This window comes from Dermacentor andersoni, chromosome 10 (assembly GCF_023375885.2).
Source record: "Dermacentor andersoni chromosome 10, qqDerAnde1_hic_scaffold, whole genome shotgun sequence".
Classification (NCBI taxonomy): Eukaryota; Metazoa; Arthropoda; class Arachnida; order Ixodida; family Ixodidae; genus Dermacentor; species Dermacentor andersoni.
In genome coordinates, this window is record NC_092823.1 from 107,444,956 (window position 1) to 107,733,313 (window position 288,358).

The 288,358-nt window shown below is 46.1% G+C and overlaps 5 protein-coding genes across 5 annotated transcripts in view; 2 read left to right on the forward strand and 3 right to left on the reverse strand.

Moving 5' to 3' along the window:
- Positions 1–30,692: 30,692 nt before the first annotated feature.
- On the reverse strand, positions 30,693–76,730 carry LOC129387935 (uncharacterized). Its single transcript, XM_055077764.1, has 7 exons — positions 76,244–76,730; positions 72,819–72,913; positions 67,704–67,924; positions 66,261–66,417; positions 40,997–41,113; positions 36,305–36,441; positions 30,693–32,710 (listed from the first exon to the last, which is right to left on the reverse strand). Exons 2-7 carry the CDS (start codon positions 72,895–72,897, stop codon positions 31,172–31,174), a joined length of 2,250 nt encoding a protein of 749 aa, XP_054933739.1. The 5' UTR covers positions 72,898–72,913; positions 76,244–76,730; the 3' UTR covers positions 30,693–31,171.
- A 7,943-nt stretch (positions 76,731–84,673) lies between these two features.
- LOC129387936 (uncharacterized) lies at positions 84,674–216,058 on the forward strand. The gene is made up of 7 exons (XM_055077765.1): positions 84,674–85,111; positions 146,948–147,221; positions 152,678–152,892; positions 157,045–157,182; positions 205,906–206,021; positions 211,487–211,657; positions 214,907–216,058. The coding sequence occupies exons 1-7, from the start codon at positions 85,000–85,002 to the stop codon at positions 215,786–215,788; spliced, it is 1,908 nt and encodes a 635-aa protein (XP_054933740.1). The 5' UTR covers positions 84,674–84,999; the 3' UTR covers positions 215,789–216,058.
- A 26,776-nt stretch (positions 216,059–242,834) lies between these two features.
- LOC126544603 (5'-3' exonuclease PLD3-like) lies at positions 242,835–250,689 on the forward strand. The gene is made up of 5 exons (XM_050192027.3): positions 242,835–243,859; positions 245,575–245,714; positions 246,792–246,951; positions 247,902–248,004; positions 250,511–250,689. The coding sequence occupies exons 1-5, from the start codon at positions 243,680–243,682 to the stop codon at positions 250,681–250,683; spliced, it is 756 nt and encodes a 251-aa protein (XP_050047984.2). The 5' UTR covers positions 242,835–243,679; the 3' UTR covers positions 250,684–250,689.
- Positions 250,690–252,901: 2,212 nt separating this feature from the next.
- Positions 252,902–273,475, reverse strand: LOC126546078 (uncharacterized). The gene is made up of 6 exons (XM_050194165.2): positions 272,275–273,475; positions 267,247–267,681; positions 265,686–265,932; positions 257,931–257,996; positions 255,535–255,624; positions 252,902–253,159 (listed from the first exon to the last, which is right to left on the reverse strand). The coding sequence occupies exons 1-6, from the start codon at positions 272,622–272,624 to the stop codon at positions 253,094–253,096; spliced, it is 1,254 nt and encodes a 417-aa protein (XP_050050122.1). The 5' UTR covers positions 272,625–273,475; the 3' UTR covers positions 252,902–253,093.
- Positions 273,476–282,879: 9,404 nt separating this feature from the next.
- The window catches only part of LOC126544604 (prestin-like), a 62,549-nt gene continuing 57,070 nt past the window's right edge, over positions 282,880–288,358 (reverse strand). Inside the window, exon 21 of the mRNA XM_055077766.2 lies at positions 282,880–283,238. The gene's annotated coding sequence lies outside the window, so the exon portion shown is untranslated. The remainder of the gene's footprint in view (positions 283,239–288,358) is intronic.

Sequence of the window (288,358 nt, forward strand, 5' to 3'; positions counted from 1 at the left end):
CAAGTACGGCATTCGTATATAAAAATTTCAGCACAAATATGTGCGTTCGCAATATCGGCTTGCCTACAACACAGAAACACAGCTACGAGGACTGCCGAGAGCCGCGGCTTTTTAAACTCGGCGATGCAAGGCACATATCACCGAGAACGCGAAAGATAGCTGCTATTGCCAAGGTGAAATACCGCCTCACGTTTCGATCTGGGGTGATGTTAAAACTTTTGTGAGCAGAATGATTACTTTTGTTATGTATTTAAGACACCTCAAACGTTCCGATCACGGACGTTATGTGAGGGGTGGACTAATGATCGGAAGCCATGGTGTTGTGCTCAGCCGCCAAGTCAACAAGTCGTGCTAACACTTTGAGCGGACGCGACTGGCACCAAGACAAAGAAAGGAAACAAACAGATACACATTACCGTTGGAGGTATACAAAAAAATAAGCAAAAATCATGCAGGAAGTCTACACACTTCGTATTATCGGCGACGCCAGCACAACACCCATAAGCCGACCCGCTTAAGCTCCCACTGAAGGGGATTGGCTGTGCTTGTGTGGAAGACTAACGTCTTTCTGGATCGACACGTTAAGCTGTGGTTATTTTCCTGAGCCCCATATTCTCCGAGGTTAGGCTGAAAGACAGCCTCTTAAGATATGTCAGGTGCATGCTTAAGACGCTGTTGTGTTTGCGTCGCGAATGTGGGATAAGTAATAGGGAGCTGCTCACGAGGTCGCCGAAGCAATGAGTGGAATTCTTCCACTTTTGAACAGCACATACTAACCGCAGCGGAGGTGGCGTTGAAAAAGTAAACTGTCTTGCTTTCAATACTTATCCAACGCGTCATGACCTCCACTACTTTCTTCAAAACCACAAATAAAAAACCGGTGGTTTCCGCCAAATGCAGAAAATTTTACAATTAGCAAAGGGTTAGATTCAAAGGTAACATTCGAGTGGAATCACTCTCGCTGGGGGACACTTGAAGATAAAAAATTTAACGATCACGAACTGAGAAGGTTCATTAAATTTAACCCGACGTTACATTCTCATTCCGGCTACTTCATCACCGGAAGCCGTCAACACGGAAGATCAAACGTATAGAAAGTAGTTGCAGCTTCCCAACGCCACCTTTGAAGGAGTGAGAACGACTCTGAAAATTTGAGTTAATTTCTAATAAACCTTTTGGTGGGGTCACGGGAAATGCCCTTGGACGCAACCTTGTCGTAGTAGCAGGTCGGCTAAATGACGTGCTAAACAGAAACTCCGGACTACCTCAGCGCTTGCCGAGGCGATCTGCCTCTGAGGGGACATCTCTCTTGCGAGAGATGTCCCCTCAGATGCAGATCACGGTGTACACGGTGTCGGAGCTGGCTGTGACAGTCGCGTATAAAGAGCCGTTACTGCCGAAATACTGGTTCCTAATGAGGCTATATGGACAACGAGCTGAGAGAAGTCTTTCAAGGTTGCAGAAGTAAACAGTGAAGTGAGAAGGTGTGGTAGTTTTCAGCGAGGCCGGGCCCACTTCAATCACAGGCTTGGACGAGGAGTGGGCTGGCGCATTCCTGGTCGCTCCGTTCTTCTTTGGAAGGCCATGGGGGCTCAGGAGACCAGAGTAGGTAGTAATGAACAAGCTCGCCTAGGGTTATAACCTCAGAATAGCATCGTCATCAATAAGAGAAAAAGGAGGAAATCATGAAAGAGAGCTCGCCATGCAATAACTTGCATAAACATGCAGTGCGGCAGGAGAAAGGAAAAGTGGATAAAGATAGAAAAGCAGTTAAATAAAGAAGAAGTGGGTTTGTAAGGGGTTACAGAAACGCACGTAAGAGACTCGCAAGAGCCGCTGGTGATTGATAATCATGCTTGGGAAGGATGCAACAGAACTAAATTTGAGAGGGAGGGGGAGTCGGAATGCTCACAGTGGCGTAACTAGCTTTTCTCGCACCCGGGGCCCATAGGTCTTCTGTCAACGCCCCTCCCCCCCGCCCCCCCACCCCGTTGTTGACAAGAAGGCGAGGATATCGATGTTTCAGCACCAGCACAGCCGCCTTGGATACCGCGCATGTCCCCCCCCCCTGTCACTTTCGTTCCTAGAGATCGCGGATGTAGCATGCATACAATACACGCTGTTTTATTTCCCGCACCAAATAACACAGGGTGCTGCAGTGATAACTTGTGTTAAGCGCATTTGCACATCTGCTATCAGACTCTAAGACTTGGCAGCCACTACAGACGCAGCACCATGGAAAATATGGTTCACAAGCAACAAAAATATGTTTATAAAGTTTTAATTGGCGATTTTAAATGCAATATTGCATTTGCGAAATTGAAGCTTAACAGTCAGATGTTGACCAACAACAAATTCACAAAAGTCGTCGTAGGTATTACGGCGTGCAATATTTTGGCTGCGGGCAGCCCCGAACCCAAACGACAATTAAATAGCCTGTCTGTGACACTGATCTCTCCACCCTATTATAAAACGCCACGTGCTTCACTGCTGCTTGGGCGCCAATGCTTTTACAATTACGATTTATATCCATTCTGATCAATAAAGCATTTTTTATTGATATTGGCAAACATGATTATTCAAGCGGCGGTACCGACACAAGATTGGGAAAGGAATAGAGCACGCTTGGCGTTGATTCCTGGCGTCAACATGCAAAAAGCAAAGGGAAGGCCACGTTGAAGCCTGTGCCAGCGAAAGCTCGCGCTGCTGTTGGTCTGCACTGGCAATAGAGAGGATGGAGATATCAACGTCACTGGTCCACTATTTCATATTTCTTTTGGTACTGCCATACTGGGCCGCCCGCAGTGCCAAAGTACTCAAGGCTCTAGCGCCCAAGACGATTTCGTTTAGAGAAGACGTTTCTGTTGAGTTAACAATACGACTTTGGGTCCTCATTTCTGGACTTGCCACGTTAGCTCTATAATTGCTAATTAAGCAGTTATTTAGGATATCCTTGTTATCTGCCATATTCTGCACGATACCGAGTTCCCAGTGGGCACAAAGACACCTAACTTGATAGAATATCAGAAAATAATATCCCAAGATTAATCTTTTGATAAAATTCCGTGCAGCTGAAACAACACTGTATTTCTGACATGAAGTGTCACAACAAAATGATAAAGAAACGGTTAGCTAAGAGTAGGTGACAGTGTTTTCATTCCACACCACGAAATTGATCCAAAAAGAATACAAACAATATAAAACTGATAAATGGAACACTGTATACATACTGACGCCACAGAAACCATTCAGCGAATAAAATTTTTGAACCCGCACATTCGCGCAATCATTACGTTAGAATGTTGCTAAAGCTACAGCCTACAATTCTGCAGCACTAAAAATATGGTACATCGGGTACGCGAGCTCGGGCGGCTGGTTACCGAAGCATTCTTTATAATTTACGCACAGTCATGCCGACGGAAAGAAGGGGTCTTCAAAATTATATGACACACCCCCTAACTTGCACCCGGGGCCGACGGCCCCTTCCCCGTTACTACGCCGCTGAACTCTCATTCATCAGGAAGCCAAATAAAGCGTAAATTCAAAATGTCAAGAGCATCTTTGGTTAGCATGCCCAATGAGTGGAACGAAAACTTTGTTTAGGTGTAACGTAGCTTACTTATTTATGTATTTATTTAGTTATTGTATCTTCAAGGCCCGAAAGCATTACAGAAAGGAGTGGAACGAAATAGAGAACATCTGCAGACGACAGGTTATAATAATAAAAAAATTACCAAATGCATATTAACAAATGTATTCTTCAATAGTAGTTCTAAAAGCGGATGTATCGGTTATGTTAACCATTGAGGCCGGCAGATGATTCCATTCGTTGGTAGTTTTAGGAATAAAAGAATAAAAAAAATAGGTTCGCGCGACAATGTGGAAGACTCCATTTATGGTGATGGTCAGTACGAGATGATATGTATGCAGGTTCAGAAATAGTTCACTTTTTACTTTCGGATTGTAGTAATAAATATTGTGCAGCAGTGAAAAGCACGCTAACTTCTTATATGGGATGAGTGGATGAGGCACGTTTAAAGTAGCCTTCATAGATGTTACGCTTGATGTCCGCGAATAGTTAGTAAGGATGAAACGTGCACTACGATTTTGTATAGATTCTATTGCATTTATTAAGTAATCTTGGCCAGGGTACCAGACAGAAGAGGCATATTTAAGCTTAGGGCGTATTAGTGTTTTGTACGGCAGTAGCATTAATTTAGCGGGGCCGTAGTGCAATTGCGACGGAGGTAACCTAGCGTGCCGTCAGAATTGTTAGGGATGTGGTTTATGTTTGTTTGCCACGGAAAAATTAGATGTTATGTGGACGCCTAAGTATTTATAGGAAGTGACTTCTTCTGGTACAGAGTTCATCAAGTGATAATTGGATAAGTTAGACGAAGCAGTATTGCGGGAAATCCTCATTAGTTTGCACTTTTGGATGTTAAGTCGCATTTAACAAATGTCGCACCAGTTAGAGACCTTGTCTAGATCAGATTGTAATTTTATAGCATCAGAATTTTATATTACTCTCTAAATGACAGAATCATCTGCAAATAACCCTATCGAGGGCGCTACACAGTTAGGCAAATCATTATTATAAATGAGAAAAAGCAAGGGTCCCACAACAGAACCTTGCGGAACCCCGGAACTGACAGGACAAAGCGAAGAGTCAAAATTGTTAACAGAGACACACTGTATTCTATTGAATGAGAAGTTTGCAATCCATGAGATAATATTACCGTCAATCTTGAGTGCATTTCATTTCCAACAAAGTAATGGGTGAGAGACGAGATCAAATTCTTTAGAAAAGTCGAAGATGATGATGCCAATGTGAAATCCGTTATCCAACGCAGCACAGATGTCATGTGTAAATGAAATAAGTTCAATATCACAGGAAAACGATTTACAGAACCCATGGTGACAAGATGAAAAGAATGAATTTGTCTCTAGGAAGTTAATCGAATCGAAGTTAATCGGAAGCTCTCGAATTTTGCATGACACAACTGTTAGAGAAATCGGCCTGTAATTTAAAGGTGTATACACGGCGCCAGACTTAAATAATGGAACCACCTTGCCGACTTTGAAAATGAAACCCTTTGGTAACGAGAACGACAGAAAAGACTGCGAAAGGATGTTGCACAATAATATAGAAGAGTACACTCCGGTATTTTTCAAAACGCTAGAATTATTGTTTTATATTCCTGACAATGACGAAATTTTTAATTTATGAAGCAAGTTCCCGACACAATCGTAATCAATTAAAAAGGGCTCCATCTGAGAAAAATTGATCTAAACAACTTCAGGCAGAAAAATACAGGGCCACATGTCATTAAACACCTAATTGAGTACAGAACAACATTCTTCGTGCGAAGCAGCACCATTTACATCAGTTAACGATATTGTGTTACACTCGGAACCCTTGACAATTTTCCTAAATTTTTTAGAATTTTCTGTCAGCAGAGATGGAAGTGTATTGTAAAAGACAAGGCGTTTAGCTTCTTTGACTACGTTTTGAAACAGTGAAGCAACCTGCTGATACGAACGCCAGCTATCAGTTGTGTTCCGTTCTTTAGCTTGGCGAAACAGCCGCTTCTTCACGTTCAAGATACGTTTTAGAGATGCATTAAACCGCGCTGATCGATGATTACAGCGGACAACTCGGAGGGATGCGTATTTTTGTACTAATTCATTAACTTTATTTTTAAAAAGCGACCAGTTCTCTTCAACGCTCCGAGTGTAAAAGTCCGCCATATATTCTTCTAAAAAAGCTTCAAGTTTTGTGTTCAGTCTCAAACGTATTTTTGTTTGTGATTGGGACGGTTCACCTTTCCTTTAGGCTGGAAATGAATAAAACAATGATCGCTAAGCCCTGGCAAAATACTTAATGAATGAACAAGATCGGGAGCGGTAGTCAAAACTAAGTCGAGAATGTTAGCACTGGTTGCTGTAGTTCGAGTTGGTTAAGTAATCAGCTGAGTGAGATGGAAATCAACACACAAATCGAGAAATGCCTTGCTATCACTGGATGACTCGGATAGAATTGGTACGGGATAGGACCAGTTTATGTTGGAGGAATTGAAACCCCCCATTAAGAAAATTGGCGAGTGTGGAAACCTTGCTACGATGGTATTAGGCAGGTCATGAAGTTCAGCGCAAAACGCAAAGGAAGCGCTCGGGTGGCCTATAACATGAGCAAAAAATACCATCGCAATGGTCGATTCTATTTCCTGCGCAAACTGCTTCTAAACCGGAAGAAAGAGGATTGTGAAGCGTATTGAGCTTGCCAGCCACTGCGATAAGCACGCCGCCCCCGAATCTAGCACCACGGTCACACCGATAGATACAAAATGTTGTTGACATTCGAATACTTCTTTGTTGGATATTTTTGACGATAGCCAGGTCTCTGTTAAAGGGACAATGTCGACAGTGCATGCATCGATTGGGGAAAATATGTCATCACGTTTTTTACAACACTGCGAATTTTAGAAAAGAGGAGATTACTATCAGGTGCAAGGGGATGTTTGTCCGAGTTTAGCTATGCGGGTGGTGTGTCATGTGCAGAAGATAGAACGGTGGCTCAAGGATTCAAGGATGATTCATCAGCCTCGATTCCGGACTCGATCTCACAGACACTTTTAGTAGATGGGTTGTACATATAAGCCTTCTTTTTGATTATCAATTTGTTGTATCATGGACGGCAAATAATTGCAGAGAGAATAATCGATTGCGGAACGCCTAAATGCTGATATTCAGGGTTTGCGGACTGATGCCGAAATTATTCTATTAGGTGACATGAATGCCAACATGCAGAATCTAGATGGCTATAACGGCAACAACGGGAAGTCAATGCCAGGTTTTCGTGAGCAACATAACATCGTTATCTTGAATAGGGCAGACCACGTGGGAAGTGCGAAACAGGTAATCGACCTTTGACTGCTGTCTGATGAGAGACTGAACATATGATAAATTGAGAGAAATTATCATTGACGAGAAAGTGTATAGGAGCATAGGGAGTTACCATAAATACGTCATTTGGAAAATGGGATATGGAGTTGGCAAAGAAAGCGAGGAGCGCAAAATCGTCAGCCCAAATTTGAACGCTGTACAAATAAGAAATATAATCACAAGAGTCGAGATAGAACTTTGGAAATTACCGAGCAAAGAGTCGGAATATAGTGAGCTTCTAAGTGTAATTACGACAGAAATACGGAAAGAGGAGCGACATATGCTCGTTGCAAAGGAAAAAGCAAACCGAAAAGCTGGTGGAACAGGGAGATACGGGAAGCGATTTCCAAATGACAGAACCCATCACGAGCAGGCGCAGGCAAAGAAGCCGCAGTTGCCGCAAGATGAAGTGGCCAGTAAATGGGAAATATACCGGGAGAAAAAGTATACGGTTCCAATTTTGGATCAAGCAAAGATAGAAAGTGAAAGTGAAGGTTGGTCACCAGAAAACGTGGGCAAACGAAGGCCGCGCCTAGAATATTTTGGAACTACATAAACTTAATAGGCAGGAAGTCTGGAACAATAAAACATATCCTGGACGTAGATGGAAACAAATTGGAAGGGGACTCGGCATTAAAAACAGCCGAAAGACAACAGCCGAATCTCTCCAATGCTATGACAAGGTTGTATTTGAGGAAAAACAGTGCATGAAAGAGAAGCAGATGGAAAAGGAGCTGGCGCTGACGAATTTCAACTCCAAGAAAGCCGAAGAGAAAATTCCTAAGCGCACAGCCACAAGTTTAGACGAGGTTCCCGTGAGGATGATGAATTATACAGGACCAAAAAATAAGGAAGCTCTGTTGAAAGCAGTAGAAAAACACCTTAAAAACAGCCGGATATCAGACACTTGGCGAAAAATTAGAAAAAAGTAATTTATAAAGGTAAGGGGAAAAGATAGAATTCACTCATGTAGACCGTTGACCATTACAAAAGTAATGTACAGGTTAGCAATGAAGGCGATTAAATTAACGCTGCAAGCATGGACAGAGAATAATGGCATGTTGGGAGAACTTTAGAATGGCTTCAGAATGGGCAGGCGTCTGGATGATAACTTATTTGTCCTTACTCAGTGCATTGAAATATGCAGACTAGAAAGGAGACCATTACATATGGCTTTTTTATACATTACAGGAGTGTATGACAACGTAGACCGCAACATTCTGTGGGACATTCTGGAAGGGGAAGGCTTAGGCGACGATTTCATACAACTTTTGAGAGAGATTTTCCTACAAAATACCGTTTCCGTTAAATGGCAAGGAACGAGGAGCGAGGGGAAAGTTGATATCAACAAGGAACTGAGGCAGGGGTGCCTTGTATCCACACTGCTGTTTATGGTGCACATGGCTAGGATGGAAAGCACGCTAGAGAGAAGTAATATCGGGTTTCATCTCTAATACAAACAAGCAGGTACTGTAGTAGAGCAGAAGCATTCAGGTTTGTTTTATGCGGACGACACTCTATTGCTAGCTAACAAGCAAAATGATATGCATCATCTGGCTATTATCTGCACAAAGGAAGGCGAGAATATAGGTCTGAAATTTAGCGTTAAAAATCAGGTATACTGGTATTCAGTGAGAACAGTGGACATTGTCAATGCAGGGTCAGGAAATACCAGGAGATGAATATAAATACTGTTGCATATGGAAAACGCAGGCAATAAATATATGGGAACACAAAACAAAGAACAGCAAAGGGAAAGAGAAACGCGGCCATAATGAAACACAGCGCTATGGGGATACAGTAGCTACGACGTGCTCCGGGGTAGATGGACCGGTGTAATGATTCCAGGATAACATTTGTAAATCCGGTTCTTTGCTTGAAGTCAGGGGTACAATCAGGACTCGATGGCAACCAAAGGTGCATGGGACGCCTCGCATTGGATGCTTACGGGAAGACTATAAATGAAACTGTGCAGAATGGCATGGGCTGGACAAATTTTGAAATAAGGGAAGCTGGCAGTAAAATTGATTGTGAATAACGACTAGAGAATATGGCGGAAAGTAAATGGGCTGGGAGAGTGTTCAGATATTTGTACAGGTAAAATATTGATTCACAATGGAGGAAAACAACTAGGAAGCTTACCAGCAAGTACACGACCGATGTGGTGAGCAACATGGCAACAAAGAACGTCAAGTGGAAAGTCAGCGGCTGAGATACTCTCATTGGTGGCGGCAAATGAAAAGAAACCTGCTATGAGTATCTACTTAAGAGGAAAAACGAAATCAGGAAAGAAACAATTTATGATAACTCAAAGTGAAGCTCATTACTTTCCGAAGCGCGATTAGGACGCCTTACAACACACACTTCTAAAGTAAGACACAACAAGGAAGAAGGAGCATGTTCTTGCTGCGGTAAAGCTAGGGAAACGATGGAGCATGTTTTATTAGAATGTGACGATATCTACCCAGTGGTCGATTTAGGTACCTCTGGCCTCATTGAAGCCCTTTGGTGCAGCGAGAGCAGGGAGAAAGTAAACATGTCTAAAATAGAGCTTAATAAGTGCCGATAGAAGATTGTTGGTAGTGGGGAAACGACAAACACAGTCGTACAGAAAAAACGTTGCCAGTAAGGGCTCACAAAGTTTGGTGACGGGGAATTCATCGTGTTTTTCCTCTTTTTTTCTTATTTTACCATAGGTAGGACATTAGACGATATAATAGCAAGAGCTCTGTGACGCAACCCACCGCTCCGTTCCAAAGGGCTATTCAGAGCACCCATCCATCCCATAAATCCCGCGAAACTTCGCGAAGTAGCGACACTCTCCTCCTCCGCCTTCGCTCCTCCTCATTTCTCCTCTCTTTCGCACTCCCTCCTCGGCCGTGGTGCCGCCTACAATGATTGAGCATAGCAGACGACCTTTCGCAGAGTAAATGCACGCATAGCAAGGTGGTGCGTTAAGCGCTAGCGCTGGCTTTATAGCTCCGAGTAACTTCGTGTACATCATAGACTTTCCATACGGAGGATTATACAAATTAAATTACTGCAGTTTATTTTTTTCTATTTGATAACCACTGTGTTAAATATCTAAACGAGTGCTAAAGCCGTATCATCGCGACTCCGAATGTATCGCGTACGATACAGTTTTGTACACAACATTTGTGAAACGCATGTCGCAGGATCGTGTTGTGAATGGTTCTAATCAACAGTTTTACGATCGAACGCCTATATCCTGGCCTCCAGCAAGCCCTGAGTAACCTAAATGATCCGCGCCATCCTTACGATCGGAATTCGCGGTGTATATCAGCTATGTCGGACAAAGGATGGGATTCCTTGTTGCAGTCCTTCATATTAGGGCACCATTTGATGTCTCATTACGCATTTAAACGCACCAGCGTAAGTGCCTTAGAGAAAGTGCGTCTCAGAGACATAGTGGCGGTATGAACTAATCGTAGAACGAAAGAGCGGGCAAACGACTACACGAGCGTGCGAACTACTAAACGAAAGAGCAGATGAACAACTAAACAGCGAACGAACGGGCAACCACACGCTTTCTTGGCGAGCGCTCCACCACCGTATCTTCACCTGCAGACAGTTTAAAGCTCACGTGAATTAGCACTTACGTCTCAAAGACCTACACTTTTGTCCTTCAGCGAATAACGCGCCCGAAACTCAGTTTCGGGAAAGCAGGCACGCTTTTTATTGGTGCCTTTGTATCTCAAATCCACCAGCCGACCGCCAATGACGGAACACGAACAAAACAGGCAAACAGGGCTATTCGCGGGAAAGAAAGCTAGCAGTTAAGCACAAAATGCAGAGAGTTGCTTTCCTAAGATTAGTTTTCACGCTCGAGCCTCGAATTTTGTCACATGGACTGCGCTGAATGTTAGAAGTTCCGTAATCGCGTTTCTGCATGCAGCGTCGCGAATTCAACCTTGGCCAACACAACGATTAAGCGCACCAAAAACGACCACATATCGCTTATATAAACAAAGTGCACGTCGCGTACACACTAAATGTTATAACACCTTAAAGGGTGTAAATCAGGTTGTCGCCAGCGGACACTCGAAGGGTGCTGTTGTCTACACCCTACAGTTGGGGTGCTGTTATAAAAAAAAATTAAATTATGGGGTTTTACGTGCCAAAACCACCTTCTGATCATGAGGTACGCCGCAGTGGAGGACTCGGAAATTTCTCTCACCTGGGGTTCTTTAACGTGCACTTAAATCTAAGTACACCGGTGATTTTGCATTTCGCCCCCATCGAAATGCGGCCGCCGTGGCCGGGATTCGATCCCTCATCCTCGCACTCAACAGCCCAACACCATAGCCACTGAGCAACCACGGCGGGTCTGAGGTGCTGTTATAGCACCCTAGAAGGGTGTCCAGCAAAAACGTAGGGTTTTAGGGTGCTAATCCCCATTAACACCCATATTCATCGGTGTTAGAAGGGTGTACAGCCTTTCATTTCTACAGTGTGTACGGGTACACGCCTTGAATAACGACTATTTACAACGATCCATGTGTAACTCTCGTTGTGCCATAACGTTCAAGTTCAGCTACGAAACAAGGCATCCGGTAGCCGAGCTTGAAGCTTCGATGGGCATACACAACATCTATACGTATGGATTGCATTAAACATAGTAATTCAGGGTGTATACGGCCAAATTTCTATTTACTGCACAAATACAACCTACTAAATTCTATACTTCTTAGCGTGTATATCTAGAGCAATGGTTATCTACATTTCTAGATCCATGTAATACGCAATACAGACCGGCGAGACATATGATACTGCATTTTCAAGGAAAACGTAAATGTATTTATTCCATGCTGAAATACACAGTACAAGATGTACATAAATTTTAATAACCTAAACATGCACAATCATTGAAGGCATATGTAAGTACAAGAAAATATATATTTCCTACAAAAGCGTGCTAAAAGATAACTGATGAGATATGTTCTTACATAAGGAGAAGCTAAAAGAGCCCGAGTTTGCCATAAGTGTTTTGTGCCATTGAAAGTAATAAATTTGCAGTATTAAATTGCAAATACAACACATGTTTTGATGGCTTCGAAAAAATATGATATTGCAAAGGTCAATTAGGCAATACATGAAATGCTGAGTAAGCACACGACAAGAAACACCAGTTATTCTTGTACACCAATTCATCGCAAAGCATTCCGAAAAGTTAATTTAGAATGTCTAAGTAAAGCTTGACTGGCCAACATTTTCGATAGACTGAAACAATATTTTCTAGACGTGAACTTGCTTTAAATAAGATTGGTGCCAGGAGCATCACTATGCATTTCTAGCTATTCAACAAGATCACTTCACCACGAAAATGATGTAGAATTTTTTTTACTCGTGTGAATAAGAGAGTTCTCTGCGCTAAACGTGCTCTGCAGCAGATTTTTTAATTACAATTTGTTTCATTAAACTTTTGTAATGCGAAGGCACTTCATGGTCTCTTATAAAATATGTTGCTTAAAAATAAGTTATTTTCCCATGGCAAGAGAAAAGCCTAATTATTTCCCATTTGGTACTGCTTAGGTAAGTGCAGTATCAATGGGGGCCTTATGAAACAAACCACTGTTCAATAATGAATCCTGCTGGCCACAACAGGTGGATGAAGAGACTTAAGATACATCAGCAACTCAAAGTTATTTCTACTCGGTGCGGTAATGCAACATTAGGGCTTATAGCATAAGAGTACATAAATGTGCAAATGATGTCTGTTAAATCAGCCATAATCTGGTTACTGAATGAGGCTTCGAAAGTGTGTTCGCATTTTTTAAACACAGGCAGCCATGCATAAGTGCAAGTTAAACCTCACGCTTCGGAGTCTCCAGCAAGAAATGATCGTATCAAACATTATAAACGTATTAAACAGTCTATATTGATTCAAAATTTGAAATTGTGCATAAGTTTGATCTGTAAAAATGTAATTTATGCAGCAAATGACATATTGCTTTCATAAAGTGAGAATATTGTTCACGGTTCATCACAGGGAACAAGGACTCCATCGTCTGAGCATCTTGACCAATAATTTCTGTGCATAGCTATCCTGGAATCTTGCTTCCTGCATTAGCGAAATAACAGAATAATGATTTCACTCTGTACAATTCATTATGATCCTGTATACTATGAGAACTTTGATAAGGCAACAAGCTTCTGAAAGCAACAATCCTAATCTAACGGAGAACAAAGCAAAGCTTAGGTAATTGGGCATGACAAATGCAAGATAGAGGAAATTTCTAGTTTTCATATTTAGAAAGCGCAATTTCCCGCAAGAATTAGACCATTAAGTTTGTGAATACGAAATGGCATATACAGCAGCAAAAATAATTAAATTTACAGTAGTCTATACACCAAGAAAAAATAAGAGCATAAAATATAAAGACACTACCTAAGATATCTCTCAACAATGGGTATTTCTCAAGGAGCATGCATGTGATCTATAAAGTGACATAAAATCTGCAATACAGCTTTGTATTACACTTAAAAAGCGCTGCAGCAGAAGACTTCATGGGAGAAGACATGACATAAAGACACAAGACATGAAAAAATGGTTGGTTTTAACACAATGTTTAAACACTAGGTGATGAAGAGCCCTGTTGTGCTGAGAGACTGCACAACAAGTGATAATGAAAAAACCCATCCCCCCCTCTATTTTCACCTGTCCTGAAATACTTGCATCCAGCCCAAAAACCTGCAACCCTCCACTGCAGTCTCTAAAGTCCTTTCGGTATATTTTATTTATTTATTATTGTGCATTTATTTACTGCTTGAGTAAGGATCAATGTTTCGGTACATTTCGCTGGAAAATTTGGCACGTCAACTATTTCCCTCAGAGCACATCTCGCCTGTTCCAATGTGTTGGCTCGGCAATACGTTGACAAGTAGTATACCATTATTTAAACTCAATATTTCCTCACGCTCCCAATTCCTATTTCATGCTCGAAACAGTTACGTCCCTCCTTGTGCGTTTATGTCGGTGTCCCATTAGTGACATGGCCCTTCATATTGTAGCTGTTCCACTAGAGCTTGAAATTTCCTGCTGTGTTCTAAAACCGCCATCTTTACTCCACAACATACCTTACATGTTCCCCCTCACTGTGAGAGATTTGATATAAGTGCTGACCTATTCACTGTTACTGCGGTACCACAACCATTTCCCATCCTGTGTTACCCTTGCAAGCATGAGTCACAATGGCTGCAAATCGACTCCCTGCCCCACCGATTCTGATTCAAGGTCATTCTCTCTTAAAGGTACATTTTGCCACCTGGAGAATGGCGAAACGGATGGCATATAAGTGAATTGTGCTCCTGTGCATCTTTTTTTTTTTTCTTGTCTTGTAATGGCTAGGTTCAACATGCTGACATTGTCTGAAAACTGTCTAGCCCCAACCAATACTCCGTGTAGGTTGAACATTACGAAGCAGTCATTTTTTTATGAGCAAGAGACAAATTTTTATGATGCAAAAGAGAAACGGTTTTGCTTAACAGACAATGATACACCTGCTACATGCTGCAAAACTGTGTTAAATCAAACATGTTTGCCATTTTCATATGCAGCCCAATAAATGAAACATGCACGTTGTCTCAAGAGTTTTTTTAAGTGCCATGAGATGTTGTGGCTTCTTGCAATATATGGAATTCAATTGCAGTCAAGATTGCAATCAGGTGCATTTTGATTTTGATACTGTATTAAAAAATAACAGCTCAAAATTTAAGGTTGTGAGAATTTCGTGAGAATTAGAGGTAGAGATGTTTCATACAATGAGCAAATAAAAAGCTCATTGCATAGGTTAAACAAAAAATTTCTTCACCGCAAATAAATTGGTAAGAAGAGGCTCATGTGAAATTATCACTGAATGCACACTGCAGAATACGTAGCTGCAATGCCCAATCTCTGAATATTCTTGAACAAAACAAAATCCTTATTATGTTAAGCCATCATGAAATTGCAAGCGTGTACTTTGGTTCAGCGTTATACCCGCAGTGTGCGCTGTACCCACGGTAATATCTGAAAACTGCACACAACTACACAGAATATCAACCTAAGGCCGTTAAAGGTGTCTCACAGTTTTAAATTTAAACTTCACTCATTATATTAGACTACACGCCTATATCTACTTACAATGTCGTTACAACTGCATTGAACATGACATCAACCGACTGTCTCAGGCAAACATAGGTGGCTTGCCCCTGATGGCTTTCTGAGACAGAGAGCAGAAGAGCTGGGAATTTTGAGACTGCTCTGTTATCGGGATGACCTGGGATAAATGACACTTTAAATTACAGATAAACAAATGCTATCAGAACGAGAGGCAACAGCACTAGAAATAAGGCTCGCTTTGGTTTTCAAGAGAAAAACACAAAATATGGACTCTGTATAGCTTACTGAAGAAAAAGCAAGCCTCATGTATACCATAGATATAGTCAAAGCTAAATGCATTGAAATTCCCAAACAGCTGTATATTTGGATGTTCATACACTGTTGCCAGTGCCATGCCAGCGTGATTTGCACAGTTTATTATATTTTACTTACTACTAGCTATGAAAGTGGCTGCAAGTATTTCTTAAGGAGCTAAATTGAATGTGATGACTAATCTTACTGCCAAATTGCAAATTTTTGCTGATATACACCAGTGACTTGCCGTACTATGCTGGCTATAAGTGGTGTGAATCAAACAAATTTTACTATTGTGTTTTATTGCCAATTCTGTACAAACATCACCCGCGAGTGAAAAAGTTCTGTGGTAATTTACTGGCAAATGCGAGTCAAATGCTTCAGCATACGGTCGTAATTGTTTGTGGTCTCAAATCCATTCTTCAAAACAATTGAGTTCACCGTATTGCAGAGTTTTTTTCAGCTGCTCTCTTTATGGAAGTCCTGGCTTTTCTAGGAGCGAAGTATCGCTCTCTCTCACGCACACGCACACACACGCATACCTGTATCACATGACTCGCTTCCAACACTTCACAAACATGCCCTTTCTTACACTTTGATACTCGTACTGCTAAAGCACAAAAACCTATATATGACTAACTGGAACCTTCTCAATCTAAACCTCCAGCTCCCTCACATTTTCGAGAGCCAGGGCATGCCTTGTAAATTTCATTTTTACAAATTTTAATAGGGCCATAGGGGAGAACTTTCGAAGGGCATTCAAATCGCCGAGAGATACCTAAGGCTTAGCACTTAATATTTTCATATGCATGCATCAATAGTTTAGGTAATAGTATTGTCGAGGTTATACGCAACGACGTACAATCAACATAAATTACTTGATATATTGACACACACAAAAAAAACTGACTGACCTGCGACCCGCTTTATAACGCCCCCTCCACCTCAATTTCCGCTAGATTTAATATCTGTTGAGTTCACAGCTTTTCCAGGGTAACGGGGTAAATTGTTTGATAAATTGATAAATTATCGCAAATCACATTCATAACGCTCCGGTAGCTTACATGCGTAAGTTACTACAAATGTCAAAATCAGTCTCCTATCTTTGAAGTTTACCTACATGTTGCCCATAACCCGCCCTTTATTTTCGCCAAAGATAAACGATATGGCTTGTTTAGTTCACCGCGAACATCGCTGAAACTAAGGCGGAACGTGTTCTGACGACAGAAAATAGGGCAAAAAAACTGCGGCTCGTTAATTATTTTTAACGCTACTAACTGGACCAGGAATGTAAAAATTTTGTCGCACATTGCAGTTACCATTTCCCCCCCCCCCCTTTGCACAAAATAAAAACCTGTTGTAAACAGACAGCTATGTCGGGACACTAGGAAGCATAGCTGAACAAGCTCTAACAGTTGAATAAGAAATTGTTTACAAAGGCTGTTTTTGATACAACCGCGTTTAACTTCGCACAAACAGTTTCCACAGTGTAACACCAATTTTCGCTAAATTTGCTCTTGGCGGCATTTATTTTCTGCCAGGGCAGCGGGCACAATTCTCCCGCGCTTGTTAGATAGGCTTATAACACTCTAGAGTGCTTGCATACGTAATTTATTGCGAAAGCCCCCATAACCCATCTATTTTGAACTTCACCTCTACATCACCCATTAATTTGCCCATACAGTCCCCACACATAACGAAGGTGTCTCCTTTAGTTCAGTGAGGACAACAGGCGAAACTAATATATCACGCATGAGAAAGTAAGCAGAAAAAGGATGAGGGTAGAATAATTGTTCGTAACGCTTCCCAATAAGCCAGAAAAGTTAAAACTACAGGACGCATTGCACTTAAAATGCTGCGTATTCCTTCAAAGCATAAAATATATGAAACGCAGAGTTCTCTTGGGACATCGGGAAACCTGGCTGATAGCGGTGGCTTGACACTTACGAACATTTGCTTAAATTTTTTTAACGCTGTATTTGATCGACACATATTTACCATCGCACATGGCGTATTGTTCCCCTTGTGTTCACAAAATTTGACCTCAGTTGTCGTAATGATGCCAGCACAGCAGTCTAAGTCTTACACCGCACCGTAACGCTACCACTTGCATACGTATACTACTGGAAACTGTACACTTCACCCGCCCATTTGGAACATTGCCGACACCTTATCCATAACATGCACCTAACTTTCCTTAGATATAAACAGGATGACTTGTTTAGCTCCCCGAGGACACCGGAGAAACAAACTACGAATCTCGTAATATGCCCTTCACTCACGGTGTGCATGTTTGCGAACGCGACTTATTTTTGCCGTTTCTGTGCAGTCATTGCAAGGAATAGACAATGAGCATTAGGATTTTAGTAAATTGAACATTCTGCATTCTTAAACTACGCCCCGTTTCCTTTCCAGGGAAATGTATCGCTTCATGTGACCGCTTTCATGAAGGCACTACCTCCTTGGACAGGACGTTTCAAGTGTGGCGTTTCGGTAGTAATCGCGAAATATCATCTTTCCTTGTTGTAATGCTTGTGGCCAATAATAAACCCGCGCATGCAAACGAGCGGGTGATTCAATATATTTAATGGAGAAACGTAGCACGACTGACTGTATAATGAATATTTAATTACTGTGTAATTATTATGGGTCACTGTAAAATGCACAGATTCATTCTCCCACCTTGACTTGCTTTCTATATGGAGTCTCCAGCAGCTAGGGATAAAATTTTGTAAATTTCACACAGTTATCGACAGTCGACCTTAATTCGTGACTGAAGGTATTTCACGAAACTAGATGAAAAAACGAGGGCTTAGCAATTATCTGTGATACTTGGATATAAAGCAGGAAATTCAAAGTTTCGCAACAAATTGCGCTTAGTATTTTCCTATTTTCACGGAAATTCACATCCATATCTGGTGCGTTGTCTTAGGAGTCTAGGAAACGTCTGGATTAGCGGCAGCATGACAACCTGGAACGCTTCAATGAGTACCTTTCTACAAAAGCTGTAATGAAACTACACAGAGTAAACATATATCACTCGTCACTCCGAACATTGTTTCGTACGTCGAATAAATATAAACACCGTGCCCCGCATATTTTACCTAGCGTACTGGGGGAAAAAACCAACTGCCGTGTATAATGCATAAGAATTCGGATAAAGCTACAAGTCAGTAAGTGTTTTCAGAGTTTGCCAGCAACCTACGCAGCGCGAATTTTCGGTACACGTCACCTAAAAGTAGCCGTCATTTTTTTCAAAATTCGAAATATGTGCTGTGTCTGCTCCTGCCGAGAAATAGTTATAGTGTATCTCTTATTTAGAAATAGCCTTAAAATGAAGTAGTCAGTCAGAAGTGACACGTCTTTAGAAAAAGTCAGTGTTCTATTGGTATTCAGATGGCTCTGCGAGTTCGATTAAGGTCCATTAATCATCGGAATAACCTACCAAACGACAAAGTTGACGCTCTTGACCCTCTATCTTTCAAAGCATACTTATGCATATTATTTCCATAATTCATCACAACCCAACCTCACTGCGCACCTAAGTAAATACTTACAGCGAAGTTGTATAACTTGTTTTGTTTGTTTGTGCCAAACAAACAAATAAAAAAAGTGCCAGTGCCCTGTTTCAAAGTGGGGGGGGGGGGCATATGACATACGTTGCCCCCCCGCCCCACTTTCAACAGTGGGGGGAGGCATGTGCCCCCCTTGCCCCCTCCCTGGTGGATACGCCTATGTGCGCGCCTGCTCTTCGCACTGGGCTTTTAACGTTGTTAGGAAAGGAAAGCTGGTCGACAGCACTTCGATAACACCGCCATCATATGGTTTCCAGCGCACGTCGCCACCCCCACCGATGAGGGCCTCATTAGCTTGAACGAGGTAGCACACCACTCTGCGCGAGAACTGACCCGCCGCGCAGAATCGGAGACCGCCTCTTCGAGTTCGGAACTGCTGGCTCCAAACACGCGAGAACGCCTGGTCAGGTACAATGACATCACCAAGCACTACCAGCTAGGCAGGCGGTTGCTGCCTCCACCTCACCCCATGCTGAAACGTCGCCAGGCAGTCATCTGGCGACAATTGCAAACACAAACCTTCCCCAGTCCGGTGCGATTGCAGCACATTTTCCCCGCGCAATACCCGACTGCTCTTTGCAAATTATGTCAGGAAACTAGAGCGACACTGTCACACATGTTGTGGGAGTGTCGGGTTACATCAGCTACAATGGCAGTAGCTCCGGAGGCTCTTGCGTCGAAGTGGGCTGCCGCTCTGCGCAGCTCCAACCTCAAGACACAAGAGTGGGCTGTCCAGCAAGCCCGAGAGGCGGCGACGAGGCAAGGCCTCGAAGTCCCCTCATGGGAGACCTGAGCCCGGGTCGTCAAATTTGCCGGATTCAAAATAAAGTTGTTTCCATCCATCCATAGATAGCTGGGTGTGTTGGTTATGCCCTGTGTGTGTGTATGTGTACTTTCTTCGTCCACTGTCGTTTTAGCGCCTTCACTTCAAATCGGGCTTTTAACAGATCACTAGCTGCTCGCGAATAAAGACGAAGTGCGCGTCGGCAAGCGCAGATGTGTTTTGGCATTGCCTTACGGTGCATGTAAGCGCGCAGGAGTGCCGGAAAACATACACGCAAAGAGACAAGAAACTACACTTTATTTTTCCTTTACTTTGTGATGTACTTTGACACTGGCTAGTGCCGGGCGATGGCTTCTGACTACTTTGTGGACCCATCGCGCGCGCTCACACGCAAAAAAAAAAGAAGAAAAAAGAAAGAAATAGAAAGACCCGCCGTAGTTGCTTAGTGGCTATGGTGTTGGGCTGCTAAGCACGACGTCACCGTATCGAATTCCGGCCACGGCGGCCGCATTTCGGCGGGGGGCGAAATGCGAAAACACCCGCGTACTTATATTTAGGTGCACATCAAAGAACTCCAGGTCGTCCGAATTTCCGGAGTCCCCACTGGGTGCCTCACAAACAGATCGTGGTTGTGGCACGTAAAACCCCATAATTTAATGTTTTTTTTTTAATAGAAAGTTATTAGGAAAAAGTGCACCGCAACTGCACTGCTGCTGGAGTCGCACCTGACGTGGTTGTGGCGGCAGTCAATTAACGGCCACGCGCGCAGCAATGACATTTTTCTGCGTTTGTTTGAATCCATCACTCAGCGCTAAGGAAAATAAAGGAAAATAAATCGTAGTTTCTTGTTCCTTTGCTTGTATGTTTCAGAGCATGCCTGCGCGCTTACATGCACGGCAAGCGGGCGGCAGAAAGCCAGTCTTGCGAGCAGCAAGCGACCTGTTGAAAGCCCAGTGCAGAACACAGGCGCACCCCAATCTGTGCTCGAAAATGCGAGCGCAAGCACGTAGCGCGCCGCGCCAATCCAATGCAGAAAGTAGAGGAGAGGCAGGGCATGGAGTTCCATACAATTACTAGAGGGATATCTGGCGCTAGTGTCTACGGGAGCTGCAATGAGAGCGGTTGTACCAGCATGGGAAGTACATGGACTTGCCTAAACTTCGTCCTTCTGGCCTCAAACAGCTTTGTGACTTTGTAAACTCGTCATTTTCAACAATATACTGCGTAATAAATAATTAAATAAACATCATTAAAATTGTCCGACGGCAGGATTCGAACACAGGAACTCTAGCACAGAAGCCTGATATTGAAACCATTAAGCCACAGACACATGTATCGTCAAGGGAATGAAACACTCTTATGAATTTATCGTGGGCATGACAGTGCCTTGAGACGCTTGGTACCTTTTAATTTGGCCACCTCGACAAGCTCAATAGTTGCAATTAATAGCAATTGTACGTGTTCGCGGCGTCTTCTGCACATCGAAGAGTATAGATTTCGTTGAAATTTACGACAACAAGATTTATATAGCGTATTATACAAAGCCACAAAGACGTCTGAATCCACAAGCACGAAGATCAGACAAATCCATGTACTTTCCACCTCTCCCGTGGTGCTACAACGACTACAGCGCCATTGCTCCCTCTATTAATTATTGTATGAAACTCTACGGGGGAACGCGGCGCCGCCAACTTGCGACACTAAGCTCAGCGGGCTCAGCGTTACCCGTCAAGCAGCCACAGCAGTACGCGACCGCGCCAGGAGAAGCAAATATCGCGCCGGTGCTTTCGAAAGGTGAAGCCGGTAGTCACTTATTTTTTCTACGCGACACAAAATATGGTCGGCCACAATTCGCTAAAGTACGAACGACTGTGTCAGAAGTTGCGCTGAACTCCCAAGAATACCATATTTCTGTAAGTTCAAGCGCTCAGAAACAACGCGGAACTGCGGGTATGCAGGCGCACCGCGCCCGACATGGACGCACCACTTTTGGCAGAGGCATTTAACATAGGGAAGTGTGATCGGGGCAGCAATCTTGCCGTACTACGAACGCAGATGCTTATGCGCTTATATTAGTGAATTATGCTATGGGATCATAGCGAGATACTTCAGCAGTCAACAACAACACGCAATCAAATAAATAAAGACCAAATAAACGGGCACTTGCCTGAAACTACCCACGGTGACAGTACTACCGACCGCCGACACTGGGCACGTGGCAACTGCACGTATCAGACTCCGTGGGTCCATCTTCTAGCGCGTACCAACGCTTTGCGTTGAAATGGGGCACGGTACACACACAACGCACGGGCTACATCTTTGTTTACGCCACGCACAATACCATGAGCCATGCGGCCACCACTTAGCTGCCTCCAGGACGTTCCTTTATAAAACGGAGGCAGCCTCATCCTCCCCCTTTTGCAATAGTACCCCTCCCTTTCTGCCGCAGCGCCCTCGGCGCATTCTAATGTAGAATAAACGTGGTTTCATTCATTTATTCATTCACAATACCAATCACAAGTTTAAACTTATTTCGCAGAGAGCGAGACGCGAACAAAGACAAAAACGATACAGTGCATGTTTTGAAGCAAGAGCCACCGTCCCAGAGCAGAGAAGGCACAGAATGAGTTGACGACGCACCTTCCGCCTTCCCGCCCTGCAGCGCGCCGGGTTGTCTAAGCAACGGTACATAGTCGTTGCGTCACTTCCGGTCGCTTTTCATTCTGGAGGGAGCAGCCGCACAAATCGCGCTGCACCGAACTCAGTGGAACTATGAAAAATTATCTGCCGCTACGCGTTTATTCTCACAGGTTTGCATGCTCGCGTGGAAGCTTGCTTGCTGCCACTTTGTTATGGTCTCTAGCTGTGGCGGTGAGCTGGGAGTTGCGAGTACGTTTCATGCTGAGCCTTTCCTTTTTGGACGCTGTCTGTGCCTCATCACTGCGGGTACAGCGAACAAATCGTGACCGTGAACGAGACGATCGGCGCTCTCCTACAGGTGCGATCAAATTAGCCGCTGCGTCCGAACGAGGCGAACATGCACTCTGAGACAAAATTACACCCTTTTGGTTATATCTTGCCGCACAACAATAAACGTCATCTGTCTTGTCCGCATTTCCTTCCTTTAACGCTGCGAGCCCGGTACTTCGCCGTAACGAACGGCATGCGCGTTATCACCATGACATGGCATTCCCGACAGGAAATTAGCGGGCGCAGCGTTTTCAAGAAAGGAAACGCAAGCAATAGAGGCAGATGGCGATTATCGTTGTGCGGCAAACATACACCCCTGAGGGTGTACCTTTGTCTAAGAGTGTGCGAGGGCACAGCGTGTAGTTTCAGCAAGATCGTGGCTCGAGAAGGGCGCTCACGTATTGCTCGTGCGGCGGCAAGGCGCACACATTCACGTCACTCATGCGCGTCTGCCAAAGGAGTGACAGTTGTTCTCTTCCGCAGTAGATGTTCCGGTTTCCGTAATTCTATAGTCTGGCACTCATTACGTTGAAGTAATAAGCTGCATCATGTTCTTTGCATTCATAGAACCATCTATGAGGTACTTCGATGATGGGCTTCAAGTAAGTCATTAGGATCAGTCATCTGACTTCTTTGTTTACCAAGCAAATGAGCCTAATTTTGTGCTTGTGTGTCGAATTACTACTTCGAATCGTTTAAAAATAAATCTCACCGTGCTTACACAATTTCGAGGAAGTCGCCTAATTAGACCATCCTTCCCAATTTTAACAATTCTTGAACTTAATCTTTGAAATCAACATCACCTTGCTTAAGTAGGTTAAAAGTGTCAATGAGAAAATTGCACGGTAAGATGAAAAACTCCTGATACAGCTTTTTGATGCTCAATACGTGCTACGGAAATGTGTTTTCCCAAGCGTGAAAGAGGCCCGCGAGCAGACGCAAAATGCCTCGAGCGGCCAGTCGCGCGGCAATTTTGCGTGTGTTCGCGGGCTTCTTGCACGCTTGGAAAAACACTTTTATGTGGCACGTATTGTGCAACAGAAAGCTGTATCGCAAGTTTTTGACGTGGCTGTACAATTTGCTCGTTGCCACTTTTAATATAAACACATTAGAGAAGTCGATTAATTATTTAAGAATAATTATGTAATTTGTTTAAATGCAAGATATGAGTATTTCCAAGCGACGGCAAACAGCATTACTTTCGTTCTGTCCAGCCACGTGGCATTCGAATATTTTTAAATCTTGGTTGACGACAGTTGGGGCACTTTGTATACGCTGAGACTGACCAGCGGTGTTTTAGTATGTGCTCAGAGACCACATGAGTAGTTTAGTTAAGCTGTGAAGCACTTGAGCGGGCTATGTGCAGATTCTGGAGGAATTTGAAAACTCCCAGCGTGACCTCGCCGCTATAGATGTCTTATTATGGTGTCGCGAAGCAAATTGTTTGTTGATACTATTGTACAGCAGAGGCTTGTATAACAGCACGTCCCTGTTTGTTCAGCAATGTATCGAGAGAGGTTGTTTGAGTTCGCCACTTTGTGTTGGGCTGTTAAAGGAACACAAATATTCCTGCAATATTGTGCAATTTGCTTTCATGCTTTCATTCTGCTAGTGCAGTTCGTCTTAAATGTATCTAATTGCGTTGTAGGATTACTCTGAGCACCAGATCTAACGATAATCAATGAAAGTCTAAAAGAATGTGTGTACTTTTTCTGGGTGATACGTTCTAGTGTGGCGATCATACCGGTAACATCAGATCTTCGAAAAAAGAAATACACTACATAGACACAATGCCCAATGCGGAGACCTATACGAGCTTTTATGCTCAGATATATACATTCTTGTGTTCAACACCCTTCAGCCGTCGATTTAACACCCTTCTTTGAGCAAACTCACACCTTATGTGTGAAATATACACCCTTACGATAGGGAGTTTTTAACAACGTGGACGTCAAGGGGATGTATTCGTTTGTGCAAATACGAAAAACGGCCCTACTAACACCCTTAAGGGAGTGAAATTGTTTTCAAATCGTGTTCAAACGTGCAGGTAAATGACAACGTGCTCTGTGGACTGTGCAACATCTCCTACGTCATAGCACGCAACAATTTACGCAGGCCTGACACATACTATACTATGAGAAACTCGCAACTTACCTCGCAAAGTCATTGGTCTAAAGTTCTCCCTCCCAATTGGATCAATGCATGTCTTTCTTCTTAACTCGTCGCACTTTCTGGACGGTATAGCGAAGAGATTTTTGCCTTCACTGAAACTATTTTGACATCCGAAGGCGCGGCAGGTCATTGTGATGGAAAATGCCATGAAACGACGTTGTACTTGCCTCCAAACTTAGTTCAAGGCGTTCGCAAACCAACACAACACGGAAGAGCAGCAACGCAAACCTGCGCTCCTCGCCAGTTGGGTTACACTTTTCAAGCATAAGTGGTGGTGGAGGGCAACTGTAAACAAACGAAGTCGACTCGAGGCCCACGTGATGCCAATAGGCCAATAGCAACGCGGTGTAGGCCTCGGCATTCTTCAAAGCGCGTCGCTGCTTAACCAAGTTTCAGGGGCTTCAGCCGCCCATATTGAGCTATTCGACGAGAACGCACGAGCAGTAGCAGCAGGAAGCATCCGAGGTCAGCAAGAGAGGCGCAGGGGGGTTGACAAAAAAAATGCTTCTCTTTAAAAATCTTGAAAACCTCGGTAAGAAAATTTCTGTTCGCGCTATGCTGCGGCAATTCATTGACCATGTAAGTAGACATCGAGACATTTTCCCGAACACTCACCACACTCCACGTTGTTGTCCTGGCTCAGGCTAGACCGGGATCGAAGAACGTACAACGCCGGAGTGGAAGGCCTCTCATCAGCCTTCCGGCTGGGCAACTTGTGGAAGGACGACGGCATGGTGGCCGTTGTCGCTTCGGGAGCCGGAGAACGCGGCGACACCGACCCCTTGTTCGGCACGCTCGCACCACGAGACATCGGTTTCTTCGGCCACGGCGAATCACTTTTCACTTGTCCCGCCGTCGAAGCGGCCGTGTTCGCCGCGTCGTACACGTGATGCAGTGGGCTTCTCTGAGAAATCTCTGAAGACACCGTCTTGCCGGGTGGCAGGAGTATGTAGCGGTAGGTAGAAGTCGATAACGGTTCACCCAGCATTGCCGGAGAAATGAGCCGCTGGCGACTGCTACTGCGAAGGGGCATTTGACGGCGGCGTCTTCGGCGACCACCACGCTGAAGACCAGGGTGATGCGTCCGCTCGGTGGGCTTGGTGGCGTTTACTTTGGTGTCGCGGTTCGGGCTCGAGGCTGGACTGCTCGCGGGGACTTTGGCCGAATCATCACCCCTGCCGGGCTTTCTGTCGACCCCGTATTGGCTATCACTGGCTGCAGGCTCTGTCGTAGTAGTTTCTGTGCACTTCTCACCGGTGCTACTGCTCGAAGGCTTCTCTTCGTCAGCACGTTCGGGCCGCAGGGGTGTGTTCGGTCGGCTCTGTAGGAAACGTCCCGTATTGTTAGCTTCTTTCTTTTTCTTACTTTTTTTGTTTAGGTTAATTTATCCAAACTGATTGTTAGAAGGGAAGCCGGGTAGCAAACTAGCCACGAATAGTTTTAAGAAGACCAGATATATCCTCATTGCGGAGACTGAATACGGAGAGCGATATGAAAGTACTAGAACTGAACTTTGATGAAATTGGCCAATGGTAATGTTGTTACGTACGGGGATGATTTGGTGAAACATTATGGCTAGAGGCGATGCTTAAGGTGTAACAAAGGACAGGTTAGGGGTGACAAGAACACAGAGAAAGGCTAAATGACGATTTGGCCAAACACTTCGCAAAGTATATAATGGCGACTGTATACAGGGAAGCTGGCGTATCTGTGCACGCTTGCGTTAAGCTTTCTTTTTTATTTTGTACATATCACTATTTCCTCCTCCAACACTCTGACAGAGCTCTCATTTTTTCGTCCAGCTTACATAATACCAGGTTTAGCGAAGCTTCTTACTTGGCAGAACTGAACACAAAAACAAATAACAAATAAAACAGACTGTCTACTTATGCAGACAGGAGGGAATTCAACAGCGCAGTAACATCGTTAATCCAACACCGTTAAAGAAATCGCCTGGCAATCGATCCATCACCACGCACCAGCAAAACAACATCGCGTGGCACTAAACACTCTTCTATCGTTTTCCGTGATATTCACCAACATCCTCAGTTGTCTTTCAAAAGCATGTACTCATATCGAACGTAGTTTCATCACCCGAGAGAAACATACTGATAGCAACTGAAACTTAGTTGAACACTAACGTTTCAGACGCCGAAATTTTAACCGACTTACCCGAGTTACGTGTGCTACGTAACGATCTAGAAAGCTCGCGGGGGGGGGGGGGGGCGGTTTTCTTATCGCAGTTAACCGAGGTATATCATGTTCTGTTGTACACGTCACATGAGAAATCGAATCATTATGGCTTATTTGTCGTGCTGCCCCCGTAGCAGTGCTTCTTGGCGTTTGTTACAAGCCACCGCAGAGTTATCCTGATTTTTGTCGGCATCTGAACAATAGCATAACACAACTTTTTGCTGCTTACTCAAATGCGCGCATTCTTCTCTTGGGTCACTTTAACTATTCGGATATTGAATGGCAGTATCTAAGTACTTCTTCAATAACATGTCACGCGGAGACCATGAATTTTATTGATATATGTTTAAATTTTTATCTCAGTCAGTTAGTCTCAGAACCAACCTGCGTTCCGCAAGAAACCGCAAACACCCTACATCTGATGCTAATAGCCCTGAGAACCTATCATCCATCGATTACTTCCCAGGAATCAGCGACCACAAAATCATACATGCTCTGTTCTCATTTAATTCCAATTCAATGCAAACATTTGTGAAAACAATATGTATTTACAATAAGGGAAGCTATGACGCAATAACAGAAGATCTTAACTCTTTTTTTCCGAGTACGGATCAACATTTCACACTCGCCCGATAAATTAAAACTGGTCCACATTCAAAAACAGATTAAATATGTCCACTAGCATATTTATTGCGAAGGTCACCGTTCATAGTAACCGCCATAAGCCATGGTTTACTACACATGTAAAACGACTACAAAACAAAAAGAAACGGTTGTTCCGTTCCGCCATAGCAGTGATACTCAGACCGCTTGGGAAAAATACCTCGATGGGGAAAAATCACACTTACTTGCACTTCGGAACGCCAAGCACTCATTTTATAACAATGACTTACCAGAGCTACTAATGAGCAATCCCATGCAATTTTGGCAAGTATTAAATCCTAAGCATACTCATGATATTACACTAATTAATGACTTTCATGAACCTGTCACTTACAATGAATGCGGGGAAATATTTAATAACGCATTCACATCTGTCTTTACTAGAGAACTTGACGCGCCATCACAGTTATCTTTTAACATACAAGCAACCATGTCATCTCTGACATTTCTCAAAGAAGGCGTTGCATCCATTATTGATAACATTAAACTGTCATCAGCTGGTTTGGACCTGATTAATTCAGAACTTCTTGCGAAATGTAAAATCAATTTGTGCCGCATATTTATCTTTGATTTTTGCACAGTCACTCTCCACAGGAATCATTCCAGATTACTGGAAAACGGGGAACGTCATTCCAGTGTACAAAACAGGTAGCAGAAACTCACCTTTAAATTACCGACCCATTTCATTAACTAGTGTGCCCTGTAACATTACGGAACACATCATATATTCACAAATTAGGAACTTTTTGGACTCACGCCAATTTCTTCCATCGTTCACAACGTGCCTTTCGTAAGGGCCTCTCCTGCGAAACGCAATTACTGCTTTTCCTTCACGACGTACACACTAGCTTTGACCGTAATATGAAGACTGATGCCATCTTTCTAGATTACGCGAAAGCATTCTATAAAGCTCCACACCCCCGCTTTTACTAAAGCTTTCACAGCTTAACCTACATCCTAACATTCTTTAATGGATTGAACAATTTCTAACGAATCGTTCTCAATCAGTCTTTGTTAATAGCCACCTCTCTAACACCCTTCCGGTCACATCAGGCGTGCCGCAAGGAACTGTCCTCGGTCCTCTTTCATTCCTAATATATAGTAACAATTTACCCGAGCCTGTTTCCTGCAGTACTCAAATGTCCGCCGACGACTGTGTCCCTTACCACACTATTAGTAACGTTCATCATCAAATCACTCTTCAGGAAAATATTAACAGCGTACTTAATTGGTGTGACAACTGGCTAATGTCCCTCAATCCTGCTAAATGCAAACTTGTGTCTTTTTCTCGTTGTCACAGTCCACATCGCTTCCAGTGTTCCATCGCTAACACCTAAATCGAGTTAGCACCCCATGTTATAAATATCTAGGAATAACCTTGTCTTATGATTTATCAAGGCGTATCCACATTAGTACCATCATTTCAGCATCAAACAAAATGCTCGGTTTTCTAAAGCGCCATCTTCGCCTTCCCCCCCCCCCCCCCCCCGTAATGTATAACTGCTCGCGTAAAGTCACTCATCAGACAAAAATTGGAATATTTATCTGCCGTCTGGAGCGCGCACCAAGCGTATTTAATAGATGCATTAGAAGCAGTTCAAAATCGCGCAGCTTGATTCATTCACTTTTCATACTCGTATATCAGCATTTCATCTTTGAAAGCTAAATCGGAATTCCATCATCTTTCATTGCGCCGCCGCATATCATAAAATATTTCATTCTTCACTAGATCGCCCACCTTATATAACAGCTGCAACACGCATATCTCAATGCACCATTCATCCATTTAAGGTTGCCCGCCCATCATCGTGTACTACTACTTTTTAAGGCTCGTTCTTTTATAGAGCAGCTACAGACTGCAACGGCCCTCCCCGGGACATCGCCATCATCGCTTCAACATGTACTTTTCAAGATTGCGTTAGTGATCATCTTAAATCTTAATTACTCTTCTTTGCTTGCTCGTTATATAATTAAAAAAGCCATCCCTTATGTAAGGCCATACATACCCGCCATAGCCTTACGGCCAAAACGATAGCAAATTTCAATATGCTTGTACAGCGTGGATTCACTATACCGAACTTTGCATAAAAAAGAACTAAAGCAATGCTGAGGAACACCTTTCAATTTTTGTATTCCAGGTTTTCGCAGTTTCGTCCATCATGCGACCTCATGGTGTCGAATGAAAAACCGTTGCTCGCTTTGCGTATAAAAAGAACTTATGCATTTCATCACTTGCGGTCCTTTTTTGTCAGTAATAAATGAATATTTAACCTTTCTGCCTCAAATATTTAGTATCTACGCACATCGGAGACCATCCATCTCACTATCTGACCTCATATTAAATGCAAAACATTCCTTGGCGAACATTTGCCCCTTTGACAATATCTATCCAGCCGCCTAGGTCTTGGTGCTCTCATGGTTGTTTCGTTAACTTGGTATGTAGCAAAATTGGCATAGTTTGACAAGGGTGTACGACGAACATAAATTATAGGTCATGACATGAATGGGACAACATGCGTGTCATGTAGGTCATGAAACAGCCGCCTACGTCTTTGTGTCTACCGAAATTGTCATAGTATGACAACAGTGTAGAACATAATTGATGGGCCATGACTTGAATGTCGGGACATGCGTGTCATGTAGGTCATGAAACAGCCGCCTACGTCTTGGTGCTCTCACGGTCATTCCTTTAACTTGGCAGGCACCCCTTACACTGCTTCGCATAACATCAATTCCCACAGGGCGTGGGATCTGCCGGCTTTTTTGAACCAAGGAGTTTCAATATTTATTTGTTCCTGTTAGTTAGCGCTGGAATTTAGCGTCGTACGTTCGTTGAAGTGCGTGTCACAGTTTGGTTATGTCAACATTTCTTGGACTGGCCTGTAAATGGTTCATCGTATCTATAAATAAATAAAAAAGGACGACTAACGCGAAGCGCACAACGAAATCATTACTGTACAAATTGGAATTTCATGGCATGCGTACGCCATAGATATATTAACAACTGCTTACTGCACTGCAGACATGGTTCACGGGACAGTGTTGTCTTGTTTTTGGTTTTGAGATGAGTGCAGCCCCAACCGCGTGTCCATGGTTATGCGCCAAACATTTATTGCCGCTTACGTGGGTGAATTAACTTGCAACAGCTTGTGCGTGAGCAGAAAAGCTGCAATATTTTATTTATTCGAGCAGTATCCGGCGCAGAGGCATCGACCGTCACTTGGTCAGGGTGCCAACTCACTTTCGGCCACCGTGTATATCAGAAAGCTCGCAGCTGTCGTAGCTGGCATTAACGCGGAAGCTTGTGCTAAATCTCGCGTTTCAGCTTTCGCTAAATCTCGCGTGCCGCCTTCTCAGCTAATCACTGTGGGTCTGAGCAATGATTTGAAGCATAGTATTGTTAAGAAAGGTTCGAAAGCATGCTCAGTACGAGGGCGGTTTAGACGCATGCAACTATTCCCGCTTCTTTGTTGCTCGCCGTTCCCTTAGTTCTTTGTCACGCTCCTGAGCCTTGTCGAGGACCGTGATGTTCTCAAGCGAAACCGTGGGCCTCAAGTAGTTGACATCGCTGTCGTCGCCCGTCGTCTGCTGCTGCGTGCCCCGGCTCCCATCAGTCTCCGTGGTTGTCATCGTAGTCTCGCTGTACGTGGAGGACGTGTTGGACCACACGCTGGCGTACTCGTACGTCGAAATTGAGGGCAAGTCGTAGATGATCTTGTTCTGCTCGTGGTTCGAGTCGAGCGGGGCATCCCACTGAGACTTGGCGCGCCTGATGACCATGGAGTAAGGCCCGATGCAGTCGTTGCCCGAAGGAGCGCTAATGGGCCGGCCGAACAGCCCCATCTTTTGCAGAGCGGCTGCCGCCGAAGTGAGGGTCTCGATGCGGTCGATGCGCATCACCGTCTTTTCGGCTTCCCCGACGGCGTCCTTCTCAGTGTCCTTCTTGTTTGCAGTTTTCGGTGGTGGCGCAGGTTGCGCGATGGCCCCCGTCGCTGGCGGAACTCGCGGCGAAGCTTTGCCTGCCTGGCGTTGCTGTCTCTTGGCTTCGTTGTTGTCCTCATTGCTTTCGTGGTTGGCGTCCTGAAACTCGGTGCCACCAGTGGGAGCGGAAAGGTGCGTGGCGGCCCCACCGGTTCCGTGACGGTGCTTTGGGCGCCGCCTGGCTGCTGGCCGCTGTTCTTCCTCTTCAGCAGCCCGCTGCTGCTGCTGCCGCTGCATTTCCTGCTGTCTTTGCTGAAGCAGCAGTGTCGGGAACACTGCCTCCTGGTTGGAAGAGCTGGTGCTCGACGGTAGCAGGCCGCCGTGAAGGTTTAGCGGCTCCTGGAACTGCGAGTCATCGTCGTCGCCGGTCTCGATGATGATTAGCGCCGGCATCCTAGGAGGAAAGGGGCCCATGGGACCACCGAATGGCATGCCCATTGGTCCGCCAAGGGTTATGGGGCCACCACCGAAAGGCACTGGTCCGAAAGGCCCACCACCCATGCCGAAGACCTGGAAAGGGCGCAAAGGGTCCGGCTGGTCGTAGAGGCTCAGTGGCGGATGGCTGTGCTGGAACAAGGGCGTCCTCTGTCTTTGAGGCATCTGCGCGTTGGCGGCGCGGAACGGCTGTTGGAGGTCGGCAAATCCCGACGGCGGAGCCGGATGCTGGTGAGGTCTGATACTGCTGAAGGCAGGCTGTGATTCGCCTAACGCGTCCGGAAGCGAAGGCATCGAGGTTTCCGTCAAGCTCATGACGATCGGGTTCACAGGATTCACAACGGTGCGCGGATAGTCGACCTGGGCCAGGTCTTCAGGCGGTGCTTGAAATCGCATCAAGCGACCGGTTTCCAAGTTGACGGGTATACCCGTGGCGCCCGTGAACTGGCTCATCGTTTGAGGCTGCAGCTGCGAGCCCTCTGGTGCGGCGCCCATGCCGGGATAAGGAGTTGGGGGTACGGCGTTCGCGTTCACCGCCCGATACGTCCCATCGGCTTGTTGAACGATGCAGGCCGGCTGAAAGGCAAACGGTGGAAACTGCCGCTTCAGCAAGAGTTGAAAAAAAAAACGATGCAAGAAGAAGTGGCAAGTGAGAATCTTAACTGCAGTCAGCGTAAATGCCACTTCTTGAAGCGACGCGTGGCGTTCTCGGGGATGCGGTTACCGACCGGCTCAGAAAGGCTTCAGCGCTCCGTTTGGCTTGATAATCATGTGCGTAAACTGAAGGGCATATACAACTTTGAGAATTAGTTCAGTGTTGGGATTCGTTCGGGCGCGCTTATCTGGCTATAGGAGGGCAATAGTTGTAGGATATGCCCTGTGTAATGTACGTGGTTGAACAAATATCTGTACATAGCACACCATAAGAATCAATATTTTTAACTTTACCATGACAAGCAATGGGTAACATTATTTGCTCTCATTGGAATATATTTATCGGCAATCTTGAGTCGTAACGTTTCGTCACAGACGTGCTCAATGAGTTAGGTTCAAACTTAACCTGCAGTACTTTGCATCGTTTTTTTTTGTTTTCTTGGAAGCGGCAGTTTCCTGAGGGAGTCACACCCTACATGGTGAGTTGTATTCGCAACAGACACTTTATTCGACTTTCTTTGTAATGATGCGATTAGTACTATCCCTTTTTATTTTTCTTCCACAGAAGTAGTGAGTGGATCAAACCATCAAAAAGTGGTAGCCAGAGGGAGCTGGCTGGAGCCTTTCTGCTGCCTACACCGAAGCTAGGAAGCCGTACACAGAAAGGAAACAATAGATAGACATCTTACAACATAGACGCATTTTAGCCATTCTTCGTATGATCTGTGGAAACACAAGCACTGTGTGCGCAGGTGCGAAGTCCCTCATTTACTAGGACAGGCAAAAGTGTGGACAGTTCAACATGCAGGAAAAAAGAACAGAAAGGAGCATCACGTTAGGCATTCACTCTCCGCAATGAAACTCTCTCTGACGTCTCTCCCGACTTTATTATTATTATTATTATTATTATTATTATTATTATTATTATTATTATTATTATTATTATTACTATTATTATTATTATTATTATTTGTGATACTGGCAGTCTCAGTTCTACCAAAGAAGGTAGGCATTCTATTAGCTTTATAAAGGAAGCACTTTGGAATCGTGGGAAATGTGCGCGCCGCGCATTAAATCCTAAGAACAGCACACCGTGTGCGCTCGGGGCAGTTTTGAGTGCTACTGGCCGTCGGATTTGCGGCCACTCTCTCCAGCAGATGCCAATCGATTTTCTGCTCCCTGCATTTGACGTCTTCACTTTTCGGCCTTGTTGCCAAAAACGCCATCTCCGAGTTCGCACAACGAGCGCTGCTTTCGCAACACCCGATTTCGGAGGCCATGTTGTCTAGAAGCACGGTTGCCGTTATAAAGTCAACACTCCCTCAGAAGCGCCCGCACGATTAGGCGCGCGTTACAACTTAATGGTGCCATGGAAAAGCAGAAGACCATGTCCGTACAGCAGGGGGGGGGGGGGGGGGGGGGGGAGGGTAGGGGGAGAACCACGAAACATCGGTTGCCGTGACGTGCTTTAGCGCTTATCCCATCGATTTCTTGTCTGTATATTTTACGACTAGGCTCCAATATTGTCCCACGACGCTTCCTCTCCGTTGTTCTTGCATTGTTATTTATTTTCTATTTGTGCATTCCATCCGCCACAGTTAAGAGGCCGATCAAGTGAGTTCAGTGCACAAACGCTCCTAAGTGGAGGTCGTGGCAAAAAGAACAGGTTGGCATTATTCCCTATGTTTGCGTCAATTTTATGCGTACACGACAGCTCTGCAGGAAGAAAGTGGTTCGTTGGTTGTTTTGTATTCTAATCTCCTTTCAAGCTGCCTTAATAATTTATTTCTGTTCTGCTGTAAATCTGTTGTGACTTATGACCTGCCGCAGCAACTATCCCGCAGTGTATATATATATATATATATATATATATATATATATATATATATATATATATATATATATATATCTGCTTATGTTTACGTCATTTTTATAGCTACATCATCTGTATTCTACATAAATATGCTGCTTTTATACCTTAGAGCAGAAACATATAATTTTATTTTAACTTATTGTCATTCGACATCTCTTTAAATAGTTTATTATGAGTCGTAGAGGCGATAAATGATATAAGAGACTCGAGGCTGCATTGCTGCAACAAACTATACGAACTGTTAGCCCCCTTTCAGCGAGAACGTTAGCACAAGGTGCCTTGCATAGGATGTATAACTCTTTATAGCACTGCGTGCCACTGATGTTTCACCTTGCAGTTTCCACTTAATTACGTACAACACTCCCCTTACGTACAGCAGAGTGCATTCTTGTTCTGCTTCTCAGCACGCACAACCATGACGCAGTTTGCGTATCTTTAATGCCGTAACCTGCTCTACCAAATTAAGGTACATACAAAGACCCAATTTATTTTCTTTCGAAAGCTCAAAGCTTTGTTAGGTGAATCAAGTTTGGATGCACCATCGCTATTCACATTACTTGATTGCTAGCAATTTAAAAAATAATTATCGCGTTTGCAGTTCTTTAACGAATACAATCGAAGAATCTTTTCTGGCATGCGCTTTGATACACTTTCCGCAGTGTTACGAGAAAACTTATAGCTCGAGCCTATTAGTGCCAATAAAATTAGACGAAGAGAGATTTGCCCAAATGTAGTTTCAGCATTATTTTTTTTTTATGGGGATGTAGCTTATGCCTGTTCAAATATAAAGAAATGCACTTTTCGCTCACAGTTACTACATGTACAACCATGCACTTGTGTTTTGTTTCAGAGTAATTTTGGAGAAATGATTGCACTTCACTGCACAGGTCATGTGTGCAAGTCGTCAAGTGCATACTATATTAGCTATTGGGGATTTACAACTCGTGTCACGACCGCTTGGTTAAGCTCTTATTTTCAGCAGGAGAGACCCGAAATCCCTCATGAGTTCAATTTGTAACAACCAAAATGTAGTTCCCTGAATTTCTTGGGGCCGTCGCAGAAACACAGAAAATTTCAGCTACCTGCGGCTTTATTGCGTTCAGCTCCGGGTTTGAAGCAGCATGGCTAGTGTGTTCTTGTGCAACATGACGAACAGAGCAGGTTGCAGCACAAGACGGACGCACCTGTGATACTGGTTGTACATATTATATATATATCCAAACAACGCCAGATAGGCACCGGATCTAGCCTATTTGTGTTTCTCTTATCTTCATTGGTTATCTATTGTCCCGTCGTCTGCTCTCTAACACTAGCCATGCAAACTACGCGAAAATACCAGTGCATTTATGCTGCTTGATTATCTCTTGCCCCGTCGCTTACTCTTTCACCATGTTGAACGACAACCAACTAGCCTTGTTAGGAAATTGCGGTGGGCCCATCCGAAGTAACAGCCAGCAGATTGCGACTGACATCAGGCATTCAGGAAAGTAGAACATCTCTTACCACGTCGCCTGCACTGTTCGCCATGTTGGCTTACGGTACCATTGGCACGAAAAAAAAAATGGTCGTTGTGGTTTCCGCAATCTTTAACAGACATCCTTCAATTTAGGTTTTCTGAATTAGTCATCAGAACGCTCACTCACCTGTTGCTGCTGTGCCTCCGGCGAACCGAAGCAGGAGCGAGCCACCAGCGGCATGACCATGCAAACGCCCATGACCAGTACGGCCATCATCATCACCGACATCGAGCCAAAGGAGCGCCAGAAGCTCGTCCCGAAGTCTGCAGGTGTGAAACGTACGCGTGAAACGCGTGTTCTCCGACATAAGCGGGAAACATACGCGCGAAAAGTGTGCGTTTGGCGTTCACTTCGCCTACTGTAAAAAAAAAAGAATACGAAGACACCTAAGAACTTCTTAAGATTTCAGAATGCGAAACCATTAATGTCCCATTGATTACCTCCCCCCCCCCCCCCCCCTAAGCTACGAGTTATGAACTTTGAGCTACGAACCCATCGCGGGCAAGCGAACGCGTTGAGACAAACAAGCAAGCAAACAAACAACCAAACTTTATTCAAACATCACCGTATGTTCAGGAGCGCGGTCAAAAAGCCTTCAAGAGGCGTGACTGGGCCCGTGCCTCCTACAAATGGCCCACAGCGAGAATAGCGCGGTCAAGCTATACCGGTTACATATTTGCGGTACATATGTTTTAATAATGAACATACAAAATAATTATTATTGTCTACAACAAAAAGCAAGACAAGCATATAGAAATATGTAAGCAATGACAAATATCAGTTTCCACAGTATACGGAAAACAATAATAACCTTACTGATGAAGTTGAAATATATTTCTTGTACCCCATAAAAAAAACGCCTCTATAGATATCAGCCTTGACAATCACATGCCTAAACGGCGAAGCCAACGACATCAGTGTAGCATTATCGATTTTGCTACCATTCCGCGCATTGTTAAGCTCGCGATATAGGGAATACAAAAATATAAGTAATTTGGGTTATATCTGGGTAATATGGGTAAGTATGCATAATTTTAGACGCTTGGCCAATGCCTCCTAGATAGCACAAGACCGGTACACTTCGATCCGAAACGTCATGCTACCTTACCTGGCTGCCACAGAATACAATGAGGGCGTTCTCAAGTAAGCAGCGTAATTTTTAAGTCACTACCTTCATCACTCCAGGCTTGACAAAGGAAATATTGGTCCGTATAGCAATTATGTCATAAAGCTGAGTGCACAGGCACGCTAACTACAAGGCGCTGGTCTGGCAAAGTGGCTAAGACACTCGGCTTCTGAGCGTAGGGTAGTAGGTTCGAAATCCACAACCGCTAGCGCTTTTCCTTTCGAATTCATTCTGTGTTTCATGCATCAATTTATCTATAACGACTACCGAAGTGAAGTTAGCACATGGGTGAGAGCTCGTGCAGACAAGAAAACCGCGCACAACACATGAATCCTAGAGTTAGAGAGAGGGTGACGTGGCGTCGTGGCGATGCCCTCTCCCCTCACGCAGCACCTGGCGCGCCACCACGGCAGCTGTTTTATCCTTTCGCCCGAACTGCTCTGTCGAGGCGCGCAAGTGACGTGTAATCGCAGCCAATGGTAATTGAGGTGTAGTTTCCCTGCTAAAGACGTCGGATTTCTCGCTCAACGGTCCATTTTATACTTTGGCATCAACAAAACTTTTCCTTTATATATAAACGCCATACAGGGGCGAGAAATGTATGCCGTCTGTACTCGGCGTTACAGAAACACTGCTAAACCGTATGCCTTCCACCAGCAGCATGAAAAACAAGCGCCTAACATCAGCACGAAGTATAAGCATGAAATGTGTGCTTTTTGTCTCACGTTGTTTACAGATACGCTAAAATTTATGCGTTGTACCATAAGCGTGAGACACAAGCGTCAAGTGCGAGCGTGAAGCATAGGCTTGAACTGTTGTAGCCAAGTTCATGCCGTCCGCGTTCCCTTCGCCTATAACAGCAGAAAGGTGACACAATAAATGACTTTTGGCGGCATCGACTAGACAGTTAAATGTCAATTTGTATACGTTTGGGGGGAAAAACTTAACCGGAGACGAGAAAATTAAACCAAAGCTCAACAGTTCGTCTATGTCTTTCATAACTGAAAGCTTACCACGTTAGTGACGCAGAAATCATGCATAATTGATGTCAAATCCTGATAATTTACAAAAGAAAGAGAACGTAAACAATTGGTAAGAATAGTGCGGAAGATAGACTTATTGTACCCCGCAAGAACGCTTACACAGATGCCTGTGTAACGCTTCAAGAGCCTAAACAACCAAGCCAACGACATCAGTGTGACATTATGAATTTTACTGTAATTCTGCAAAATTTGAAGCTTCAGTAATGCAACGAAGGTTGTTCAAAATCCTCTATTTTTTTCATTCCTTGCACAAACCATTGCTGTCTCTTTATACTCATAAGACGTTCAGCAGCCTCGAGCATACTTTCCATATCAAAGACGTAACAGTAAATGCGGAAGCTTCAGCGTGGTGCGGCCATTCATAATGCGATTGTCTTAGTTGCAGTTGAAGTAACTTAGCCTACCAGTTGAGAGGAAGCTTTATTTAGTTCAGGCCCAATTCCGATGCCGCCTATGCGAATACATGTAAAACGGAGAAACGTTTTTCCGAGAAATCAATCAATCAAAAGATCAATCAAGCAACCTCAACTAAAGATGCCTCCTTTGGGTCCCTGTAACATAATGTCTGCTGTTTTCTTGGAGCTCTGGCCTGTATACTTGCCGCCATCGACACGGTCACTGAAAACGTTCCCACTTCTTTCTCTTATGGCACAAGAGGACGCTGAAGTTGCTTGGTGTGCAGCATGGACGGAAAAGTAGCTGGTTAAACAGTTGACGATAACGCATTCACAAAACCGCATGCCTTTGCAAAAATGAAATTTGAAGGGTTGAGGGAAAAAGACTAGTTCCCCAGCACCAATATGAAGAACACGAAAACGGTGAAATAATTTTTTCTTCAGCAGCCACAGCACCCATATTCATGAGATTTGTTGCATTTGAAAGAAAAAGGTAAACTATTGTGACTGTAGCCCAGACATTTGTTTTTTTTTTATGTAGGACGTTACTCTTTTCAGAAAAGTTCTTAAAGTGGCAATATAAAATAAGAAACACGACTATCAATTCAATACAGAAAATTCAAAAGGGCTGTCACAGTGTTTTAAGTTGCATATAATGCGACATCTCAAGCAAACATAATTTATATGTTAAACCGCTGTTGCATGTACCACTAACTTCTGAATAAGGCTTTTGCAAGAAACTCCTCAAAAGTGCAGAAGTTTCACGCAGGCTGACAATTCATTTAACAAAATTGGCCGTTTTAGATGCTCTAGGGGATGCAGTTCATGCCGCTGCGATATCTTTTTATGGTGCACAGATCCAGATTTCTAAATACCCGAGTAAACCGCGGAAAAAAATAATTACGCCACGCATAGCGTGATGAAAGCAATTGTATGTTTTTGTTTTAAGATGCATTAACATTCTCTTTTTCAGTGGAAGCCACGCCACGAACTCAAAAATTCTCAGATATAGTTTATCGTCTTTTATTAGCCGGATAATTAGCATACAAAAATATTACCCGTTTCTCAAGAGAACCATATTGTCGAACACCACAGGCCTCAAAACCGTTTTTTATACAGGGTGACCCAACTATCATACCGCAAGATTTAAAGATACGCAAATGCCACGTAGCTGGACAGAACCAAGTTAATATTGCTTGCCGTTCCTTGAAGATCCTTAGATTATCAGAATGAAAAAAGTGCATAGCAACTTGAAAAAACTCTCGATACAGCTTTCTGTTTCTCAATACGTGCTACACAGAAGTGTTTTCCCCAGCGTGAAAGAAGCCCGCGAATATGCGCAAAGTGCTTCGAGCGGGAAGTGGCGCGGCAATTTTTGCGTGTATCGGCGGACTCCTTCAACGCTCGCAATTGTAAGTGAGCTGTAGTAGGAAACGTAAGAGGGCTAGCGGACAATCTCTTACGCAAACAAGAACACGACACGGGAGCTGTGTCTCGTTCTTCTTTGCCAAAGTCCTTGTCCGTTCTGCGCTGTTACTTTCCAAAATCAAGAGTTTGAACGGTGCAACCCGCGCAGGCAACTTTTTTTTTTAAATTGGTGCAGTTAATTAATAAGAAACACCGTGGGTGTATATATATATATATATATAGTTCAATGAGAAGTTCTGTGGGTCCGGTGCATAGGTGGTTTTAGAAACGAAGGTGCACACTTATGAAAATTGCATCTTTAATGTTTTTAACGTTTCGGCCGTGGTTTTATTCTGACGAAGGCCGTGCCACGGCCGAAACGTTAAAAACATTAAAGATGCAATTTTCGTAAGTGTGCACCTTCGTTTCCATAGCTATATATGTATATATATATATATATATATGTGTATATATGAACGGCTTGACACTGTCAGCTGGGACACCCTCTATACTCTAAATGTACGGTTGTTTGGCGAAAACTCACGAGAGAATTTGCTCGAGTGGACGAGTGTACGCGGCATAAACGCGGCCAAATCAAATTTTGTTTTTCTCTCGGGCTTTCACGCTAGGCGGACTCGCGATCCAGCCTCGAGGAGCTCAGACACACGCGAAAGCTTTGTTACCGTGAAACACCAAAGCACGAGTCGCGAAACACCCCGAGCGCTCTTTTAAGCTTCGACACCCCAGACGTGGCACGCGGGACACTCGCGACAGGCGAAAGAAAGTTGCTCGTAGAAATGTAGAACTCGTGCAAACGTAGAAACTCGTGCAAGTACTTTGCACTCACCGCATTTCTCGTCGCTGTTATCGCCGCAGTTGTTGTGGCCGTCGCACGCGAAGTTGTCGGCGACACAGCGGTGGTTGGCGCACTTGAACTGGCTGAAAGTGCAGAACGTTGTTCCGGCTGTGCCCAGAAGAAAAGTAAACATGAGAGAGCCACTGTCTCTGCGTCTGTATAAAGAGCGCGGCTGTTAGGCACCTGTTCCTGCCGAGAGCACCAACGTAACCGAGCGAGCGAGCGCGGTTTAATTGTTTAATTGCTTCAACGTTTAATGCAGAACGAACGTTTAACTTTAAACGTTAGGTAACGTTTACTTCCTAACCGAAGTTAAACGTTACCTTGCGTGCACCGCTGCCCTTTGTCTGCGTAGTGAACAGAACACAGTGTAAGGTGCTTGCTTGAGTCGTTGCTGTGCGCCATACTTAACCTCCCAGTGGCTGAGCACATTCATTGTCTCATATGGCACATGGCAGCGTCGCACATTTAATAAGCTTTAATCGAATTACGCAGATGTGCGTGCCAAAACCACAATCAGATTATGAGGCACGCCGTAGTGGCGAACTCCGGCTTAATTTTGACACCGTTGCTCTCTTTAACGTGTCCCTAAATCTCGGTGCACGAGTGTGTTTTTTTTATTTCGACCCCTCGAAATGCGGCGGCCACGGACGGGACCTCGAGCAAGTACATAGCAGCAAAGCTACTGCGCCGGCCACAGAAGTGTTGATTTGACGTATGGCCACTTCCGTAGTGTCGCCTAGACCGTACGGTGAACTTTATTGCGGCTCTGCTTCTGCACGCCCTGCCTAAGATTTGGACTTGGCATATTTGCATGGTGGTTATTTTTCAGAAATAACAGAAACGTGCTGTACCGTACCTTGAGCTTTATTTATCCCCTTTGCCTGCAACCGCTGCATTGTCTATAGTAGTAGCGTTTCCTTGCCTTCTTACCTCATCTTTTTCCTATTCACCCTCCCCCCTCGTATTGGAACTCGGAGCGGAGTGCCAAGGCTGTTACTCACTCGTGTCGCGACAGCTTCTGTTCTACCCATTCTCTTCTTCCTCTCCCCCCTTCTCTCTACCATTCTATCTAGCTTCCCCCTGGACTTACACGTTAGTAGAAAGGAAAGCGTTGCAATATCTCCAATGCTTTGCGGAGGGTCATAGATAATTACAGCAGTCAAGAGGCTATTGTGCCGACTCCCAGGGAGCTCCAGGGGGCATTGTGCATATTCGTTGCGGTACAAAGGTCCACACGAGTTTATCGCGTCGCCTTTTCTTTTCTGCCGCGCTCCTGTCCCGTATAGACACGCTCTGAACCGGCTCTCAACAGTTTCCGACGCGGTGTGCCAGACAGCAGTAGCAGTGAGAAAGTCGAAGGAAGGGGCCAAGGTAGCTTCGCTTTAAAAAGCGCCTAGAGAGAAGAGAGCGCGACGAGGGAAGCGGAGGAGGGGGAAGGATGGCGAAGCCGTGAGAAGAAAAGCCTGGTGCCGTGCACGGAGGAAGGAAACTCAGGAGAGGCTCTGACGTCACTCTTTGTGAAGCGAAAGTGAAGCCGGAAGTTGGCGTTGCTCATGGCGTTGCTCCGCCTATCGGGCCAGCTCTCCTCTCTTGTTTACATTTCTCGCGAAACCACGCCGCGCTGCGCGCAACCGTACTGCTCGGACCCGCGAGCTCCGCAGCAATACTAAACAGTCGTTAGTACGTTAGCATGATTCCGCCAAAGAGGGCAAAATTTCCCGCGGATATTCCTTCGTCCGTTGCCATTGCCGTGGCGCGGTACATTGCGTACAGTGTTGCAGGCGCGTTCATTTCACGAACTTTTGTTCCTTCTGTCCCACCTGGCCCCAGCAACATCCGGTAGAGCTCGGTCCAGATAACGCAGCGCAACAAAACATGGAGACCAGCGCAAACCTGCCCGCACGGCGCCTTTGCCACGGTACGAAACCTACGGAGCAACACGTGTGAGCGCACAGAACAATAACAAAGCCGCCATTGTGGCCCGAAAGGTGGGGCCACTACAGCAAAGAATAAAAAAAACAGCAAAACAAAGGAGAACCTACTACGTCATTTCCTCCACACTTCTATCCTAGCGCGCGGAGGGGGTAGGGCCTCTCCTCAGTTTCCTTCCGCCAAGGTGCCGCGCCACATGCGCACTGCGGCGACGATGACCGCGAGATGGCGCCAGAGAAGTGCGCGTCGTCTCTATGGAAACGAAGCGCTGCGTTAGTGGAGGTTTCTCTGCGGCGGCTGCTGCGAATCGCGCCCACGCGCTGCCTCTCGTGATGTCCCGATTAGCGAGGCAGTCGCGCCACACTTCGCTCCGTTTGCAACCTGCCGCACGAGACAGACTGCCCGCGCTAGTCATTACATCGCGAAATGAAAACACGTATAGAGCTGGGCTAAAATTTCGGATTAGGAAGTATCGTAATCGTCGGTGAATTTTTTATGCGCGTTAATCACGTTATTTTTGAACCACAATGCTAGAGTTCGCTCGTTGTTGACAAAGTCTCTAAAAGTTTGGGCGAGATTTTAGTCACCTTAAAGGGACACTAAAGAGAAAAATAATATCTTCTGCATCAGTAAATTACCCTTCTACGACACTAAAAACAACACTCTTACCGTAATAAGACGCTTGGTAAGCCAGAAAAAGCGCAAGAACGAAAGACGGGTGGCGACTCCTTGAAGTTTCCGCACCTGGTCTCTGTGACATCAAGGATTTTGATGGCATCGTCTAGGGCCTACTTATACAGCGGTACAGATTGACTGCATTGTGTTCTAAAGGAACCAAATATTAAACATAGCAAGTTTCGGGAACCTTTACTCAGGCACTGTGGCCCAAATGCGAAAACATACTTTGGAATCCCTGATGTCACACTGACGTACAGGCGTTGGGGTTTCGGCGCGAAATTCAAATACTCATACTTCGACCTTCATTTTCTCATCTAATAATGAAGCTATTATTTTGAAATGACAGCCTGCAGGGTTTCCAAAACAATGCTTTATTAGTCTAAACTGATTTATTGTTTCACTTTAGTGTCCCTTTAACAACTCTTCCTTAATGTAGAGTTAGACAATGTTAAATGACATTTTCAGTGTTGGACATGGCCAGGTATTTGTCCTACCGCAATTATTCAAAAAACTGAAGCTAACTTCGACGCATCGCTTTTACTTTATTTCCGCATAGAACATATGCTTATCCGTTTCTAGCTACTTGCAAAGGCACTACAGGGCGCATTAAAGCTGTTTTTTTAGGCTACGCACAATCTAGAGACTTCATAACGTTTACGAAGGTGGCGGGTCATTTTCCCGTAGAGCACTGACTTTTGGTTCGCAACCCCAGAAAGAAATACAGAGAAAGAGTCCTAAATATAATAAGGAAGTCGTGTAGGAAGAAGTAACCCTTCCGCACCACAAGAAATGGCCACATATTGTACCCAGTCTTCCTAGAAAAATTGCGCGCAGGCAAGCCACGTTTACAGTGCAAGCCTATATCACCCGAAACTCCTTCAAAATTACCCTACGCGTTGCTGCTACCCAGCTCAAGTGATTCTTTCAACTGATGTCTTTTTGTGTCATTTTTTGTTACTCGCGCACTGACCGCCTGACGGGCTCTTCTAAAGCCACAAGGACATGCCGCCAACGACATCCCTTAATGCTCCCTAACCTCTCGCTTCCCCAACATCCTGCCATCCCCCTTCTTTTTCTTATTCTTTTTTCTTTCTTGGTGTCTTCCTTTTCTCCATTTCTTTCTATTCTTTTCTCCCCACCTACCCACCCTCCCGCTCTTGTCCCCTCGTCTTAAGAACCACGCTTACAGATGTCAGGCGACAGCGCTCATTCTTTTTGAAGTCTCTCCCTTTACAATCAGCCGCCACCGACAACAACCGCACGTGACGTCACTCATAACCCTTTAAAACTAACATGCCGAGGATGACGAGGCCGCCTTTGACGAGGATAGGTCCTCCTCTCGAAACGTTGGCCAGCCTTTCTGAGGCACCTTATCCCTGTCTATATCCTTTATACCACCGAAAATAAGAAGAAAGACTACACAGGGACCATCTAGTGTCAAAAACCTGCAACAAGAAGGTAAATGACGGGTGTATAATCATCAACAGTTCAGAGCGAAGCTGTAATTTTGCTCATGAAGACTGTACCCGCCAGCGACAAAGAAATCATTGAAACAAATATTTAAGTAAGTTGCTATTATCGTCATCATAATTAACGGATTCTTCCAAAAAATATTCGGATAGGGTTCTGGTGACAATGTCCAAAAGAAAGCTACCATCCCACCACAGCGGTGAGATACGTCACTTGCGACCCAACCTACGCTGTGTCTGCTGGGATTGAGGAACAAAGGGATGCAAAACTAAATGCGAAAAATTTGGCAAGATGCGGAACCTTCATTGTGCTCTACCACTTCAAATGCCTACCTAAATCTTTTGATTGTGCTAAAAAGCACGCAAGCGTCAATTCTTAAGCAAGCGAACGAGTGGAAGAAAAAACGAAACAACAACATTCCATTGCCTGTGCTTTGCGCATGTCCAGCGGGCGCAAGTACTAGAGTTTTATGCATAAAAGAACCGCTTCTTCATAGTGCTTCTGTCTTTGATAGCACAGCACAGCCTAATCCATCGTTTAGTGTGGTGTGTACAAATGCTCGAGGAACCCTAACAAGGACGAGCGTTATTTGTAGAACAGTCAGTACACTTCCTCATATTTTTGCAACACTTCATTCCAAGATGCAACGGTTAGCGAATGCGTAATACCCATCATTCGCATTGCTTCATGGAAAGCAGTATTTTTACTACATTTATTTTGAATAACTTCTGATAAATACATACATACTACCGATGTCATAAAGCAACTCTTATTAAAATGGTACGGAATGATTGGATTAGGATGTTTATTAGGTACTGTATTTTTGGCTCTACATACATACTTCTGTAGGAAGAAGCAACCCTTCCGCACCACAAGAAATGGCCAAAAATTGTCCTAGAAATATTACATACATACATACATACATACATACATACATACATACATACATACATACATACATACATACATACATACATACATACATACATACATACATACATACATACATACAAGGACACCGACGGCCCGATTTTTAGCAGTCATAATTTAGGAAGCCAACAAACGAAGAATCAAGGACAACATAGGGTAAATTACTTATATGACTAATAATAATTGATAATAATTGATAACAATAATATTATGACTAATAATAATAATAAATAATAATTGGGCCCTGGGTTTCCTTTCCTCTCGTTCATTGCATAGCGAGGCCTCGAACTCGGCAGCATTAATACCTTTAGGTAGGATGTGTGGGTTTATAGACCAGTTGCCGTCGCCCAATATGATCGAAAATAATCACGTACACGTGACGCCTACGGCAAGAAAAGGATGTTCCGCATCCGGCCTCAAGGCCATGTGGTGTGGCGCTGGCTAACGCTGCCAAGTTTAATTATAGTAGTTAAACATAAATACCCCTGGAACTGGACAGGAAAATGGCGCCGAGGCTACTCAATTGGTAAGAGCATTGTACACGTAATGCGAAGGCGTGCGTTCATGCCACACCTGCGGCTAGTTTTTTATCCACTCTCATTTTCATTAATTTATCGTTCTTTTAATTCAATTAATAAGTACAAGCAATTCCGCCTGTGTTATCCTTGGAGTCTTTGTTTGTTGGCTTATAATATTTAGAGAGGTATCTCAAAAGTGGTGTTAGCCTTAGGCGTTTTGCTAAGTAGAGATCACTTTCCTACTTTCCAGCTTCTACGTAACAATGGAAATATGTGCCCTAAAGTAAATAATAAAAAGCTAATTCGTAGATATCTTAATTAGCGGCCCGAGCAGTGCCAGTTTCCACGCAGATAAGTTCTACAACTTCCAGAAACTGGCCTGCAAAGGCGGAACGGCACTATCTGTGAAAAGTAATTTTTTTGTAAATCTTTCCGAACTAAAGTTTTATTTCATTTTATATCTGTTTGGTACTGCCACTATGACAGCGGTTCTATAAGGAAGCCAGGACCTCGACAGGCCTATTCGTATTTCGTCCAGGCTTACTAAATTATGACGAAGTTTAACGTACCGAAACAGCACATCAACTTGTGAGTGACACCGTAATAGGAGCCTCCATAATAATTTAGACAATCTGGGTTACTTGAACATGCCACCTAATTCTAAGAAAATGACTGTTTCTACATTGCGCCCCCATCTGCATGCAGCTGCCCTGGCAGGCAATCGAACCCACGACCTCAGCAGCAGAACGCCATATCGACAGAGCCACATCGACAGGTAAAAGAACGCATAAATTTCAAACTTCGAACACATAACTTCATAAAAAAGCAGGCCTTCACATACGCCCCGAGCTATTGGATCTGCTCGTCTGCACTAGACTTAACAACAAGGTCTAGAACTGACTAAGTTGGTGTGTGTTTGAAATATTGAAACCAGCAAAACCCAAAACGTACATAAGCACAACATGTCGAAGGGGCAAAACTGGAACTAAAAAACTGCCGCAGGTACCCAGCACCTCTACCACTTGAGACAACAGCCAACCGAACGCCTTATTTTGAACGTGCGCGTGTGAGCGAAAGAGAAAGACGAAGATGAGAGGTGACGACGATTATGCGCATGTCAAAACAATGAAGTCCACACTTTGCGTTCGCACTGCATTCGTTGTTTACCATAATAAAACACTTCCGCTATTCCTTCCAGCCACGTGCCGTCGTCTCCTTGTTTGCGGAAGTTAGGCTTTTGACTGGTTTTCAACTTTCAATCACATCTTCAGCATAGCTGCACCGATTTAATAAATGCTCGGCCAAGGGGTCCCATTTCCCTCCCAGTAGGTTCGATTAATAATCGGTCCCACACTTCATCCGCAATCAGTCTATGGCACTACAGGACCCGCCGCTGGGCCCCCGCTAACAATGTACTATTGCTTTCGCCGCCTAACGAGATTCAGGCGATTAAACTCCCACGACTCCGAGTGATCCGCAGGTACGCGTCCGTGACGACTTCCCCGAGCTCGAAGAGCAGCGGTCCTGACGAGAACACACGGAACAGGCGATGACGTCAGCGTAAGACAATGAAGGCTGCGAGTACAGGCCGGACAGAGAGAGTGTGGAGGTGGAGCTCGACTACGTGGACAGCTCGTGACGGTCGGCTTAATAAAATCTTGCTTGAACTTGGCCGCGCTTTCAGGCATGCCAACGCCGCGTTCTCGTGGACGTGGTGGTCAGCATATTAAAATCTCCCTTGAACTCGTCCCCGCTTTCATGCCGGCCAACGGCGCACGCTTTGCGGCTGCAGACATGAGTTGAGGCTCACGGAGAGAGGGAAAAGGGCAAACCGGAAAGAGATATAAAGAGAATGAAAAGCAGGATATCTTGAAAGTTCTTATTCAAGTGTCTCTACCATAGGTGACCTTGTTGACGCTTCGCGGAAATTTTGGAAACGTCTTCAGGGAAGAAAAGGCGAGAAAGCGATTGCAAACATCCGTCAGCTGTGGGCACAGTCGACGCCATTCGGAAGATGAAAGCATTTCTGAGCTCCCGCAAGGTTGACCGCGAAGGTACGGGTTAGTTATAGCCAGAGTTGGATAAATTGAAAGGAAAATCTCAGGAGGCTATCCGCACCAGTAGGCAAGGCTACAAAATGCATATCGCATTCGGCTGAAGGCACGGCCAGACGCCAAACGAAATCTCTCTTAAGGCATTGTTGTCTTCATTAGTTTCATTGACATTTTTCTTTATTCATGCATTTGAAAAATGGAGGACGCCTAAACTTGGCCTTTATGAGTGGAACGCGATAGCATTGAAACATCCCTGACTGCTTCTCACACTTTCCGAACGCCGAGACGCGCTCGCCGAGTCAGCACGGATCCACATCTGCTCCTCGAAGTTTTCACCCTATCAACGGAACCTTCTTCGATAGGACTGCAAGCTTGTGCTAGGAAGACGTCTCAAGGTACCCACCTTCCGGTGAGACGAACTTTTCATCGTTTCTGTGCAATTAATGGAAGAACTTGGCCGGCCTAGCCAGCCGCCGGCCACTAAGCCTAGGCTGGATGCCACCTCGACATCACCGACGCCACGTGCGTTCGTGGGCTTCTGAAGCATGGAAATCGAGCAAGCAGCGGCGTCCGCTTCGACACTCGGCCACTGGCGCACCGCAGGGACAACGCCGTGCCAGCAACAAGCCACCACTGTGATTGTTAAATTCACGGCATGCCTGAACCTTGCTGCAATCGACGTCGGTAGCCTCGGCAACGCTATCCGCTCGGCGGCAGGCCTCAACACAGTGGAACGCAGCGACACATCAAAATCCGCACCACACAAAACCTGGTGGCCGTTGACACCTATCGTCGATCTGCTGCCGACAAGCTCGCGGAACTAAAGAGCATAACTATCAACGATGCAGCTTACGAGACAAACACCTACGTGGCCGCTGATCCTATGAAAGCACGCGGCGTCATACATGGAATACCCACCTCGGTCTCCGACCGAGCTTAAGAGTATTGTGGAAGTAGAACAAGCGAAACTCCTGACAATCCGCCGAATAGGCACGTCCAACACCGTGATGGTGACGGTGGAGGGCCCGCGTTTACCCAGATTTGCCCTTATTAATCGCGTTTTCCAGCGCCTCTACCCATTTCGACAGAGAAGTTCGCTGTGCTCGCACTGCTTCATGCTCGGTCACGCCACCGACGTATGCCCAAATCGTTCGACGTATTGCATGTGCCATCAATGCAGTAGAACATTTCCCAGTGCGCAAAGCAACCTCCCCTTGAGTGCTTCCCCTACTGCCATAATTGCGGCGGTGAACATTCGCCGACTTCGAAAGACTGCCCAGCAAGAAAAGAAGCGGACCGCGCGGCGCGTTCGCGGGCATCCAAGCACCGTCACCGACGGATACGCAACTTGAAACCCTTCCAGTATACATCAGATTTCCCTGAATTCCCACAGGGGACACACCGTCCCCGTCAACAGGACACAAGAGCCACTATAAGTGACAAGACCCCAGACACCTCCATCGCTACTTCCAACCGGTTTTCCGTGCTTCGCCAGACGAGTTGCAGCCGGAGTCGCAGTCGCAGCCGCAGCCGCGGCCGCAGCCGAAGTCGCAGTGCCAACCAAACCATCACAAAAAGATCTCCAAATGGAAGCCCGCCGTCTAAGGCCGCCAAGCGATCTACCACTCCGGAGCCGAAACGTCCCAGAAATGACAAGAGCCAGCCAGCCTCTGATAACGGTGAGCCAGTCCGTCCAAACCTACCTACTAATTCCTCACAATCCTCACCTAACACTTCACAGTCAACCCGTTCTATTTTACGGACTCCAGTTCTTCATTACTCGTACTCTCAAGCTCTGCAGCGCCCTATGACACCATCTATAACACCATCGCACATGCCGGACCAAAGAAGCATGCAGTGCCTTGAACGAGCGGTCCAGGTTTTAACGGCTAAAGTAGACAGCCTCGCGAACGAGGTTGCAGTGATTCGCACGATACAGGCTGAAATGCAATATCTGATGCACGCAATGCACGCACTGATGTCGTCGTTCAACAGCTAGTAGCCAACGCGGAAATATTCGCGCGTGCAAAGACATCCACGCAGTCCAAGGTCGATGAGCCCTCCGGCTCGGCAAATCTGTAATATGGCAGGCCCTAATCGACCTCTAGTAATATGGCAATGGAATTGCAGGAGCCTTCGAAGGAAGAAGGCTCTCTTACAACAATTCATCTGCCGAGAAGCGCAGAAACCAGATATCCTTTTAATTCAAGAAGCTTGCGGACTTATATCATTACCGGGATATGAACACTTTACCCAAGGAAGTATTACTAAACGAGACAAAAGACCTCCACAGGGTGTGACCGTTCCCATTACCACTGTAACCTACGTGACCAAACATATTCCAGCTATACAAATCGATACTGATTCCATAAACAATTCGACTCAAGAGCACGTTACTGTCCAATGCCGCTTCGGCAGCCGTGACGTTCTAATTATCAATGCATACTGGGTCCCAAGGCTCGACTGTCCTCTGAAATGGTTGGAAACGTACACAAAGCTACATAAGGACAAAGACATTATTATAGCTGGGGATTTCAATATACATAACATATCATGGGGCTACCAGCGCACAACTAAAGCAGGGCAGCGCCTCGAAAGAAAAATAAGTATAAATAAAAAAAACAAGTATACGTTTTTTAATGACACAACCGAGCCCACGCGCCAAGGAAACAGTGTCGAACGTGACTCTAACCCCGACTTAAGCTGGTACCGCGGAATCGGGAATGTAACTTGGGCGAATCTTCACGAAAGTCTTGGAAGTGACCATTACATCATTGAAGTTACTCTAAGCATCCCTCGCTCTAAGGCTCGCCTTGCTAACACAGCTTCCAATACACAACTTACTGACTGGCACCGATTCCGATCAGACCTAGACAGGGCCGACGAACAGCCGGACCTACATTCATGGGTGAAGGACATTAGCGAGACGAGGAAAAAGTACTGCAAAATGATTTCGCGCACTGCTGAAAACCCACACATAGACTCTCATCTGCTTAACTTATGGGATAAAAGACACAGGATAGTGCAGAATTGGAAGAAACATAAACAGAATCATGGCCTTCACAAACTTATTGAGCAAATAACATTAGAAGCCCAAGAATACGCGCAAAAACTTTGCACTGAAAACTGGTTAGAAGCATGTGACAAGCTCAACGGCCGCCTACATACTGCGAGAGTGTGGAATATCTTAAGATCACTTTTGGGCTAAGGAAAACCACGACACACCATGGACAAGATAATGATGAGCTCTGGCCAGACAAGCGAAGAAATAGCTGATGAAATTCGTCAGACGTTCTATCCCTTGGACCAAAATGCAGAACAACTTCCGTATTACCCAACTGAGTCACTCGAAGAGAGTACAACAGGCATAAACAGCCTGTTTACTTTAGCTGAGCTACATACGGCTCTCTCTTTGCTGAAACGAAACACAACGCCTGGCAAAGATGGGATTACTTATAGTACACTTCGTAACTTACCCTCTTCTCAGTTAGAACAACTTTTAGAATACATCAACAATATTTGGGAATCCGGAAACCTTCCAGAGGAATGGAAAACGGCAACAATAATACCAATCCCGAAACCCGGCAAACCGGCCAACTGTATCACAAACCTACGTCCTATATCTTTAACGTCGTGTGTAAGCAAACTGATGGAACGCATGGCCCTTAACCGTCTCAACTGGCACTTAGAAAACAGCAGTGTTTTTCCTTACACAAGGACAGGCTTTATATCACATGTCAGCACTCAGGATACCATGCTTCGTATCTCGGAAGATGTGTATGAATATCACAGTCTCGTACAAACCAGAGTAATCGCAGGTGTAGATATACACAAGGCGTTCGACCACGTGAAACACTCCGCTATCCTCAAGAACCTCTTGACCTTACGAACCGGCGCCCGCTTCTACAATTATATTAAAGATTTTCTTACCGGTCGCTCTATACAAATTCAAATCAATGGAGAGCTTTCAGCGCCATACCCTCTGAGTACAGGAGTCCCTCAAGGCTCAGTCCTATCACCCACTCTCTTCAATATTGCTTTGCTCGATCTGCCTGCCCGGCTCTCTTTCATCGCACTACTCGAACACAATATTTATGCAGACGATATTACTTCATGGTGTTGCAAGGGGTCCCTAGGAGAACAGGAGCACACCATCCAGTCAGGCTTAGATACCATTCACGAATACGTTAACGGTATTGGGCTTAAGTGTTCTCCAACAAAATCTGAGTACATAGTAGTAACTAATCAAATAGGCCGCCGCACGGAAGAGCAGCGCCAAAGCATCAGTCTCCATATCGAACACACTGAAATACCGCGCCGATCTAACATCAAAATACTGGGCTTTATCCTTCAGGATGACGGTAGAGCTGAAGTCTGGTTGGAAAAAACGATCCGACAACTAAACCAGATATACCACATGCTACCTAGAGTAACACGTAAACACAGAGGACTAAAGGAGCAACAACTTCGAAGGATTATTGAAGCACTTGTCTACTCCCGTGTGCTCTACCAACTTCCATATCAATCTCTCACCAAGACCCAGCACTCCAAATTAGAAACGGCGCTCCACAAATATACGAGATTAGCTTTAGGAGTACCTCGATTTGCCGCAAACGACCTTGTGGCCGCCACTGGGCTTTTCAACACACTTGATGAACGCATTACAATTTGCAGACAAGCGCAAATTCAAAGGCTTCAAACATCCCCACAAGGGCGCAAACTGCTCGAACATCAAGGATATCAGACAGGTGCCCTACCGCCTTTTCCACCGTTGTATTCACCACCATGGGACTCACTACCCAGATTCACGGTCCTACCCATACCACAACATATGCAGCCGCACAAGAACGAAGCTCGCCGCTCCCAGTTAGTCAAACTAATAAATAGGGAAAACCCACTACCAGACACTACGTATTATTATACGGACGCTAGTCACTCGGAGGGTAGATGTCTAACTGCTGTAGTCGGCCCTGATGACGAGCATGTAAACGCACACATAGGAGTCCCCGACCCATCCGACACCGAGGCTCTTGCTATTCTCGAAGCAGTCACCCGGCCTCATCATCCTACCCAACGCATCTTAATTCGCACCGATAGCCAAGATGCATGCCGCATGTTTCGCGACAACTTGCTACCTGAGCATATACACAGCCTACTTCAATGTCACTTGGATGCACACCCTTCGCTCTGTGTTACCTTGCAGTGGATACCTTGGCACCAAGGCATGGGGGGGAACTCCCGAGCTCATGAGCTCACCCGCGTAGTTAGTTTTCCGTGTCCCCCATGCCTATGGCCATCCGAATTTAACCCAAGGGAACACAAAAAGACTTTGCACAAGGAGCGCACATCACTTTTAAAGCAACTTCGCGCCAAGGCCGTCGCCTTTATAACTCCTCCTGCTAACCTCTAGCGAGAAGACAGCGCTATTCTCCGAAGACTTCAAACAAGCTCAATAGTGACTCCTCTTTTCCGTCACTATATTCAAGGCCTATCTGGGCCACCGAAATGCCCGAAATGCATGGAATATCCGTCCCTAGAACATTGTCTATGGCATTGCCCTCACACTCAACCCAAACTGCAGTCAGCCCTCTCTAACATTCCCACTAACATCAAACCACGGTCATGGACGGACTGGCTCACTCCACCACCCCATGCAACTAACATTCTCCTGCCGGTGCTTATCCAGCGCGTCAGAGACGTGTTGGGTGAGGACTGGTAGCTGACCGACCAGGGTTGAGCGCCGGACGCTGGCGTAAAAATAAAATTTTTTTTCTCTCTCTCTCTCACTTCCCGTCAACTGCAGCGTATCTAAGCGTAATGTTTACCGGCAAACGCTGGGCGGCGAACGCTACGCTCGAACGCGAGCTTTTAGAGAAACGCGGTCTCGTGCGTGCGCCGATCCCGGAGGGAGCGCAGAGTAGCGCCAAAAATTGTATCATTTTCAGGTTTTTGTTTTTGTTTCGCTCTTTCAATATTTACGCCTGAGAAGGTTTAATATAAAAGGCACGCGGTATCGGTGTTTTGTTTCATTACATTTGTTTGTGGGCTGTCATTTTCAAATTCCGAGGAATAACTTTGTCGAGCCAAGGTACGAGGTACAAGACAAGGTACGAGCAACTTTAGGGATACGATGCTGCTGCAATATAACCCGCATATACCGCATGTCATACAGCGAGGAGTGGCATACACATATACCAAAATATATACGGAAATTTTCTCTCACGCAGAACTCCGCCGTCGCCGGGCCCGTCACCGGATTTTCTCTGACATGGGGTCCTTAACGCTATTGCGTTAAAATATCTCTTTTTCTTGTTGTATGGGACAGGCGTGTGGTGTAGCCGAGGTGCGCTACGCCTCCATCTCTGCACAGGAACTCATGTGTAGCCGAAGAGAACACAACTACAAAAAACCCTGCTGTTATTGGCGAGGGCACCTTGCACTGGTCAGAGGGCACTAAGGCTCTTCTACGGCATAGACCGCCAGGCATGATAATAAAATGAAACGACATTCCGAATTAAAAAAAAACGCATTTTCAATGGTAACAGGTGATGCTAAAGTGACAGGGTCACGGGATGAAAACAGCTTTTGCTGTGTTTGTCCTGTATGTCCCTACCGGTTTCGCGCTGCCTGTTACCATAGAACGACACCAACTATCCCGACCGCATAGCTTGTTAAGTTGTGCTTCACCGCTCGTTTGAGCATTGTGCTCGTTTGAACATTGTGCATCAAGCTACGCCAAGCCGAAGCTCGGGAGTACTAGTGATTCGGTCTGATATCGATCGCGAACATACTCAGGCAAGTGCTGCTTTTTAACTCTGATATTTCAGTATACCTCGCACAATCTCGCCTTGTGACCAGACGTGGGCATTTATTTATTTATTTTGCAATACTGCTGCTCTCAGCCGAGAGCCTAGCAGACGGGCATGAACAATTTCTTTTCCGTACATAAACACACACGCGAGCTACACAAAGAACGAAAAAGCAACGATATTCAACAAAATACAAAAGATAGGGTAGATAAGGTATACACGACAGCGTCCTCACGAGAGCCTCCTCATCCTAATCTGCTTCACCCCTATGTGGCGAGAGGCGGCTGACGTGAGGATCAGCTATGGAAAATTGGTAAAGGTGAGGGAGCGTGGAAGTTGTATGGTGAGGGCGATGGACGGTGACAGTCACGTTGTGAGGCTAAATGAGGAGGACCCCAATTCATAATGCTAAACAGCAGAGAAGTCACTTAGATCGCATTCTGAATGGGCTTGAGCTAATGAAGTTTTGAACCACACTGGCACGAAGCCACTATAGAGCTCAAAACTACGCCAAAGCCCACTTGTAACTTAGCTCATTCATACATAACTGTTGATATTAGCTGTAGGTGAACTTAGCGACTGGGAGCTGCAGCAGCGATGAAAGTGGGCCCAGTGACGGCGACTTCTTTTGCATTGCTCCGGGACTTGTTTTTCCCAATTACTGCCACAGATCAGTACACTCCATTCCCAAATTAAACATTCTCCAATTTGCCTTTTCTTGCTATGATAAGGCACGGACAAGCACTTGAGGTTCGATGCTCTACAAGCATTGATAGCGTTTGCTGGTCTAGTGAAGGCTACATAAAAAAAGAACGTCACGGCAATACAACTAAAGCTCGACTATAGCACAAACAAAAACGAATTGCTTTATGGTTGGCGAGCTCAGAGTGACAAGGTCGAGGGACTTCATTTGTAATAAAAAACTTGCAACACAGAGTGTTTTAGCTTAACATCTATACCGGCGCGCTGTTGCTCTCATTCTCGAGAATAAGTGCAGCGGAGTAGTTGATTAGTATAACAGCAAGCTGAGTAGTATTCAAAGACGACTTCAAACAAGCTCTCGGCGTTCAAGTCCCGGCCGCTGTGGCAAAGCTTTTTGCATAATAATAGACGTCGCTAGCGAGCAATTGAAAACATGTCTGGCGCTTTTTCCCAGCCTCCCGTCCACCTTGTTTCCCTTTTCCTCACCCACGTGTGCGTTGAGTCAATCTCGTGAAATGCTCTTGGATTATGCCTTGAAGCGCGAGCAAAAGCGAGATGCGCTGGTTGCAACAGATAGCGAGTTCTAGCCGCCCGATGCGCACGATACCTTTATTCCAATTCCCAAATTTTCGAGCGCGCACCCTGCTCACAGACGTCTGCACGGATGACAAAAGCGATAGTGCGCAAGGCCTTAAGGGATCGGTAGCCGCGGTACGACAAAATTGCGAAGAACGCTCACAAAGGCGAAAGCTCTAAATCCAGACCGGGTTTCTCTTCCTTCAGTATTGTCACAGAGAAACAGTGTTTTGTTTTTTGTTCGACCGTATCTTCTGACGGCAAGTAGTACTGCATAGAACTAGTAGTTAGCATATCCTTATCGAAGCAGAACAGCACGCTCGCTCCACGGTCGAGCCTGTTTCAACGCGCCATGTTTTCAAGAGTGTTTGCTTCCAGCATGTGATCTCCATCATAATATACAAATAATCTCAGTAAATTCCCCTACGCGGGGGTGTAGTACGCTAAGCTTATTCCCCCATGCACCTGGTGATTAAACTACCTGACTTCCCAAGGGCGCCCGTCCCGAAGAATTCGGGGATTATGCTTGTACGCTGCTAAGAATTAACATAGGCAGCTCACCCTATCGATTGCACAAATGCAGGGATGAGCCTTGCTTCATCGTCTGGCTCTCACGTTAAAAAGAAGTACCCTTTCTGCTAGTAGCAAAATAAAAAAAACAAAGCCGCAGGTGCAGGGGATGCTTCGCGAACTTTGCGGAATGGCTCGACCTTTAGGTTGAGTCAGTGCCCCTTTAAGAGCGGCACGATTCGAGAATTGTAATCACGGCAGGCAATCCCGTTTGTAGACTAATCTCACGGGACGACTTAATTAATGGCTTGCTTGAAACTGTAGCAAAGAGCAGCCACTCAGACGAGGGTAGTTTTTTTTTTTCGAGGTGAGGATGTGCGCGAGGTAGGGTTCACAAAATTTTCAACATGAGGCTGAGGTTGATGATGTCACTTGCATCATGAGAGTAAGGAAGAAAAAAAAAGAAATATGGCATTTTCTCAACTCTTCTTTTGAAAAGCTATCGTAGGTGCGATGGCGTGCATGCATCAAGGGTCGTATAATCTAATACTATTTCAATGCGTTTTTATTCCAATCTCCTGACGTCAAATTTGCGTGACCGCCGACGCAAGCATCAGGCGGTCACCCGTAACGTTGTCGAAACAAACCAATCAAATGCTCCCCTCGTCCACAGGAGGTCACTTTTGTTTGTTTGAAAAACGAATAACATTGCCTGCACTGAGCGGCTTGTCTTATCTAATTGGCTCACAAGAGGCGAGGAGCATGCTCAAGTGGAGATGTATTCGGTGGGGCCGAGCCACTACACTTGGATATCGATAACCGGATGAAGAGACTGGTGCCGGCGTCTGCGATTGGTCCGCTTTCTTTTACTTAGCTTGCGGTGGCTCGTTGACAGTCGCGGCGGCATGCAACGGAAGCTTAAGAATGACGCGGAAACGGATCCTCAGCAAAGAATAGTTGGCAGAACAAGGCCGTAAACGGGTCGAAAGTACTCGAAAACGTTACACGGCCACGCAAAAAGTTTTATTGCGCGCAAATAAACCCACGCTCTCCGGTAGGGGCAAGTAGCCAGTGCCGGAGCGATCGGCCATAGCCAGTGCCGGAGCCATCTTTTATTCCTTTCGGAACGAGGCAGCCTGCGGCTATTCAGAAGAAAATTTTTTGTTCGGCATACTAATGTATCTTTAACGTGTACGCGTCATTTTGACGCGGTACGTTTTTTTTTTTTTTTTTTTGCGGTTTTGTGACGTCGCGTGAGAAGCAGGTGAAGTGGGTGCAGCCCGAAAACTTCGGACCCACAACCGAGGGCTAATGTCAAGAGGCGTCGAATAGAAGTAACTATTTTTGTCTTGTTCGGTCAAATTATGCATAATCAGTGTGTACACGTCATATCAGGTGGGGAGCTATCGCGGTTTTTGTGACGTCGCGTGACAGACAGGTGAAGGGGGGTGGTCCAAAAAGTTTTTGACCAATCGCGGTGGGCTGATTGCAGAATTGGAATAGAAAAGTTTGGAATAGTTTTACGTTATAGCACCCCAAAAGTTCCACCCGTTTCGCCCCTACATCTCGGTAGAGGCTCTGTGTTCTGAATTCGCTATCGCTGCCGAAATGTGCAGCGCAATGTGGCTATAGGATTTAACAAGGCTTGTTGCTGAGACAGTTGGTTCATGATTTAAGAGGGAGGTTTAGCTCGGGCCCGACTCCGACGCGGCCTATTCAAATACATGTAAAACGCAGAAAAGCTTTTCTGCGATAACCCTTAGACCAATGTTAATGAAATTTGTTGCATTTGAGAGATAAAGTTAAATTCTAGTGACTGTCAGAAGCGTAATATTTCAGAAATTTGGAGGTTCGGAAAGAAATAGAAGCACGAAGTTTACAAATTAATAGCTCTGTATCAAGCACAGATATCACGGTTCTGTGAAAGGCGTATATTGGAACATTCAAAGCGGACAAATTTGATATGTCAAGTTGTATCTTACGCGAGCTCGTTACGTTGTGTACTAGGGTTCTGCAAAAGCTGTATGTCCATATTACTAAATTTTTTAAGATTCATGTGTAACATATCAATTTTGTCCGCTTTAGATGTACTATTATATGCAACTCACAGAATTGTGATCTTTTTTCATTGCTGAATTACGGTATCTGAAACTTTATATTTTCGTTTTCTGAAAATTTGCAATTTTTGACAACCTTTAATAATAAGTTGATCACCTAGACGAAAAATTTAACACCACCAATCACTAGAATTTAAGTTTTTCTTTTAACTAGAACAAACTTCGTCAAACTTGCTGGAGTGGTTGCCGAGAAAAACTAATTCTCCTTTTACATGTATTTAGATAGGAGCCCCCCAAGCTAAAGCTTCCTCTTAAGGACGAAAGGTACGGCGCTAGGCAGACGAGGACCAAGCAAGACACAAACGACGTATACAGGCGCCACTATGTCTCCCATGCATATTGGCCCCCGTCTATATCTTGTGTACCACGTTGTCCTCGTCTGCTTGGCGTCGTACCCTTTGTCCTCGTGTCTATAAGGACGCGCAGAGTGTCTAACTGAAATCTTTTTTTTTTTCGTTCTGGTTTACCAAAAACGGTTCAGTTCAAGATCAACTCGGCTGCCAGAAAAAAAAAACGGTTCAACCCGCTTTGAACCGGTTGAAGTTCATTTTGCAAAACCGAAGAATGACTACATGAAAACATAGAAATTTATTTCGCAGAAAATCTTGACACTGCGGCTGACCTGCACTGAAAGACTACGCATGTTCTTCATGCCACACGTGGTTACAAAATAAATATGCGGATCGAACACTAATGCTGTGGCTCTATGTGAAACGAGGCTTTGTGGAGAAAGAGCGAGACAGAGAGAGAGAGAGAAACGCAGAGTCATCTAGCCTCTTACTCTATTAATGGGCAAGTGGAAGAGAAGAAAGAAAGGAGACTGAGGAGTAATGCCGAGGAAAAGCAGTGTTCGGAGCACCCGTTCACGGCCTTGAATCCAGCGCTGTGCTAACTAAATATTTTAAAAGAGCCTTGATCGCTCGCTTAGTTGATATGTCCTGCCAAGGGCCCCGCCCCCCTTTTTTCACTGAATGGTTTGTTTTTATTTGGCGCTAGCGAAGAGATCAATGCCTGCCCTTCACAGTCATACTGGGGACAAGGGACAAGCATATGTGCTCCACTGCCTCAGGTACTTTTCACGCATCACAGTATGTCGAGTCTGCGCGTCCGATGCGACGCAAATACTGTCGCAATAGCGCAGCGTCTAATCTGCTCCCCGTTGCGATACGCTGAAAACCATACTTACAGTGCTGCTACTTTTCTAATAACAGGACGGTCGTGTGCATTTACAAATGAGGTTCCATAGTTGAGCCCCAAATCTAGATAGTGCATGCATGCAAAGCTCCTAAAAAGGCCACCAGTGTGAGCCGAAGACACTTTTCTTTCTTCTTTCGGCTGCACTCCGGAGTAAAAAACAAAAAAAGAAAGGTAAATAGGGAAGAAATCATAACGATACCCTGGGCCTGGACGCACCAGTTTCCCATACCGGCCGCAGCGTCATATCTCACAGGCTAGTGAACAGGACCAGTCATATCGTGTAGGAAACGTTGCGCAGCCACTATGCCCTCCAGCCAGCGTTTATATCGGCGCAAGCGCTTCCCCGTTCTACAGACACATAGCACCACGGTGCATGCCGCACCATGGGCAGTCGATGGCGCACATCTGGCGCCTGGGCAGGCGCGGGCACCAGACCGGCCGTGGTCGCATGCGTTCGAATGCTCACATGGATCAGGCAATGCATTGCTTATCAGGTTCAAGCAAACATATAGCTGAAGCACGGAGTTAAGCAGGCGAGCGTTTTTGTTGCAGTTCAGAAAATCGTCCTATTCACGTGGTATACTACGTGAATAGGACAATTGGCTGGCGTCGTCAGGTCTCGTATATAGAACCCGAAACAGGCGTCACATCAACTGGCCAACCCCCGCAGCCCGTACCAGCTTTTAGCGTGCTCCGATAAGTTTTCTATAAGCTAAATAAGTGTGAACACGTACTGCCGCAAAATGTAATATTTCTATTTGATGGGCTTAAACGCGTCAAGGTTTTTATGAGGCGCGCGTCATACTGGAAGTCTATCGTGTTATTTCGGAACACCCGCATTGTAACTGGCACCGAAATCTCTGTACACGATCGCTTCTGCATCTTACCTGCCCTCCCTGCCCTCCTTCCTCACGCGTTCTTTGGTAAACACAAATAATCTTTCTCTTTTATTTGCGTGCATAAATCTCACGTGAACGTGAGTAGTCGGGAACCCCCACAGATGCCGAGCATGTCTGACAACAATGGGTTTGGCAAGTGTTGATTGTAAAATATGGGTGTTCCAATTTTGTTATCGTACATTGTGTAGTGCCCTCTTGCATGCTTGTTTAAATCTAAATTGACCGCTCTTCTTATTTATCCTTCCTGTTTTTTAAAGAGTTCGCAGCTTCTTTGTTGTTACCAAGGAGGTTTACAAATTTTGCTTCCTGCTTGAATGCAACAAGACAACATGTCAATAGGCGACCTCGTTAGGCACAATACTACAAGCATCGGTTTGAAAACGATGCTTGACAAGGAAACCTGCTTTTCCGGAGGGTAACGTACAGTTTAAAAGAAGCATTTTTCAACAAACGGGCAAGCTGGTCGGGTAGCTATTGATCCGGTACGTTGAGAATAAACCCGCTAGCAGCGCTTCCACAGAAACAAAAAAAACGAGGCACAAACGGAGATAAGTCGCAACCCAACAACCAGATTCCTACTAGAATCTGAGTCGACATGATGCTTTGAACCGAGGGACTCTAACGATCGGATATAGATGCGCGTGTCCACGTCAGCACAAACGAAAGGACATTTCAAGAGAAGAGAAAGTTGATGTGATTTGGGTTCTGATGCTGGGCGAAAAGAAAAAACGAAGCGCTGGTGAACTGAAAAGCACAAGGTGAAAGCAAACGTAAAATAATATAGCTTAGATAAAAAACTGGAGTTTGTAATTTTGTGAAAGTCTTGAAAAAAATTGTCGGTTCTGGGTGTTCAAAGGGCTCTTTTGTGAAGCCGGTTTGCACCGATGGTGAAATGCTGACGAGGCGAACCAGCCCGGCGTGTACAAACGAAATTACCTTCTCTAATACGCGGAGACATGAATTGCTGCTTGCGGACATTGCTGTGTGCTGCGCAGTCTCGAGAAAATGCTGTCTCATTGCTTCGGAAGCATATCGTATTGCTTTTCTCGTTCGCTCACATTCCGTATATAAGCATTTTCTGAGCGTATGCCGCACAGTACCGAGCACTTACGATTTATATCCTCCAGAGACTCGAAGACAACTATGCGACACAGTCGTTCTTGAAGTCGGTTTCTATAATTGGCCAGCAATTGTTGTCTGTGAGTACCAGAAACCGATCTTGTAGGGCATGATTTTGCTAACTCCAAGCGCCGGAAGCAATTGCGGAGCCGGAAACACGTCACATACGCCATGCTTTGGGCACCACGCTGTAATTGCGAAAGCCCAAATCCTGTTATTTATTTTTTTTTTGCTTAACTGCCACTATTAGATGCCAGAAGCAGCATTTACCTATACGGTGACAATGTGACCATCTCCTTAACTTTTACGTGGTGAAAACTTTGTATAAACACAAATGCATTGGAGTTCCATGTTGAGGCTCCCCCATGCTAAATTTTCATATAATTTCGCGGTATTCGAAACGCACTTCATGGCAGCTTTTCGCCGTCTCTGACGACACAATAGCCCAACTTAAATAAGCTACAACTCCTCGGAATCTGGAAGTAAAAACATGAATGAACTACTTTCATGCAGTCCTGCGTGTATTTGACATGACATGCGCGACGAATATGTCACGTATTTGCTAGCTAGGTAACTTGAAGAAAGATTGGAGATAGTTTGCAATATAATGTTCAAAATGGTCTCTGAGGTATAGTGATTTCTCTGGTTTACTGCACAAATTGTCTATGCTAAACAATGAGCAATATAGGAAACCTTTCAGCAGGGCATTTCGAGCTCGGCGTCCAGGCTGCGTAATGCTCCTGTGTTTTTATTCTGCTTCCACTGTTGTCTAGCCTTCAAAGCCAGCTGCGCCACAGATGCTTCGTGCTTGCTGACTGCGTCACGTTGGTGTTTTTTCAAGCCGCGTTTGATCCGGGGGAGCAAAAAAGAAACTTCCGACGCCATTTCTGTCATGCGAAAGGCAACCATTCATATTATGCACTTGTTGGAAGCAAACGTAATAAATGTGAGCATCTCCAAGACAACTATTGTGCTTTCACAACCCTTTTAAAATGGTAAACTTAAGTTACACACTTCTCCTGCACTCTTCCGCCTGCTCTTCCTGTTCCAGCACGCCTGTGCAATTCACCTCGACAATAAAATACTTGGGTATATTTTTTTTTTTGCTGGGATCTCTCGTGGAATTCATATTCGGCGCATGTTTGTTCTAAACTTCAAGCAGCACTAAGTTTACTTTGGAGTGTTAGACAAGTATATGCCTTCATCTTATCGCAAAATAATAGACCATGCCTCATGTTACCGTGTTCTCTTATGCGAAATAACTTTCTGTGCTCGCTGTTCGCTTAGATGGCAGAACAGACTGAATTCTATTTTGCGTGGCATACTCAAAATGCCACAGAAGTTCTGACAGTTGTCTACTAAGTGTGAGCATTCCATGTCTCGGTTGTTACTTCGCTTTTGCTTCTTTATGTTGCTAGCCTACGCATGACTACCCATCGCGTTTTCCAGAGGCTGAGAATGCGTAGCAGTAGTAGACAATTCTCCGAATTTCTGTAGCACTTTTTTTTTGTCGAGCCATCGCCCTGTAACGTCGTTTCCCGATCCGCTTCTCAACACCTCCTTTCCTGTTCTTGCTGGTGAATCTCCTCGTCCCTGTCGCTGTTCTCGTTGTTGCTTCTGCCGACTACGATACTTCCCGTTGTCGTTCAGCGTTCCTTCCTCGCTTCCTCCATTTCACCAAGCTTGCGTTTCTTGAGTGCCGTTGAAAGAACTCGTCTCGGCACATCCGCCCCTTCAAGCGTTCGTATAACTCCAGCCTAACCGCTACCACAACGCGTTTTTTTTTTTTTTTTTCGCCAAACCCCATCTATACAATCAGTTATCATTCTGTACCCTTTTATCGCACGAGGTGACTATGTCGAGGCGGCGGCGACGTGACCAGTATCATTTTTGTTCTTTTTTTATCGATTCTAAAGCTACCAGTCAACTGTACAGTTACGCTATGATAACGAATAAATGTCGTAACTTTTCCGATTGCGCACTTACCTCCCAGTTACTTTGCGATTGACGATTCAAGTAGACAGTGACCATCTCTCTGAGTGCGCGGAGAATTCGCTCTCTCAAGTGTTTGAGTGCTTCCGTGTAAAATGTAGCGTCGACAGTTTCCGCATCCGTAGAAATTTCGTTGCTGGATGGTGGCTCCATTTCGAACTCCGACCGAAGTAATGAAAGATCGTTTGTTTAGTAATCAACTTTCCTTTTCTTCCCGTAACATCTAAGCCAGCACCCATCGTGACAACCACGCCTAACTTCTGCCTGCCGTTCTGCCTGCCGGCGCCGCCAAGCTACGGTCCTAGTCGACAGAAGATGAAAGTCTTATTTCCGAACACACCCTGTCTACCAACGGTAACGCAAACAGTCACACCACAAAAGGCGACATTAAGAGCAGCACCAGCACCAACGTAAATGAGCAAACAAAAGAAAGAAAAGGAAAAGAAAAAGAAACCTTAATGTCACGTATGATGACGGCTCGAGTAAATGTACTTTTCGAATAAATCTCGCAGTTGCAGGTCAGCGCTCGTCGTATGTTTCCGCCTCCGGCCGCATCTTTTCACTCTGCGGTGAGATATAGGGTAACATAGCAACCCGCCCAATTATCCGTCCTCCCACAGTCACGGGGTGTCATTCTTCCTGCAAAATATGGCTCAACCCACCGGCGCGCTGGCGGAAGGAGAGAGGGTAGGAGTTAATGTGTGCCGCAAACTTCTGACGCAAAACCTTTCTCCGAAATCTGCGAATGCTTGATGCGTTCCCTGAAACTAGCAAAATACATTTGGCCGCATGCTGGTATAGACAGATGTGACACCCGCATCTAGCATTACTTATTCTAGCAAGGCAGGTCAAGGCTGATGATATTTAAATACAAGGTCTTCCTTTTCCTTTTTAACTTTTTATTTTTTATCGCATGGGTGACAGGTATGTCCAGTGTTTAGGTTCATTGTGTCCGCAGCGTAATTTCTACGCAGCTTCAAGTTCAATTTGCGTCACTTCTGGACATTCTGGTCATGTTCTCAGATGTTATCGGTACATGTTGCTGTTATATTCTAAGAATTCCAAGCGCTTTTTATCGCACTTTCGGTATAATCAGTCATCATTATTAACGCAAATATCTGTCATCGCCGCAAAGGTTCATTGGCTAAAGCCGTTATGCTTCTTAGCACCTGGTCGAGGGTTCGATCGACACCGTGCCATGGCGCCCGAGTTTTTATCGGGGCAAAATGAGCCCTCCTCCTCCGCACTACAGGATCTACCTTTGTACCGCGTGCAGCATTGGTGCGTCGAAACCGACCCGTCAAATCGAATTCCCATCGGTAAAAACATCTTACCAGTGAAGGGTTGTAAACAAAAAACGTCAGTACCTGTCCTTCCGATTTTCGCATGTTTTCAGATTTGAGCTCGTCGTCGGGATGAATGGCTATCGGGCCTTTGCCTTTTCAATCAAATTTTATCATGTGCCATCTCTCCATTACTCCAACCTCCGAGCTGCAAAAAGGTTTACACAGTGGACTCTTCGCCTGCTATGCCTAAGGCACGCCAAGGAATCGTGATCTTTGCATGAACAAACCTCCGGCGTCTAACAAACTTGTCCGATAAACGGCAAAACACTAAGCTACACCCCCCCCCCCCCTTTCCTCCTTCCATCCACCTCTCTTCCTTAAAAAATGCACTTCTCTTGGGTCGAGTTCACTGAACGTTATTTGTAGTTCAAAAGGGTCCTTCCTTGGTCATGCTGAAGCTTACGCTTGTAGGCGGTGACGATGGCTTCGAACCCATCGTTGTTGGACGCGGGCTCTCCGCCTCCCGTGCTCCAGGTGACATTCATGACGTTTCCCTTGCTGATCACCTCCTTCACGTCCGAAGTACATATTGGCCCGTCGATGTGTTCGGCGTTCGACAGCTGTAATGAGAAGGAAACAAATGCTACATACTCATAAGGTGACTTGCTTTCTGTTTTTCTTCTTTCATTTCATCGGGCCGGTTTGTTTCATTTTGGTGAACGAACTTGTTCTCTTTTATGCGCTACCGACCCTTTCATGCTTCCTCGCTACAAGATGTATGACTGAACGCGTGTGATATATTGAGAAGAAAACACTACCTATTGCCGCATGTTTCTTTTTATTTTTCTTTAGTCAAGATTACATTCGAGTTCGACATTCGGGACAGCTTAAATTTGCATAATATATGCGCACTGTCACTTGTCTGGGGCGCGAGAGTGGCTAAGAAATCGGCCCGCTACTGAGAAAGAACTTGCGATATTGCTCACTTTATTTTGTTTAATTTTTCATCTCTAATGCTCCCCTCGGGTTGTTATGTGAACTTTCAAATTCCTTAGGCTTGATTTTCATGTTCTTGATTCAACAACGCTAGCTGTACAGGGCTTTTCGTCATCATCATCAGCCTGGCTACGCCCACTGCAGGGCAAAGGACTCTCCCATACTTCTCCAACTAACCCGGTCATGTGCTAATTGTGGCCATGTTGTCCCTGCAAACTTCTTATTCTCATCCGTCCACCTAACTTTCTGCCGCGCCCTGCTATGCTTCCCTTCTCTTGGAATCCAGTCCCCAACCCTTAATGACCATCGGTTATCTTCCCTCCTGACATGCCTGCCCATTTCTTTTCCTGGATTTCAACTAAGATGTCATTAACTCGTGTTTGTTCCCTCAGCCAATCTGCTATCTTCTTATTCCCCCCCCCCCTTAACGCTACACCCATCATTCTTATTTCCATAGCTCGTTGCGTCGTCCTCAATTTAAATAGAACCCATTTCGCAAGCCGCCAGTTTTCTGCCCCGTAGGTGAGTACTGGTAAAACACAGCTGTTATACACTATTCTCTTAAGGGATAATGGCAGCCTGCTGTTCATGATCTGAGAAAGCTTGCCAAACGCACCCCAGCCCATTCTTATTCTTCTGATTATTTTAGTGTCATGATCCGGATACGATAGGTAGGTACGATAGGTAGCGAGGCACTGGAAATGGTAAGGGAATACATCTACTTAGGGCAGGTAGTGACCGCGGATCCGGATCTGATATGAACAGCCCCAAGCGACTGTTGTGAGACCAATGATGCAGCGAAAATGTTCTTTCGGGAACCTTTTATGCGCATATAACTCCCCGAAATGTCATTAGTAATTAAATCTTAGTCACCAAACGATTGTGCGCTAAAAACAAGCGTTCATTTTACCAGCAAGGAATCGGAGCAGTTCCCAGTGGTCCCCGGGAACTGGATCGTCTCGAAGACGACCACGATGCGGTAGTCATTCGACGTCTTGACGATGAAGTTGCACGTGAGGCCAGACTTGTAGTGCGCCCCCTGATGGGAACGCATGATGATGGCCGAGCCGGGACCGGTTGGTGGAAGCTGGACCGTGCGTGGCAGGCCATCGCAGGCATCTTCCATGATATCTGTTGAGGGCAAGTATCAAACAGTATTCGCAAAACAGGGCCCGTATTCACGAAAACGTTCTTATCCTAGATCTTTTCGTAACAGCAGCCGTCAACAAGTAGTATGCTTAGGCATACTACTAGCGAAAGCGGGAACGTGAAGGAATGAAAGAGCACTTACAACCAACAAGCTTTGTGAATTCGGCTCCAGGGCCCGCATCCACAACAACCTCTTACACTATAGAATTGTTCGTAAGAGCAAATTCCAGCCAATTTTAACATATCAGTAGGGAAAAGAACTTACGTATACGTACAAAGATCACTCTGCCTACCATGGCAAATAGCACTCATGAACGAAAAGCGTTGTAAATTTGGCTCTAGTTTCGTAGGCTGATTTGTTTCGCGCGCACAGCGGCCGGTCAAAGACAAAAAGGGATTCTACAAGTGCGAAACTGAGAATGTTCAATTTCCTCCGATCATTACGTTTCAATAATGGTTGAACCGGTCGCGGTGCCTCCTCGCCCTCCGCTAAATTCAGCAAGCGGAAATAACGCACCTAACTTTCGTTTACGCATTCAATGGGGCAATTTCATGTTGCTTGGTAAGTACTCGCAATGAAGTTACCTTTATCAGGTAAAGGACGGAAAATTGATTCTTTTGCTCAAATTTGAAGCATCTATCACCGCAAGTGGAGTCGTCAGAACTGGTCTTCCTAGCAGGAGCAAGGAGAAAATAGCTTTTGCTTGTTCCAGCGTAACTAAGCCCCTGCCCCATGTTCTTTTGGCGTGTTTAGGTCTCCTGACCTAGCACTCCCTCTACATGCTTCACTATTGTTGTTATAACTGTTGTTCTCCTCATACTAAGCGCAACACTGATTGTCTTTAACGTTTTCAGAGAAAGGCCGTAAGGTTTATTTTTGATAAATTTTCAGCATTAGACTCGCCTTCTGACTTAATGCATGTAAATGGCATTCCCCTATCACAGGCACGAAGGCAAAAAATTCGATTAGAATTTCTTTCCCAACTCTTGGAAAACAAGCTAGCGCTGTATGTATCATAGTATTTGTCACCCTTAACTAGCAGGCCCACCCCACACCACAATGAAAACACTCTAACCCCATATTTGGTCGCACAGACCTATTTAAGTTTTCTTATTTCCCGAGAACCATTAGTGAATGGAACTGCCTTATCAACGCAAGTGATCACACTGTGAAGTAACCTTTCTGAGCATGTATTATTGTTGCTTTTTTTCGTTGCTGTTCCTTTTGTACTTCTTTTGTATTTGTATCGACCACCCTGCCTGGACCACGAGTGCGCAGCATTGTATAAATAAATGATTAAATGCATGCGGCCACCACAATGTCGTAAATGCTCGTAGGGAAGCAATTCACTCATTCAAGCTGTTTCACGCCCTATGCTAACACTGACAGTATGGTGTAGGATCTCTATATTCCTTCTCCTTTTTCATCCGCATTGCGCACCTATTTGCAGATGTCAATCTAGCGGCTAGGAAGTTATGGTTCAGTCAGTGGGCGTTCAAACTCGATCTATCTCTTAAAAAAACTGTCGTTCTTCTTAACACCTAGTTTTCGCACTATTTATTGCATTGGCATACCTGCAGTTGGTAATGGTAGAGTTAAGCAACAGTGCTGGATAAGCAAGGCAGTCGATGTCAGTATAATGGGTTTTATAATTGGCTCAATGTAATAGATCATCTTGCGATGTACAGATTTAGCGCCAGCAGGGCTCAATGTTTCTAAAACTTAGATTGATAGTGGTCACCTCGTTTTCAACCATACGTTTCCCAAAGCGTTTTTTACAAGGATATTGCACACTTTTTTGTTTTAGTGGTGCAAATAATCGTTCGGCACTGTTATTTGAAAATGTGATACAGCACCATAATACATTCAGCTGTGTGTAGATTCCTCATGGATAAAAACAAAGAGTCACTAAACTTGACTGAAACCTGTACGCCAGATGAAAAAGAAGCGGAAGATCACTTCGAGGAGCTTGACCTACGAATATCAAGCTCTCAGCGCACACTGCAAATTGGAACAGGACGCATCGGCACCTGTGATAAGCTTCTTTTTATTTGGTGCAGTTATGTTTCTTTGTTTAAACATTACAACGGGCAAAATAAGGTTTGACGAAAAAAACTGCAACTTTTTCAACTCCTGCCCCACAAAGTATAAGAAAGCTGGGCGATTTTGAAGGAATGCATCACGTGTTCATTCACAACCTTTCGACTCTGGCGCCGTCATTTTGCACAATACCCATAGCTTTGCTAAAAATTGAACAATTTCAATTTCTTTCTATTTGTGTCATGTTCCTGAAAGATTTTCCACACTAAATAGGTGAAACAAATATCACTGCCGTAACAAAATATTTACGTACTTTTTCCTTACAGAGAAGAGAGAAAAACTACACATAGAATATGTCTACAGACTTTTAAGAATCGGACGTCGGAAGAATACCGAAAAGTCACGCATGTTCGCTTCTTGAATTATTTTCAGCTGTCAGCTTTTTTATTGTCTTATATGACGTAATAACGAGTGTTTCTATAAATGAAATACACATAATGTTGCAAATCAGTTGTGGAGAAATCCGCGACATCGAGGAAGTTTATGAACGAAAAAAATTGTAACCCACTTGACAGTAGCATTCAGTGTCTCTGTGCTTTGAATCATGGAATAATTCTACGTCACTCTGACGGTTTGCTAGCGTTTTTGTTAACTCGGATGGTAGCGAACGCTCAGGACAGCCGTCGGTCCCGGGCTCAATCCCCGACCAGCACGCACTTTTCTTCAACTGCGAAGGTTTCTTCCTGAGAAATCCGTTGGTGTTCTCTGTGTAGCCTCCTGTTGTAATGTCTGGTGATTGGCAACAAAAGAAAAAAAATCATCGCCCGAGCCCTCCGTACAGATTGTTAACCAGCGAAGCTGAAACGTGCGGCCCCAGTGTTTATCACTCGGTTAATCACGACGTTCCATTACACGACGGCTTCGTAGGCTGCCGGGTCCTCGGTACGCAGTTGCTGCTTGCGCTCGGCTGCACGAGACTGTTCTTGTAGCCGGCCTGCAGCACCGGCACGGCGTAGACGAGCTCGTTCCCGGTTCTGATCGTGGTGTTGCTCATCGAAAGCTGCTTGCTCCTCAGGAGTACGTTTGACGCGTGGCCTACCCATTACGGAGCCGGAGATAAACTACTGCGCGCGCGCTCGGCTGCGACGGAAAGCGACTGAGAGCGACGACGTCACTACTGGCGCAGCCAATCGAGTGCCTGTTTCATTACTTTTCTCGCGCATGCGCATAGGGTTGCGCCGTGGTACTTTCGGCGCACAGGCAACAGACGTACGGACGAATCGGCTAGCAATATACAGCTTCGCTGGAAAAAAATGAATTAGTAACTTGTTTTCATATACACAGATAATTGCGTCTCTATTTCATTGCTTTTTTATTTCTCGACTTCAAGGTCATGCATGAATATAATATGAGGCTTTGCATTGCATGTGGAATTTAACTACATTGGAACGTGGAACCACTGAATGACGATGGGTTTACTGGCTAATGGTTTCCTATACATACATATTCGACAGCGCACCGCAGATCAAAAAAGAAAAGAAAATTCCTCCGCAGCGGCATTGCGCGTTTCGAGACCGTCGGGTTTGAACGTCTCAGCTCGTAGTGTGCGTATAAAAGCTTCCTACTGGAGGCACTTCCCGCCTATTGATTGAACACTAAAGGCCGATCCACATGACGGACCAAATTGCTCTTTTAGACCGCGGTCCGCGCATCACGTGATAGGACTTCACCAGCTCGTGCGGACCGCCGTTGGCCCGCGCAAGACCGCGGCCCTCGCGGTCCAACAAAACACCGAGGCTTTTCCCGCTTCAGTTCTTGCGGCGCACGGCATATAAACCGCAACGATTTTGGCGTAGCCAACGAATGTTCTCGGGCAACAGAGTATCTTCAGCCAAATTGAATCTAGTTTTCGGCTCAGCAAAAGCCAGTAATTTCATCTTCGCCGTTCCGCCCACACGTGAGTGCAGCAGATATACTTTTTTAAACACCATGTCCTCTTGGAGTGACGAGGAGGTTTCTTAGTTTGTATCCCTGGTTGAGCAGTTCCCGGCTTTGCGGGACTCGAGCCGGAATGATTACAATGATAACACGAAAAGGCTTTAGTGTAGCTAGTTAGTATGCGCTGCCGTCTGCTATGGCGGTCCGCCGTGTGGATGTGCTCTGCGCCGGACCGGACTACGGCGGGCCGTGACGTCGCATCACGTGACCAATCGGCCCGTAGACTTGGTCCGTCGGGTGGAACGGCCTTAACTAGCCAAGAACCTTGAGCCGCTGAGGTAACTTACTGAGTGCTATATGACCTTGGAGGTCACACCGTAACGCTCCGTTCGATATCAGCCACTGACATAATTGCTCCTGCGCATTGATCCGGCGCACTACCGCGCCGGATAAATATGCACATCGATCAATACAAAGAGAATTTTAGCGCACCCAAACAAAGTGTGAGTGCCCGCATGTTTCAAAATTCAGAGGCACATTAGCATTATTGTTTTTGTTGACTGACCAGGCATGCTTTCATCTCAAAACTTCGCAATCAGGAATTTACACTCGAGGGCAGTTGTCCATCAACCAGCCGTGTAATTCGCTTTCCAACAACAAGCTTCCCTATCTCGATACTTTTTAAGGTGATCAAGGAACGGGTGTACTTGTTTTTTCGTGTTTCTCAAGACGCTTGTGGACATGCATCACAATGTCGATCCAAAGAAGAACAGAAAACTTAGTCGCAACTTCAATGCTTTAAGTCGCAAGTCCAGTGTTCATCCTGCTTCCTTCTCTCAGTCTGTGGGTGTTCGTCCCGCCTTGCAACATTTCAATGTGAAATCAATTATAACTCACAGGGGACGTATATCACCGATGACACCCGTGGCAGGCATTCTGTGACAAGTACCGCCACCAGCAGAAATCCCAATGCCATGGAGATTGCATCGGTCCTGGAAAGAAAGTGAGTTGCGTGCCCGTTGCCCCAATAGCGCCGCATATACGAGTGATGGTACATAAAACCATACAGAATTTTTAAAAGTCGCTTGTGGCACATACCACAATTGTAATATTTGAACACGTTCGCTTGAAGAGGCGCACAATACTTCATCTAGAAATCGAAACGCGTTATCAACGGCAAAATTTTCAGCCAACTAAGTTTTTTGCTACATGGCACATATTGCGATTTGCCAATTGCAGCCGTTTGGGTATGCGACGCATGTCGACTTCGAATGAATCCTGAGGATACCAGCGGTATCGAGATATGCGCCGTCAAAGTTATGCTAAATATCCACTGTTCTTCCACTTATTTTTTGACAAAACGCCGTTTTATATGAAGCACGAAAGTAGCTGGACCACCAAGATATTTCGCGTCACTTGTCTCGGAATTGAATATCTTAAATTGGTGTCATCCTGAAAATCAGTTGCAAGCGGATACGCCTTGGGAATCCACCGTTTCATAAAGTAAAATATGCCCCATAAAGTATTTAATTGAAAATAAATAACTGATTACATATTTCTATCTCTCGCGCTAGTAATGTCCGCCTCCTTGAGTAATCCAGCTCAAGCACTAGAAATGTATTATATCACCGAGGGTATTATGAAACATTCTGTATGGCCTTAAAAACACGCTCGGTTCAGAGCACGTAACAAAAATATGGTAATTTCGCCCGAAGGACGACGCATTGACAGAGCAAGGTTTAGCGTCACGCGCCAAATTCTCGTACGATGTTTTAACCATTAAGCAGGTGGGGCCTAGCGTACCGCAGCACTCAAGGCAACTGCTGCTGCGCAGAAGAGACAGCACCCTGGAACCTGCCGGGCATCTCAAACGCTGTCTAGATCCTCATCACACCGCGATTCTGCACCATATGAAACGGACGGGCAACCGTCCGCGTTAATCAGAACGGTGTGAAAGAGCATAACTGACGGCTGATAGCTGCGCTAGTGTTGGAATTCTGATATACGACGCATTTCCAGCGCTTCGAGAGAAACAAATATATTGAAAGAATAAAAGACAGAACGAAAGGGAGGATCTTGGTTCTGCAGCTGATTTCGCTCCAGGACAACTACAGCGTCCTCCCTGTACCGGTCTCTTCGTTTCTCTGAATATTTCCTGCTTCCGTCGAAGCACTGGAAATACATCCCATAAATGTGAAGTATTAGATAACGTTTACTTGACGACCAGTGCATGCGCACAGCATGCCAGCAGGAACACTACTGTGCAGGTACCGTGCGTGTGGGCAACGCTCATGCTAGCCGCGGATAACCGGAGGTTGTCCTGGATCCGCCTCAAAGCCGACTGAGCGGAGCATTGATGATGCGCCTACTTCGCTTCATCATTTCTGCAGCGGAACGCACTTTGGATTTGTAAAGACCCCTAACCACCCGCGCACGAGTAGCGCATCTGCCTTCGATAGCAGTACAGCGCGATAACGCCGAGGGCATTGGTGGCGGCGCAAAGGCACCTTCTTGGGCTTTCGACTAATTGCTATCGCAAAATATGGATGGATGTGTGGATGGATGGATGTTTATTGATATAGGAATCGTTCATTAACCGATTTTCTGTAAGTGTTTCTAGGGAAGAGAATCAACTGGACCGCTTCCTCTAGGTCGCGACCACAGCGTTATATTCTGTGTCCAAGGCTGCTGCCCGCGGCGAATGCAGGGAAGTAATCTTGGACTGATCGGTTGTTATGAGCCATTGGCCGCATCCAGCTGTCGTAGTCCTCTATCGTGGCTGCGTCGATATTTTTTTACTTGCACCGCTGCCTGCGCCGGACAGTCCCAAATTAGCTGTCGAGTCGTTGGGAAGCACGCCATTCGGCACACGGGACAGTCGTGCGTACTGGCTTATTGTCAGTTGGCTGCTCTTTGTCACCTGCGGTTTTCTTTAGCGGCTGTTTCTTCATTTTTTTAGAGCGCCGCTCTTAGGCGCCAGTTCGTGCGTTCAGCGTACGCATGCCTCGTCGCCCCTTGGCATAATCGAGCGAACGCGGAGAGCAGCGAGGAACAAAAGAAGGCGATAGCCTCGATGAAAGCGCGAGGAGGAAAGGCCTCCTCGAGGAGGAAGGCCTTTCATCGAGGAGTCCGAGGAAAGCGTGAAAGGAAAGCGCGGCAAGCTTCCGTCAAGCACCAGCAGATAGCATCTCGATTGTTCAATCGCGCTATGTCAATTTTCATCATCTAGGGTTCTTTAACGCGCACAAAATTCCCGGAACACGACCGTTTTGGATTCCGCACCCATCATCATGTGGCCGCCGCGGTCAAAATTGAATCCTCAACCTCGAGATAAGCATCGCCACGCTCTAGTAACTCCTTATTTGCCACACACAACAAACCGATGTCCTCAAACCTGTTAATTAACTGCCCAGCGCGTCGCTTGTTTGCAGACGTCACGAATGTCCCAGTTTATTGAGACGTTTCATTGTGAAGGCAGACATAGCCTTCCTCAGACATTTCATCTTAACTGATCTTTCCTGGAATGAAATCAGCTCGTAACCTGCTTGACTAGTCGACTGCCCTTTATAAGGCAAAGCGGAGGTGAAGGTGCACTTTCGAGCTGAATAACAGTTGCAGGTCCCGTTATCTCAAGTTTTGGAGTGGCGTCGAAGCGAAAGGCAGCAAGAAGCGTTCGATACTTTCAGCCGCTCTCTTATCCCGCCATCGAGTGAGGCCTGTTCATGTCTTTCTGCGCGCGCGTGACACCATACTTTTCAATTTATTACGTAAGCTAAGGTTTAGTTCGTTTTATAGGCTGGTAAAGTTGCGGACGCTATTTCATGCATTTGTCGATTACTTTGCTATCGCTTGACTGCCTCCCCTATCTGGAAAAGCTTCTACTTTTACCCAATGCCGACAACTTCAAGAGGAAGGGGCTGCGGCCACCCCGGAGTACTAAACAGTATTTTCGTTTACATGAACTTGGCGTGAGCGGGTCGAGTCAGAAGCCGAGTTAACGCACGTCGAACCGACGATTTTTGCAGGTATGTTGCCAAGCGTGTCGTCCGATTCAACCGGCCTCTTGCAGGCGGGTTACCGAACTCACCTCGATGCTGGTTCAGCCCCACACGTTAGCGTTTGCAAAGCCCAACCACCACATTTCGGCCAGACAAGGCGACTCGAACCGCCTTATCGTATCTTTTTGTAAACGTGGCTATTAGATACGTTCACATTAGCTAGGAACCGTGGGAAGCAGGCGTGCGGATGCTTGGTGACGAAGCTCTAAATAGCTGACTGAGTGGCTGACTAAACAGCTGCCGGATAAAACATGCAATTCGTACCTAGCTCTCCCCTGAGCACGGCGTCTTCGACTTGCGCATCGGCCCCCTTGAAGGCTGCCCTGCGTTGACGGTCAAACGTGCCGTTGCTGGCCTTTGCGTCGTCGTCTTTGAGCGGCTGCGCCCTCTTCCTAGCGGTGGTTGAGTAGTGTTCTTTTTTAGTGTTTAAAATTTGGCCTTGTGGCATAAAATATGTCATACAGTTATATACACATGCATGGTTGGTTATATCCGATGATTTCGAATAAGGATATACGATCCTGACCATAGATCCGCAGGTGATAGGTAGCCGGCTTGGGTGTAGCCCCACTTTTGACAGGCAGTCGTGCCTTTATATAATGGATACTAAGGAAGTGGTCAGGGGCGCATGCAGATGAAGATTTGCACATGCTGTGAGCTCAGCAAGATCCAGAAGGCGGCAGTAACCTACATGGTTTGTTAATTCATCATTGTGCACTTTCGGACATTGCTCTTTTGCCCTTGACGCAAACATGCCACATACCCACATGAGGCGGGGGGGGGGGGGGGTATTTGCCACGTAAAAATAGGTGATGACGCGCTCAAACAGCAAGAAGGGGGAGAAAAAAGGTGCGCAAAATTTTATTCGACCACTGAGAGCCGAGCGCGATTTCATGACATGAAAAGAGAAAGCGCACATTGATCAACATTGCAGCGCTGTGAATGCAGTAATGAACCCGTGCGCAGTACATTGAATTGTCTGTTTGAGTGAATCCCAAATGAAATTCACGAAAGAGGAGATTGAAGGTCCACGGATTCCGCTTTATTTCCAGATCAGTGAAATGGCGTGGTGATATCTGTGCTGCTAGCAACTGCGCACGTCACTGTGGTTAGATATAGGCAGTTCTGTTTGACTAGAGGCAGAAAAAAAGGCTTTTATTGGAAAAATGTACAAACCTTATGCATATAAATTATTCTTGGAACCAAGAATGATGTCCCAACCGACAATTCGAAATATCTAATACAAAGGCTTCCACGTGCCGTATTCCACCACTAAATTTTTACTTGCACAGATGTGGTCTGGCGGCGTCCCCTTTATCCAACTTGTGCAATGAGCCGGAATCCATCAATCATTTTTTTTTACTATGGTGTCGGCCGTTTTCCACTGTACCATAACGATGTGTGGAAATTCCGCTTCGAAATGTAGGACTGCCTTTGTACAGTAGTTTTACTTTCACTTGCAGCAATGGTATTAGGATAGAGCCCCAAGAACGTTTTCTGAGCCATTAATAATTTCCTCTGGGACACAAAGAGATTACTTTTTTAATATTTTCCATTTCCCATGATCGACCTATTTCTCTTTCAATAAATAATCGGTTTAGAAATTCAAATAGCAATACCACAAGTTGACAGTTACAATATTAATAATGTAATTATTCAAAGTTTAGCTCACCCATATTTTTTACGTCTACCGTTTATTTCACGTATTTTTAATATCAAGGCCATGTTACTATTCCTATTTACGCAAGTCTGACTACCATATTGCACAATGCTTAATTTCATTTATTTCTGTTTCTTTTTCATCCTCGAATATTCATTTATATTTGTTTTGTTTTTTTTTTCAAATCACTTTACCACCCGGTTCGTTGCCTATCCCCTCCAGTGGGTTTGTACCATTGAAGGCATCATGATCATCATGAGCAGCAGCATCACCAAAGACCACGGACACCGCTCTTCAGATTAAGTCAATCGCATCAAAAGAAAACTGCGTTAATATCTCTAACATGATCTTCACCGCGTTCATCGTCATTAGTGACGCAGCGCCAACTTCAGTGTCACAGCCTCATTCAAGCGGAGATGTTGCATCGTCTGATTTTTGTGTCCTGACGACTGTCGACACTGAAAAACGTGGCCACAAGATCCTTCGGGGGACAATATCTCGCCTTCTGCTTGTGTTATTTTATGCCCCTGAATTATGTCATAGTCATGAAATTGTATACATTAGGCTCGCAACGCGGAGGGATACTCTGCTGGTGTGGTACTTGCCAGCATCGGCGGCCAGCCGAATCTCGCCTGCTTCAACTACGCGATGACAACTAGTGCCCCAAGGAAACAATTTGCTATATTTGAAGAACGATGGTGTATTACTCGAAATAAAGCAAGAACGTTACGTGCGTACAAAGACTCGCGATTAACATAACGCGATATGCTTCTTTTTCTAGACATGTGTTGTGCCCAGGTAGCACTACTATCTTCATAGTCATACCGACACATTGCGAGTATTCATCACTGTCTGGATCTGTATTCTGTGTTCGTCCTTGCGTAGAAACTGCCATAATCATCCCAATTCGGTATCTCTGCAGAATATCTACCTGCATCCTAAAGAAAATACGGAACCCGCCCGTTTCACTTACCACACCCTCTTCGCATTAAACCATTCACTTCAGAACGAAACCCTACTAAGGACTCTTAAGCAAGGCCTTCACCGCATTCCTCGCCCCTAATGACGTAATGCCATCGTCAGCGTCATCAGCTGCGTTTTTTTTTTTCAACTTATTCTCTCATTAATTTCCTTTTTTTAAGAAAGAAAACGAAAAAAATTACCGACGATTACGTTACTTCCTAATGCGAAATTTGAGCGCAGCAAATAAGCTGTTTCACCTTTTCGATAGATTGAGGCAAAGAAATCGAGCAACACATGTATGCGCTATCACAGAATTTTTTTTTTTATTTTTCACACGTATTCCTTTAACAAAGACTCCACTAACAGTTCTTGACAGTCATGAAGGAAGCTTTGTGGTCGGAGAAATAGACTGATATATGTTCGACTTGGTACACCAATGCTTGATTCTCAAAGACGAGATCTATACAAGTGCCTCGCGAGGTTGTCACAGCCGTGGGACGCGTTACGAGCGAGAGGAACGGGATGTTCTCCCGCATAAGTGTTAGGAAATTGCTGTTTGTCTTTATGTCAACATTAAAGTCCCCCACTACTAACATCGGTGTGGATCGATGGACGGTTAATGCGAGTTGCAGGAAGTGCACGACGTCTTTCGTGAGTGCGGTAGGGGCGAAGTAGGCAGCTACTACCAGCAAGCCGTTGGGCAACTTTGCAGCGCACAGTTCGCCAACTTCATGTGACGTGCCAAACATTTCGACTGGTATTGCAGAGAGACCTGTGCGCAAGTAGATAGCGACTCCCGCCGCTCTGTTGTGGTCTCTGCGAGCACCACAGCAGTATAGGAAATCTATGAAACCGGAGACTCGCAGGAAGAGGGGGGAGGGGGGCGGCGTGTACACCCAGCGGCAAACGATGGGGGCAGAAGCGCGCGCAGCAAGCGGACAACACGATAAAGGGAGGAGGGAAGAGATAGCAGCGACTGACTGATGCCGCTGACGCCGATAGTGAGTCAACCCCAGCTGCGGAGTTGGTTTCAGGGACAACGCCGCCGATGCCGACACAAACAATATAATACCCTCGCTTCCGCAGCGCTAAGAACCAGGTCTAGCCGTGGGAAGGTGGTCACGTATTCGTCGACGTGCCGGGGCCTACGTGAAATAACCGGCGCGTCGGCAACTGAAGAGCACCCTATCCGCCACACAAGAACAGGGGGGGGGGACCCTTTCCTCCTCTTTCTGCATGGCGGCGACGGTGTTCTATGCAGTCACGTTATCTTGACTCTCTAGCGGCGTCAGCGGCATCCAGCGGTATCAGTCGGTCGCTGCTAGCGCTGGGGGGATGAAAGGGGGGCGGAGCTGGTTACGAGGCCGACGACAACGCCGACGACGACGCGAAACCCAGGAATGGACGCCAAAGAGCTGCGCTCTAAAAAATTTAGAAGAACCGTCTGGTTGTATCGGACTACATTCTTTTCCGTTACTGGCATTCTTTCTCCAGGAGGCGCTCTCTTCGGCACTGTAATATGGTTGTTTTCTCAGGATGAACTTTTCTTTCTTTCGAGGTCTGTTTTGTCGCATTCTTGTCCCGCTTTACGATGCAACGAGAGGAACCTTGAACACAACCTCTGTGGCAGCGCTCCTTGGTAGGCAGCGGTCAGTCTGGCCACCATGGTAGTGGTCACCCACTACGAGTCGTAGACACTTATCCTCCTTCGACATAAATTCTACTTATTGAGCGGAGCGTATTTGCAGAAATACGCTCACTTACTTACGTGAAACACGACACGATCAACACGAATAATACGATCACTTATCAATGTGGAACACATATGGAACAAACGTTCTTGAACGTCAGCTCATCCTCCGGTCAAATTTCTCGCCACTGTTACTGCAAACGTCTTTTCCCATAACTTTCGCTAAACAAATGGAACGATTTAATCTCTCTCCGCATAGGTTCCCCTAAATAAGAGAAACATACCTGCAAGAACGTCACACTTACATAGCGGAAGTTATGTGTACATGCCCATGCTTAGGAGGAAACCAAACCAAACTAAGCCAAATCTCAACACCGACTCCTTGCTCAGGTATTACCAAGAATTACCTTGGACGGAGACCAATAGATGGCCTATTCTTGTGATGCTAACATTGGATTACATTGGGGAAAGAAAATTGTTCGAAATTTTCGTTATCATTAGTTGGCCTAAAATTGACAATTGCCATTATCGTTTCACTTGGAACTTCGACTCTCGCCTTCAGGTGCACGGTTCCGCTCGCTACCATCCATAAATTCATTATTGATGCTGCTGTTGCCTCAAAGCATCGATCGTACTCACAGGGAGGATTGGTCACACTGGGTCGCTTGAAAAGTGCGCCCAACAAAACGCCATTATTGACGCCAAGAGATTACCGCTGATGAAGCGGTTTGTTCTATTATTTATTCCTCCTTTTACAGTGTTTCATTCGTGATACTTGGTTCATTTTCATGTTGCCTGTGTAACACGAAAGTTGTCCTCTCTCGCAGATTAGCAAGCAAAAATTTACTTTTCACGCTCATTTGATTCACACTTGATTATTCTCCAATATCACGTGGTGTGCATGAGTCACGAGATGATATTGAAATGGACTACGCCGTCTCTCGAAACATATTGCTCAATTTCGGAACTGGCATTCCTCGAGTTGAGGAACATTCCTCAAACTACAATCATTCGGTGTACACAATGCACACAACACAAAAATGGCTCAACACCGAAGACGGTGCGCTTCCTCCGAACAGCTGCCCTCTGCAAATAACAGAAGATCATGCCGTGTCGTGCTCACACACCACCGCCCCCCCCCCACCCCCCAAAAAAAATAATACGGCAGCTGCAAAAGGGCTTTTTCTTACAGTTTCCACGTAACCGATTTATGTTTTCTCGTATATTCAAATAACAATTCGAAGCTATGACGTCTGTAGATTGTGCATAAGTCACACTTTATGAATTTTACGATGGAATTTGCTTTTGAACATCAACTTTGTTCGATAAGGCACTTGTGCTTGGTGGATTGCCTTGCGGAATGATGATGTATGCTGCACTTTTACGCGCTTGCGTGTGCGTGCTACATACGTCGCTTGTTGTGATGATGCTTGTGTAACGGCTTTAACGTCAGTTGGGGTGGTGGTATCTGTCTGATGTCCGCCCTAGCTTCGCTGTACAGTCATGGACAGCCTAAGCTGAGACAAAATAACAGCAGACGAGCGATACTGGTGACGCAGCTCAGCCGCGAGAAAGGGAAGCTGTGACGAGATAAAACATGTGTTCAAGGGTGCCTTTCTTTTTCATCTTCGTTTAACATGTTTTATCTCATCGAAGCTTTCCGTTGTCGCGGCTGGGCCGCGCCACCGGTATCTGTCGTCTGCAGTTATTTTGTTTCAACTTAGGCTGTCCGTGACTGTACATGCATTTTCACAAGGCGGAATGGAGTCGGATGTTTTGCTTTCGCACATGCGTTGAGCTCACTTCGGTGGCGCTGTATTCTCTGTCTCGTTTAGCAGCGTATCCCCCCCCCCCTTTTTTTCCCTTCAAAAATGCAGGATAGCAAATTCGCTCTCGTTATTTTTTTTTACCGAAAGGCTGTGCGCAAGACTTTGGTCTGCCTAAGGTTTGGGCCAGATACGTTGACAGCTACACACCGACCAACCAGAGATCCGATTTAGCTATAGCAAACCAGACATGACCAGCTACTCAACCTTCCTGCATTTCTTTTTGTTCTCTCGCTTATCTTTCGAGTTGCAAGGAGGCACAATGTAATATTTAATAGAAAAGAGGCGCCTTCCCTCTCTGCTCAATATCTGAAGTTGATGAGCCTGTAGATCACGCCTTCCTATTTTTTCGCCGCTTTTCATCATCACGAAAAAAATAACTTGATAAGTACCGCTTCACCATATAGAATTCCATCTTTACATTACTAATATTTTCTCTTTGGGACCCTTCTCTATGGGACATTGTCTCGTGGATGTCTGCGCACCCGTTGAGAAATTTTGATTTCATAGAGCAAGATTTTCTCGCTAAATTCTTAGAACATTACTTTATTTTACGTTTGAACTTCTTAAAAAATTCACTCTCTTATTGCGAAGATAGCCTGTTACCCTCGCCTTGCGCGTGCTGGCAGCCGGCTGCTGTCTCACACGACAGACCGGTGCCCTATATGAAGCAAATCGAAGTGGCCCAGGGTAGCGGGTGACATGGCTAATGTAGACGTGAATTTCAACACGAACCCGCCGGCGTCATCATTTCGTCGTTGTCATTTTATTGCCTTCATTCCATTGCAGACAATCTCTCGTTCTCATGCCGTCGTAATGGTTCCGCAGTCGTCACTCTGTCATCCTGACGTCGTTGTCGTTTCGTCGTCATCATACCACGTCATTCTGTCGTAGTCATTTCATTATCATTAAGCCGACAGCGTAACCCCATCCTCAGCACGCAATAATCATCATTCCTAATTATCATACCGTCATCATCACGCCTTCGTAATGGAGCCTTCGTTATTATGTCGCCATCAAAAGCATGGGCGTCGCCGCCATGCCATTGTGATCATGCATTTGCACTCATACCATCATGGTAATTTTATCGGGGTCATTTTGTGCTTACCATTCGAGCATCGTCGTCCCGTTGTCATCAGGTCATCGACGTCACGTCACCATCGTCCTGCAGTCACCGTCATGCTAGCATCGGTGCCCCATTGTGGTGATGTCGTCGTTGTCATGCAGTCCTCATTCCTGCATCATATACACATCGTCGTCTTGTCGTCATTCCTTCATTGTCATTTCATCGCCGTCATGCCGTCGTCGTCCTACAGCCATCGTGATGCTGTGGTGGTCATTCTATGGTCGCAGTTTCATCGTCATCTTTCCAGTATGATTATCCTATTGTTGTCGCACCATCCTCGTCATTCCATCATCGCCATGCGAGGGATCCCTATGTTGGAGTGGCAGAAGCTTATGTTGCGCCAGGCTTTTCGCGGTAGAAACATGCCCAACTTGGTCGTTGCTCTACGCTTGTAAACTATAATAAATAATTATGGGGTTTTAGGTGCCAAAACCACTTTTTCATTATAAGGCGAGCCGTAGTGGAGGACTCCGTAAATTTTGACGACCTGGGGTTCTTTAACGTGCACCTAAATCTAAGTACCACGGGTGTTTCCGCATTTTGACTCCATCGACATGCGGCCGCCATGACCGGGATTCGTTTCCGTGACCTCGTGCTCAGCAGCCCAACACCATAGGCACAGAGCAACCGCGGCGGGTCTTGTAAACTATCGCTAAACATAAACTGTGTTCCTGGTGAAAATCAATGAAGCCTTCGCTCAAAGCAATTCCCACACCACGTTGGATTCACATTTCTTTATTTTGATGGCAATTACATAGACACGCCAGGCGAATTTCTGCCGTCCGCGTTGGCGTCATGCGTCGCCGTGAGGATCAGTATAACGTCTACGGTTGATAGAATCGTCGCCGCACGCCGTATACTGTATGTGCGAGTGTAAATGTGCCAGAGTGAGCCGGCAATCGCGGCTCACTCTCGCTCCGCCTTGTGGCCTGCGCAATGCTTTGGGGGGGAGGGGGGGGGAGCCAACCACGCGCCTGTAGGTTTCTTCTCATAGCCAGAGGAAGTTGTCCACGAGCATAGTACGCCCACGTTTACAAGTTTATACGGCCGATAAAACTACTATCCTTACTTCGCACAGCTGTCCTCTAATTTGCTATCGCACTCGATGCTTCGCCTTTTGAACGAAACTGCGACTTTTTGTAGACTCAGCTATTGAATACAGCGGAGCTTTTTATAGTTATGCTTCATTGGAATCTTGCTCTACGTCAACAAAAACTATCATCCCCACCAACGACTCACATCCTCTTAAGCAAAAAAAACTGCAATGGCTCATCCCTCTCGTTTTGCACAGACTATCTGACTATTATATATATATATATATATATATATATATATAGTCGTCCGTGCAAATGTATATAAATAAATATGTAGCCGTACCTTTCGTCAAGATGATCACCGATCAAGACCATAAATGCTCTTGTACCTTCATTCAAAATTTTGCGTCACCTCTTTGCCGTTTGCTAAACAGCTTCGCTGGTCATCCACCTTCCCAGGGTGGAATGGCTCGTAATTTCTTTCGACAGTACCATCGCTTATTCCACCAATCGCCCGTAGTGGGTATGAGCCACATTTTGCGAAGAAAACACCAAACAGAGTTTTGGTGTCATGGCGTTCAGCCGTGCCGTTGACGACGGTGCTTTCGCAGAGGAAAAGGACGTCGACGGGCAGTGCAACCCCCGCAGGCCGTAACCCAGGAGGTGAAGCGAGAGCCGCGACCGCCATGCGCGGAGCCCGACGAGTCATGGTGGCTTTCCTATGTCCGACCGAGGCCTGGCCCGTCGCCTCCTGAGCGGTCTCCTCCTGGCAGCCTATCTGCTCAGCCAGTGGCCCAGGCCCGCGCACTCGGCGACACCCCAGGGCGTCTCAAGTGAGGACAACGCTCCGTTTCGAATCTCGTGCTTGTCCTCGTCCGTCATTCCGTTTTTGACATCGTTCAAGTGGCGCGCTTATGCACCTTGAATCGTGCAGCACCAACTAGCCTAATATTTAACGTTGCCAACTCTCCAAGTCTCCGCCATCATTTAGTATTTGTTGTATTCGTCTGCAGGCAAAGGCCCATCTGTGGTAGAACAAACAAACACAGGTGTTTATTTTATTATAACATGATGATAGCGGCTTATATGACCACGCATTCAGGTTAACATTACTCAGGCGAGCGCTCAGCTACCTCGAATGTCTGCCACGTTCTGAATAACAGGCCACGTTTGTCCCAGACTAGGCGAAAGCTGGCTGTGGCAGAACATAAGGGGTTCTCCTACAGGGGGATGCTGGCGATTTGGTCGCACTAGAAAGGCGTAAATTTTCACGATGTACAGGTTACCGGAGCTAGTTACACTCAGCGATAATAACATCCGCGCAGGCTTAGACGTTGTGCATGCAATATGCAAACAAGCATCACTCACAGCAACCTCCAAGTCAGATCGTCATTAGTTTGGGCGCGATGCACGGTGAAACAGTAATCGTGCAAAGACGATCCAGCGACAGAGGAGGCGAAAGCACACGAGTGCTAACTTTCAACAAATGTTTCAACAACAGGCACTTTTATACGCATGAGTTCTCAGAATGTGTGCGTTACACATCCACTGCTTGACCAACTATCGAAAATCGGTCCGAGGAAAGGTCATTTTTTATGTATATGTAACTCGATCGACAGTAACCATACGCATCGCGTGCTCACCCGGTCAATTATTTTGACCCCAATAACACTTCTTAGTACCCTCTCTTAGACATTCTTAGACTTTGAATAAGCTTCTTCAAACTGGTGCTGACCGTCCTTTAATTTGTGCGCTTGAGGTTGTGCTCTCAGAGGCGATCTTTGAAGCATTTAGCGGATCTACACCAGATGTTGTGCGGGCCTCTGCTATATGAGCGATAGAATATACGATGTACAATATACAATATACGAGTACGACCTGCTGGACGCTATCGACAGCATAACGCGATTTGTTCTTCTTGATCACAAGCCCTTTGCGGCATCTTTTTCCATACATAATTTGCTTGCAGAGGTTGACAAGCTTGTAGAGGATCACCGCCGTCGTGGTGTCATGGCTCTTGCTTTGCGCTGCTAAGCCTGAGGGCGTAGGATTCGATCCCGGCTTCGGCGTCCGCATTCCGATGGGAGCGAAAGATGAAAATGCCTCTGTACCGTGCATTGGGTGCATGTGAAAGAACCCCAGGTGCGGCAAAATTATTCTGGAGTGCCTCATACCTTCGGCATACCTCATAACCAGATTGTGCTGTCGGCACGTAAAACCACTGAATGTAATTATGAAGAAAAAAAATTTTGTTAGGGATAAAAAAAATGACAACCAATCCACTCAGTGAAGAAGGAGGGGCAGCGAAAGCTCACGACAGTAGAAGTTCTCAAACGAAAAGCAAAGTTTTTTCGCTGCCATTCCATCTTCACATGGGGGATTGATTGGCTGTCACTTCTTGCGTTGCGAGTCTGGCGTTGCGAGCCAGGGTTCGCGATTATCGCTTTCTTAAAAGGAAGAGGTCTGGACACCGACCAAAAATGGTTTAAAAGAGTTATTTACGTTTCGGCTCCCCCACGGGAGCCTTGTTCACAATGAAAGAAGCGGCAGAGCTGGCGCCCCTTTTTATGTGCGTCTCAAAACATGATTAAGGCACCTGGCATACATGGGCGGCAGATTGCCTTCGTTGCGATTAAGAGTGTGCGCCGTGGTTTGGATGATTAGGGACTCAAGATAAAGACGCGAAGAATGATTTCGCTCCTTGGCAATCACACGAGATTTCTCCCAGTTAATCTTATGTGATGTGGCTGCGCAGTGTTCGGCCAAGGCATTTGATGCAACGTGTCGTTTCTGGACGTCATTCATGTGTTGCTTAAGTCTTGTTTTGAAGTTGCCGGTTTCACCTACGTAGACGTACCGACAATCCGCACACGGAATGACATACACCACGCCTGGGAACTTGTCCTTTTCCAAAGGGTCTTTCACATGCACGAGCTCGTGTCTAAGTTTCCGGGAGGGCACGTGCGCAGCCTGCACGTCATATGACCGCAGGACGCGTGCAAGAGTCTCGCTTATGCCGGGGACATACGGAATCGAAGCCCGTCTTTTTGGGGGTCCAGACTGCGTGGGTGCTGTGCGAGCCAGCTGGCGCCCTACTGAGTCAATGACGTACTCAGGGTATCCACAAGCCATTAATTCCCTCCGCACAAGTGCATTGTCCGCCATGTGGTCTTCGGCTGTTGTGCACACGTTTTTTGCCCGACGAAGAAGAGAGCCGACAACAGACCTCTTTTGCGAAGCAGGGTGCACCGATCTGTAGTTTAGGTAGCGGCCCGTGTGAGTGTGCTTCCTAAACACCTTGAATAACAGGTTTGGCCCATCTCGCTGCACAAGGGTGTCCAGAAACGGCAGTTGCCCTTCAGATTCCACTTCAACGGTGAACTTGATTGCTGCTTGTATATTGTTTAGGTGAGCCGTGAAAGGGTCAAGGTTCTTCCTTTGCAAAATGCTGAAACAGTCGTCGACATATCTGAGGAAGACTTTAGGTGCCGGTGTAAACGACGACAACGCTTGAGCTTCGATAGCCTCCATTGTTAGGTTGGCTACTGTGACCGAAATCGACGCACCCATTGCTGCTCCGTGTACTTGGCGATAAAATTTCTTCTGGAACGTGAAATACGTATTTGATAGGCAAAAATTTAGTAGCCTACCTAGGTCAGGCACATCGATGGGGGATCTGTCAGGCAACGTCGGGTCTTCGTCAAGGGCGGCGACGCAAACTTCCACGGCCATGTCTATTGGTACGCTTGTAAACAGTGAGACCACGTCAAAAGAAACTAAGACTTCATCGGGGTGGACGCTTGTCCCTTTAACCTTTTCAATGAAGTCGTACGTGTTGCGTATGTGCGTGGCACGTTTTCCAACGAGTGGCGAAATGATTCTGTGAAGAAAATTTGACAGCTTGTGGAGCGGCGAGCGTGTGAAGTCCACAATGGGGCGCAGGGGAACATCGGGCTTGTGCACTTTCGGTAGGCCGTATATTGCTGGGGCAGATCCATTGTGGCAAATCAGTCTGTAGTACAAATGCTTGTGCTGAGGCGGCACCATACGGAAGACGTCGGCGAGCAGTTTCTGCAGATCCCTCTGAAGCTTGGGTGTCGGGTCTCTTGCGACGCTGGCGTACGTGTGAACGTCACTCAATAGCAAGCACATTTTTTCGATGTATTTGCTCTTGTCTAGAAGGACAGTAGCGTTCCCCTTGTCGGCGGGAAGTACGACAATATCCCGGTTCTCCTGCAACCTCTTGACGGCATCACGTTCTTGCTTGCACAAGGTGTCCACGGTGGGTTGGGCGTGCAACTTCGACAATACGTTTACAACGCGTGTGCGAGCCTCGTCACGGCGGGATTGGTCGACCAAGTTGACAGCGCGCTCAGCGGCGCATATTACTTTCTTCGTGTCCGTTGCAGGTCCCGTGTTGAAGTTGAGACCAAGACTTAGAACTGCCATTTCGTAGCCGTCAGGCTGGTATGAGGACAAGTTGTACACAGAGTTTTTGAGGGCACTTGGTGGACGTGCTGTGCGGCACTGCTTCAGCCTTTCGAATTTCCTGTCGTGGCATTGCTCATCTTTCCGAGCGCGAAGATTGGCTTGAAAATTTGCATGCAATTGTATGCGCGCCATCTCTTCTGGGCAGTGATCCTCGAGACGCCGCCGAGAAAAGAAAGCATCATTCCTAAGTCTTCGTACTTGGTCCCTGCAGTCCATGATCCTCGCTTGCAACAGATGCCGTTCTGCCTTGGAAACCACGCTTAGTCCAAATCTCGTCGACACGGGTCTGTGAAGACGTAGCGAGCGCGGGATCAAACCCTGGGACTTGCAGGCAAGGTTGAACGTCAGATGCCCGTTGAATGCCAGAATGCGCATAGTCAGTGAGACGAACCGGCGAATTTCAGTGATCACTTGCTGGCCGTACGCCTGTCGCAAATGGATGAAGTTGAGAGTATGACGGAAGCCCGTCTGGTCGGGATGATGCATACTTAAAAGGAAGAGGTCTGGACACCGACCAAAAATGGTTTAAAAGAGTTATTTACGTTTCGGCTCCCCCACGGGAGCCTTGTTCACAATGAAAGAAGCGGCAGAGCTGGCGCCCCTTTTTATGTGCGTCTCAAAACATGATTAAGGCACCTGGCATACATGGGCGGCAGATTGCCTTCGTTGCGATTAAGAGTGTGCGCCGTGGTTTGGATGATTAGGGACTCAAGATAAAGACGCGAAGAATGATTTCGCTCCTTGGCAATCACACGAGATTTCTCCCAGTTAATCTTATGTGATGTGGCTGCGCAGTGTTCGGCCAAGGCATTTGATGCAACGTGTCGTTTCTGGACGTCATTCATGTGTTGCTTAAGTCTTGTTTTGAAGTTGCCGGTTTCACCTACGTAGACGTACCGACAATCCGCACACGGAATGACATACACCACGCCTGGGAACTTGTCCTTTTCCAAAGGGTCTTTCACATGCACGAGCTCGTGTCTAAGTTTCCGGGAGGGCACGTGCGCAGCCTGCACGTCATATGACCGCAGGACGCGTGCAAGAGTCTCGCTTATGCCGGGGACATACGGAATCGAAGCCCGTCTTTTTGGGGGTCCAGACTGCGTGGGTGCTGTGCGAGCCAGCTGGCGCCCTACTGAGTCAATGACGTACTCAGGGTATCCACAAGCCATTAATTCCCTCCGCACAAGTGCATTGTCCGCCATGTGGTCTTCGGCTGTTGTGCACACGTTTTTTGCCCGACGAAGAAGAGAGCCGACAACAGACCTCTTTTGCGAAGCAGGGTGCACCGATCTGTAGTTTAGGTAGCGGCCCGTGTGAGTGTGCTTCCTAAACACCTTGAATAACAGGTTTGGCCCATCTCGCTGCACAAGGGTGTCCAGAAACGGCAGTTGCCCTTCAGATTCCACTTCAACGGTGAACTTGATTGCTGCTTGTATATTGTTTAGGTGAGCCGTGAAAGGGTCAAGGTTCTTCCTTTGCAAAATGCTGAAACAGTCGTCGACATATCTGAGGAAGACTTTAGGTGCCGGTGTAAACGACGACAACGCTTGAGCTTCGATAGCCTCCATTGTTAGGTTGGCTACTGTGACCGAAATCGACGCACCCATTGCTGCTCCGTGTACTTGGCGATAAAATTTCTTCTGGAACGTGAAATACGTATTTGATAGGCAAAAATTTAGTAGCCTACCTAGGTCAGGCACATCGATGGGGGATCTGTCAGGCAACGTCGGGTCTTCGTCAAGGGCGGCGACGCAAACTTCCACGGCCATGTCTATTGGTACGCTTGTAAACAGTGAGACCACGTCAAAAGAAACTAAGACTTCATCGGGGTGGACGCTTGTCCCTTTAACCTTTTCAATGAAGTCGTACGTGTTGCGTATGTGCGTGGCACGTTTTCCAACGAGTGGCGAAATGATTCTGTGAAGAAAATTTGACAGCTTGTGGAGCGGCGAGCGTGTGAAGTCCACAATGGGGCGCAGGGGAACATCGGGCTTGTGCACTTTCGGTAGGCCGTATATTGCTGGGGCAGATCCATTGTGGCAAATCAGTCTGTAGTACAAATGCTTGTGCTGAGGCGGCACCATACGGAAGACGTCGGCGAGCAGTTTCTGCAGATCCCTCTGAAGCTTGGGTGTCGGGTCTCTTGCGACGCTGGCGTACGTGTGAACGTCACTCAATAGCAAGCACATTTTTTCGATGTATTTGCTCTTGTCTAGAAGGACAGTAGCGTTCCCCTTGTCGGCGGGAAGTACGACAATATCCCGGTTCTCCTGCAACCTCTTGACGGCATCACGTTCTTGCTTGCACAAGGTGTCCACGGTGGGTTGGGCGTGCAACTTCGACAATACGTTTACAACGCGTGTGCGAGCCTCGTCACGGCGGGATTGGTCGACCAAGTTGACAGCGCGCTCAGCGGCGCATATTACTTTCTTCGTGTCCGTTGCAGGTCCCGTGTTGAAGTTGAGACCAAGACTTAGAACTGCCATTTCGTAGCCGTCAGGCTGGTATGAGGACAAGTTGTACACAGAGTTTTTGAGGGCACTTGGTGGACGTGCTGTGCGGCACTGCTTCAGCCTTTCGAATTTCCTGTCGTGGCATTGCTCATCTTTCCGAGCGCGAAGATTGGCTTGAAAATTTGCATGCAATTGTATGCGCGCCATCTCTTCTGGGCAGTGATCCTCGAGACGCCGCCGAGAAAAGAAAGCATCATTCCTAAGTCTTCGTACTTGGTCCCTGCAGTCCATGATCCTCGCTTGCAACAGATGCCGTTCTGCCTTGGAAACCACGCTTAGTCCAAATCTCGTCGACACGGGTCTGTGAAGACGTAGCGAGCGCGGGATCAAACCCTGGGACTTGCAGGCAAGGTTGAACGTCAGATGCCCGTTGAATGCCAGAATGCGCATAGTCAGTGAGACGAACCGGCGAATTTCAGTGATCACTTGCTGGCCGTACGCCTGTCGCAAATGGATGAAGTTGAGAGTATGACGGAAGCCCGTCTGGTCGGGATGATGCATACTTAAAAGGAAGAGGTCTGGACACCGACCAAAAATGGTTTAAAAGAGTTATTTACGTTTCGGCTCCCCCACGGGAGCCTTGTTCACAATGAAAGAAGCGGCAGAGCTGGCGCCCCTTTTTATGTGCGTCTCAAAACATGATTAAGGCACCTGGCATACATGGGCGGCAGATTGCCTTCGTTGCGATTAAGAGTGTGCGCCGTGGTTTGGATGATTAGGGACTCAAGATAAAGACGCGAAGAATGATTTCGCTCCTTGGCAATCACACGAGATTTCTCCCAGTTAATCTTATGTGATGTGGCTGCGCAGTGTTCGGCCAAGGCATTTGATGCAACGTGTCGTTTCTGGACGTCATTCATGTGTTGCTTAAGTCTTGTTTTGAAGTTGCCGGTTTCACCTACGTAGACGTACCGACAATCCGCACACGGAATGACATACACCACGCCTGGGAACTTGTCCTTTTCCAAAGGGTCTTTCACATGCACGAGCTCGTGTCTAAGTTTCCGGGAGGGCACGTGCGCAGCCTGCACGTCATATGACCGCAGGACGCGTGCAAGAGTCTCGCTTATGCCGGGGACATACGGAATCGAAGCCCGTCTTTTTGGGGGTCCAGACTGCGTGGGTGCTGTGCGAGCCAGCTGGCGCCCTACTGAGTCAATGACGTACTCAGGGTATCCACAAGCCATTAATTCCCTCCGCACAAGTGCATTGTCCGCCATGTGGTCTTCGGCTGTTGTGCACACGTTTTTTGCCCGACGAAGAAGAGAGCCGACAACAGACCTCTTTTGCGAAGCAGGGTGCACCGATCTGTAGTTTAGGTAGCGGCCCGTGTGAGTGTGCTTCCTAAACACCTTGAATAACAGGTTTGGCCCATCTCGCTGCACAAGGGTGTCCAGAAACGGCAGTTGCCCTTCAGATTCCACTTCAACGGTGAACTTGATTGCTGCTTGTATATTGTTTAGGTGAGCCGTGAAAGGGTCAAGGTTCTTCCTTTGCAAAATGCTGAAACAGTCGTCGACATATCTGAGGAAGACTTTAGGTGCCGGTGTAAACGACGACAACGCTTGAGCTTCGATAGCCTCCATTGTTAGGTTGGCTACTGTGACCGAAATCGACGCACCCATTGCTGCTCCGTGTACTTGGCGATAAAATTTCTTCTGGAACGTGAAATACGTATTTGATAGGCAAAAATTTAGTAGCCTACCTAGGTCAGGCACATCGATGGGGGATCTGTCAGGCAACGTCATACTCTCAACTTCATCCATTTGCGACAGGCGTACGGCCAGCAAGTGATCACTGAAATTCGCCGGTTCGTCTCACTGACTATGCGCATTCTGGCATTCAACGGGCATCTGACGTTCAACCTTGCCTGCAAGTCCCAGGGTTTGATCCCGCGCTCGCTACGTCTTCACAGACCCGTGTCGACGAGATTTGGACTAAGCGTGGTTTCCAAGGCAGAACGGCATCTGTTGCAAGCGAGGATCATGGACTGCAGGGACCAAGTACGAAGACTTAGGAATGATGCTTTCTTTTCTCGGCGGCGTCTCGAGGATCACTGCCCAGAAGAGATGGCGCGCATACAATTGCATGCAAATTTTCAAGCCAATCTTCGCGCTCGGAAAGATGAGCAATGCCACGACAGGAAATTCGAAAGGCTGAAGCAGTGCCGCACAGCACGTCCACCAAGTGCCCTCAAAAACTCTGTGTACAACTTGTCCTCATACCAGCCTGACGGCTACGAAATGGCAGTTCTAAGTCTTGGTCTCAACTTCAACACGGGACCTGCAACGGACACGAAGAAAGTAATATGCGCCGCTGAGCGCGCTGTCAACTTGGTCGACCAATCCCGCCGTGACGAGGCTCGCACACGCGTTGTAAACGTATTGTCGAAGTTGCACGCCCAACCCACCGTGGACACCTTGTGCAAGCAAGAACGTGATGCCGTCAAGAGGTTGCAGGAGAACCGGGATATTGTCGTACTTCCCGCCGACAAGGGGAACGCTACTGTCCTTCTAGACAAGAGCAAATACATCGAAAAAATGTGCTTGCTATTGAGTGACGTTCACACGTACGCCAGCGTCGCAAGAGACCCGACACCCAAGCTTCAGAGGGATCTGCAGAAACTGCTCGCCGACGTCTTCCGTATGGTGCCGCCTCAGCACAAGCATTTGTACTACAGACTGATTTGCCACAATGGATCTGCCCCAGCAATATACGGCCTACCGAAAGTGCACAAGCCCGATGTTCCCCTGCGCCCCATTGTGGACTTCACACGCTCGCCGCTCCACAAGCTGTCAAATTTTCTTCACAGAATCATTTCGCCACTCGTTGGAAAACGTGCCACGCACATACGCAACACGTACGACTTCATTGAAAAGGTTAAAGGGACAAGCGTCCACCCCGATGAAGTCTTAGTTTCTTTTGACGTGGTCTCACTGTTTACAAGCGTACCAATAGACATGGCCGTGGAAGTTTGCGTCGCCGCCCTTGACGAAGACCCGACGTTGCCTGACAGATCCCCCATCGATGTGCCTGACCTAGGTAGGCTACTAAATTTTTGCCTATCAAATACGTATTTCACGTTCCAGAAGAAATTTTATCGCCAAGTACACGGAGCAGCAATGGGTGCGTCGATTTCGGTCACAGTAGCCAACCTAACAATGGAGGCTATCGAAGCTCAAGCGTTGTCGTCGTTTACACCGGCACCTAAAGTCTTCCTCAGATATGTCGACGACTGTTTCAGCATTTTGCAAAGGAAGAACCTTGACCCTTTCACGGCTCACCTAAACAATATACAAGCAGCAATCAAGTTCACCGTTGAAGTGGAATCTGAAGGGCAACTGCCGTTTCTGGACACCCTTGTGCAGCGAGATGGGCCAAACCTGTTATTCAAGGTGTTTAGGAAGCACACTCACACGGGCCGCTACCTAAACTACAGATCGGTGCACCCTGCTTCGCAAAAGAGGTCTGTTGTCGGCTCTCTTCTTCGTCGGGCAAAAAACGTGTGCACAACAGCCGAAGACCACATGGCGGACAATGCACTTGTGCGGAGGGAATTAATGGCTTGTGGATACCCTGAGTACGTCATTGACTCAGTAGGGCGCCAGCTGGCTCGCACAGCACCCACGCAGTCTGGACCCCCAAAAAGACGGGCTTCGATTCCGTATGTCCCCGGCATAAGCGAGACTCTTGCACGCGTCCTGCGGTCATATGACGTGCAGGCTGCGCACGTGCCCTCCCGGAAACTTAGACACGAGCTCGTGCATGTGAAAGACCCTTTGGAAAAGGACAAGTTCCCAGGCGTGGTGTATGTCATTCCGTGTGCGGATTGTCGGTACGTCTACGTAGGTGAAACCGGCAACTTCAAAACAAGACTTAAGCAACACATGAATGACGTCCAGAAACGACACGTTGCATCAAATGCCTTGGCCGAACACTGCGCAGCCACATCACATAAGATTAACTGGGAGAAATCTCGTGTGATTGCCAAGGAGCGAAATCATTCTTCGCGTCTTTATCTTGAGTCCCTAATCATCCAAACCACGGCGCACACTCTTAATCGCAACGAAGGCAATCTGCCGCCCATGTATGCCAGGTGCCTTAATCATGTTTTGAGACGCACATAAAAAGGGGCGCCAGCTCTGCCGCTTCTTTCATTGTGAACAAGGCTCCCGTGGGGGAGCCGAAACGTAAATAACTCTTTTAAACCATTTTTGGTCGGTGTCCAGACCTCTTCCTTTTAAGTATGCATCATCCCGACCAGACGGGCTTCCGTCATACTCTCAACTTCATCCATTTGCGACAGGCGTACGGCCAGCAAGTGATCACTGAAATTCGCCGGTTCGTCTCACTGACTATGCGCATTCTGGCATTCAACGGGCATCTGACGTTCAACCTTGCCTGCAAGTCCCAGGGTTTGATCCCGCGCTCGCTACGTCTTCACAGACCCGTGTCGACGAGATTTGGACTAAGCGTGGTTTCCAAGGCAGAACGGCATCTGTTGCAAGCGAGGATCATGGACTGCAGGGACCAAGTACGAAGACTTAGGAATGATGCTTTCTTTTCTCGGCGGCGTCTCGAGGATCACTGCCCAGAAGAGATGGCGCGCATACAATTGCATGCAAATTTTCAAGCCAATCTTCGCGCTCGGAAAGATGAGCAATGCCACGACAGGAAATTCGAAAGGCTGAAGCAGTGCCGCACAGCACGTCCACCAAGTGCCCTCAAAAACTCTGTGTACAACTTGTCCTCATACCAGCCTGACGGCTACGAAATGGCAGTTCTAAGTCTTGGTCTCAACTTCAACACGGGACCTGCAACGGACACGAAGAAAGTAATATGCGCCGCTGAGCGCGCTGTCAACTTGGTCGACCAATCCCGCCGTGACGAGGCTCGCACACGCGTTGTAAACGTATTGTCGAAGTTGCACGCCCAACCCACCGTGGACACCTTGTGCAAGCAAGAACGTGATGCCGTCAAGAGGTTGCAGGAGAACCGGGATATTGTCGTACTTCCCGCCGACAAGGGGAACGCTACTGTCCTTCTAGACAAGAGCAAATACATCGAAAAAATGTGCTTGCTATTGAGTGACGTTCACACGTACGCCAGCGTCGCAAGAGACCCGACACCCAAGCTTCAGAGGGATCTGCAGAAACTGCTCGCCGACGTCTTCCGTATGGTGCCGCCTCAGCACAAGCATTTGTACTACAGACTGATTTGCCACAATGGATCTGCCCCAGCAATATACGGCCTACCGAAAGTGCACAAGCCCGATGTTCCCCTGCGCCCCATTGTGGACTTCACACGCTCGCCGCTCCACAAGCTGTCAAATTTTCTTCACAGAATCATTTCGCCACTCGTTGGAAAACGTGCCACGCACATACGCAACACGTACGACTTCATTGAAAAGGTTAAAGGGACAAGCGTCCACCCCGATGAAGTCTTAGTTTCTTTTGACGTGGTCTCACTGTTTACAAGCGTACCAATAGACATGGCCGTGGAAGTTTGCGTCGCCGCCCTTGACGAAGACCCGACGTTGCCTGACAGATCCCCCATCGATGTGCCTGACCTAGGTAGGCTACTAAATTTTTGCCTATCAAATACGTATTTCACGTTCCAGAAGAAATTTTATCGCCAAGTACACGGAGCAGCAATGGGTGCGTCGATTTCGGTCACAGTAGCCAACCTAACAATGGAGGCTATCGAAGCTCAAGCGTTGTCGTCGTTTACACCGGCACCTAAAGTCTTCCTCAGATATGTCGACGACTGTTTCAGCATTTTGCAAAGGAAGAACCTTGACCCTTTCACGGCTCACCTAAACAATATACAAGCAGCAATCAAGTTCACCGTTGAAGTGGAATCTGAAGGGCAACTGCCGTTTCTGGACACCCTTGTGCAGCGAGATGGGCCAAACCTGTTATTCAAGGTGTTTAGGAAGCACACTCACACGGGCCGCTACCTAAACTACAGATCGGTGCACCCTGCTTCGCAAAAGAGGTCTGTTGTCGGCTCTCTTCTTCGTCGGGCAAAAAACGTGTGCACAACAGCCGAAGACCACATGGCGGACAATGCACTTGTGCGGAGGGAATTAATGGCTTGTGGATACCCTGAGTACGTCATTGACTCAGTAGGGCGCCAGCTGGCTCGCACAGCACCCACGCAGTCTGGACCCCCAAAAAGACGGGCTTCGATTCCGTATGTCCCCGGCATAAGCGAGACTCTTGCACGCGTCCTGCGGTCATATGACGTGCAGGCTGCGCACGTGCCCTCCCGGAAACTTAGACACGAGCTCGTGCATGTGAAAGACCCTTTGGAAAAGGACAAGTTCCCAGGCGTGGTGTATGTCATTCCGTGTGCGGATTGTCGGTACGTCTACGTAGGTGAAACCGGCAACTTCAAAACAAGACTTAAGCAACACATGAATGACGTCCAGAAACGACACGTTGCATCAAATGCCTTGGCCGAACACTGCGCAGCCACATCACATAAGATTAACTGGGAGAAATCTCGTGTGATTGCCAAGGAGCGAAATCATTCTTCGCGTCTTTATCTTGAGTCCCTAATCATCCAAACCACGGCGCACACTCTTAATCGCAACGAAGGCAATCTGCCGCCCATGTATGCCAGGTGCCTTAATCATGTTTTGAGACGCACATAAAAAGGGGCGCCAGCTCTGCCGCTTCTTTCATTGTGAACAAGGCTCCCGTGGGGGAGCCGAAACGTAAATAACTCTTTTAAACCATTTTTGGTCGGTGTCCAGACCTCTTCCTTTTAAGTATGCATCATCCCGACCAGACGGGCTTCCGTCATACTCTCAACTTCATCGATTATCGCTTTCGTTCAGCATCGCGGGAACGTTCTTCGTCGGTGGTAGTTTCGCGCCTGCGACGTTTACATTATGGTTGCTGTTCCCTTCAGCGCGCCTCGTACGCATGTTGTTCTTCGGGTGTACGAACTATACGTGTCCGCCCCATCAATAACGTAGTTGTTTTTAGCGCCGATACTTCTCCTGCTAATATACTGCGACAACCTTGCCGCCACGCTATTGTTCACGGCGAGCGTTCTAATCTGCTCCGCATTTTGACACCTGCGCCGCCGCACTGAACCCGTATGGGTTTGTTAGAAATCTTTAAGTTCGTTTCTTTTGCTGGACGCCGAAAACAACTACGGAAAGTTAGGCACGTACAGCTTTCACTGTAAAAAATTGCTTCCTCTCCCGTAATCGAGAGTAGGTGTAAGCATGAAAGGGCAACCGGCAAAGCAGATTGGTTGGAGAAGATACTAGCCACAATCGCGTAATGGGCGTAGTGCATGTTCGCAACGGCACACCCCCACCACACCGAACACGCCATACTGTGTACTGGACCATGCTGCCCAACTAAAAGAAGAAAACCGGCTGAAGGCCTCATGACCGGCAGCGAAAGACGCCCGGTAGCAGAGCGCACCGCCCAGCTAGAAGAAGAATGAATTGAATTCGCGGGTTTTGCAATTGATTATGAGGCATGCCGCAGTGGGGGACTCAGCAATAATTTTGACCTCCACGGGATCGTTAACGTTCCCCCAATTCACGGGACACGAGCGTTCTTTTTTTTTTTTTTTTTTTGCATTTCGCCTCCATCGAAACGGCCGCCGCGGCCGCGATAAAGCTTTGGCTGGCTGGCTGTATCTTGATTGTTCTCCCGAATCGCCAGAATAGCAGCTCTGAATTTTGGCCCAAGGTCACTTGAAGCTCGACGACAACCGGAGCTAAAAGCTGTTCATGCTTGAAACGACGGAAACCTTTGCACGACCTCCAACTTTTTTTCTTGAATTGGGGGAAACCTTGTGGTTGTATTGCACTACGGCTACCTTACGTGTCCCATGGGTTTGCTCTTTCGTGGGGGCGGTTACATTGGAAGCAAACATTTCGCAAGAGCCACGTGCACATAAACTCAATACCCAGCACAGAACAAGGGAGCCGATCGCGAGCCAAAGCTCGTGGACCATAAAGTGGGCGTGGCAGTATTTCAACGCGGCTATTCAGAGAGGCCGGCAAACGATGCTCTATTTTTGCAAGTCTTGAAAGCGACGAACGGAAGGAAAGCAATGGCTCGCTAGCTCTACTTTCATAACTCCAACAGGCGTGATCACTGCTCAAATGAAATATAGCATCCAGGAATGTTATCTTACCCTAAACCGGGAGCACTTACAGTTTAATTATGTTTAATTTGAACACCTACAAATTAGATGGCCTTGATTTATTTTCTCGTTCTTACTAGAATGTTCGCCTTATATATAGTGCTTGAATCTGGATGCTTCCTTTCGCAGTGACTTCATGTTATTCCGTGGTTTTTATTGTCATTAGAATCTGTTCATGTTCAATCATTAATCTGTATTTATATTTCATTCGGTAGCAGCAGCAGCTCCTGCTGCTTCTTTGTTTTGTTAGCGTACTTTTGATGTGTTGCTGTGCTTACCAAAATAAACAGACCAGGGGTTATGGGCTCACCACGCTGCCTGCGAGCAGCTTTTTTCCCCTCGCATCCAACAAATATGTAGACAAATAAACATTATTATTATTATAAGGTGACAGAGTATCGTACACCGGCATTGGTCGTTTTCTTTTCCTGCTTCTAAAAAGCTCGTCAGCTTATGCGAGATAGGCATGCCGAAAAAAAAAAGATGTCGCAAAGGTGATTCCAAAAACTGCAAAGCCAGATATGTAGTTGTCGTGTATCGTATCCGTCACAGCTGCGGCATTTGCTACATCGAGCAGTGCGCTATAGATACCTAAATAATCTCTTCAAAGAGCACCGCCGCAACGCGCACAAATGGAAGGGCGCTTTTCCCGCGGCTTATCGCAACATCTGTGTATGTGAGCCACAATCTCAAACACGCTCGTGCAATATCCAAAATAAAGACAGGTTAGCGTGTACGCAAGATAAGGGGCCGCGAAATGCTTTACCGACTTGGCACACGATGCGACCATCGGGCTATCGAAAAAAGTAACTGAACTGGCGGTTCGTCGGGCCGATCTTAGATACCTTTACACCCTGAATGACAGTCTGCCGGCATCCTGTAGTTGAACAGGCACTTGTGGGCTGAGAACGCACGTACGAAAAAAAAAAAACGATACTTTTATTTCGTACGTTCCGGCCGGAGTAGTACACGGAAATGTTTACAACAGTTAATCCCATCGCTCCGAGTGAGGCGTATCGAAAACGTAAGTTTGCGCGGCACATTCGAAGACGCACTAATCCCATCGCTTTAAGTGACGTGGATCAAAACATCTCAGTTTGCGTGGCATATTCGTCGACGCGATTTCGCAGAGTTTTGCGGCACTGCTACTCCGCGAGGATCGCCGCTCTATGTCAACATTACGCGCACTGTTTCCGGAATCTGCTTCTCGGGCAACTCGGCGATCGTGAATTAGGCTCAAGCTCCCGTTAAGGACTTGTTTATCGTTGTGTACGGTTGGAGCCTATGTTAACAATACTCCTTCCAAAACAAAGAACTAAGAGTTACAAGATATGACTTCTCCAATGTTTCCTTTCCAGACGGCCAGATAGATCCTGCATTATACAGCGCGAGGAATGGTAGTAGGTGTGAAGTAGTTCCCGTTACGAAAATAGCGTTGTGGAAGCCGTCAAGTTTCTTTGGCATCTTTCTCACGTAGAGATTCCAGTTGAGTCTAAGCTAACGGTGAACGTCGGCCAGCGCATTTCGTTTCGATAGCGCACGCAGTATTACGTGTGCGCGGCATAGTAAAAGGCAGGCGTAGAGAGCCCCGCTGTACGAAACAAGCGACATCCCTGCCTCCTTGAATTGATACTTTGTTTTTCTTTCTCTGTCTATTTTTTTTTTTGTATTGAGTCCACAGCGCTCAGTGAACAAGGCTTCTTCGATAACACACTGCCGATGTATGTATACACAAATACCTACAGTGACTTAGCGTGAAAACTTGGACTTGTTGGTGATTCACCGGGAAAAAAAAAAAGAGGAGGGGAGGACACAGCGCAATTAAGACAGGGACACGGGAGAGCACGACACGCACACAGCGCTGGCTATAGTTTATTTATGAAGACGTGAAGGAATAAATACATGGGGTGCTACCATGCGCAACGTGTTACGAATTCGGCAAAAAACCTGGAGCATCGTTTCAAACGCTGATAATGATAAACACACGCCGACAGCACATGCTGAATGTTTGCCATTCAAACCTTGTCCCCTTTTTTGCCAATACTCACTTTCCAGAAAGACACTTGTGTATTTTAGCAATGCGCATTCATTCCTCATATATACACATACTTCTGACTTTATTCTTGTGCGCGTTCTTTCTTTTTCTTTACCACGACGTTGCGCCGAGAACAATCATGGAAACTTCTGTTGGAAATGCAAGGGAAGGAGACTTAAAAGCAAATAATGGCGTGTGCAAGTTTGCATCGCCGTGTTCTACATTACAGTGAAGAAGCAAAATAAACTTCCTTGTGCGTCGCGCGTGCTCCTGTCCGTAGTAGAACGGAATTTCATCAGCCTCGTCATCTCATGCGTCTTTTTTTCTTCCTTTCTGCCATTTTCTTTTTATGGAATATATTTGAAATAGAAGTAATCAGAACGGAGGGAGGCATCAAATTTGCAGTAAAAATCGCGATGAAGAGGCAGTTTTAGTAAATAGATTCACAAATGGGCTCTGTTTAATAATGTTTTGTGGTGCACAACCTGACGTTGCGAAATTGGAGCCGATTAGCAGCGTAGGTAATTCTGCTTAGCAAAAATCGTTAAACTACTTCCGCATTCATATATATATATATATATATATATATATATATAAAGAGAGAGAGAGAGAGAGAGCTCGCGGAAAAGACAAAGGTGGTTGCTTTTTCTTTCACGTGCTATTGCACATTGCCTTTTAATTACGTAACATAGACACCCTAGATATGCAGTCAAAACCATTTGAAACTGCATGGTGTTGGTTTAATGATATTCCTGCCTTCAGTTTTCGAGACAATCCACACTGCTTTCGTCTAGGCTGTTGTGTCGTCATGGACGATGAAAAGTAACTAAAGTCGGGGGATCGAATCCCGGCCACGGTGGTCGTATATCGATGGGGGCGAAATGCGAAATCACCTGTGTACTTAGATTTAGGTGCACGTTAAAGAACCCCGAGTGGTCGAAATTTCTGGAGTCCCCCACTACGGCGTGCCTCATGTTTTGGGACGTAAAACCCCATAATTTAATTTTTTAAAAGTAACTGAAAAGTCCATTTCGAATAACACAATATCGCGTGAAAATTTTTTGTGTAGTATCAACGTAGTAACCCACCCGACGATTCTAAAATATTCACCTCCATATTTAGGCAAAAAAATTGTTTTTAGCATAATAAACATGACGAGATTGTTACTTAGTTCACTTATATGCAGCTGCTGTTGGCATAAAATCACGTTAATAAAGAAAAGTCGCTAAATGCGAAGCATTGATGTCGATAGCAAAGTATTAGACAACTACACGATGTGAGAGCCGTAGTTTCATCGGCCCCACATTCTCCTACTAATTAAATTAACAGCGCCATGTTATGCGTGCACATGCAAATGTTAACATATCTCAATCGATGACTACGCAGACTCGCGGTCACAACGCTCTCGGTCTGACGAGGGGCAGCGGCGGCGAGCGAACGCTTACAGCTGCCTCTCACTTCAACGCGTCTCCGAAACACGAGGCTATGCTACATCCAATACTAGGCGCGCTAGTAGGCAGCGCGCACAAGGCTACTAGCCATCTCGATGCGCCTAACTTATGCACCCGCCCCAGATTACCTTCATGCAAGGGTGTCGCACTAAAGAACGCCATTCACAGCCACGGCAGCGCTAGAAAAACCGGCGTGCGCTCACCTGACGCGGACAGGGACGAATTTTTTTTTCAACTGCGAGGCCTTTCTTTCGAGGGACCCGTATGGGGTTCCTTTGTAGGGATTGCTACCAACGGGTGGATGTCTGATTTTCTCTTTAAAGATTACTTCCCTCCACCTTGCGGGTTTCCGCAGAACTATTACATTAAACTCTTGCCTTTGCCTTGTCATGCCTTGCCTTGTCATGTCTTGCCTTTGTTGACAAATTCGACTTCGCCCTGCCATCTGCTAGCCGCCTGGTTAGCTCAGATGCTAGAGCGGCTTGCCCGGAAAGGCGGTGGTCCCGGGTCTGAGTCCCGCAGCAGGAGGAATTTTTCTTCAATTACGAGGTTTTTCTTTCGAGGAACCCGTATGGGTTTCCTTTGTAGCGATTGCTACGAACGGGTGGATGTCTGATTTTCCCTTTATTAATGTCGCTTCTTAACTTCAAATTTATCTGTTCCGCTTCACAGTGCTCACGTGGTTATCAGCATTTGATTACTTATGGAGTGACTAGATGATAAGAGAATACGTCCACATTGCAGATTTACAAAGAACACGTTGTGAATTCATCACAAATCTCCACCGAAGAAACTATATGTTGCTTGCGAAAATTAAAAACAAAATTTCGCAGTTCTGCGCGAAAGGCGAAGCACCAATTACAATAGCAAATTAGTAAATAGCTGTACGAAGTAAGGATGGTAGTTCTGGCGGCCGTATCAACTTGTAAAAGTTCGCTTACTAACTAAATTAACAATTATAGAATGTGTAAGCGTGACTCAACGAGGACGCAAAAAGCAGCCGACTCACAGAGACTTTGTGTCTTTGCTTCTCTCTAAGCCCTTGTTCAGTGGCGCTTACGCATTCTATTATGTATTCAAACCAACTAGCCCGCTAACCTGTTCTAACTAAATTAACCAGCACGGTGTCAGGTGCGCACAGGTAAACATGAACCCATCTCGCTCGATGAGGCGGAAACTCGCTGTCAAAATTCTGGGGTGTGGAATCGTGGCAGCCGCAAGGGCGAATTGACCGTCATGCATCTCTCGCTTCAACGCGAACGAAACGTCGTAAGCCCAGCGCACACGAAGCTACCGGCACTACACGCACTCTGCGAACATCGCAGATCGCTTTGAAGATGAGGCCCGAGCGGGCGCGCACTTTGGCCACGTCAAGGATCTCTTTCAAGACACACAAGCACCGGCAACGCGTCCGCCAAAGGCGTCTACTGCGGCGTCCGCGATTCGCGTAGCTAACGCCGTAATAGACGCCGCGGTTGTCTCTACTCTATATGGAGCGGTGAGCGAGGAGGAAATCGAGGCACCTTATCGCCACCGGAGAAGAACGCCTCTCCTCCTTCGCCTGACCCCCCCCCTGCCTCGCGCTCGAGAGGAGAGGGCACGCGTCCGCACCGCGTTCCTCGCTCGCGCACGCGAGATCGAACCGCGTACGCCGGCTCACCCCCACACACTTTCACTCATACGGAACCTCACGGCGACGGCGACGGCAGAAATGCGCCTGTAATGTCCATATATTTGCTATCGCAATAAGAGCAGCAACACACATTCCCTTGCTTTCGTATGCTGCCCTGCACATGGGGCTAATGAACTGATGCAGATATTCTGTTCTTTCATAAGAGGTTGGTGCAAGTGTCAGGAAGACAGACGGAAAATCCTAAATGAAGTCACTCTAACAGAGATTTTAGATTTGACGCAGACGAAGAAAGGACGGCTAAAGAACAGCGTCTGCGTCAAATCTAAAATCTCTGTTAGAGTGACTTCATTTTGGATTTTCCGTCTGTCTTCCTTTTTTTATTTAGTCCTTACCTTTAAGGATTTTCTAGCGGATCTTACAGGTATTTTGCCGCCTTTTTCGTTTTGACGCAGACGCTGTTCATTAGACCCTTTATCTTTCAACTATTCTGTTCATTTCATTGTTTGTCACATGGTTAATTTTTCGCGCGGTCACACGTTTTATTAATTTTATCGGTGAGTGACTTTAGAGATTTTATGTTTGACGCAGACGCTGTTCTTTAGACGCCCTTTCTTAATGTTTTTCCGTGTCATTCATTGGTCATTATTCTCATAGTCGTGCGAGTTTTATCACTGTCTGGTCCTTAGGCGTTTGAATGCTATGTGTTGGATAGTTCGTTAGTGAAGTGTAGTTGGTACTTGTTATCTCTCGCTTTTCACCCCAGTGCCTTGATGACTAACTCTTAAAACTGCGAGACAGTAACGGAAACTTGGAAATAATGTTGTTGTTGTTGTTGCTGTTGTTTTCTGGCGTGGCTGTGCATTACTCCGAGTCGGCCCATGCAAGCGGCCGCGTTTCTAGCAGGAAGCTCGCCTTCATGCATGGCGTTCGTCGTCAGCGTTTGCCGGTGAACATACGTAAGGTGCAGTTGTTGCCAGGAAGCATGAGAAGCAGTAAGGGATCTTTGAATGCTATAGCGGTCCTCCCTTAAAAGCGCAGCTTAAGCATCCTGGAACTCATGTAATTTTGCCCCTCTTGCTCGGGCCCTGTTTCGGACCTGCAGTGTTCTACAGACGAATAAGTAAATAAATAAATAAGAATAATTTTGCAAATGCAATGCACATCTTGGAACCTATGTGAAGCGAAGTACTATGAATTTGCCTGTTTAATTCCTGCTTCTTTGGTTGTAACGAAAACTGGCGCGCATGCGCATCTCATCCCACACTCCCGTGCTACGCGATATGCCACACAAGCGACGATCACCTGAAAGAGCCAGTCGGCGTTGGCACGACACAAGTACGCGCGTGATTGTGGCCTAATTTCTCCATCGAATACTTAAGCAGAGTGTCAAGAGCAAAACTTTAAAAGGACCTAATGAAAACGATGCTATCAGTGTCCGTTTATAGGTAATTATACTTTGCAGCTGGTCATAACGTTGTTCGGAAAACGGTTTAAAATATACCTGTCACAGCATCCACGAATACATTTTGCTTTCATTTGCACATGGAAACGTTGGCTACGAATTCATGGTTACAGGAGAAAGGATTGTTCGCTTGTCAACCAATTGCCAAGTGCGTCACAAGGCCGAAGCGATCGACCTTTTGTTTAGGTTGGTTTTGTTACCTAGACTGTTGCGACGCAGTATTTTTTATGGAATATTTTGCAACGAACACTGATAAAAATAAGTGCTCAGTAACATTTATGGCATAATACTCCTTGCTGCAAAAAAATGACAACGATGTACCCTACAATATGATTATGTTAAAGCTTATGCACAGTGTTTGGCGTACGGGTATGTCAGTGCGCTATGCAGATGTAGACAACCGACCCGTTAGGCAATACTTTATTGAAAGTGTTTTTTAGAGAAGTACACAACCGCCGAGAGAGGAAACCAGAATGTCTGCCTTTAATAAATGATCTTGGTAAACTAAAGCCCTATTAGTACTATCTAGCAAGAGTTGTGCTGAATTCTCAACAAATAAAGTGATTAATATGTAAATGTCTGTTCCATTTGTACTGAGAAGGCAAAAAAAGGAATATAGAAGCGATTGTGGCCTAACGGTTACAGCATGGCACAGCGGCGCCGCGGGAGCGATGTTTGATCGCCCGCATCGATGTGTAATTCAATTTCTTTTTTTTTAATTATGAGTTATACGGTGCGACAACGGCAGCACGCAGCAGCCACGGTCAGAAACCACCGGAAGCGTTGGCAAATAAAGCTTGGCCTTAAACATCCTTCCCGTATGCACACATATGTGACAAGTGATACTTCAAAGACAGTGAAGCTGTACTAACACTATGTTCTCACACGCTTCGAAAGTTTTAGGGGCCTGCCTGTTGACTCAATATTCGCTCGACCGCAAGTTATAAAAACAATGCAGAAGTATAAGCTCTAGCTGCTTCCCACCGGCAGATACGAAGCGAGCGTTTGCCTCTGCTCCACCTCTAAGATAAAGCCTGGCCGGCTGCTGTTAGGTAATAGATTAAGCGCTGTTGATCTGCTAATTTCAGTCTTAGGCTAATTAGAAAACAGAAGTTACCGATGAAACTATTATCTTCGGATGAGCGTTGGTGAGGTCAACTACAATAAAATTTGTTAAGGCGTTGAGGCCTCTTCCTAAATCCAGTAGTACGAAGGTACACTCCTACCGCCATCTGTACGGCAAATTTACTCGCATAATAGTCACGGGGAGCACGAGGAAAACGTGTCTTTTCATTTCACTAAAGCTAATATTTTATCGTGCCCTTCCTAAAATGGCGGTGGTTCGACTTCACTTTCGGGACATTTCCATTCCAGCAATTTTTTTTATTGTGGTGGAATTTATACGGACGCTTCAGGCGCATTTCTGCCATCACCATCGGCGTCATCTTGATGTTCCGCGTTAAGTCCAAGGGCGACAACACCGGCGCCACGCGTCCTAGATTTATGTGCGAGTGAAACCGTACAAGTGGAGCCGACTATTGTGGCTCGATTTTGTCCGTGCGAAAGGGAGAGCTGAGAGCAAGCAAGCGTAAAACCCCTTAAACTTCGTAAAGTACTGTCACGCTTTGAGGAATGCTGCCTCCTCCTCGCGCGCTCTGGCCTAGGCCGACGCTGCGTCGCTATTGGCCTAATAGCATCACGTGGGCCCTCGCGCCGTGCATCAGCGCCATTTTTGCTCGAGAAGCGTCTACGGAGTGGTGAGGAGCGCATGTTGGCGCCGTCGCTACGCTCGAGCAGTGTAGGCGGCGCCACGGTCGAGGAGGGAGCGTGAAAGAGAGGAGAAACAAGAAAGAATGAAAGCGGAGGAGGAGAGTGTCACTACTTTACGAAGTTTAAGGGAGCTTAAGCGCGCCGTCTTCCGTAGCACGCCAGGCGCTCCCCTTCGCTGAGCACTGAGAGGGGGAAGAGGGGAAGGCGGCGTTCTACTCTTGCTCCAACTGTGTATGCGGCGGCTGCATGCAGTCGCGTGGTCGTATCTTAAGCGCAATATGAGTTTGGGGAAGGGTCTATACTCGCGGACAACTTTCGGTGGCAATGAAGGGAATGCTACGGAGCGAAAGCGCGCACAAGTGAGAGCGCTTCTGAAAAAGAGTCCCGTGTTTTCATCCACGTTGGTTTAAGCTGGGGAAGAGAAAACAAACACCTTATTAGCAACAGTTAGATAAGATAAAACACACCACTGAGTGTAATAAAAGCAAACTTATTTTACGGTTTTTCCCTTGCGCCTCTGGGCAAACGTGAAACTGTCGCACGCGAAGCTGCGTCGATTCAGCTTCTGTTCCGAGCAACCAAAAGCACTGTCAAACGGTGGCTGACTACTTGACGCATGTGCAGTACACATGTGCAGCAGCCACGCGCCCGTAGCTTTCCCTCCATTGCCAAAGAAAGTTGTCCGCAAGTTTTTTTTTATATATATATAGGTGCGTCGACGGCTCGTAGCTTTGTGCGTGCTATGTGTTTTCGGTGAATCAAGCGGCTTTCCTTTCTTTAGACCACTATCATCAGTTTGCATTTTAGCCATGGACAGCACGAATGTCACTTAGCTCCCTGCTTCTGTTACTGCCGCGCTTGGTCAGGCCAGCGTTTCGACAGCGTGTGCCCGCGGTCATCAACTGTGTGACGCTGTCATGTTTGCTGTGCGCGCTGACACCATGCTTGTTGATTCAGTTAGCAGGCGAATTTTCACAAGTTGATAACGGCCGATAAAAGTGACATGCTTACTTCGTACGGCTGTCTGCTAATTTGCTGTCGCAATCGATGCTACGCCTTTCTGGCGAAACTCCGACGCTTTTTTAAGTCTCCTTATTGAAACGCCGTGGTGCTGCAATGCCTCCTGCGTGAGGGGCCATCACTAATGGCGAATTCGGCTAATTGCACCGGTGCGAGAAACCCGCGGTCGCACTCGAACGCAGCTGGCGTTCGTCGCTGTTGTTGGGGCAGTGTTGGAATCAAGGGATGGAATGCGTGGCCATCCTGATTGCATGTAATGGATCAAACGGCGGTACCCTGCGGGGAACGCGTAGAACGTTTCCCTAATTGAATCTTCTGCATAGTGAAAAACAAAAGAATGAATAATACAAATGCGCATGCAACGTTGTCTGCGTCTTCGTCTTTTGTCCAACTATTCGCGCATACTTTCCCACTCAACACGTCAGACCAACCAGCCCCTTGGTTAGTCGTTCTCGATCTTTTGCGCCACAGAAAGCGCAGTTTAAGCGGACACTGCTAGCATACGTGATGTTCCAAGTATAGCTGGCATCTCGTGACATCGAGAGACGGCGTAGCTCCTCCCACACCAATTCCAACTACTTCATTCGCTCAAAAAAAGAAACTCGTAACAATTGCCCCAACAGGGACATTGCGGGAACTTTATGCCGAACCTAATGACCAAGTAACTACCAAGTATATTACAGTCAACCAATCAATTGGTATTATTTCACAAAATGCATCACAGATGTAGGCATACAGAAGGAAGTCCCGTGGTAAGAACTGAATTGAGGCTTCCTGTTCATGGTTAACATAAAAGTTTCAACGGCAAGAACAGCAGCTGAATCTGCACACTTACAAGGATAATGAATACTCCGTCACAGATATAAGTAAATGAAGACAATAATTGGCAACAATGTACCGACAGTAAGCCATACAGTGAAACTACGTAAAACTAAATTACAAGAATAGAAAAAAGGGAAAAAAGGAAAACAGTACATAAGAACGGCAGGTCAAAAACGGAAGTCGCGTTATACAGTTTACTGTGTCACACATGTATCACATAACAAAAAAAAAATTTAAACTTATGGCAAGATCTATCGGCTTTCTGGAGTTTTATGACAAATAGTAATATATTCCATGATGATATGGCTACAAAGTGAACAGTCTTACTGTCAGAATTAGTGCGAATTCGGGCAGAATGAAATTAATACGCTGGGCGAAATGTATTCAGTTAGTCTTCCTTAGAGTTGACATTAGATTAGCGACAATCGGAGACTGTCCTTTATTAGTCTGAAAAGAAAAGTGGCAAGGTTGTACTCGCGAAGGGTGGCAACTTCCTGGGTGGTATTTGCCTCTATTAAATGTTTAGCATCGGCGGTGTGCGGACTCGACGTGATTATCCTAATTACCTCGTTCTAGGCTGTTTGCCGCGATCTTAGGTGGCTCACGTACGTGTTACCCCGTCAGATTATGCAGTTGTTAATGTCAAAGTGCCGCCATACACTTCGTTGAGCAACTCTTCTTTCGCATGCCTCGACAGCTCCAGTGATCTTGGCTTCATTTGTGAGTCAGACGCCATGCTTGAGAGCATTAACGTAATCCCCTTTCGTCGTTATATGCAACGTCTGGTTACTACGTTTTCCCGGTTTATACATCTTTGTTTTCACCTTGTCGTGCAAAACGCATTAACGGAGTTTCGCAATGCATGGAACAAGCCAATTCTCAGTGAGATCAAAGGAAATTTTCGCATTCATTAGCTGCCAGCCTAGCGTGTGTTGACTAGACTCTGCGGGGCGTGAAAGGTCTGCGAATGCAATAACCTCGATAATGAGCCTCGAGCGCCCATCACTGGCACTGAAGAAATAGTAATGCCTGTATAGTGGACGTTAAACCATTTAGCCAAGCATACTTAGGCTGCTGCGAGTGCATAACTTCACAAGTGCTTAGTAAAACAACCCAGATGTGATTTAATGTAATCGACGCAGGACATCCGTTATCGCACAAGACAGGACAATCCATTAGAAAGAGAGAGAGAGAAAGATTAACTTTATTGTCCAAAAGGCTCCTTCGCTTACTGAACGTAATGGCTGTGCTTCATGAAGCGATCTTTGATGACACCACGGACAATATAAACAGATTTCTGCTTCTTAGATCAATCCATTTGCGACATTCTTTTCTGGTCATTTTTTGCACTGAACTTTTTTTGGAAATTTTTTGCACAGGTTGGCAAGCTTATTACGGATGACCCGCTGGGGGGGGGGGGGTATGGGGGGGTACGGGGGGGGGTATGGCGTTGCCGTTGCACTAATAAGCCCGAGGGCGTAGTGTTTGATCCCGGCGGCGGCGGCCGAATTTTGATGGGAGCAAATAATAAGAACACCTGTGTATCGCGCAGTGCGTTCATGTTAAAGAACCGCAGATGGGGCAAAATTACTCCGGAGTCCCCCACTGCGACGTGTCTCAAACATATCCTGGGTTATGGCACGTAATATCTCCGCATTTATATTTTCAATACATGTTTTGTTAGGTATAAAAAAAAAACGACCTTGACATCTGCACGACCTGCTATGTTTTTTTTTCCCCTTTTTTTAGAATTAGAGAAAACCTTCTAGCTGTATTGAACTACGGCTACCTTACGTGTCCTATCGGTTTGCACTGTCCTGCAGGGGGTTACTTTCAAAGCAAACATTTCGCAACAGCAACGAACACATAAATAGAATACCCAATCGTGAATCGATGACAATGATCTATGAACTGGACGGGGCAGGATTTCGACGCGGGAATTCGAAAAGTCAGGCAAACGATGCTCCGAGTTCTCCATTCTCGAATGTGATCAGTGGAAAGACAGCAAAGGCTTGCTAGCAGTAGTTTCATAACACCAACACGCCTGATCACTGCTGAAATGAAACATAACATCCAGAAAGCTGATCGTCCCCGAAATGGGAAGCTCGTATAGTTTAGTTATGTTCTTAACGTGATAGGATACCGTGTGCGGGTTTCGGTCGTTTTCTCTCTGCTCCTGAACAGCTCGCCAGGTTAAGCGAGAGAGGCATGCCGAAAGAACAGGATGTCGCAAGGGGTCTTCAAAGCAGCACTTATCCAGGCGGCTAGATATCGTTTATGGTATACATCAAGTACAACGTCTGGCTGATACGCCCTCCCGGTTTCTACATTTTTCTTTCTCCTTGTCGTGTGAAAAGCATTAGTGGAGCACTACAATGCATGAAACAAGGCAATGTTCACTGAAATCAAAGGAAATTTTCGCGTTCATTTGCCCCCAACCTACTGCGTATTGATTTGACTCGGCATGGCGTGAAAAGTCTACGAACGTAATAACTAGAGTTACTGTATATGGCTCCCGCAGGGAGCCAGAGTTGGGCTTCTGTATTTCTCGTGCCACTCCATTGCCATTAGCCAAGCGCAGTAACGTGTACTCCGAACGCTGCAGACAAGCTACCCTAACAGTGGCGACATGGCAGCGCCCTTACAGCGCCGACCGCCCGCTTCGATCCCATTTCGGGTTTGTTACTAGCTCTCCGCCCCATCAGCAAGAAACAAGCGGCAAAATTCGTCATCGCTAAGTTTCATGTCAAGCTGAAGTCAAATCAGTAGGTATGTTGTGTCGTAATTATTGAGATCGGCTGTTTGTTTTCACGCTGCTAGGACTACAGACATGGCACCATGCATGCCACAAAACTGGTTTGCTTTCTAGCTCGCAGATGGAGCCACAGCATTAGCATTGGTGATGCGTCAACGATGCGGAAAGCTATAAAAGCCCAATTGTTCCCTGTATAATTAATTTACTACCCTGCTCTAGTATGGTACGCGATGATGGTAGCGAGCAGACGTCAAGTATACGCCAAATAGACCACGAGCCGATGCTGTGGCGCACGTGAACATGTTATATATGTATTTGCCCTTCTACCTGTTAGGGAGGCTGCAAGGTCACTGCAGCGCAAGCGTATAGGTAAAGCGAAGACCTGTTCTCGCATGCGTATAAACGCAGCTGATGATAATGGCGTCAAAATATTTTTTTTTGCGTCAGTCTGCCAACCATGGAGCATGTAACATGACGGCAAGCAGACGCTGAGCAGACGATGCGACACGGCTGAGGACACTTCGAGGGGCATTCAGCCTTCCACCCTGCTTGCAACCAGCTTATGAGATGGATTCTCTCTGTAATACCTTTGTCATCTTGAGGGTATAAGAAATGCAATAAGCCCCTGCGAGAACGAGAGCTGGCTTTGCTGCACAAATGTAGATTGCAAGATGGCGGACCTGTGCCCAACTGTGGCTCGCTGCGGGAGCTATATATATTAAGTGTAGTAATAACCTCGATAATGCGTCTCGAGCGTTCGTCACGGGCAGCGAGGATATAGGAACGCTTGTATAATGGACGTTAAACCATATAGCGAAGCACACTAATGCTGCAAGTGCTTAACTAGACAAGCGCTAAGTAAAGCACGCATGTACAAGCAAGAAGTGGTGTAAAGGAATTGGCGCAGGACATCCATTATCGCACAAGACAGGATAATTCGTTAAAAAGAGGGAGAGAAAGATTGACTCTGTTGTCCAAACGGCTCCTTCGATTTGTGAGCGTAAAGGCTGTTCGATGGTCGATGAGCGATCGATGAAGCATGCAAGCTCGACAGCGCCGAAAATTTAACCGGGTTTCAGCTTCTCAGAGCAATCACTTTGGGACATTCTTGTCTGGGCCTAAGTTTCTTGCACAGGCTGACAAGCTTATTAAGGATGACCCGCTGTGGTGGGGTTATGGCGTTGCCGTTGCACTGATAAGCTCGAGTGCGTAGTGTCTGCTCCCGACCCCGGCGTCATAATTTAGACGGGAGGGAAAGATAAAAACGCATGTGTATCGTGCAATGGGTGCCTCTTAAAGAACCGCAGGTGGGGCAAAATTACTCCGGAGTCACCCACTTCGTCTCATGATCATATACGCGTTTTATGATCATATACTGGTTTATGACACGTAACATCTCTGAATTTATATGTTGAATAATTTTTTACGTATGAAAAAAGGACCACCGAGGCCTCTGCACGACCTGCTACCTTTATTTTTCTCTTTTTAATGCAATCAGGGAACATTTTCTAGCTGTATTTAACTACGGTTACCTTACGTGTACCATCGATGTGTTCTTTCGTGCAGGTGGTTACTTTGAATGCAAGCATTTCGCAACATCAACCAGCACATAAATAGAATACTCAGCCTAGAACGAGCGAGCCAATCGTGAGTAGGAAATCACGATCTATGAAATGGACATGGGCAGGAGTTCGACGCACCAATCCGAAAAGTCAGGCAAACGATGATCTGTGTTGGCCACTCTCGAATGTGATTAATGGAAGGAGATCAAAGGCTTCCTAGCGCTAGTTTTATAATGCCAACAGGCCTGGTCACTGCTGAAACGAAATATAACATCCAGAGATCTGATCTTCCCCGAAACCTGAAGCTTTATAAAAGTTTAGATCGTGAAGAAACGAGAAGCTCTATAAAAAGTTTAGACCTATACTTAAAGTGATAGCATATCGCGCACCGGTTTCGGTAGTTTTCTTTTTTTCTCTCCCTAAGCAGCGTGGAAGTTTAATCGAGAGAGGCATGCGGAAAAACAGAATGTCGGAAGGGTTCTTCGAAGAATCACATATCCAGGCACGTGGATGTCATATATCGTATCCATCAAGTACGAAGACTGCCTAATACGCTCTCCAGGTTTATACATTTTTTTTCCCCTTGTCGTGGGCATCGCATTAGCGGAGCGAGCTGTGAAATGCATGGAACACGGCGATGTTCAGTCAGATAAAAGCCAATTTCCGCATTCAGCTGCTGCGAATATAACGCGTATCGATTGGACTCGGCGGGACGTGAACAGCCTGCGGATTTAATAACATCGGTAATGCGCTCCGAGCGTTTGTCACAGGCAGGCAAGAAATGGGAGTGCTTGTATAATGGCCGTCAAACCATTTATTGAAGCGCGCCCAGGCTAAAAGCGCTTATAACTTGGCACGTGGTCGCGGGCGAGTCGGTTATACATGTTTACAACGAAGGCGCCAAATAAAACGACGGACGATGGAAGACGACGCAGGACTAAGTGATTGTCCCGTGTCGTCCTCCTCCATCCGTCATATTATTTGGCGCATTCGTTGTTAAACATGGCTAATTTGACAAGCGTTAAGTAAATCGCGCGTGTACGACCCGGATGTGCGGTAATGTAATCGGCGCGGAGCATTAGTTATCGCATCAGCCAGGACAATTCTTTAGCGAGTTGAGAGATTAACTCTACTGTCCAAACGGCTCATTCTCGCCACTGTAACCGCTGCTAACGTGGCCGCGGCTGCTAAGTGGTTAAGACACTGCGCTGCCGAGCTCGACGCCGCCATTTAGGTTCCGCCCAAGGCGCCCGCGCGGATATGCGTAAAAAAGAAACGAAATTACGCAGATCCAGCACGCTTGGTGGAATCTAAGTGAGGCGAAGCTTTAGTCAAAGGGTTAGTCAAACACTGCACAACCAGCGGCGGTGCGTCAGTCTGCGCTCCCTGTCCTCCTATACGTGGCGTGCAATCTCTTGCGATGTTTCATCTATACGCGCACACAAATGTCGCGAAGATATCGCGCAGTTCTTGGGTTGATGTACGCTGTAATCTGTATGCCGAGGTGCTAACGCCAAACCAGGTGGACGCTGTTACGTTTGGCCGAGCAGGGCTCCGAGCCGAGACAGGAATACGACGCCGAACGACGAACAACGTTATTTTAATCCGGCATAGCTGCGGCCGGTGAGATGCACAGAAATCCCTCGGCGTGGCTCCGCCATCCATTTTAACAGCGTCGCCCTCACGAAGGGAGAGGGAAACACACCCCTCCTCACGATAACAACCAGGCGCGACGGCAAAGGATCACGCTGACAGGCTCGCCGGGCTTCGGCGCTTGGTGAAGGTATACGCGCACGCGCGTGAGCGCAACAAGGCACAGGGCGAGACTTCTACTCATAGATGTCGAGAGGAAGGAGGCGCGTGTGCGACGCTCGTATTCCAGGAATAATGGTGATGGCTGCAGGTGCATGCAAACGAGGTGCACGGTACTTATCTCGCTACATTGGAGGATCGCGCATTTCGAGCGTCGCAGCGGCTCGTATCCGTTCAGTAGGGTTCAGTAGGGCCGCACGCACCCAGTGACACATGCGAAAATAAACCGATCTATGAAAAGCAAAGTAAATCCGTTCAACATAATTCGCGATTCCGTTAACAGATCGGCACGCTTTACGGATGCTCGTCAGCCGACAATATTTGTTCGGGTTTTAACGTAAGTATTTTTGCGTGTCCTTTTTTTTTTTTTTACGCGGAACACAGGTGTTCTCGCTCGCACTACTCTGTCAGTCAGCCGTAAAAGGGTTAAGGCGCGCTCACACTAGCGGGAGACTTCCCGCAGCGGCACAGCGTCAACGTCGATGCTGCGTTGCAGCTGCTCGGAATGACGATCACACTGCGCGCGTTTTCTCGCTGCGGTTGTCTTGGAATGTAGAGAGAGGAGGCGTTGAGGGAGGACCCTAACGAGCAGAGAGGGAAGGGGATAGTCATGTGACACCAGATTTCCCACGTGGTCGTCTTGACCGTCTGCTAGCTCTCCTCGCGTCGCCCTTTTTGTCACGAGGATGGCTGGTGGCAAAGCAACCGCCGAGTAGCCACCATACGCCGAGTGTCCCGCAGCACGCGCGCAGCCTCTGCCTCCGCCGACGGGGTCACTGAACTGGGACCGACGTCACGGTTCGCGGTCGGCCCCCATTGGCTGTTCTCGTCAGCGGCGCGGGAAAAATAGGTACCCGACCCATCGCTCTGCGGGACGGCACAGCAGCCTGTCTGCGGGAGAACAACCGGTTTGTGCGAGAGGCGGCTCGCGGAAAACGTTCTGCGTTGCCCGTTTTCCCGCCACTGTGAACGCGCCTTTATACAAGTCCGTCAGCTCGTATTGGCATTCGGCGCACGTGTAACATTCGTACATATATCCACAAACGTATTCACCGAGACACTATAGCCGACCCAGAAGAGAGCAGCCCAGACAAACCCGGGAAAGTATGCTAACGATGCTTCGCTTTCAAAATGCTCGTGTATTAGACTTAGTGCACGCCAATGAATCCCCGGTGATCAAAATTAATCCGGAGTCACCCACCACGGTTCGCCTCGTAATCGGATCGCGGTATTCCCAAGCAAAAACAAATAAATTTTCTTTATGTGGTAGGACATTATATGTCGCTTTGAGGTGTAGGGATACATTTTCCTTTTGTTTTCATGCCAAGTTGCACATATGAAACGATCGCGAAGTATTCAAATTACAGATAATTCTCCCCCTGAACACGTGTCTGGTCCACGGCGTAGTGCAATAATACAGACGTTGTCCGAAATTAACGTCTCGCCTGTTCCGCTGCATAAACATACACATGGCGTGTGGCTACGCGTTGCCTATGACCAAAATGCGAGCAATTGCACTCGACGCCTTACTTGCACAACATATAGTGGCCCCTTTATTGAAGCTTCGCTTTTATTAGATTCAAAGCTCCGCTTTGCATCTTTCGTTATTCTTCAAAACCCAAATGTTAAAGGCTAGACTTCGTGTCTCCCAATAGCTACATGAAAAAAAAAAGAGAGAAAAAAACAGTGTCGGACACCATCGAAACGAAGGCTCTAAGCTTGGCCCAGCACAATGGTAAAGTTGTCACGACTACGGTGGCAACCCCGGCGAAGTACATCACGACGGCCAAACGAAAAATGAAAGTTCTAAATTGTGGGAGTTTTTACCTGCAACTGACCCACGATAAGATTCAGAACGGGACCTCTGTGAAACGCTCGAAAACTCAAAATTCGATACAAGCTGCGCCCGCAAGACCGCACTGCAACCGCGCTGGCCCGGCGCCTCCACAATCCAAAGCATTAGCCATTTCTTTTATCGTTACTATTTCATTAAGCATGGCGTAGCTCACGCTGCGCTCCGCCCACGTTTCACGAGCACGGATGGCTGCATTAACTGCATCAATTGCGCTTATTTAACCCTTGCCAGTGAAAAAAAGAAACGATAATGAAACCAAGCAGATGGACCCCTCTCGCTTCGATAACTCAACTCCGTAGCGAAACGCGAGTCACATTATTACACGCTCCACTGCCGACATGACCATTGCGCGCGCATCAGTAAGCGTCCCCGCTGGGCGTCTGAGGATGCACCGGTCTGAGCGGAGCGAACCGCAAGTGTACTGCTCAAAAAAACTATATATATGTGTCGTTCCAGAGATACGCCGATATTGAACGTTTTCTCCGCCGCGATATTGCGCAAATGAGCGAACTCACTTGTGATCGTGTTCACGACCACCGAAAAGCCCCGGTCGCGTGTTTTCGGCACCCGAGTCTGCCGCGGAATATCGATTATTTTGTCCCGTAGTTTACTATGGATACGTATTCCTGATGCGGTAAAATATAACGTGCTTCATGCATCCATTCCTTGTATGTATAGCTTTCTTGTGTATTTAGGAGTAAAATTCATTTATAAAAAAAATATTTTAACTGCATATCGAAAGCGGTGACAGCTAGACGGTCCTACATATCTGTACACTACTGCAGTTGTGGTGTAACGGGCTGGCCTTAGCGGCGTGTTCTGAAGGGCAGAACCGGAATTCTATCCAGACTTCTGTGTTTGCAAGCGTAAAGAAAATCGTCTAATTCTCTTTCATTTGAACAGCGCCGACTTTGCGAATTCTTTCTTAGGTGGCCGCAGGCTGCCGTACGGCTGTGGACTCTGACGTGTTCTGTCATACAAGACTGATGCTTCTTTCAGTATGTCAGGCGCGGACATATCGAAAGACGAAGAAACCACCAAAACATTTCTCTGTAAGAAGAAAAAGAAGCCATCAGCAACCGACATTCAGAACAGCTAAGAATGACGGATTGACGCGTACAACGACCGTTAGCGAACGTTTTTATGTCGCGCCTTGGTTGGTCAAGTTAAATGCATTAAACGTGCTCTGTTCGCTTCCGGTTGTCGAAAGACACGCATCAGGACCACGAGACGCCTGGTACTCCGCGTACGCCGTTTTGTGTGGCTTTGATGGCGGTTTTGTTTCACGTCCGAGGAGGATGAGTCCGCGGAAGGATTTCGGGGCGCGTTAATGCAGCTGTCGTGTTTCACTGACGGCCTTCAGTGAAACACAGATATGGCAGAACTACACTGAGGACACATTTCTCTTTCCGCATGTAGGCCACTATGCCCCAGCGATGTGATTCACCGACATATATAATGGACGAAGCGCATTTCACTCGTTTCTGCATTACCTAGACGAGTGCGCTCTTAGTGCAAAGTACCTTGACGGATCGACAAAAAAAAATGTGAAATAATGAATGGTGTGAAGTAGAAATACATCTTGTGACGCCATAATATAGCTACCGAACTAGCTCTCCGTGGTGACACGATTTTCGATAGCGCTTACTAGAACTTATGTATACTTAGTTCTCAGTGGCCAACTATGTACACGTTCCATTGTATACGTGAACAAAATAACGAACCTAAAACCTTTTCAGAACACTTCATGCGTCAGAAATTACCCGAATGCGACAATAACACGTTCTGCTTCGGTGGCCTTACAATGATGAACTATAAATAAAATAAAGGCCTGTGTCTGGACGCGAAACTAAACGAAAGACATTCTTGTCTCAATTTGCTGCTTTACCAATAATTCTTTTCTCCGTCAACGTAATTAAAGGAGTGGATAGCAGGAAGCTTTGGCAGTCTAAACTCATGTATGCTGCAATAATAGCGCCCCTGTAATTTAGTGGCATTAGCGGGCTGTATATCACCGCGACGCTGTCTTTGCTACAAATTCAGGGCACGGGGTGCCATTTTCTCCCACTCCTCCTTGCTTTCCTAGCGTATCTTCGTCCGCAACATAAACGTTCTCTTCGCTTATATGGTAATAACGTATGCCTTTGCGCTCCTAATTACCCAAACTGAGCGCTGTGATCACGCAGGCCGTCAGCGTCATCGCCTGCACGCGCGCTGATTCTTCTTTTTTTCTCGCATCTCTAATGCCCTGCCTCTCACACTGGGACCATCGGCATTCCCAGAACGGACTCAACTCATTCAGTTTCACATCAGCGGAAAGTGATCTGCGATACGACCCTTGATTATACCTTTCGGAAACGGACCATATATGCTTCCCACTACTAATGTGCTAGCGAAGACTCCTGCGCTGTCAAACTGTGATGACCGTGGTCATCATTCGGTACGCTGTAGTAATAGGTTTGCACCGATCGGGGGCATTTCTTGTCTCCATACAACAATCGCCATCTAGCATGCCTCTCCTTTGTACGGGCCACATTACATTCCATTCCTGGGCGACGCCATCTTGGGCTATATACAGTAACATTTTCTCAAGTTAATGAAAAGTGAAGCCGTATAACGTGGCCACGAAACGCCAGACGCATTTGTACAACCAATTTCGTGCTTGCTAATCGGTTGCAGCAACGTGCATTTCGTTGTTACAGCAGAGAACAGCAAAGTTAACGGCCCGTGATGTACGACGCTCAAACGCTCTCGTAAAGTAGTTTGCAACGCTGTCTACCTGGTGCATTCAAGTCAGGAACGCGCCGTGCTGCAAAGTATCGAGTTCAGTGTTTTCTAGGAAAATGAAACAAGATTGAATAAGATTACCATTTCGGGAAGAGATAAGCTCCAAAGGGTGTAAACATTTATTATAGTGTAGAAACCATGGATAATCATTTTAACAGATAGCTATAGTTTCTTTGAAATCCACTTAAATACTGTTTAGCGGCATTTTATATGGCGCTCCTTTCATATCCTTTTATTTCTGTCCAATGGCAGAATATGCCGTACTTATTTAGAATCCGTACACCAGGACTAACATTGACAAACTGGAAAGAATACAATAATTTGGACGACGCTTAAGCTTCATCTTTAAGAGTTGAATGCGAGAGCATTCAAAGATCCTTGACTGCTTCTCACGCTTCCCGGCAACTGCAGCTAATGTAGCCGTAACGTCTACCGGGAAACGCTGGCGACGAACGCTATGCTTGGTGTATCCACGAAACTTCAGATAGGCGCCACCCTGGGTTCCTGCAAGTGTCACAGCTGCTGCAAACGACCATATCGCCGACGTCACTCTGCAAGATATTTTTTGTTTACTTTTTGCCTAAGAGAATTATGTTTTATCGTATATTCATATTACAATCCGACGCAAACGTGTCTATAGGTTGTGTATAAGTCGTACTTTACGATTTGTCTACCTATGTTAGATTGAGAAATTGAATTAGTTCAGTAACTTCCTTGCGCCACATGGAGGGTCTGCGAGGTTGAGTATGCGCAGTATAATTTTTTTTTTCAGAACCGCGTCTCACGCTGGACGGCGACGCCGTATTTTCTGAGACACGGTGCCCTTAAAGCTTTCGCGGTAAAAGAAATCAGTGTCATTTAGGTATAGTTACAGTGGGAGTACGGCAGTTACTGAACCTATAGAACGAATGGACTAGCCCCAGTTATCAACAGAGCTCATATCAAAGCGCGAGAAATGCGAAGTGCTATTTTCTTTAGCAAGTGCAAAATCCAACAGTCACAAAAGCTGGACATTGGGTTAATGACTACAAGTGAGAGCGGCCGGCCAACGGACCGCCGCGCTTCTACGAACTAAAATTGTTGTACATTCGGGCCCCGTAGGTTTACTTCTGAAAAGAAGCAAACGATACTTTCCCAATAAAACGGAGGCCTCAATGTAGTCACGGGATTACGTGGGATTGTTTTCAGTAAAGTTGGGTCGTTTTAGGAACAATAAAGCCCCCTTTTTAACCCCTCCCGACTAATCCTTTAACTAGTAAAGTGAGCTGCAAAAAACGGTCGCGAACAAGTACAGGCAAGTTTATCCAGATTTGCATGCAAAAGATCCTTAGCCCCCGCCATTACAGTATGTTTAAGCGGCAGAAATAAAGATTATAAGCACGTAGGATGAGAAACAGATATGAAGATATGCTTGAAATGCGTGCCCAAAATGCGTCATCTCTCGTTTTGTGTGTGTTTTGCGTTTGTGTTTGTTTTGTTATGAAGGGTATCATGTGGTTGTTATTGTAAAAATAGCTTATTGCTAATTAGTACTTATTTGTAGCAATTATCTTTATTTATTACCAGAAACAGCTTGTCAAAGACTGCTTATCATTTTTGCATTGGGCCGGTCGCGTGAAATTAGGCTATCTGCTCAAATATTTCTGTGTAGCTTTTTCTAATCAAATGATGAAATTTCTTTTTTGATTGATTGATTGATTGATTTATTGATTGATTGATTGATTGATTGATTGAAACCAATAATACAGCTATACAAAGCAACGGAACGAATAATACCGGCACAATGACCCAATTTGCAAGCACATGAAATGCCAACGGTGATGAGTAATCTGGTACAACCGCGGCATGTTACGTCTCAACACCACCAAGCGTGTTAACTGAACGTTTGCCACGTGTCAAACCCCCGGACCTCCTATCCAGACATCAACGCGGCGTGGACAACGAATAAAAGTGCCCACCCCACCATTCCCTAGAAACCGGAGAAAAGGATGAACGGGAGGGAACCACGACAACGAATGGATAGCCGCAGTTAATTAGACGATTCAAATCACCAACCAACCCTCGGCATTAATCGAGCCGTGGAGACAGCGTGTAAACCGGCTGTTGCAGGGTTCCACGAAAGGCCCTCAGCCCGCCCTTCACCTGGCAGACTGAGCGAAGAACTAAGGGTGGGGGGGGGGGGGGGACCACGAACGAACCAGGTGTAGCAGGATAATTTCCTTCCATTGATTCCAAACCAGTTTCCTGGAGGCGGAGTTACTGCGGGTTATGGATAACATGGGCATGGTATCGCAACGGAGTCGACGATGGTGATTTGCTGCTGGACAGTCTTCAGATTCCCTAGTCGACTCTCCTAGGGAAAGCGCCTGGATTAAAAGCAGAGACTTTTCAAGAGTGAGGACGGAGGGTCCTGATATTAACTGAGGCGTTTAACTTGCTCCTACATGGAGTGGGCTTCCGTACTGGAGCCGTGTAACTGAGCCAATAAACCTTTTTTTCCATCATGTTCTCAACTTGACGTCGCGGGAGATGGGCTTGGTGGATTCCTTGCCCTGAACGCCACCCTAGCCGCAACAGGTACTACTAAGATAATTCATCTCTCTCGGAGTTCGCAGGAATAAAAACAAAAATAATAAGTAATCGTCATGTGAAAGAAAATCTGTAGACTATAAAATAAAAAGAAATTGCGTGGCTTTGACAGAAAGAAAGATAGAAAGGCTTTCGTTGTCTCAAGTTCTGCAGCTCTGTGTTTGTAAAGAAAAGAACTAAATTTTGGTAACTGCCGCCTCTCTTTCCCTCAGTTCGCCAAAATAAATGGGAATGTTGGCTATATCACGCCACCGCTTCCGAAACATTACCACCATGTCTCTTGTAACGAAAGCTTTCGCAGCGACAACATGGTGCAAGCAAGCAGGACATGCGATAGAAACAAAAGTACGGACAGTGCGGAACATTGCCGGAAATTGTTCGCACCTGCGTGGAACCTCCCACTTCTGGGAAACAACGATTGCTCTGAACACTCTGATGAGCGTTGAGACGTAACTACTACTTTCCTGAGCGTTGCCACGCCCACTTCTTTATTGCCCCACCGGCGAGCAGAGTGAGCTTCCGGGAAACTAACGACTAACTCCAGTCGGAAACTAACTCCAGTCGTGGAAGAAACTTTATTACAAGTTTCCTCTTACAAGATACCTCTTTTTCTTTTCCTTGCATGTTTTGCCGTTAAAGCAGACGAGTTAGTTTTTTCACTATTAAAAGATTTTTTGACATTCACCTAATTCACCTAATTGCATTTTCATGGCGCCTAGAGTTAGCTTGAAGACAGGTATCTAAAGTAGGTTTTGAAAACAGGCTTGCTCTTCCAGGCAGGCCTCCCACATCTTGCGCATCCAAATCATTAGCTCTTATCAATACGCGTGAAAGGTATCTCCTGCTTTAATAATCCAGCAAGTATAGCCAATATACTGCCCGATGAGCAAATTTTAGCTTAATTGTGCGAACTTGCAAACTGATTGGCCATAAACGTCAGTGAAGCTGCTAAAGTTTTTCGACAAAGCCAACGATGCCAGCAAGAAAGTGTTTCGGTCCCGTGACACGCGCTACTCACGTGATCACGCCTAGATCGCATGCCACCGCTGCGTCGCTTTTATTATCCATAGCTCTGACTAACTCCCTTAATTAAACATTTTTACATTTCTGCAATGATGTTCAGGGCTCGTAGATCACTTATACCAGTATATACCACTAAACACTGCCAGGTGGAAATCGTTTTTCCCTCCTTACAGAGAAAACCATTATATTAACTTTTCCCTGCTTAACTATTCATCTTATGGTTGCTTGCACGCTACTCTGTTAATCGCTTGTATGGCCCCTAAAATGAACGATTCTTGTAATATTTCAATCATAAATGATTTTTTTATAACATCCGACTTCTCTATTCATCTATTGTTCTTTCCTTACTTCGCAGCCTTTTTAAGCCTCGGTGTTGTCTCTGGGGCGCTAAGCAGTTAACACGAAATATTTCATACTACCACTTCAGTTACTTCCTATATATTGCTTTTATATGACTATCGCGCTGTATTATTCATTTGCTTAACCTTTGATTCCGTTTTCATTGATTGTTCCGTTACAGCAATTTTTTATCCTCCTCCCTGCAGCTGTCATAGCCAATTTGCAAGGATCAGAATATTCTACTGCACCCCCAATAATCCGCCACCTTGATAATTTTGCTTGCGTATCAGGCACAACACCATTTGCACACCAGCAAAGTTTTTTATTGTGATAGCAATTACATGGACGCTCATGCCGCATTTCTGCCGTCGGCGTCGCCGTGAGGTTCTGTATGAGTGAGAGCGCGCGAGGGTGAGCCAGCGAATGCTGTTCAATCTCGCGTGCGCGAGCGAGGAACGCGGCCCGGATGCGTGCCCTCTCCTGTCGAGCTCGAGGAAGGGGAGTCAGGCGAAGGAGGAGGGGTGTTCTTCTCCCGCGGCTGCTAGGGTGTCTCGATGTCCTCTTCGCCCGACGCTCCCTACAGAGTGGACACAACCGCGGCGTATTCTGCGGCGTCGGCCACGTGAATCGCGGACGCCGTAGTTCCTTAGATCACTATCTCTATCTCTCTAGTAGGCGCCTTTGGCGGACGCCGTAGGCATAGAGTTTCCTACAAGAATTACTAGAGCGAACTCTGGCGCTAGTGTCTACGGGAGCTGCAATGGGAGCGTTTGTCCCAGCATGGGAATTATGGGAAGTACATGGATTTGCCTAAACTTCGTCCTTTTGGCTTCAAACGGCATTGTGACTTTGTTAACTCGTCATTTTCAACAGTATATTGCGGAATAAATAATTAAATAAACATCATTAAAATTGCCCGACGCCAAGATTCGAACACAGGGACTCTAGAACAGAAGCCTGATATTAAAACCATTAAGCCACGGACGCAGGTATCGACAAGCGAATGAAACGCCCTTATGAATTTATCGCGGGCATGCCAGTGCCTTGAGACGCTTGGCGCGTTTCGATTTGGCCACCTGGACAAGCTCAATCGTTGTAATTAATAGAAACTGTACGCGTTCCCGGCGTCTTCTGCACTTCGAAGAATATAGATTGCGCCGAAATATACGACAATAATATTTATATAGCGTAATATAGAAAGCCACAAGAACGTCGGAATCCACAAGCAAGAAGATCAGACAAATCCATGTACTTCCCATCATTCCCATGGTAGGACAACGACTGCAGCGCCAGAGTTCCCTCTAGTAATTTTGTAGGAAATTCTATGGCCGTAGGGACGCGTTGTTGGCGCTCGTTTGTCTTGAAAGCTATCTGTGACGTGGCCAAAGTGCGCGCCCGAGCGGGCGTCATGTTCTAAGCGATATGCGATGCTTGCAGAGTGCGAGTAGCACCGGTAGCTTCGCATGCGCTGTGCTTTCGACGTTTCGTTCGCGTTGAAGCGAGAGATGCATGAACGTCAATTCGCTTGCTGCTGCCGCGATTCCGCACTCCGGAATATTCACAGCGAGTTTCCGCGCTCATCGACCGAGATGCGTTCATGTTTAGATGTGCGCACGTGATACCGTGCTGGTTTATTTAGTTACGACACGTTGACGGCGTAGTTGGTTTGAATCGGTGATAGAATGTGTAAGCGCGACTGAACAAGGACTTAGAAAGAAGCCGACACAAGGGCAGCGCTGTATCTGTGTGTCTGTTTCTTTCCACGTCCTCGTTGAGTGACACTTACACATTCCATTATTGTTAATTTACTTCGTAGGCGAATGTTTACAAGTTTATACGGCCGATAAGACAACTATCCATACTTCGTGCAGCTGTCTACTAATTTGCTATCATCATCCGAGCTTCGCCTTTCGCGCGGAACTGCGATTTTTTTCCCTCTTGGATCTCGGGCCATGCTAAAAACTTTTCGTGCCTAAGAGCTGTTTGCTATTGGCTGGGCAACTACAATAATTGAACATGTCGGATATGACGATTGGCTAGCGACTGCTCCTACCAAGAGCCCTAAAAGAAAACCTTTGCTGAAATAGCAAATATATGGACACTCCAGGTGAATTTTCGCCGTCGCCGTGATGCTCCGTATGAAGTTCAATCGCGATAATATTGAGTGGCCCACGCGTCACGTGCTGTGTGCGCGAGGGATAGCATGCTAGAGTGTGCAGACGAGCTTGGTCACTTGACGAACGTCATCTCCGCGCACGTCCCAATGTTGGTGATCACGTGGTCCAGTGCGCGCTATACGAGAGGAGAGCGTACGTCTCCTTCTCCAGCCCGGCCGTGGCGGCGCATGGCTGTGCTCGTGCCTGGGCGCATACGCTACCCGGGCGCCATATCTTGGAGGTCATCTGTGGCGGGTGCCGCGACAAATGGCGAGCCGAGATGGCTGATGGCTTCGTGCGTTCTCTCATCTCTCGTCTCTATTGGTTGAGGTGGCGTAATCTGAGTTTCGGTGATGCGGCACAGCTGAAATATTTGGTGAAGCGAGCGGCCGCACAAATCATTCGATCCCCCTGCCGGCCTTCCTCGTTCCGCACGCGCTGTGACCACCAGTTCTCTTTGCCATGCTATGAGGTGTGTTCATGTTTGGTGAGTACGCGCGTTACACCATGCTTCATTAGTTAGTAAGCGAAAATGTATGCCTTTTATGTGGCCCTATAGCCGCGTTTACATGAATGCGACAACGTCGCATCGCATCGCATTTATAGCGCATCACATTCATGTAAACAGCAGTAATGCGCTAGGAAGGCGCATCGCATTAGTGCGCCAGGCGAGGGTAGATTTACGGGCGCGAGTCGACTCTCGCGGAGCATGTAAACGCAGGATCGTCGCATTAGGAATGATGGGAAGGAATTGGCCACCAACATAGTGTACACTATAGTGTACACTATAGTGGGGAAAGTGTACACTATAGCGTATAGCGTATAGTGTACACTATAGCGTGTAGTGTACGCTATAAGTTGCGTACGCTAAACCAAAACTGTATATTTCTCGGCACTCAGCCACCAACGTGCACTCCGCCCACTACCGGATACCAGTTAGACCGGAAGTCGGCTGCACTTCCCTTATGCGACACCTTGTGGCGCTGCGTTCTCGCGAGAGTTAATGCGCTACATGTAAACGGCGTCGCATCGCCTTTCCCAAATGCGCTGGGAAATGCGATGCGCCACTGTCGCATTCATGTAAACGGGGCTTATGAAACGTCGAACACACGTGTAATAGTATAGAAGCAAGTCTGCCAATGCCTCGCCTTTCGGGCGAAACTGCGACTTTTTTGTGTGTGTGCACGAACACGGTCCCTGGCACTTACTTACCAGGTGTGGGGAAACTTCGTTAGCACACAAATCTTTGCGCAAGCGTTTCTTCAGCACACTAATGACAAACTTATGCTCAATTTTCAATTTCCACCAGCACCTTACACTGCAACCAAAACAGTGAGTCAACCAGGAAAGAAAATTATTAAGCCATTCATTGGACAGCGTCCTGTAACAGCTACGCGAACAAATAAGTCGGTGGCTGCCTAAGAATATGAAAATCAGCTATGCGGAATACCGCAATGTAAGAAGGCAGCGGCATAGACGGCGCTGTGCAACTCCTAGAGAACTATTTCGGTTGTGCCAGCTAATTACATTTACTGATTCCCGAGACGTAAACGCGTAGGGGAACTTCCTTCAATATCGGCATCTCTAGGGGGAACAATGTTTTGGAGCATGGAGGGGCCGACAACAGATGCAAGGCGGTTTTGCGGGCAATGTTAGTACTAATTCTAAGGTTGTCATCAAATATCATAGCGCAGAATGAGTGATCCTAGAGCACCTCTTTGCACATTTGTTACGTACCGCCAAAGTATACCCTTCTCCTTCGTGCTCTTTTGTCGCTCATCCCCGCAGGTTCCGGTGTCAAGCTGGAATTAAGTCCCTAGCAGGAGCGACGCCATCTGCTGCCATTTGCTTCCCCGTAGGGGTGTGAGCGTACAGCGCACGTAGGAAGGAAATGAAACAGGAGAGAGCCTTAGGTCAGCCACCGGGCCTTCGCAAACCAACGCTCCGTGACACCATCCCCTCTACTTCTTCCACCCCTGAAAAGCCGGCCCAGCATGTGACCTCTGAGACTCAACGTATTGGCCAATGACGCTTGGTTCTCGGTAGCTTTTAATCGACGTTCACTTGTTCGGCTGTTTGCCTCGACTGTGCCTGCAGAACGGGAGCACTAAAAGCTACCGCCCGCTGTGACGTGACGATCACTTGTTTGGCTGACTCACTTGGCTTCAATTATGGAGCGAAATGCTCCCCTCCCACTTCTTTCCTACGTTTTTCGTGAAAGAGCAGCAGTGAAAGGGAAAATCGAGGTAGTATAGATAGCGAAAGCGGAAATTGGAGAATCAGAGCTCGTGGGAGCGATGAATCAGGGAACGGCGACGCGCATCAAAGGTTGGCGCTAATTAGCAAAAGCATTGCTGGTGCGCGGGTGGACGGGCTTAAAGTGAGCCATTCTCCGGTCTCTTGAACACGCAGACCGACCCCGTTACTGAGCCATTCTCCTGTCTCTTGAACACGCGGACAGACCCCGTTGCTGATTGGCTGACGCAATGCCCATTTTTTTGCTGCAGCGCACAGAGTTGATGAGATGGAGAACGGTACTCTCAATATGAAGCTTGCCTTACCTCAAAAGCCCGTATCTAAATGCAGGGTGACTGAGAAATCGTTTTCTTTTAGATACGCTGCACAGAGCTTGATGAACTTTAATTGTTACATTTTAAAATAAACGAAAACGGTCAATCCTACAGGCTGCGGGGAAAGCTTTTTTGTTTGGATGGCTAATATTTACTTTTTATGACGATGTCGAGAATCGCAGAATTAGGAAAACTAAAGCATGAAGTTTGTGACTCAGCAGTCAGAAACGGCATCACAATTTTGTAAAGTGCGCTAATTGAGATTTGTAAAGCGGGTGAAGTAGATGTATTATACAGTGCTGTCAAATATACCATTAATTCGCGAGATATGTTTTTTCTAAGTAATCCTAAGTGTTGTAACAACTCTTCTTACTCGGTAAGCTTACACGTCAAATTTTTCCGCTTCAAATGATTGATACCGGATGCAGTTTACAGAGTTGACTTATCTGTTTTGGTGCAAAGCTTCCTAAACTTCGTGCTCCACTATTTCTTTTCCTTGTTTTCGAACAGAATGTCTTCTTCGGAGACTTCGGATCGGACACTTGAGCCTTGTAGTACGTATAGAGCATAACAAAAAAAAAGGCGTCAAAATGAAGCTTTCGCCAAAAACAACAACAACAAGAAACGAACTCAGCGTAGGGTTATCCAGGTAGCAGCAATGAGGACTTAGCGCGAGAAGGCTGAAATAGAACCCACACATGCGGTCGTTTAACGTTCGTGAACCTTAAAGCGGAACCGGCAGAAGAAAGACAAGGGCCAACCCCGCAGATCAGGTCTAGAATGCGGGCAGCTTCCGAAGGTGGTGCACTCCACAAAACGAACCCCACGTTACGCTAATGCGGCTTAGAATATACTTCGTCTTTCTTTGATGTGAGCGATGTTGACTCGCCTTTTGTGTTAAATTCTGACAGTTTTTTTAAAGTATTGATACCCGAAATAAAACGTTTTTCTCCACACAGTGGGTGCAAACAAACGTTCGCAACCAAATTCAACAAATTGTATTAAGATTTCCTCAGAGTTTTTCTAATGAGAGTGCGCATTTATCCGTTTTCTATGCATTCGAATAGAAAAATCGCAGTTGACCCCGAAGTGAAGATTCGTATTAGAATGTTGGATTGAAAAACACAGCTTTGTTCGCCGGGGCGAAATGGAACACTTGCCTCCCACTACACCTCACTTTCCTAAAAAAAAAATTATGGGGTTTTACGTGCCAAAACCACTTTCTGATTATGAGGCACGCCGTAGTGGAGGACTTCGGAAGTTTCGACCACCTGGGGTTCTTTAACGTGCACCTAAAGCTAAGTACACGGGTGTTTTCGCATTTCGCCCCCATCGAAATGCGGCCGCCGTGGCCGGGATTCGATCCCGCGACCTCGTGCTCAGCGGCCCAACACCATAGCCACTGAGCAACCACGGCCGGTCAGCACTTTCCTGTGAGGCCGCGTGTGGGTCACTGGGTCGTGTGGGAAGCGGCTGCTATTGGGCTACCGTCCTTCGGCGAGCATTGCGCGTAAAATTGCGCTGTCATGCGGAAATAAGGGCTCCTGCTGGAAATAATGACTAAGAGAAACGTATTCACAGAAATCGCTTCTTCGTCAATCTGCTCGGCGGGTGCTGTGCTGTACAGCTGTCGTCCGGTCTGTCTCGTAGTTTGAAATGCGCCAGTTTTTACATGTCACAAACGGCACTCGCTTTCAGCCGGACGAAAATGAAGGCAAACGACAATTGGGAGGCGGGGACCGCGGTGGTCCAATTTCAAGCCCAGCCAACGTAAGCCGGCGGGAAATATTGTAATTCGGAGAACGAGCCCGGGGAGTTTGAAACTAAAATTGAAAGAAAAAGAGGGAACCCGCCCGCTAAAGGCTCAACCAGACGTACGCGTTCCAATGCGCCTGCACGCGCCGCACCACGCCTGGGCGCGTACGGCGTCAGGCGCGGAGGCTGTTTCGCGTGTCGGCGCGCGGCGGCATAGAGACCTACAACCGCGAGGATTTCTGCGCCCGCGCCGGAAGCTGCCGCTCGCGTCAGTAGCATGACGCACCTCACATGACCACGGCGAGCCAACGTCACTTCCGGAACGACTGCTCGCGCGACGTTCAGGCAAGCCCGGGCAAGCTGCTTCAGCACCTTGTTGGCTGTGCGCGTTGAGATCGACGTTCTCCATGGCAGGTGCGGAAATCTTCAGCCGTGACGGCTGCATTAACAATGAAACTTTGATCGCCGAAGTGCGACGTCGCCAACCATTGGTACTGCTGGTACCGACGTCGCCTTCTCTTCAGCATTACCAGCAACGTCGTCATTTTCATGACGAGCAACACTTTCTTTTTCTGGACAACGGTCTCATGATTCAACAGTTAGCACAAAGGTCGAAAGCTTGCAGCGCAGTTCGAGGTCTGACACACCGTACAACACGCGAGGCGCGTAGCACACGAGTGATGCTATGCCGATGCTGCTGCAGGTTTCGCCGTGCTCACAATACTCATATTAGGCGCAGTTGAGCTGAATGACCCACAAGGAGTTGTAAAATATGTTTCTGAAATATAAAAACAAGGTTTAAGCTAAAATTATTGTGTTTTCTTGCAATATGTAACACATTGCTTAACGTGGCCGTTAAGCGAAGGCTAGACTGCCTTGAACATGGCAAGCTAGCAACACTGCGCCGCCGCGACGAGACGCGCGGCTACGCGCGGCAACTCGTGCATCGTTTGGGTGCGCGCCCTCTTCCTCGGTCGGGCGCGGCGCGACGTCGAGTCAGCGCGGCGTGTGCGGACGCATTGGAACGCGTACGTCTGGTTGAGCCTGAAGAAAAAGAGAAAGCTCATACGAAATAAAAGGGACGCTCATATCGGTGCCGTATTTAAGTACTTCCTGGAGATCCCCTTTTTTGAAGGCAATCGGCACTGGCGACCCGAATCCAATTTATTACGATATGTGCTCGTACTCCTTAACATAGAAGCTTAAAAGGAAGCAAACGACTACGCACCGAGCGATGGAACGCAGAATGAAACAAGATGTGGGCGTATCGTTAAAACAGCGAGAGCGGCACATTACACGGCACATAAAGGTAACCGATGTTGAGATCAAAAGGAAGAAATTGAATTGGGCGGGCCAGGCAATGCGCAAAAGGAACAACCGCTATTCTATTAGGGTTAAACATTACGCACGTATTAGGCACAAGAAAAGGAAGCATAGGGAAACACGCAAGGACCGCGGATATATTTGCGGAGAGATCAAACGAAACCTGAAGGTCTATCGAATGACGTCAGATGAAGCAAGCCAGAGTTAAGTGGAGATCGCCTCTAGAGGCCTTTGTTCTGTAGCGGACATAAATAGAATGATGATGATAATAGTGATGACGATGGCGAATAATAATAATAATAATAATAATAATAATAATAATAATAATAATAATAATAATGTATTTTTTTTATTCCGGGACAAAAACACGCACAGCCATGTGAAGTCAACAGACAATGAACCCAAACAGTTAGCGACTTCAGTTTTTTTTATTGAGATGTATTGTCAGTGTAATAATAATAATCATCATCAGCCTGGTTACGCCCACTACAGTGCAAAGGCCTCTCCCATACTTATCCAACTACCCCGGTCATGTGCTTATTGTGGCCATGTTCTCCCTGCAAACTTTTTAATCTCATCCCACCTAACTTTCTGCCGGCCCCTGCTACGCTTCCCTTCCCTTGGAATCCAGTCCGTAACACTTAATGACCATCGGTTATCTTCCTTCCTCATTACATGTCCTGCCCATATGCCCATTTATTTTTCTTGATTTCAACTAAGATGTCATTAACTCGCGTTTGTTCCCTCACCCATCCTGCTCGTTTCTTATCCCTTAACCTTACTCCCATCATTCTTCTTTCCATAGCTCGTTGCGTCGTCCTCAATTTAAATAGAACCCTTTTCGTAAGCCTCCAAGTTTCTGCCCCGTACGTGATTAGTGGCAAGAGACAGCTGTTACACACTTTTCTCTTGAGGGATAATGGCAACCTGCTGTTCATGATCTGAGAATGCCTGCCAAACGCACCCCAGCCCATTCCTATACTTCTGATTATTTCAGTCTCATGATTCGGATCCGCGGTCACTACCTGTCCTAAGTATATGTATTCCCTTACCACTTCCAGTGCCGTAAACTGCTGTTCTCTTCCAGGACTGTTAAACATTACTTTAGTTTTCCGCAGATTAATTTTTAGACTCACCCTTCTGCTTTGCCTCTCGAGGTCAGTGAGCATGCATTGCAATTGGTCCCCTGAGTTACTAAGCAAGGCAATATCATCAGCGAATCGCAAGTTACTAAGGTATTCTTTATTAACTCTTGTCCCCAATTATTCTCAATCCAGGTCTCTGAATACCTCCTGTAAACACGCTGTGAATAGCATTGGGGAGATCATATCTCCCTGCCTGACGCCTTTCTTTATTGGGATTTTGATTTTGTTGCTTTTTTTATGAAGGACTACGGTGGCTGTGGAGCCACTACAGATATCTTTCAGTATTTTTACATATGGCTTGTCTACACCCTGATTCCGTAATGCCTCCATGAGTTCTGAGGTTTCGACTGAATTGAACGCTTTCTCGTAATCAATGAAAGCTATATATAAGCGTTGGTTATATTGTTGTGTAAACTAAGATGCAAACAAGGTACGAATGTCTCGACTGCGTTGTTGCGTGCACGAGTTCAGCTGTGTTGTAGCAGTGGCGTAATTGGGAGTCTACAACATACATTTAGGACTGCTCCATGCTTTGACCCCGGTTGGATATAAGAACATAACACGTCGGCCTTTCATGCAATTACGCGTAATTGGCGTTCTGTTCAAATAATTATGTTCGCGCTTAAATTTCTACAGATGGTACAATTTATTATTATTCAGCGTTACACTACTGACACGTTTCTTTATCTCGATAAAATAAAAAGTTAGGATAAATGGAAATAAAACACAACTTGCCGCTGGGTAGAGTAGGAGCAAGATCCACCACTTCATGCGTCCGTTGCTTTTCAAATCCATTTGTATTTTGTTTCTCTTTTGTCATCTTGTGGGTGCTGCCCCCTGCCGCGCACCTCTGGAAACGGAAAGAGGTCGGTAAAGGGCAGGTGTCAGGAATCGCTGAACACACAATAAGTAATGGACAAATTCATAACTGGGATGACGCCAAAATAGGGGCAATGGAACGAAACCTGCCTTCTCGGCTATATTTAAAAGAACTTATTATTCAAAGAACCTAATTGAAATCAGTGGTCTTTACGTGCCAAAACAACGACCGGATCATGAGGCACGCCGTAGGGGTAATACTCTCCATTAACTTTGACCTTAACTTGAACTTTACTTAACTTTGACCACCTGTTAAGTTCGCCAAATTCGCGGTTGCACGGGATTCCGTAAACTACAAATTTCATTAAAGGGTCCCTCACTAAGTAAGAGCTTTGCAAGCAGATAAGTGCGGCGCACACTTCACGCGGTGGCAATCGTGCCTGCAAAGTACGAAGAAGCGGCTGCGCTGCGGGAAAACAGCTGTAATTTCCACCGAAAACACGCGCATCCATTTCTTTCGAGGGAACGCGGCTTCTAGCAAGATAGTCAGGGTCACGCGCCGTAATGCGTCTATGTAACACGCCCTGCCTGCACCGTAACCAAGTATTGCACCTGACGTCGGTAAATCGATCGTCCAAAGCAGAACGCGCAGTATCACCGCTGGAAGTGGAAGGCGCAGCAAACAAAGAAGAGATGGAAACAGTAAAGGAGCAGGGAAGAAGATTGGGCGTGTTGGTAGTTCAATCGTAAGCTGGGATACATAGCGCATTAACGACACAAGGACGAAACAGGAACACAGGACGAGTGCTAACTATTAGCACTTGATTTATCGCAGCTGGTAAGCATATTTATACTCGCAGGGAAGCCACTACAACGGACACACTGAAGGGAAAGAAGAAAAGGAAAAGCTGTCATGTGACTACTATGCCAAAAAATTAAAGCTCTTTCTTAGATAAAAGAATAGACGGCGTGCTAACACAATCGTCACCAGCTCTGGCTATCTCAGCTGCTTCGACACTTTCCCTCGTTATCTTATTCCTGTGGGGATAGGCAACAACAGTTTGTTTTAGGAGAGGGTAGCATGGTGCGTTCAAGTCACATTTTCTACAATGGGCAGCCAGATGCCCATCTATTGCGATGCTCTCTGCTTTATTACTATGATCCGCCGGACGCACGTTTAAACATCTGCCCGTCTGGCCCACGTAATACTTTCCACATGAAAGTGGAATCTTATACCCCCGTTACGAGTGCATGTTACAAAAGGGTCCTTGCGCGCGGTAGCGCAACCTAGCACCTAACAAACTTTTGAGGTTGAGTGTGTTGAGCTGTCCCACGAGGAAGCGAAAGCTAGGTTGCGCTACCACGCACAAGGATCCTTTTGTAACATGCACTCGTAACTGGGTGTAAAAGATTCCACTTTCGTCTGGGAAGTATTACGTGGGCCAGACGGGCAGATGTTTAAGCGTGCGTCTGGCGGAGCATAGTAATAAAGTCGAGAGCATCGCAATAGATGGGCATCTGGGTGCCCATTGTAGAAAATTCGACGTGGATGCATCAGGCTACCCTCTCTTAAAACAAACTGTTGTTGCCTATCCCCACAGGAATAAGATAACGAGGGAAATTGTCGAAGCAGCTGAGATAGCTAAAGCAGGTGACGATTGTGTTAGCACGCCGTCTATTCTTTTATCTAAGAAAGAGCTTGAATACTTTGGCAAAGTATTCACATGGCTGCTTTTCCTTTTCTTCTTTCCCTTCAGTGTGTCTGTTGCAGTGGCTTCCCTGTGAGTATGTATATGCTTACCAGCTGCATTAAATCAACTTTTGAAAGTTAGCGCTCGTACAGTGTTCCTGTTTCGTCTTTGTGCCGTTCTTGCGCTATGTATCCAAGTTTACAGTAAAGGAGGCCGGGTTAATGACGTAAGCATGACGCAGTCCCTAGGCTACGGTACAGGAGGAGGCAGGAAAGGAAGGCTGCTTGCGGACGCTATTAGGGGCAAAGGGAGACAGTGTATACACAGAGGAGTGAAGCCCGCCTCCTAGCAGCGAATTACTGCAACACTTCAACTTCGCCCATCTTCTCTAATAATGAACTTGTATGAGAAATTCTTGTAGCAAAACGCTCCATTGATGGCGCCTTACAACTTGCATGAGTTCGGCTTCTTTTGAAGGCAAGGAAGCTCAGAACAAGATCAGTTTTGAATAAAGACCTAAGGAAAATAGATGAAAAGGCAGCATAAGCGCACAAATATCTGTGCCTCAAAAACGTGCAGATGGAAAGGAAGAAAAGGTCAACAAAGTTAGCAACGCAGTACAATTGCAGTGCAAGAACACAAGAAGTTGTCGCGGTGCGACTATCGCCTCCAAAGCAGGCGAAGAAGGTGGGCTCATGTCCAAGTAAGTATCGCGAGAATAGAACACGCTAACCCGCTTGACCTGAGCGGTCGCGGTGTCAGGCGCTCCCGAGAGCTTGCTACACCATGGCGGACCGGCCTAAGTAAGCCGTGGCCATGGTGGCGCCTCCCCTCCTCTCCTCGCCGCCTCCCCATAAAGTGGTGACCCGCACGAGCGGGACCAGCCTTCCCATTAATTGGTGACACCGGACGACCGAGCCAAGCCACGCCAGCGTCAACCCACAAATTAGTGACAGGGCCGACCGATACCAGCCATGCCAGCGTCAGCGCACCCACTCCATCAAAGCGAGTGACGTGGCCCCACGCATTCCGGCAGAAGTCCTGCGCTTCTAGGGTATGCAGAAATTCATCGACGTGCCGGACAGCTGGTTCATCCAGCTAGAGAGCAACTTCCTTCTCAACAAAGTCCCAGACTCGGGCTGCGTTCCATGGTGCAGTTGCCACCCTGTGGCGCCGACTTCTGCGACGACTTGCGGGCTGCCGTTCTCCCTCACTACGCCACCTCGGGCGTTCATTCACAACAGCTCTTGCCATTTGAACCGTCGCTTCATTCCGCGTCTTGCCATCCCACATCGCCTGCGTCCATCCGTGCCGATTGTCAGCACGCGCCGGCCCCAGCATCAGACCTGTACGCGGTCCGTGAGCCTCCTCCCCAGCTCAAAGGCAGCTGCGCGACGACTGTTTCCAAGGAATTCACTGGGCCAAACATAAGTGCTTTCGCCTATTCAACGGTCCGGCGCTCTCCTTCGTTGGACGTTCCCGCAAGCTTTCCACTTTCCGTTCGGGGGCACCTCACTCATGACCGATGCATAGGCTCTCTCACCGGCTCCACTAGGCGCAAATTTCGCTCTCGCAGGCACGGCAACGCCACAAGCACAATCTTCGCGATGCATTCAGCGACCAGCGCAACCATGATGCTATCGGCATTCACCGCAAGCAGCAGCAGGCGAGCATTTTGGAGTTCTGTACTCACACCTTCCGCGGATGCATGGCCTATCGAAGTTTTGCAGGAGCAGCTCTGCCATCTGGTTCCTTCAGCTGGATAATCACTTCTACGTAAACAACATGAGTGACCAACATTTGCGTTATCTACACGCAAGTCCCGAGCTGCCAAACAGTCTCTTTTTGGAGCTCCGACATCTACAGGCACGAGCATATACGAGAACCTGCGGCAGGTCGCGATTTCGCACTACGGCATCACTGTAGCTGGGCCTCGCTGACAACCTACGCTGCCGTTGCTGGCTGGTGCATCTCTCAGAGATGTCTCTCACACTTTGCCTGGACTTTACCATTGGACTTTACTTCAATCGCGCTTCGCACCAGGAGGGGGGGGGGGGGGCGGTGGCGGTGTGAGTATCGCTTCCAAAGCAGGCGAAGAAGAAGAAGAGGGCTCACGCGCAGCTAGCGGGGGAACAGAACACGCTAGCACACTCGACCTGAGCGGCCGCAGTGTCGGCCGCTCCCGAGATTCCACTGCACCATGGCGGGCCAGCCTAATTTAACCGTGGCCACGGTGGAATTCTCTTCTCGCCGCCTCCCCACGAATTGGTGAACCACGCGAGTGAGCCCAGCCTTCCCATCATCAGCCGTGTCACGTACGCAATCCCGTATCAAGTCAAGCGCAAAAGCGAGACAGAGCGCATGGACACTCTCATAAGAATGGCGTACAAAACGGCTTTACAGCTACCGTCAAGCACAAGCACAAAGAAATTACTAGCGCTAGGTGTATACACCTTTGAGGAGCTAGCAAGTGCCACGCTCATAGCGCAGAGGGAGCGCTTCAACAAGACTCAACAGGGAAGACACCTTCTTCAACGGCTAGGGTACCCGCTGACACCTCAGTACTGCAAAGAAAAAACACAACTCTTGACTAACCACATTAGAGGGAACATTGTGGTAGACCCTATCTCCAAGAACATGCACCCCACCCACAATCAAGAGAGAAGGGCAGCGCGTGCCCGCATGTTGCGCAAACGCTGCTTCAGAGACCCAGATACATACTACACGGACGCTAGCCCGTATCCCTCGTCGCCACGTTGCGGGCCCAAATACACACTCGCCGTTGTCAATCAGGGGAACCTGGTAGTCTCTGCCTCCATCCGCGCCACATGCAGCGCAGCAGCAGAGGCAGCAAGCGATCGCTCTCGCACTTCACGACGCCGAGAGCAATGGAGGGTCCGCCCGCGTCCTTACGGACTCACAAGCGGCGTGTCGTTTATACATGAATGGAACGCTCCCTATACAAGCCATTCGAATCCTGGGTCGCTCACTAGAATGGACCCACGGTATCGTCTGCTGCCCCGGGCACGAAAGCCTGCGGGGAAACGAAGAGGCGGAGTGCGCAGCTCGAGGTCTCACTAGCCGAGCGGCAGACCACACCATTCTTCAGCCCCCGACAGACCGACGAGTAACCCACGAGTTATTAACGACATGTCAACAAATACTACAGGACCAACGTCTCGGAAGAACACAATACGCTTCCCCACACAAAGCTCTCAATAAACTCCAGGCAAGGGACTGGCGCCGCCTGCAAACTAACACATACCCACACTTGTCTCGTCTACACGCAATCTCCCCAGACAGTTATACGTCCCGGACATGTCCCCAGTGTAGCAACCACACAGCTACACTCGCGCACATAACACACGAATGTACCGACCGTCCGGGCGACGCAATTTCGCCACGAGACAACACACACACTCACTACGTGGTCTTGGGAGGCGAGGCTCTCCGAACTGGACCTGGGAAGCCAACTGGCGACCCTCGACCAGGCCCGGCGAGCCGCGATCGCCAGTGGAGCCCTGTCAGAGGGAACCACCCAGGAATAAACCGCGCAACAGTTTCTGCAATAATAAAGTTCCTCCTCCTCCTCCTCCAGCCTTCCCACAAGTTGGTGACACCGGACGACCGAGCCCAGCCACGCCAGCGTCAACGCACAGTCATCAAGAAGAAAGTGAGAGAAAGAGCGACGTGAAATTGGATCTAAATGATGAAAACAAAAAGATCGCGGATATTTACGAACACGGCCATAAACACACACACACACAGAGAGAGAGAGAGAGAGAGAGCAGCAGCAGCAGCAGCAGCAGCAGCAGCAACAGCCGCCACCGCCGAGATCGTGCACCGCACAATGGCTCCGAGCTCACTTCCTCTTCTTAACGGTTAGGATCTTCCAAAACATACAGTGAGTCCACAACGGAGTCGGGTACATCTGCAGTCAGGCAGTGCGAAAAGTGAATTGAGCTGTGAAGGCCGGCCGCACTTCCGGGTCCACTCACTTTAGAAATCTTCGAGGAAAGACTGGCACGACAGCTTTCTTATTTGCGGGCCTGAGTGTCCACGCCTTAAATCCGGCCCGTGTGCTTTGGAATGACGACGAGCCAGTTTTTTTATGTACCGTCGGGCAGTGGGCTCGCATATTGATTGCCTTTTCGGCGAGTCGTAGTCAGAGGCCGTAAAACTCATGCCGTCCTCGCCCCTTTTCTGACTGTTTCCTTTAAAACCTTCTCTTTTCTGAGGCACTAGCTGCCCGTGCGAAGGTCAAACGGCCGATTAACACATCCCGACCAATTTCGAGAAACGGGAATGAAGTTATCTCGTTCTTTTCATCTGTGCAGAAGAGTAAGTAGGAGGAGAGAGAGGTGCAGCAGGCATCCCGAAGACTTTGAGTAAAAATCTCATCTGAAGCTCCTAGCACTGTTCCACCATAGCAAATAAAGGAATGCTAATGTCAGACGGGTGCTTTCATTCGAGCCGTATTGGAATCGGATTGTGCCCTCGCGATTAACACATTTGCATAACGCCAGCCTCAATTCGGCTTCGTCACAGCGATGCTGGTATGAATCACATGGCAGCGGCTACATTCCTCGTAAGCCTTTTTTTTCACAACGAGTCTATTCAACATCGCAAGGAGGTTGGAGTCACAGGCAGCATGCCTCTCAAAGTCGTCAATGAGAGTGATTTGGCCCTACGTACGGCGCCTGTTGAACTGTGGCAAGGCAACGTATTCGATACGAACAATTACCATCTATTCTTGTTTTTCTTATTTTCTAGGTGAAAAAAAAAGTGAAGGCGGCTCTTTTTAGGATCGGTTATCTCAATGTCCCAAACACGACTCAGGCAAAAATGGGCACTACAAGATGACAATAACATAATAAAATAGCGAAACGAAGCTGTACACTTCATATGGCCCATGGCAACGAGGTGAATTGGCCCCACAGGGGAGGAGCGTTGTGTTCTAGTATTTTATAAAAAAAATTCGAGAGCAGCGTCTCTCCTTTGTGCTTGAAAATTTAGAATGAAGACGCATTGTATGCTGAGAGGCTAGTGCATTCTGTTACTGAGCACAGATTCAACCACTGGCTACGTTCCATTTGGGAGCTGTACCCAGAAATCCATCGGGGACGTTTCTCTGGGCGTATATGAAACGAACGCTTGAAAGGAATGTCAATACAAAGTGTGTCAGGGAGTTCACGCTTCTGTAATATAAAAAATTGCCATTCCCATCATGATACGAAGCTTGGTAAGCTAGAATATACACAAGAACAAAGCACGGGCGATTTCACCCCTCACAGGCCCAGTGTCGATTCCCCGTAATGTCATTATGCTTTAGAGCGCCTACTCTGGTCTGATCAATCTCGTCTGAGTAAATGTATACATTACATTGTGAAGGAGCCGAGAAACTCGACGTAGTATGTTTCTATTAAACTCTTCTTGCTCCCAAAACCGCCCCGACAGGAGCTCTGTTACACCGCAGAGACGTCACACTGACGTCACAAAAATCCGTAACGCCACACTGACGTACCCGCACTGAAGCTCTGATGCGAAGTTCAAAAACAAGAAGCTCTGTCTTCATTTCCTCCACTGCTAGCCCAGATTTTTTTTTCGATAAATGAAGGAAAATAAGGTTTATTGATGTAAATGAAGATAATCAACATCAATTTCTTGCTGCTGTATCCCTCTCCAGTAGCTCTTAGGTCCCTTTTTGAGCTGAAAGGGTAAAAATAAAGCTGGACCCTCCGCCGCGGCTTCAGTTGTAACCCCTTCCTTTTACTCCTGTCTTGTAACCTTGCTGAACTCAATCAATCAGTCAATTCATTCAATCAACCAATTAATCACTCTTTCAATAGATCAAATCTTTTGTTAAAGTCAATTGCCCCACTGGTCTATCGCTTACCCGAAATGCAAGAGAAAGAGAAAAAGAAACGGAAAGCTTTTCTTTTGTTTAGCGCAGAAACTTCAAACACGGCAGCAGACGAGACAAACACAAGAGCTGAATTTCGGCGTTGTTGGCGCCTTCGCTTTTTCGAAATTTCTGCACCAAGCACTAGAAAAGAAGTCGTACCAAGAAGGCCAGACTAATCGCTTACAAAGAAACGGAAAGATTGGTAAACCGGAAGTGAAATCAATCGGTTTAGTGGTTACTGCATCGTTTCCAGGAATTTAGCTTTTTTCTCGTGTCATCAAGAGCGGAAAGTAAATTGAAGGGGTCGCTTTTATTACTCATGGTCACATAAAGCCAAGAAACAATGAAACCAAGGAAAGCTTCGGGGAAATTCACTGTCGTTTAAATTGGTATGTAGAAAATGAAGAAGAAAAGCTACACGAAAGTGGACGAAAAGATAACTAGGCGACGTGGGAAGCCGGACCCACAACCTCGGCTTTACGCGTGAGTTGCACTTCCAGTTCTGCTACTTGGGTGTTTATGTTTACGAGATCTGTACTTCAAGTGTTTTCCTTGACGTGCGCTCGCTCGGAGTGAAGGGGCGGTGTGGCGACGCGTGAAATGCCGCGGAAGGTTTGCTTCTAAACTTTATTTAGTTCTTAGTTGAGCGCCCACTTCTCTGCTTCTTTTCTCCTCGCTCCTTGCCCTCAAGAGCACTTATGCATGAAATTCTCGAAAAGGTCATTTTCTTGCTTTAAAGTAAGGTCCAAGGCAAAAGAAGAAATTTACATTACAATGTTTTACGGGCCAAAGCCACGATCTCGTTATGAGGGACGCCGTAGTGGGGGACTCCGGAAATTTGGATCACCTGGGGATCATTAACGGGCACCTAAACTATGTACATGGCTGTTCTCGCGTGTAACGTCCAAAGCATGTCAACATGGTACCCGCAAACATGGAAGCGCGTTAATAACCCTCTATACAGTCCACTCTCGTTACCTGTGCCTCAAGAGACCAGGCAAGCGAGTCCCTTTATCCGGAACTCTATTCACCGAAAGATTCAGCTCTAGCGTACACGAGGTGTTCTTTCAAAATGAGCAGATTCTTTATTGCCAACAGCAGAGAAAAGCTGCTGCAGATCTCATTACACGGCTTCTTCTAACAAAGTTTTCATTTGCGAGTAGCCGCTGGCTAGAGGTAAAGGCAGAAAACATAATAAAAAGAATAGAGATCGCACGCCATGTGGGAATCGATGTAAGCGAAGCTATCAGCGCTGTTTGCGCTCATTGACGGTATTTAGCGGTGTGTTGACGGCATACGACAGTCGTGACGTGATCTTAAAAGGTACCTTGCCTGCATCACTTGCATTTGCCATGTAGCACACAGAACACAGAACGTGTCATCCATTCGCTCGTTCCTTTACCGAAGAGAGCCCAAATGAGCTGTGATTTCTGACAACGCATTTTCTTCGTCCCGTGTCAGGTTAGGTGAGCGGTCACGCGGACAGAGGGATTAAGGTTAATCACCAGTTTCCTGACTGCGTTGGTATGGGATCCGGTTGTGCCCATTGCCTGCCTGCTCCCCTCACTCTCTTAACATTATCCCTAGCTCCTTCCGGGACTGGTTGCTGGACCGCGTGAGCATGGAGGCAAGCTCGGAATCATGCCTAATTAAGTTGTCCAGAGATCGTTGCTGCGGCCCTCAAGACGTGTCAGATGGCATTGTTCCCGGGCTCTATTGAAACGTCGTAAGCGTCGCCTATCTCTGTCTCCCACTTCTATAAACTTCTCAAATATGTTATCATTAGATAAAAAGTGGCAATGAGAAAATTATAGAGCAACATGAAAAACTCCCGGTGCATCTTTCTGCTCCTCGATACGTGCTACATAATAGTGTTTTCTTTTTCGAGTGCGAAAGCATCCCGCGAATAAAGTCAAAATTGCCACGCGAACCACCCCTCGAGGCACTTTGCGTGTATTCACGGGCTTTTTTCACGCTAGGAAAAGACACTTTTATGGAGAACATATGGAGCAACAGAAAGCTGTACGGTGAGTTTTTCATGTTGCTCTACAATTTTATCATTGCCTCTTTTCATGTAATTATAATATTTGGGAAGTTGATTAATTAATGAACATTAATCTAATCAGGCGGAATTTAAAAAATATAATCTGAATATCTCCAAGCGACGGCAAACGACATTCTCTTGCTTCTGTCCAGCTACCTGACATTTTTACAGTTATTTTTAATTTTTGCCTCAAGTTACATGGGACACCCTGTATGCACACTCTGAACTACACCCGGACGAGGCGTGCAAGGAAGCAGCAGCATCAGTATCAGCCACAGCAGCAGCGCAGAACTCGCACCAAGAGGCAAAGAAAGCTTCGCCATAATAGAAAACAAGGTTCATATAGCAAAAGAAATGAACTTCTAGTGAAGAAATCACTCTCAAAGCAATCGATAATTTTCATCTTGGTCTCCACCGCGAGCGCATTTGTGTGGGCGCTTCTGCACCGCCATCGCAAGCCCTAAGCAAACTCGCAGCTCAGCCACATAAAGCCCACATACAGAACACAAAGAAATCACAGTTGAAACCACCGCAAGGTACAAACCACCGCGTTAGAACGAGCCACACTAACCTCGGAAAGAACGAAAGCCAAGAAAAGCCGCCTTGGTGAGAACGCAGAATACCCGCGACAAACACAAAACACAAAGGCGCAAAGAGTGATACCTGTCGCGATGCCACTGATAATGGCCGTCGAGTTTCAATTTCGTAAATATTTTTTGGTTGCGTTTACCAGCAGTCAGAAAACCTTTCGTTCCGTTGAGAGACAATTCTTTTTTGCACTTTTTTCTGCTTTGCCTTAATGTAAAACGAACCAACCATAAAACTGCTTTCAGTTTAGGCGGAAATGCCGTTTAACCGATTTTCGTTTACCAAGATTCCAGTGTAGTGTCACTTTCTAAAAAACAGTTTTGGTTTCGCCACCTATGAGGTGGATGCATCATGACGTCATAACCGATTAGCTCACTACGATCCTGCGATCTTTGTGACCGCCGTATGTAACCACTGATAGCGCAATCAAAAAAGAAAGAACGTGCGCACGTCTCGTGTGCATTTTTCTTTTTTTGTACGAGAAATGTCGTCATACATAGTCTTTTTTTTTTTCTTTTTATTGACAATACCTTACAGGCCCATTGCAGGGCTTTGAGTTCGCGGGTAGCACATTCTAGAAAAGAAAGACTTAGCATCAAGTGAAAAAGTAACAAAGCAAAGGCTAAAAATAGTAACGTTTAACACTATTACACAATGTTATCCAAGAGCGTATTCAGGCTACAACGAAAAGGTTCGCGGTTTGACTCCCATTGTCCATCATACGACGTCAACAAAATGGTCTGTGTCAGCACGTCAGGTGGATGTCAATAATGAAATGTTCGGCATTTCTAGACCGTCTATGAAACCAAATTAAAATGATTTTATAAGTCTTTTCGCCCTTCCGTACTCGCTAAGTGCCGTTCATTTAGACGGGAGAAACACGTGGTAGAGTTTCCATGGCTTCAAAAATATGCGCCAGTAATATTTTAAACCTACAAAGTTGAATGTATCATTGTTGTTTTGCTGAGTTCGATGCCTGAAAAATTTTATTTAAGCACATGAAATTTAACTAAAGTGTCACCGTTGCGTCTTTGATAAACTGAGCGCGGTTTTAATTGTAGCTAGTTCTGCAAAAGAATTATTCAGTAATTATTAAGCAAACAAGTTATTGCTGAAACAACACTAGTGCTCTTTTATATGAATGTACTTTCCACGGCAAGAAATAAAAGTGAATCAGTTCTAATTTTTCTTGATTAAAAATACGAAGTCTTCCTTCCAATCACACTCAATTCAATTCCTTTCTGGTGTTAAACGGTACTGCTGCCTGTGGGCATCTTCCCAATAAATCAAGATTGGTCATGGGCGGTACGCAGCTACGGTTATATTCATATTTCCTGTTGGTTCCTAAAAGTAGATGGAACATAATTACAAAGAAATGTTTCCATTTCCTAAATATAATCTGGAGCAAACGTTCTTGGGCGTTAGCTCTTCATTTGGTGGAACCCCTTACCACTGCTATACCACGCTCTTGCTCTCCGTATTTTAGAACGCTCCCTACTTAACATTCCACCTCGACAAAAAATAAAACAGCGGATGGTAGCGCCACTTTTCGACAGAAGTGGTCACTGCGCTTCATTTAAGCTCCACGGCAATTCTCGAGAAACGTAGCGTCTTCTCCAGTCGAGAGGTGGCACTGTGCTCAAGTGGATAGAGTTGAATGATAGTTTTTGTATGATAACGCAATGCGCATTGTCTTAATTGCAACTTGAGGTCTGAGTTGGCTGCCTAAGCTTAAAGATATACCGGAGCAAATATGTGCCACAGGATGAGGTTGTGTGTGCTGCAAAAAAAAAAGAAAAAAAAATAGCCGGGAAGCGACTCGGCACATCGTAATGGAATGCCAACATATTCACCTAGTGAGACCTGTGAGAAGTACCCGTTTTCCAGAAGCTTTGCGATTCGCAGAAAATGGAAGGATTAACTGGGGAGCAGCCGAGATAACTAAGAGACGTTTAGAGTATTAGGGGGGGAAATGCGAGGAAGAGATTGACAGAACCGGAGTCATTACAAACATCGGAAACGGCACAATGAAGGGATAGAAGTTTTAAATACGAAAGTTAAAATCGAGATCACATAGGCCAAAGGCTAGATGGCAATAGATGTAGTTATACATGGTTAAATCAAGCAGACCATTTGCCGCCGCCCTGTTCTAAAAGGGCATCCCAGTGAACACCATCATTATCATCATCATCCTAATGAAGTGGAATAAGCGCTCCGAGTCGAGGATCGTTTGCGAACATAAGGGTTAATGCGGTTTGACATAAGGTCCAGCAAGTAAGCGGGACATTTATTAAATATGTTGCACTTGCTTGTTAATACCTCAGTGGAAGAAGGTTCAGATGTTCCTCTTAGTAAATGGAACTTCTGTAAAACGAAACAAATATTGTCGGTAGCAGTGGCAGAAGCTCCACCGAAGTAAGACCCAACGCTCAAGCATACATAGGTTCTACTTTAAGTATCCCTGTAAATCTCTTCTTATTACACATTGAGCCTGGGTATGGAACGAGATTACGAGCGTACGTTCGAATAAGGGTGAAAAGGAACGCCTTGCTCTACGTCTCTGTCATTGGCAGATCTGGGCAGCAGACTGTGTACCGCGAACCCGTTCATCGTGTGGGCCAACGAAACGGGCGAGGGCTCGGCGGGAGCACTCATGGTCTGGCTGCTGGCGACGCGGGATATCATGCCTTACTGCGACCTGCACATCGTGGCGCCAGAGGGCGCCGGCGTGGTCATGCACTTCCTGTCGGCCAGCCTACGCAAGGCTTCGCCGCGCCGCCCACTCCAACGCGAACCACTGCGGCCTCAGGACTGCGTGGACACCGTCACCGTGGTGCACGTTCCCAGGTGCTCAACCAAGACGCGTGCTCCCTGCACTCAATTTCGCGCCGTACATTCCACCACAGCCCACGGATTATTCTCTGCGTTTAAAGCATACTGAGACGACGTTCCTGCTCTTTTCATGCTATTGCGTTTAACGAACGTACTGGACTTCGAAAGCCCAGACAAAACTAAATACATACTTGCGATCATCGCATATAGCACCCGGAAAACAATTTACCGCAATAGCTTTCACGCGAACCGGTTCTAGCTTCGTTCTTTAGAAGATGAATGTTTCGGGACCACAAGACGCAGAAGGTGGTCACACGGCAGCGGAACATTGGGACGTTTCGGTGCTGTCTTCGGCTCACAAGGTCGTTAGTTATGCTGCTCTTCATTACGCGATCTGATGTAGCAGCGTAACAGGCCACCGAGTGAGCTGGAACGAGTAGCGAAACGTCACAATGTTCTTGTGCCATGGGACCACCTGCCTCGTCAATTACTTTGCTCTTACAGCGAATCCCGAAGATGGTGCAATGTCGGGCTGAACCGTGGTGGAGGTGAAGCAGGCGTTAAGTACTCTCCATACGTGGGCCTATTCCGAAGATAGTGCAATACACGCCGACCCGCGGAGGAAGAGAAACAGGCGTTGAACACTCCCCATACGTGGGCCGATCCCGAAGAGAGTACACCGGGCCGACCCGCGGCGGAAGAGAAGCAGGCGTCAAGCACTCCCCATACGTGGGCCGATCCCGAGAATCTGCAAGATAGTGCAATGCCGCGCGGACCACCACGTCGGAGGTGAAGCAGGCGTTAAGCACTCCCCATACGTGGGCCGATCCCGAGTATTGTGCAATGCCGGGGCGACCCGCGGTGGTTGTGCAGTTCGCCCTTAAGGGGCCCAAATACACACCTTCGCTGGCCATCCTTCTTCACAGACTGGAAAGGCACTGAGTTTCTTTTTTATAGAATATGGCTTTAATTTACGATAAAAATACGCAGTTTACCAAATTCTTACTGATGATTCAATTGTTTGCTTGCATAAAATTTAAACCATTGCGCTTACCCACTGAAGGAAATGACCGACGCGGTGCCGTTTAAAGGAAATGTGCGAGACAAAATTTTAAAAAGAAAGATAGAGATGGTGACACGGCATAACGTAAAATTATTATTTAACATTACAAATATAGAGACACCCATATTAGGGAGGAAAGCAACTTACATAGAAGGAAAAGCAAATTTTGAGGCAAAAGACAATACGAATCTCCAGTCTTGTGAGGAATTCAGTTCATATTCGCAAATGACAGTGTAAATATCCTTGTGGCTCTAGCCCAATGCCGACGCTTTGAAAATAGAATAATTTACACAAACACCAAGTTGCCAAAACGAAATTTATTCTGCCTTTCCCGTCTTTCAACTTTATGATATTTTAAAAGAAAGTAGTCAAATGGCTCAGATTTTTTATAGGTATACATGGCTCAGAGTGGGTGGCACTAGACTAGATATTGTGTAGCTGGAAACTTAAAATAAAATGCAATAGAGCAATTGCCAGAGAGAAATTATTATTGGACGTGTAATACGTCACTTACTGTCCCAAGAAAGAAGCAAGTGTTAAGTGTCGGACAATGGAATTCCACATCCCGGAAGCAAAAAGAACAGCCAAACGGACCAAACCGCCGAAACCACTGACCAGGGTTACCGGTGTGCGTGTAACTATGTAATCACAGCAGTTTAACGATAATAGTGTTAACCGGCACAAAAAAATTTCAGCGTTATTATTTCCAAAAACTGGGCGCTTCCACTGGGTAGCTGCGCTAAGCATACCAATCTGTGAGAGTTAATTGCCCATGGAAACCAACGCCTGCGAACTCAGTGAACAAGAATCGCAGGCACATTGACGAAACCTGCTCCTGCAAAAGGGCATTTCGACCTATACGAATTGCGTCGACGTTGTCAGGATTCGGGGTTCAATCCCATCGTTCGTAACCCGTTGTCAAGATTGGAGTCCGGCATGAAGTAGAAGGTAGCTGGCCCATGCCGTCGTCCAACTTATCCACGCTGAGGACGTTGATGAAGGTAAGGACTGCTTCTCATCGAGAACGAGGAATATGGGTTTATTTACAGTATTTACATGCAGTTCATCAGTCTAGCATGACTGCGAGAGAAAGTACGTCAGTCTAACACGACTGCTTGAGAGAGTGTCTCAGTCTAACATGACTGCGTAAGAAAGTGTATCGAGCATCCGCACAACAGCCGTTTATAAACACTCGGTCCTCCCCCGATTCCAAGGTGGCGGAAACGTTCGTCCAGGCATCGTAAACACGCCGCCTCTCCGCGGGACGGTTTACACACACACGCACACACACACACACACACACACACACACACACGGGTTCTCGATCTGAAACCGACATCACACGGATTTCGTAGAACTCGGAGCGGACCCTCGCAGTGCGCTCGGGTAGCCATTGTCTTACGTCTTGGTCGGCGCGTGGGAAGAGGTCTCCGACGACGTTCCCGCGGCAACTACCCCACTCATAGCAGATCAGGTCCGCGTTGGTGGGTTCGGTAACAATAGTTGGCCCGCCGAACTCATTCATTCACAACGGCGACGAGGCTAGAGCGTAACGGAGGCGGTTTCGGCACAAAGCCTGCTTCGTCAAACGCATCCTAGCTTAAGCGACGGAGAGTGGAGGACGCGCATATTGTTCCCGACACAAAGTCGACTTAGTCACGCCGTGGCTAGAGGTTGGCGGTGGCGCTCCAGGAAAGTTGCGGCCACTGTCGCAACTGGTTGGCAAAACTTGCGCTGCAGCTGGCCGTTCTTAACAACGTTTAGGGTTAGACGTCATCAAGCGACTGCCATCTTCTTCCTTCTCGGTCGGCTGAAGTTTACGATACTGTCAGCCGTAGCATGCAACAGTTTATAATCGACTCCTTTCGAAGCATGTCTTGAAATGTATGATAAATAAGAATTTTCTTTTGCTGTACGTGCTTCGCCGGTATTGTGCGCGGTATTGTGCGCGATCTTACAAAGATGTTACCTGCATAACTAAGCATCTTGGAGGTCCCAAGCACTTTGTTATCAAGGCGTTCGAGTGCATATATAATAGACCAAACACGTCTAATGTAGGCACATCGGGGGAAGGAACTAAAATTAAAAAATGAAAAAAATCTAACAAGTGAGAAAATAAATGCGGGCGTTAAATATCTATACACCTCGTTCAAGGAGAAAAGGCTTGTGGGTAAACGATTGTGTCGGTGTCAGCTCCAAGTGTCTGGAATTATCGACCCAGTGGCTGAGACCATGCATTCCGGTGGTAGTACCGACGTTGCAAGGACGCTGAAGTGCCCGTCATTGCGACTTCAGAGGGTTGCTGTTGTGGCGCTCTGGCTCGATTGCCCGCGATTTCTACAAGGAGCTGCTATTGCTGACTTGTGGTTGCAACTCCAGGTACCGATGCACCACGACGCGCGAAGTTATAACCATCGGAATCGACAGGCTGTGCCACGTTAAAACTCCTTTGCCATGGGGCGGAAGAGTGTTCGTTTGCGACAATCGTAGACGATGCATAGCGAAAACGCCGAGTGAGCTGTGATGTTTACGGCCGTATGCGCACAACGTTGCTTGGGACAAGCAGGAGAACGTCGCTAAGTGCTTGTTGCAGTGATCGCGTGTGGTACTTCAATAAGGTGTGGCGCGAGGCTACTAGGTATATTACATCTTTCAGTGACACACAGTGCGAGAAACGAGAACTGAGGCCACAAAACAGCGCTCATGATGTGTGTGTCTCAGTCGTCGTTTGTCACTCTGTCTCCGCTGCAAGATATCCGGTAATCAGGGTGGTTGTGCACTCTGTCAACCACCCTGCTATTGATGGTTGTGTAAATAGTTCTGCATTACTAGTGTGTGCACTGTATTTGCTCAAGAAGTCCCGTTATTTGAGCGCATTTCATTTGCTATTACTGCCAGCTTTACTGGAGCTATTCGCGGGTTGGAAAAATATAAGGCTCTGTAAATATATAAAGCGCTTCCATTGCACAAACCTGAAGACGTAAATGGAACGTACACCGGACATAACAATAATCGCAGGACAAGGACGTCAATTTGTACAGAAATGTAGAAACTGTGGATGCCGCGACACTTTTCAACGTCCGAAAGCAACACGCCATTGGAATTATTAAAGTAACATGAGTGAGCACAGGCAGACGTAACAATGTAGCTGGGCGCTGACGACGTCCAAATGTGAAACAAAGAGTGTTACTGTTACTTTTGATTTTCTGAGTTGGATTTTCCCGCAGAACAATTGTTTTCTTGCCCCATCCTACCTAAAATTCCGGCAATCGTCTCAGGACTATGATGGCTTCACGTCGAAAGCTTAACTTTTTCTATTCGCATTGTTTCACTAATTGTGGGGGACGTTTTCTGCAATGGTGTCAATTGACACCACCAGGGCCGAATGAGTTAACGTGCTTCTGATACTCAGCACATCCAGTGTATTTGCATTATCCCTTCATCTGGATGTAGGCGCTGTGACCAAAAAAATGGATCTGGCGACCTTGTCCTCCGCAACTGGCTGTTATAACCACTGAGCCACTGTTGCCGAAACTCCTTGACATGTCCGACGATGCACGTGTCAGAAAGAGGACTTCTCCGATGTTGAACCCTGTCGGTAACTGTTGCTCTTTTGTGTTGCGATTGTTTTTCTGCGCATCAATTTTGCAACTAAAAAACGGCAGTACATGAACAACCGAGTCATGTAGTCTATCAGACAACGTTTTGGAAAGGTGGCTGCTCAAAAATTTGGTGCACGTTTGGAGCCTTAAGTATTTCGCTAAAAAACTGCATGGACAAGATTGTTAATGCGCCTATACTGGTCCTATTGGTCAGATGAAAGGATAAAGACCAGTCCGTTGAAAGCCGAATTGTCAATGACGACGTGTCGGGTTGATGGCTGTTTCGGTTGTGGAAATGCAGACGCGATGCCATCTTTTGGGAACTTCCTGGAACCTCTCGGACTGTTATCGCAAGTACGGTGGTCATCAAAATGAAAAAGAACAGTGAATTTTTCTTAAAGCGACGGTAACTCGTGATTCAGGGGTTCAAATCTAAGAAATTTACACGTAACAATGTTTCCTTGTTTACCTTTCTATCTCACCGAACACATTTATGAAGGGCATATGTGTTTAGCCCCTATGGGAGCTTGAAAAAGATTAGGTCTTCTCTTTCATATCGACGACGACCGTACATGTTTCGCCTATCCTAAGGCAGCACGTGTAGCCAGTCGTGTCCAGCGCAAGGGAAGCAAAAAAGAGCATCAACAATTTATTGATAACGTTACTCGACGATTTAGGTAAGCCAAGGTATCAACCATATGTAAGGTAACCCAATAAGAAATATACGGCAGCCAGGTAGAACGCTTCTCGACAAAGCGAGGCGAAAGAGGAACCTACCCCACAGTAAAGTGGTCTCTCGCTCGCAGCGACGAGGCCTACTGGGCACGCAATGACTCCACGGAGGCTGCGCGGGGAACGACCCTGGTGGAGACGACGTGCGTGCAGAAAAAGCTGACGGCCAGGCCTCACCTGAGCCCGCACGAGTCGACGCATGCGTTGACCAGGATACGGCTCGTTGTCGGCGACAGGGACGAGAAGAGCATCGTGGGCTACCAGCTCAAGTTCAACATCTACCTGCACGGTGAAACCTTTCGGTTGTGTTCTTTGAGCTCTTCGCTGCCTCCTCGCTTTCTTCATTCCTTTCTTTGGTCCACACCGTCAGATGTTAAGGGGACACTAAAGTGAGGGACACATTCTTGTCGTACATTTAGAGCGCGGAGCCCCTCTAGTAGAGGGGTGTCCAACATGAGCAGCGATGTCGCAGGTTCGCGGGAATAGAACCTGCTGAACCTGCCTAGCATCAAGGTCCCCACAGCTAGTCGGAGTTTGGATGGGGTTTGATGCGGGGTAGTGCCACGTGCGTTCTGCGATAGTCGTCCATTCGCCCGTTCGTCCATTTCCAGGGGCCATTCCTAAATGAGTGCGTGAGCACACCACACAGAGGCTGGTGGTTTAAAATATTGTGGATAGTAGGTACAGTCTCAATGAACTCAAAATAGAGTCTGCGAACTTTGTCTAAACTCTGGACTAATGCCGATCAACACAAAAGTTTTCTTTCGCAAATCTTTTCTCTATGCGCAAAAAGAAAGCAAAAATAAATCAAAGAACAATTGGCCAGGTCCCCACGCACTGTGCAAATCGATGTTATGCGGAGCATTCGGCAGGTACCTGACTACCCAGCATTGTTTGGAGTTCCGCAAACCGTGACCAAGTGAGGCAATGTGTTTTTGTAAATTGAATAGTCCCGTGTGTGAATCATGAGCGTACGTATCTGTGGGTGAGTGTGTGACCACAGCACCACGGCAACCACGTCGAAGAAGATCTTCGGGCAGCAAAGGCACGATTTCTACGCCAGTCGTTCGGCGCGAGCTTCCGACAGCACAATTGTTAGCACTCCTACTCCTAATAAATGCATGAGTAGGGGACGAGCGCAAGTGAGAGAAACACGTATTGTGACATGATCGGCAACTACGTTTTAAGCAATCGTATGTACTTATGGCAATGTCATGTGGTGTATGCTGAAACGACGACGGCATTTGTACTCCAGTGAAGAAATGTTGAAACATAATCAACTTGGGCGATGCTGAAGTTTGTACAACGTCGCCCAGTTTCTACGTAGCGCAAACCGCTACAAAGAAAGTACTATGCAAAGTGAGCCGTTCCCAAATATAGTGCAGTCTAGCACGGCTCCATCAAAGCGCGAGTTGTCACAAGGAACACGAGAAGGTGACACGTGGCACACGTACGAAGAGTTTCAAAGTACTAGAGGTCTCTTAAACTATAGAAATATGCATATGAACGTGGTGTAGTGATGTATGTGATAAAGGCCCAACGCTAGGCAATACTTTATTGAAAGTGTTGTTCACATGGTTCTGGTTTCTCTATCCATTCTGGTTTCTCCAGGAGGAGAAACCAGAATGGTTGCCTTTGTTTATTGACCTTGTAAACTTAAAGCCCTATTAGTAGTAACCAGCAAGAGCTGTGCTGGAGTCTCATTTATTTGGGGGATTAATTTCTGGTGGAATGTTTCATTCGCACCAAGAAGGCAAAAGCGAGAATAAAGAAGTGATCGCAGCCTAGTGGCTAGAGCACCAGCTGCTGTGCTCGACGGCAGAGATTCGATTTCACCGTTTGTAACATATTAATTTCTTTTTATTAAAACGAGGCCAGGCAGGAGCCTCCATACCTACCTCAATATGCCAGAAATGGGGCAAACAGTGCTTCGCAATAAAATATCTACAAAATGAGAATTTTAAGGGGTCGTCACAATTTCCCATTCTTTAACGTTGCAGATAACTTTTCAAACGTTTTCGGCGACGAACACAAATTACCGCTCATGTTATGTGAGACGTCGGTTTGACCGAGCATATTCTGCTTCATCCATACATTTCTTTGTTTCTTTAGTGGTGACATCTGACAAGGCCTCTACAAAAAATATAGCGCTCGCAGCCGACTTTCGGCGTCAGGTGCTCAAGTTGTTAACCTTTCTAGTCACTGCTCTTGTTTCGCCTCACTGTACAAACAATTCCATCATCATCATCATCATCAGCCTATTTGATGTCCGCTGCAGGACGAAGGCCTCTCCCTGCGATCTCCAATTACCCCTGTCCTGCACTAACCTATTCCAACTAGCACTTGCAAATTTCCTAATTTCGTCGAAACACATAGTCCTTTGCCGCCCTTTACTGCGATTCCCTTCTCTTGGTACCGATTCTGTCACCCTAATGCTCCAACGGTTATCTAATCTGCGCATTACATGACCATTTCTTTTTCAGCGCCATTTCTTTCTCTTAATTTCAATTAGAATATAGTCTATACCTGTTTGCTCTCTTTGCTCTCTGATCCAAACCGCTCGCTTTCTGGCTCTTAAAGTTATGCCAAGCATTCTTCGTTCCTTCGCTCTTTGCGCGGTCCTCAACTTGTTCTCAGGCCTCTTTGTCAGTCTCAAAGTGTCTGCCCCATACGTCAGCACAGGTAAAATGCACTGATTGCATACCTTCCTTTTCAATAATAACGGTAAGCTTCCAGTCAGGAGCTCACGATGCCTGCCGTATGCGACCCAACCAATTTTTATTCTTCTGTGAATTTCCTTCTCATGGTCAGGGTTCCCTGTGATGAGTTGACCTAGGTAAACGTACTACTTCACAGACTCTAGAGGCTGACTTGCGATCCTGAAATCTTGTTCCCTTGCCCGGTTGTTCATCATTTTCTTTGTCTTCTACCATATTAATCTTCAACCCCACTCTTGCACTCTCCCTGTTAAGGTCCGCAATCATTTGTTGTAACTCGTCTGCAGTATTCCTGAATAGAACAATGTCATCGGCAAACTGAAGGTTGCTGAGATATTCGCCGTCGATCCTCACTACTAGACCTTCCCAGTTTAATAGCTTGAATACTTCTTCCAAGCACGCAGTGAATAGCATTGGACAGACTGTGTCTCCCTGTTTGACCCCTTTCCTTACACGTATCTAACGCAGAAGTAAGTTGGCTGTGGAATCTCTGTAGATATTTTCCAGGGTATTTATTCCGGCAACCAACAATGTTCTGTTCGCAAGTAACTGACGTATATAAAGCCCGCAAAGCACACGAGCATACACTATTTCTTGATAAGGTAACCCGACGATATAAGTAAAGCAAGACATCAACTATCTATCGGTAAAGAAACCAATAGGACATAAGGCAACGAAGTATAAAAATGCAACTAGGTAGAAATATGGATTCAGTCAAGAAAGGAAGATATTTGTAGCTATTTAAGGATGCCAAAAATTGAAAAAACCTCGAACATAGCACTGAATGAAAGCTTAACCCTCTGCCAGCAAAAATGAATCACATAAATATGTCAATTTAGTACAAGAACAACCGCAGAAGGATAGTATTTAAGAAGCGTCACTACAACGTTAGATGAGAACTTCGGGTTCTCTGTATCAGTGCTGGTGATTACTTCTTTAATTCTTGCATCAAAAAGTGCAAAACTCAATAATGGCCAGCACATGTACATGTAAAAGTATTTCAGTTCTTTTTGCGGTATAACACAGAAAATATAGAAGCTCAACATAGGTAATATAATATGTTTGGTATATTTATGACCGGCCTGACCCGACTTAAAAGTTCATGCTGTAGCTCAAAATTTTCGCTGCAAAGACCGCAATGTCGTTGCATGAATATATCTTAGATGAAGCCTTTTATCATTTTGACTCCTACTAAATACATGGGAACAAAAAAAAATGTTTGTCTCATCAACCGTCATACGTATTTTCATGAAACTTGTTGCATTTAAAAGAAAATAAAACCTAGTGATTTATGAAAGTGATTTTTCTTCTTTGAGCTATCAATTTCAGGAATATTCATGAATTCTGAATTAAAGAACTCACTTCTCAAGTTATCTACTTAACTCGGCCATATTAAAACACCACAATTATATATGCTGCACCTACTATTACATCTAATCCGGACAAAAATGCGAACAGTGTAACAATAATACGTAGCTTGTAGGTTATTATATTGAACTCGTCTACTTTAGATGCTCTAAAAGATACAGTTCACATAACTAAGTATACGCTCCAGGTGCAGAGTTACGGATTTGTCAAGTTACTGCTGAAATTTTTCTGAAACTTCCTAAGTGTCACCTTATCATGCGTGCATCGTGTGCATCGTGTGCGAGATTTCCCGTACTGTCTCCGGGGTGATTTCGAAGAAAAAGGAGTAGCTTGCTCATGTTCTGCTTTCATTTCAGGGAACTGGACCAGCTGCCCCTACGGAGACCAGTTCCACTGCAAAGACGACAACTGCATCTGGAACAAGCTCATATGCGATGGGGCGATGAACTGTCCGGACATGTCGGACGAGTACGAGGCCACGCACGCGGTCTGCAGTGAGTACTCTCAGTTCCGAACCCTCGCAAAATCAAGTGCCCTTGCTTCGATTAACAGCTAGGTGCTATAAATCTCATCGCATGCAGTGCAAGCCTAAATTTAGACACCTAGAAAGGGCCAGTTTTTACTTGCGATAGCCAGTCCTACTCAATATTCGCACGTGTTCACGGCACCTTTTTTCTGGAGCCAATCATGTATCACGTGTGCTTCCAAGATGTGTAATCAAGCTAAATTTTGCATAATGTTATTACTAGATCGTGTCAACGTGTCCAAAGTCCCCACTAGCGTGTCATTTGTTTCATCACGCGAAAAATATAGTGCAGAGAGAAACACATAGGTGTGCGCTCATACCTCCTATACAAAACTTTCCATTCGCTGAGTGCATTTTCCATGGAAACAGCATGCCACGCTGCAGAAAATACGAAGGCTTCAGTAAGACGCGTAATATCTGTGCCTTACTGGGACAATTTCATCAACCTGCACAGGAAGACTCGATTGTTAAACAACATAATATAATCACGTTGAATAGAAGCTAGGCCACGGTTCCTTGCGTATGGTTCTTCATGTATACAGATAATACACATAAATGTGTACCGTTCTCCAAGAAAACTCACAGACGATTACAATACTCCCTAATGCCAAATTTGAGCGCAGCCCTATACGTGTTTTTATTTCGCCATGTATTGGCTGGCGCGGACAATCTGCCTCGTGCGGCACGTTGCAAAAAGAGCGAACTGTGGAGCGAGTGCCTCGCTAATCTGGAGATCGCGCGAGGCAGCGCAGGAGCGACGCGTGGGTGCGATTCACAGCAGCAACCGACGCAGACCGACCTGCCAGACGACGCGCGCTGCTCTAGCGCCATCTCGTAGCCATCGTCGCCACACTACATTTTTTTTTTCTCGTGATTTCACCATCCCCTAAACTTCCGCTTTTCTTCGCATGCTTTCGCCGTACCCTCGTCCTCCGGTTTTCGCCTCATGGTTCCGCTGCACCCTCCTACGTCGCTTTCCTCCTCGCGTCTTTCAGTCCCCGCTGCGCTCCGCGTTCGCTCTTTCATCTTTCGCTGTGCTCGTTCGCTCGGTTACGCCAACGCAGACGCTCGCCGCAGGAACGGGCGCTTGAGAGCTGCGCTCTAATATTTTATATGTCGGAACAGCCGTGCACAGTCTTTAGGCGTCTTCCAACACAGGCAACGTGTTGCAGCTAATAATGTACGCTAGTGTTCGCGAGCGGCAATGCGTGGAGTAGGGACGTGAAATTGGCCACTTAATTTTTTCGCGATTCTCTTCCGCGTTTTCGCAAACTGGAAACACAGTCGCACGCGAAAGTTGCTCTGTTTTAGTATGTGCTCAATAAAACGCAATGCACACTCAAACGCGAGTTCGTATTGTGCAAATCTAGGGTGACTTGCGGTCTCCCTTTAGTGTCCCTTTAACAAGACGGCCGAGTTGAGAGGCCAAAAAGAAAAACTTCAGTTGAGTCTCTCAAGTTACAGAAAACAGAGTCATTGGCATAAAACTGTAAATTGTTTGTTTTTGGTACTGTTCCTTCTAAACCCCTTATGTAATACCCCGGAAGGGTCTTTGAGAAAACAAAACGAAAAAAATAGTTTCGGCTTTCTTTGCTCAAAGCAATGTTGGCCTCTATTGATTTATCGACTTGACCTGTTTCTCATTTCCTAACTGTGATGCCATGGTGAACCAGCCTGCGTAGCACTCCCGGTTTCTCGATTTCGATGCGGCGACTGTTCTCGTCTTGGGCTTCACAGCTCTCATCCAGATCGACCGACGTGAGGCTCTTTGAAACAATCTCAGCGCTCACTTTTTCAGACAGTAAAAAATATCGAATATCTGGCGAAACACAACAGCCTTGTTTCCTTTTGTTCGATACTTAAGTTCGATACATAAGTCCAAGGCTAACTTTCAAAGTTGGCCTCGTCAATAAAAAGTTTCGTCATAGCAAAGGCACACTTCCATAGGCTTGCACAGGAACACAATCTACTAAGCAGGTGGGACGCACACTAGCCTTTTGAAATGTTATTGACTTTATCGACTACATATGACATTGATCGTGGTATTAGTAAGCCAGGCGCCTTGATCATGCCTAATTTGCTATCGTGCCACACTTGGTGTCAGTGACGTCGACGGCAGCAATAGTCTCGATAACATAGATTGTATTGTGTGGGCAGCATCAGTGGTGTCGGTAGTATGGACAGTACTACAAATGCTACTAGTACTGCTACTGACGCCATGGACACAGGCGACACTCAGTAGGACACGACAGCTGGCTAACTACGGTCTAGAGTGCGTCGATTAGCGTAGCAGAGGTGTACTAGAGTAGACGTATGCTGAAAGAAGACACTCTAAATGGACAGCCTTGTTTTTGGGATGCTATGCAAACAGCCATCCATACACAGAGGGCTAACGTATGTCGCTGTGACAGAGGTTTCTGGCGTTAGGGCAGTAATATCCGCCGCATGGCGAATAATTTTTACATCGCATAAGCTGGATGCATGAGGTACACGATCGACGTGATTATTCGTGTGACCTATCTCTTCATCCTACAATGTATTTTCATTGCATTTTCGTTTTAAAGACTATTTTTCATCGTAACTTGGGAAACTATCTGTTCCAGTCTGTCTCTCGTGATGAACACACTTGTCTTGAAAGATCACAAGTGTCAGAGAAGCCCTAGAACATTCTGAAAAAAAACTATTTTGGGCTCCTTTCCAGGGCTTTCTCGGTACCTCCTTCACACGTGCAGACGCCAACAGGGTCGTGTACGGGACATCGGCAGGCAAAAAACTCCATGCTTGTTACTCCATAGACCAGGAACAACAGTCAAGCATTAGTTCCGACCCGTTTGCTGCCAGGCCTTTGTCATGTAGTCACATGCCCGCTCTTCCTTGCCGTCTGTCTTGCCTGTCGTGAGCAATCAACCAACTAATTACACTTCGCCTAGCCTGTTCGCCACTGCGCACGCGGCAGAAACGACTTGTAGCCCGAGTGCGGATTCCTGATAAGCGGAGATTGATTATATTTAAAAAAGAAATACGCCAACACGACGTTGAGTACTCGCGTTGCGTCTAACATATATTCTAGAGAATTACGTTGCGCGAAGGAAAGAGCACCCGTGGGAAGGGTAGCGAATATGCGAGCTAAACCTCTCGCTCAGATTCGAACGCTGAGTGGTTTGGCGCCATGTAAGCATAAGAAAGGACCTTCCTCGTACGAGACAAGCGACCTTGCTTTTGACAAACTGACTCACAACACATTACAGGAAAAGCGCTCTCAACAACTGATTTCTCACACTTCAAAAAGAGGGCACCTGACGTTCGTACGACAACGATTTCCAAAATATAACCACGATCATCGTTACGAGCATGATTTCATGTTGCTGCAAAGTTTCTTCTCGTCGACCTGAAACTGCGGCTGTGAGAACAAAACGTTCATGCGCTGAAGTTGTGTCAATACTGGCCTTGCGACACACCGCGCCACATCAATATGCAGTAAATTCTGACCTTATTAAAATTTGTGCAGATGGCGTGGAGGTTATTGAAATACCAAGATAGCAACTACACAAACAGAGCAAATTGTCTGTCGCTAAAGCAAAAAAAAAACCTGTTCTTTCTTTCATAACTTTTTTTTTTTGATCCGGAGTGACGTAGGTTGGATTGTTTCCGCAAATAATTCATCATTTCGTGGCACAACCATCCACTTCTCAAGACATATTGACAGGCTTTCTCCTGCCAGAGTCAAGGAGACCAGCAAAGAAAGTGGTGAAGAATACCATACACCATACCAGTGCTTTCAAGTTTCCAGCACTATTCACCATGCCTGTGTCGCCAAGTGCCTGGTAATATATGGCCTTAATTATACGCGTCACCTTTGTCTGTAAGCGCGAGATGCCACCTACATACTAATGCCTGCAAGCTTAGGTTGCCATACGATACTAATGCCAGCCAATGCAGGCTAACATATAGCATATCAGTGGCTGCAGTTTTGTGCAACCACCATGCCAGTTTCTACAATTTCAGCCTACCATATGCTATACCTGTATCTACAATTCTTGCGTAGTGCAAAGCAGACTGATGCCTGCAAGTTTTGGGTACCATGCACCATAGATGTGTCTGCAAGCACTTAGTGCAATACTATTATAACCGTGTCTGCAAGTATATACGGTACAATACGACATGTCTCTTAATGTCAAATAAAATATTGGCTATCACCGTTTGCGATCTGAGCTTCACCACAGACAAAAAAATTGAGCTGGACTGAGTATTTAATGCTTAAGGTAGCGAACCGGTGGACCTTTAGTGTTACAAAATGGATGCGAAGGAAAGAGAAGCGCTTTCGGCAATGGCTACAAATTAGGTAGAGTGATGAAATTGGCAAATTTGCAGGTACAAGTTGGGAATTAGCTAACACAAGACAGACGTAATTGTAAATCCTTGCAAGAGGCTATCGTCCTGTAGTGGGCACAAACATTTGCTGATGATGATGAGGACGACGACGTAGTGTCTGTATCTGCAAGTACAGGGAGCTATGCACCAAACCAAACCGTTATTATACCAATGTCTGCAAGCCTAGCGAATCACATACCACTCGTCTCTGCAATTTCATCATAGTAGCGAAACTTTTGCACAGAATAACTCGAGAATAGCAAGAGTGCACGATCGATGACGAAAGCAAGAAAGAACTGATAAATCCAAAAGCTATCACGATCATGTCAACTGGCTCCTGACCTTTCCAGTGACTATGTGGCACTTAATTGCCATGTCGTCGCCTGAGGGTTGCTTAATGAACAAAAAGAAAAGACTGAAGGCGAGGTAAAACAGGATACGACGAAGCTCCGATGAGTATCAAACGTCCACTGCAAACGCCGTTTGTGCAAGAACGATCAATATGTCGATCCATTCACTGCGCTCACCGCATAACAAATAGAAAGGTACTCTAGGCTGCATACCAGGCGTGCAAACGAGGCCTCCACGAAGTGGGCACCATTCCCTTTCATTAGGGTGATTCGTAATTATCCAACCTTTGTTGGTCTGTGAGCTCTAGGATGGCATCTCCAGGAACAATCGTTGCCTGGAATGAAATGTCGAGCAAACAGACTTCTTGTTTGCTAAGAATCGTTGAAGCAGTATATTTTTTTTCAGCGCCTCTCTATGTACTAATGCCCACCTCTGCACTCCAACTTCGTTCCATCAGCCACCTGCACTCATGGCGTCTCTCGGAAAACGTCGATTCGACACGTGACGACTGCTGTGTCGTCAAGCAACCGAAAGACTACTTTCTCGCTCCGGCATTTCGCTTATCGAAGTCTAAGAAATATTATTTCACAATGCATTGACTTTTCCCTTTACAGGCATCATAATCAGCCTATTATTATGTCCAGTACACGACGAAGGCCTTACCCAGCGATCTCCAATTACCCCTGTCTTGCGCTAGGGGATTCCAACTTGCGTCTGCAAATTTTCTAATGTCATCACCCCAATTAGTTTCCTGCCATCCTCGACTGCACTACCCTTTCCTTGGCACCCATTCTGTAATTCTGATGGTCCAACGGTTATCGACATTAGGCATTGAATGGCTTGCCCTGCTCCATTTTCTTTTGTCTCCTAATGCCAACTACAATATCGGCTATCCCAGTTAGCTCTGTAATCCACCCCATTCTCTTCCTGTCTCTTAATGTTACGCTCAAAAAAATTTTTGGCAGCAACTATATGGACACTCCAACACATTTTTGTCGTCGCCGTCGTCAGTTTCCGTATAATGCCCAAGGATGATAATCTCGCGCGCTGTGTGCTCTATGCTCGAATGAAACCGTGCTAGGCTGTGCAGGCGATCACGGATCAATCTCGCGCACGCAAGGGAGGGAAGCGGGGAGGAAGCGCGCAGTCTTTCGTCGCACGTAAGGCTCTCTAGGGAGGTTAGGGAGGGAGGAGGGGCGCGTTCTACTTCGGGCGGCCCGGGCAGCCGCGCGCACCAGCCCGGGCTGCTGCATCTTGAAAGCCATCTGCGCCGGCAACAAAGTCCGCCCCACGCTGTCTTTCCGTAGCTTAGTTCACGTTGATGCGAGACGCAGCACGAAGGTCAGTCCGCTCGCTGCTGCTGCTGTGCTCCCTCACTCTAGTGTTTTCACAGCGAGTTTCCACTGTCATCGAATAAGATGTGTTCACGTTTACTTCTGCGGGCGTGATACCATGCTTGTTAATTTAGTTACTGTGCCTATGTTTACAAGTTTATACAGTCGAAAAACTACTACTCTTACTTCGTGTAGCTGCCTATTGTTATGCTATCGCAATCAATGCTTCACATTTAGGGCGAAACTGCGACCTTTTTTCGTTCCGTCGCTCTTCTTCCGGCCTTGAACTTATTCTCGAGCGTCTCCGTTAACTTGCCGCATATGTTAGCACCGGTAGAATGGAGACATTGCACACTTTTCTTTACAACGACAGTAGTGAGTTCCCAGTCAGGATTTGGTAACGTTTGCTGTATGCACTCCTGACCATTTTTATCCTTCTGTAAGTTTCATTCTGATGATCATGGTCCCCTGTGAATAATTGAGCTAGATAAACTTACTCCGGCGCAAACTCTAGGGGCTTACGGACAATCATGAATTCTTTTTCTTGTCAGGCTCTAGAGCATAACCTTTGTCTTCTGCTTAATGATATTCAATTCTACTGTTACACTCAATAATTTATTGCAATTCATTCCCGTGTAGCTCAACAGGACAGGCAAGCCGAATGTTGAGATATTATTCGTTGATCCTTACCCCTACGCCTTTCCAGTCTATTATATTGAATACTTCTAGGCATGCAGGGAATAGAATCGGACAAATTGTGTCTCCTTCTTTGACCCCTTTCTTCATAGGTATTCTTCTCACTTTTCTTTGTGGATATGCGAGATTACTGTGGAATCTTTGTAGATATTTCCAAAGACATTCACGTGTGCATCCTGTACTCTGATTATGCAATGCCTCCGTGAATGCTGGTGCCTCTACCGAATCAAATGTTTTTTCATAATCAATAAAAATACGTTGACTCTACTAAGCAAAATTCTTGATTACGTGATTGATGAGGTGGATGTGATCTATTGCAGAATATGCCTTCCTGAAGCCAGCTTCTTATGTTCTTTGAAGCCAAGTGTCGCCCCTGTTTTGTAAGAAATGATATTGGTGAATATTTTATACAGTACTGAAAGCGAGGTAATGCGGCTATATTAATTTATTTTTAATGACTCCCTTCTTATGGATTAGTATGTTGGCACTCTTCCAGATCACTGGTGCATTTGAAGTCGTAATGGATTGCGAATAAAGGGCCGCAGGCACTTCAAGCATAATATCTCTTCTACCTTTGAATAAATCGGTTGTTATTCCATCTTCTTTTGTAGATTTACCCCCGGACCTGTCTTGCAGGACCCTTTTAACTTCATTTCTAGTTATAGAAGGAGCCTCTGTATACTGTTCATCCCTATTTGCAATGAAGGTTGCGTGGCTGCTCTGGGTACTGTAATGGTCGGTCGACTATTCTGCTGCTTTTACAACGTCATCGAAACTGCTGATCGCATTACCATGTTTCTCTTTCACTGCATACATCTTGACCTATCGTGGGCAAAGCTACCGTCTCACTCATTTCATGCTGTGGTCATTTTATTACTACTTCCTCTACCTTTCCGACGAATATCGCTTCCTTTCTTCTTGTTAATAAGCTTCCACATGTTGAAAGATTACATCTATATCATTTACGAAACCTTGAGCGTCTCGAAATTAGCCACAGTCGTTGCGGCTAGTCGGGGCATATATCGTGGCTTGTTAAAGTGCGGATGTAGTTTGGCGTAAAGCGTACGCACGCCACGCGCGGCGTAGTTGCCGGCAAAAAAAAAATTGCCGCCCAAGCAATCTGTACAGATGGTTAACCAGCGCAGCTCAAACGTGCGGCCCCGGCGATTATCACTAGTTTAATCCCGACGGTTCGTTAAACGGCGGCTTGGTAGGCTGCCGAATCCTCGGTACGCAGTTGCTTGCGCACGGCTGCACGAGCATGTTATCGTGCCCGGGCTACAGCATCGGCACGGCGTAGACGAGCTCGTTCCCGGTTATGCGTGCGGCGTTGCTGATCGAAAGCTGCCTGCTCCTCCGGAGTACATGTGACGCGCGGCCTGCCCGTTTCGGAGCCACAGAGAAACTTCTGCGCGCGCGCTCGGCTGCGATAGAACAAAGACGTCACTACTGGCGCAGCCAATCGCGTGTCTCTCTTTCAATTTTTTCACGCATGCATATGGGGTTCCGCCAGAGGAGTTTTCGGCGTACATACGACAGTCGGACAGATAGACGAATCGGCTCGCTAAATACAGCTTCGCTGTAGAAGTTCGAAGACGCTTAAGCTTCGCCTATAAGAGTGGAACGCCATAGCATTCAAAGATCTCTGACTGCTTCTTACGCTTCCCAGCAACTGAGAATGCTTTCCTGGAAACGATGGTGGCGAACGCTATGCACAAACGCGAACTTCATTATTTCTTTTTATGGTATTACAAGGAACCGAGCAGGCCGAGCCGCTCCTACTAAGACGGACCTAAAACGGCAGATGGAAAGCGCTGTCGCGTTAAAAGGGGTTCGTGTTTTAGTTTGCGATTAACAGAATTATGTTTACTCGTATATTGAAATCACAGTCGAACGCTATCATGTCTGTAGGTTGTGTGTGAGTCGTAATTTACGAATAGTCTGGCGCACTTTAAGAAATTAAATTAGTTCAGTAACACCTATGCGCCACGCGGAGGGCCTGCTTGGATGGGGATGCGTGAATCGAGATAACTTTCTTGGCCGGAGGCGCCGCCGCCCCCACTGACAATGGATTTTCTGCGACATGCGCGACCCTGAACGCCTATCGCATTAAAATGGGACGCTCTGCAATCTTGCGTGCCGCGCAGTGAACGCGATCAGTGACGCTCGGCGCGGTTTGGCGCTACTGGCTTGCGATTGGAACATGGGCTCTTTTCCGGGCATTCCGCCATTTGCCTTGAGGCAGGACGCAGGCGACGTAGGCGACGTAGGCGACGTAGGCACGGCGCGTACAAAATGGCGCGGATGGCCTCGTTTTGCTTTCGTAACATCGCAAACTTCACGTTTTGCCTAAGAAACTTAAATGAAAGCACTGAGCCTAACGGCCTCGATAAAGCAGTTTTCCTCCTCGGTAAAAATAAAGCAGCTAGCTCAAAGCGTAGGAGTGTTCCGTCGAAAACGCTTCTCGCTTCCGTCGTCTGCTGCGTACAAGCCGTCGTCAGCTTCATTAGCTAGGATGCGTGTCCCCGGGAAACAAACTGACCCATCATATATTGGCGCCATCGCGCTTGTTTTCTACCTTGAGAAAACATACGCGACCTAACTGTCATGGTGAGCGCGCGTTCTAGGCCAAGTTATCAGTGTCTCGCGAAAGGCAAGTCAGCCCGGCTCATATGGCTGAGGAACGGCCGAATATCATCGATAGCGTTGAGCACGCCAGACGTATCCACTTGCACGACGCAAGCGCCGGCACTGCCATCTGTTGTTCAATTCGCCGGTTAGTCGCACCACGTGAGAAAACTTCAAGGCGTCGCCTTTTGTACGTTATTTTTACGAATATAAAAATCCGCCGTTCCCATAACCTTTGATGATGTAAAAAGTCATAATTCTTAACACAATATAAATACAGCAATGAAAAGTGCAAAAAGTCGCCGAAGGTTTGTAATGTTCAAACAAATTATTATAAATAAACGCGCTTTTTAAAGAAATGATGGCCGACACACAAGTGCTAACAAAACCCGAGAGCGATGCAAATACTATGAGCACGCGTTACGAAAAAAAATTTTCGTGGCCCCAAGCGACATGCCGCAACGCGATTGAAGCCAACCTGGTGGCCCAACACGTGATCGCACGTCAAAATGTGTATAGCTTGTATTAGTGTTCCCACTCTGCAGGCAGAGCCACGTACGGCAGGGCAGCCGAACAAGCACGCACCAAATAAAAACCACTGGCGTAGCCACTGGGAACCAAACGCCTCAGCAAATCTCGATTCTTGCTCCGTGATCTCAGCTGAAGAGGTCACGTTCGCTTGCCAAGGTTTCCTACTTGACGTAATGGTCCCTCCTATATTTTGCCTTGCTGCATGACGGCCACCGTGAGCGTCGAGAATAGAGCCCATGGTACACTGTATCATCCTTTTGAACGCCGCTATTGGAAATGACACATCAAGCTGCAGCGTACAAGAAGTTACATCTTGAGTGTTATTGTGAACAAACATAAGGAAGAAATCGGAAGAAATATGTTTTTTTTTTAATTTGTTTGGACAGTAACTAGCGAATGTAACGCGGTCCTGTACAACGAGTTAGGTGCCAGATAACGCATTTTCTTAAGTTTCGAGTGGTCGCCCAGATGATCTCGTTTTGTTCTCGGAATGGTGCCCGAATGTCGTTTTCTTCTCGCCCCATTGTCGACCCATTCTCGTCTTGAGTGCCTGGATAACGGCTCTGGATTTTAGCTCCAAGGTCTCTTGAAGGTCGCCGACAGCGGAGCTAAAAGCATTTCGTGTTTCATATGGTTCCAGTGAACGTAATTAGGCAAACTTTTCCTAGACCAGTCTTCTGCGGTCCCATAAGCCTGTAACCAGGAGGTTTCTTTCTTCTTTGCTTTATTTTGTTTTTTTTTACGCGTGAAGTGCTAAATTATGCTGAGGGTGTTAAGCCAGCAGACAACCAGCGCACGCCAACGTTACTAACCAGATTTCGGTATGGGCATCTCGGATCCGAGACCCGTGACAGCGAATATATATGCTCGGCCTTTTAATGTCTTCCCTCGTACAATTTCCTTTCAGGACGCCACATTTATTACGACAGGGGACAAAAAAATTGCATTGAAGTAACGCTGATCATTGGGCAAGCTCTGCTACAGCCGTCGCATTTCGCACGTTTCCGATGCGCAGCGGTGCGTAGCACCTCAGTAACTTATTACGGTGTCATACCGCGCTTGCAATGAGGCAAACCTTCGAATGCATGTTTCACCTCCGTCGGTTGTCGAGGGGCGATCCGCGTTACAAGTGTTGAAACTCTCTCGGGCTTTGAAATCAGCGCGCGAGGGATAATTGCATTTCCTGGACACGCCTGAATAACACGGCGTCTCTCGCGGTTTCCCAACTTTCGGCGACGTCGTGAATGCGAGGATGGGTCGGCGTCTCCGATGAGGCTCCCCTGGCGAATGCGCGCACTAAGAGGGGCCGCTAGACATTAATGAGCAGGCCTCTGTGTCCTACGGTAGTGCGTCGAGGAGGGAAACTGCGGAGTGTCTTGCCGTGACGTGTGACGATTTTGATGCGCCTAACCGTCACTCATGTATACATGGCTTGCACTGACGTCGTGTCCCCAATCTTGGGGTACCGGTGCGCCGAGTAGCTATGTAGGAGCAAGAAATGCGACAGCACGACAGGAAGCGTGTTGCGCGTCATGCGCCAAGCGACAAATCCGTAACAACGATAATAATCCGATGAAAAACGATCACTGTCATAGAAAGCAAAACGATGTGCACTTTAAGGGGTGTACTGACGTCGTCGGGACCGCCATGTTCGGGTACGGGCACGGCGAGAAGCTGCGTCTCCGACGTCACATAAAAACCATGTGTTATGCGTTGGGCTGTTTTGCTGTGTTTGAACGTTGAGTCTGTCATTGTCCATCCCATCTGTCTTAGCGCAGTGCTGAGTTTCTCTGAACATTTATTTGATACACTCCAAGCTTCGGCGCCTTGATAACTACACTACGAAAATTCGGTGGTTGCGTACATTTCTTTAATAAAGTCAGTAAACTGCGTTCAGTAACTTGAGTGCCTTCGCATATGCCTCTCAGTCGATTCTTATTTGTCTAGGCATTTTTTCCATGGCCTGGTTCCCCTCGGAATACTTAACCTCGATCACCATGGCGTTAACTACATCAAGTAGCTGGCTACAAGTTAGGGACTGTTGTTGTCTTCACAGATTATTGAAAATAGCTCTTGATTTGTATTAACTGGAGGAGGAGGAAAAACTTTATTTGCTCTAATTGGTTAGAAATTAGCGGTGGCAGATGCGGTCGGCCGTCTTCACGGTCTTCTTCCACATCTGCGCAGGGTCGACGCCCCTATTCCAGGGCACCACTGAGGGTGGCTACTCGGCGAGCGCCCCTTACTAGTCCATGCTGGACTTTCGGGTCGCTGCTGGAGAGCACCCTCTCCCACTGCTCCGCACTCAGGTCTTTTATTTGAAGGAATTGTTGATTCTGAACGCATTCCCATGTAATGTGATATTAAGTGGGCTTGGCGCCGCACCAGGGGCAAATGTCTCTATACTGGGTGGGAAACATCTTGCTTAGTGTGTTTAGGTTTGGATATGTTCCTGTTTGCAGCCTCCTCCAAGAGGTTGCTTCATGCTGATTTAGGCTGTTGTGGGGTGGAGGGTATTTGATTCGGACCCCCTTATAGTAATTCAAAATGTCTGAGTAGCTTGGGTTGACTGGTATGGGTTCCTCAGGGTCGGTGCTTGTAACTGGAACATGCCCTTGCTAGGCCGGTTCAGCTCGCGAGTGTCAGAAACAATAAAAGAAATGCAAGAAGTCTAGAAGCGCATTTTGGAACGTTGTGGAATCGAGACACAAAATTGACAAATTTTTACGCGAGAATTTGGACAAAATTCTGCAGACTGTCATTTGAGTAGCCCCTGTAAATTGGCTAGCTCTACATTTCGCTCCACATATCAGCTGTTATTATTTTTTTTTAAACGCTAACAGAAGTTTTTAAACAATCATACGTCATACGGCAATAATCGACTACTTCTCCTTTATTGCCTTAAGAGGCCGGCATTAGTCACTAAGTAAATGAAAATGCATAATTGACTAACTTACCGAAAATTTCCTAATACACTTTTTTACCAACTTATGGACATAGTGCAATTTATGAGTTAAAGCCAATCTCTGCACCCTCTTCGCAAGAAGTCGCTAAACGCTAGTTTTGAAATAAGTGTCGTCAAACCTGCGATCACTTTCTCTTTAACAAAATGCCTTTCTATGAGTTCAAGCGCAGGAACAAATGGAAAGCCAATTTATTTTGTCGCTTATTTTAGAAACATATTCGCGTTACTGGTGCCAATTTCGCAATGCACTCTTAAGGGGATATATAGAGCAGCGAACTCGCCAGCTACAAATTTGTAAATTGCGACATGTGGCATGAATCAGCTAGTTTAAAAGGCTATCGAGAAATTTTAGTAATTAGTAAATTATGCATTCTGACTTCTCGTACAAGTTCGCTTCTTCAAGTAACGCCGATCAACGAGTAGAATGGTGCCACATTCCAGGGGCAATTTTGTAAAATTCCGGTGCCTGTGAAAAATAAAACCTCTATTTTGATTCAAATGTTCCGAAGGCGCTTTCAGGCCAAAAGTTGTCCACGGAAAGCCAAACGTAAGAGGATTGAACCACATGGTAGTTAAGATAGAAACGAAACGGATGAAAAAAAAATTCATCGAAGGCTGCGACGAGAAACCTGTTTACAAGCAATGTTTACACAGTGCAAGTTGGACAGCCACCTGGCAGCAAAGATCACGCGTCCAAAAATCCCACTTCCTTGCTTCTAGGTCGAGGCAAGATCTTCACGGTGTGCTAAGTCAACCTCGAGCCTCCGGGAAATCTTATAATGTTGTGGTGCCGACTTTTCACTCAATCCTGTTTACCTTGCGTGTTTGGAGCGTCGAGAAGAATGCCTGTGATGGCTTATATGCCTCCTGAGGCTGCAAACCACGCTCGCCGGCTCCATCCTGACTGTCGGTTTGGAATTTATTGAACCTCAGCGATTGTTTCTTTTAATAGTTTTTCTCGAAAAGAAAGAAACTGTAATCGAATGAAGAGCTGGGGCGAGCTTGTACGACTCGCTTTGCGTGCCACACAAGCAGGGGAGAAACAGTAAGAAATAATGTTCACATGGCCAGCTCACTGGATAGGTTTGTTTGTTCGTGCGTTCGCTTTGCTGTAAACAAAAGCAGCCATGAATACATATACACAAGGTGGCATGTTCAAAAAGAAATATATAAAAAACACTTTGTACTGAATCATTTCTTCTTTCATGGTTTGGGCTGTCGCACTGCTTTCGTGTGGGTAGTGTTGTTCTGCCGATATTTCTTTCGCAGGCTTTTCTTTTTCTTACTTTTATTTTCGTTTGCTCCAACACGCCTATAGCACTGAGGCTGCCGATGGACTACGTTGTGTGTTCGGTGCGCAAGCGTAAACGTAAGTTCTATCGAGTCAAACAAGTTGCGTTTCTTTTTTTTCTTTCTTTTTTTTTTTTACAGCGAAGCTGTCTATGGCTAGAATCTGGGGGGGGGAGGGGGGGAATGTGTCCGAGACGTTGACAAAAACAACTCATGTAGGCCGATCCTGTTGAAAGCGCAGACAGGGTCCAAGCTCAATGGCACATACCCCTGAGGGCTCGGGGACCTGTAACGCTCCCTTAAACTACCCTTGTCACGCGTGGGACCCAAACATGTCCCAGGCACAAGTGTAAGAACAGATGTTTTTGAAAACATGTTGTGCGCAACTTTTTCATATAAGGCTTTAAAAATTCTTGGCGCCAACCGCGCAAATGTGCTAGTGCCACTCAGTGCATTCGTCCTCGCCGTCTTCCACGTCTGGCTCCGTTGTGCAAAAAACTATCATCATCAACAATGGCTCGAACGTCGTCTCTTCCACAGCTGGCTCCGTTTCCGCTCATTATTCCAGCCTTATGTGACAGACACATTTAATGACAGAGTTGATACGCGAATTTGTGTGCGTACCTACATCGCCAGAATGACCACAGATTAGGACAATAAATATGCTCGTACCTTTGTTCAGTATTCTGGGTCACCTCTGTGTCGTGCGCAGAACAGCTTCTTTCGTCTTCCATCTTCACAAGTGGAAGGTCTCTGAATTTTTTTAGGTTTACAGCTTGTACGTATAACGAGCCGGGTTTATAAATAAAAGAAACACGGATAGGCATACTCCCCGTTTGCATCTATTCTAACTGTCTTGCCTTTCTTTTATGCGAAGCATATTACTAGAGCTCAACCAAGCTCCTCAGGCGCGGCGGTGTCGCCTTCAATACCACGTGACACCGTGACGTCACGACAGAGGAGAAACGGGGCTCCAACTCGCGCCGTCGCTCGCGGCGTCGAGGCGGTATATAAGCAGCTGCGCTTCTTTCTAGGTGGCTTTGGCTCAACTCTTGCAAGATGGGCTGGGTGGGAATCGAACCAGGGTCTCCGGAGTGTGAGACGGAGACGCTACCACTGAGACACGAGTACGATGCTTCAAAGCGGTACAAAAGCGCCTCTAGTGAATGCGGTGTTGCCTTCGAAACGAGCTGTTTCTAAGGCTCAGGCGTGCGTCGCTTGCTCAGGCGCACATTTCGTTCAGGCGCACATCGTAACGATCAAAGTGAAAGAAAATATCTCATTCAAGGAGGCACGCAGGTGGGTTGCATACCTTCCTAAGGCCAGCTTTGCCGAAGTGGCGCGTCAGGGGGCAGCGTCACAACGGCCTCCGGCAGCTGTCCGACCCACAAGCCGTGAGTCTGCAGTTACGCCATCTGCCCCCGCGGCGGTTGCAGCTAGCGCTGCTCCGTCAACCGAGGAGAAGGGACCATCGACCCTGAAGGTGGACGCAGCCGAGCCTGCCTCAACCTCCGAGGTCCCTTCCAGCGCTGGCAACGGCCGGCGCAGCCAAATCCCCCAGGGAGCCCCATCGACCTCCGGGCTGGTGGGCGCAGGGGTCTTGCCCTCCAAGGCGGGACTCTCCCTGGTAACTTCTCGCTCGCAAGAGCACGTGTCCCGCGCCTCACATGAGGCAATGGACACTACACCTATCCTCAACGGGCGCCAGCGCCTAAGGAGCGGCGAGTTTCCCTCGAACGCTCCAGAAAGGGCAAGACCCCGATTACAGGGCCTCGAAAGAGCTCTGTAATCTAATCTCTGAAATATCTGTAATTAATACTTCTGTTTCCGTACACACAGCACCTATTTACTTCAAATATGGATACAGAGATAATACAATGGAACGTCAGAGGTCTTCTTAGAAACCTTGATGATCTGCAGGAACTCATCCGCAAACACAATCCAAAAGTGCTGTGTCTACAGGAAACACACTTAAAATCGAAACACACAAATTTCCTCCTACAGTATGTTACGTTTCGCAGAGATCGCGATGATGCTCTCGCATCATCGGGCGGTGTTGCCGTTGTTATTCAGAAAGGCATAGCATGTCAACGTTTTCAGCTACAAACGCCCTTTGAAGCAGTGGCGGTTCGTGCTGTTCTCCTAAACAAGCTTATCACTGTTTGCTCGCTCTACATACCCCCACATTACAAGTTAACTAGACATGAATTTCAGTCCTTCATAGATGAATTGCCAGAACCTTATATTGTTCTTGGCGATTTCAATGCACACAACTACCTGTGGGGCGACCCTCGTATAGATGCGCGAGGACGACTTGTTGAACAATTCCTTTTCTCATCTGGTGCGTGCATTCTGAATAAGAAAGAACCCACATATTATTGTCTTGCCAACAAAACCTTTTCTTCAATTGATCTCAGCATAGTTTCTCCTTCTATTCTGCCTGAACTCGATTGGGAAGTTACAAACAATCCTTACGGAAGCGACCACTTCCCAATACTGCTACGAACACCTAAAGAAAACGATTATCCACCACAGGCTCCCAAGTGGAAGATTGATACAGCTCACTGGGAGAAATTCCGAACTCTCAGTAGTATTTCATGGGATGACATGTCCTCGTTAGGAATTGATGCTGCTGTCGAATATTTTACAGCCTTCATAATAGATGCCGCAACTAAATGTATATCACAAGTAAATGGCTTGGCATGCAAACGGCGTGTCCCGTGGTGGAACGAGGACTGTAGGATCGCTCGTAAGAAACAGAACAAAGCGTGGGGGTTGCTACGCGCCTCTCCCACTGCGGAGAATCTGTTTAACTTTAAGAAAGTGAAATCGCAAGGCAGGCGAACACGCCGACAGGCTAGAAGAGAGAATTGGCAGAAGTTTTTATCAGGTATCAACTCGTATACAGATGAGGCCAAAGTCTGGAACAGGGTTAAAATGATAAAAGGGCGACAAACATATTCACTTCCTTTGGTAAACACACAAGGTCAAACACTGAAAGATCAGGCAGACTCACTTGGGGAACACTTTGAGAGCGTGTCGAGTTCAAACCATTATTCGCAATCCTTTTTGAAATACACACAAATAGAAGAATGTAAGCCACTAATACGAAAATCCAGACAGAATGAACCCTATAAGCGGCCTTTCAATATTGCTGAGATGAGAGCTGCCTTGAACACGTGCAAAAGCACTGCACCGGGACCTGACAGAGTCATGTATGACATTATCATAAACTTACATATTGACACCAAACTTACACTACTCACACTTTTCAACGCTATTTGGGCTACGGGATACCTCCCATCCACATGGAGAGAAGCGATTGTGGTCCCTGTTCTTAAACAGGGCAAAGACCCTTCCTTGGCGGCAAGTTACCATCCGATAGCCCTTACAAACTGTATTTGTAAGCTTTTTGAAAAATGGTTAACCGCAGACTTGTACATTTCCTCGAACTCAACAATATGCTCGATCCCTTTCAGTGTGGCTTCAGAGAAAGGCGGTCCACAACCGATCACTTTGTGCGCATTGAGGGAAACATTCGCGACGCCTTTCTACATAAACAATATTTCCTATCCGTATTCCTCGATATGGAGAAGGCGTACAACACTACGTGGCGCTATGGAATCTTGAGAGACTTGTCGGGAATTGGCATCCGTGGCAATATGCTCGTCCTAATAGAAAGCTATTTCTCCAACCGTACATTCCACGTGAAAGTCGGCAATGTATTGTCGCGACCCTTTATACAGGAAACTGATGTACCTCAAGGAGGTGTACTTAGCTGCACGCTCTTCATCGTGAAAATGAGCACCCTTCGTGTTTCATTACCGCCAGCCATTTTTTATTCTGTTTACGTAGACGACATACAGATAGGTTTCAAATCCTGCAGCCTTACAGTATGTGAGAGGCAAGTACAACAGGGCTTGAACAAAGTGTCCAAATGGGCAGAAAAAAATACGGATTTAAAGTAAACCCCAACAAATGTTCTTGTGTGCTTTTCACATGAAAGAGAGGGCTCATTGCAGAACCCAGTATCGAAATGTATGGTCAGCGAATTCCTGTGAACAAAGAACACAAGTTCTTAGGCATTATACTTGATTCTAAATTAACTTTTATTTCACACATAAAGTACCTCAAGGTTAAATGCTTAAAAACAATGAACTTACTTAAAGTGTTATCCCACACAACATGGGGTAGCGACAGGAACTGTTTAATGAATCTTTACAAGAGCCTCATTCGATCACGGTTGGACTATGGTGCCGTGATCTATCATTCTGCAGCCCCGAGCGCGCTAAAGATGCTAGATCCGGTCCACCATCTAGGAATCCGACTGGCCACTGGAGCTTTCAGAACAAGTCCCATTGAAAGTTTATATGCAGAATCAAATGAGTGGTCACTTCATCTGCAGAGAACATACATCAGCCAAACATATTTTCTGAAAGTCCACTCTAATCCTCAACATCCGTGTTTTAATACCATTAGCGATATGACATATGCTACACTCTTTCATAATCGTCCCTCCGTAAGACAGCCTTTCTCGCTGCGTGTGAGGGAGCTTAGTGATGAAAGGCAAGTCCCACTCCTCGAGCTCCGCCTAATGCATCCAGCCAAGCTGCTACCTCCTTGGCAGTGGCAGCTCATACAATGCGATATATCTTTTTTGCAAGTCACAAAGCATGCTCCAGAGATTGAAATCCAAATGCATTTCCTGGAACTACAGTACAAGTACGCCTGCACCGAGTTCTACACAGACGCATCGAAATCACGCGAGGGGGTGTCCTATGCAGCCGTCGGTCCATCCTTCTCGGAATCCGATGTACTGCATCCGGAAACTAGTATCTTTACGGCTGAGGCCTACGCACTATTGTCGGCTGTGAAGCATATCAGGAAATCAAAACTCCAGAAATCAGTTATATATACGGACTCCCTTAGTGTTGTGAAGGCCTTGATGTCATTCTGTAACCACAAAAATCCGGTAATTAATGAACTCTATTCCATTCTGTGTAAAGCGTATATAGGAAACCTGCATGTCATCATATGCTGTGTGTCAGGTCATAGGGGCATCGAAGGCAATGTTCTGGCGGACCAGATGGCCACGTCAGTTGCATCGCATTCTGTTAATCCCACCGCCGCAGTCCCTGTCACAGATCTGAAGCCCTTCTTACGAAGGAAACTACGGAACCACTGGCAACGCCTATGGGACGCGGAAACAAATAATAAGCTCCACGTGATAAAGCAACAGTTAGGATTTTGGCCTTCCGTAACAAAATCACGCCGGAGAGATGTCCTATTCTGTCGTCTAAGAATAGGACACACATTTGGCACACATAACTTTTTACTCACGGGAAACGAGCCTCCAACCTGTGGTAGATGCGGGGAGAGGCTGACCGTCCTCCACGTCCTTCTGGAGTGTCGGAAAGCCGAATCTGAAAGAAAGAAACATTTTCCCTTAGCATACCGGCAGCACATCCCCCTTCATCCAGTAATGTTACTCGGCCCAGAACCGCTGTTTGGCACCAGCGCAGTCCTGGGCTTCCTGAAAGAAGTTGTATTACATGTTATTAGCCCCACACACTCGTAGCGTCTCCTCTCTTTAGAGGATGCCGCTGTGATAGCTGTTTCATATAGCACATGCCTCTAGGCCCTTGTGTTTCAAGGGCTCCGGCGAGGCAGTGGTGCTCCAGGTAATTTCACCATCTAATATATTTTCTGTATTGCATCACTCTTTCACGATGGATTTTATTGCACATAGAACACGTGATTTGTCATCGACATAATCTTATTACAGATAGATTTTACGCACTCTAGAGCGACTATTTTTAAGGCCCCTATACAGCCACTTTACATTAACCCCATAGAACTCATAACTACATTGTGAACTCATCCCCACTGCCTTGGAGCTCTTTGGCCACACTTGGCCCTTGCGCCAATAAAAACTACATACCATCAAGAATTGACTTCGTGCGCCTGTACTGTTTGGGCATTTCAGAGCTAATGTCAAGCTGCACACGCTCAGCCTGCAACAACTAATTTCCTCGCTCGCCGTCCGCACAGAAAAACTTCCGGGCTGTTTCATTGAGCCGGATGTTTTTGGCGCTCGAGTTTGATGGGGCAGAAAATTTACTCGCCAGTTTATCGGGCTGATTTGTCGTTCCGGAAGGGCCGATAAAACTGCACAACTCTATCTAGATTACCCTGCATAGTTAATATTATTGCTGTTCTGATTATCACTTACGCGGATACTGCTGAATTCTTTTTAATACTATTCTGCGGGCCGTGCGAAACAGTGTACCGAAATCTCGTGTCTCGATGCAAGCGTTTGTCGTGCGGTGTGCAGTTTATACTACATGTTTGTCATCCGCACCCGCAGAATTCCATCAATGGCTTTAAGCGTGTCTTCTCATGACTCGTTTTAATTAAGCCCAAAACTTGAACATCCTGATTTCCAGGAAACACTCAACTCGAGCACCCGCGAGTTCTGAAGGTCCTTCCGACGCTATCAGTTTCGCGTTCCTTTTCTGGAAAGAAAAATGTTCGCTTTCTTTGTTGTTGTTGTAATTGCGAGCTATCTTGGTAAGTAAACAGTAATGAAATGACATGACAGCATTTATTTTAACAAGCGAAGCGAGACACGCAGCACAGGGAAGCTACCGGAATAACAAGATCACCACAACAAGCATTATCGGAAAGAACGAACATTATCAGAAAGAACACTACCATCAGTTCCACAGACTGTGTGAGTTTCACTCTTACTTTTTTTTTTCCTGATAGAAACTCCAGTGCGCTTGAACAATCTCATTTCCTCTTACCCTGTGTACCACTTAGTACAGAAAACATGCCGGTGTTGGATTTTCAATTCACCATTAGCAAAATAAACAAGAGAAAGTAATCAAAAACTAGAGGGCGTTCGGGGCGTTTCACTGTGTGTTCAAGCGCACGATTGTTGTTTGTGTTTGCTTATATGTTTGTATGTGCGCGTGCTTACAGATAAAGCTGCCATAGTGAGTTCTTGCCTGACATCCCGAACGCCACCACTATTGTCCTCTTTTCCTAACCCTTTTTTTTTGCCGCTCAAAGGTGGCTGGATATAAGTTTACCGCGAAATGATTTAGATAGCAAGCGCTTTCACCATCCAATAGCTGAACAGCATTATGGTGCCTTCGATGACGTCACTGGCAGAGCAGCTGATGTCACGAACATGGGGCGGTGCTACCTTAACGTTGTGTGCATGCGTGCGTGGGCGCGTCTCTCTCTTTCGGTGAGTGTGCATGTGCGTGCGTGCGTGTGTCTGTGTGTGTGGGGGGGGGGGGGTCGTGCAGCCCTCAATTAGTAGCGAAGCTGTAGCTACTCGACCAACTGTCAGTGGTTGCTGAATCGATCAGCTTTCTGTCATTCGAACTTTTTGAATAAATGGATAAAAAAATGTCTAGAAGCGCCCAGAGAGCGCACGGAGCGTTTATATATATATATATATATATATATATATATATATATATATATATATATATATATATATATATATATATATATATATATATATATATATATATATATATATATATATATATATATATATATATATGTATTGTTCTCTTTTTTCTCTGCGCTCAACAATGCCTCTGTCAACAAACGGAAAGCTCCTCTAAGAAACTCAAGCTGTAATCACGTTGTCGAGCTGTCGTAGATGGGCTTGTTTCTCAAGTTAGTTTCGAAAGACGTCAGCATAAACTGGCTGTCACCTGGCTGGTTTTCTACAGGCACAGCCGTTTTTTTTTTCCCCTCACGGTGGTGGCTGCCTGTTTAACCCCAACTGCAACACAACATATGACACATTTCCTCTTCTCCCCAAACAGACATATTATTATCTACATTTCAAACGCAACGTCTGGCGCTCACACTTAGATTGGGGGACCCAAGAAATACGCAGCCTTGAAAAGAACAAACATTTTCATCTAGGACAAAACCTAATCTCCTAGAGTTGGGAGCTAACTCTGGAGCTCATCGAGTTTCTGTCGAGTGGCTCCTTCGAAGTTGTCTTCACTTCTTGAACAGTGGTAAATCTGTTTCGTTTATAAAATGTTCCTCAAATATAAAGAAAAACACAGTGAGCTCGGTCTGATGAATATGGTATGTGTGAAACGCCAGCCGATCCCTGTGAAACTGTAGAACCCGCAATTACCAAAGCAGTCAGAACTGTGGCGTAGTGATGGAGAAACCAAGCACCTTCATTCCACAAAATGCACGTTTCCTTCGCAAATTGTTTCGTTCATTCATTGACGTAGTCTATCCAGGAGAAACAATTTGCCCCTGCACAATTCCAAAAACGTCGAAGAACAAACCAGTCGACGCGAATGCAGCAAAGATGACACTCACGGAGGTATTATTACGTGCGCTACTATTCATGTCAAGTTTATTTTTTTGCATTCGTTCTTTTTTTACGTGCATGCAGGTCGACGTTGTCTTCTTTTGCGTCGACTTTCATTGACACGATTTCTTTTTTCTTGCCATGAGGCCAGGCGCAAAATATTGCAGTCAACGTTGCACCGCAGTTATATTTCGACTATATTGGCACAAGTTAGGCCCATACCGTTACGTTTACTTACTCCGCAACTAATTCTCGTTTCCCGGCTCGCTCACATTTATATTTTTACGCATTTTCCGCCTTGCAGCGACATTACAAAGGAACTAAATCAAAGGGCAACATACATTGGTCACATACATACATTGGTGAAGATGTAACGTACAGAGATAGCAAGATCCCAAATACGCCAAACCTTTACGATGAAGTCTGCAAAGAATAACCTTTCTTCATAAAAGAAACGTTTTTTTTGCTTTTGTGGTCATATCCCAGCAGGAGCTTTTCTAACCCCTGACAACCTTCGAAGACAGTTTTCTGTCACTTTCGGTCTGCGTGTGTGCGTGGGTGTTTGTGTGTTTAAGTCATGGCTCAAAATCAGACACGTGATCTTTGTTTTGTTTATTTCTCTTTCTGAGCACGCGGGGAAGAAGCATTGTGGCAACGCGTCTCACGCCTCACTCCAGGCTCAGAATCTACTTCCAAGAGCCCCCAACCTATGCCAACAGCTTCTGAATTCATGTAAACTTGTAGAGACAACTCTCGTTGGCTTTTTGTCAAACTCGCTTATAGCTTCGATTCTCGGAAGGTTCGCTGAAATGAGGACGAACCTTAACACTCATTTCTCCTCTTGGAACCGCCCAAACAACTCCAAAACTCGTGTACGGCTAGGTGCTTCCTCCGTCAAGGTCGTTCGAAGTCTTTAAAGTGTTTACTTTGTCGTTTCTTTTTTAAGGAGAATGAAAATCTCAAGCGAACTTGTTGTCCATCAAAAACAGAATTCACAGTTTCGCAATAGTAGTGCCGTAGCAGTTGGCTAAATTTTCACCATAAACACGTAAAACATTTCACGGTGACGTCTGCCCGGGTACTGGCTTGTGAAGTGCTGCCAACACCTACGTAGCGTTGGAACACAGATACAATTACGAAGGGCTCCATGAAGCGAGTCTGTTTTATTTTTTTCAGTCCCCCTTGTAAGGCAGTCGACTGAATTATAAGCTCTTTCCATTCATAATTATTTATAGGCTGTGGCTAAAGGCACGTTGGAAGTATATATATATGTATACATTCTTACAGCTTTTTTTTGCAGGTACGTCAGACGAATGCGGAAGTTTCTTCACCGAAGTAGGTTCGACGTATATCGTTTCGTTAGGCACGTTTCGCCTTAAGACAGGTCGAGCATTACAGCCGTATCACTTCCTTAAGGTCAATGTTCCTGTTGTGTGTGTGTGTTGTAGCAGAGCGCGCCTGCTTGAGCATAGCCGACACATATCGGCGCGCTCATCCTTGCTGTTTGATAGAACGAAAAACGCGTTTCCTTTGCTGAGTCTCGGCGCGATACCATAACAACATATACGCTTCTCGCAAGTGGAGCGATAATGAAGTTGAGCAGACTAACTAGTTAAGCATGCTGGTTGAACATGAAGGCTACAGCTCGGGAACCGACGTAAACAAAGGAGGCACGCAAAATACTAAGCAGCGCTGACTTTCAACAAAAATGTTTATTTTGGCGGTACGCATCTAGCTTTCAAGTGAACACTTGGCAATAGATCACACATGCGCACAGAACCTGCTCATAACGCTATCGCTCACTAGCATTCGAACAAAGGTAGGTCAGCTCTTTTTCACACAAGACAATCGATGTAGAACTGACACTATTATTTCCCGCACGCGAAATAGCTGCAGCCTCGATAATTTCTGATAAGGCTTGATTTTGTTCTATAGACGCAACCTTCCATTTGTCGAAGACAGCTTTGCACCCACAGTCGCGACAGTGCACGCCTAGATGACCTTGAATAATGTTGTTAACATTGTCGTGGTGTTCCCTAAGCCGATCGTTAATGCATCGGCCGGTTTGCCCGTTCTAGACTTTACCACATGAGATAGGTATCTCACATACGACACACTGGGCGCCTTGTGTGAAGCGCTGTTTGTGATTAGTTTTATAGTGGGCCTTCTCTTGGAAGACAGCGCAAGTTTGCTTACTGAGTTACACCAGTTTTTCTAGGCGCGGAAAGAACTTCAACATTTGCACTGCGGCCAACCTGCTTAAGGTAGTGTGAAATTCCATTAAAATATGGAAGACCGGCCTTCTTCGCGTTGTCACGACTTCGCCATTCTGTGAGCTGCACCCTAGCGCGACGTGCTCTTTTTGCTTTCTTAAGCACGCCTTCCGCGAGACGAACCTGCAAACATAAGGCATATCCAGCTGCGCTGAGGCGGCATACCTGCGACCGAAAGCTTTCTTTCCGCCTTGTGGACACAGAACTTCCACAAGGCATTTGTAAGTCAAGTGACAGCAGTAATTCTCTTCACGAGTTTAGAGTGTGCAGGCCCGAATGGAAGTAAAGACTTGTTCGCTCTTGGCTGAAACATCCAGAACACGCGTTGTGTCAGAAACATAAGGCGCCGATCGACAAACCGTTCCTTATTCTCTTCAGAAAGCTCACTCGTGGCAGTTAAGGGACTGAAAACATCTCTACAAACTTTAAGCCCACTTTCCACTGCTACAGCAAATTCGCCGTTGTTTTTTGGAATGGCAAGAAGAACTACGAACTCGAACAACTTAAATGCTGTTCGTGTTTTTAGGTACGTCGACGATTCTTCAGTCCTTATTGACGCTCCAAATAACAGCGGTAAATTAACTCTAACAGTGTAAAGGGTGCGTAATGTTTTTAAATATGTTAAGCCCCCTGTCACACGTGAGCTTTCTGAAGAAAATAACGATCGGTTTCTAGACCTGCGCCTTATGTTTTTGACACAATGCGTGGGCTGGATGTTTGAGCCAAGCGCAAACAAGCCTTTACATCCATTCGGGTCTGTGTACTCGAAACTCGTGAAGAGAATTATTGTTGCCTCTTGCCTTACAAATGCGTTGAAGAAGTTCTGTGTCCACAAGGCGGAAAGAAAGCTTTCGGTGGCAGGAATACCGCCTCAGCGCAGCTGGAAATGCCTTATCTTTGCAGGTTCGTGTCGCGGAAGGCGTGCTTAAGAACGTAAAAAGAGCTCGTCGCGCTAGGACGCAGCTCACAGAATGGCAAAGTCGTGACAAAGCGAAGAAGGCCGGTCTTTCATATTTTAGTGGAATTTCACACTACCTTAAGCAGGTTGGCCGGAGTGCAAATGTTGTTTTTTCCGCGCCTAGAAAAACTGGTGTCACTCAGTAAGCAAACTTGCGCTGTCTTCCAAGAGAAGGCCCAGTATAAAACTAATCACAAACAGCGCTTCACACAAGGCGCCCAGTGTGTCGTATGTGAGATAGCTATGTCATGTGGTAAAGTCTGCAAACGGGCAAACTGGCCGATGCATTAACGATCGGCTTAGGGAACACCACGACAATGTTAACAACATTATTCAAGGTCATCTAGGCGTGCACTGTGGCGACTGTGGGTGCAAAGCTGTCTTCGACAAATGGAAGGTTGTATCTACAGAACCAAATCAAGCCTTACTAGAGAAATTATCGAGGCTGCCACAATTTCCCATGCGGGAAATAACTGTGTCAGTTCTCCATCGATAGTCTTGTGTGAAAATGAGTTTACCTACATTTGTTCAAATGCCAGCGAGCGATATCTTTATGAGCAGGTTCTGTGCGCATGTGTGATCGTGTTGTCTTACTGCCAAGTGTTCACTTTAAAACTAGCTGCGCATCGGCAAAGTAAACATATTTGTTGAAAGGCAGCGCTGCGTCTGTGTATTCTGTGGGCCTATTAAAAATTAAATTATGGGGTTTTACGTGCCAAAACCACTTTCTGATTATGAGGCACGCTGTAGTGGAGGACTCCGGAAATTTCGACCGCCTGGGGTTCTTTAACGTGCACCTAAATCTAAGTACACGGGTGTTTTCGCATTTCGCCCCCATCGAAATGCGGCCGCAGTGGCCGGGATTCAATCCCGCGACCTCGTGCTCAGCAGCCTAACACCATGGCCACTGAGCAACCACGGCGGGTTGCGGGCCTATTTTGTCTCCGTCGGTTCCCAAGTTTTTGTTTTCTACTAGGACGAATAATTGCGTTTTACTACCGACCCACCTGAATTATTCGGAGCAATGCGTCCGTGTTGACTTGGTGTTCTATATTTCGCAATTAACGAGGCATTGCCGGCAGTTTTTTTCTGTTTTACGCGCATACATACATGTTCATGGTCATATGCTGCACTTTAGTATGCTATAGTAACTTACATGAAGAACCTGTACTTTACTGCTTGTGGACCGGGAGAGGAAAGAGGAAGAGGGGGAAAAGGGGAGCATTTTATTATTTCACCGTCTATATTAGTAAGCAAACTGTAACCCAATAATTTGTCAATCTCTGTTGTTCTTAGTTTTCTGTGTAAACTCGTATAGAATGTGTAAAAATATGTGGCATTATGCGTCTTCGCTCACTGCCCATGAACTACCGCTAAATAATGTATAATACATGCGTATTTTGCGCGTACAGGGGCCCCTGTCAGGCGCTGTGCGCCTTTTGCCCCTGCACCTTTCTTGAAATTGTACTCAAGATGAAGTAAACATTCATTCATTCATTGAAAACTCCGATGCACAATTCACCAGCATTGTTAACTAACCCGAGGCAACGAAGCACAATTCTTCACCAAGAAGTTGGTCTGCTACCCTGAGCGCATTTACACTCGCCTTCACTTTTAGTTGGCGAAGAGGGGTTTGCTTTATCCCTCGCAAGCAGTTCTTTCTTGACGCTTCTGCGGAAGACTGTGCCTTAATCATTCCACCACGCATATCACCAATAAATACTTGGTAATCGCTAGCGCGTGTACGGGCGTCCCACAAGACGTCCGGCTTCTGCATACGTTTAGAAACATACTCGGCTGTGTCTGTACAGAATTGTTGGTTGATGCCGCATTGTCTGCTTAAAGTAGCAAATCCTCTGGGTGGGGTTCTGCGCACGCAAGAGGGATAGCCTATGTGCAAAAGTCGCTGACTTCAATGGAAATCAGTTACAGCGCGGTTGGGGGCTCGTTTTACAAGGAAATGCGTTTAGAAGCGGCTGTAGGTTTTCACTGCAATGTAGATAAAATATTAAAATATACAATACGTAAAGTGCGCGAACACCGACAATCGAGAATCCGAAAAGTGCAAATATTATGCGTCACATACCTTAACATTTTGCAGACGGTGGCTAATACTATACGCATAGAGAAGTGGTTCTAAGTTGCCCGTTCTTGTCGGTGGGGTAGAATTTCTGACTGCCACATGCGCTGCCTACTCGGGTTCAATGCAGGCAGTGTGCTAGTTTGTTTTAAATTATCTTCTCCGCAGTAGTTTCTCCCAGACGGCGAAAAGTATTTTCGAGATTTACACCTGAGAAGGACGCGATGACGGTAAGCTGTGCATCCTCGGCACGAACCGACTTCCACATCTATCGGCCCGTCGGGTCGTATGCGTTTAAGTAAATGTATTGCGCTTTTAGAGCGCTGCTCTTAGGTGCCCGTTCCAATGTTGAGCGTCGGCGTGCTTGGCGTATCCGAGCGAACGTGCACAGTGAAGTATTAAAGAGCGAGCGAGGAGCGCAGCGGGGGATGAAAGACGGCGATAGCGAAGAGAGCGCTAGGAGGAAAGCGGAAGACGAGGGCGCAGGGGAACCATGAGGCGGAAAGTGGAGGAGGAGGGCATGACAAAAGTACGAGAAGAAAAGCGTAGTGCCGTGCAAGGCGGCCTGGACAGCGACGACCGCTACGACATGGAGCCAACGTAGCGCGCCGTCGTCTTTTCTACGAAGACGCCATCGATAAGCCATGCTGCAAGCGCGTCCGCCGATACCGTACACGGAAACAACGCGCTGCATGAGCGCAAGTCTGTCTGCGGCGGGGGGCTCGGCGGCTACTGCTGCTGTGAACGGCGCCAACGCGTCACCCACGCACTGTCTCGCGCGATCTGCCCATTAGCGAGGCACTCGCGCCACACTACGCTCCACCTGCAACGTGCCGCACCTCATAGCGAAATGAAAACGAACATAGAGCTGCGCTCAAATTTCGCATCAAGCAGTACCGTAATCATCGGTGGACTCTTTCACAGCGAAGCTGTTAGCCTCTAGTTTGTCGGCATGTTTCGGGGGCTCGCGCAGTGCTCGCCCAAAAAGAGTACCGCCATCTAGCGGCTGCGGCAACTCAGACAGACCACAAACGGCAGCTGAAAAGGGGTTTTGTCTTTGAGTTTCCCTATATTCGAATTACACTCCGAAGCTATCATGTCTGCAGTTTGCGTGCAATTCGTACTTTACGAATTTGCTGACGCAATTTACCTTGAGACGTTCGATTAGTTAATAATAATAATAATAATAATAATAATAATATCTTTATTTCCAACAATGAAATCAGTACATTCATACAGGCCTGCCAAAGCATTTGAAGGCTTGAGCGGCAGAGCCTGGCAGGCAGCAAAACCACACACGGTACATAATAGATTATAAGCAGCGAACTCGAGTATAGCATACCAGAAAAAAGTTATTAAAATTTATACAGCGTCTAATAGAATAATTTTCATCGAGAATAATGAAACAGAAACACAGCAATGCGTGTGAACGAAATGACCATGAGATAATACAAACATACACCAATCTAACCGTCATGGTGCAAATGAATTGCACAATCACATGCATGCACACAAGCAATAACGGTAAACAAAAGGAACAAATACGCCTTTACAAACAGATACGCCTAAGCAGTCTCTAACTTGTATTTTGTTTTTGCATAGAAGATGCTGGAGGGTAATTTATTGAAGTAGGTTGGAACATAATGGGCGCGAGCTCTAGTACCGTGCCTTGTGGAACAACGGGGCCTCCAAAAGGGGTCCCTGGGCCTTAAGCAAATGTAAGAGGTGTACGGAACTAGGAATTCACTGGGACCAGAAGTGTTTGAAAACAACCGTTTGCATTAAAAGATCGTTGAAATTCGGCATCGAAAGTAATTTGAAACGGTCTGTGTCAGCATTCAGGCTCAGATCATAAGATATGTTTTTTAAGAGGGAGTGCAGTATTGCATTTATTCTGTTGTGCCAGTGAACAGCACAGTGCCCGTAAATTGTTATTCCATACCGCAGCAGACTGCAGCCTAAAGCGTGTGTTATTGTTTTCCTTACCGATAAGGGCATGTAATAGCTTATATTGTACAGTAGACATGATACGGCGCGAAGTTTTTTGCAAACGAAGCAAGGTGGCTGTTCCAAGAAAGATCACTGTCAACATATAGACCAAGATACTTTACAACAGATGAGTACTTTAATGGCCTACAAGAACAAGATGAACAATCTCAACAATGCAAAACAAGAGCATAATCAAGGGCTACCTTCCTCGAAGGATTATAAAGTTGAATTGGGCATTTGCGTTTATCGGAGAGCGTAGAACAATGGGGGTGTATGCTGGGGGCGTATCTATGCAGTATGCTGCATAATTTGATGTAAATGCTGGTGATGTGTTTACGGGCTCGATATATTGAATATACCCGATGAATGCTGAGGGCCAGTTATCTTTCATTCTATTACTGCTCCTGCCCTTTGGATAAAAGTTCTCTGCAGCATTAACACTTTTAGGACCTTAATCTTTTCAGCTCTAGGAAAGCAAAAGCCGCTAACGAGTTTGGTGAGCCGGGGAATAAAGCTTTGTGCTTCCAAGCGTAAGGTACGTTCGACGAAATCATTTTTATTGGGGAAACTCGGGATTTGAATGGGGGTCGTTTCTTGAAGCTTTAATTACGTCCCACGTAGCGTGAGAATAATAAAAAACAAAGCAGCACAAAGTTCTTCTCCCGGCATTTTCGCTGGAGCCTGAATATACGAGAGAAAATCAGAAAGTCTTTGTCCCTATATATTTTTTTTCCGGGAGGGGGGTGAATTACGGCTGGACCTTTCTTGGGCCGGCCCGGCCTTATCTGGTGGTAGCCCGCGGTACGGCGCAGCTGTCAGTTGTTGAAGATGGCGGTTGTGCTCTACACGTCCATGGCGTACGAGCGACGAAGTGTAATTCGTTTTCTACGGAGCACGAACGCCCATCGAAATCCACAGGGAAATAGAGCCCATTATGGGGAAACGTGTCTTGCTTTCATAAGTGTGAGCTGGTGGTGTTGCGAGTGCGTCAAAGGCCATGAAGGCTTGCATCATCATGAGCGTTCGGGAAGGCCGCATGCCGTGAAGTCTACCACAGGGGCCATCTCAAACTTTGTGCTGCGATGGGATAAATGCCTGAACCGGTGTGGGGGCTACGTGGAAAAATGCTGTAAGGTACCTATATATGTAATGACCTGTAATGTATCTTACTTTGGCTAATAAAAAATAGGGGCGAAGGCTTTCTGATTTGTCCTCGTAGTACAGGCAACCCTTTTCATGACGTTTATTACTTCTAAATGAAGCAGTTTTGCCATTTCTCCAGCAGACCAGCGCAACCCAAATGCTCCACCTTGCATTGGTTCGAGGACCTCAATAAATTATGGAATCAATGTTATATATAATATAGCGGCGGATATCTGTACAACGGACCGATATGTAATCACGCTGTTGGCTTATGAATCGCGCGTGCAGGGAGTTTCTCGTTTAAGGAGGGAAAACGATTCAGCGAGAATAACGATATTCCCTCATGCAAAATTTAAGCACAAATGTATGCGTGTTTTCACTTCGTGATATTTTGGCTGGCGCGGACAATCTGTCTCGCTCTGCACGTTCCAAACGGAGCGAAGTTTGGCGCGACGGCTATGCTAATCGATAAATCGCGAGAGGCAGCGCCTAGATGACGCGTGAGCGCGATTCACAACAGCCGCCGCAGACACGGCTCCGCTCATGCAGTGCTTTGTTTCCATATATGTTACCGGTGGAGTCGTAGGTGTACAGACGATGGGCACTGCTCTGGGGCCATTTCATACCGATCGTCGTGGCAAAGCCCGTCTTGCGCGGCACTGCGCTTTCCTTCTCACGATTCCATCATACCCTCCTCTGCTTTTCCCCCTCGCGCTCTCTTCACTATCACCGTCTTTCATCTGCGCTCCGCGTTCGCTTTAATCCTTCGCTGGGTTCATTAGCGCGGTAACGAGGACGCCAAGAACACACGCCGATGCTCGCCGCAGCAATAGGCGCCTAAGTGCTGCACTGTAACATTACAAGCCACTGTCCGATCAAAAAAGAAGCTCCGCGACTTGCCCGAGTCCTTTCAAACAAGCATAAAGGCATGCCTGTGCCTTCTTCCAGGTCGAGAGGCAAGGTGCGTGTGTGCGCGTGTGTGCGTGCTCGCGTTTGCGCACGCGTGTGTGAGCGCGCGTGCATGCGTGCGCGTGTGTATGTGCGTGTGTGTGTGCGTGTGTGTGTGCGCGTGTGTGGGTGGGCGCGTGCGTGCGTGCGCGTGTGCGTGTATGTGTGTGTGTGTGTGTGTATGTGTGTGTGTGTGTGCATGTGTATGCGTGTGTGTGTGTGTGCGCACGCGTGTGTGTGTGCGCGTGTGTGTGAGCGCGCGCGTGCGTGCGCGTGTGTGTGCTCCTGTGTGTGTGCTTGCGCGTTGGCGCGTGTGTGTGCGCGTGTGTGCGTGCTCGCGTTCGCGCACGTGTGCGCGCGTGTGTGTGCACGTGTGTGTGCGCGTGTGTGGGCGCGTGCGCGCGCGTGTGTGTACGCGTGTGTGTGTGCGCGGATGTGTGTGTGCGCTTGTGCGTGCGTGCGCGTGTGCGCGAGTGTGCACGCGCTTGTGCGTGCGTGTGCTCGTGTATGTGTGCGCGTACTTAAGAAGGTACTGAAGTGAAGAGGAAGCGCGCCGTCTGCAGTGGTGCGCGAAGCACCTGACGTGGTCACATCTTGAAAGCAACCTGCGTTGGGGATGAGGTCTAGGTGCGTCGGCGGTTCGTAGCTTTGTGCGTGTGGTATGTTCTCGGCGCTCACTTTGCGTTGAAGCTATAGACAGCAGGAAGATAACTCGTTGCAGCTGCCGCATTTCCTCACACCAGCGTTTTGACATCGAGTGCCCATGGTCATCGACTCTGATGTGTTCCTGTTTTCTGTGCGCGCTGACACCATGCTTCTTAATTTAGTTAGCAAGCGAATGTTTACATGTTCATACGGCCGTTCAAAGTGTTCTCCTTACTTCGTAGCACTGTCTGCTAATTTGCTATCGCAATCGATGCGTTCCCTTTCGGGCGATACTGCAACTTCTTTAAAATGAAAGGAAATATTATTTCCTAAGTAAATGAAATATTTCTTCCTTTATAAAGTTCGAAAAATGTCTTTTAATTTCCTTCTTGAAATAATTTTGTTAGAAATTCATCTTGCAATCTATACAGACCGTCAAATATGCTTGCGAAAGTGCCAAAAATTTACTAAGACACTTTGCAATGCTAAATAAGATAACAAAAATACTGTTAACAAAAATAACAAACAAGAACAAAAAGGCACTTTTACGTATTGCACATATCTAATATTTTCCGGTTTTGGTACTGGAAATGCAAGAACAAGGCAGTTTAGCACAGATATACCTTTATGTTGTAACATCCGTGCAACGCTACAGTCACAGCTGACCTGCCGAATGAGTTCAAATTCACTGAATCTTAACGTCAATCAATGATATAGAAGACAACTGTAGCAATTTCCAGTCATACCCGAAGTCATCCGCGGACTTTTGTTGACTTTTCAGATCTATCATCATCATCAGCCTAGTTACGCCCACTGCAGGGCAAAGGCCTCTCCCATACTTCTCCAACTACCCCGGTCATGTACTAATTGTGGCCATGTTGTACCAGCAAACTTCTTCATCTCATCCACCCACCTAACTTTCTGCCGGCCTCTGCTACGCTTCCCTTCCCCTTTGGAATCCAGTCCTTAACCCTTAATGACCATCGGTTATCTTCCTTGCTCATTACATGTCCTGCCCATGCCCATTTATTTTTCTTAATTTCAACTAAGATGTCATTAACTCGCGTTTGTTCCCTCACCCATTCTGCCCTTTTCTTATCCCTTAACGTTACACCCATCATTCTTTTTTCCATAGCTCGTTGCGTCGTCTTTAATTTAAGTAGAACCCTTTTCGTAAGCCTCCAGGCTTCTGCCCCGTACGTGAGTTCTGGTAAGACACAGCTGTTATACAGTTTTCTCTTGCGGGATAATGGCAACCTGATGTTCATGATCTGAGAATGCCTGCCAAACGCACCCGAGCCCATTCTTATTCTTCTGATTATTTCAGTCTCATGATCCGGATCCGCGGTCACTACCTGTCCTAAGTAGATGTATTCCCTTACCACTTCCAGTGTCTCGCTACCTATCGTAAACTGCTGTTCTCTTCCGAGCGTGTTAAACATTAGTTTTCTGCAGATTAATATTTAGACGCACCCGTCTGCTTTACCTCTCCGGGTCAGTGAGCATGCATTGCAATTGGTCCCCTGAATTACTAAGCTAGGCATCGGCGAATCTCAAGTTACTAAGGTATTCTCCATTAATTCTTGTCTCCAGTTCTTAACAATCCAGGTCTCTGAATACCTCCTGTAAACACGACGTGAATAGCATTGGAGAGATCGTATCTCCCTGCTTGACTCCTTTCTTTGTTGGGATTTCATTGCTTTCTTTATGGAGGACTACGGTCGCTGTGGAGCCGCTATAGATATCTTTCAGTATCTTTACATACGGCTCGTGTACACCCTGATTCCATAATGCCTCCATGACTGCTGCGGTTTCAACTGAATCAAACGCTTTCTCGTAATCAATGAAAGCTATACATAAGCGTTGGTTATAAGAGTCAGATCTGTAGGTTACGTTAACTATGTCTAAGCGCAAAGCAGATCTCTCGATCTAAAGCAAGGACGCTGACAACACTAACTTTCGTGATCGATGACTGTCCTCTTACTTTTGATGCACGTCCACGATCCTTAGGTAGCCTGTCATAAGCAAAACTCCAATAGCTTAGTACACGTATACAGGTCAGACGCTTAACTTTGCGTCAGTGTTGCGGCACAGCCCGGGATTAAGTTGAGGAGCAATGTGCAGCAGTTCGAAGTTAATTTTTACCATCAGAGGTTGGCCATGCCGGCAATGCCACTTTAGCAGCGATGCTCCGACCTAAGCTTCGCGTTTAAATCGGTGTGGCAGTTCGCAGCCAGGGGGCGATGGTTTCGAAAGGTGACAGGAAAGCAAGAAAGTACGCAATAAACTCGATTCGCTGGGCGGAAAGAGTGTTTGTGAGCTTGTAGTTCGCAGTAGCGTAAGTAGTAGCGAGTCTGCCACCTACCGCTAGGAAACACGTCTGGCTGACAACGCTGTTGTTGCTATTCGTGTAAAAGCACTCAGGCGCGTGAAGAAGTATAGCCTTCACGGGCGGATGCCATGCAGTGCATGTCGCTACTTTCATAATATGTACCCGAGGGATAGTTAGTATCGTAAAGCCCAGCGTCAAAAACACAAACGCCGGTGTTAATCGCTATTTATTTATTTTATTTATTTCGTGCACCCTCAGGGCCAGGGGAATTAAAGAAGGGAGTGGTTACACCAAGTGCACAAAAAGCAGTAAAGAAGGAAGTGGTTGCACAAAATGCAGAGAAACAAACGTAGAGTCCAACAAGGTGGTTATTAGTGCAGAAATAAATGCCTCTCAATTTTGCAATGTTATCTAAGTGCTCTTGTAGTGTTGGTTAATAAAGTTTAGTACAGTGCATGGAGTGTAAAAATTGGTAGTACAAAGACATGGACGAATTGCTGCTATTGATAAAATGTTATCTAATGCTGTCATGAAGTGCTGGTTAATTCTCAACAATGGTAGCGGTTGAGGCGGGAAGGCGATTTCACTAAGCATGTGTGCGCAGAAGGAATGAATGAAACAAGGCATTGGTTTCGCATAATAGAATTTCAACTTTGTTATTATGGTCTAACCTTGATGAAATGTATTGAGGAGGGGAGATCAGATCGTCGCGAATGCGGGCGAAGGGGGGGGGGGGGATGATGAAATATCTTGTGCAAAAAAATGAAAGTCTAGGGCCTTTGTGGCGAGAAGCTAAAGATGACAAGCTAAGGTTTAATATCATTGCGGAAATGCAATGCTGGCAGTTCGGTTATAATTAGAAAGAACAAAACGAGCGCAGTTATTTCGTGTCATTTATAATGAGTGAGTTAGGCTTTGCTGAGAAGGATCCGAAAATGCTGCGGCATACTCAAGCTTTGAGCGGTCTAGTGACTTGCATGGTATTAATTTTAGGGAAGACAGCACCTTAGCGTAATTACGTTTCAGATATCCGCGCATGGGAGTAGCATCATTAATAAAGTAAGAAGTGTGCATGGACTACGCGAGGCTGCTAGTAATATGGATACCGAGATATTTGTAAGATGAAACAGGGTCTGAGGCAGATTATTACCATAGTAAGAAGGAAACTGGTTAAAAGTTATGGGCACACGCAGAAATTTAAATTTTTTTATGTTTAATTCCGTTGACCATGATTGGCACCAAGTAGAAATAGCGTTATGGCCGGATTGAAGAGAAGGTAAGTCAGAGTCGGATTCTATTTGCCTGAAGATTGCGCAATCATCTGCGAGTAAGTGAATGTTAGAAGAAACACGAAAGGGCAGGTCATTTATGTAAGTTAATAAATGGATGGAACCAGGCACCGACCTTTGAGGTACGCCGGACTACTTTGCTTGGCTGCGAGGTTGAGTCATTAGCTGAGATAAACTGCGAGCGGTTAGAATGAAAGCACTCAAGCCATGCAAACAGTCTGGGATCAATGTCAATTTGATGCAGCTTAAACATTAAAAGATTATGGCATACTCTGTCAAACGATTTCTAAAAGTCTGAAAATATACAGTCGGTATTTGAAGCGCGGTCAAGGGTGACGTTTAGCTTATGCGGAAATAAGAATAGTTATGTTTCAAGTGAATATGTCTCGCAGAAACCATGTTGCGATGGTAAAAAAATAGATTATGTTGGAGAAAGCTAGCAAGATTTGATGCAAGTATGTGTTCCAGCATCTTACGTCGAATGGAAGCGAGAGAAATAGGGTGGTAATTGAGAATGCTTGTTTCCTGACTTATGGAATGGAATCACCTTCCCGACCTTACATTCAGTAAGGCGAAGCCCTTGTCTAGCGACTGCTGAAATATCATTGCTAGAAAAAAGGAAAAGTGACGGTGCTTTTCAAACATTTTACGTTGATTTCATCGTTTTCTGGAGCCGAAGATGGTTTTAGAGATGAAATAATTGTTTCGACGCCAGCTGGCTCAGTGATTATAAAAAACTGTGCGGTAATCGTAGTCGTGCGAGGATGGAAGAGTAGCGTCTGTGAATGATGAAAAGTTGCCCATAAGAACTTCACTCAGTATGGAAGCACATTCGTTAGTTAGAATAAGATTACCAGAACTGTCAATAAATGTTATGATGTCATCCGCCTTGGGGTTAATGACGCGCCAGAATTTTTTGGTGTCGGTGTTAAGCATTGATGGCAAGATATTACCAAGAAAGGGATCCTTGGCTTGTTTAAGTGCGGCTACATATTCATCAGCCGCATGTTTGTATTTGGTCCACAGGGTTATGCTAGATGAACGCTTAGCTGATTTGTACAGAAGTTCTATTTATTTATTTATTTATTTATTTATTTATTTATTTTATTACACATGTGCTTGAGACGCGTGTTATGGTTACAAGCGGTTTGGTTACATGCAAGGGTGCGCGGTGGGATGTATTTGTTCGTTAGTTCAGCACTTCTTGCAGTAAACGTATTCTTGTTGGTCTGAACGCTACACCAGTAGAAGTCATTTAAAAACACGTCTAGAGAAACAGTTAATTCAACGTTTATGTTGTATAGCCGCGGTGAACCAGACACACAGACGTATTTTCACTAACAAGGGGCCCTATCATGTAAAGCTATTCCAGTCTGTTTTTATTGTAGTCTCCGGACGTCAAATTTACGCAACTGCCGACTCAAGCACCGGGCGGTGGCCCGCAGCAGTCTTAATAGCCCAATCAAACGCTCTCCTCGTTTGTAGGAGGTCACTTTTGTTTGCTTTAAAAAAACGAATAACATTGCCTACATTGAGCAGTTTTCCTTATCTAATTGGCTGACAAGAGGAGAGGAGCACGCTCAAGTGGAGAGGGTTGCGATGGGGCCGAGCCTGCTCAGTAAAAATCGATGACCGGATAAGGAGGGTGGTGCCGGCGTCTGCGATTGGTCCGCTACCCGTTACTTTGCTTGCCGTGGCTGGTCAAAAATTGCGGCTGCGTGCAACGGAAGGTGAAGAATGCCGCTAATACAGCTCCTCAGCAAAGAAGAGTTGGCAGAGCGATGACGTATACACGACGAAAGGAGTTGATAACGTCACAGTGTCACGCAAAAAGTTTTGTTATACGCAAACAAACCCATGTTCCCCGGCAGGTGCCAGCAGCCAGTGCCTGAGTGATCAGCGGAAATCCGTCTTCTATTCCTTTCGCAACGTGCCAGCCTCTGGCTATTGAGAAAAAAAAAATTGTTCGGCATATTAATCCGTCTTTGGCGCGCACATGCCACTTGGACGTAATGAGTTTTCGCGTTGTGTGACGTCGTGTGACCGACAGGCGAAGCGGGCACAAGTCCAAACCTTTTGACCAATAGCAGATGTCTAATAGCAAAAGAGCGTCGAATCAGAAATGTTATTTTGTTTCTTTTGTTCGGCCCAAACATGCATAATCAGTGTGCGCAACGAGATGGGGCTTTCCCGTGGTATTCGTGGCGTCGCGTGAAAGACAGGTGAAGTCTTCGAAAACTTTCTGACCACTCGAAGAATACCTAATTGCACAATTGGAAAAGAAAAAGTTGGAATGGCTTTACGCACGTTATAGTGCCCCTAGTTTATGTCTGTTTAAAAAGAAGAAAATTTAGCGCGAGCGCTCAGCCCGCCGGATGCGGCGAGATCTTTAGTAAGGGCACATTCACACCGGCGACTTGAGGAGGTCGCGCGACCATTTGCGACTCGCAATCAAAAAGCGACCGAAGGCGACTGATGCTCACACCGGCAAGCCCGGCTGAGCGCGACCCGCAAGTCGCAATCCCGGAGATTATCGTTCTCAGCGAGAACTCTCGGAATCTACGCGGAATTTGAACGCGACGCCGGAGGAGGCCGGATGTAGACACACAAAAGATCACTTCCGGTGCGCCGCTGATTGGTTTATCAGTTTTGCGACCACGGTCGCGCGACTGAAAAATCGCGCAGAGAGCGACTGGCCCAAAATGGTCGCTTTTCAAGAAAGGCGACCGTTTGCGACCATTTGCGACTGGTCGCTTTGCGACCAACTTGGTCGCGCGACCACTGTCAGTCGCCGGTGTGAATGAGCCCTAAGAGAGAGAGAGAGAGAGGAGCAAAGAGGGAAAAGGAGCAGAGAGCAGTGCGGAGCGCGTACCCAGTGGGAAAGGAAAGCTGCGAATAAAGTAATGAGAAAAGGGAGCTCGCGCGATAAACAACGTTCAGCAAAGCCAGTCGGATCACGTGCCTGGTGTGCCTGGTGGTCAGCACTCACGAAGGCCCGTTCACTGGAGACCTGCTGGAACACCTCGCGGAGTTGTTTATGGCGGCGGAGGTGGTGCGCAGCGCCGTCGCCGCGCCGCTACAGTGGCTGCAAAATTTCCTTTCGCGCAGTTTCGAAAAGATTCGAATTTTTTTTACCGATTTTTCGTCGCAAGATGTGCTTCTCAAACAAAAGTGCCCAATGGTCGCTCGAGCCGCGTAAACACGCGATGTCAGAAACAACGTCAGGACGCCATGTTAATACAGGATCAAGTGTGTTCGCAGCGGATGGCGTAGTTCGTGGGGGTCGAGTAACAAGTTATGAAAGTGAAAAAACAGAGCACATATCCAGGAGCTCACTCGATAATGACAAAATAGGGTGTCAAGTTGGAGGTTGAGCGCTCCATATTATATTCGGTAGATTAAAATCGTAAAAGACAAAAAAATGTAATGAAGGATGGCCAGAGGTCACAATGTTAATTATATCGCGCACCTCATTAACGAAGTTAGATTAATAAATCGGGTGATGGGCAGTAACGAACACCAATGATTACCTTCCGGTGGTTAAGTTTAATAATGGCCCAAAGCGTTTTGAGGTCACTATTGATGTAAATACACTGAGATGGGAAATTTTTAGAAATGGTTAAAAGCACGGCGCCTACCTGAGGCATTTTTCGGTCGCAATGTCACAGTGAAAATGGTGTGCACTTTGAAAATTTTCCTTATGTTGAATCTCGGAATGTAGCCACGTTTCGGCAAGTACTAAAATGTCGGCATTGCAAGCGTCTAAGGCAGATGTTAAGGAAGCGTTCTTATTCATGATGCTTCGAATAGTAGTAAAGGACACTGACACGACTCATGATTCTTGTCGACATCCCCTTATGTTTTTTTCCAAGTGGCGACAATTGCTGGGGTACGTGACGGAATCAACATGCTGGCCACTATATCGTGGTTGATACGGCACATGCTCGCTGATCGTGTCTGTTGCCGGATCGTAGACGAACGGTTTTTATTCATTATTTGTTTAGCGTGCCTTAGCTGGAAATGTCATGGTTGGGGCTGGCTTTTAGTCTACTCAATTCGTTTGTTACGGGCATGAAGGGTGGCGGACAAACGAGCTTCTGAAATAGAAATAAAAATTTCTTTCAGCGTTGCGCGCGCGGAAAATACTTTGTCTTTCGTTTTCGTGCTGCTGAGTTTAACAACAACTGGGCGACATTTATTGGGCGTGTGGTGACCAGTGCGATGAGCGCGTTAGATTCCTGTATCATGCAGGCTATCAATTACGTCGGTTAGGGCTTCTCTTACGCGCGATTTGGACACTTCCCACGATTCACGAGAATCACGGATGACGTAAAAAAATTTGGTTATTGCATCGCGATCTGTCCTCAACTTCGTCAACGCACAGTTTTTAATTAAAGAGTCTAGCCGATTTGTCTGGGCTTCTGCCGACAGCTTAATGCCAGTAATTTTGTCATCAAGATCTTTTGGCAATGTTTTCGTCTCGATGTTCTTTTGACCGACCTTCATAGCCTCAACGTCTTTCACCGACTCCACCTCACCCTCAGCGGATTACACAGATCGAGCTTGGAGGTATCTTAACAGACGAAAAAGAACTTCCATTGGAGGGCTAATTCTGTAGCTGAAGCGATGCCTCCAAACGTGTATTAGGATCCGGGGGGTTAGTTTCCGCGTCACCTGAGCGCAGTAAGAGCATCGTCATAGAGAAACAATCGCCGACAATTTCACAGAGCACTTGTTGGCACGGACGCCATCGCAAGAAAAATGGGCCGTCACTTTTCTGAGCAAAAAGCGGAAAGTTTTTACACACCTGCGAAGTGGAAGGATGCGGTGCATGAGCGACGGTGCTCCGGATGCTGCTCCCGTGCCAGCTAAACGGGGTAACGCTCGGACAGCCACCTAAGTTGCCACCGCGATGTGACGACACAGTTGGCGATGATGGTGCACAGAAGGCCTGACGCAACAATTGTAGCGGGTCGGTGCAGAGATAGTTGCAAGTCTTCTGGTAGACTCTGGCCTTGCTTGATTGTAGCAGTGGTGTCGGGGAGGGTCACGTGCCGAGTGTGCTCTGCACGGACACAGTAGCAGCAAGAACGCGAAGATCGCCTCCCCAGTGGAAAGATAGGCTGCACCAGCTATGGTACTCCGAATGCTGCGCCCATGTCAACTAAACATCAGCTTGAAAACCGGTCATACACCCTTTTTCCTAATTTACATGTGCCCTTCACTGCACTGCACATTAGCCCAACTAATGGGGGCACCCGTCATTGTTAAAGCCACGACCACGTGCTCCCTATACATGCCCGTGCTTGTCTCTCGCGCATGGTTTCATCGCAAACAAGTCCACATTTTCCACGTCATGATGCAGGCACACAGGGCTTGTGCTTGCTGTTTGCAAAGAATGACTCCGCCGCGTTTAGTTGGGCCAACTTGCCCGCAGGAAAGATAGCTTTACAATTATGAAAAGGCACTATAAGTAGTGGGCCTCCAGTAGCCATGGTGTAGGAAACAAGAGCAAGCGAACTGCTCGCTATCACTGTCAACCTAGCCAACAGCAAAACTGCCCTATCTTTCTAAGCTCCGCCTGAGATGATTGGTTACTTAATCGTGCTGTTTTGTACCGAGCGTTGAAAGCAAAGCATATCGCTGTTTTAGTGTTTCTGCCATTAAACAGTCTTTATAAATACTGCCTATGTGAACGACGTCGCATTCTTCAGCTTGCCGTTCAGCGAGCTGTATTCACAACGAGTTGTCTTTATTTATTATTTTTTTGCGGTTATTTATGCTCAGTTGGTCGACTTTATCCCTGCAAGCAGCAGAGTGGCAATGCTTGGCTCGACTTCATGAGGCTTGTAGAATAATCAATCTGCTTCGAAATAAAGTTCGCGAGGACTGCAATGTGGACTTGTCGGTAATACATCATCAAGGGGTGTACGGTAGCGCGATTAAAAGACAGGACAAAAGAAGACGCACAGGGAGGACCCACATAGCGCTGTGTGTGTCCACAGGGAGGACACACACAGCGCTGTGTGTGTCCCTTTGCGTCTTCTTTTGTGCCGTCTTTTAATCGCGCTACCGTACACCCCTTGAAGCTGCTTCGAAAATAATGACAGCCAATCGGCGCGCGAATGAGGGCTGGTGGAAAAAAACAAACTCAAGGTTAACAATACAAAACTGTGTTGCATTGTCGCGATCAACAATAAGGGAACAGATAATGAACACTGAGAGCCGGCTTTCAATGCGCTTGAGAGCTTGAGTAACGGAATAATGAGATAGTTAGATGAGTATTTGCATAATTAATGTGTTACCTGGACGCTTCATATTTGCCAAGTGGGCACAGGTTCATCCATAAAGTAATTGCACAACACGAAGGGCAGCGCAACAAATAATCTCCTGTTATCTACTTTTTAATCTTATACTTGGTCTCCTTTTGTGCCATTTCTTCAAAGATGAACACTTATTCTACTTCGTTATTCGCCTCTTAGAGCATTAACTTTTGACCAGCAACTTCTGAAAAAAAATGACAAGTTCATTTACTGTTCTTTGAAAATTCAGTGACGGAGGCTAAAGAATTTTTAAAGCTTTTCTTGGTTGAACTAAGTGCTACGGTAGCGCCGCTGCAGCTCCGTGACGTCATGCATGTCAGGTTGCTTATATCCATGCTTCCGAAGAATACGCAAATAGCACATCCTATACGTTTCTTTAACGTGACCTTCGCAAACATGCATACACACTCACTGTCCTGACAGTGTTTCGATTTGTACGAATTTTTCCAATTACTCAGCAATGCATAGACTGACATACAGCGCTTCCTCTTTCTTGATGGCTAAGCAAGCACACTCTTTCGCGCTACTCGTCATATTTGTCAAGGATTTCCTTTATGTTCTACCCTCTTTGTCCTCAATCGAGCGGTTCTTGCAAGCTTTAGAGAGAGATTCACGCGTTGGTGTGGGTGCATACTGGCAGCAACGTAAAATATTTTCTCTGATTTATAACCGACTACACGTGCACCTTTTCTCCAACATCCACTGTTGCAAGCTCCCAGAAGCAAGCTACTTCGTTAAGGACGATAGTTTTCAAGTAATAAATCCATGAAAGCGGATTCTCGTGCACTCATGCCCGTACAAGCAACAACAGCCAGCAGTCGTGTAACCTAGGGTGAAGAGAGGTGGCACACCAGGCTCGTCCACCCGTGGAAATTATTGTGTTAGTATGCAGCCTGCCATGACCCCCTCCTCCGCGCTCTCGCACACCCCTTAAGCCGGCCCGTACCAGGTCAAGTACCTGCCTCTCAACCCCCCCCCCCCCCCCCACCCATCCCCGTTTCAACAAAACATTTCTGGCCACGCCTTTGGTAGCTGGACTTTAATAATTCAGATTTCTTTTTTCTCTGATGCGATGCTTAGAAAAAATTCGGATTTTGCGCAAAGCAATGTCAAAGTTGAAGATTACCGTAGGTTGCTCAAAGCGAAGTTTATTTTTAATGAGATATGTGAAATAATTACCGATTTCAAATTGCCGAATCTGTTTTTCGTTACGTTTCCTTCCTGTTTTTTTTTTATTTTTTTATTCTTTTATTGAGAACCCGTCGCGGCAGCCTCGCGTGCACGCTTCCACGTGCTAACGCGTTTGGCGTTGCAGCGAAGCGGGGACGAACCGCGCGGTGCGATACATTTTTCTTGCCACGAACTACTTGCCCAGCTTCCACAGCGTTGCGCCTGGTGTCTCAAATGGAGTACACGAATCATAATTCCCGGATAAGAAACCCGCATACGCGCGTGAGTTCGCGTATTTAACAGACACGCACGCCCGCACTGTCATCCAAGTTCACACACCGATGCATACACGCACGCATGCACACGAACACACACTGCCTTCCATGAGTGTCTACACTGGCGACCATCCGGCAGACATGCCGGCACAGGGTTCGTGAAAGAACTCCTACGCTCTAAGCCACGCTGATATGACGAACATCAGTGGCAGAAGGGCAAATTGAGTAATGAATTATGCAAGTCGTCATGATCTCATTGCGGAGAACACCAAGCATAACGGAAGCACAACCCCGATGAAAGATCTGAGGCAACATTGATTCATTTAACAGACTTGCTGCTTTGTTTCCACGTGGTGGATCCTTGAAGAGTTGCTATGCGGGCCCGCGACTTTTGTGCAAACATCAACGCGAGGTTGCGCATTTCGCAACGTGCTCCCTCTGATCACTTCTGCCTCGTTTCTTGGGCTGTCGCTAGCCTTGTCCGGCATGTGACGACGACAGTCCGCTAGCAAGCGTCGTTACGAGACGGAAGGCTCTTACATGTGAAGCCCTGCCAGTCGAAGTCTTACAAACACGAAGGGCTATGCGAATGTTTGAAAATTTGTATAGGAATCTCTGTTTTGTACTCGATTCTTTGCCTTGCCATTCTGTGCTATTAGGCCTTTGTTATGAGGGTCTATACGATCATTCATTAGTAGAATTCCTCCAATATTCAAGCCGGCAACTGCTGCTGCGAATTCATCAGCGAACGGGTCGAGTTGCCCACTTGTGCTCATTAATTTGCAGTCGTTCCGTAACGATGCCTCGCCCTTAGACAGCTTAAGAGAACATTTATTTTCATTTACGTGAAACATTTTATTACTTGGACAATCTCATTCATTATGCTTCATTGCTGTCCTTGCCATGGTACGGCAGAAACGACCACGCTTCAGTTGTTTCGCAGTTGTAACCTGCATTACAAGTAGCAGATGACGTACATCACCCTTGTGCTATCTTTTTTTTTTCTATTTTCATTCCGACGCACTCCACTGAAGTTTGCTATTTCTCGTTGTTTAAATATGAATAATAAAACGATAGGTAATTGATTCGAGACACGAAGGCCTTTTCCCACAAATATGGCCATTCGATTCAAGAATTTTGCTTTGCGAACACGTACACACAAAAGTGCTTAAATATTCTCACCTAAGGAGCAAGATTTTATTGATGGTAGTCTTCTTACGCAATGTTTTATGAAAATGTCAGAAATTTATTTTTATTTAAGCAAATTTAGGTAAGCATACAAGAGACTCTCTTGCTTGCTTTGCCTTGTTTAGTTTCGAAAAAAGGTCCCGTTGCATTATTTCATTTTGGAACCTCTTCCTGCGTGTAAGTATATTGTAATCTTTCTTATCTTTACGAAAAGCCTATGTGGATTCTGAATGTGTCACAAAATCAGATCTAAATTCTTGAAAATACACATAAATCTTGTGCTACAGTGAAGACTGAACAGAAGCGCTGCAAGTTTGCCTAGCCTGGAACGGAAAAAATACCAGACGTGTTTGAATGCTTATCTTTCGTGACCGAATCGAATAGGAATGGATGTGGCAGAAGCGAATCAAGTCGCATATCTCATACTTTTCAAGTTGTTTTCCAGTAAGGAACATGAATTTCGCAATTCTGGTAATACGACCGTAGTATTCATAGTATTAGTAGTAGTACGACCGTAGTAATCAGAGTTTTCGTAACGTTCGTATTCATATCCTAACATCCACAACGTTAACAAGATTATGCCACAACACTGTACGTCAAGAAGCCTAATTTAGTAAAGCCACAGAGATACAGCATCGGGAAAAAATAGGCCGTTTTTTTCGCATACTCAGTGCCCTTAAGTGGTTTCGAGTGATGGCAGTTCAGAGGGAATTTTGTGGATCCCTCAGTGAGGCAGGATGTTCTACTGCACATTTTCTCGCGTTTCGTGTTTACTATGACCGCGCCAAGATCAAATTACCATCCGTTCGCTGCAACGTTATGTTTTATTGTACTAAGTTCACTACTTCATATATGTGAAAAAAAAATATTCGAAAAATATTCGTGTTCGCGAATGTCCCTTACCTCATTTCAATGGCACGATATTCAATTGCGGTAATTGCACGTTTCTTTATTTCATTTATCAAGCCAAGTGATTTCCCCTGTGTTGTCCTTGGTGTCAGTGTTTGTTGTTCTTTTTACGATGTGGCGATATTCAATTCGTTGTTTGAAAGCTTCGAATGTTCACGAACCCCAAAGAAGTACCTCGAAAGATGGCTAGAACCAGTACACTAACACGAAGCACATCAAGACCACCGAGCCGGCAGCCCTCCGTTACACGTGGTGCTCCAGCGATCGCCGATATACGCGACAGCAAGAGGCAGTTGCTACTCAAGCACCGCGCAATTCGTTCACTCAAGCAAACGCCTGACATGAACCGCCCGCTCTGGGTAACGATTTCGGGTACCCATGTGCGCGCAACGGTTCCTATTTTTTTTTCGACAGGACGCAATAAAGGCACCTAGAAAAGCAGCCACGGCATCCTGGCGGTCGAAGAGACCCTTATTTCCGAGTAAAAATAAAATAAAATAAACAGATTCCTGACTGTGTTTTTCCCGCAACAACTTCTTCGTAAGCGTACTTCAATTCGATGCTCATGGCTCTGGCCATTGATAGCCCTGTAGGAGCTCATACGTAGAATAAATAACCAGCTTTAGAAAAGGGAAACTCTGCCTTCCACAGTGATACAAAAACAAGCAGTGGACGAACTTGTGATTACGTAAGTTTACGACAGATGGCGACAGATGGTAATGGTTCCAGGACTTACTTTTGGAAATGCGGTTGTTTGCTTTAAATCAGGGGTACAATCAGGACTCGACGGGAACCAAAGGTCAGTGGGTCGCCTCACATTGGGCGCTCACGGGAAGACTACGAATGAAGCTGTGCAGGGGCATATCGGCTGGACTAGTTTTGAAGTGAGGGAAGCTCGCAGTAAAATTGAGTATGAAGAACGGCTGAGGAATATGGAAGAAAGTATTTGGGCTGGGAGCGTGTTCAGGTATCTGTACAGGAAAAACATTGATTCACGGTGGAGAAAAAGAACTAGGAAGCTTACGAGCAAGTATGCGGCCTGTATGGTGGGCAACACAGCAACAAAGAAGGTCAAGCGGAAAGTCAGAGAGGCTGAAATAATCTCGTGGGTGGCGGCAATGAAAAAGAAACCTGCCATGAGTAACTAGTTAAGAGGAAAAAACGAAATCAGGAAAGAAACCATTTATGATAACTCAAAGGGAAGCTCATTACTTTTCGAAGCGAGATCGGGATGCTTAGAACACGCACCTATAAAGCGAGATATAAGAAGGAAGAAGGAGCATGTGCTTGCTGTGGTAAAGCTAGGGAAACTACGGAGCATGTTTTATTAGAATGTGAAGACGCCTACCCAGCGGTCGATTTAGGCACCACTGGCCTCCTTGAAGCCCTTGGGTTCAGAGGGAGCAGTGGTAAAGCAAACAGGTCCGCAATAAACACGAGTAAGGGGCGACTGGAAGATTGGTGGAAGAAAAGTAGGGAAACGACAAAGGACGGGGTCGTACAAAAGCACAATTCGCAATAGGGGATCAGAAAATTTATCTTAACTTGGCGCTTATTTCAGACGGCATTTCTTGCCTGCTGCAAACCTGTTTCTAGCTCATTGCTCAGGGAACCCGCTGTGCCTGTGTCATCGCATGATGCGCGCTGTAATTTCGTGGGCAAATCAAGGAATGTCTCGAGCTGGAGGAGCTCAACCTCCCGACATAGGAACTTGAAGAAGCCATTGCATCCAAACACGATGGAGGTTCGGAGGGTCATGATGCCTCGGAGGGATGGAACAAAGGACGGGGCACTGGTGTAGCAAGGGTGAGAGTGGTTGAACGAGGGATGTGCGTCGAATGCCGCGCGGGAATTTTGAGCGTAGTCGCGGGCTTCTTTCACGCTCTTAAAAAGAAGCAACACTTTTATTCACGTATTCAGCAACAGAAAGCCGTATCAGGAGTTTTGCAGACACTTTGAATGTAATTATAACATGAGAATTAAGTAATTAGAACTAATTGAGTAATTAGGCTTAATGCAAAAATAAATTATAGGGGAGTCGCCAAGCGACGGTAAACAGCATTACCTTTCTTATTGTCCAACTACGTGGCATTTGCATATCTTTAGATCTTGGTGTCTGATAGTTGGGACACCTTGTATAGCGTATTGTTTCATCGCCTAAAACCGTGTAGAACGAAGTCGTTAATCAGCACCTATGTAGCCGTTGTACGCAGGCCGATAGCATGTGCATCTCATGCAACTCCCTACAATTGCTGGCGCTCGGCGATCAACGTCCCGGCAATTGATTGTGTTAGAACAATTGTTCTTTTCCGCCATTGTATCAGCGGTGACAGAAAGCTATTCGCTTTGAAAAGCCAGCTCTAGCGTTTCACGTCTCAGCGCTGCATAACCCGGGTGCAGCGAATCCGAACTGATCTCCCGTACAAGTCCACCCAGTTCATTATTCTTCCCTGATGTAATTATCCACGTCAAATGGGTTTCTCGGGAGACTGAAATAGTTGCGCAATTTCACTAATTGCCTACAAAACTCATTCATTCGAGGCTTTGTCAAGCTACTGGTTTGTTCAGTGCGACGTTCGAAATCGTCTGATTGGGATAGAACGAGGGTTAATTTAACTCTGACTGTGCACTTTCTCTGCAGGGAACCCGCTCAATTTGGGCTTGCAAATTCTGTGCTTCTTCGGAGCTGTCGGGGCTATTGTGATCACGCTACTAACTCTGGACGCACTGGGACGCTACGTTCTTCACAGTAGAGAGGTACGCACCCCAATCGGACTCTCTCCCTAACGTCTTATTAGGGCAACTCACGTTGACATGTGGCTTGCCATTTCCGTAACACTCGGATCCAACAGCCTATCCAAGACATAACCCATGAACCACGTAAAAAAAAAGAAAGAAAGAAAGAGAAAGAAAGAATTGTTCCGACGTGAATCCTCCTGCCCGCATCAAGTTATTATCACAGAGAACACAACAAAAATGAACAATCCTGGACGGAGTACTGCAGTGATTTTTTTTACCCCGTCAAGGAAATGGTTGATTGGATTACTCTGTGCCAACTCGGAAAATTGGTTTTCAAAAGTACAGACGACAAAAGAAGAGCAATGAGTTTCCCAACTTGGCGGGGATATTTATATATATTTTTGTGTGTGGTGTTTTAGTGCTTGGCACGGACTGCGAATTTTAATTTATTTATTAGTTCATTGCTCAATTTATTGACGCATACTGCAGCTCTTTAGGTATATAGAAGTAGTGGGCAGAAAGTAGACACACACATGCACTGAACGGTAAATACGAACCGAACAGTATCCTAGAATAATTTAAAATGGATGCAAAGCTAGAAAAGCACTGTTGGTGTGAACGGCATAGGGATACAATGTTTACTTATACAGTGATGTTAGGGCTTTCAGGAGTTCTGACAACGACACTGATCCAATAATGTCAGGTAAATAATTCCAATGATCAAGAGTACATGGAAAAAACTGTATTTGAATATGTCAACGGCGTGAGTAGAAAGGCACGAGGTCTAAAGCGTGGTGGCTTCGAGTAAAAGAGGCGTTGGCAACAGTTAGGAGACTCGTATTGGAGAGATAGCGTAATACATTAAAAAAGTACGCAGTAACTTTAATGACTCGTGCTTCTGCCGCAATGAAAGTAATAGAAGGTTAGACGTGTGAATAGCTAATGATGGTGAGACATAGTGGTCACGCCTACGGTAAATGAAGCGCGTGGCTTTTCAATGCACGGTGGCGATCGCATCAATTTCAAAATGTTTATGTGGCTTTCTTATAGCAGAAGACATTTCTAAGATAGAACATATGAATGATTTGTATGTTAGTAGTTTCGCTTCTTTCGGTCCCTTGGTTAATGTTCTGTGTAAGTAACCCGACTTCTTTAACACATTCGAACAGATATATCGAACGCGTTTAGACCACTACATGTTATAAATAAAACATACACCCATGTATTTGTAATGGCTCACCCTCGTGAGTGAAACAACTTCTGAACAGTTATCAAAAACCGAAGGGGAGGTAATCATGTCGTACAGAACGCAGTCGTCAGCGTACAGACAGGCTTTAGGTGCTATATTACTAAGCAAATTGTTAACATCAAGTAAAAATAATAGCGCACTGAGCACAGACCGCTGTGGTATTTTTTACGTTACTTTACCTGTATCTGAGTTACCATAGTTAAAGCCCATTAACTCTGTACGTAATGAAAGAAAACTTGAAATCCATTAAACTAAAAGCGGGTTTTTCAATATCATATTATGTTTATGGAGGCGTTTAATGTGAAGTACGCTGTCAAATGCTTTGCAAAAGCCGATGAATATGGCATCGATTCTATATACTAAATCTAGATTAAAACAAATGACTTGAGCAAATTCTGGTAATTGAGTTACTGTGCTGTAACCGCGCAGACAGCAATGTAGAAAACAGGTAAGAAGATCGTTCTTTTCAAGAAATTCAATAATGTGTTTATGAATGATTTGTTCTAGCACCTTGCATGAATGGGTCTGTAATTAGTTGAAAGTTGCTTGTCATCTTACATGCATAGAGGAACAACTTACACGACCTTCCATAACGACGGGACTGTACACATGCTCATTGACATCTGGAAGGTGGCGAAGACATACTGTGAAATCCAGAAGGGATAAAGAACTAACAATGAGTGATATATTCGGTCGGGCCAAGCACACGTCTTGGTGTCCAGACACACTATGTGTATCTAAAGTGATGTCAGTGATTGTATGTGTTGTATCATGAGTAAAGGCTGGAATGACTTTGTTATATCTAGCGAAGCCAGACTGAAAGTACGTGTAGAAAGCGTTCGAAATGATAGAGGGATTCTTAATGATGCTATAATGATTATACATGAAGAATAGGATGTTTCACTGGGTGAGATTTAGCTCCAGAATTTCCGAGGGTTAGTGTTAAGCAGAGCCGGAAGCTGAGTGCCATAGAAAAATTCTTTTGTGGTAGCTTTTTTGTGACGCAGTTCTTCTGCATGTGTGAATAGAGCGTGCCACTGTGGGTTACCAGAGCGTTTTGAACGTCTTAAGCTTGCAACACAACATAACAGGTGCAATATGTGACGATTATTCCAAGGAATATTAGTTTTATGTATTGTTTTCATTAACAAGAAACGATCGACGCAGGACCTGATGGGGTTCTCAAAGGAATCCACGTCACTTGAGATACTAAGCGCAAGAAAATAATTAAAGCCGCTTGCAAACTCATCGATAATCGAAACATCGTCAGCTTTCTCAAAGTCAAGAGACGTAGAAAAAGTAAAACGCTGCTTGAAATCTTGAAAATGGTTCAAAGACACAATGACCACGTTGTGAGGAGATATCATCATTTATATTTTCATAATGACAACCCGAAGCAGCTAAGTCGGCACTAATAAATACTAAGCCTAGAGTAGCATTCAGTCGCGTTGAATTGTGCACGATTTGTTTTAGGCCAAGGTACGAAGAGAGGTTTAATAAACATCATACGCAGTACGTCGATTTGATAAGCACCTAGAAGGCCGAGGACACCGAGGACAACAAAATTTTTAGAGGCGGTGAGATTGTGATTGTGAGCGCTCTAGTGATTCAGATGAACTAATAGTGGGGCAGTAGAGTACGCATACTGTTAAATGCTGCTGTGCAATGTGCACCCTACAACAAACCCATTCACTTTCGGCAGGAGTACGAAGAATAGTGACCTGGAAGTACGACCAAAATAACGCAACGCAGCCTCCTCTTTGCCTTCGATGATCTTTTCTAACAATGACATAACCTGGCGGAGTTACTTCAGAGTCAGACTCCTTTGTGCAGCCAAGTTTCTGTGATAACAATGATATGCGGGCTGCATGGTGAAATAGGTGACAGGAAATGAGGGAATTTATTAGTCACACATCTGGCGTTAATATATAAAACAGCGAGCTTTTCAGGATGCAGCAACTACGATCAACAAGAGTGTGTGCAGTTCGATACAGTAGCGGCTGGTGTAGAATCATGATTACCACATGCCTTAAAAGATATCGCGAAACAGCGTTCACGTTATAAAGAAAATTGTGGATGATAACATGACAAAAACATAACTTTGCAGTTGAGCCGTTATTCCGATGCACTAAAGCTGCTTCCCGGAGTGTCTTTCGAGTGGCCCGAACTCTATTCGAAAGATCTCTGAAATTAAGGTTATGGCCCTCAGGCTTAAAAGCAGTTTTAAACAATACACGTTTGTCAATGAAATACAACAATTTTATCACGACAGGACGAGGACGCTCATTCCACATGCTGCCAAATCTGCGGAATTGCTCAATTTGTGGACATTTAGGAAGAATTTTTTCCTGAAGCACGTGCAAAATACTAGAAAGCAAGGTACCACAGATCTCGTCAATGTTCTCCTCAGAACCGTGCATGATTATGTTATTGCGTCTCGAACAATTTTCCAAATCCTGGTTATTTGCTGTAAGTTTGACAACTGTTCTGTTTAGATGCGACAGCTCTGCATGCAAATCCTTGCGCATAACTGTGGATGAATCGATTCGAGAGCAGCGACGCGGATCGCCAGTGAATCAAAACGAGAGTTCACAAAGTTCTTAATTTCAGAAATGCCACTGGATGTCTGTTTCTGATTCGCTAACACGTCGGTTAAGCATAGTACAAGTGCCGGCTTATAAATGGTAGCAATCTGGTTGAGCGGAACTTAATATCGCTTAGTAAAGTGGATTTATGCATTTACCTACGTGGGCTAAGAATATGAATCTGGTGACATGTACCATAATATCTGAAGAAAAAGCAAATCGTGCTCCAAAAGGCCTTTAATTTGGTATCAGCGACACTGGTTAATTGGACATCTCAAGCATAGCAAAGTCACACAGCCCTAGTTATACATCTAGCTGCGAAGGCAAAGCCCCTTCTTGGCGTCCTGTGGCAGTTACGTCAACCAGGCGCGGGAGCTTTCTTGGAGCATTACCGGCAGTTTCTTCAAAGTTCGTGCTCCAGAAGGTGGTGCAGTGACCCGTCTGTTGTCTTCATCACTTGCGCATGCTATGTTCATCGATCGCTTTTGCCCTTTAGACACATAGGTGTAAACTTTGCCGGAATATTGTAGCTCAATATGCCGTTCCCTCCCTCGCGGCTCAGCATGGGAAGCGGAAACATCGACGCCGACGCTTGTCGAAGTTTACTCATAATCTGAACACGTTAATGACAAACAAATAAATAAACACGAATAAGGCGTTCAACGCAAGGTTGAAAGATCAATTACCCATCCCACAGCTAATTTCACCCTGCGACATCAGTGGTGACGTTAGAACAGGCTTGGTATCAGGAATAAGAGCACTAGTGGTGACATCTTAACATAGACTGTTAAAATACCGAACGTCCCTTCAGAGGTCCTGTCAAAACTTGCTATATGAGCAGCTGCGGAAACCTGCGATGATAGGTCACGTGATAAGGTAGTGGTTGTTCGACAAATGTTGAGTTTGCGAGCCCCCCTCGACCGTAGTAACGAAGCAGGCATTCGCACAAAACACCGAGAGGTTACCTTGCTTGTACATGTCCAGCAGGGTCTCTCTTAGCCAGGCAGAGAACAAAGGCAGCGTCACCCGGTGTAATCAGAACATAACAAAAAAAAGGAACGGCAACACATTGCCGTGGCTAGTCCGGCATTAACAAGATGTCCGAATCGGCGCCGCCCCAAAGATTTAACGAAAATGGTGCGTCATTCTTTCAAGCCTATGTGCAGTTCGACAACGGCTCCCCGCTGCATCACAACCCCCCCCCCCCCTCTTTCCCAGCATCGAAGCACGAAATCATGGCATCCAAGATATTCTGAAGGAACTCACTGCATGGCCTTCGAGATCTGGTAGCGCGTGATATTTCCGCACGCTGCCCAATCTAGGAGGCCACGCACTAAGTTCATTCGCTAGTCCGTCGGTGCCCCAGGTGGCGAGACACACAAGTGCCAGGTCTGAACACGCTTTTGTACCGCTCCACACAGTTTAGGCAGCGAAACATTTTATTAAATGTGTAAGATGGCTAGGGTAATAAGCTTCTATAAATATGTTTATTCTACCAGAGTCAGCGATGATGTCCTTCTTCAGATTGGTGAGCAGCGTATCACTTTCTTGTGACATTGTATCGGTAAAACGTAAGCGCTGTGCTCATCCACTGATGCTAGTTGCAGTGAAATGACGTCATCCCTTTGCGGGGTCTCGTGTTGACGCAGGTGCGCTCAAAGCTGACACGCCGTCCCCACGTACGACCAACGTCGCTGCTTGTCGTGGAGGAAGAACAAGCAGTGGCCCCGGTACATGGAGTCCACGGCGCCCCCATCAACCTGCTGGACCGTGACCTGGCGCTTTTTGAGAAGCAGGCTGCCGCTGAATCCCACGATAAGGTTTGTTTATGAGGACCCCGAAAAATATGAAAGCGGCATGGGTAGCGTAGCTACAGCTGGGTGAGCCGGCACCTGTGCATCTTTGACGATCCCTATCGTTATCATCGGAGTTGCATCTTCTCTACGTGGTGCATCAGTACGAAGGCGCCACCTAATCAGTATTCAAGAAAAAATATGTATTGGAGTAACCCGACTTCAGACCGCATTCTCTTACACTTCCTCGCGAAAGAACCGGCTTTTCTGGGCTTTCTTCATTTCATTGTTCAAACGGGCAAGTTAGCGGTCACATACAGAACACGGATGGTCCCTGTGTTTTCAAGGCTATTCACGCACGATGGAAGCCTATGCTAGCGATTTCTAACTAGCCGTGTTTTCAGTCGTACTCCCCCAGCGATACCTGCAAATTGACGATCTTGTTGAACCTGCTAAGCGTCTGCCGTCCTCCAGGGCTCTTCTCTTCCCTTATCATATCAATTGCTCGTCAATTTATACTGTCGCAATCCTGTCTCTTTAAGCTATGCCTATCTGTCTATTCCGTACCTCGTTACGCAGTCCCCAGCTCTTTCTGTTATCACAGCGTGCAGTCGGGTGAGTTGATAATTCGTATTTAAATTTGTAAGAGCGACCTATAGACGAAAGAGAAGAGGAGGGGACATGAACAATGAACTAGGCAATACTTCTAAGGACGCTTATTGAGGGATTCACAGCATGCGGTACCAAAGACGAAGCAAAGTTGTCAAGCAGACAACAAATAACCGCCGCCATGGGACACATACGCCTTGTGTGCAAGGAAACCAAAGTTGCGTACCAGCTTCTTTGTATTTCTGCAAAGTTTCTTTTTCGAAGACATCGCGAATCGCCCCTTCATGATTGATGGGGACCAAGAACTTGCACTCCAACAAATTTTGTTAGCCTGGAAATACTTTTGACGTAATCAATTTCTCCCGCGACGACTTGACGTAATGAAACGTAATCCTGCGCAGCTTCAATGGCTAGGGACATTTGACATGTTTCCTTTACCAGGCTGTTGAACATTACCTTAGTCTTCCACGTACTAGTGTTCAAACCCACTCATTATCTATATTTACAATAGGTTGAACGAAAAGTTGCACTTTCGCTAAGTATACGAAGCAGTGTCGTGATAGCCTGCGCACATTACGCGCAGTATGTCTTGTACTATTTCCTGTGGTGTCGGTTGAAGTAAACCTTCGCAGATGTGTCCTAAAAATCCCCTCTCCAGAATAAGACACCTTAAGTCAATTAGGCCTCCACTCCAAGGCGTTTCTGTTAGTGGCGTTTCATGGCGATGGGGACGGGCAAGGACAGATACCGCGGAAGCTCGTGTTTTCAAATCATGTCCCACCATATTGCGCTGTCTCCAAGTATTCTCGGAAATACGTGGAGCAGCAAGCTCAGTTTAAAACCATTGTGGAGCAGCCTTGCGTGTAATGAAAGCAGCGTTGAAGGGCCCAGTTCGATAGGAGCCAGTTTTCATGCTACAGTGTGACGGAAAGCATGCCGACTTTCTTATTTTTTTATTTTATTCAACATTGATTTAGACACAGTGAAGGTCTTGGATGGCAAGGCTAAAAGCAGTACATTGTCTGCCTAACTAAGGCCCTGTCACCCATACATTGCTCAAAAGTGAGGTAGCATATCATAACATATAGATAGTATACGCACATATCAATAGCGTGGATTAGACATACATAGCATACATTACAAACGTACGTGCATTAAATACAACGATCACTGTACAACTTTCTAAGTAGAAACAGTTCAGAATCAGCACATCCAGCGGCAGATCCAGCGCATTATCTAGAACCGGATCTTCATGGTGACTTGTACTGAAGACCAAAGACCAGAGCTGCATATTTAGTTTTCGAAATAATTCGAATCGGAGAGGGCGGCACGGTGTTATTTAGCGTTTCAAAGGGACAGCTTTTTTGTCTACTTCAGGCACTTTGGGTGGTAAAACAGAGGCCTTCTTGCACGATAAACTGGAGAACTAACAAAATGAAAAGGGTAGCAAATGTAACGAGGTGCATGCTTTATGAGGGGTGGAAGAAGCGCAGGTGCGGGGAAATCAACGGCCGCCTAATCGGTTCAGCCTAATAGAGGCCCGTGCCTTATCAGCGTGCGCACGCTGGGAGGCCAGATATCTTTTATTTATTTATTTATTCACGTTACCTTACAGGCCCATTGAAGGGCATTGAGTAAGGGAGACAACAGCAATTACATGACAAAAATTGCAAAGTGCAACAGCGTTATACAAAATTAACACGCAACGAATTCAGGTTATTACAGAATGTTTCACGATTGGAGATGGATGCAATCTGATCCGGGAGATTGTTCCCATGTGCAATAGCTCTTGGTAGTGGTGATGAGTTAAATGCCTGCGTTTAACCACGAGTGCGCATGAAACTAATTGCGTTGTGAATGCGACGAGATGTGTGCACAGGAGTATGAAGCCGCAAGCAGTGAAAGTTATAACTATAAATGTACCTGTGAAACAGACATAAAAGAGTAATGATGCGGTGCCATTCGAAGGACTGAAATGCAAGGTCTTGTTTTATTCGGGTAATGCTCGAATGATAGTCGTAGTTGCCAGAGATGAATCTGGCTGCTCTATTCTGAACGGCTTCCAACATACGGATTAGATAATCTTGATACAGTGACCATGTGGATGAAGCGTACTCTAGTTGTGGGCGGACATAAGTAAGATATGCTAATTTTCGTACATTAGAAGGCGCGTTGCGCAAGTTTCCACGCAGATAGTCGAGCGATTGAGAAGCTTTGGATGAAACAGTTGCTACATGCGTTGTCCAGGATAAGTCCGATGAAAGATGAACGCCGAGATATTTGTACGATGGTGCAGTCGAAACGGCGGTATTATTATCCTGCCCCAATTGAAATGGCACACGTCATGAGAACCATAGTGTGATATCGGATTTCTGTTTATTGTCGATGCTATCCAGTTATCTTTCGTCGCAAGAGGCGGCTGCCGAACCAAAATTTCTTTTATCTTATCGCCACTGCAGTTTTACAACTACACCGTTTTGCCAAGCCAGAATCGTGGCAATAAGTTTGCCGCGAATTACGGGGTGGCATTGAGATAGACAACAGGATCATAAAGAGAACATTAACAATAATCTGCTCTTGTTTCTGGCACATAAATTTTTGTCGCTATGGGCTACCATCTTTTGATTTGAGGTCTCCTTTTCTTTGCACTTTTTTTTCGCTTAGCAGAAGGAGAAGACAGTTGAAGGTGGCAAAGGGGCTGCGCCAATTGAAATGGCACCACGTCTCGGCTCAGCACCGAGACATTCTCGCCGTAGCACGAACAGCAGCCCGTCACTGGGCATTCTTAGCCACGGCAAGTCTACAGACAGCTCCAGAAGCCGGGGCTCCTCGCCACTCCACGAGCTCACTGACTGCAAGTTATCCACGCTCTCGTACGAGCTCGATTTCGACGCTTATTCCTCGAAGCTTCGAGTGCCCGACGTCACTCCCGAGGAGTCAATGCTGGTGGAAGACGAAAAGCACTTCCCGTCGGATAAGCCCCTCAAGTCGACAGAGGCCTTCATGCGACTCCTAGAACTCACCGTCGGCAAGAAAACCGTTCCCGAGCGGCGCGGTATCCTGTCGAACATCTCGCCTCTACCGCACTCAAGCACTACGACAAGCTCGAGGACCACGCCGGTGCAATCGATTGCGTCTTTGGCCACGACATCCGCACCGTACACACCAATACAATCGAGTCCTTTGCCGTCACCAGATGTGTTACAGAAGCAGCGAAGTAGAACGCCAAAGGAAACTCCAGAGCTGAGCTACACCCCTTCGACGTCAATTTCATCCCAGCCAGTCCCGTCTTCGCCGCTCAGCGTCAGCAATATGACCGAAAAGCGGGTCCCAAGCAGTCCATCAGCTAGCAGTGTTTCAAGGACTGTCTCCCCGCGCTCCCGGGAAAGCAGTAGGCTTAAGGAATCGAAATATGGAAAGCGGGAAGGCCCCAAGCCTACAGTTTCAAGGACTAGATCACCTACACGATCGCCGGGCAAGTCGAAGCAGACAGCGGAAAATGTTAATCCAGCGCCCAGCGACCGGTCTAAGAAGCAGCCTCAGCCGTGAAGATCCTAAACGCTCAGTCTGAATACTTGGTCGATACCTCGAACGTCCCTGTGCTCATGGATTTTGTTCACGGGCGTAATGGAGATATCTATTCGAAACCATCACTTTCGAAAGCGCTCAGCCGACACGTTGAACACCACAAAGAGGAAGTCCCTGAAGCGATTGGAATGCAATGGGTGTCTCACACATAGACACGCTTGGTCTGTGATTGCGTCATTGGCTCGATTGTACAGGTAGTGTACACTATAAAAATAATGTTCGTGTAGTTTATTTTTCTTGCTTTATACGATCTGTCGTGGCAATCTCTTGATTTTTGCATGTTTCGTAAAGGAAGCCATCGGTAAGTTTCAGTTGCTACCTTGTACTCATGTTTGCCACTTTTCGTGAAACTTTCTGCTAGATTTACGCTTCGAGCGTGCTGGGGAAATAAACGGCATACTTTGCGCTGTGCTTCTTGTACCTACTGCGGCGTCTAATATTGCAATATTACACCTACAACGATAAACTGGCATCGAATATCAGCATGAACTCCCTTACGAACAGAACGAAATCCAATAGGATCATGATTTACCATAAATGGGGTCCAGAACCAATCGCGGGCTTCGTGAAAAAAACACAGTCCGTGGTTACCATAAGCCGCTGTGAACATCTCAGCCAAGCTTTGCAGCCGCGCTTCGCGCGTGGAACTCACAAGCAGAGCGTGGCATCACTTTTTCCTCGAACTCTCTCTTTTCAAACAAATCGTTCTCACCCGTTTCGAATCTGCAGCTGCCTCGCATATCTCGGCTTATGCAAGATTCCCGCAGACGGCTGCTCGTGACAGATTCCTGCTAGCAATAAGGAACGATGTTCTTGTTCTGTGCATTTCTCCGTACTGTTACTGTGCACAGTTATTGACAAAGCTAGCCTAACGCGTTCTGAAGCCAAAATCTGTTTTAGAATTTTAATAAGAATTACGCACTTACGGAAGAAGCCGACTATCATATGCTCAAAATCGGTTGCAGCCGCCCACGTAGGCAATAAACTTTAGCCGCACTGCTAATCGGTGTCGCAGCAGGCGCTACTCGCTACTTTTGATTGCTTGAGCACTCAACTATCCTGGAACCACAGAAACTTAAGGTAAGGCCACATATACATTTGCTAGCTCACGCTCCCTCCTGGCAGGCCCTGGTTAGACACCATGGTAAACATCGCTTCGATCGTATTTAGCTGCTAATAGATAGTGCCTATAAAGGCGGGATTTAGATTAGTCTACTGTTCGTCGGGCAAGCTGGTATAGGACAAAGCTGATCCTCAACGCGTATCTCGGCCCGACTACAGGGCACGTGAATGCGAGCGCACATTCCAGCCCTGTTCTGCACATAAAACAAACTACAGTTACTCATCGTAGTTGTAAGCAGTTGCCTCTGCTGCATAGCACAGATACTGCGTCCACTGCAGGGTGCCACGACAAGCCCGCTCGCTGTGAAAGTATATAGCTAGCTGCGGCTCGCTGAGGACAGCAGTACGCTCTCATTGATTTCTGTGGGTGACGTGGCTTAAGGCGCACTTTGAGCTGAGCCGAGCACCAACATCTGACTAGAAGAGGAAGTCTACTTTCCGACCAGCTCACCTTCGAGTTGTGTCTCCATCATGGTCGAAGCTCGTGATGCTAGGAATCTTTCAAGGCGAACATAAAGATGTTCCGTTCGACTCGCGGAATTTGTGGGATTGCTGTAGAGATAAGTACAAAAAGAAACGTGCTGCTTGTCGCTCAGGGCGAAAAAACATAGCACCGCGTGGCTATTTAGTACACTGGGCCTTTTCGATTAAGTAGTACCAAACTGTCCGCGAATCGTCCCCCGCTTGCGGTATGACAAGCTCTGATGTAAGAGCACGTCATAGGTTACGTGACCCAGCTTCCAGGATCTGCCCGGGGTTTCAACCGAAGATCACCACGACCAGAAGTCAATCTCCTGGCGGCGACCATCTGTTCGTAGATAGCCCACCACTATACTACTCCGCTGATTCATTAGCGTAGCATTCAGTCAGATATTGCAGTCTTGGCGACCACGTTGCTGATGAGAAAACAAATCTCGCATTGGGGAGTGTATCAGTCTGAGCGCAACAGCACTTTCACAGAGTGCAGTTATAGCGCAGTCTGTCGCCATCTCTTTCTCTGTCGCTACATGTCACCTAACCAGTGTACGCTAGCTCCGCGCGTGCGAAATTTAAGCGAAATTTCTACCCCAACGCAAACAAAATCAGGATCGTATCGCGTCACCATTCACCCAAAAAGTACAGGCGGGTGTTACCTACATACGTAATGGAAGCAACTCGTTAGAATAACAAAATGCGATTGCGTTGTGCATGGTCCTCGAAGCTCGTGAGACCTGCCTGCCAAAGGGTCGGCCCCGTCACTACATGCGACACATGTTTAGACAGACCATGGGTGTTTTTCTCGAAAAATGTCACCATCACAACATCCAGCACATCAGAAAGCAAACGCTCATACTTGGCAACAAAATTAAGGGATCAACAAATGGGAATTGACAGTACTTGGTGAAGTCCCAATTGTATACCATTACTGCTACTTGCAATAAACAGCAACATGTGCGTTATTACGCGCTTCCTCGCGCACTAGTTTTACGCACCTGAAAGGCGAAATCCCCCTGCTCACTACACACTGCAGGTAGCATGACAGATTAACGGGATACATTAGGAAAAGCAAGCGAATGCGCCTGATATTGCTGGGCTTCTCCGTTACAAAACACAAAGAATCAATTGGCACCAGTTACACGGCTCATGGAAAGCTCGCATGATGGCACAGAAAGCACTGATCTACAGACGCGATAGATGAGTGCAGAATATTTGGCGTGTGGAACGCGCCTTGTGCACAGAAGCCCATTGCATCTTTCACAGCATGGTGGCATATGCCGCACGCTTTTTCAAACAGCCGTTGTCTAGTATCTGCTTTGCGCTGGTTCGAACCAAAATCTGCTCAGTCCATGGCCAGTCTGGACCTCCCTGTCCATGAAAAACAAACGCGCTTCTAACTTGCGGAATAATGGGTGTATTTTCCGAAGCTGTCCGAGCAAACGTGAATGCGGTACATCAGCTCCAAGCAGTCCAGGACTGTCAGGGAGAGATAATCGAAACCACGCTTTCCCCAGGTTCATTGTTGGCGTCCCTGTGATTGTAACTAATGCTATTTTACGCGCTTAAGAAGAAGCTTTATCTCGCGCCCAACGCCGATACCGCCTATTCAAATTGATGTCAAACGCAGTAGTGCTTTTCTGAGATAATGTATGGACCTCTTCTATCAAAATTTCTTGCATTGTAAAGAGAAAGTAAAATTTTAGTTAATGCAAGCCCGAAATTGAGATTAAGGGCCTGGGTATATTTACGAAAATTTCCGAAAATCTGTGAGCTTGAACACAATAGAAGCCCGAACTTTACAAATCCGTACCTCTGCATCAGACACCTATTACAGTTCTGTAACCACATCCGTCTGAACACCCAAAGAGGACCAACATTCGATATCATATTTAACGCGGGCGTGTTAAAACGGTCAAAAGTGTTTTGCGAAAGTTCTACTTCGACATTAATGCTATATTTGTCAGTCATGCATAATACATCGATTTTGTACACATTAGATGTACTACTACATGCAATTTACATAAATGTGATTTCATTTTTCATAGCTCAGTCAGAGAGTTGGAAGCCTGATACTTTAATCTTCTGAAAGTTCAGGATTTTCTACTACGTTAATTTAAAAAAACATTGGGCCAAATCGAAATCTCGCTACATGCAGTGACTAGATGTTAACTTTTCCTTTAAGTTCATCTTACCTCATTAAATTTGGTGCAGCGGTTGCCGAGAAAAACGATACCTCATTAAATTTGGTGCAGCGGTTGCCGAGAAAAACGATTTCACCTTTCCAGTGTCGTACCGTTTTGTTCGTTTCTCTTGGTACTTTTTCTACTTGTAGAAGGCACTCTGCACCGTATACTGAACATTCGTCCCTGCTGTTCGCCATTAGGCTATGGTAATCACTGCTTTTCTTATCAAAAGTGCACTGGACCCTCAATTTCGTCGCCACACTTTGCAGTAAACAGTTTCACATTAAGACATACGGTTATTTCTGTCATCGTTTATGGCACTTTATTTCTATGTTCTACGAATTTGTTTTTATGCTTACGATTTCTTCCCTGGTCTCTTCTGCTGCAGGGTAGGATACTTCACGTTTATTTCCAAACGAGTTAGACATGACAACGAAACCTTATATTATTGTAAGGAAATGTAGCCTTGATGTTGGCCTGGCCACCTCTCTTCTAGAAGTAGACCACATACTAGACTACGGAACATTAAAGCTCACTCTTAAGCATGGCTTCGCTCGCACTCAGAACAAATTTACATGTAGCTCTTCGCATCAACTATCGGCACAAACCACTTGCCTCTCATTGTCATCCTTGAGATTCATATAAAGTACTGAGTTGCTCGAAGATATCGAGATGACGTACTATAGGCTATTAAACTATACGATAATCGTTTCGCTTTAAAAATTCAAACGAATTGATGGTACCTTGGTGGAGTCGAACAGGAGGCTACTCCAGTGTCTCAAAATGTAAGCAATTAAAGTGCTCGTACACAATTTTCTACCATGTATATAAAAAATAAAACAATTGATGCTGTTATGTGGATGCTACTAGGTCATGTCGGAATGTCAAGTTTCTCACCTAAACGCCTATATTTCGATTCATACACGCTCGGTCAGTAAAAACTGACCCCACAAGAATGTTTCGAACAAACTCGGCGCTTGAAGGCACTCGCTAAAGCTAATTGCGCAAGCCTTCTTTCGTCAGCCTTGTCTTTTGCACCGTAATGCCTCACTACGGCAAAAGGAGAGAGAGAGAGAGATAGCACTTTATTTACACCCGTCAGAGAGTATGGGTGATCGGGTGAGACGCAGCTCTCCCTATCACCGTCTACCTCCCCCCTAGACGTCGGCCGGAATCAATTGGCTTCCGGCGGCGGCCTGGGCTTGACGGATGGCCTGTTTTTGGGCTTGCTCTTCCTGGCTATGGAGCGAGGATTCCCATGACTCTCTGTTTCCATGTAGGCCGTTTAGTGCTGGGCAAGCCCAAAGCATGTGATTTAGCGTTGCTGTGCCTTCACAGTTTTTACATTTTGGAGAGTGCACCTCAGGATGCCATTTGTGCAGTATATACGGGTTTGGGAAGGTACCTGTCTGCAGTTTTCGCCATATTACCTCTTCCTGCTTTGTGAGAGATCTATGGGGGGGAGGCAGAGTTCTCCTCCCCATTCTGTAGTGTTCTAGAATTTCTCTGTATGTGGTTAACTCTCGCTTTTTGGACAGGAAGTAATCCGCCTGCGCTGGGGCCCGGTGTGTGAGTCCTCGGGCGACCTCATTGGCGATCTCGTTCCCTGTGAGTCCACTATGAGCGGGTGCCCATATTATCCTAATTAGGTCGTTAGGTACGTTCTCCTTGCCTGCTAGCAGGATTTTGCCGGCCTCTTTGGAAACCTTACCTTTGTCATAGGCTTTGATTGCAGTTTTAGAATCGGTGATGACTATTCTAGTTGATGGGTGTGTGATTGCCAGGGCAATCGCCGCCAAAAGGAAATAATAGAAAATCCACCTTCATTTTGCCGTGCGAAAGTGGATGCACGCGAAGCTGTTGCCGACGTTAGACAAGCACCACTACCACAAGCCATGTGCATTACGCGCGAACGCACGTGGGTGATAGTGCCGCGTACAGGCTCATTCTACTAGGCCCTCCGCCAAACGCAAGGGCCTTATTGAACTAATGCAATTTTTTCGAAGTGAATTTCGTCAGATAATTCGTAAAGTACGACTTACACGCAAGCTGCAGACATGATAGCGTCGGACTGTAATTCAAATACAAGAGAAAACATGTCTGTTACGCGGAAACTGAATTATAATATATAAAGGTTCGGGCAAACTGGTTTGCTGTAGTACACTTTATTTATCTTCATGGTGATACGTTGCGCAGCGCTATCGACTTATCCGCATGTCGCACGCGCAAGTTATGTCAGGAGGCAGAAGAGGACTACCTGGCACGTCGGAGAAGGCAATTGATGTTTCTCTGCGAATATCACTTATTGAAGCTCAATGTTATGAAACCACAGAAAGCTAGGCGCTCTCTTTTTTTGTTTCTCGTCATTGGTACCGTATACTTCTATGTATATTTTACAACATAGCCTTCTTTGACGTATGAGCATGCTGATTCCGCTAACTGCTGGCACTCCCGCCGCGCCTGCGCTTGTCGAAAACGGCAGCTTACGGCATTTCACTGGCCGCCGATAACCGATGAGACGGTTACGTGCCCAGTAACTTACTGAGAGTCATTTTATTTTTCAGTCAAGTTTTTTTTTTTTTTAGAGCACAGCTCTCAGGCTCCCGTTCCTGCGTTTGGCGTAAGGAATGTTCAGGTATACATCCACAGGACCTGACGTACATCTTATGGAGCGCATCGTGTCATGCGTTCGAGACAGGCCGACAGATTTCCCCAGGGAAGTAGCTCTCGAACGCTTACACTTCAAAAGAGTGCTGCTATTGGCCACGCTTCGTTGCACAAAGTTATCAGTAACCGCAATATCGTACAGAGCTTTATCAATGCGCGCTGGCGATGCGAACTTCCACACTTTGCATAAAGAGACGCATGGTAGGAGTGCCAACAGTTCTTGGAACAGCGTCCTCCCTTCCCCTTTGTTGTTGCCGACGGTGGCCACCACGTATCGCCCATAGCACGGTTCGAGGCTATCTGACACGCCCTCCTGTGTTCCGGCTCACATTGCTCACGATAGTACATGCCATGAATTCATTACGAAAAAAAAATCCGCCTCCATTCCACCCTGTGAAAGCGGATGTGCGGCGAAGCTGGAGTGGACGTGAGACAAGTACCACCACCCCAACTGAGGTTGGACAGGCACCGCCACCACAAGCGACATACGCTACACACGCGTGTACATGTGTGGAAGTGCAGCATACATTCACGTTCGTCTAGGCCGTCCACAAAGAGAAAGTGCCTTATTGAACTAAATTAGCATTTAAAAGCAAATTGCTTCGGAAAATGCGCAAGGTACGACTTACACATAAGCTGTAGACATGATAGCCTCGGATTGCTATTTGAATGCACGAGAAAACTGAACTCTTTAGCGCGGGAACTGCAAGACAAAGATCTTTTCCAGCGACCGTTTGAGGCCTATCTTAATGGTCGCGGCCACTAGGTAGAAATACTGTTAGCACAGCTAACATTATTGCTAACAGCTAACATTAACTTTTGATTCTTGTAGGCCCTCCACCTTGCGCAAGTGCGTTGTCGAAGTAATTGAATTTTTCAAACGAAAATGCGCCGGAAAATTCAAAGAAGACGACTTGCACAATACCTGCAGGCACGATAGCATCGGATTGTAATTCGATTATACGAGAAAACATAATTCTGCTACGCGCACACTCATACACAAAGCCATTTTTTAGCTGACGTGTTTCTGGATTAGCATGCCCTGGAAAAGCTAAAAATCTAGAAGCTTCGCTGTAATGGCATAGAGTAGCATGATTTCTAATCTAACTACGATAGACGAGCACTGCTCATAGTCCGGCTCACCTCAGTGTTCTGGAAGGCAGCACTGGACACTTGAACATTTCCAAGGGCCGTGGTTGCTTCACAGATGCAACAGGAGCGATACAGTCATCACAAAAATCGCACGCAAGTGAAATGTACAGGCAGCCCGGCTAGTCTGGATCCGTGACATCGACATTTGGCCTCATTCGTGCTGAATGCCAGCGCCGCACCCGCAATATAGCGCGGACGCTCAGTTTGACACACCCCCTGTGGTGCCCGTACGGGCCTTTGGGGTACTAGAATAAAAAAAAAGGAGCATGTGCGTGTTACAGCAAAAGAAGGCCGCGCGCACGCTGAAAGGAACGCTAACATGACAGACTAAACTTGGCGCTCGGCGTCGATCTCGCTTGCTTCTAGCGAGGCCTTCAGCACCGTGTAGTGTGTTAAATTAGGGGGTTTTACGTGCCAAAACCACTTTCTGATTATGAGGCACGCCGTAGTGGAGGACTCCGTAAATTTAGACCACCTGAGGTTCTTTAACGTGCACCTAAGTCTAAGTACACGGGCGTTTTCGTATTTCGCCTCCATCGAAATGCGGCTGCCGTGGCCGGGATTCGATCCCGCGACCTCGTGCTCAGCAGCCCAACACGATAGCCACTGAGCAACCACCCCGAGTCACCGCGTGGTCTGTTATGGCTGACCTTACTGACAAAGGTGAAGGGGATGGCGTAAGCTACGTTCGCATAATGGGGTACGCAGGAGCGAGATACACTGGACCAACGCCAAACTTGAGCTGATTTTTACTGCACAACGGTACAGCAGCAGCAGTTGCTGCGCGAGGGTGACAGAAGTACGTTGCCGCCTGCACACGTTGTCTAACATGTACACACCCTTCGTACATGGAAACTTGCCATCATTTTGTACCGATAAAGCCCTTTTATTTCTTGGCACCCTAATAGACACAGCCCTGACACGCAATCTTTGCCTTCTTTTTTATGCAGTAGGCCTCGTATGATTAACTTTGTGCGTCCTAAACGCCCTAAGAGTACGTTTCAGTGAGCGCTGGAGTACAGAGACAACTTTTAAGGTAGTCAGGTGGGTGTCTCCCCTCCCCTCAATACAAAACCCTGCATCGATGCGTGATGCTCCCTCATGTGATCACTGAAGAACTTGCGGGTTTGGCCAAAGTAACGCTTGCCACAGGAAGGCGCATTGCAGTACACCACACCTGTCCATTAATGTATAAAGCGCGTGTCGTGCTTTTTTGCGCACGTTTTTGAAGTACTTGCGCCTTCCACAGCTCAGCACATTCGCGCGAGTTTCTCCGGGGCGGAAAAAAACAACGGAAACGCTACATTTACCAGCCCCTTTTTGCAAACGGTGTAAGAGGATGTGCACTTAAGGCAGGGTCACTGACTTCTGTGAGCCTTCTTTGTCGGCTCCCCTGCTACGCACACCAGATTTTGCTTCGCTAATGAAGCTTTCCTGCAGACGCATTGCTTGCCTCAGGGTAACCTGCCTCCTTGCGCCTCTGTATTTGGTTAGACACGCTCACCATCCCTTGATCCCCACACGACCGCTCGAAAGCTGCTCTAACAGGAGTTCATGGCAATGCCTATCGTTACCAGTTTTATAGCGGTCCGAATCATATTTCAACATGCCCTTTTTAGACCGTGGCTGATGTGTTAGAACGTACTAATAGTTCTAAAGACCAGGCGTATGACCGGAAATTGCGATTCGCCGTGCTGTGACATGCGTTAACTTCAGCCCTCCACCGCACGCCTCAAAAACATCAACCACAGGTGTCAGCTTTTTCACTTTCCTTCCCACTTTCCACACGACCAATTAGTAAAAGAGAGTCATCGATGTATTTAAATACCTTAGCCACAGACGACGGGTAGACGTGCGCTTGAATACGATTTTCGCACTGTGCAAGGTACAAATCACTTAACAATTGCGCTAACACTAACATTGCCCGATGCGGACCAATTTCTTCTGAATAAAAAAAATGATCGCGGAATTCAACCAATGTGGAGGAGCGTTGAAGTGTTATTAGTTCTAAAAGAACTGTCGCTGTGTTCCGTCAAAATCTGCGCCGTCAATCCGCAATTAATAGTACACCCCTGTTGAAAAATTCATATGCCCCATGACTTTCAGAAGATGAAACGCCAACAGTGACAGCACACTAAGAAGGAACAAAGACAGAACAAGGCGGCTTATCCTGTCTTTGTTCCTTCCTAGTGTTCTGTCACTGAATTGGCACTTCATCTTTTGAAAGCTATGCACCAACTAGCCCCACAACTTGTTTTACTGTTTCATAACTCCCGTATTCAATAACCGGATATGAAAAATACAGAACCCCTTATAAAAACTCCTTTTTCTCATGTGTCATATGATGTTATTTGATATAGAAGTTATGGGAAGTACGGGGCTTTTGAGTGCACACGCCTAACCAACTAGCCGACCTTAGTATCTTGAGCACTTTTTAGAGGCTTCTTGATTTCGGCCTCAAGAATCTGCAATTTCGGGACCACGGTTAACTTCCACGTCTTGCCTTTTAGGTATACATTCTGGTCGACGATGCCAAATGGTGGAGAAGGGCTTTCCTCCTCTTTGCCTGCATGAGCGGCCTTAAACTTGTGGAGGCTGTGGTCGTCTGACATAAACTCGTCGGAGATGATCGTGTGGGCTGAGCGATCCACACAATCAGTGTGCTGCGGTCTTTCGAAGGCACAGAGACAGCAATCTTGGTCATGTATCACCCAGGTACCCAGATCCAATTTCTTAATGCTCCTACTTACACAATAGTCATCGACGAAGCAACTTCTCAAACTATACATTGAGATGTATCGGCACTTAAATGTTTCCTTAATCATTCTTTTAATATTTTAGATTAGACAGGTCGGACGTACGTCTCGTAACCGAGTCCTGAGTGTCTCAAGTACTGATAAAATCTTCTTTGTTTCGTATCTTTTGGCTTCATGGACTTATCAACAATCGCCTTTGATTGTTAGTACCGCTTGATCATGTTAGCTTTACTTATCTTAGCAATGAAGAACACATGCCTTTTTTTGTCTTTTCCGAATGAGCAAGCTCAGTATCCACGTCACTTCCGATAAGAAGGGCCATACAACCTAATAACTCGCAAATGTCCTGGAGGTTTTTCCAAAGCTTTCCGTTTTTATAAAAGGTTGTAGGCAGTAATTGCAACTCCGAGTCCTCTTTAATTACGATGCCAAAGTGTACTCTCCATACAACCTTCAGAGGGAAATAACTTTTCGATTAGCAAGGTACTGGGTAAGTATCATTGCCTAGGTATTCAATGATATAAACAATAGTTCTGTGGAAAGTGATATTGACAAGTAATTAGAGCTACGATCCTTCTTTTGAACACGTGCATACAAGTACCTTTTCTGTGTCCGATTTATTGCAGTGCTTCATTGACGTAAAACTTTACTCAAGGCGTGATAAAAGACCCACTTAACCTTTATCACCCACCTTCCATAAAACTGGACATGCATAGTACGTGCGCCTCTTCTGGACAGCGCTATCATTGATAAGATCACAGCTTTCAATAGCCACGGGTACTTAAGGATAGATACAATGGGATCTCGCAAACACACAGAAAAAGTAGAGTGGGAATGGTTACCTTACAAATTCATTATCCTTTCCCTGCAATACTGAGTGATACCGATTGCGAGAGCCCTTACATGCGCAATAAAAAAAGTGGGAGCAGCGATGGATAGGCCTCTTAACAGGGCGTCTAATGGAATATCAAATTTCCCATGGGAACAACGCCGTTTAAACAAAACTAAATGCTGCAACAAAGAAAGAAAGGCCTCTTCAAATGTCACCTTATACATACTTAACTCACAATGTCACAAGAAAGAAATATTGACATAAATCACTGCTTCAAAGCAAGGATTAAACACATCATGTGATACCATTCTCACCAGACCAGCACATTACATTCTACATCTTAGTCCGGCCTGCAAAAACTTGCTTTGGAGCTTCACATGCAAGTTTTTGGCAAAGTAGCTGTTGGCCGAGTATGGGTCCAATTCGCCTAAGTGAAATTTCCTCCACCTTGCAGGTTCCGTATAAATTACGTGTCATAAACGCCTCTGGCACATTTGTTGGTCTCTAATCAATATTCGATAATTCAGACACTAATAGGTTTCATCGCACATGTTGTTTTAGGCACTCTCCCTTCTTACTTCATTAATAACGTTCGTCTCACCTAAATCCTTCAGTCAATTCATGTCAGATCGAACAAACCTATCATAACAGTTCCAAAGAATGAATATTTATTCATCACTGATCGAATTTTACGTGTCAAACTACACCAGCCCGAATAACATTTGCTGTGATATATGGCTACTAAATAGTTTAATATACCTCTAGTTAATTACCTTCCACTTAATTTAAATGCGACGCAAGAGTGCGCATTAGAATGCAGCCTCCTTGGCCGGCAGTAAATTCTGCAAGCGGCTTAGCTTTCGTATCGGTAAGAGCAACAAGTAAGGTACTCATGTAAGACACCACAAACTAGCACTTACATTACATTTCTAGGTTAAGATTGCTGTTCTCGAGACAGTCATAACAGCCCCTTACAAATTCTCTACACCACCACCACCACTAAACGTCACATTCAACTTCGCACAAGTAATGTGTGTGCTTGAATGCGGCCAATTGCTTTGCGCATCACATGTTTATAGCGCATCGCATGCATATAAATGGCGCGAATGCGCTAGAGTGGCGAATCGCAATAATGCGTCGGGAGAGGGTAGTCTCACGCCTTGCACGTAAAGGCTGGCGCGTCGCATTGAAGAAGAGAGGAAAATTCATATGGATTCTAATCGTCGACTTACACTGGATAAACGTACCTGCCGAAAGCAGGTTTGACCTTGTCTCGCAAGAAGTGGGATGCACCCAACGTAAATGCTGTCGCATAGTAATGCTGTGAAGGGGCTACGAAATGCGGTACTGTCGCATTCGCGCAAACGCTGCTCTACACTCATCACAGGAAAAAGCTTTCCTCAGCGTGTCGTGTTGCTGCTCAGTCGGCAAGAATCTAAACACCGGCTGTGATTCATCGGCACGTACACGCCTGCACGTGGGCTCATCTTGCTGCAAGAGTGGCCGGCGCCGTTACGGGTGACCGAGGTCGTCCGGAGCGTGACAGGAGGCAGCTCCACGTGGGCTGCAGAATCACAGGTGAAGGCAGGCAGGACGAGGAATACTCAAGGCCTTCGCAACAGGATAGAAACAACAAACGAAGAAACCAGTTCGTATTGCACCATAGTCTTCGCCTACACAGTCCCCAGTTTATCCGTAAAGTACGGGGAATTCACCAAGCTCGAAAACAAGCACGCTGCGAGTACGACCGCACTTCTTTTGGCGGCCCTACCATATCAGCGCTTGGCATTTGTCCGCCTACTATCCACACGTACGAAATGAAGGTGAGCGGGACGGAGGAAGCGATGTTTATTTTTGTTTTTTCAGTTGAGATACATTCTAAGCACAACGGTAGCACGCTATACGTGGACTTAGAGCGCGTTAGTGCCCCAACAATAGAAGTTGTGCAACGATACAGCAACTGGCGGGCTCGCTGGTGCGAACAACGACGTGTGTAGCTGGGCAAACAATGTATCCTGACTCGCCAACACCGGCCGACACCGCAGCGCTTCTTGTGTTCAAATAAGAATTTGAAATAAACTTCGAAGCAAGCAGACAAACTAAAAACTTTCTGGCTTCTTTTTACAACCTGTACCCTCTGCTCCCTCCTGTATAGGTATTTCAATGCACACTCTCTCCCATCACCTCAAACCCCCCGCAACCCTCTCTAGGCTTTTCTTTTTCTTCTTTTTTTTTTTCACAGGTGGGCGACTTACTGCCACTTCGCACTTTTTTTTACATTGTTCGACCACGTGACACCTGTATCCACAAAGAGAGTGTGAATCCTCCCCACCTGACCAATCTAAGGGACGAGAATCTTCTCGCTACCCTTGTCCACGCTGTTTGAGAGACACCGGCCAAAGGGGAAGAGAAAGCGAGAGAGGCGCGATACGTTCGCACGCGCACACCGTAACGTTCCACTCTCGCAAGCGTGCGGAGCGAAAGGACAGACCCCTGCTACCCACAGAAACCAGAAAAAGCGCCGTTTCTTAGTTCGGACCCGCACTGGAGGCGAGAGAAGCGTGGCCGCGGTGGCTGCCAAGATGCCCGTTGCTTCCTGGCTGAAAGTGTGCCATCTCTTGGTGCTCTGCGTCACCCCAGAGTTCCGATGCAGCCTTGCTGCAGCCTCCGACAGTGCCAAATCAGGATTCGACGACCAAGATACGTGCACGTGAGTGACATAAACCATTCAATGAAGTCCGGCTCAAAAAAAAACAATGCTTCTCGGATGCGCGCAAATGTATGCAAATCCCAGCAATAGACGATGTGAAGAACCTGGAAGTGCGTTTCTCCGCACACCTCGTTTGAAACAACGAACATGGGCTACCTCAAGCTAGAATTGTAATTGAAGTATCAGCATGTGCGTCAGTGGCATTAATCGTGTCACCACCCATACCTCGCACCGTCCAGTGTTTAAAGATTACGAGAACACCTAAGCACATTTTATATATTGTGAATGCGAAAGCGTTTAAGTCGAACTCAACGCCGCTGAGCAGTCCTTCGTATTATGAACGCTTCGCGGGCACTGAGACGCTTTGCTAATGCCTCCTAGTACTTGTGCACTTCGATCCGAGACGTCATACTATCTTGCCCCACTTCCGTAGCATCTAATGTGGGACACTCCCGAGTAAGCCACGGTGGCTTTGACGTCAGTGCTTTTGTCACCCCCGGCTTCGCAATGGAAATGTCGGGGTTTAGCCTAGTGGGTAAGATTTCGGTTTCTCGGTTTCTGAGCGTGGTGTCCAGGTTCGAAGCTCACTACGGCCAACGTTTTATCGCGATAGGATTAAGGGCCCCATGTCGCATACGGTGTAGGCATCCGGCATCTCGTGAGCGAAAATTCCCCGTATATATTGAGGTATATGCATATGCCGCGCCTTGCTATTTGTGACATGCGGTATATTTGGGTTATATTTCCACACCACTGTATCACTAAATTTATTCATTCCTTGTCTTACATTTCGACAAATTTATGCCTCGGAATTTCGAAAATGACAGGCCACAAACAAATGGCATGAAACGAACCACCGATAGCGCATGCCTTTTATGTTAAATCTTCTCTGTCTGAAATATTAACAGTGCGAAACAATAACATAAACGTGAAAAGAATGAAATTTTATTGGCGAGGCTGTGCATAACCTCGGGGATCGGCTAACACAACAGGCCACGTTTCAACCAGAAAGCTCGCCTTCGTGCATGGCGTTCGCCGCCAGCGTTTCCCGGTAAACATTACGGTTCCATAAGCTCCAGTCACCGGGAAGCGTGAGAAGCAGTCATCATCATCATCATCATCATCAGCCTGGTTATGCCCACTGCAGGGCAAAGGCCTCTCCCATACTTCTCCAACTACCCCAGTCATGTACTAATTGTGGCCATGTTGTCCCTGCAAACTTCTTAATCTCATCCGCCCACCTAACTTTCTGCCGCCCTCTGCTACGCTTTCCTTCCCTTGGAATCCATTCCGTAACTCTTAATGACCATCGGTTATCTTCCCTCCTCATTACGTGTCCTGCCCATGCCCATTTCTTTTTCTTGATTTGAACTAAGATATCATTAACTCGCGTTTGTTCCGTCACCCAATCTGCTCTTTTCTTATCCCTTAACATGCGGTATATGAGAAGCAGTCAGGGATCTTTGAATGCTATCGCGTTGCACTTTTAAATGTAAAGCTTAAGCGTCCTCCGATGATTTCCTTTCAAACTTGTTCCGCTTTCGTTAAATTATTTCCTTTATTGCGATTGCCGAAGTGAAGTTAGAACGCAGGCAATTCCGCGAAGGGTGGACTGACGGCTGCATAGGACACCCCGGAATAGGACTTAGAAGCTTCAGTGTAAAACCCTCTGCACGAGTATGTGGACTGGAGTTCTAGGAAATGCATAGTACTCTGCGTCTCTGGAGCGTGTTTTCTCACGTCTACAAGCGATGTATGGCGTTCTACAAGCTGCCACTGCCACGGCGGTAATGAGGTTGTTGGGGTCATCAGGCGTTTATCCAGGAGTGACACACCCATTTCCTCGCTATGTTTTCTTCCGTGCAAAGAGAATGGCTCTCTATACATGCCCACTATTAAACAGTGTTGTAGATGTCAAGTACTTCACGATTACGTTATAGGGATGTTCATGGATTGCGCTAACTTTGCGTTCCTAACAATGGTTGGAAGTTCTTGTCCGGTGGAGAATACATTCGTATCGTCTGCAATCAGAACTATTTACGGAGTGTTACATGCACAAACAGTGCCATTTACATAAATTAAGAAGAGTGCAGCCCCATGAATGGAGCGCTATGCAAGTGCTTATTCTGGCATATGCAGAAGCGATCTTGTATAGCTTTGCGCACAGATAGACTTCAAATAGGTGTTACGGAAGGTACGGAGTTCATACGCCCATGAGTGCTCCTCACTATTGCCATGGGTGAGAATACTGTAAAGCAAATCAATTCATTTGTATTTTAAATGTGAAATCCGTAAGCAAAATGCAAACAATAGTGCACAAAGAGACGACCTTTAGCAAGCAGGAGCCAAACCGAGATTTTCCGCATTATGCCGGTGTGGCGGTAATCGGTGGTCATACCATCATTAATAGTGCAGTTGCCATGCTGGATGAAGAGTAGACAATGACGCCCTTTAGTTTATTTGATATAAAAATATGTGGCATCCGGTATCGTAAAGATAGTGCCATCTCAATTTTTTTTCTTTCCTTTCTGTATATGTGAACGCCTTCGAATGCCACCTTGCGTTTATTCTAGGCAATTGTGTGCTTTCCATTTTTTCCTTCAGGTACACAGTTGTTGAAACAATACCGGAAGGGCTGAACTTCTCTTCGGAATGCCCAGAGCACCTTTCAACGTTCGACGCTTGGAGAGCACTAATAAATATGTCGACCTCCGAGATAAAAATTGCGTCATTTTACTGGACCTTATCAGATAATCTCTCTGCTTATCCATCGTCGAGGCTGGTATGCATTTGTGCTATCTTTCTGTCACCTCTTTGACGTGTCCCTCTCTATAATTTGAATACATAATTGTTCGCCGAAGAGATATGCAAGCACAGCACATCTCTGTGCTGTGCTTTCATGAGTTCCCGTTAACTTTCTTTCAGCCGTGGGATTGACATGAAATATTGCTGATACCAGGTACTGGAATGGGAAAAGAAACAAGTTCCCATGTACTAGCATGTTCATAACGTATACAACTATTCCTTCACTCAATTCTATGTTTATTTCCAACGGAGAAACGCACGAGCGTTTAATTGTTGTTCCAAGACGACGTCGCGTTCGAGACGATTCAATAATGTCCTCTTTTTCATATTCCCCGCGCAGGGTGCTCAGATTTACCGTGATCTCCTGCATGCCGGAGTAAACAGGTCAATTGACATAAAAATTACCCAGAACGCACCAAGCAGAAAATTTCCGAACATTGACTCCCAGCTATTGGAAGGAAAAGGTACGTGTGTTGACATACTTTCTTTTCCCTCTCTAAAAAAATGGCTCCGTGGTGCAAATCTCTCTACGAATATGTACAGGCATGGTGAGAAATTTACAGGCATGTCGCTTTCGCGATAAAGTCGAATATCAGCCCAGTTTAAGGTTACAGCCAAAGAAACAATACAACAGTTTATTCATTGCGTAAACTGGTACACGCGGGTACGCGGGAAATTTGAAATTCAGGCTGCGCGCCAGTGCTCAGGAAATATTCCGCTATTTTTAGATCCTGCATCTCGTAAGCTTGTCACCTTACCTGTGTATGTGCCTGTTTCCAGGATTTCACCTGTCGCCCTTTTTTTTTCTTTGTTTCCGTCCTTGTCAATTTTTCTACGAGCAGATTGTTCTAACGGAATCCCTTCTCACTGTTCCACCTTTTCTGGTGGATTTGTAGGACAACGCAACATTACCTGCGGGATAAATCTCCATACCCAAGTCATAAATTAAAATATTTATTTATGAACAATTCATTTCTTCGCGTTAAGGGAGAAGTTGCAGTGAGCAATCTGAAGCCGAGCAGTAGTGAAGTAATGACAGCTCAACAAAAAATAATAGCACCGATAATCCAAAAATTAGTGCAAGCATATATCCTTGAATTCGGATGCCTTTTCCATTTCAAAAGTTCTCAAACGTTCGTAGGAGTAGTTTTTTGTTTCTTTAGAATGAAATTGTCTGCTTGTCTACCATTATGCAGTTAACTAACAGACACTGTCAAAATCAATGGCATCATGGTGAGGTGTTGGGGCAACTTCTGTGCACTGTCACCACCTTTGTTTTATTTCTGTCTTCTCTGGCTTATTAAGGCGTTCCTCACAGATAAAGCAGTTTATTTGCTATTGCAGAAGTCTTATTCACTATTGCATAACAAGCTATTGTTTTTTAGCGCTTCCTTTCGGATTGCGCCATAAAAAACAAGACAACCGAAATATATCCTGCTAAACTGGGCCACTTCTTAGGTCACCTAAGAATTAATTTTCAATCCTCTGAATACTTTGCCCCGTAAAGTTTCCTATAAATATTACTAGAGATAGTTCTGGCGCTGTGACTGTTCTCCTAAGATGGGAATGATAACGCATATACTTGCCTAATCTTCGCGCTTGTGACTTGTGACTCTTGCTGACGTTCTCTTTTACTGAAAAAGGCAGTGGCTTGTGAAAGTTTGTATAGAAAAACACGCCCAGTGCGGAAGACGGGGCCACGGAAAGGAGGACATGCTTCAGGAGACTTTCAAGGGGGACTTCCAACAATGTTTATTTGCGACAAATCCTATAATACTTATTTTTATGGCCCTTGCACCACCATTAAACAGTGTTGGAAATCAGCGCAATCCGTGTTTCTTCCTTCTTCTCCATTCTCTTCGCTGCGCTCGTTTAGTTCCTTTTACGCTTTATCATTTTTATTTTTATTTTTAAGCACTCGTATTTATCTAAACATGACAAGATAATCAGTTTCCGCGCTCACGCGTCTTCGTTGCAAATTGTTGCATTCGCTTTAATTCGGAAGTTTTTGCGGCGCCAGAAAACGAGCGAAGCAAGTTATTCGTAAATGAATAGTTTCTTTATGTTCACACAAGTTCAGCAGAGATCGATAACGTGGAGCACTGCTACACATGTGGTAACCAGTTAGGCGGCTTCGCTGTAGCAACACTTTTGACGAGCAGTGGCACCTTGATGACCACGGTTCCGAACAACCGCAAAAGAAGTTGCGCCATATCTGCCAGCTTCGCTGGCCGAGGGCAGAAGCGATAAGTGGCGCCGAGGGCTTGCCGGCGGTTCGGAGCACATAGACACGTTGCAGCTGGCGTCCATGCAGCACCAACGCAGATTCTTCTTAGCGTAACCTCGTTGCAGCGGGAAAAAAGACCTTGCGGAATATGGCCAGGTGTATGCCACCAACTTCTCGCTGGGAGTAGTCATCTTGCAAAGTCACAAAGGTGCTGTTAAAGCATAAGAGCGAAGCTTAGGCAAATCCATGCATTCCACATAATTTCCACACTGAGTGAGCCGCCTCACTCACCACTCGCGTAGACACTACTGTCAGATGTTCCCTGCAGTAGGTTTTACAGGAAGCTATATACGTGCCCGCCCCTTGACAACTTTTGCAGGCGCGGCCAAGGTGCGCAACCTCAATCTGACGCGACTTGGGCACAGCGGAGTCCTGCACTCCAAGTTCTGGACCGTGGATGGCAGGCATGCCTATATCGGAAGCGCCAACATGGACTGGAGGTCCCTCGCGCAGGCAAGTTCATTCCGTAGATTTTTAACTCGCCCATCCAGTTCAACCTCAGTAAGCTTGCGGGCAACTAAGCACTCGTTTTTATGCCGTGCAGAAAGCCAGTCGCTTTCTAGGAGAACTCCCTATCCCCGACATAACATTAGGCTTATCCTTACTTAGCAAGTGGCTCGTACAACGTTATCGGTGTTTTTTAGCCCTTTTCAATCGAATGAACATATATTTATTGGTATCCTCGGGGGGGGCAGAAGAAAGATGCTCTTTCTAAGGCTTTCATTATAACCTATTCACGGTGTCATGCCGACTGACCGCCTCAGTTAGGCTGAGCGATTCGAATTCGCATGCTTTTTACAACGTAAGCTGTTACGGGCTCATTGCAACAGCCGTTTCGGTTGGCGATGGTTTCCGCCGCCACCGCCGGTGGCCGTAGCAGCTGTTGCCGGGAATGAGAAAAAAGATACCCAGTTCCCGCCGGAATCAAGCTCTGCATGGCCCATGTTACGTTTCGCCTACAACGCGCGGTAATGCCGGCGCGGATGCAACGGACGCCGGGGCTTTGTTCAAAGCGGCGGACATTTTGGCCCGTCCGACGCCGCCGCAGCGCCTACCCGCCAAGCGTGTCCAGGCGTGTTTCAGTGCCACGTGTCTTCGTGTGTGTGTGCCCACGCTTGTCAAAGCGCGGCATCAGGGGAGCGGAGCTCCCCAAGTGAAGGTTGGCGATGCGTCACTACACTCGGTTCAGCAGGTCTCTCGGCTCGACAGTTCGCGCCGTCGTGGGGTCATGCTCCGCCGTCCCGTGACCTTCATCCCGTGACCTTCATCCCGTGACCTTCTCTTTTGGACCGCGACGCCGAGGGTATAAGAGCAGCTGCCCCCGGACGCCAGAAGAGAGGCTCCGATTTGTACTGTTGAGTTACGTGCTCTCCCGTCTCTCCACTTCGGTCGACCTGACCGGCCGCTCTTTTGCTATGTTAGAATAAACAAGTTGTTCTGTTACCAGTCTTCTCATGCTTTGCCGGGACCTTCGGATGCTTCCAGTGCCCCAGGCCGCCAGGCCAACGCTACCCTTGGGGCTTGCGACCCATTCGCAATAACGGGCGCCAGCACCGAGTCCCCAACAACTCGTGCCAGCGGTGCGATTACAACATCTGGTTGCCAGCGGTGAGATCGCGACAACGGAGGCCAGCAGCGGAGGGATGCGGTTGACTGTATGCTGAGCAGCACAACGACCATCCGGGAGCAGCGCAACGAGCCCTGTGTGATGACTGGTTGCCTGCAGCGGAACGACTGCGCTGAAGTCTTGGCTGCGAGGTTTGGTGAGTGCGGGACTTTCTTCTTCTGAGTTTTGCCAGGCTTTTGTTAGTGTTAGAAACAGAGCTGGTAATTGGGGTTGTCGTTGCTGCCGGGTTAGTTTGCGGCAAGACAATAGTAGGCAGTAGAGAAAGCAGCATTCAGAGCAGCCATGGATTTGAAGTCGTTGCGCAAACCGATATTGCTGGAGCTTGCAAGAGAGTTGGGTCTGGATGTCTCAGACAAACTCAGAAAACCAGAACTGCTAAGGGCTATTCTTGAGTTAGAAGCTGAGGATGACGAGCTGTCGGATTGCCTTGAGACCATTGAGGAGCGGGCAAAAAGACATGAGCGCGAACTTATAGAACAGAAAGAAAAAGAAGAGCGTGAACACGCTTTGGAAATGAAGCGTCTCGAGTTAGAGATGGAACGCGCTCGTAATGGAAGTCAGGCACACGGTGCAGGAGAACGAGTATTGTTCAAAATGACTGACCTGATGCGGCCGTTTAAGCTTGGAGAGGACATTGGTTTGTTCCTGGTTAACTTTGAGCGAACGTGCGAGAAGCAAGGGTTCTCTCGGGAAACGTGGCCACAGCGCTTGCTCACTTTGCTACCCGGCGAGGCGGCCGACGTAGTCGCTCGCTTGGAGAGAGAGGAGGCAGAGGATTTCGACAAAGTGAAATCGAGTCTGCTAAAAAAGTACCGGCTGTCAGCGGAGGCGTTCCGTCGGAAGTTTCGGGAAAATGAGAAAGGCAGAAGTGAGTCATATACAGAGTTTGCGTACAGGCTAATGTCAAACATGCAAGAGTGGCTCAAAGAAGAGAAAGCGTTTGGTGACCACGAGAAAGTTCTGCAGTGTTTCGGGCTAGAACAGTTTTATAGTCGGTTACCTGAGAACGTGCGGTACTGGGTCTTGGATAGGCCAGACGTTAGTACGGTGGCTAGAGCCGCTGAGTTAGCCGAGGAGTTTGTGACGCGTCGGGCTCGTGGAGCTAAGGACGGTCAAAAGGGTGAATTTGGCTCCAAGTTTGAGAGGCCGAAGTTCACACCCATGAGAGCAAAGGGGGATACACGTAGTGCGGATGCGAGTGAAAGCAGTCCGACCGAACGTAAGGAGACGGCGGCAACCGAAGCCGAACGCAGAAAGCGGTTCGAGACGAGGCAAGCGCGCGTTTGTTATACGTGCCAGAAGCCGGGTCACTTTTCGGCGCAGTGTCCAGAAACAAAAACACAAGTCGTGTTTTTGTCTATATGCAGCACCGACGAGAACATGAAGCTTCTCGAGCCTTACATGCGAGACCTCCTCGTGAACGGGAAAGAGTGCCGAGTGCTTCGCGATTCCGCAGCTACAATGGATGTAGTTCACCCCTCTTACGTAGAACCCGATATGTTCACGGGCGAGTGCGCATGGATCAAGCAAGCAGTGGAAGCTCATAGCGTGTGTCTGCCGGTAGCAAAAGTGCTTATTGAAGGACCTTTCGGAGCACTTGAGACGGAGGCCGCAGTGTCATCTATGCTGCCCCCCCAGTACCCGTACCTATTTTCGAACAGGTCCGATCACCTCCTGCGCGAGAAGGGGCTTTTGTTTGGTGAGGCTAGCGTTCAGGCCTTAACCAGATCGAAGGTTCGGGAGCTCGCTGCAAAGGCGGTAGTTGCGGGGCCGACGTTGTTGAACGATGAGAAAGGGTCAGAGGCGCAGCAAGCTGGTATTCAGAGCACGCCCGAACAGAATAAAATTGAGCCTGTAGCGTTAAAGGCAGCAGATACTGGAGAGGAAATTCCCGACACGGGAAAGTTAGAAGAGCTGTCTCCAGATTTGCTCATCGCGCCTACGTCAGACGGACTTAACAGGTTGCTAAAAGTCAGCCGCTCGGCTTTGATAGCCGAGCAAAAGAAGGATGGCAGCCTAGAAAACATACGCTGCATTATCAAGGAAGGTATCGCCAAGAAAAATGCTCGCTTTGTGGAAAGAGGTGGGGTCCTGTACCGGAAGTATCTAGACCGCAGAGGAGTGGAGTTCGATCAGCTGATCGTGCCTCAATGCTATCGTCAGGATCTGTTGCGCTTGTCGCATGGGGGTTCGTGGTCCGGACACCTAGGAGTTAAGAAAACTAAGGACCGTCTCTTGCAGGAGTACTATTGGCCAGGGTGTTTTCGGGACGCAGACCACTTTGTGAAGACATGCGACACCTGTCAGCGGGTGGGCAAGCCAGGGGACAAATCGAGGGCGCCGTTGAAGTTGGTACCTATCATTACGGAGCCTTTTAGACGGCTCGTTATTGATACAGTGGGACCTCTGCCGGTAACAGCCACGGGGTACCGACACATTTTGACTGTGATCTGCCCAGCGACAAAGTTCCCTGAAGCAGTGCCGCTTAAAGAACTCAGCTCAGTTGAGATAGTCAATGCACTACTGTCCATATTTGCGCGAGTTGGTTTTCCTGCAGAAATCCAGTCATATCAGGGTACAGTGTTTACTAGCGCTTTGACGACAGCCTTTCTCGAAAGGTGCGGGGTAAGGCTGTTACACAGCTCAGTGCACCACCCCCAGTCGAATTCCGTTGAGAAGCTCCACTCCGTCATGAAGCGCGTGTTGAGAGCATTGTGTTTTGAACATCAAACTGACTGGGAGCTGTGTCTGCCTGGAGTGATGTTTGCTTTAAGAACCGCGCCGCATGCGGCTACGGGGTTCTCGCCAGCTGAGCTGGTGTACGGTCGCTCGCTGCGATCTCCGCTTCGCATGCTTCGAGAATCATGGGAAGGCAGGGGCGACGACCCAGTCGTGGTAGAGTACGTGCTTAAGCTCCTCGAACGCTTAAGAAGGGCACAGGAGTTGTCAGGTGAAGCAATGGCAGAGGCCCAGCAGAGGGCCAAGGTTTATTATGATCGGACAGCCAGGGCACGTCGTTTTGAGGTGGGCGATGAGGTCATGATATTGCGCACATCGCTAAAGAACAAACTCGACGTGCAGTGGGAGGGCCCAGCACGGATTGTTCAAAAACTGTCGGACGTTAACTACGTGGTGAGTTTGCCAGGAAAGCGGAAAGCACAGCAAGTTTACCACTGTAATCTGCTCAAACCCTATAAGCAACGGGAAGCAGTGGTGTGCATGATGGTAAACGTGCCCGAAGAGCTTCCGGTCGAGCTTCCGGGACTAGGCTCAGTGACAAACAGGAAAGACGCCGATCAAGTCATTAGTGACTTAATAAGTAAAGCATCGCTGTCGCCTGAGCAGAAAACAGAACTACACCAGCTCTTACAAGAGTTTCAAGGTCTGTTCTCTGAGAGGCCTGGTAGGACTTCTGTCCTTACTCATGACATAGAACTTACCTCCCCAGAGCCAGTACGATCCAAGGCGTACCGGGTGTCACCCCGCCAGAGCGATATTATGGAGGCTGAGGTAAAGAAAATGCTACAGCTCGGTGTTATTGAAGCGGGTGAGAGTGATTATACCTCCCCTTTGATTTTAGTTGAGGTACCGGGCAAGGAACCTCGTCCTTGCGTCGACTACCGCAGGCTTAATTCCATCACTAAGGATCAAATTTATCCGATCCCTAACATCGAGGAGCGCCTTGAGAGAGTGAGTAGCGCTCAGTTTATTTCCACCCTAGATCTTGTCAGGGGTTATTGGCAGGTTCCACTTACAGAAGAGGCTAGTAGGTATGCGGCGTTCATTTCACCAATGGGGACATTCCGTCCTAAAGTTTTGAGTTTTGGTTTGAAGAACGCGCCATACTGCTTTTCAAGCCTCATGGATAAAGTGTTGCGGGGACAGCAAGAATTCGCTTTACCGTATCTAGACGACGTAGCGATATTCTCCGCATCCTGGCCTGAACATATGGCGCACTTGCGGGCAGTGCTAACCCGCCTGCGCGATGCGGGCTTGACAGTCAAGGCTCCCAAGTGCCAGTTAGCACAGGCCGAGGTTGTCTACCTCGGACACGTGATTGGTCGGGGTCGTCGCCGCCCCTCTGAAATAAAAGTGGCCGCTGTGCGAGACTTCCCGCAACCGCGCACGAAGACCGATATTCGGTCGTTCTTAGGTGTCGCCGGCTACTATCAGAGGTACATCCCCAGGTACTCTGATATCGCGGCTCCCCTAACGGATGCTCTAAGAAAGACAGAGCCGCAAACAGTCGTCTGGGATGAGACGAAGGAAAGAGCTTTTAGCGCCCTAAAGAGCGCCCTAACAAGCCAGCCTGTGCTACGATCGCCCGACTACACAAAAGGGTTCGTTGTTCAGTGTGATGCTAGTGAGCGAGGCATGGGCGTTGTACTGTGCCAACGGGAAAATGGAGAAGTAGAACACCCCGTCCTGTATGCTAGTCGTAAGCTGACGAGTCGTGAGCAGGCGTATAGCGCCACCGAGAAAGAGTGTGCGTGTATCGTGTGGGCCGTTCAGAAATTGTCATGTTACCTAGCTGGCTCGAGGTTTATCATTGAAACGGATCACTGCCCTCTCCAATGGCTGCAGACCATCTCTCCCAAAAATGGCCGCCTCCTGCGCTGGAGCCTCGCTTTGCAACAATATTCCTTTGAGGTGCGTTACAAAAAGGGGAGTCTCAACGGTAACGCCGATGGCTTAAGTCGAAGCCCCTAACGTGGGAATCAGCCTCAAAATTGCTTGTTACTGATGTTTTTCTTCCTGAGGCAGGATTTTTAACCTATTGCTTTTGTGTAGTGTTTCAAAGTGATGATGTGCTTTTTAGTGCAATTTTTTCCGATTTGTGGACGCGTTCTGAGTGCTGCTAAACTACTGTAAGGAACTAGGCAGCAGTATAAAAGGGGGAAGAGCCTGGCAGGGCTTAGTGAGGGTTGTGCCGTGCTTGCTGACTGAGCGGTTGACTTCTGGCGTGGTTCTAACGCTTGCCGGAAACGAGAACAAAAATGTCAACTCTCCCGAAGTCACTTTGCAGTGTCCTGTGTGCACCTGAACGTGAGAACGAGGCCTTCTCTGTGCGCTGCGCTCAAGAACGCCCAACTTCGGTTATGAGCATCATCGAGCGACATCCCTCCGGACAGCGGATGCAGTCCCCTGACCTTCGGGATCTCCTTCCCCCGGCGGGGCGGTCTGTTACGTTTCGCCTACAACGCGCGGTAATGCCGGCGCGGATGCAACGGACGCCGGGGCTTTGTTCAAAGCGGCGGACATTTTGGCCCGTCCGACGCCGCCGCAGCGCCTACCCGCCAAGCGTGTCCAGGCGTGTTTCAGTGCCACGTGTCTTCGTGTGTGTGTGTGTGTGTGTGCCCACGCTTGTCAAAGCGCGGCATCAGGGGAGCGGAGCTCCCCAAGTGAAGGTTGGCGATGCGTCACTACACTCGGTTCAGCAGGTCTCTCGGCTCGACAGTTCGCGCCGTCGTGGGGTCATGCTCCGCCGTCCCGTGACCTTCATCCCGTGACCTTCATCCCGTGACCTTCTCTTTTGGACCGCGACGCCGAGGGTATAAGAGCAGCTGCCCCCGGACGCCAGAAGAGAGGCTCCGATTTGTACTGTTGAGTTACGTGCTCTCCCGTCTCTCCACTTCGGTCGACCTGACCGGCCGCTCTTTTGCTATGTTAGAATAAACAAGTTGTTCTGTTACCAGTCTTCTCATGCTTTGCCGGGACCTTCGGATGCTTCCAGTGCCCCAGGCCGCCAGGCCAACGCTACCCTTGGGGCTTGCGACCCATTCGCAATAACGGGCGCCAGCACCGAGTCCCCAACAACTCGTGCCAGCGGTGCGATTACAACACCCACTACGTGGGAGTCGGATACTCTACCACTGAGCCACGTCAGCACTTTTTTTCTTTATTGCATGGAGACAAAAGTGAAGATGTATTACAGAGCGGAGACAGCTACATGCTCGAAACTCGGGCAAACATACACATGCGTCCAACAAGTGCACCCAATCAAGCGGAAGTTCCTGCGCAGCGTACAGACTTCTCACATAAGTAGCACTTTCGCGAAAGAAGGATTTTGTAGATCGCGGGCTTTCGACACGGCGATCGCACAGTCTACATCTCCATAGGCTGTATAAACCAAGTGCTATGAACACGTCATAGAGAGGACCGTCCATAACCTTAAACGGCTGACACCTAATTGAATATGGAGGGATGTCAATGTCTTTTCTAAGCGTCCGTTGAAGAACGTCCCATTTCAAAGGAAATGACATTAATTCGTCCTTATTATCCTTAGCAACGTACCATGCCATTTGACACGCGATGTGACATGCGCGCCGCATAGCGTCGAAACGTACAACTTTTGATTGCAGTTCCGTTATATTCCACCAGGTGTCCAAACATGTAGCAGTTGCATATATCAGTTGCACGCTGCGTGTAGCTGGACCGGGTTAATTCAAGCAGGCTAGGTGGCTATTTGTCACCAGTCCGTTTCGAAAGGGGTGTCAGTAAACCTATTATCATCGTCACCAACAACAACGTACCCTGACACGGGTAAAAGGATGTGATATGTGCGCCAAGTAGTCTGGATACCTGTGTTTATTCTTCGGTACTGGTTATGGCATCTCCTCGCAAAGTACGAACCGTTGCTGAAGAAGTTAATCATGGAGCTACACGCGCTGCTGCAGCCAGGAAACATTGTGTTCAGCAGACAGACCACTGTGCAGAGAGCAGGACAAGCCTCAGCGCAAGTCGCAGCTTGCCGTGAACGCCGGGCGGACAGTTGAAGCCCTTCTCGTGAAAATTACGCGAAGAGACTTCGCCGCAAAGGCCCAGTGGTGCGCGATGCCGAAAATGGAGTTCCTATGGAGCCGCTCCTCCGGTTTACACTGTACTGTGCTGCTTGTACCACGCAGGCCTGATTTATTTTGTTATTGTTTTTTTTTTTGGTCAGTTTCTTTCTTTAAATCATGCGAAGGATTAATTGAAAAAGAAAGAACAGCGCGTGAAGAAAGTGACAAAAAGCCACACAGGGTGGGCGCTAGGTCAAGGTTAATTGCAATTAGAGAACTTCAGACGATGCCATCGAAGTACGGGGTTACAGGACAGCCGTTTATGTTTGGAAGCATTTCAACACGTTTCTCAGCAAAACCACGCTCAATTGCGTTCCTTTGAAATCGATTTCAACTCGCATTAGTTCCGTTTACCCACTTTTTGGTTGCAGGTGAAGGAGGTTGGTGTCCTTATGAAGAACTGCAGGCGTATCGTCAACGATCTCGAGAAAATTTTCGAAGTCTATTGGGAAACGTCAGTTGAGAATGCCACGCTTCCTATTAAGTGGACCGCCAATCTCAGGACATCTATCAACAGCTCAAGCCCTGCACATTTGGACCTCAATGGCACCGGTACACTCACATACATATCGGTAAGTTGCGTTATGCTGCAGTGTGAAAATATTAGGAAAAGCACAGCCCAAAGAACCATAGTAATTACTTCTTCAATAAGATGTCACCTTTTTCAAATGTTAGATGTGCCATTTAGCATGTCACAGAGACTCTAGCTGAACCATGCAGTCTGTCTTCTGTAGAACTTAAAGAACTCAAGCTGTGTGCATATTTCGAATAGTTGCAAGAATTATTATTGAAGACAGAGTTTTTGTTTAATTTTGTCAGTAAAGCATATTAGGCTACCCGTGTACGTAATAGCCTTCCAGAATAGTGGTATGTAGGCTATGTGTACGTGACGAGCACAGAGAAGCAGCCCAAAGAGCGCCATCTTGTGACAGTGAGTCTAACAAGGACGTATAGAGCACGGTCTCCGAAACCAGGCATCGCACGCAAACTAACTCGAAGGTCGACCATAGTACTATAACTGCGATTGCCGGCCTGGATCTGTCAACCTGCTGCAGCAAAAGCGTTGAAAGCGCCTCAGTCCTTTTCGTAAAGATGTCTTTTATCTCTTTTCTTCAGCCAGGAACGCTTACTTAAAAAATATTTGTAACGTGTTGCTCTAAATAAAACGCTACAATATGTCTTATCGGCGCTGCTGCTGTAGCCGGCGTCCACGGAGTTCCCGTATTCTATTAGCTGATTATAATAGTGCAGGGTAAAGTTAAAATTATCTAGCCCTACAGAGCACTGACTTAAGAACCCGCCAACAAAGCGTTCGGGTCATGTGACTTGCGGAATTTAACACTTGCTCTTCTTCAGGAAACAATGATTAAGATTTCGTTCCGTGCAATATATAAGCATGGGACGTTACGATTGCACCTCCTTGGTGGCGTACGCTATGTCGTACTTCATTGAAGTTCGTGAAGTGCTAAACAAAAGCACCATGCATTGGGGCCTGTCAATAATGTTCCCCAGAAATGCACCATCAGGACTTTAGAGATTAGCTTCAAAAGTTAAATATTTTTCTTTTCTGTTTTGTTAATGATAACAAGGACAGAGCGCTGGGGCATCCGTCTTTCCACGTCAAAATATTCAAAACATTAAACACAATATCGCGGGCCCGCTAATCACTAAATCTTGTAATTTTATGCATTTTCAAACGTCGGAGTGTTGTCACGTTGCTGGAGTTCAACTTCCCTGGTCATGTGCACGTTATTCACGCACTACGCTTATCTTGTACTCCTCGCACACTGAGTTCCTATTCTATCCCAATGAAAGCTGCTTTGCAGACGTACATGTTGAGATTTCAGGCAAGAGGTCCTACTTCATATTCCCGTATCTGCTCATACATGGCAGCAAGCGCTCACAAAATGCTCGAATCTAAACCACACTAGGGCAATTGTTAACACTCTTTTCTTTCTCTCTGTAATCCCTTTTGTCCAATGCGAAACAGCAGCTCAGAACTTTGATGCACGCCAACATCTCGGCGTTTTTTTTTCCATAATAAAAGTGTCTGTCTTTCATGCTTGACAATCGGCTGTGCGTTTACTTTGTTTTCATTTCAACTGGGACAGTTGTCATTACGAGTATTGGCAAGCCTTTAGGAGACCAGTCCCTAACGCAACTACTGGTGAAATTACAGCTGCAGCAATTATTGTCAATGAGTTTTTTGCTTAGCGATGAACATGAGTTAGATTTGTTATTCCTTGGTTTTGCCCGGCATCAAAGGTTGAGAATTTTTACTTCACAGAGCGCTCCTCCATACTTCACGGCTCCCGGTAGGACAGAGGACATTGACGCCATCGTTGACACCATCAGCAAAGCAAAGCAATTTGTCTACGTCGCGGTTATGAACTACCTACCCATAGATTATTACTCTAAACCTAAAAGGTAAGCCATCTTCAAGCGGCATGAGTGCAGCTGTGCCTCCCATTGATAAGAATAATAAGAGAGAGATAAATAGAAATAGTCCAAAACTAAACATGCTAGCCGAGCTAAATTATGGGGTTTTACGTGCCAAAACCACTTTCTGATTATGAGGCACGCCGCAGTGGAGGACTCCGGAAATTTCGACCACCTGGGGTTCTTTAACGTGCACCTAAATCTAAGTACACGGGTGTTTTCGCATTTCGCCCCCATCGGAATTCGGCCGCCGCGGCCGGGATTCGATCCCACAACCTCGTGCTCAGCAGCCCAACACCATAGCCACTGAGCAACCACGGCAGGTATGTTAGCCCAGCTATTGTCAGACACGAAGTGTCTGCGTTCACAAGAAGATGGAATAAACACAGGAGGTGGAGAATCAGAAGGGTTTGGGTGCGAGCTAGTTAGTACGGATCATTCATATTTAAGACAGCGCCAAAAAACAAGGACAAGGGAGGACACAGAACGAGCGCTAACTGCCAACAGCAAATTTATTGGAGCCTGCGCAAATATATACAATTCACAACGGGCATAAAGAGAGTGAAAGAAGAAGGGGAAGGCCGGTCATCGTCGGTCAACTCCTGCTGCGCATACGTCAATAAAATTATACAATGTAAAGTAACCATAACATGGTGGACACAGGCCAAACTGATTAACTTCTAAGGAACTTAAGTTCTTTATCACAAAGTGCTATTTAAAAAAATAATTATGGGGTTTGACGTGCCAAAACCACTTTCTGATGATGAGGCACGCCGTAGTGCGGGACTCCGGAAATTTAGACCACCTGGGGTTGTTTAACGTGCACCTAAAACTAAGTACACGGGACAAAGTGCTATGGAATGGGAAATAACACAGGTTGCTCCTAACTGACACATTTAAAATGCGTCAAAGGTTTTTCTGGCCATCTGATTGCTGTACCTTTTATTGCTTTTACGTTGCCTATCTTACCGTGTTTCTACATTAAATAACTAAAACAATTCCGATATTGTAATAATTAAAGCCATCTTTTACAACCTATGACCAGTGCATATTCTACACTTCCAGGTACTGGTCAGTAATCGACGATGCCCTGAGACGCGCCGCAATCGAAAATGGAGTCCGCGTCCGTCTCCTTGTGTCGAAATGGAATAAGACAAAACCACTGACCTGGAACTTCGTGGAGTCGCTTGCATCACTGAATTCCAGTGGTATCTCCATCGAAGTCGTAAGAATCAACTTTCTCTCTTTCTTCTGCTCGTCCTCTCTTTCTTTCTGTCCTTCTTTTATTTTTTCTTGTTACGCGTATAAGGGAGGCGTGAAACTGTAACTGCACGGAGAGAAACTCCGCGCATTATGGGCGTTGTTGTGCCTCCCAGCGCCGGCGCGTTCATGTGGACTACGCGATGAAGCTTCTCGTGTGTCCAAAATGCTTATCACGTCGTATATGCCTCTTTTGGCAATAACACTGGAATAGAAAATGGCGCAACTGACGTCACGAAGCTGCGGTGGTGGCAGCCGTCGCTTCCAACGCAGGTAAAAAATCACAATCACATCCGGCGGGGCTTTTAAGGGAAGCAATATTACTAGTACACGGGGCAAAGTTTTCAAACGTAACATGGCCGATATTTGTTCTAAAGAGAAAGCAGCACAGCGTCTCTTTTTTGCAGGGCAAGCGCAACGAGTCGCAATGCTCTTCTGTTAACGTACATTAGTAAACAAAAATGTATGGACAAATTGTGGAGTTTAGTCGAAAGTTCGCAGTGCTTAGTTAGGACTACAGTCCTCCCTTTGAATTACATTAATAGGTGGGGAGCAAAATCATCAGGATGGCAAAATGACTTGTCCGTGGCTTGGTGGAGTCCAAATAGCTCGTCATTTTAGCCGGTATTACAATTCTCGCAGAAGCAAACGAACGCGCCGACGCCGAGTCGCCAACTTTCGTCGAGTTGGTACGCCGCGAAACACTTCGCAAATGCCTTCCATGCGGTAAGCGCTCAAGAAAGAACACCGTCAGTGCTTTGCTTATCTGCGTCCCCACGTTTGCGTTCATTGTGCAAATGCTGAAACATATTCCGTCGGTTCCTTCCTCATCAACTTTGCGCTTCTGAAGGCAACCTGCAGGGGCAGCCTGCTCGCGGTGCTTTCATTAAGCTTTCGTTCATGTGTTTCTTTCAGAAAGCTATCGTGATTCCAGCCTTCACGGAAGAACAACGCAAAACTCCTTACGCCCGAGTGAATCACCAAAAGATGATGGTTACGGACACAACCGCTTACATCGGTAAGTCGCCAACCACTCTATGCGCCGAAACACAACCCAACGTTTAAACATAATTACTTTGGAGTTCACATGACTCTGACATTGCCTGGTGTATCAGGTAACAAACTGGCTGATGCCACGACCTGAGGAAGCTTCTGGGCTTCTCATTAGATGATCAAGCGGCTATGACGTACCAGCTCAGGAAACCTATGTTCAAATACTAAATAACCCATAATGCACACTCAGTTCAAGGCACCCTTGGATATTACCGACACTACTAGTGATGCTTCAAATACCTGGAACTGCGAAGGAATGCCACGTTTCTTCCATTGGCTTGAAGCAGCTCACCTCGCCCCATATATTTACATTATATTGTGGGTCTGTACAAGTATATACCGATGGTTCAGTCACACCTTTTACTACAACGGCAGCATTTGTTATCCCGCAACTTGGCATTACTCGGCGATTTCAATTAGACCACATATCTACATCTACGCTGCAGAACTGGTGGAAATACGGGAAGCTGTTCGTTTTATGATAACGCAGACACCTCATAAAAGGACGGTGTTCTTTAATGCCAAGACAGCGTTGCAGACGCTAAAATGCTTTTTAAAGAAAGGATCATACTACCTGTTCATGCTGGAACTCGCCGAACTTCATCAAAGTGCCAAGAGAGGCGGACACTTGATCGCTTTTCAATTGGTTCCTGGTCATTGTGGCGACTGGCAATGAACTCGCTGACAGGAAGGCACGGTCGGCATTCTTCTGCTCTAATGAAGTAAGGAGTGCCTACTCGCGAGCTGACACCAATTTAATGATCAAGGCACTCATGCATGACCTTAAGAAAGCATGCAGAGCCCAGGCCGACATCCACAGACGCCTACATATGATCGAACCAGAAGGTAAATTTTGTTTGCTCCCGAAGGTTGCGCGGAACAAAGCGTCATTACTACGCAGGATTCGGCTGGGCGTTACTCTCGCCCGCCGCTACGCACAGCTCATCAGCCAGTCGAACAGCCCTCAGTGCGAACAATGTCGTCCGCCTGAATATCTGGAACACATATTGTGCGATTGCCCAGCATTTATGCTGGAACGAAGTACGGTAGATAATTCCCTAGCCAACGTCGGCAGTCAACCACTGTCGCAGGAAGCTATTCTCGCCCCATGGCGAGACACTGCAACTTCAATGTGGACGACCTAAAGCGTCGTTGAAGTTTCTGCATCGCGCAAGGCTAGACGAGTGTCTCCATTAGGGCCACCGTCTGATGTACATAAGCAATCATCACTTCCCTTGCCATCGTCGTCCATCCCAGTTCTTTCGCTCCCCTTCCATGTTTTCCCAGTGCACAGTAGCACACTAGAGCGCACAAGCTCAGGTCAACCTACCAGTAATATCTATCTATCTATATCTAAGATATCCAGACCACTCTGAATACAAGATAATTAGTAATGCTAATGTTTCGAGCGGAACATTACCATTAAGAAATGCTTTGTGTTCGATGTTGGTCTTCAACTTTCCTCCTCGTCCCCATCAGACGGGATATTGTCACGCTCTTGTTCTTACATTGCATGGAATTGGCAAAAATGCTCACTTGAAGCGCAGTATATGTATATCTGTGCATGTAAAATGTTTTGCCATTTAATTCAGCAGGCCCAGGTAGAAGGCCTGCCATAACTTGGGCTCCCGGATAAGGTAAACCTTCTGCCTACAAAATGTAGTTCCATTTATCTTCTGTAACTGGAGTACTGCTACAGACAACCACTTTCCCGAACCACGTTTTTGATGGTATGATCTGCATACCAGATACCCTCAGCAATTACGAAGGAATATTTTTGCTTCTTTCTTCGCAATCCTTTCCGCCATTAATTACATTGCGCGTTTGCTTTCACTGCGGGAATAAGCTCGTTTTGTGAAAGAAGAGCTGTCTAAATGACAGCAATGGGTAGGTATTTAGTGTCTGTAATATTATGGGGACTCAATAAGATATACACTAAGCGTCATCTTACTGCCTGACCTAATGTCATTGTTTTTCGATGTTGTCTCCAGTGCTTTAGAATAGAAATTATATAACTTTTTACACATTTATCAACTGTTTATCATAATTCATGACTAACGCGACTACAAAGCACACTACCGCAAACACATTCAGAACCCCCCCCCCCCCTTGATACGTATGAGCCACACTCCACGGCTTTCACAGCTCTCGTCACATAGCAATAATATCTCTCCTAACAAGCTTTGATATGTAAATGCAGCCCTGTCTTATTACCCTTCCTAAAGAGGGTCTGCTAGAAGAGATAAAAAAGTGGAAACTACGACTTCATTGAAAAGAACTACACTGAAAAGCAACACGTTCTTCTGCGTAATGAACGTGAAAGTTAACTGAGTAGTAAAATACCGAACACAGTTATTGCATTCTAAATGTTAATTTGAAAAGCAATCGCGATGCAAATCACTGCATGCCAGTTAGCGTTCTTTTTTCATTTTCTGCACTACTGATTTCCGGTTTCCTCTGGCTGCATACAGGAACATCGAACTGGGAGCCGAACTACTTCATCGAGACGACAGGAGTGGGGTTGGTGATAAACCAGAATTCAAGTGAATCCATCAGAGGGGAGTTGAAGGCAATTTTCGAACGTGATTGGAACTCCAATTTCACTTACTACGTCAGACCTGGCAATAAAAGAAAACGCTCCTGACTCCTACATCTCATTGTAACTTTTTACTACTTGCTTGAACTGCACCGAAGTCGGCCGCTAAGCGCACTGTCTCTCCAGCTCCCCATTTTGCTAAATGGATGCTTACAGAACACATTCCTTAGCTTTCCTTCTTCTTTCCCCACCTCCTCCTTCTCCTCCTGCAATAAGGAGCGTCTGCAACTGGCACTTGCCTAATCCCAACAATCCACTTTTTCTGCTGCCCCTTGCCCCTTTGTAGTGGCTACGGAAGAGGACTCTGGCTGTGAGAGAGGAGGTTTCCATAATTGAGAGGTGCGTAGTTCCCTGTAGACGATCACCACCCCTCCCTACCTCTCTCGTCCTTCTTTTTCTTCCCCTTCTCCCCTTTTCCTACGTAGAGTAACAGGTTTGAGTCGAAATTATTCCATCTGAATACTCTGATTTCCTACATATAACTGTTCTCGCTCTCTTTCCAAAAAACCAATTCCGCTGTGACATACTATTACTCATGAAGCAGCGTAGAGCCTTCCATCTCTAGTTTGAATTTCGGGCTGGTGCATGGGTGTGCGCGCCCAGGAAAGCGAATATGTAATGTGCTAGCTACTGAATTCACCAGACAGAAGATTATATTCGTGCCGCTATTGTAGAAATAATAAATTATCTTTATTTGCGTGGCCGAGTTTCGGAATGGGTTACCCCGCAGAATGCGATGCCACACAAATGCTTCCCTAAAGCACATCCGAAAATAAATCAAAACTGTCGAACACACGATGTTTCTGGAGCCATCGTTGCAGTTGTTGTTCGCTTCACGACTGTCTACAGTTTATCACTTCTCATTTCCAATTTTCCGGGAAAACTGAATCCGCTGGAGTAACAAGGCCACGTACCAATGTCTGGCAATGCATACAAGATTCTTTTTCGTTTTCGTTAGCTATACTTCTTTGAAGGATCAGTGAAACCTACCTCTCCCATGTCATCACTATCGCAAATAAACGTGCACCCTCCCCGTCTGGAGCATTTTTACTTCCCGCTCTCTACTCTTCGCGTCAGGTTGTTGTCTGTTTCCAGTAAGGGTGGGTGAGCAAGATATATGAGCGCTTTCAAGGAAATTAATGTTTTTTTTTTTTATCTTGACGAAAGCAAGTCTCTTTGTCGAAACAGTAGCTCCAAATAGATGTTTTTAGGGCCTCTGCATTCATCTTACTATAGATACTAGTCCTGCTTAGATTCGGATTGAGTGTAGTGCTAAGAACTTCACTCAAGAAACATTTAATTTCAGGTTAGTACACATTCTTGATAACCTCGCTACGCTGATCTACGCAGAAAGCTTCTTGTTAATGTCTTTGCTTGTTTTTATTTTGCTTTACTGCAGCCCGCAGTTAGATGGTATGTTGTCTCCTACCATCCGTGGCCTCTACGCCGTCTCCGGAGGTGTGAAACCTGACCTACACTTGAAGCGCCCGCGCGATAAGTTGCACCGCGCTTTACAAAAAGAACACTATTCAGGGGTAAAAGAATATGAGGCTGGCGCTTCATGGAATATTTGCTTTACCGAAAGTGTTGTCCTTTCGCTGCTCATGCTACAGCAGCACGCGACTTGTACCTCAGCTTTTTCAAGTTTAACAAGGCCGATGGTGCTTTAAAATTCGCCGACCGCTTGAATACTCGGGAGCACATTAAACGTTAAAAGCTTGCAGAATTAAAATGCCTTCACGGAACACACTGACATTCCTGGATTTCCTTTACTACAGCTTTCGAACTGGGGGATTCCAGAATAGGATAGCACTGTCGTTTATAAATAACAGCCACTTGGAAAAATAAATTGCCATAGAATACGTGCTTCCGATGAAATGCCCTTTCAGCAAACAAAGAAGTGTGTTCCCGGCTTTCGCATTGGTGATAGATGTCAGAATATTGTTGCATAGATCTTGCCATAGTGCGCTCTTAAAAGTTATTGTGTCAGTAACCTCTGCAGAAGCAAACAACAAGCGTACACACTACGTCATGAACCGTACTGAACCGTTGACGACTCCAGCTTTTGTAACTTATGCTAACTTCAACGTGTTTGTCTTGCTAATCACAATGCGGTTGAGGCAGTTCTTTGTTTTTGTGACACTCCAACAGAAGAATTATGGCAAGAATCCCTAACCGGTAATTTCTGCAATACCATCCTTAGGAACCAATCAACCGACCCGAGTTCAACTTATCTAAATAAACGCTCGCATCTACGCACCAAAATTCCGTCTTTATTTTTTATTAGAACCTCCAATGACAACGCAATTAGACACAACCGGAGCCACCATTAAAGTTGCGAGCAAAATACCTATTTCTTCTTCGTCTCATAGTGCAGAACAACGAATTCCTCTGAAAACCGTCCTGTGTACTTTTACATCACGTTGCTGCGACGACGGTTCTCGAATACATTGAACTATTATTTCTTGTAGCTTTGACTGGTCTGCACCAGGATTACGGTGTACGTAACCACTGACGCAGCCATCTGCGAAAAAAAGAGAAGCAAACAAGCAAATTTAGTGTTCTTAAGATACTATTATGTTGATTTGATCATCTGAAACTTCCAAATAAGCAGCATTATTTACATCTCTTTTTATTGTTACAGTTTGTTTTTGATGAGTTGCAATGAAGTTATGGTGAACCCGTAGCCGTGTGCAAGATTCACCAGAGCTGCGATGACAACGGTTCTTAGTATACTAATGCCCTATTCATAAAGCGCTTTGAATTTTTTTTTACCTCTCCCCCCCCCTCCCCATGCTAGGGCTTAAACAAGAAAACCGTACTAAGTATGCAATTTCAGAGTCAGCATGAATAAGCTGATGTGCAATGATCTGGACGAATAAAAAGTCCCTGCCAAAAGAATTTACAAAAATTCACAAAAAGCGCTTAAATGAAATTCTTCTGAAGAGCATATTTCACCAATCCTGATGCCGGGCATGTTATCAACATAGGCGTCCGGCCAATGGCCAAGAACACTTACGAATTCAACATTTTGCGCATTCGACCCCTGTCGCGTCAACTGTCATTATCACTCAAAAAGGTAATGTTGATTTTATAAAAAAAGAACAAGTGTCGTGATTCCGGGTTCAATTTAACATAGTCGAAATCACAACTACCGCTCAACGTTAAGCCCACGGTCTAAGTGTTTGATTTTCCTCGTTCTTGGGACGCACTGTTCCAGGGTAGTCCGGTCTGGCTGTACGGGTAGCAATATGTACGTCTGAGTGAAAGTCGACGCAAACGCTCAACTTAGTTATCGTGTGTCCTGCAAACTTGTGTTGCACAGCCAAGGAAGCGGCTTCCCACGTACCCACTCTAAGTGTTTGCACCTCTAAGAGTGCTGGTTTGTCCCACAGCTAACACCCTTACCCATAGGAGTATACCTCTAAACTTTTTCGTCATAATAAATCTGTCTTCCTCTCTTAAGAGCATGAGAATGATTACTGGACACGACAGAGAGCTCAAACTACACCAGCGATGAGACAAGCCGTAGTTTAAAACAAATATTTATGACCACCAGCTGCACACCGAAAATCTGACACGAGTTTCACAGCGAGATGTTCTTAAGTTTATCGCATGTACATTTTATGTCATCTGTCGCATGTATTTTCGTGTTCAATTGGCCACAAGAAATCCGCGAAAATATTACTTTTATCAACGCCATCAATGCATGAGCCACTGTTACCCCTTAAGAAATAAGGTTTAGGCTATGGAGACAGCTAGGCATCTTTTATGCACCCATAGTGTTAAGTCATTCCATGCGTAGGCCGCAGAATTTGTATTTCCTTCCTTTTTTACAAGACTCTCCTCGACGTCACCCTCGCCATTTGTACAGTCAATTTGCGATTTCACGTCTCTGCACTGGCAACTGCCAGATGCCTACTAGCTCCTTTAGGAATGAAATCAAATCACTCTTCATTTGCGTCGCGTTAGATACATACATTGGCACTTATTCAGAAGGTCGTCGCAAAGACATGGATGAACGAGAAGCTTTTGCAGTAGTAGTTAAGCGATTTTAAATAAGCACAAATAACTACTACAACACAGTTTAATGTAATTAGCTGCAACAACGTGAACACAGCAAAGAGAAACTACTAGCATGCAACATCAGAATATAAACGCAGTGCGCAGTGTCATAACAGTGAAAAATGAAAAACACCTAGTAAATTCTAACAGAGAAAAATTAATAGAGACCGTTTAGGAGTAAGGGTCAATTTTTAAAAAAGCTCTTTTATCAACGCCCTTTAACAGAATAATCGCTTAATGCCTAACGTTACGTTGAAAGGGGACAATTGCTGTCCCCCTTGACGGCAGCACAGAGCGACGAAGGAAACCATACGGGTTTCTCGGAGAGGAAGTTTCGCAGTTCAAAAAAATTATTCTTCATGGGGGTTCCAGCTTGGGTCCAACGACTTTTCGGGGAGGTTGCTCTATCATCTGAGCTAACCAGGAGGGTAGCAGACTACAGCCTAAGTTGACTGAGTTGTCGATCAATTTGACCTTGCGCTGCCATCTGGAAATCCCATGTGGATTTTCTTCGTAGCTTCCTGTTACATTTGGGTAGATGACACTTTCCCCTTCCACGAACATTCATCCAAATTGAGGGTCTCCGCAGAACTGATTTACCTTAATGGTGTGTCATTAAAGGAAAGCTAAGCTAAACAGACACGAACGAAACAGTATGATTGCCATAATTAGTGCGTACACATTGTGGCCAAATAATTTTTATTCGACGCGAACCCACTAAAGCTAAATTTTGACAAATGTGAGAAAAGTTCAACGGTGCATACTCCAAGAAATGCTGTTGCAAGAGGCGTAAATTTTCAAATAAGAACAACGAATACTAAAAACTATGCTTACGGATACAAGCAGCGACATCTTGAGCTGGAAGAAGTCCGCTCCTTTGAGACTCAGATCTTCCGGGTCTATTGAGTCGTGAAGTTGTTCGACCTGAAACAAAGCACACGGAAGACGCCACTTTTCAAAAGCTGCCGAAGAAGACTTCATGAAAACAAATAGAAAACAAAGATGCTCGTTCGGAAATTGCATTTACTACTTTGGGTTGAGTTAGCTTGTTACTAGTAATTTATATTTTACTACCTTGGTACATGCCACAATCTATGTATATCAGCGGCAAAGGCTGGTGCGGTAAAAGCTGCGTTGCGACAGATACACCAATGCCACAGCCCCATAGTGCACAAACGCGGCAGAAGGCAACGGCACTGCAATGGCCAGATAACATGATTTTGTTGCAGCGCAAGAGAGCAAAGACGTAGACGATATAGACGGGACGAGCGCTGTGCTGAGTATCCCGTCTACGTCTTCGTCCTTTCACGCTACAACAAAATTACGTTACCGTACAAGCTCGCCCAACTTTCGACCCTGTTGCAACATCCACATAGCAGGCTCCTTGAAATACAGAACAAGCAGAAAAAACATCGGAACACGTAGAAAAGAGTACGAAGAAGCAAAAGCAGCAGATTCAACCGCATGAGTCGAAGAAATGTACATGTGTAGTCTCACCTTTTACCGAGCGGAGGCGATAAGGTGACGAGTGATACCTGTAACTTTCGCAGCGTTTTACAGGAACACCCGCTGCTGAGTTCTTGATACGTTCTTAAATTTGAGGAGTGCCGTAAATGACACAACTAAGAATGGCGTTGGCACTAAAACGCACCCACGTTCCGCGACAGTGGAGACTTTTAGCCTGTCCGCTATTCCGGTAAACGGGAGCGGTTTGGGCGGATTGCCGGATTTGCGGGAGCGTAAACGTGAGCGGCCAGAGCGGTGCAGCCGCCTGGTGGCAGAGAGTTCAACCGGACAAACACAGCTAAAACTACAGTAACCCACTATATCCTGCTTCGCTACTCGTGCAAATTTTTGGCAGCGGCGTAATTGTGAACACGATTACACCACTGTCGAAAATGTAAACCTGCAGCTAAGCAGAATATAGTAATTAGCTTTGTGTTTGTGTGGTTGAGCTTTGCGCCACCAGCGGGCGCCACCAATCTGGCCGCTCACGTTTACGCCCCCGCTAAGCCGGAAAACCGCCCGCGCTTGCCCGAATACCGGACACGCTAAAGGTCTCTAATGAGCGCAAGCGCGGGCAAAAGTTGGGCGAAAGGTTGCGTTCAGACTAAGGTTTACGTCGGAGCTCATTTGAGTTTATACGTTCAAATGCATACAAAGGGCAGAAGCGCGCTCATTAGAAGACCGCCAAACAGAGCCGAATCGGGGTAGTGTGTTTAAGACAGAAAAATTAATTATAGGGGCAGTAAGACAATCAATTTTTGTTTAGAGCCTCGAGTTATTGCCAAATATCGGCGAAAAGCAGTAACTCGCTGAAAAAAACTAAATCACGAAGCTAACAAATCAATAGCTCTGCACTAAAAACGGATATTGCGGTTTTGTAAATTGTACATGCTAAATCATTCGAAGCAGGCAAATGGGATATATCAGTTTTAGGCTCACGTGAAATTGCTACACTTTACGGGGGGTAACATGCAGAATTTCTACTTTCGATTCAGAGGTATAACATAAAATGTTGAGTAACACTTGAATTTTATTCAATTTACATTTCTTAATTGGTACAGTTCTTACATTTGTGATATGTATTATTTCTATTGCTGAGTCATGGAGCCGTAAACATAATAGTTCAGCTCTCTTCAAAATTTTTTGCGTTGGAGCATTAAAAACAAACCGATGGCCTAAAAAAAGAGCAATTACGTGCCACAGTTTGCACACTTTACCTTTTTTTTTCAAACACAACAAACATCAATAAATTCCATACAGTTGATGAGGAGCGAAGCTGGTTCTCTATTCCGTAAATTCGCATAGGAACGGCTGAGCGACTGCTTAAGGTGAGATCATTAGGAAAGCACCAGTGCAACGACAAGCAACGATCATGCACTAATATAGAATGAAATTTGGACCGCGGGTATCTACATTAGCTGCCTCGCAATGCTTTATTTCACTATGACAGGTTTAGTATACAGCCATTCGCGTTCTTAGAGCAGTTTACAGGTTAAACACGCTTTACTAAGTGGCGGAGTATTGTCAAGTCCATACTTTCGCTGAGTAGACTAACCATCTCAAGTGCTACAATTGGGTGCCTTGTTGCACGGAATTGGTAGTTTCGTCTCTGCAAACAAAGACAACCCAAAAACGTAGTGCGGCACATACCACACATACAAAAAATAAGGCAACCAATGCGAAGATACAAGACGCCGGAAAATTTTGTCACATCCTATACTCACTTCGTTTCTGCAGTAGTCATCATCTATACGTCGAAGGCTTTTGCAGAAATCCTTCACTTCCTTAGCCTGAAAGTATAGGTGAAAATTTCATAAGGTCACTGTTTTCGCACCGATTCATGCATTCCTACACAGTAATGGAATGGATTTTCTTTCTTTTGTTTGTTAGTGCTCGTAAGTAATTTCATAACTGCCTTACGAGCTGGCTTTGAAATGTTTACTTCAATATTTTACTCGCAAGTTACATAAACCTTCGCAGCGGTTCAAATTTTGCGTACCTGCTAACCCGTCAAATGTAGATTCGTAAAAAATTCTGGGGACACGACACTGACTGGAACGAAGGGGGAGTGGGCACCCCGTGCAATATGACCGTTGATTTACCATTGATATATTGTTGGGCAATTGTTGAAACAACTGAGTTCAGCGAAATTTTAAAAGTAATTAAGTTCGCTCAACATTTGCACAACAATATTACCGTTGAGTGTTCTCAATAACATATTTATTGGGTAATATGTGTTGAGTTTGGAGTTGTTTCTTGTTGTGTAGCAGTTCAGTGCAGCATATAATAATTAGGACTCGCATATGAAGACATTCCAGATATTTAATGCGAAGCGTTCCAGCCTCATTTTTGTCGCTTTGCGGCCGGTAGGTTCTTCTTTCGCCTCGCTTTCATAAAAAGAAAATAATGTGTGACCGATGGGGTGGCATCGAACGTCGGCCGTCGAGACCGGTGCTCTACCCATTAGGCCACGAGCGCGCGCATACTTCTCTTGTTCGAAAGCCACTAAGTCCTGAAATGCTTGGAGCGTGCGCCGCGGGCCGCTTCCTCGTGCTGTTGCTACAGCTGGCGCTTTGACGCGCCTAACTCCGCGACCGCCCACTTTCGTAGCCGTTTTCGCTACGTAGAAACTGCGATGTTAGGTTAGCTTCATAATCGCCCAAGTTCATAACGATTTAACATTTCTTCGCCGGCGTACAAATGCCATTGTCGTTTTAACATAGACTTGATGACATAGCCAAGGGTACGATCCGAAATGAGCACGTTTCGGGGAGCAGAAAAATGCGAAATTCACTTGCAAACACGGTGACTACGCGCATGTGGAGTTCCCCAAAAGTAGACACGGCGGCAGCGCGGCCGGCGATAAGACAGGCGCGGACACGCGACGACGACGACACTACCTTGGAGCATCGGACGCGCTGTGGGAACCGTAGAATGTAAGCGCGCGCACGCTACAAACATACACGTGTGAGGTCTTCGAATTTCCTGGTACAGTCAGGTACATGTAACATATTTAAATAAGGCATGAGTGCCATTGGGACACATCTAAAAATATTATCACACGTGGTGGCTAATTTTGTTATGGGAGTGCTATGAGCACCAGCAATCTCATGTATAAGCTCAAGATTCATTAGGAAGACATGAGAAAGTCGGAAGAAAACTGCGCTGAAGCGCACTTCAGAAGGACATCTCATGCTCAGAATTCATCAAGAATTCAACAGAAAGACGGTGTCCAATATGTTTTTGAATGACATTAGGATTACATCAGAAAATTCCAAAGAAATTCATCACAAAGTTTAATGGCTGTGATGTCAAAACTCGTGAGACTTTCATGTGAAACTCTTCTCATTTTCTTAACGGCAGCCGCCGACGGGTTCGCCTTATCGCCTATCACCGCCAAGACTACCGCAGTAAGCATCTTTATCTAGCGTGGCGTGTTGCCGTCGAAGGCATACTGCACACTTTTAATAGGCGATAACCGAAACGCCTCACCATTCTCTGCTGCCTCTTTGAGCTGGACCGATCCGAATGTGCGTTGCTTACAGAAGCGAGAGCAGCGCCAATCGGCTCATTGTCGCCTAAAACTAAGCGCCGCAATCGAGCACCGTTTGCGCGACGAGGAATGACGCGTGCATGAAGCTAGCTCACTGCGCAGACACTGCCGCGCAAAACACGCAAGGGCGTCTACGTGACGTTCTGCACACAAATCGCGCGGGATGATTGGAGCCACGCCGGAGCGCATACTAAGCTTCAAAGAAGCGTTACAGGTTCTCACTTGTACAGGCACGCTCACGCTCGCATCGGTCTCGGCGTATCTTTAGGTCATTCCTGGTGCTGGACTTCTACCCAAAGATTCTATATCTGCTTGGTATCGTCTGTGCACTATCGCGTGGTCTTTGGTTCTGCGAGAGAGCCGGGAATATTTTTCCCCGCTGTCAAAGAAACTTCACTGCGCGTATCTTAGGTAACATTTGCTGTAGCAACCCATTTCTTCCTTTTCTCGACGGCACTGCAAAGAGTCGCAAATTTTTACTTGCCAGTATAGTGTGTACTACTATTTCGTGCGTAGTTACGTACAGGGTAGGGCAAATTCTTAATCCGCGTAATCTCATTTTTTGTCCGCAATCCCTTGTCACGGGTTACACATGCAGCAAATGCCCGGGTGCTATAGTGTTCTACGTCAAGAGCAGCTTGGCGTCGTGCAAGAGACGCGTTGATCTCTGTTGCCACTCTCCATCAAGGGGGATTTTTAACTATTTTTTTTTTTGCTGCTCTGTGGTGTAATAGCTGCCGCATGGACGCGGTGAAGGCTTACTTTCTATTTGCTCTCGCTTTTAGTCGTGAAGGATGGGCTACCTTTTGAGGGGAGGTATTTCTTTTCTTCTTGTGAGAATGTTTATCAGCCTAACCAAGTGACACATGCGTACTTAAACAGCAGTACAAACAGAGGAGGAAGAGGAAATAGGTAGGAGCACACACGATCGCAAGCTCAACTAAAAGTTTATCTTTGAAGACAACGATAATAAACGCACTGGTGAACTTGAAAAAGATAAAATGCCATGCATGGGTGGTAGAAACAGCCACGTGTGACAAGAAAAATATGGAAAGGTCATGCCATGTAGAATAAACGTCCGTCAAAAACGAAAACTTTCGGACAAACCTTTCGAAAAGCGAAAGATTTGTCCGACAAGTGATACTACCCAACGAGAAATACTCTTTTAAGAACTGCAACTTTTTCCCACTAAGCGCGACAGATAACTTGGTTATGCATTTGTTTCGTTTGTGATCAATAAATATTGCTTCCGTAACTCCTCTAGGGTTGCGGTATGGGGTAGAAAGAACGATTATTTCATCAAAAAGACCAGAACACAATAGTAATTAGGGAAATATTATATCTTGATCACGAAGAAAAATGCATAAGCAAAAATTTTGTGACCCTTAGTGGAAAAGAGTTGTTGCAGTATTTATCGTTAAGTATTGTCGCTTGCAGGACAAATCTTTCAGTTTCGTGTGTTTTTTGTTTGTTTTCGACGCACATGTTTATTCTGCAGGACATGTCTTTCCTTCCTGTTTGGTTGTGCCGGGCTGTTTCTGCGGCGCATCCATTGCTTTTTCTTTGTGAAGTCGGCCAGTGTGTTTAAAATCTTTGTCTTCACGTATAAACTTCCAGTTGAGTCAGCGTTCATGTGTGTTCCTACCTTAGTTCATCCTTTTCGTATCTGTTTGGGTCGTTTGTCAAATATGTATGCACACCAAATTGCCAAAGATTCCATAGAATTGATACATGAAGTTATTTGCGTTGATTATTTTTGGAAGAACGCTAATGGTCTCATCTTCCCTTTGTTTTTAACACTGATGTACATTTTTCTGCTTCAACTTCAAGGAGTCCCCTGAGGAAGCCAATAAGAGTAATGGTAACTTTATTTGTGTGTAAGATTTATAAATTTCATTCATTCAAGGCATGACATGTCACATGCCTCTTTGTAGGTTGCAAGCATTCGTAGTTTTTAAGCATACTAAGCTCTACTTTTCGGTTCTCATGACGCTGCTTTGTACTGTGCTGCATGCTCCAGGCACATGAACCTTTTTTATGCTGTAAGTGCATGTGTTCTTTTTATATATGTTGGACCAAAAATTGTGAGCTTAAATATGCATGTATATCACTTTCCTTGTATTTGTTTTTCAACATGGGTACTGTAGCTCCCTCCGTCTTTCAGTTACTGCTTTGTCCCAATTTTTATGCAACTTTTATGCAGTTTATGCAGCAAAATGCTGGTGCCATTTTAATAACATTTTGCCTGCGCAATTGAGGAAACTGGTGTTTCGTATATGCATTTAATAACGTTTTTCATTGTCTCACAAATCTGGCTGTCCAGTCATTAGAATCTTCTCTCATCCTTTATAATGTCTCTTTGTGGGCTACTTGATCCTGCAAGTGCAGGTGATCCTTTATTTGGCTGTTTGGAATTGTGTTAGTTCTGTGTTACTACCAATTTTTTGTGCTAAATAATTATTTTTTCACATCGTTCAAGGTATTAGCCTTGCCTTATATCTTTATTAACAGAGGTACCACTTAGTTGCTGGGTATAGTGAAAAAGGCCCCAAAAAGTGCTTTCATTAGCTTTGTGCATGTGCAGAAGAATTAACTGAAAATGACCTCACTAAATTGACGAAATGCCACCAGCAAACTCTTCTGTACCCCAAATTAACATAAATGGTGTGCAGTTAGTACTTGAATTGTGCCAGGGAGATAAGCGGCATTCAGTACACAGAAGCTTTACAAGTTTATTTCTGAAGAAAGCGAACCTGGCTCGTCCGAAACACATGATTCAGGTGTTCATCACAATGCCTGACAACTTTCTAAGTGTTATCTCGTCAATTAATAGCTAAGTTGAGGGATGTTATTTTATAAAATAATTGGGCAACATGAAAATATATACATCTCGAGGACAAAAAGCTCAAACAAACAGACAAGTCTACTTTGGTAGTTCATTAAATATTAATTGTGGTGAAAGACATGTGCTAAAGCTTGTATATATTTACGTGAAGTCATTTGTTTCCACTCTATTTGTTATTTTGCCTTCTCACGGGCAGCCGTAACTTTACCTGTGATGTGTTGGTGTGCGAAACACTTTAATGTAGCGTATTCAGATAACTTTTGCATATTCACACATGCAGGGCAGCTTCAAGAGTTCATGTGTTCAAAGTTATTTGTTACAAGGGTATGCTTAAGCCCTGCCTTTTAAGTCACTTTGCCTTCTAGTCATAAACTTGTCACAAGTGAAGACCACAATGATTGTTCTGATTGAATTAAAATGTATAGTTCTTTCAGATGTATTTACATTGTTAAGCGTGCTGTAGATACTAGATTATGTCTCCAGATTCCATGCAGTTGGGCCTTATGCACTGTAATAATGTTTCGTGTGCATGCATCTGTAGTGTAAATAAAGGTATTTCAAATTTATCAATCTCTCCTTTGCTTTTGTTTGTGTTAGGAAAGGTTGTGAGCAGGCACCGGGGCATGAAAGTGTGCATAGCAAAGCAATTTCAATATATGAATAAAAATCCAGTAGCCCAACGAAATATCAATCATATTTCAGTGGCGAGTTTTGAAATCTCAATGCCATCTCAACTGGGCCGCAATGTACTTTTCATGTTGTGGCAATAACTCAACAACAGGTCAACAGAACTACCACAACGTCATTTCAATGTAGCATCAATGGTAACCCAACAAAAATTCAACCAAACTAACACAATGAGGTGTCTAAGCATAATGGACTTTCAATGGTAACTTAACAATTATTCACCATTGAGACACGCAATGATATATGAATTAAATTTCAGTGGCCAATATTCAAGAGCCCTCAACACTCAACCCAATAACTCTGCAACAAACTCTCCATGACTCCTCAATACAAAACTCGACATTTACCAATTATATTTCAATGCCTCCTCAATAATTTTTTGTAAGGGGGAGGTCTTGCAGCACATAATATCTATGAGATATATACGCATTTTGATAACCTGAATTTACCTTCAAACCCAATACATAAGCTACAGCAAATTTACGATAGCTAGCCGAAACCTTACGCGTAACACATTGCGTTTAGGAACCAATAACTTTTTCAACAACTTTGTTGTTGCAAATTTCACCTGCTTCAGGAACTTCTCTGCATAAACTTGGTTGAAGAAAGGTACCTTCTTTAGCATAGTTTCCCGAAGCCAAACTCTCAAGAGAAGGTTCGAGTACCTTTTTCAGAAACAGAATTTAGATTTCGTTAAATTTAACGCAACTTTCGTAAAATCGCAACACGAGTCGAAATTCATAAACTTCACAAAAGTTTTGAGTTTACCATTGTATGACTTTAGGAAGAATGTTCATTTAAGGAAACGGCTTCCTTAGCTAAAAGGCAAACGGTCGCGTCACAAACGACTTTTCGTTTGCAAATGACGGTTTTTACTCCTTCTTTACTTTTTGCCTTCAAGAAAAGCATAAAGCAGGACATGAAGACTAACACGCTGGAAATTGTTACATTTTTCGTGGAAAAACTGGTCATTAATAACTGAAGAGCCCTACTTTAGAGAAAGGCAAATCTTCCACATGCTTCAGGCCTGGATCTATAACACAAAAACTACTTGAACCTGAGTCTGCTCATATTCAAGGCAGCATACTGGAACATTCGAGTAGTTTTCGATTACTAAATAAAACCTGATCCAAACAGAAATTCTTGCTAATTGGCAGTCAACCTCTCAGAACAGTACAAGAACGCGTTTACCTAAGATGAACAGTCACAGGTAGTGGGAATGAAACCAATCACGATTAAAAATACGACGTATTGCATTTGGCAAGTACTTTTTAGTAGTCACCAACATGTTACCAATATCCGTCAAAAAGGAAATAAATACATAATCGCTGCAATATGTCAGCAAGATAACCAGCCGGTTGAAATTCAGAGGATAAAAAAATAATTTTTAAGGGAATCCAAGGTCTGCGGAACCAACGCTGCCACGAAAAATGATAAGCGTTTAACGTCAAAAGATTGGAAGCTAGCAGCATGAGTGAGAAAGCAAGCGTGGGTAGCTGAGGTTCTGAATGAAAAAAGGAACTCGAGTTCAACAGTTCAAGCTGTGCAGCGAATACACACTTTACATCATAACCTACCTATTCAAAAATATTGTTTCCCAGTCTTTTGTTTTATAGGGAACTACCGTCTTGTAGGGTAATCCTCAGAATGGCTACGGCCGGCTACACAATATGAGGAACAACATCTGCATATACCCTATAATGAACTGTTTAAGAAAAGGAAAGGTTATCGGACTACTTGGAGTCACGATCGAGATTAGGAAGTTTCTAGGCAAAGGATGGAGTTAGCTAGCGCAACACAATGGTAACTGAAGATCGCTGCGAGATGGCCTTGTCCAGTAACGGAGCTGAATAAAGCAGAGCCAAGATGAAGTTTGTTCGTTCGCTCATTCTACAGTAAGCTGCTTATAACTCTCATGATGGTGATGATTAAACAAAACGGCCTAGGCACATGTCGGTTAAAATATCTAAATCCCTCTGTGGCTTTCACAGCTATCATTATTAGACGGGTTTTGAATATACACATGACGCAGAGATAGGGAAAATAAAGGAAGAAGCAGGCTGGCAACTGCCACCGAAAGAGGCAGGACGCCTGCTTACTCTTTAGAATTGAAAGAACAGAAAGAGAAGTTGAAGATGAAAGGAGAAACCTACAAAGGAGAGAAAGAACAACATGACAGACCATCAAGAGTAAATTATAAAACAAAGAGAGAAAGTGCGGCAGTAGGAACAAAGGAAAATCGCCTCAAGTCGCATTGACGACAGCAGAATACAAAAACAAAGATCGCTATCCACCCAAAAATAAAAATGTTACAAACTGGAAGCCAAGACAGTTTTTTGTATCATGTAACCGATTTGATTACTAATGCATTCGTTTCGCAGCTCTCGAGCTTACCGCGTTCACCAGGGACTGGCTCGCCAAGGTCAGCGTCACAAATTCATACCACGTCCAAGTGCCGAAAAGCAAGACGCTGTAGTGCTGCTCCATCAGCGCGCCCTCTCTGCAAATCTCGTAGACTCCGGTGCACGGTATGAGCAAGGCGCAGGAGGAGGACACGATCAGGGCCACCTGCCAGACTTCGTTGACCTCATTTTTCAGCTGACCTATCCGGAACACGTTCAGCCTCACGGTCTCTACGCACCTGAACATTTAATGAAAGAAAGAAACGTCAAATTGAATAACAGCGCTGAATGATTATTCTGATTATTTTTGAGTTTGGTTTACAGATTGCACTCAATAACTTCATCACTTTGTCATTTTTGTGCCATCTTCAGATTGACAGTCGATAGCAACGTTAGCTTACTTATTGTCCGAAATTTGTTTTTGAAATGAGAAACATCATGTCAGTCCAGGATAAAAAAATTCACGCTGCGGTTACGCATGTGCAACACCATAGTTTAAAAGTTAGCTGTAGACGGCTAGGCGTTTTCTGTAAAAGGGGCAAGACGTGCGTTCGTGGAACGCACGTCTTGAGAACAGCACGATACCACTGCGCAAGCGCTCGGTCACGTGACTATTTTTTTTCACATTTCGCGGGCTCTCTTTTGCAACCAGGAAAGAAGGACTACATGACACGTACCGGGCAGGATACTCGATTGGTAGTCTCTGAAGGTGCTCTACGAATCTGCGTATGATACTCGAGGTCCTCAGCCAATAAATAAAAGGTTGGGTGATTGAAATTAATTAGTGAGGAATGTGGAAAACAAAAAATTCCCTGAGGTACTATAGGCTATTGCGAATAGTATGTGCGCGATTCAATTCGCTTCCAACGCGCCCTTCAATCTTAAATTCTTGGCTCAAGTTGCGTGGGACACTCGGTATACCCTTGAATATTGATCCAACAATGTAACGCCAGCAAGCGAACCTTTGTTCTACGTAATGAAACATCAGCGGACACATAAAACCTGCATATACAATGTCGGCTCACAGTTACCTCTAAAACACGCAGATCTATAATGAGATAGCGTATGACACGGGACGGCTTATTCAATTTTTCATTATGTGTTGTCGTTAATTGTGGCCTACACTTGGGCGATTCGGTATGCCTCACTGGGCATGTGCTCCTTCACGATTAATCTTCCAAAATTGTTATGTGCGACTGTGGCGCATGGAGTCTTAAATCTATAATAATATGTGTCGCACTTCTCTGTGCAGATACTTCCCCTCAACATTATTCCCTTGACAGCCAACACGCACTGTCATCCATCATGCTCCTGAGACAGACGGCGAACATATGAAGCCTACGAGGCCGCGCACGTGTAACCAGTAACTGCTGCTGCAACTACTGCTACCCGCTAACTCAAACACGATTCGCGTCATTTAGGTTCCAACATGGCGTTGGGTCTTCATAGCTGTCGACTGCTTCTTCCCACCGCCCCTGCAGTGCTACCAATCTCGTGCAGGTATGAGACAGCAAAGACGTAAGATAAAACTGTTCCTGTCAAAGATCACCTACCTGGAGATGTCGTCGTGTAGCAACGGCTGAGCTCCTTTCAAGCTGAAGCAAACTTTCAGCGCACGTAGCTGGCTCCTCATGTATTCTGCCAGCACTTCGCACGAGGTCTTCAAGGTGACGATGCAGACACTGTCATAGACGAAGTAAAGGGTGGCAGTTGCGAGGAGCCTCAACCAGATGTATGTCACCGTAAGGGGGCTTTTCCCAGAGTAACTGGACAGCTTGTACGGAGGCTGCTTGGGAAGAGTCATGGTGGATGCCGTGCATACAACGATACACAGGCAGGCTCGCAAGATATCCGACCAAAAGAAACGCTTAGCTGCAATGCGGTACCACGAGGCCATTCCGATGTGTTTTTCGAAGGCCAGTGCTCGGGAGTAGAAGGAGGCCATCTTTGAAGCGCCTAGGGACATGCAGAGGTAGTTGACGACCATCCTGAAAGTCATGACGGCGTGTTTTCAGTTTCTGTCCTCAATTTCGCGGCTTGTCAACAAGTTGGTTAGAGGAAGGTAACGTTTCAATAAAAAAAGGTCCCTCCCGTTTCCGCTATCTTTCGAACAGTAACCAAACTCACAAAAAGGAAGTGGTACTAATCACTGAAGTATTAACGAGTCAAAATTTTTGAAAACTATAAGGCAGAAATAATAGATTTTAATTAACATATAGTCTAATAGACAAAACAATCAAAACACTATACTACATAACAGTATATATAATCTAAATATATAAATATGTTTGTAATGATATCCAAAATAGCATGTCGTTCTTATTTTCGTACGTTTGCCGAGTTGGCTATCTCCAGTAGAATACCAGGTGATCGTTTCTAAGTATTGCGGATTTTTTAAAAGTCGCCTGTTGTACATAAGATGATTCTACTCACTGAGTTGCATTATTGAGAAAAGCGTAGATTACGTACACAAGTAATCGAAACACGTACAACACAACTAATCTACAAATATTCCGTAAATACCTTCTTAATGTATTTGCATCAAATATTGGAATTTACGGATTTTAGCTAATGAGTTTGCAAGCCGTATCCACTTGGAATGAATTTATAGAATGCCACCAGTTCGGAAATATGTGCCATTAAACTCGCTGTAAAAATGCGCTGTTTTGTCACTAACATTTTTAACAAAACGCTTTTTATGCATTGCACCACAAAAGTAACTTCCACGCTAATTTGTTTCGTCCTACAGATTAGGAAATAATATCTCGAGTCTAATAACATCTTGTAGATTTATTTCGTTTGGATACGGCTTGCAAACTGACTGGCTAAAATTCTTAAATTGCAATGTGTGCCGTAATGTAATTACGGAACATGTCAAGTAGCGATCATTTGTATGTGAGTTGAACATATTTTCGATTTCTCGTGCTAGTAATGCCCACCTCTTCTAATAATCCAGCTCAAAGACAAGAATCATGCTATCTGCCACGGGTGATCTTTAAAAATCCTGGAAAACCGAAAAATGATGACCTCGTATACTGACTGCCGTCCGGACAGGTTGACTATGAAAATAGAAGAGTTTCAATCAATACCAAGTTATGGGCATATAGCAGGACTGTTCTACGCATTTTAGTTTCTTCGTAGCAATTAAATATCAGAAGGCCCGTGCACTCCTTGTGAATTGTAGAAAGATGGAGCTTTGAGTTAACTGCATTGTTTAATACCTTTATTATTCTAGCTGATTCAGTGCACTTTAATGGCAGTTAAAAGAGTCAAAATACATTTGTAACTTTCCAATCTCTAGAAATTGCCAAATCTTTCACTCACTTAAGCAATACAGTTGCAAATACAAAGCGGTATAGTCGACTGAACAAAATTTATAGACGTACTGTGCTTGCACCAATTGTCTTTTAATGTAGTGAATGGAATAAAGAAAAATCTTTTTTTCTCACGTGTGTTCTTATCACAGAGCGAAAAGAGTACCTATGCAGGTGAAATTTTCCAGGAACACCCTTTTAACTTCACTACATTTGACGCGCAAGCGTAACTGTTTAGCTCTTGAAATTGTCGGTATCTGTCTGAAGTCGCGAAGCAAGCGAACAAGGAAGGCGCCTGGAGGTGAATAATATCGCGAGCCGGAGCAAGTACCGAAGAAGCGCGAGCACACTAAAACCCCTTAAACTTCGTAGAGTAGTGACACTCTCGTCCTCCGCCTTCCCTCCTCCTCGTTTCCCCTCTTTTTCACACTCCCTCCTCGACCGTGGCGCCTCCTACACTGCTCGAGCGTAGCAACGGCGCCAACATGCGCTCCTCGCCACTCCGTAGACGCTTCTCGAGCAAAAATGGCGCTGATGCACGGCGCGAAGGCCCACGTGATGCTATTAGGCCAATAGCGACGCGGTGTCGGCCTCGGTCAGAGCGTGCGAGGAGGAGGCGGCATTCTTCAAAGCGTGGCACTACTTTACGAAGTTCGAGGGGCTTTAGGGCACACTGCAAAGTAGCGCCACCTAGAGGAAAGTGTAGGCAATGATGAGCGAAGAAGGGAAGGGTGAACGAAGTGAAGCGTCGCGGAGGAAGAAGGTAGGCAGAGGCGCGCCGGGTTGCGTATTTAACAGATACAGCGGGGCGTGGCACCTGTAGAGACGACGGACGTTCGCGCGCATGCGCGAGTAACAGCGGGTGCGAGAGAGCGATTGTGGGGACTTTTACTCTGCCTAGGCACTAGGGAGGAGGTTTCTTAGCGCGTGTTGTATGCGCTTGTCCCTAGGCGTGCCGGCAGAAGTCGCCGGGCGTGGTAGTGCTGAACTTAGCATCGCAAGTTGGCGGCTGGACGTAATTATATTTATTCAATCGAGTTTTTACTAATGAAAAAACGTGTCATTATTTCGCATTGTTGGCGGCGCCTCCAGGACACCAAAGCGGCAACGGGGACATCAAAGCTGGAACCCGGACTGGTCCGTGGGTTAGGGCTCGCCGAGGCATGCGCGTGCCAGGGGAGTATAAGCAGCTCTGTCCGCTCTCGCGGACAACCAATTTTTTATGCAAACACCCTCTGGCACGCTTCGGCCTCCGCGGCCCCAACCCATGGGCCGCCCTGCTTCCAGCTTTGATGCCCCCGCTACCGCTTGGGTGCCCCGGAGATCCTGCGCCGCCTGCTTTAATAGAACATCAGGTGCTCTCCTGAGACCTCCGTTTGCCGGTTACATGTGTCCTCCTGGAGCAGTGCATGTAAAAAATGCAATCTATCGTCGCGACCTAAAAAGCGACCCGCGACTTATACAACACCAGTCAGAACCTTGCCCCTTCAGACACAGCGATCACCGAATGGGGCGTCCGTGCCCACTGCCTCACCGCGCGGGCGGCCAGCGGCGGAGCGTAAACAAACTGGACCGCACTCCGCAATGCCGGCATGCCCAGGGGACAAACTTCCTCTGCTGTGTCTAGGCAGACTCACATATTCAAGGAGCAAAGGCCCCCAGATTTTTCTCTCTCGCACCCGCCCTTACTCGCGCCTGCACAGAAACGGCGAACGCCGTGAAAAGCGCCACCCCCAGCTGTACCTACAAGCAATTGTAGAAACGCCGCCGGCGTGGACTCCTCTGGCAGTTGCTACAAATATTGTTTGCGATGCAGAGATACTGGGATAACATCGTCCTCGCTCGCCGTACGCCGTATGTACGGGTGAAAGCATGCGACGGCGAGCCGACGATGGCGGCTCAATCCTGCGTGCGCAAGGCGGGAGCGTGCTGTATTCCGTGGCGCATGACACCGGGGGATGGGAGGAAGGGGTTACACTTCGGCCGCGCGCGGTCGCACGCGCTTTGTGTTGAAAGCGATCTGCTTTGGGGACACAGTCTGTGGGGGCCCATGGCTCGCAGCTTTGCGTGCGCAGTGTTCTCACCCCTCATTTGCGTTGAAGCGTCACTTCGCTCGCTGCTGCTGCCGCGATTCCTCATGCCTGCGTTTTAACAGCGAGTGTTCGTGGTCATCGAATGTGAAGTGTTCATGCTTGCCTGTGCGCGCTGACAACGTGCTAGTTAATTTAGTTAATAAACGAATGTTTACAAAGGGGCGTTCTACTCCGGTGGTTGTGGTGCATGGGGCGGCCGCGCGAGCCCTGTCTTAAATACGACCTGCGATGCGGATAGCGTAGGCGTTTAGGTGCACCGAGGACCGATAGCGACGTGTGCGCTATAGCATCCATACGCTTGCGCGTCACCTGCATTCACGAAGTGAAACGTCACTGTAAATAATTTGTGGTATGTATGGCAAATGTCATAGCATTGCACATGACATTAAATGTATGAAATTACCTGCCGTAATTGCGGATGCGATGAAACTATAGAGCACATAGTGTTTCACGGCTCACGCTTCAAATTTTAACCATGTCCTTTGCATACAAGCCTCAGCCGCATGCACATGAACGGGCATTCTAAGCTGCAACGACCGTTGGACCTTGTACGAAGAGCCATGTTCTGTACACAAGGTGAATAAAGTTATAATGCGCTTTTTGGTGGTAACTGTACTCCACGGAATGCTTGCGATTATACGGGAGTGAATATTGTAGAAACAGCTTGCAGTTTCCTGTCTGCAACGTGAAGAACACTTTCTTCAAAAGCCAAGTACGCCTCAGCGAATAGTTCCGAGGTATTCAAGTGGCACGCCTGTATCAGCCTGTAATAATGGTTCGCTCAGCTTCCAGAGAAGAGTGCTATGACATCTGAATTCCCAAAAAAATTATGGATGCGAGAAGCTCACGAAATATTTTGACTACTTGTGCCCACACTTGTGCAGTCGGCTTTGTTTTCAAAATGCTTCTTTTTGTCACCATTTGTTTTCTTGGAGCTTCAGCAACAGTGTGGAATAAACTACTAAAACTGACTCATTTACTTGCCTTCATTTCTTTTCAGTAATGAAGAAGTTAACCAGACACACGTTTTCAATAAACCGAAACTTGAAAGATGGTGCTCGTATAGTCCCTACTTTCTCCTCAGCTCCGCCTTTTTTTTTTCTTGTTCGTACGCCATAACGGGTGGTTATTTCTTTTTTTCCATATCGCCCTTTACTCCGTCATTGTTCCATACCTGAACAGCAGAACAATGTTCATGAAGACGCGTAGCATGCTGGTGAGAATTTCGCCATGTCCGCTCGCTTGGTTAGCCTTGTCGGCGATCAACTCCACTTCCAGCCAGATCAGGAACGTGATGACAGCGCAGCTGTACAGTGTGTACACGCTTTTCCACACGACTCTAGGTGCCGCCTGGATCTTCGCGCCGAGCAGGCCGCTGATGAAGAAACAGCCGCACAGGCGACACAGACACCCGTGGAACCGAAAGCTTCGGGCAATCAGTGACGGCACGCTCTGGTCGCCGTGTCCCCGGTATACCTGGATGTCGTTGCGGGCTACCTGTCCCTTCTTCCCTCTTAAGGACATCTTCAATGTGCCGACCTGTATTCGGAAGAACTGAAAGGTGGGCGAGTTGGCACCTGGTTCTTTCTCAATTCAAGCAATCAGCAAGATAAAGTGGAAGCTTTGGCGAGTTGGTGATTCAATATCGACATGTTTGCACAGCGCAAGAGACGAGGATTGAAGGATTATTGTGTTCTTCCTTGGGTCCTCGTCTTTTGTGCTGTGCACACATGTCGATATTCAACAACGTTCTTTTTGATGTTTTACTTTTTTAATTCCCTAGTTTTTTTTTTTTACATTTATGCTTTGCCATGATACTTTTTCGGTCTATGTGTGTATGTATGGGGGACGGATGTGATGGCGTGGAAGATCTGTATGTGCCCGTATTTTATTTTCCGTGTATACCTTCCGACACATGCTGTTGTAGTTTCTCTCATGTCGCTTTTTTTTTTTTACAGCGAAGCTGTTTATGCGGACCCTGTGCCGTAATTGTCGAACTTCGCTAAAAAGGGGCCACGTGGCCTAGCGGGAGAGGAAAAGAAGACATCTACAGAGGGAAAGGGGTTAAGGTGACCCTTTTCAGCCTGGGAGAATGCGTATGAATCTCCTGCGCGAATTTTGTGTGGTTGTCGCATGATGCATTTTCGGCGATCGAACGAGATCGGCATCGACTTTATCGACGATCGATTCCACCATGCCGCGAAAGAAACAAATGTTATACTGGTGGTTTGCGGCCAACGAACAGTGCCCAGCGATTGAAACGCCCTACTAGGAGCGCCTGGCTGCCGGTACTTCTTGCACCAGCAAGAATTGCTGGCAGCCACGTCGATCCTAAAACCAATCCATCCAATCGTCAAAACTATTACGGCACCCACATCTCCGCTGGTGAGCCTTGCGCCTGATATACGCAGCTTCGGATTAGTTAAAAAATCAAATTATGGGATTTTACGTGCCAAAACCACTTTCTGATTATGAGGCACGCCGTAGTGGAGGACTCCGGAAATTTCGACCACCTGGGGTTCTTTAACGTGCACCTAAATCTAAGTACACGGGTGTTTTCGCATTTCGCCCCCATCGAAATGCGGCCGCCGTGGCCGGGATTCGATCCCGCGACCTCGTGCTCAGCAGCCTAACACCATAGCCACTGAGCAACCACGGCGGGTAGAGGTCAGAGATTCCGCAAAATAAAGCACTCCTAAATCGTGCTCACCACGCGAAGCACGCAAAAGCGAAAATGAGGTCAAATAATGGTTAAACAATAGATTTGTATACAATATAGACTGCTTGCGAAGCTTGACTTGCATGGTGCAACACTCGGGGTAACTAACACAGCTTCGCTGTTCGACCATCTTCACGAACTGGAAAGGGAGGTGAATATTTTTTTTTTGGTCAAGTGCACTTTATGATGTCATATTTCCGCCAACTGGTACTTGCCCTTCTCTTCTACAAAGATGTAATGCTTTGAAGGTACAATGAAGGAATATTTAAATTATGTGGGTTACGCGAAACACAGGGGTTTATTCTTCAGGTTACGCGAACGTTGCATCCATGCATGAAGGCTGTAGCTCCATCGTTGCTGGAATGTCGCGCGGCATTTCCAGTGGTTGCCCTTAAAAGATACATTTGGCTTTCGCCATTGCTAAAGTATTAGCGCCCTTAGAATTCTCTTTATTTCTTTGTTTGTTAGCTTCTTTGATCTTTTTCTTCAAGAGGGAAGTTCGCAACGTACTACAACTTTTTATGGCGTTGCTACTTTTACGTTTCAGTTGCGGAAAAAGCTTGCATCTGTCCGAAAATTAACGTCCTATCCAAAAGGTAATGCACACCTAGCTTCCCGAATGGGTGAGGTCATGGCACTTTGTACTCGTGCTCAATCTAACGTGCTACTGGAGTTAGCAATGGTCATTACACATATATTAGGAGACTAACAGTTACTTCTGAACTCCTTGTTCATGTGCATTGCGTCGTTTTGAGGTGAGAAGAACAAGATAAACCGCGAAGGGCTTCATTTTGTTGTTACAACCCCGTGAAGTCTACACGCATCGAAGTTTGCTAGACTCCATGTGTAATGAAGTGGTTTGAATTGCCATGTAAATATAACAAGAGAATGAAAGTGGGCTAAAAGAAAACTTGCCGCAAGTTGGAGCCTCACTCATCTTCTGCACGAAGCGAGCGTGTGTCTACCACCGAACTACCCCGGCGACCGCCCACTCAACCGCTGTATTATTGGTCCTCCTATGATTTGCATATCTAAATTAAAAAGAGGATTTTACTGCTCGCATGCATTTCTTGACTTCAATGTCTGCTGGCTTCGCGTGTCATTTGCTCAAGTCGCCACTTCTCGCGTATTTATTACGCTGCGTTTTCTTCTCGTAGGAAGCACGTACGTACGCTGTACACACTGCACAGCACCCAGAGAATTCGTTAGAATGGCCGACCTCCCTTTCGTTGCAGCCTACCCTATTGAAACGTTCCGTATGTCATGCCGATAATTCCGTAGGTTTCCGCATAGCTTTTACAGAATCAGTGTGGATTCCGTACGAGTTCCATATCTCATACTGCGCGTTGATGTTCGCACGTACTGCATGATCATCACCGTTGTATGAACAAAACGCACTGGGTGCTTAAATACACAATTGCTCACCATGTGCCTACCGCATTTTACTTTGCTATGGCATGCGTATTTCTCTCATGCATCTGTTTTTTTTATGTTTACAATTTCTCACCGAGTCTCCTCTGCTCTAGAGTTAGTAGGCTTCACGTGTCTTTCCAAACCAGCTGCTGTCACAGCCAAACCTTGTCTCATTTTAGGACAATATAAACTCGATGCTGCTCTTCATGCCAGTCCAAGAAGAACCAGTACCAACCCGAATTTCCAAGCTCGCTTCAAATAATCGCATCGTTCGCACTAAGAACAAACTCACCTGTAGCACTCCGGATCAACCACCGCGCAAAACTCTTCAACGTCAACGTCGCCCTTGAGAGTCACAGCCGGTCTTTATGTGGCCCGAACAACGCGAGATGACGTAAAAACAAAGGCACCTGAACAACAGAACAATCTTCACGTTTTAAGAATTCAACCTAATCGGCCGCACTTCAGAGGGACACGGTAGGCTATTCTAATGTAAAAAAGCAAGCAATAAAAGGGATCCTATGCAGTGTTCCACCACGAATACGAAATACATTATTCAGTACTACCACGCGGAAGATAGGTCATGCCATAATGCCAGGTTCCTCAGTCAAACGTCTATAGTTTGCTTCGGGCATGCTCGATCGATAAAAAATTGACCCCACCAGATCGTTTTGGAAATAGCCGGCGCCGGAAGGTAGTAGTTAAAGGCCATTACAAAAGCCTCCCTTCGTCAGTATTGTGTTTTACGCCCTACTACATAAAGGAAATAAAAAAGAAGAGACCTCCGACGCAAAGTGTTCAATTGAGAGAACTGTGGTCGAATGTCAAGCGCAAACGCTACCGATGAAAGCAGCATTCTTGGGCGACATTTGCGATAACGGCTCTTTTCATCAATTCTGGAAGCTCTCGCACTGTGTAACTGACCCCTCCCCTCTGTAATACTTGTCGATAGTGAAGGCAATTTAATGCGATTAGCACTCTTATACTTCACGCACTGTCCCGCATCAGTTAAAAAAATCATAGGGTTTCGCGTGCCGAAACCACTTTTTGATTATGAGGCCCGCCGTAGTGGGAGACTCCAGAAATTTAGACCAGCTGGGGTTCCTTAACGTGCACCTAAGTCTAAGTACACGGGTATTTTCGCATTTCGCCCCATCGAAATGCGGCCGCCGTGGCCGGGATTCCATCCCGCGACCTCGTGCTCAGCAGCCCAACACCATATATCCACTAAAGAACCACGGTGGGTTCCGCATCTGTATCTCCGTCTGCTGTCCATGCGGAGAGGCAAGCTTCTGTTTCGCGCTAGTTAGGTTATGTTACACGAACGAGACGGCGAAATTATCGCACTTTTCGCGCACTGACGAATTCGACGAGTACAACAACCCTGCCGCCATTGAATTGTAGCAAAAGGCGCGATTTCTGACCACTCAGCCAACTGCAAGGCGGAAATCGCCAATATTTAGCAAAAAGGAGGTAAAACAAAGACGCATACTCGGCGGTTAATGGCTCTGCTAGGAAGCTCTATTGCAATGTACTTCTTCATATGGCCTAGATAACCCATTCACACCCCACTTGGAAAACACAACAGGAAATTTCAGTCTGTCGTATTTTGGGACGTTGTTTCTGTCGTTCTGTTGTCTGTCGTTCTGTTGTCTGAAGTTATGTTGCCTGAAGTTATGTTGTCTGTAGCGTGACGTCCTGTAGTCGAAAGTTCTGTAGTTCTTGATCCATATTTAATTCGAAATTAACAGAGGCCTCTTTAAGGCTATGTCAATTTCCTAGTACAAAAAAGAAAAATATAAAAGTAAAAATAAAACTTCCCCGGCCAGGGATTGGAACTTGGGACCTGAAGTTCCCGAGTACAGCATCTTACCACTGCACCACGCCGAATTCTTTTTTTTATTTATTTCCAGACAATCGGCAAATACATCAATACACACTGCTGCCACCATCTGACAATATTCCCTTTCCCACCGCTGCGCTTTGAGCTTGCGGTTGAGATTACAAAACTTTCATTTTGGCAAGGGCATCCATCAATAACAACAGTACATCGTCATACGCTAATTTCTGAAACACTTCCCGTAGTTCACTCATATATTCAGCAAAGTAGCAGTTTAATGTGCTCACATTTATAACACAATTCCTTACAGCCATGCGGTTTCTCCAGATACTGTGAAGGCCGAGAAGAAAGAACATCTCATAAGGTATACTGTCTTTCACTGTGGCTAGGTAACGAATACCATGCGATGTTAACGGCAATTCTTTTTGAATAGTTCTTTGCATAATATCCCAAAAGAAGACGGCACACCAGCAGTCTAGAAAAACGTGTTCTATAGTTTCTGGTTCCTTGCAAATCAAACAGTCCCCTCTTTCTTTTAGCCATGTTTTCACAGGCAAGGCACAAGTATGTAGTTTAAAAAAGAATTTATTAACTCCCCCTGCTACAATCATTCGTTTCACACGTCTTAGCACATCTTTCCCGTAGCCTTCGCAGTACATTAATCGACATTAATGGTTCTGGGAACATAATGTCTATGAAATCTGAGCTTATCCGCTTACGTCTCACTGTAACCAAATATTATATGGAAAAGTGATGGTGTAAAAATCTAAATGCTACGACCACCTCACGTAAAAATTTACTCGTTGCGTAACACCCACCCTCCCTCATCGAGACAACAAAGTTAGGTAAGACATTGTTCAATCGGACTTGAATAACTATTCGCAAGAAAGGATTTGTCGCGTCTCGTCAGAACAAAAATTTAGAAACCAGTTGCTTTAAATATAAGTTTGGTAATGACAAGCCCCCCTGACCCAACTTGCGAAACAAGTTGTTCCTGCTTTTTCTTTCATATTCAAACTGACACACAAACACAGCAAATGCTCTATAAAATTTCTTAAAATTGAATCGGGAACAGCTCAGGACTTGCATGAGATACCACAGCTTGCTTGCCAAGAAGATTCTGCAAATAGCCGCAGGTCCGAATATGGAGAGGTCCCTCCCGGCCCACTTATCAATTTAACCTTTTAATTCCTGCACTTTGCCATTCCATAAATATTTGGTGTCTCGATATGTGTCTAACGGTACGCCAAGATAAATCCCAGGCGTGAGCTTCCACTTCATACCTTCAAAAACACGCGGCGTTGTTTACCACCAGCCATGCCACAAGCCGACACACTTCAGGTTTATATTGCTGTCCGTCATGTCACAAAACTCACGCATAATTGTCATGACCGCTCGAACACTCTCCTTATCAGCGCAGAAAACATCATCATCATCAGCGTAAGCTAATAAACGCACTTCACAACCTTCCAGGCTGAAACCACGCGCACCCGGACTATCAATAATTCTTTTACAGAGAGCCTCTAGATATGTCGCGAACAAAAGCGGTGACAGGGGGCACCCCTGACGAACAGAGGAACGCACTTCAATCCTTTCAGTTAGCTTATGGTTGATAATGAAGTTAGTTGTACAATTATTGTATGCCATTTTAACTCCCTTTGTTATCCGTTATCTAACACCGACATAACCAAGAATTGTAAACAGGAGATTGTGACATACTCTGTCGAAGGCCTTTTCTAGATCGATTTGTAACATAGCGACTTTCCTAAAATCTGCATCACAAGTTTCAAGAATGCTGCGAGCCACATGGATATTAGTAAATATAGACCTCCCTCTTATCCCGCAGGTCTGATGCGGTTCTACCAAAACACCAATAACCTCCTGTACTCTCCGCGCAAATATTTTCATTAAATCTTTATAATCTACCATTGTCAGCGTAATTGTTAAGCCTGTTACTTTGTTAAGTTTATTCGCGTCATCGCTTGTTGCCATCAAGGCTGTATACGCCCTATTAAAGGACGGTGGCAGACGACCTTCTTGATACGCCTCCATAAAAACACGTTCTAATACGATGGCTATCTTCGAGCAAAAGGCTTTGTAAAAAGCTGCTGTTAAGCCGTCAGGTCCTGGCGATATTCCAGGGTTAAGGTCTTCAATGGCCATTTCGATCTCCATTGCTGTGATATCTTCTGATAATCTTTGTTTTTTCGGCGTCCAACCTAGATAGAGTGGTTAGAAAATGGCTTTCATACCCAGTCTTGCTCGGTATTCTACACTTGAAGAGCTCCCTGTAATATTCCATAAACGCATAATTGATTTCTTCGGCATCTCTAGATATTTTCCCTTCGTATTCAATCTCAACTATTTCGTTTCTCCTCGCACACTTTTTCTCAGTTCCCAAAGCACACTTTGTTGGCGTAGCAGAGCTCTTCCAATGGCCCCCCTCAGAAAGACAACACTCTTATCAGCCCAGTATCAATCACTCGAACAATCGTCCGAGCTCAAAACGCAATTGAAATATCCTAACACTATCGAACATCTGTCTCTTTTCAGATACGGCGATATTTCTTCAAAGAAACTTAGCCGGTCATTCATTTTCGTTGGTTCCTACACACATAATATTCCGAATTTTATGTTGCAATATACAAAATTGCACTGCACGAATCGTCCACTCTGACAGCTTATAACTGTTTCTTCAACTATTCCCAAACCTTTCTTAATAAACATACAGCAACCGGCCGTTGTGCCAACAGCATGGCTAACGCTTACAGTATAGCAGTCACTAAACTGCAACCGTACCATCGGTCTCACTCTTTCTATTTTAGTTTCTTGAATCGCCAATACATCTAAATCTCCTTCCAATATTACGCGTCGGAGCTGACGCTGACGCCGTCTCGCCCTGAGACCTCTAACGTTGAGCGTTCCCACGTGCAATGGAGCTAACGACATAGCCATTTCAAACAGCAAGAGTAGAACAACGGTAAGGCCCCCAGCAAATAGCAACATTCACAAACCGAGCGTCCCTGTCGGCATGACAGCTTCAACAGGCACCTGCGACGCCAGCCACGTTGGTCACTGCGCCGCCTGCCCTTCTTGGGTGAGCGACGCTGACCTCTGCGTAGTGGCCGTCTCATCCGGCGTCTCATATGGCGTCTCTGGCTCGGCGTCCATCTCCACGTTAAACGCGTCACAACCATGGTGCGTTTCTTCTAGTGCAGGTGGTGTCCTCTCTTCTTCGTTCATTCTTCTTTCTCTCTGCTTTCTTCCTGCTGTGGCATCCTGTGTCGACGCGGATGGCGTTGCCACCTTTTCGCGACACTTGCAACCAGTTCAACCGGCGTTTCCAAGTACGCTGTCAGTTTCTCCGTTACCTCCTCTTCCATCAATTCGAGACCTTCGTCATCAGGTCGTCAGGTTGCGTGCTGCCAGTAATTCTTCCATACGTACGCACGCAATCATGTGCTTCATGGACGAATTCCAGGCACTCAGAACACCTTGGCACCTTGCAGTCTCTTTAATGTGTCCTTTGCGTCGACATCGAAGGCAAATTGGGGCTCTCCCGGGAACGATGACCAGCACTCAGCAACCAAAGATCTTGAACAAATCGGGCAGATCGTCGGGTGTTCTGTCGGAGCGTCAGCAGCACAATACACGTGGTAGACTCGGCTTGCTCGAAGCCCCTCAGCTTCCAATCCTCTTGTCGTACTTCTTTCACTTCGCCATAGTGGTCGAAAGTCCTCTACATTGCTTCCCCGGTAACGTGGAATGGCACCCAGTGCACTTGGGGTGTGATGTCTTGCTGCACTGGGTCAATGACGGCGCAAAAGCGCCCTTTTACCAACAGGCCACCTGCTTTAACCAGCACTTCCTTCACCTCTGGAGTTCGTAGCTTGATGAGCCACACATGCGTCATTTGGAAGGGCCCAATACCGGTCACGTCTATCAGCACACTGAGTTCTCGCAGCGGGTCACGGAAATCTTCGAGGCGGTATGGTCTCCCGGCAACGTCACAGTGTAAGAACAAACACTCCTGCATAGTTTCGCCTGATAGCAAAGTCGGTAGTACATACCGACAGCCCAGTGGGGCGACAGAAGACCTGTTACCATGGCCAGACGCGGCCGCGGATACCACTCTTGCAGAGCTCGACATCTTGCGTACAAATGCGTCCGTGTCCAGAGGCAGAGTTGACTGCACCACGCCGAACATGGCTCTAAGTGTACATTTTGGCTATGTCAACACTAAGAATCTGTTTGCGTTGTTTCCATTTGCATTTTAAGAGCTTAGATGCGCTTGCACTCCACCGCGTAAACTGCCGCATCTCTAGAAGAGCAAAAGTGTTGTTACCACAGACAGGTACATCGTGGAGTGCTAGAACATCGATTTTGCTGTACGATATCCATATTAAATAAATTCAGAAATAGACAACGGTGACCGGGGACACTGTTAGGGTTGTTAGTGCTAATTTTGACAGTCGTCTCTCGCTCTTTACCCTTTTGAGCGCGCATATAATTCGTGTGTTCAACGCAAAATAGCTGCATATACATTCGTACATGATTGTTCATTCTAACAGCACACTGGCTTCTCACGGCAGCGCTGCACCAGAATAATGAGACCCGAGCTAGACAGCTTTTCACGCAACTTTGTGGAACCCAAAACTTTTTCGCTTCGGAAGGCTTATGCAATATTTCTGGGAAATTAACTAATGTGTCAGTGTAACGACACATGTAATTCCACAGGTTTGTGTGCCACGTCTTACCAAATAAAACAAAATGGATACGCAGCTATTCCCGCAGATGGTATAGTTTTGATCAGGGGCCGATTTTGAGGAGGCCGGTAGGGCGTTGCTGATGCCTCCTCGTCACGGCAGAATTATAACAATTGGCCACGTCGACTTTAATAGCGGTGTCGGTGCTATCAGCATTGCCGGCTTCAGAGAAACACGATTGTATACCGCGCAAGAGAAAAGTGAAGTGTGCACTACCGATGCGAAAATTACATACAATTTTAAAGCGTCACGACGGAAAGCGCTTCTGTCGTGACGTCAGAACTTATGTCGCTGCGACAGAAAGTGGGACATTTCTAACGCCACGACAGAAAATGTGTAGTCCCGACAGAGAGTTCCTGTTGCGACGTCAGAATCGCTGTTGCGATAGAAAGTTGTTGCGACTTCATAAACTCTTGTTGTCGCGACAGAACGTTTCTGTTGCAACGGCAGAATTGCTATCGTAACGACAGAGTCGCTGTCATGATAGAAAGCTGTTCTTCCGACTTCAGAACTCTTCGTCGTCGCGACAGAATCTTTCTGTTGCGACATCAGAGTTTCTGTCGTAACGTCAGAAATGTCTGTAGCAACTACAGAAACGTCAGAAACTTCTGTCGTACAACAGGAATTTTTGTAGTTGCAACAGGAATTCCTGTTGTCTTTTTCAACTGGGACACCCAAACGAATTTTTAAATATGCAATGCTCAACAAAGGCGATAAGTTCAGCGCTCCTGCGCAATGTTGTCACTTTGCCCTCCTTAAAGGGGCAAGTTTATCATAAGCTTCGTTTTCGTTTCTGAGGTTTCAAGCTTGCGATGTCTCAGAGCCATGATGGCATAAGCAGCCGTGATGTTACAAGCAGCCGTGATTTTAAAGATATCCCGATACTAACACAGAGCTGCTTCGAGCAGCGAAATTCGTCCGCCTTGTCCAAGCGTTTTTATCAGTGCCCCTACCAAGGCTGAATATTTTGCTTTGCCTTGTATTAAAGTTTGATAAAGTCACCAAATGGATGATAAAAAGAACTAGTCGAGCATCGAGTGATACAGTTCATAGTCGCCGCTTATTTATTGCACTAACACATTTCAAGCATTCGTCATCAGGAGCAATCGACTATAACGACACGTGTACAATAAAATGTGTGAATGTTAAAAATGCGCTGATGGATCATATATACACCTAAAAATGGGCACGTGCAGAGATGATGTCCACTAGATGTGGGTGTCAGCTTGTGTAAGTCTTTGGCATATTCGATTGTCTGCCTTGCGGCTAGTTATCCTTTGTGAAGGTTGTTCTTGCTGTATGTACAATTTTTCCATTTCTGAGGTAGGACCAAGGAATCTTGGCACCTTGGCGATTCAGTCAGTTGATCTTCATGCGATCTCAAAGGCATGCGGCGTGTCCTAATGAAAAAAAAATACAGAAAATTTGATTATTCTCATGCAAAGTAATATAATAGACGAAGTTGTGTTTGCCAAGAATAACTACTACATTTCCTCTAAATTCTAATTTCCTTTGATATTTACCTTTAACTAATTGCGGTCGACAGACGGCAGAGTTTCTTGGCATGCTACTTTGAAATTAATTCGCAGCTCTTATTAAACAATCCTCTTCGTTACTTATATTTAAGAGGCACGTCTTCTGAATTTCATAGATAATTTTGTACCATTACTAAATTATCTTGCTTTTTTACATATATGTGGACAAGATCCTTAGTTGTGCTACGATACATCCAACTTGAAGTTACTCATATTCTGTATCAAACCCCGGCCCTCAGTCCCCAGCAGCTGCGAAGCAACTGACCACGGCGGCGGTCAGACCTGCGACGCTGCAGAGGGTGCTAAGAATCCCTGGCTCCGGACAGGCCGCCATTGGAACATGAACCTGGCAACGTCTAACGCTAGAACATTATCTAGTGAGGCGAGTCTAGCAGTGCTATTGGAAGAATTAGAGGGCAGTAAATGGGATATAATAGGGCTAAGTGAAGTTAGGAGGCCAAAAGAAGCATATACAGTGTTAAGAAGCGGGCACGTCCTCTGCTACCGGGGCTTAGCGGAGAGACGAGAACTAGGAGTCGGATTCCTGATTAATAAGAATATAGCTGGTAACATACAGGAATTCTATAGCATTAACGAGAGGGTGGCATGTCTTGTTGTGAAACTTAATAAGAGGTACAAAATGAAGGTTGTACAGGTCTACGCCCCTACATCCAGTCATGATGACCAGGAAGTCGAAAGCTTCTATGAAGACGTCGAATCGGCGATGGGTAGAGTGAAAACAAAATACACTATATTGAAATCTTGTGGGCATCATTAAGGAGTGTGCAATAGAAGTCGGTGGTAACTCCGTTAGACAGGATACCAGTAAGCTATCGCAGGAGACGAAAGATCTGATCAAGAAACGCCAATGTATGAAAGCCTCTAACCCTACAGCTAGAATAGAACTGGCAGAACTTTCGAAGTTAATCAACAAGCGTAAGACAGCTGACATAAGGAAGTATAATATGGATAGAATTGAACAAGCTCTCAGGAACGGAGGAAGCCTAAAAGCAGTGAAGAAGAAACTAGGAATTGGCAAGAATCAGATGTATGCGTTAAGAGACAAAGCCGGCAATATCATTACTAATAGGGAGGAGATAGTTCAAGTGGCTGAGGAGTTATATAGAGATTTATACAGTACGAGTGGCACCCACGATGATAATGGAAGAGAGAATAGTCTAGAGGAATTCGATATCCCACAAGTAACGCCGGAAGAAGTAAAGAAAGCCTTGGGAGCTATGCAAAGGGGGAAGGCAGCTGGGGAGGATCAGGTAACAGCAGATTTGTTGAAGGATGGTGGGCAGATTGTTGTAGAAAAACTGGCCACCCTGTATACACAATGCCTCAAGACCTCAAGCGCACCGGAATCTTGGAAGAACGCTAACATAATCCTAATCCATAAGAAAGGCGACGCCAAAGACTTGAAAAATTATAGACCGATCAGCTTACTGTCCGTTGCCTACAAAGTATTTACTAAGGTAATTGCAAATAGAATCCGGAACACCTTAGACTTCCATCAACCAAAGGACCAGGCAGGATTCCGTAAAGGCTACTCAACAATAGATCATATTCACACTATCAATCAGGTGATAGAGAAATGTGCGGAATATAACCAACCATTATATATAGCTTTCATTGATTACGAGAAAGCGTTTGATTCAGTCGAAACCTCAGCAGTCATGGAGGCATTGCGGAATCAGGGTGTAGACGAGCCGTATGTAAAAATACTGAAAGATATCTATAGCGGCTCCACAGCCACTGTAGTCCTCCATAAAGAAAGCAACAAAATCCCAATAAAGAAAGGCGTCAGGCAGGGAGATACGATCTCTCCAATGCTATTCACAGCGTGTTTACAGGAGGTATTCAGAGACCTGGATTGGGAAGAATTGGGGATAAGAGTAAATGGAGAATACCTTAGTAACTTGCGCTTCGCTGATGATATTGCCTTGCTTAGTAACTCAGGGGACGAACTGCAATGCATGCTCACTGATCTGGAGAGGCAGAGCAGAAGGGTGGGACTAAAAATTAATCTGCAGAAAACTAAAGTAATGTTTAACAGTCTCGGAAGGGAACAGCATTTTACGATAGGTAGCGAGGCACTGGAAGTGGTAAGAGAATACATCTACTTAGGACAGGTAGTGACTGCTGATCCGGATCATGAGAGTGAAATAATCAGAAGAATAAGAATGGGCTGGGGTGCGTTTGGCAGGCATTCGCAGATCATGAACAGCAGGTTGCTATTATCCCTCAAGAGAAAAGTGTATAACAGCTGTATCTTACCAGTACTCACGTACGGGGCAGAAACCTGGAGGCTTACGAAAAGGGTTCTACTTAAATTGAGGACGACGCAACGAGCTATGGAAAGAAGAATGATAGGTGTAACATTAAGAGATAAGAAAAGAGCAGATTGGGTGAGGGAACAAACGCGCGTTAATGACATCTTAGTTGAAATCAAGAAAAAAAAATGGGCATGGGCAGGACATGTAATGAGGAGGGAAGATAACCGATGGTGATTAAGGGTTACGGACTGGATTCCGAGGCAAGGGAAGCGTAGCAGGGGGCGACAGAAAGTTAGGTGGGTAGATGAGATTAGGAAGTTTGGAGGGTCAACATGGCCACAACATGACCGGGGTAGTTGGAGAAGTATGGGAGAGGCCTTTGCCCTGCAGTGGGCGTAATCAGGCTGATGATGATGATGATGATGTATTCATAATTCGTAAGCATTTCTATGCCTACCCAACGAGGAAATCGGTACGTTACTCAAGACGAATCGCCATAAGCAAATTACTCTATTCAAAACGTCCCAGTTTCGCCTCAAAGGTGAAGCATCGATTGGCACGGCAAGTTTGTGCAGTTTAAAAAGTAAGGATAGTAGCTTTTATCGGCCGTGTAAACTTATAAACATTGGCTTACAACTTGATACAGCTTACAGATTGACAATGACACCGGGCTGCTTCGAGATGACCAATTGGCACAATGCTTACACGCACATGCACTAGTCTAGTGGAGTTCCAGCACGAATTGTGTTCGTGTTCTTCTATTCTGTAATCTAGATTATTTTTATGATACTTGTGTTATGGGTATTGAGTCACCATTCGGTGGCTCGTGCTCGCGCTGTTTCACTCGCACATACAGCATACGGCGCACGGGGATGATGTTATCGCCCTTTTATTTTATACGTAACATCACGGCAACAGCGACGGCAGAAATCCGCCTCCAAAACTGAATAAATTTGAAAGAAAAAACGCTGGCGGTAGGAAATTTCGAAACCTGCGACCCCCCGCTAAGTCGAGTGCCCTGCCATCTGGGCAAAACATTCATTGTTTAAAAAAAAGATTAAATTATGGGATTTTACCCGTCAAAACCACTCTCTGATTATGGTGCACACCGCAGTGGGGGCCTCCGAAAATTTTGACCACCTGGGATTCTATAACATGCACCTAAATCACGGGTGCACGGGTGTTTTAGCATTTCGCCCCAATCGAAATGCGGCCGCCGTGGCCGGGATTCAATCTCGCAACCACGTGCTCAACATCCACTCTTGGAGAAGGTGAATATATCTGAACCATATGAATGTGTTGTACGCATGGTACAAAACAAATGTCAAAGAAGGACAGTTGATGTGAAGGTTTTCTTGAAATACTTGGTGATGGTGGAATCAAAGCCACCTCTAGGATCGAATACAGACCCGACTTGGAGCATTGAATAAATCAGGAAAATTCCGACTTTGCGAAATTTAATGTCAAATGCGTTTAACGCATTTTAACGATGCGTTTAAGCGGTCGCGTGATGCGCCTTCCGTTGGAACGTTCCTTCACTGACCCAAATGCTACCGATCTCAGAGCTCATGCGCTTCACGTAGCGCAACACAGACAGATAGCTAGTCACTGAGTTCATAGGGATGATAAGGAGTGATTAGGGGTAATATGGGCCTTATCGCGGTTGATAATGGTTCGACGCGGATGGATAAGGTACGAAAAGCGATAAGGGCTTATAATGGTCGGGGCAACTCTGATAAGGACCAATCAGGGTTGATAAGGGTCGAATCGCATCCGATAAGTTCGATAATGACAGATCAGGGTTGATACGGATGGGATCGATTGCCATTAGCTTTGATGATGGTCGCATCGAGTCCCATAAGATTGACAACAATCGATAGGAATTGATAAGTGCTTACAGTGATCGAACAAAGTTATGATATATAATAACGACACCGGGATGCGTGGATACGAGCAAGTGGCGCAATGCTTACGCATACTCAGACAACTCCAGTATGGTTCCTGCATGAATTTTTTGTTATTCTTCTGTTCTGTAATCTACATTACCTTCTGTAATATGTGTGTTATGGGTACTCTGTTATCAGTGGTATTACATTTTCTTGCTTTTTGTTGGTCAGCGTTTGTCACCAGATTGTCACTGTTCTCCAGCTATCTTTCGCCGCAAGATGCACGTGTTACCAATCTGATAATATGCACTATCGTTTCCACAATTTTCTTCCCTTTTCTTCCTTTTCACTGCCGGGCTGCCTAATATTGTTATTCGATTGATCTAGAACGTTTTGGAATCTATAATAAAATTGGTGTATTACAAATAAATTACGATGATTAATTCTGCCCGGTGTTCAATTATGCCACCACAAAAGTTTGTTATGCATGAATACGTTATAATGGTAGCTTCATTTCCTGCTATATATATTCTTTAGCCCCAGTGAATTCAAGGAGGTTGAACGTTCATCGTATTTAAATCTCCCACTGCATTTCTTCATTTTTGAGCTCATATATCGTATCAGTTACAAAGAAATGACCCGTTTGTGGTTATCTTGTCCCCAAACGATAGCCATCTATTTACCTCCTTTGTTTTCTACGCTGCTGCCCGGAACTTTCAAGTCATGAACGACATGGCCATTTTTGGCGTTACATTTACGCGCTACAAGGAACGAGCGCAGAATATTCAGGCACCATAGATTGCTATTATTACCTGTGACC

Bases quoted from the DNA above. Each gene is read 5' to 3' on its own strand.
- LOC129387935 (XM_055077764.1), bottom strand. From the start codon at position 72,897: ATGGCATTGGGATTTCTGCTGGTGGCGGTACTTGTCACAGAATGCCTG. The intron at 41,114-66,260 runs GTAAGCTTCAGC...TTCTGGGCACAG, and splicing joins CATCGTCACCGCCTACAAGC to CCGGAACAACGTTCTGCACT. The intron at 32,711-36,304 runs GTGAGTGAGCGT...TTTGCCTTTCAG, and splicing joins CGGAGGCACAGCAGCAACAG to CCGGCCTGCATCGTTCAACA.
- LOC129387936 (XM_055077765.1), top strand. From the start codon at position 85,000: ATGTCCGACCGAGGCCTGGCCCGTCGCCTCCTGAGCGGTCTCCTCCTG. The intron at 85,112-146,947 runs GTGAGGACAACG...TGTCATTGGCAG, and splicing joins GACACCCCAGGGCGTCTCAA to ATCTGGGCAGCAGACTGTGT. The intron at 147,222-152,677 runs GTGCTCAACCAA...TCTCGCTCGCAG, and splicing joins ACCGTGGTGCACGTTCCCAG to CGACGAGGCCTACTGGGCAC.
- LOC126544603 (XM_050192027.3), top strand. From the start codon at position 243,680: ATGAAGAACTGCAGGCGTATCGTCAACGATCTCGAGAAAATTTTCGAA. The intron at 243,860-245,574 runs GTAAGTTGCGTT...TTTACTTCACAG, and splicing joins GTACACTCACATACATATCG to AGCGCTCCTCCATACTTCAC. The intron at 245,715-246,791 runs GTAAGCCATCTT...CTACACTTCCAG, and splicing joins TATTACTCTAAACCTAAAAG to GTACTGGTCAGTAATCGACG.
- LOC126546078 (XM_050194165.2), bottom strand. From the start codon at position 272,624: ATGTCCTTAAGAGGGAAGAAGGGACAGGTAGCCCGCAACGACATCCAG. The intron at 257,997-265,685 runs GTAAGCTCGAGA...CTATACTTTCAG, and splicing joins GCCAGTCCCTGGTGAACGCG to GCTAAGGAAGTGAAGGATTT. The intron at 253,160-255,534 runs GTAAGCATAGTT...TTTTTTTCGCAG, and splicing joins AGATGTCGCTGCTTGTATCC to ATGGCTGCGTCAGTGGTTAC.